The following is a 288,358-nucleotide window of genomic DNA, read 5'->3' as shown; positions in this document are numbered from 1 at the left end:
TGTTCCTTTGTCCACCACTTTTGCATTGTTTTTTTTTTATATCATGTCTCGCCTCAGGAGATCCTCCCGCCCGACAGGGAAAGTCTCCCTCTGTGAGCTGCATATGTGAACAGCCAGGTCAGGAGAATTTCAGGAGCAGTCCTCCCTGAAGTTATCTAGATAATTTCAGAAGTGCATATGTGAAATCAGCTTGAGAGGATCTACAACTGAACCACAGCCGCCCCTATACCTCACAGTTACTGTTTGTGTCCTTGAACAAATAAGTGTGGCTGATACCTTGTTTTTGTCCGTTTACTTTTCATACGACTGCGTGAGCCCAGCTAAGATATGAGCAGCATTTCACCCTGTGCATCCATGCCTACTGATTGCTGCAGGTGGACAGACCTGACAGACCAAGCAAAAGTTACTCCTCCCTGGAACTCCTCAGTCTCTTTACATTCACATATAATCATCAGGAGCAGCAGCATCAAGGGTTCGGTGTGGTAGGGAATGAGATAATTGATGATAAGTGATCCCTTTCTCTTCTCCTCTTTCAGAGACATTCAGGCTCGCTGCGCTGGAAGCCTTGTGTTAACAGCACTGCACTTCTGCATGAGAAGGGTATTAGTATCAGAAGCATTGTTAAGCTGTATGAGAAGGGAAAGATATTAGTGAAATGTCATGCTGAGTCGTCACTTTGCCATGGCCAAGTAAGAGCTCCAGGCTGGGACACAGGATTGTCTGACTACACTGTGACACTAGTGAGACCAGGCAAGAGTTAGTAACACTTGTTATACACAAGCTTATGTACCACCCTCTACATACGGTCAGAATTTGCAGTATTTTCAGGTCACTAAGAATTGCTTTTAAAGGACTTTTAAGCAAAGACAGAATAATGAGCAGGTGAGGGTTGGGATCACAGAGATTTAACCCCTCAAACCAGATCTTTCCCTTACAAAGAGAAATCTGTATACACCAGTCACTACCAAGTGTTATAAATAATATTTATTTCAGAAAAACATGTAGTTTTGTAATATTTCAATAAGCACAAATAGAAATTACATAAATGAAGACCGAATTATTACCGTCAGTATTTTATAGTTTGGGAGGTCAGTATAAATATCAGTCACGTACACTGTGTGAGCATAGCGGGCAGGAGTACAACATATTTCTCAACTGACTGTTCCTACTTTACAGAGCACTGACAGGCGCTTGATTACAATCAGTAATACAATTAGATTAACTGATAGTTGCTGTGGGCCTCTCATTGCACGGTCAGTATTTGCCATTGTCAGCAAGATAAGTGCAGCAATCTCCAGGGTCAGGTTAGGGAGTGGGGTGGAACTTGAATTTATTGCAATATATTTGTTACCTCTCATTTGTTGGAAAAGGTGTGTCTGTTTTTAATCAAATTTTGCTGCCCAGCCATTAATGATGAATGATGACGTCTGCACATCTATTTGGGGAAAGGGGGAGGGTCCAAAAAATATATTTGCACCAGGGTTCAGCACAAGGATGTTACGCTCCTGCATGCTGATATTGTACAACTACCATATATTAAAGGGATACTGAATTTAGTAGCAACATTTCATAGGCTTACTGAGCATCTTTAGGTTCCAAAGACTTCTTAGCTGAAACTCCAATAATGTTGGAACAAGCATTTCCAATGATACATCTTAGCCACAACCTCCTTAAAACCACCTATTTTAACTTCACTGCCATTCTGTAAAACACTCTTCCTGTTATAGATTTATCATGAAAGATTACTTCAATTTAATCTACTAAGTCATGTTCATTCTGCTGCAGCATGTTCACAAAGTGACATCACATCAGGTAGTTGCAGTTTCAAATTTAAAGGCCACGGTCCATGAGAGACCAAACAGCATAACAACTGAACAATAAACTGCACACGTGAGCTTTAGAAATGTTCCTGGTATTTCTTCTAGTCCATTAAAAATGTAGCTTTATCCATCCCTGCTCAGTTTTTGGTGCTTAATAGACCTGAGCTTCTCCACACACACTGCTGTGAGGCAACCTCCACATTAAATGAAAAAGAGTTTGCTTATTACACTCACAGGATTTAGCGCTTACCTTAATGGGATATGTGTTGTGCTAACAGGATTATGGATCTCTAAACCCGAATTTTTACACTTGCAACTCTAACACAATTCTTTTTTCCTCATCTTTCCTCCCCCCAAAGCTGCACAGGTTGAAATTACAAACGAGCACACACACTTTATACACAGGCACCGACATGTGTAAGATATACTTAATAATGAATGGGGTTTGATATTGTCGCAGAGGTGCAGAGGACATTTCTCTGACCTGAGTCTCTGCTGTGTCAGCACTGTTCTAGTGAGTGTGTGGTACAGTAGCTGACTTTAAAATAAGCTCAGAGGTATTTTACTCCATGAACTGTAGGATATGCAAAAATGCCATTTTAATATAGCAGCAACATCAGGAATGATCATGAATGCTCAGTGAAAACATATTAATAACAGTGTTATTTTATCAGAGGAGAGATTGTCCTCTAAAGGTTGTTTAGAAGAAAGAAACAAGTCTTGGGGCCTAACTTTGACAGTCTTAATGTGTCCTCCAAAATGTATGATGTAAATGTAAAAGTACAGTTACAACCAGGAGGTGCTGAACTGACATGAAATAAAAACATCCAGCAGATGTTGGGATATACACTCTTGTTGAATTTAAGTCTTTCCCTTCAAGTATATCCTGCTTGAATCCTTTCACTCCTGTACAGAATGTGGAATAAGAGACAAATATGAAAATTGCCCCGCTGGCTCATCAATCAAAGTTTCCATCCATTTGGTTTATCAGCTTTCTGCACTGTCACTATCCGTCTCTGTTAGAGATGAGAGTTTTAATGTTGCTTCTGCATAACATTACACTCTGCTAACTGTCAATCAGCTGACAGCTTCAGATAAAAGGTGGTTGACATTCATTAGTTTTAAGATACATGTACCCATCTCAGAGTGGAGTCTAGTAGGGAGCAGGGGCTTGTCAAGAGGGGTGTCCAGAGGTGGCATGGGCCCCCCTCCTTGAAATCTGATTGGCCACCACAGTTGCCACCCCAAAAGTCCTACACTGTAATTGGCTATTTGCCCTATCAGAGGCAGGACGTGAACTGACTATTAGGGCTTTTATGCAAAATGTAGTAGTAGTAGTTTTTCATAAATAGTGATGTGACACATTTTCTTTTGTTTGTACTTTAAATTGAAAATAAATACTTTACACATACATTTTATAAGACCAGTGCATATGGAAAGTAATGCATGTTGTCCTTGTGAACTAATTGGCAATGTGTCGGTACCAAAACGTTGCCAATTAATGATCTTTTGCATGTTTGTCTGTGCAGGAGTTTGTATGCAATTTTTTAAAGAACTTAAATGGTGTCTTTAGACATACATCTCCTTATTGAGTCATAATAGAATAAGGCTAAACATATATATATATGTTGACATTATAAAGTAGTTATCAATTATTTACCCTTTATAATTAAATTTTTATTTTTGTTTGTGTTTGTGCGCACATGACACTACAGGCCTTCTCTGCAGAAGTCGGTGCCCCAGTTGTGCCACCCCAGTCAAAAAAAAGTCTAGACACACCCCTGGTAAGGAGAAAGGAGTAGAATATTCTGAGATAGGTGCAGGGAGCAATATTGAGAGTGAGGGGACATATAGTTGAAGACTGAATAGAATAAAAATAGTCGAAAAGTACAGACCCTTTGCAGTACAGCAGACAGAAGGAAGAAGATGATTGGTCTTCGAACCTCAAATCTGTTAATTGAGAACAACAGAGAGTACGATTTAGCAGATTCACATTTTGTGCTGTCTCACGGATTATTATGAATGAGCTGTTGTTTAAACTTTTAAAAATGATGTGTGTATTTGAGAGTCTTCTTTTCTTAATTAAAAACTAAGCTGATGCCAGGATGTTGCATGATTTTTCAAGGAAACAGGCTTTACAGTCTTGGCTGGATAAGACATTTAAGAATAGAAAGATTTAATACATTTCTGACTCTCATAATATCACTTTTTTTGTAAAGATTCCCACACTGTTCTTTTTGTATCATCATACCAGCAGAAAAAAACTAGAATGAATGTGCAGAGCAGGATGCTGCCTCTCAGAGCGATTAATAGTTGCTCCCACCTCCCTTGTTTTTGTTTGTCTGCCACATGTTGTTCAATGGTTTTACCGTGTCCTGTCTTGTAGTATTAAGCCACAGAGGAAACAAGTCTCCGATTGTTCTGTGGGTTTAATCCCCCTAAGACATGTAGCCTACCACAGATCCATGCAATGCCTCAATGCTCCCGCACACATGGATGAACCCCTGATTGTCCTTTAACTTTCAGATGGATCAAACCTAATCTGAGCATGGAGGCAGTGAAGGGGAAAGAGAGGGGAAAGTTGTATCGCTGTCGAGAAAGTTTCGAGCCAAATAACAAGTGTTTCTGCAGAACAGAAACGCTGCTGCTTAATGACTCTGATGAACATTAAATGTAGCCTAATTAGCTTCTACGGTGTGACAGCACTAATTACTCGAGATTGTTTGATGAAGGATAAACAGCACACACTGCAAGAAGGACTCCCTTCCTGGTCCTATCTTGAGGAGCCTCTTATTATAAAGGCTGCAGACTCACGGATTGTGTGGAAGACCGAGGCATAGCCTACCTCTGACTTGTCACGGTGTTGGCTTGGAGGCCATACTTTTACTTCTTCATCATGAGTGTCATCAGAAGAAATCTTCTCCAAAACAGGACAGAAAGTGGTCTTTCTAAATGCCAATCTGCCCTACAGACATAAAGTGATACGGTTAAAGAGGTCACATGTGGGGCGCCGGTGGTCTAGTGGTTAGTGCGCACGCTCCATGTACAGCGGTTGCAGTCCTCAGGGGGCGGCGGGCTTGGTTTGAATCCGACCTGTTGCATCTTTCCCGCAATGCATTTCCCACTTTCTCTCTCTCTCTCTCTCTCCCTGATTTCTGACTCTATCCACTCTCCCGTCTCTCAAATAAAGGCACTAAAAGCCCCAAAATAAACCTTAAAAAAAGATGCAGCCTTCTGGAGAAATGTTGCAGTGTTTTTTTTGGCAATAAATACAACCTAAAATTTTGGAACAACGTTGCTTATGCTCAAATGACTTACTTTTTGTTTTATAGCACATTGAATTCCAGTTGTATTTCTGACAGAATGATTTTATGATTTAAATACGCCCCCTTAATACATAATGTTTTGATATTTTTTATGACAAACGTAATTTGAATCATTTATAAACACCCAATAGGAACCACCAAAGAGATCTGTTATTGCTGAGCTGTGGCAAATAATCTGGCTCGCAGAAAGACCCATAAATCTCACCACGCAGGCCGACTGAATAAGTCACAAAGTAAGAGTGTGAACATAATGGAACATTTAGCAGCTGAAGAGCCGGATATTTTTCTCACAGGTTGATGGAGAGCAAAAAACAGAGCTAACAGCAGAATGCGTGCTTGACTTCATAAAATACAACTTCAAATGAATGTTAATAGCGCTAATGCTCAAAGCCTCAGCTCTGCCTTATCAACATTAAATGTTCTACCTCACATCAGTCCATCTTCCCACATCTTTCTTTTCTTACTAAACACACACACACACCAAACTCAACCTTGGATAGTTAGCAGAAGGTGTTTTCCCCTGACGGCCTTGTTCTCTCAGCAGCGCCGCGGTGACCCACACACCCAGAGCTAACGTCAGAGATCCTGTGTGTTTCCTGTGGCGAGAGCCGAGGGAAGCGATCATTACCTGGAGCTCCTCAAAACGTTAAGTCTGACATACACACAAACACACACTCCTGCACTACACTCCTGCACTACACACCTTCAGTTACAAAAACTGGCTTCTTCTAATGAAAGTCAGCAGGAGACGACAGTGTTCTCTGAGCTGCATGTTCTGTGTTGTATTCAAAGGTACAAATACCTTCAACTCATCAAATCTGAATTGATTCCATTGAAATTCATATGTGGGTGTCAGGCTTAAAGATACATCGAAGTAATAGTTACACACACACACACACACACACACTCACTGCAGCAGCACATTCAGTATCTAACACACCTCTCTATACAGATGATGTACTTGTGCTATAAGTGCACTTCTCACTCTCACTCTGCTTGCCTGCGGCGAGACCGCTCACAGGTTAGCTGTGCTGCTGCCTCTACTGTTCACCGTGCATTGCAAATCCATTTCACCCACCAACATCCACCCTTAGGCTCTGAAGCTCCCAATTTATTAAACACTTGGATGTTTTACATGTTGTACGTTTTCATCTCTTTTGGAGCTTCTTCTTTCCAACAGAAACTGAACTATCAGCTTGATAAACTTGATCAAGTTTAGATTTGGAAAGTGTGCACGTGTGTTCATCTACAACCCTCTGCAGAACAAGCATCGGGAATATTTAGAGAAGGCAATTTAATTTTGAAACATCAGTACTCTTACTCTTGCTTTCAAATCCAGGCCTGTCACTTAGGTTGAGCCTGCAGACTTACAGATAAAAAACACAGAAATAAAATCAAGGAAATGTAAATGTTGAATACTGTAACGGTTGTGTTTCATCTATTTTCTGTGTCTAAAGGGGAAATGCAAATCTATGACAGTAACTTTAACTTTATAAATATTCAGGGGAGCTGGCGGTGAAATTTTCACGGGAAATGATCAATGAAGTAATTCTATTACATTAATCATATTCAGTTTTTAGGAACAATTTCAAACGCTAAGTTAATTGAACACTCAGTCTAAGTACACAATGCAAAGGCTTTGCCTTCACAAAGATTTGTGTGAGCAAAGAAGTAAGAAAAAAGTCTCCAAGTGCTGGTTCAGAAATGAAGGAGCTCGGAGCAAAAAGCAATCTCACAAAACAAGTTAACACACACCCTTTCTGACCTCTGACCTCAAGTTACCAACACAGAACGTTTCTTACCACAATGTGTGATTGTTTTTACTGAGAATCATCCCGTCGTTTGTTGTTTTATTTTTGCTCTTTTTTGTTTTGTTTGTATCTTGACATCATTGTAAATGAGGGAAACCCCAATGATTTTCAGGGCTTAAATACAGTAAAGGTTTGAAATGAAATGAGATGACTCTAATCCGAGGTTGAAGTAAATTGTGTTTTTATTATCTAACTGCGCTTTTCCAGTCTTCTGACTCAAAGCTCTAAACAAACCACAAGTCAGACCTACACATTCACACACTGATGGCAGAGGCTGCTTTGTAAAGTGACCATCTAAAAAAAACTAATCCAATTCATACACATTCAAACAAAGAAGCTGGAGCAACTTGCGGTTAAGTGTCTTGCCCAAGGACACATCGGACATGTGGCTGCAGGTTGTTGTTGAGAGAAGACCAACTCTACCAGTGAGCTAAACAATCTAAGCAAGTAGAACCATGGAACATCATATAGTCCAACCTGCATTCAGAGTACCATTCTGCAGCAGAGCCGTAATGAAGCTCCTCTGTCATTACTTCTTTGTACATTCATATTGATTCCCTAACATCGTTATATTGGTGTCCACGTTTGTGAATTCCATATGGCATTGCAGAAGCCGGGTGTGTAGAGAAACAGTGGAAGCTCCACACACAAACTCAGACATGCATACACACACAGCACTGTTCTCCCCCTCTGGCTCCGCCAATCCCATCCCGCTAATCCCATCCTGCCCTTGTAACGCCACTGTTGTACAGAGTTGGGATCACTTTGACACCACATTATGCCTCCGTTACATTCATAATAAAGGACAGACGTCACAGGGACGTAAATATCGTTCTGTAGTCTGAATAAGGCTGAAGGCTCTAGTTGAAGGTTTTCAGAAACACCACTGGGACAGAACTTTGGCCATTTTTACTTCCTCCTCTCCATACACAGGGACACACACTCTCTCAATCACACACACACACACACACACACACACACACACACACACACACACACACTTCCCGTGCACTAGCCAACTATGGCTTTGGGACAGAAGACTAAGCATTCATGCTGCTCCTCACTTGCCTGATTTGCAACTGCAACAGGAGCAGAGCACTGCCCGGCCAATAAATCAGCCCTTTAAATCTAATGGAGATATTATTGCCTTCAGCACAAAATGTATTTCCGATCTCACCTTGTTTTGCACTCAGCAAAACAGACCTTTACTTTGGTTTATGTTGGGACTCTATGGAGACCATTCATTTCCCTGGTGCTCTACTTAAAATATATACTATGCAGCATTAGAATGTATATTTTACATTGCTCCCATTACTAGCCACAGAGACGATATCTTACAGCAGTATACTAAATGAGAAATCTACTTCACATGAAGTGAAACTGGTCTGTTTGGAGTCCTCTGGAGTGTGCTGATGGTTATGAAACATACTGAAAGTAATACTGATAACTGTCTATGACCTGCAGATGCAGAAAACACCATCAGTCACAGCAATTGCTTTTAATATGTACAGTAGTTACTGGCACAGCCTCATTTGCGTAGCCGTTAGCTGGCGGCTAACTGCACAGAAGACGAAACAGCAAACGAAGCTTAAATATTGGATATTAAATATTGGAGATGCTTCTGAAAAATGGAGAGAGGTCAGAAGGTTTCAAGACTAATGCAGAGCTGGCTAAACACTGAAGCTTCAGCGTCCAAGACATGGCAACTAGCGCGCAAAATGACTCTGGGGAGGAGGGGGGGCAGGGGGAGACAGCTCTCTCCAATGTTTTGAATTTGGACTGCAGTAACTATTTTAAACACTAGGTGTCAGAGTTACTGTACATATTGCTCCTTTAAATAGAACAATGATTTTTTTTTTTTAAATTGTGCCTGGCTTTGAAAAAAAAAAAATGTTATTTCAGCTTCAAACTTTATAACTTCTTGAACTTGTATTTACGCCATGATGCTGAAGTGTGAAATCCAAACAACATAATCCTGAGTTTGGATATAGAGCAATCCAGAGTGAGTTTTCTAAAGCCTGCGGACGTGTAAATAGTCGCAGCACAAAACTTTAACCTGTCTGTGGTACTCAGCTCATCGGCCTGCGCAAAATAAAATACTCCTCCCCTCGTTTACTGAGAGCGGTCTGCCTCAAAAGAAAGTGAATCCTTCTCAGGTGCACTACAATTATCAACAATCATCCTACAAGCTGCTGCAAGCTGTGTCACATCTGAGATAGAGCTGTGTGTTTACCATTATCATTCTCTATAGTAAAGTGTTTCTCTCACACACACACACACACACACACACACACACACACACACACAGATGGCTTCCCTGTCTGTAATCCTGTGCCTTGTGTCAGATGACTGATGCTCTCCATCTCTTCTTTCTTTGTCTTTGTCAATATTTGACGCGCCTCAGATCCCTGTTTGGTGTTTCAACAAAAGAGATTTTCCTGTCAACAATGAGAAAAGAACTAGATGGTTTACAAATGTAGAGCCAAAATGCTTTTTGGAGCGGCAGTGACTTGTATCACTGAAAGAGCAGCCACTTGTGGAGGAGTGTGCCAAGTGTCTGGCTGCCTGCTTTGTTGGTGTGTTTGTAGTTTATATCAGAAAGGCCTATCAGTGGCAGCCATATTTGATGCAGGCAAAAAAATTAAGAAACGGAGTATATTTCACAGTCCTCATAACCATTTGCATTCCACCTTCAATGTCGAGGTAACAAAGATAAAGAGTGTGGGGCGGCTGTGGCTCTGTTGATAGAGTCGTCGCCTCTCAACCAGAAGGTCGAGGGTTTGATCCCCAGCTGAGCAACATGTCCAATGTGTCCTTGGGCAAGACATACTATCCCCGCATTGCTCCCGCTGCTTCAGTGGCGGTGTATGAATGGATTAGTGTTGTACTTACGCTCTGATTTACGTCACTTTGGATAAAAGCGTCTGCTAAGTGAATTGTGTGATTTATTCTTTTTTTTAACACCACCATAAAATTCTGATCAACATGTATTTCATGGACCAGCCAACAGGCTAAATAATGGTCAACAATGTACAACACTATCCATCCATTTTCTATACCTCTTTTTCCGTTCGAGGTTGCGGGCAGGCTGGAGCTGATCCCAGTTCTCATTGGGCGAGAGGCGGGGTACACCCTGAACTGTTCACCAGTCAGTCACAGAGCTGACATAAAGAGACAGACAACCAGACACACTCACATTCACACCTACATGGAATTTAGAGTCACCGATTAACCTAACAAGCATGTCTTTGAAAGGTGGGTGGAAGCCAGAGTACCAAGAAAACATGCAGAGGGAGAACATGTACCACTGTACCGTGCAGACTGTGCAATACTATTTTTAACTAATTTGAAGGAGATCAGAAAGCATGACAAAGTCAAATTAACAATTTTCAGAACAGCAATACAAAAGAGATGAAGATAGTAATAACCAATATGCGACAGCAAGATCATACATATCAGTCACTATAACGAATCAAATGAAAATAAAGCAAATAAACCTGCATACAACCTGCTTTAAAGTTTATCTAGTGTCTTCCCTCTGTGCAAACTCTTGCAGAGTGGCCTTCAACTTCAGGTCCACTTGCTTGTTATTCATGGTAATCCTGTCACTCATGTTTATCCAGCACAGAAACTGAAGGAGGGCTCAGTGCTGGAAGAGGACACACAGGCAGCGTCTGGAGAATCCTCATGATTGTGTTTATATTTAGACAGCTGTGATGGTCGGTTCCTCCCAGAGCTCATTACTTTGCAAAGAGTTTAAACCATGGACATGAGTCTGGCTGCTGCTATTACATTAATAAAGCAGCTCTTGCATTATCAGACTGTGTGTTTGTGCTGATTACAGCAGCTTCACTTTGTATTTCCAAAAGCCTGAAAAATATTACATTGTTTGTCATCTGCTCCTTTCTAGGCTACTTATTTGCCACCTGCATTAGCACACAAAGAAGTCTAAATCTAACATTGCAATAGTCACGAATATGCACCATTAATGTTTTCATGTGTACCTATAGCCACTGAGGTAAAGGGCAATTACATGCCATCAAGAGTGATCTAGGATTTCTTTATTATCCTCAAGGGGCAGTTCCTTTTACAGTAAGCTGTACCACACAAAACCATCACACAAACAATAGAAATAATAGAAAAGACTTGGGATATGAAGCCTTAAAGGCACAGTATGTCAATTCCACTACCAGGGAGCTCTCAATCAATACTGCAAAAACAATAGATGATGTTGAGGCTGACGGGGAATCATGGGAGTTCTCTCTTCTAATCGAGTCTAATCACTGAACACCTTGCACATTTCTTAACAGTTATCCACTCTGATCCTGTATTTGATCTATAAACCCCTCTATTTCAGCCCTGCTCAGAACAGGCTGTTTCTGTGTCTGTGGCTTTAAATGTAAATGAGCTGTGTCTGACCACACCCCTCTCTGGAAGGTGCTTAGGTGGCTCTGGCTTTCTTGCACTATGCCCTATTGTTTAAGGTGAGAAGGCAGACTCAGAGGGCAGAACAAACACCTAGCTGTGGGAGTGTCACCCACCTGGGGGAGGGGTTACTGCCCTTTGTGATGTCATGAAGTAAAAATCTCCAAACAGCCTGTTTGAGCACACATTTTCTGAAAAGTGGAGCAGGCAAAAGATGGAGAGGATGTTTTATTCTTTGCAGCCTTATTTACCTTGTATTTGCTTGCCTGGTTTTGACCTTTGACTTTTGGATTTTGTGGATTTAGCCATGTTGGATTTTATTGCCCTCACTGACTGCCTTCTTGTGTATGACCTAAAAACGTTAAAGTAAAGAACTTTTTCTTACAACCTGCTTTTTGTGTCCTGGACTTTCCTCTGCAACTGAGTCTGGTTTTGAATTGTTACAGTCAAGTGTATTTTGTGTCATGTGTGACCTTTAAAAACAATATTTGGTAGAGGAATACAAAAGGGAAATCATATGTTGTCACATGATTAATTCTAAGAAAAAAATGATCAGATTTATCCACAGTGTGTACTGCATTACAGTTCCATTGGTTATAACAGTATATAATATGATAGACACTTGTTCTACATTAAAGTGAGATGAGCAGCAGGACCGTTAATATCTGTTGATTTGGAGTGGAGTTCTCAGGATGGGGTTGATTTCTAGAGACAGGAAGAGCTGCTTTCATCCAGTCAAATTATCTGCCTTGCTTTATTTGAAATCTCTAATTCAACATAACCTTTTCCTTTAGTCCCTTTTGTTCAGAAAAAGATACCACCCCTGTCATTAGATGTATTTTACTCATGACATGTTGTTTGAAATAAATCTCTTGGACTCCATGTAATTAGTGTCATACAGCAGGGAGATCACATAACTGTGAGCACAAAGTGTTCTTTTTTAAGGCAAGGTGCAGGATAATAAAAGCCAAAGTAACAGTACTCTTAGTCAGAGCGATATTTTAATAAAGGTTAGATCAAGACTGATCCTTTTTTTTAAATAGATTTCTAACAAGGTTATGAAACGAGGGGCTAAATCGGTGCAGAATCCTGGCTGAAAGATGAATATGTAGACAGATTTATCCTCTGTGATTATTACCACCTGAATGAGGTCTTTGAAGCAAATCTGCCAGTTATCTTGTATAAGTAGCTCACCGTCAAATATGCTGATATCCATATTAGTGATAAGGGCTTATTAGAGAAAGAGCTTACAGGGCAAAGCATTCTGGGAGATAGAGGAAGGGGAAAAAAAGGCAAAGAAGAAAGAGTGAAGGAGATAAGAATTCAGGAGAGGATGCACATTTTCTCAACATCCAAATGAAGAGGTTTCTGAATGCGTGTGGATGCAAAGTGTGTGTTGCTGAATGCCATCATTGCAAAGACTAAATCAGCTATCACTGCCATTATCCAGCTGTTTACCTGCCTGTCTAAACCTGTCAGAGGACTCCTCATCCTTGTCTGCTGGGGGAAGAGGGGTGGGGGGGGTCCCTAAACTGTTCTGGGGACCTCCTGGTGAATTGGTTGTGTGACAGTGTGACAAGAGTCGAGGGCAGGATCATTACCGAGCGAGTGACTCAGTGACTCTCCAGCGAGATGCTATGACTCACCTTTCAGTCTCTGTGGGATTCCAAAGATGAAGTTTAGTTTTCAGCGTTAATGAAAGGTTATTCCTTTTTATTTCCCACGAGAACTGAGCCGTGTGTGACAAAACACCAACATACTACTGCAATGAATAATGAATAATCATGAATAACCATGAACATTAGCAAAACATTAGGACAGCGGAGATAAAAAATGGTGCTGCTCAAAAAGATTTTCTTCATTTCGAAAATGATGTTGCATAATTGTTGCATAATTGTAAGTAAGCAGGGAGACAACTCACACACATGAACGCCATGTTCAATCAGGTAGCCTACTTGTGTGCTCCAGTACTTTCTTTGGATCCTGTAAGTACAACGCTTTCAAGCACTGCAACGCCGCGACTGCAGCCACCTGTCACACTATGAGACCGCATACGCCGTAGGCTCTCATAGTCCTGTACATAGGCAGATGCCATTTTCTGAGGAGGTGCATACCAAGCCTAGAGTGTACCTTTGCAGACCGCAAGTCCTGTGATTAGTCTACAAAAACATCAAAATAAAATCACAAGACTGAAATACTCGCTTTAGGTTAATGGAGAAAATGACATTTCCCCTCCAGCACAAACCTCTGCACATCGGGCTTGACAGATGTCAGGCTTATGTGCTAGCATATTTTAAAGTCCGGCCCCCACAGTGTCTGTCAAGAAAAAAGCTGGCCCCTGCACAAATGTTGTCGATGATCCCTGCTGTAGACGTTCACTTTATTTGTGTGATATTCAATTTCTTCATCCAGCATTGTTGAAGTGGTACTTCACTTTTTGAATGACACCAGTTGAAACATTCTAAAGTTTTTTTTTCACAAAGCTGACACAAGCATTTCCAGTATTCGATTACTGTGAGTATTTAGAGGAGCTGAACACAGGCCAGTGTAATGGACACATGAAAAAAAAAAACACATTCTGGTGTTATGAGGCTGCTTCATGGTGCAGGACAGGACGATGAAATAAAATCATTTGAGTGTAAAAGTCATAACAAACACTTTATGACCCAACAAAAACAGGTCATGATCTGTATTCACACACACACACACACCTCAGCCATTACAACCTGTGCCAGTAAGACGGTATGCGATTTAACGAGGCCACTGGGTTTACTGCCTGAGCGTACAGACTTCTGAAAACACACACACACACACACACACACACACACACACACACACACAGACACACACACAGCTGGGTGTGTAATGTGCCAGATGCTGTTGGCTGAACACTCGGAGCACTGAATGGAAAAGGAGCCTCTTCAGCTCAGTGGCATTAGTGTAATTGATGGCAGCCGTCCTGTCCAAAACTATATTTGAACACAGGGTTTCCTGATGTCGGTGCAGGCCTAGAGAGACACTGCAGTGTCTGTGCAGAATGGGACTAATCGTTATTAATGAGTCAAACCACAAAGAGTTTATCAACAATTGATGTCATGTCTGTGGTGTATTGAAATAATGTTACAGGATATCAGGATAAGAAAGTCCTTATATTTAAAATGTGGAAAGTGGTCTGATGTGACAATAATATTTCCCTCGAATGATTTTATGAAATAATTTAAAAAATCCTTCCAGCATCTATTGCAGGTATCCTCTGAAGGGTGGCAGCAGGGCTGGCCCCAGCTGTCATTGGGTGAGAAATGGGAAAACACCCTTGACGGGTCGTCAGTCATTCACAGGGCTAACATCAAGAGACAGGCAACCATTCACAACAGGGGCAAATATAAAGCAATTAATTTAAGGGCTCTAAATGGGAGACTGCAGGTGGAGCTGGGATAGAGGAAATGAGAGCTGAGAAAAAAAGGAGAGGAGCACAAAAGAGGAGGGGACGGAGGAGGAAGGCAGTGGGGCTGTCACATGCTGTAAGGACACAGAGAGAGAGAGAGAGAGAGAGAGAGAGAGAGAGAGAGAGAGCGAGTGGAGATGATGGATGGACAGGTGGTAAACAACAGTCTAGGTCATAATGACACGATGCAGCTGCAGACACACACAGCCATACAAGCACAATGGAGAACCACCCACACACACACACACACACACACACACTTCCGAATGAAACTTAGTACCTGAAATGTTTTGAATATGCTGTAGCACTTTATAAATTATGTGATGTGAACTTGGTATTTAGTGCTTTTTATTTTATTGTTTTGATAAGACAAAGTTATTTGAAGTCAACAGATGTGTAAGACGTACTTTAAATACCTGTTTTTTCATCCAAAAAGTTGGCTCGATTTGTACAGGGGTGCGACCAATATGCCAAAATAAATTGCAGACACGCGCCGTCACCATCACTTGGTGCACCCCACCTCGCCATGGGAAAATTCATCCCCATTCATTAATAATACATTTTATTTAAGGGGGCCTTTCAAAACACTCAAGGTCACCTTACATAGCAGAGTTAAAATCGACAAAGTAACAATACAGCGATAAAATAATCATTAAAGAGATGTAGAGGATTCATGAGACCGGATGGAGAATGATCAGACTGAGTAGGCCAGTTTAAAAAGATGTGTTTTGAGATGAGAATTAAAGATGGTGACAGAGTCAATATTACAGATGTGTGGCAGGAGGGAGTTCCAGAGGCGGGGGCAGAATCTTGAAAAGAGCAAATAAACTGCTGCATTATGTTTTCTGTTCACTCTTTCTGTTGTGTTCTTCTCCACTCTTGAAATGTATTCTGTTAAATTACACATAGCACTGATATAAAATATTTTCATTATAGCATCGTATCGAGGACTCCTTATCATTCTTTTTACATCATGTCACACACCACCAGATCAGGAGGATTTCAGAAATTCTCTAGAAAATGTTCAGAAGTGCGTATGTGAAAATGGCTCAGGATAGAAGCTGAGCACCTGCATGTCTGTATTTTTTCAGTAAACCAGCAAAAATATAATAACTACGTTTTTTAATTGACAAAAATTCTGGACGTCCATTTTCATTGATTTAAATGCTAACTACTTAAGAGTGATGGTGATGCATGATGATGCATCAAGTGGAGGGGAGCTGAGATGCTTCAAAGTGCTGAAGTGTACCTGATTAAATTATCCTTTCATCATTGCAGTGCAGTGGGGACAGTCGTAGTTAGAGAGACACATGACAACATGAATAGTGAAAACACTGAGATGCTGGCAAATTAATCAACCAGCTCTCGCTTGACTTTCTGCTTCAAATTGGTCATTTGATAAAATGTCCAATTTGAAGAAAGTCCAATTTATTCAAAAACTGAGACGGACTCACAGCAGATATTCATCCCAGAACCACTGTGTTAGATATATCAATGTTCTTTGCTTCTCTAATGGTTTCTCCTTCCCACCTCAAAGAAAAAGATTCATTTTATATATTCAAAATAGAAAAATACAAATCTTTGGTGTATCTTGGCTGAACAGTTAACACTTCAAAGCAACCACATTTATTTATCTTGTTTAGTTCTTAGACTGACAGACTAGTGAAACCTCTACTTCTGACTCCACTTCTCCACTCACAAACCTCTGATCAAGGAAGTAGTCAAAAACTTTGGCTATAAACACGACATATGTTAATAAGAGGAGCACCCATACATCAAATCCCAATATATAAATATATAATTAATTTATTTTAATATATAATTTAAATGTACTTCCTCAGAGTACCTGCTGAATCTGAGCAGGCATTCACATTCATTGTTGTAGGAACTCCTTTCATTCTCTCTGTTTTTCACATTTACACTCTTTAAAATATCTGGATCATTTCAGGAGAAGTGCTCCGGATATTCTCCTGACCTGGCTGTTAACATTATGTTCCTCACAGCGGGAGTCTATCCCTGGCGGACAGGGGGGAAGGGGCCTGAGGTAAGAAGTGACATTAAAAAAAACAATGCGTAAGTAGCGGACAAAGCATGAGTCCTCTATATACGACGCTATAATGAGAATATTTGCCTTTATGTCAATGCTACGTGAAGTTAAACAGAATAACACTATCAACACAAGAGTGGAGAACAACATACTGATGAACAGAAAACATAAAGCAGTCGTTTAAATACGTGCACTGAGATCGTAAAGGTCACGTGCATACACTCTATGCACCGTGCAGCAGTCACAGTATATTTCATTTAATTTCATTTTACCTTTATTTATTCTCGAGAAATCATTGAGGGCAAGCCCTCGTTTACAATGGCGTCGAGAGTACAATTAAAACAAATAATAGACAAAAAAGACAAAAAACAGCGAAGACAAAATACATAGATTATAAAACCAGAAGAATAAGCAGTAAGCAGGTAACTACAGTTAATAACATTTACACTCATGAGTACAGTGAGCTGTGATCAGGTTTTTAAATTGACCCATGGTAACCATTGTATTGAGTTTTAATGTGTTTTGTTTTGTGTTCCAGGTGTGTGCAGCACAATAGGTGAAGGATGTTTTCCCAAAGTTCGTTTTTACTCGTGGGACCCTTAACATTAGCCAGTCACTTGATCGAGTCTGATACTGATTATCAGCCCAGATTAATAAAGAAGTGATGTATGCTGGTAGATATAAATATCACTCCCCCCTCCCACTGGCTCAAGTTGAATTCTCCTGATAATATCCTGCTGCGTTCTCACATCAGCTCACTCGGACTTGCTGTGGAAAAACACAAGGGGTCTGACAGGTGAAACTCCAGGTGAAGTCTGAGTGAAACATTAGTCTGTTTGTGTTCACACATACAGATCCTCCGGCAAATATCAGGAGTTTTTCAGTAGTTTTTTTTGTGAAAGCCCTATATGTTTGACATTCTCTGATTCATCTCTTGTAAGATTCAGTTTGAACGATGAGAGAGAAAAGCGCCACCTGCAGAAAGTCAAGGGGGGTGAAACTTATACACAAGTTGTTGAAACAAGTATCACTGATCTATGCGTCGCTTTTTAAAGAGTAGAATCACCCAGACTACAATAAAACAACATACGTCTCATCTTTTTTCTCTTGGATGCAATTCCTTGGCTTGTGTATAAAAAAAATCATTTCTTCCTCATCTCTCCCTTTTCCTCTCTTTCCTCTCATCCCCTGCTTTCTTCGTGTCTTATTTCACAGGCTGCGGTTGCCAAGGTAACTGACATTTATTCATACGACCATCAATCCAGTGTTCTACTTACTTATTAGTACTTACGTCTGCAAGTGTCCATGTGAGTGCAAAAGTGAATTTTCCCTTTGTGAGTCTCCGCGTGTTTGGTAATCTTTGTCAACTTTTCCCAGTCAAGGTTTTTTTTTATATACATTTACATATAGCCTTTAACACAGGTATTGCAAGCGTTTGTGTGTGTGTTTGTATCTGTGTGTGTGTGTGTGTGTGTGTGTGTGTGTGTGTGTGTGTGTGTGTGTGTGTGTGTGTGTGTGTGTGTTAGTGTGTGTGTTTGTGTGTGCCAGGTGGAATAAAGTGGAAGAAGAACAGAGGAGGACACAGAGCACTCACCATCAGGCGGTCATACACACAACACAAATCCACATGCTCGTGCACTAGAGTCACTCTACTTCACTGCAGGATGTACATATAAGAAATACACACACATGCCAACAGAGTGATGTCCCTCCTTACAACACACACGTCCACACACACACACACTCACACCTGACTTCATTATCTTCGCCCTGCCATCAGGAAGTCAGCAGCAGCAACCATGGTAACGAGTAGAGAGAGAGAGAGGGAGAGTGTAGAGATTCACAGCCACTTCACACCGACGCATCATTAATGTCCTTTAACTCGCCCCTCCGTGACACTTTCTATCTCTCCGTCTGTTTTCTCCCTTCGCTCCGCGTCTCTCCCCTTCTTCTCCCCCCTCTTTCTCCCCCCTTTCTCCTCCTCTCACCCATCTGTCTCCCTCTCTCTCTCTCTCTCTCTCTCTCTCCCTCAGTTAGGTTTCTCTAAGGCGCTTTGCTGATGACTCACAAAACCTGGTTACTTTCCAATTTGTGCAATTGTGCTTGTGTGTTGTGAGTTAAGTTTGTGTATGCAAAGTCATATCTTGCTGGCTCATTGCAACACAGCTCAGTGTGCAGCTGCAGTCATTGTGAGGGGTTAACGGCTGACATTGACACATCTTTAACTCTGTGCAGGAATATTCCAGTGCGACTCCTTCACTGCAGGGCAACGGTAGCAGAAATGAGCAGCAGGGGAGGATCATCTCATCATCAGGAATGAATGATCTCCCATTCAGCACGGGAAGTGGAATCTGGGATTCACATGTTTTATGCACCAGTCTACATTTGTGCTGAACTTTTGAACTTCTCTGATTAAATAAATCCATTTTTTTTACCTCCTTAAAAGTTTCTATGTTCTAGTATCCAATTAACTGTTGAGCCAGAACGAGGGATAGAGGAAAGGAAAGTGAGGAAATATTGTTAATATATTGGAAAGTATATAATGAATTAGTGATGTCACTTGCCAAGACTAAGAATGGGTCAGGGATCTGCCGTTTTTTCAAGTTTCTAACCAGTAAACACACGCTAAGTTGATGTTTTGTTAACTGCACCACTTTGAGGGTTTGTCAAAAGAATAAAAAACAGAATGTCTCTCTTAAATGATAGAGTTTACGGGAGAGGGAGATGAGAGACAAAGCGGGACTGAGGTGATAAATGGTGTTACAGTGCCATCTGCTGGTCACGAGCCGTACAGCAGGGTGCACTTTCTGTCACACATAAATGCCATTTATGTATTGGAAGAAACAGGCAGTGCAACAAGAATGCAACATGAGACAGGAGGTGTAGTTACATAAATTATAAAGTGTATTACATCAAATAAGAAAAAAACTCCCCAGCAGTATGAAGCTCTCCAAATACCAAATATAGTGTTACTACTCCCTTTGTACCTGTTCTCTCTAGTTTTATTGTTGAAGAACATGAACAACAACCAACAGCACCTGTACAATTAATGGAAACAGGAAACACCTGAAAAAGCACTCTCCAGCAGAATCAGTCCTGATTTGTTTTCATGTTTTAAAGGATGTGTAAGATATCTACTGAAATAAATCGTAAAATGACTTTATTATCTGACATTAAGGAAACATGCTATGTTGAAGGGCTGGCTCCGCGGACACTGAAGCTTCAGTGTTTAGCCAGCTTTGCATCGGTCTGTAAACCTTTCTGCATTAAAACCTCTCTCGATTTTTCAAAAAGCATCTCCAACATTGATCCTATAGTTTGAGCACGTTTCTGCTCGTGGAGCTTATTAGAAACATGCAGAGGCTTTTTAGGTCAGGTAGAATCACTTCTATCTGAACCACTTCTCTTGCTCTCTTCCATCGCTGCAACACCTGTTGGTTTGCTGTTTGCCTGGCTAACCAAAAACGGCCATGTGCGTGGGCCTTAAAACCGCCTACCTTCTCTGATCAAAACAAATCCAGAGAATTCAGGACCAGAATCTAAAGTTAGAAGGAGGACATACTGACTGCTGCATTGTTGTCAGAGAAGCCAGCACTTCAACACAGCATGTTTCCTTAATGTCTGATCATATAGTAAGGTCATTTTATCATTAATCCAGTAGATATTACACATATTCGACCTTTAACAGTTTTTCACTTCCTGCTTCCTGATGGCTCACTGAATGTGCCTGTGTTGCTTTACAATTTCAGTTTCATACTATACAGCCAGACAAACTCTGCTCTACTAGTTCTTACTAAAATATGTTTCTGCTGGAATTCAAACATTTTTTCTATAATACAGTGTCATATCAGGAGGAAGCACTGTACCTGTTTTTTTGTAGAATCGTTTCTGGGAAACAGGTAAGAGGAGTCCAGTCTACAGCCTGCTTCCTGCAGGTGATGCATAAAACCAAGTTCCAAGATATTTATCACCTGCAGGTGAATCAAATAGGCTTGCGGACAAATTCAAACCAACAGGGAGCAGAATAAAGAGATAACTTCCCTCCTCTCCCGGATACAAATGCTGAAACATTTGGAGCATAATATAAACCTCTCTCCTGCATGCATGTCCATATACTGTACATCTGTAGCTCTTTATTTTCAAAACTTTCACTTTGGATTTTGACTGATCTCCTGTGAACACAGTGTCGGGAAAAAATGCATTCAAAAAATATCTCTGTTATGCCTGCATATTTATTGAAAACTCCTCCACTGCACACCCATCTGAATCTGAACCATGACAAGTCTCAGAGTGTGAAGCAGATTACAGAAATGATTACATTTCTACCTTCTGAGTGACTCATTTGACCTCGAGTCATCCCTCCTAAACTTCTCAAACGTCCTCCTTTTCCTCTTTCCTCGCATCTTCTCCTGCTTCCGTCAGTGCCGTCTCTAGCACGCCGTCACCCCAGCAGCTGAGCTTATATATATATATGTCTATATATCCAGACGTCTGAAGTCAGAAGAGAGCTCACCTTAACCTATTCCTGTGAGAACGATGGATGGAAATGTAAGCGCTAAGAGAGGAAACAAGTGAAAGACGCAAGAGCAAAGAAGTAGCAGCGAGCATGCAGACACTGTTGTTGTCTCCTCTGAAACTTTGCATTCCCCCTGCAGGGCCCACGACGGAGTCTCCCTCAAGGATTTTTCTATTCAGTCTTCGTATCTGCATTTCTGTGTTCGCAATAATAAATAAAACACATATTCTTACTTCATGTTATTCCTGCAGGCTTTGGGAAATCAGCTTTGATTTGTCACAAAAGAATGTTTTATATTTAGACACATGTGGATGCTGAGACTTCTGTTGCTATACAGACGAGACTATTGGTGTCTCAGCACATATTGTATAGTAAAAGGAACAAAGGCATGTTTTTTTTTTTGTTTTTTTTTTACTGCAAAGCTTTAAGTCCAGAAAGAAGGTCCTGTGGGGTGTTGCAAAAAGCAAAAAGTTTGTTAACTCTGAGTTTAGGGAAACCCTGAGTGTTCAGTTTCTGACACAGGCGATACGTTAACCCTTCAAACTTTAACACTGTGACTCTATCATCCAGGTCTACACTTCCTCCTGCCCTCTACGCTCTGCCACGTCTGATCCAAATTTCGCAACAGGGCCCTAAGTCTCTAAAGCCCTGTTTCCACCAAGTGGTCCGGTATGGTTCAGTACAGTTTGGTACGGTTTTGTTCGGTAAACCTTTATCCTGTTTGCGTCTCCACAGCAAACCGTACCCTTGTTTGGTAGGCGGCGTGTAAGCTGGATGGTGATAGCCGCGTCAGCTACGCAATAGCGTGACATCACAGCTGTATTCTCCTCTGTCGCCCCCCGGTGGTGAAAGACCTACAAAACTACATTCGATCTGCAGAGTACCTTTGCACCTTTAAGGAAAAGCGAAAGACCCAGCTCTTTATGAACACCTTTGTACATAATGATGATGATGATGATGATGATGATGGTGATGATGATGATGATGACGGTTTTGTTTGATAATGAAGTTGACGATATGTCGGATGGTTTTGATGCTGATTACAACTCTCAAGAACAGCTGCCGATGTTTTTCTTTGCCTCTGTTCACTTCCTGTCAGCACCTGTGTGTCCGATCAGACATGCACTTACTGACGTTGTTTCCTCAACTCTAGATCCCTGCTTGTGTTGTACTCACTCTCTGATGTGCATCGCTTTGGATTAAAGCGTCTGCTTAGTGAATTGTAGAATTGTAGAAAATGAAAAGGGAGGGTTTCAGATGGCCTCGCAGTTAGGTCGCGTCCCATGTATAGAAGATATAGTCCTCCAAGCGGTTGGCCTGGGCTCAAATCTGACCTGCGGCTCAGCTGAACCCAAAATTTGTAAAAAAAAAAAATGAAAAGGGAGTGAGCGGGAAACACCCTGGTTAAAAATACAATAAAAATGCAAACCAGGTAATCGACTCATTGAGATCTAGATCTGTTTCACATGAAGGCAGCAGCACACATCAGAATAAAAGTTACATGATTAAGAAACAGTTTAAAAACAATAAGTTAAGAGCAACAGCAATTAAAATGTGATAATCAGTTTGCAGATTAAGTGCAAGTTGTGATAACAGATTACAATTCAAACACACAGGCGCTGTCCAATGGTCTGGTATTTTTTTTTATATCTCTGCAACAAAGAGGAAGATTGAAACACAAAACCTGTGATAGAGAATTCAGACCAGCAGTATATGCAGAGAGGGGGAGAGTTGTTATCACAAGGGACTGAGTCAACTCTTTTATAGCAGACTTAAAAACATGTGTTTCTGAAGTGGTTTCCGGAAACAAAGTCAGATGTCTAAAGAATTCATGATGATGTGTTCATGGAGATGTACAATCTCACGCACAAGATCGTCAAGAAATGTGACTCAATTCAAGATTCCTGAGTTCATTCAGCATTTCCAAGCAGACCTCTGTGGTGTCTGAATGTATACTCAAACAGGAATCAGCGTTCTAGTGCCACCTCTGATTAAAACGCCACAATGACCTTGTAAGTGCTAACGGTAATGTGGCATCCAAAGTTCCTGGTCAGGCCAGGAGACTTCTTAACTATTCTCTTAAGGCCTGGATACACCAAGGAGACCGTCGGCCGTCGGTGAGCAGTCGTGGCCCATAGTTTTTGTGGTGTGTCCAGCTCCATCGCTACCCATTGGCCCCAGTTGGCCTTTTTTTTTTGGCTGATTCCAAATGTTGAATCGGCGTGAGCTGTCGCCAGCGCGGTTGGCGGTAGGAATCTCTCTGATTGGCTGTTCAGCTAAGCGAAACAGGAGAGCCAGTGCACGAGAAGAAATACAGAAGCACTCCTTCTATTCTTGTTCCACTAATAAAAGACCAAGGGCTGACAACGCCAGTGCCATTTTCAACTTTTTATCAGACATTATTCTCAATTAAAAGTAACTATATTACGAGTGTTTCTGATTCGCAGTCAGAGCTCCGGTTAAGCACTGAACGATTCGGTGAACAAATCTTTTAAACAAATGTTTTTACTGAACTGATTCTAATGAATCACTGAAAAGAACTGCTTTTCCCATCACTAGTTTTCCGTTCACACCAATGGGGGAAGTTCAACATCTGGCTGAGTGGTAATTTATAAAACAGTGTGTAGAAAAATAGTGAGTGTGTGTGCATCCAAAATAATTCAGATTTAGAAAACCATGTGCACGCACACCTACATGTGAGAGTGCAGAGAGGAAGCTGCTTCACAATACTCTTATCTGCATTGAGCGTGAAGCTGGGTAAGCATGAAATCACAACCCAGTGACTAGAATTTATTTTCACTAAAACACTTGAAGGAGACCTCTGTTTACGTTGTCATGTAATACTAACTCATACACAAGGCGGCTGCATAAAACAACTTGTTTTTGAAGTCTGACTTTAACAAGGCAGCTCATGTTATGCACACAGCAGATTCACAACCTGGTTCAATCAGTAGTGCAAGAGTCATCAGCATGTCTGATTGAATGTATGTAGCACCACTGATTTCTGATGTCGTGAGAGGATCGCTTACTATTTCAAATGGGTTAGCGTCCTCTGCTCACCAGTACATCTGATCTGGTCTGGAGAAAATCCTGGATGTTTGGTCTCAGTCTTTCACGTTGTCACTTCATGTGGGGAGATTGTTACAGCGTGCATCATCCTGAAGGCTGCATCTGTCACACAAATATTACAAGAAGGTAAAAAGGATCTTTAGTGTATTCCCCACCTGAAGGGCACATTCAAAGAAGAAACGTCACATATGATGCAAAATACACTTTATAATGGTTTTCTGACATTAATATGTGTCACTAGCCTGTCTACAGATCCCCCAAGTATGAGAAAAGTCCATCCAAAGACGGAGAGTCTTTTGTCTGCTCCACTTTTCAGAGAATGTGTGCTCAAACAGGCCGTTTGGAGATTTTCCCTTCATGACATCACACAGGGCAGTAACTCCTCCCCCAGGTCGGTGACACTCCCACAGCCAGATGTTTGTTCTGCCCTGAGTCTGCCTTCTCACCAGAAACATTAGGGCAGAAAACGTACTCCATGTCTGTGTCCATAGGCAAACAGTGAGCGCACCGACACCACCAGTCATTAGAAATCATAAAGTTTGTTTACAAAGCACTTATCAAACACCAACGCTACAAAGTGCTTTAAATAACGTACAAATCCCAACAATACACAAAAATAAAGTCTAAATAAAACCCCAGAAGAAAAACAACAATGTAGCAAATGTAGCAATAAACAAGAAGACATTTCACACTTGCAGAAAACTCCTAAAAAACTCAGGATATTTCCCAGAGGAGCTGAATATGTGAACGCAAACGGCCACATTTTTCAGTCGTACTTCATCCAGAGTTTCTCCGTCCAGACCACGAGTATTTTTTCCGCAGCAAGTCCGAGTGAGCTGATGTGACAACGCAGCAGCATATTATCAGAAGAATTCAGCTCGAGCCAATGGGAGAGGGGCAAATATTCTTATTATAGCATAGTACATGTTGCTCCGTCCTCTACTTCCATGTAGTTTTTCTCCTGTCATGTCTTACCTCTGCTGACGAAAGGACACAATAAACAAATAAAATTAAACATCACCATAAAAATAACAAGAAAGCCTTTTGATAAAAAAAAGTCTTTCAAGGGGATTTAAAAGAAGATACTGATGTTGCAAGTCTGAGATCCTCAGGAAGGTCGTTCCATAGCCGTGGAGCCTGAACAGCAAATGCTCGGCCTCCTTTGCTTTTAAGGTGAAACAAACCAGCCACACATCCACTATTCTGAGCCCTCCGCTCTCCTCCAGCGGCACACCTCCACTTGCATTCACACAAAGGAGTTATAAATTAGAACGCAACATAATTAAGCACCATTTAGAGCAAGTGGCGGACAAATTGTCATTTTCTGGAGCTGCAATAACCTGTGGCCTGCATGGTTGTTAGCAGGCTAATGTTAGCACACTCGGTTAACTCTTCACATTGAACATAAACTGACAAAGAATGACCGTGATCTAAACACACTTGACATCCAAATAAGCAGTGAGTATGTTATTCTTCTTTTCTCTGTACAACAGTACAGCTGGGGCTTCTCACTCATTGAAGACAGTCATGACTCACAGAGACATTTACAGAGGATATACTTGATTTCTGCTGTATTTATGTGTAAACTGTTCTCACATTCTTCCTTTATCAAAACTTGGTTTTACTTTCAGTTGGCATACACATTCATTTGGCTTACATGTGTTGATTTGAGGAATATGTATACAGTATATAATATGTTTATCAGAGACAAACACTGCAAGAAGAAGAGGATATCCTTTATTAATCCCCGGGGGAGAAATGAGTTTTTCACTCCATTATTGAGACATGCTACACACACATAGGCTGAAATACACACACAACATGCACTAATGAAGAGATGTTAGAGTGAAGGTCTGCACATGAAAGAGTGCCTGAGCAGTTGGGGTTTCAGTGTCTTGCTCAAGCGCACCTCGGTAAGAGTCAGGTAGTGAAACGGCACCTCTCCAGCTATCAGACCAATTTTCCAGACTAGATCCACACCGGTTTTGGAACCGGTGACCCTCCACTTCCCAACCAAAGTCCCTACAGACTGAGCTACTGTCGCCCAAACATTAGCATATTCAACTTCTAAACATGACTAGCTAAGGAAGAAGCGATATATAGAAAATGTGTGATTTTTTTTCAAGCGCCGTAATAACAGTAACTCACTTTTACCCAATGTATCATAATTAGAGGTGGTAAAAGACCCCCGATCACCAAGTGGACTTCATGGCCCAGACTGAACATCAACGCTGTACTCCAGCCCTCATCTGGAAATCCTTGGACGAGCAGAAGTCTATCTTTATTTGAGACTGGAGCTGAGTGTGTGGAGAGGTGGGATTAAAATTCTCCTAATCAGAAAATAAAAATTAGCACTTACAGAAGAGGGTCTCAACTAACCTCTTTCAAAGACCCTACATCCATTTTTCTACGGCTGCGATGACAAAAACATTAATTCATGTTTAATTTGGTCAACAATGAGGCTGCGATAAAAATCAAAAATCTCTTTGATACCTGTCTCAGCCTTTGCCAATGCAAGGATTGAAATGTGGAAAAACCTGTCCTTTATGAGAAGAAACACATTGTATATCCCCATAATACATATGACCATGATATCACACCGACGAAACCATGCAGAGCAACGATTCAGAGGATAATCCTGAAACACAGACGGATGAGATTCTTAAACATAGCCAGCTCAAAATTAAAGCTGCAGTTCTACTTTTAAACACTAGATGGCACTGGTGGTACATCTCTGCAAACTCTCTTCCTTGTCTGTATGGACCAAAGTTCACCTTGACTCAATAGAAACCTTACAGTTTACAAATGTCGACTTTTTGAATGAAAAATATTTTAATTTAAACTCTCTGACGATGGCTCAATGACAACTTATACTCAGACATTTTAAGAGGATATTTCTTTTGTTTCTCATCATATTTGAGGGATTTGTGGTAAGAGGGGAACCTTAAGTGAGGTGACGCTTGTTGTTGGTGGGCCATAATTTAGAACAGGAAGCAGATGGGAGAGAAAGAGCTGCAAACAAAGGCTCCTGTCAAAGAGAGCAAAAGAAAGCACATGTACTAAAAGACGCACTGTGTACTATGACTAATGGCATGTGGTTCATAGTTGTCAAGGCAACTGGACTGCCATCGGGGGCCTTCGAGACAAAAACAGGAAGAATAAGAACTGAGAACATCAACTGAAACTGAAAGAGCAGTAGGGCCTCTTGTTGCTTGGATTGAGTGCACACAGTGAAACTAGAAGACTTCTGCTCTAACAGAAAGGAAAAGGCACTTAAAACACTGTTTTCTCTTCAGTACATAATCTCCCTATCAAAAGCAGGTATTACATGTACTCACAGGTCTGCACATCGCATCTCCATATCTCATTTCTTATCTACCCTGAGCTCTGTACCCGTTTCTCTCCGGTAAGGAACGGCAACAAGTCTTTGTCTTCTCCCAGTCATAAAACTGAACTCTGACCTTTATGAGTGCTGTCAGCGCTGCACATTTCCCCCTCTACAGTACGTGTCATAAAACAAGTGAAACACATTAGAAGAAATACAAAAAAAAAACACTCTTTATTTATTTAGAATAACATGTTGATTGACATGGACTCTTCATAACGTACAGACGGGAAACAGTGGTGACACATTGCAAGTAGCTGAGCAGTTCTCGTTTTGCTTTTAGTTGCATGGTAGAAACGTCTTTCATGGTACAAGCAGAGCGTTAAGGTAAGAGACAACTGAACGAGCACGAGAGGCTCTGACAAATAAAGTCAACGCTGGACAACACTGTCACACCTTCATAACATGAAAATTGGACTTCTGGCTGCAGTGACGTCCCTTTAAAACACATAATGCAGCACAAAACGTGTCAACGGATAAGAGCACTTCAGTTGTTTTTGACATGAATGAATCATAAAAGGACCTGAATAGAACTGATGTTAATGACTGAAGCTCATGACTGATTCTGTTTTTAAGGTGTGAAAAAGGTGTGAAAGAAAAGGTGTGCCTTTTCAACCTACTGTTGCAAAGGCCTATTATGGATCACACTGCTTTAAATGTAGAGCAACACTCATAGAAGTAATAAGCCACAGAAACATTTAAAAATATGCATCTTATTTGTTCATTGCAACCAGATTCATGTAAATGTTTTATTCTTTCAAAATGGTTCTCAGAGATGTTTTGATCGCGGTGACATTAATGAGGATAAAAAGACTCACAGGGACAAACACATGGTTAAAAAACGGTATGATTTATGTTTTAGCGGACATTGCTGTAAATATTGTGGCCTATTGAGAACTTTCATGAAGGGTAACCACTCAAGAAGAAGAAAAAGTATTTCAGTTTGCAATGCAAGTTTCTAACAAAGAAAAAAGGCACATTAAAAACACATCCGCACAAACCCCCTTTGATTCGGTGGAAATCTTATATTCACCATGATAGTAATGTGCATCCAGTGTAAATATCTCTAGTGCTTTGGTTCATAATCAGAGAGGGTTCCTTTTTTTTTTTTTTTTCCTATAGGAACCTTTAGAGCTGTTCCCACTGGAGCTCTGCTACAGGCAGGCTAGGAGTGAAAGCTGTGCTTTAGCCTGCTAACTGCTGAGCTTTCTGATGCTTTCAACAAAGTTCATAATGGGCGAGCAGGGAATCTCAGAGGGATTTCATATTCTGGAGCGCCAGGTAGCCTTGAGGTTAATACACACCCCATGTTCAATGCTGTGATACTCCAAGCAGGCAGCCAGGTTAGAATCCAACCTGTGGCTCCTTTCCCGAATGTCATTCCCCCACTATCGTTCTCTCTCTCCCTGATTTCAGACTCTATCCACTGTCCTGTCTTTAAATAAAGGCCCCAAAAGCCCAAAAATATACCTAGAAATTATTTCATATTTGGGTACTTTAAGGGCAAATTTCATTCTACATCTAAACTTAAAACCATAAGCGCAGTTTGTTTCAGGTCGGGGGGCTCACAGAGATCCTTAGCACAGTTAGTTAGCCTGATTCTGTATGCACACGGCTTTAATGTCTGAAACAAAAGCTGTTCATAACAGAAGATAAAGCATTACTCTAAGTAACAACTCAACACTCACACATGCCCATAATGAAGAGTAAATAAAAAATAAAAAAAATCATGTTCTTCTTCCACTCAGCATGTGTTCTCATGTTTTTCGTGCCATAACAATATTAGGTGTTTCAATCAAGTTTGATGTCAGTATGATAATTAATGATTCAAACCTGGAGCCAAATGTCAAAATCATTTATAATCTAACAAACCAGGATGTAAACAGCGACACAGATCATTGCTACATCATAAAGATGATGATATGAATGTGTGTTTTCACATTGTATTGATGTTAATGAATCACTAACTCGTTGTAATGCTCCTCAATGGCAGCTAGCTGAAATGTCCTATGTTGCAGTTTGTGCGAGTTTGGCCTCTATAACAAGACTCTGATATTTGGTCACTTATAAAGCATGTTGTTAAAATGACACTTTACCAAGGTTATTTCTTATGAGCCCCCCCCCCCCCCCCACACACACACACACACACACACACTTTAACGTTTATACTGCGCTTATGATTCAAACCATTAAACTTGAGCATTCACGCCTCTTATGATATCATCCTCTTGCTTCACCATTTTGAGCTCTGAAAAGCATGAAACTTAAGGCGCAAGGCTACTGTCCTTACAGCTGGGAAGAATGGAGACGAAACAGACGGCAGACTTGCGCTGCTTCATCCGCTCACTGAAGTCAAGTGGGGATGGGAACTGTAGAGCTAAACTTCAAAAACAAGTGTGATCTAAAAACAACAAAGTGACACGTCTGCTGCTGATGACACCTTCCTCTGGGATGTATCTGAAGCCAACAGTTCCCTTTTCTTATTGTCATAGAAAGACACTCTCTTTGAATGTGCAGATTAAACCAATGATGGCCCTCCATGCTCCCCACATCAACACTGTCCGCTGCTACAGAAAGCTAGCGGCACATCACTAGCAGAGTAAAGCACAGATAGTTTGATCCTACTGCACTTCATCAAAGGCACATATCTTCAATAAGGCTTTTTCTCTGCCTCTCTCTCACACACACACACACACACACACACACTTATTGACACACATGTGTGGTCCGTAAGGTGCTGAAGCGGCTTGCAGGCATACTAACATATGACTTATGTACATTATTAACACAAGGAGGCAGAAGAGAGGACATGAAAACATTGTTCACAGTCTGGCAGTCAGTGAGTCAGTCTATCTCACTGTCTGTTTGTCTGTCTGTGTAGGCGGGTACTTTATCCTGAGGTCTCCAGACAAACAGACAGATACACAACAAACACACACAACTGCTTTCCACTGCAGGGTCAATCAGGGCTCCCGAATGATTGTCTAGCTCTGTCTTAATACCCAGCCTTTGATTTCTCGATCAACGTCCTCTCAAAACTTCTCATTCAAGTTTACACTTAATGCTCTGATATGAGAAAGGATGGCTTCTCAGGGTAAATGATCTTCGTTCAATTCATGAGCCTAACGCGGCTAACACTTGAGCTCATATGATTTTGGTTGGCGTGTTGTTATGCGTAATACTTCATGAAGAATAAACTTCAAACTACGTGTTGAAATCTGGAAACTCTATGAAGAGGAAGATGTGAGGAGATAAATATCTATGTGATCGACAGTTAGCGACGGCTTCACTTTAAAAAAATGAATAGCATGAACTCATTTCGTACGTGTCAGCTAAACGTTTGATTGTGACTCTTCAGGTGATGATTAAAACAATACGAGGAAAAAAGGCTACAAGGTCCAAATCAGTGGACAAGCAAACAAATCTGACCACCAACCCTGACAACACAGCTCATGCTGACTCCAGCAATGTGTGACATTCACAGACTATTCAATTATGATTTCATAATCATAATTAGAGGTGAGGTGGTGCTTTTGGTATTGTTACATTGTATATGCAGTGAGAGCAGTTTTGGTTTAACCTCACTAGGGGGAGGGGGAAGTTGTAAAACGATGGTTTTCTTTCTCTAGATAAAAATAGGAAACTTCATTTTCTTTTGGCAAAGAATGAGCTCAAGTGTTAGCACCAACGATCTACCATGACACCTGGTTGATTCTGGGGTATAAAAGGCCACATGTAGTACAAGGGGCGCATATATAATCTATTTATTCATGCTAGATTTACATCACACTTACCCTTACATCCATAAAGATGCAGAAACAATAAATAAGGACTTAAATGCTCACCAATTAAGTCAACAAAGAGCAAGCGTCTCCAATTAAAAAGGGAAGGTGGGAGGATTCTGGCCCATCAGACTCTATGATCATATCAAAGGTTTTAAAGCTCGGCCTCTTTGGGCTCCTCACAGCCCTGATGGAGAAATCAAACAATTTCTGTCATCCCTATGCCCTGGAAACAGTGATGATACATGTGGTCTGAAGTCAGAGGTCAGGAGGATGTGATGTCAGAGGTTTTCATGATGACACTTGCACGCATCTCATGGGTGTGGCTGCTTGTCTCAGAGTTCTGGCTGTAGGCTGGCATCCAGCCGTCTGTGTGGTAGCTGATAAGTGGGGATGGGTCTCGAGTGCTGGTGACCCTGAAGTTTGGCTTGCTTCCACTGACGAAGGTGGCCATGCTGGGGAGGGGATATGAAGGAACCCTGAGAACTGATGTGCTGTAGTCCCGTCGCCAGACGGCACTGACACCCTTTGGAGGGGGGAAAAAAGAATAAAACAAAAGTCAGATTTCTGCACAAGCAGAAACACAGTCACAGCTAGAAAGAGATGGTGGACTAATCCTGATGTATGTACGTTGTTAATCTGTGTTAACTGTCATCTCAATGCTGGAAGTATTAGGGTTATATAAAAACTGGGATTTGGCTCCATGACACTTGTTTTGAGGATTTGATGCAGGGTCATGATGCAGTATCAGACTTCCAGAATACTGTAAGTAGTAGTGCTGGGCAATTCATTGAGATTCAAATTCAATTTGGAATTTGGCTTCCCACGATCATGAAAACAAGACAATTGAGATTAAACGATTACAGTAAAATCTTGTGTATGATACACACTTTTAATTCTTATTTTTCATCTAAAGAGTTGGCTGCGACCAACATACAGTGCAAACAAATGGAAAACAGATGTTACTAAAAGAGCGACACAGCTGCACAGAAATTGCCCGTTGTGGACTTTGCTAAACAGAAATGTACATTTTAAACCTTTTTTTCTCTCTGGGACACCCCACAAAACAAGACTGCATCTTATATACCAGTGCGGCTTATATTCCAGATTTTACAGACACACTCCCTGACCTTCACAATGGACATATCACACTAGCCGGATGGTCCGGGAGTAAAGATATTAGATGTTATTCTGTATGACTTGTTTTGTTTAGAAGGTTTAGTTGGTGCCTCTGGTTTGTTTTATATTAAAAATAGAAAATACTTTCGCACATCCATTTCATAAGGAGAGTAATGTGTCCATCAAAAACTTTGAGATAAACTCCTGCACACTGTCTGACCTGCAAACAAACATTTATTGGCAACGTTTCTGTGCTAGACCTTCAACAGACAAAAACTCTTACATATTGTTTTGTTTTATAAAAGGGACTTTGAGGTCATTTGAACCATCAAATAACCACTTTCTATGTCAAATCGTTGTTTAACAAATGGCACTTTTTTCCAAGTCTTATATTTGTAATATCGCATAAATATCATAGTGTGGACTTGTTACCATGATATTATTGTTGGTATCGTTACATCCCTCCCCCAAAATTCAACTTCAGAAAGTGTTCATGTTAATGCCGCCCATTGTATGCAACAGCAGATGAATGATTGTTTTTTAACCACAATAATAAGGAATAGATTTGAGCAAGATCCTAAAAAACAGATAAACAGACTTTACTTTTACCACTGAAAGGAGATAGTGTCTGTGTGTGGTGTGTGGTGTGTGTGTGTGTGTAGAACATTGTACCCACATTGAACACAAAGGCCAAGATCAGATCAAACTGTTAATGTTTGACAGCCTCAGTTCCTGACACAAGGCCCTCTCTTTTCTCAGTGTCTCGCAACATTACAGGAAGGAACACATGTGCACACACACACACACACACACACACACACACACACACACACACACACACACACACACACACACACACACACACACACACACACACACACACACACACACACACACACACACACACACACACACACACACACACACACACACACACACACACACACACACACACACACACACACACACACACACACACACACACACACACACACACACACACACACACACACACACACACACACACACACACACACACACACACACACACACACACACACACACACACACACACACACACCCTGTTTCAGAAGTCAGGTCAAAACCTGTTCATCTGAAGATCAGAGCGGTTAATCATTCATTCATCACTCTCTCCTCTGCAGTTTACAGCTCACCTCTTTGGTGTCTTCTGTGTCGCTGTCCGTGTCGCTGCCTGCAGAAATACACAGACACAAAGCAATTTTACATATATATACATATACCAGCATTTAGAAGTATTATTCAGGAAGTGGAAGCTTTGCTTTGTCATCACTTAATCATAGAGGAAGAATTCTGGGGAAATCAGGAGAAAGAGGAAGAGTTCTAAATGTCTGCAGAGATAAAACATGTGCTCAAAGAAACACAAATCAAACACCTGCACATTATTTAATGCATATATTGAGAAGGAGGGGAAAACTGGCTGATGAAGGATTCAACTTGAACGCTGACTCCTCGCCTTGGTTGTGATCGACAAAGATAGAACAACAGAAAAACAAAGATGGTATGATTAGTACAGTAAACTGGTAGAGCCAACTCTGCCTGAATGACCTGTTATAGAGCAGACGGATACACACAGAGAGGCTGATTTGACTAGAAGAACAGCTCTGCCAATCAGTCAAGTCGAAGTATGCATCCATTCATTCCAATAGAAGGCGTTCAGTGAAAATGTAACTGTCAGGATGTGGTAACCTTTTTAAAAATATATAAGTATATATATATATATATATATATATACAGTATACATATTAGTTACTGCGCTTGTACATATTATTCCAGTCCTACCTGTTACTTATTGGTTATTTTATTATCTCTATTCTATTTTATTTTTACATTCTTAAATTATTTATATATTTCCTACTTCTGTAATGTGTCTTAGAGCAACGGAAAAAAACTAATTTCCCCCTGATTTCTGATTCTGAAAATGTAATCATACTGAAAAACACATTTGCTAAAATTAAATCGACGTGGTACGTAGGTCTATGTTAGCAGGAGAGGTCCCATCAAACTCACACCTCTCCTTATCTCTCTCCCGCTCTCTAACAGAGAGAGACCTTTGAACACCAAGTGCAGGTTTGTGAAGTTAAAAAGAAATGACCTCCAGGCGATCCTGAATACTGGTGTGGCAGGAATATGCAGAAAAGGGGTTTAGCAGGACGTAAGGATGTCTCGGTGAAGATGACCTGGCCACTTGTTAAAGAGACGCATCCTCTTTTTATTCTACTGGGCTTTTTTTTTTTTTAATTTGGAGTTGTTCATGAATAATTTATTCAGAATTATTTTATAAAACAAGTTAGGAAAGAACAAAGTGACTTTGACCGAAACTTTATCAGTTCAAGTTTGACGCCAAGTGGAACATTTTACTGTTAGAAGATATTTCCTCTTTGTGTTTCTGAGGTACCAGCTTCACTAATACACATTGGTTTTGTCCATGAAGTGGATGTTTTTGTCATATTTGAATGTATCTCTTACAGTCGTCCCTGAGATTTTGTCTTCACAATAATTTGGATGGACCTAAAATATAAGACATAAAGAATCCCGTCACAGCTTCTTCTGGATGCGGAGGCGTAAATGGGTTGAGTATTTACAGTCATCGATTTGTGGTTCACACTCCTAGCCATGAACTTTTATTAAAATTGATTAAAGTCGTACTAGCAACTTGAAACTCAGGCCTAGTCGACATGTAGGCAGGTATTTTTCTGTGTGTTTTGACCTTTTGTACACAAACTGAATTATAGGTTACTGAAAACCTTTTTTGAAAACTCCTTCCAGATTTTCAGAACTCCGTTGAAGGTGTGTATGTGTAGACGAGAAAAACAGAGCTTGGCAAAATTTGGTGTCATTGAGCGACGCTGTGACTTGAGTTTACATGAGATTAGTGCAATGACAGACGTAACCAAACTACTGATGGTGTTAACGTTGCTAACTGGACTTTTTACACACTTACAAGTTGCTCTCACACTAAGTTGCAGAGACGCCCGAATGGACAATTTAAAAATGTAATGGTCAGAGGAATGGAAAATGTTTTCAAGGAAACAAACTCTGGGGATATTAACAGAGGAGATGCAGACACTTTAATTTGATAAAGATAAAGATAAGAAATAATTTGACAGTCATATTAAGCTGTCACAAGCCCCCATAACTATGCCCTGCAGAGTTGATCCTTGACTTTTGTGTTAACCACTTTAGGTGAAAGTTTGCCTTTTGTACCTGTGGTCAAAGCTGTGGTTTTAACTCTGACAGCCGCTGCTTTTAGAAGCGCAGTCCCACGTAACTAACCTATTTAGGCTCCTTGTCATAAAAGTTGTGTGTGTGTGTTGTCTCACCGCAGCATGATGACACAGGAGAGATTTGAAGTGGATACGAGTGGGAGGAGCTAACAGTCTGCTCTTCGTTCTCGGTGGTCACTTCAATCGTCTGGCACACGAACGGCAGCTGCTCGCTAGTGATCACGTGGTCGTCTACTGAACTGTGAATGGCTGTGAATGAACGGACAGGAGAAGTCATGATGGCATTCAATTATGTATTGATGAAAATACAATTTAGTCCGATCTAGTTACATTTCCAATCATGTTTGTAGGATAAAAAGTCACTATTAATTCTCATTACTCCGCCCTCCATAACCCTATTTAATGACCAAAGCAATGTTATTGAAAGTTTATAAAAGTACATCTGCTTTAACCGTGGCATCCAAACACTTTCTGGTAAGACGGTACTCTGCTCAGAATTTTGTCAGCTACATAAAAAAAAACTATTTGTTCCTTTATTCAGCACCTCAAAAACTCTTCAATCAGCCGACAAAGCTCTGCTGATGAGAATCAGGGAGACACTTATCTCAACACAATAACAGTTGTTATCACCGAATCATTTTTTCTCTGTGTGGATAACTGAGCTTTCTGCACAAACGTTTTAAACAATGAACACTAAATAAATAAGGCTTTATAAAAATAAAATAAAAACTTAGAAACAACAAATGGGCAGCTTGGTGTCGGCCCCTCCTGATTCCCTGCATACACTTAAGACGGGAGTAGGGAACATACTGATATTTTAACCTTAAAAGTGTTTATAATGATTACAATTACTGTAAAATCCAGAATATAAATCGAACCGGTATACAAGACACACCCTGTTTTTGAAGGACTCTCAGAGAGCACTTCCTGCGTGGCGATTTCTTTTGTGTTCAGCGGAGTCTACCACGTGCAGTTTATGTGCAGCTGTGTCGCTCTTTTAGTTCTGTCTGTTTTCACTTTGTAGAGTTTGCACTCCGACTAGCTACAGTACGGTAGTTGAGCTCTAAGCCTGCAGACTCCTAGCTTGCGACCTCTCTGACCACTCCGCTGGTCACTCTTTAACTTTTCTATAGGATTATTTCAATCAAAAGAGCACTGGACAAGGTTTATTTACGGAACAATATACCACCGTTTTCATAAATTCATTAATTATTTGACGGCCAGAAACCTTACAATATATTTATCGGGGTCAACTTTTTCACAATAACATGGTAATACAATTATTTTCAAACATAGACCTGCAGCCAGATTTGACTAGAAAAAGTTTTAGAAACAGAAAACTACAGAATACCTGAGGCACAATCTGTTATTGTTGGCTCCAAGACTTCCTGCTTTATCGTCTCCTGTTTGGAGTAGTCAATAGCTCCCGCATCACAGTGAGTCCTGTCTGGAGATGGAGATGCTGCCTGATGGTGAGACGGCCAGGGAGTGGAAAGAGAAAGACAATCATTTTATTATCAATATTAGATTGTAAAGAGGTTATGTGTTCTTTAAAAAAGGAAAGGAGAAGATCTGTGTGTGTTTCACACTGCGATAAGAGAGAGCATAAACATCTACCTTAGGCTGCAATAACGCTGCAGGTATGTAACCTGAATCAGATTTGTATTGCTCCTATGTGACTCAGATCTGATTTTTAACAATGTAAACAGTCACATGGAATCTGATCTTTTCAAATCTGACATATAGAACAGATCTATTGCAGTGTGACCTCAGTCTGAACATCCAGGTTGGAACGTGTGCAACTGTGACGTCACTTTTGAGTGACACTAGTCAGACCTGCTAGTGTCATCAAAAGGTCAGTGAATCAGTGAACAGTTTTGTTGATCGTTATGGATGTAAAGTGTTTGGATTCAATCTTTTTATTTAATGGTAAATTAAAAGAAGTTGTTTGTTTGTCTGTGGTCCGGCCCGCACACACTGGGTCGTCAGTGTGTTTGCCTGCTGCTATTGGACATGTGTAATATTGTTATAAGGTCACATTAATGCAGACTTAATGAGGGGGGAAAACGATGACCTATCATGGAATAAATTGTTATTCCAAGTTATGAAAGACAAATATTTTAATGATATGGAATGAGAAATGAGAATGTGGATCAATGACCCCCCGTTACAGAGTTACATTTTACTACTTTAAAGTTACACAGTGAGTGTGTGCTAGTAAATATTGTATTTGAGCAGGTGTATTAACATGATCAGATTCACATGTGGACATGAATTGTTCACTCAAACTGACAAACTATCTCCATAAACTTTTTTAAGTAAGTTCATTTTGTATTCTTTTTTGTTGATAGTGGAAACAACTCCAACAAGTTGAGGTAGTAGCTGCTGGACTGACTGGTGCATAGCTCTGAGAGACTAAATCAAATAGTTGAGGCTGGCTTGGTAACTGCGCCTGCCATCTGGCAAATGTCTCTTTCCTGTGGCGGCAAACAAGCCAGAGTGTGTTGCTCATGTTGGATAATTTGGCAAATTGCCCGGTCAGTACTGAGATAGACTCCCAGTAGTACTCTTCTGTGAAGTGAATCATGATGTGCCATATGCTACCAAACTAGCAAGGAGGACAGTTTACTGCATGGCCTCAAATCATAAACAGGTTCTTCTTTAATGATGTTATTATTTCCCATCATGCAGCAGTACCGCCATTTATGGTGAGAGGAATGTGGTGTTGATTGCATTTTCAACAATCTACATGTAATAACACACTTTTATAGAGTTTGATGTGAAGTGTCCTAACAAGCCAAACCCTCTCCTGAATGTGTGAAAAGGCTTTTAAATGTTTTTTATACCTCTTTATTTCCCTTGACTTTCCCCTCCTTGTCTGCCTTCTTCTTTCCTGCATGGACAGAAACACACATCTTTCAGGAATGGCCACACTTTGACTTGAGAGTCTTTTAAGAGTAAATATGGAATTATAAATGGATCAGTCCATACTGACACCTAGCCAAAGATCAGCAGCACTCACCTTTCTTCATGCTTCTTTCTGACGAGGAGAGCATCTTGTAGACTCTGAAGGCATTGGTTCCCTTTTTGATGCTTTTGTCCTTCACCTCCTCGATGTCTGGCAGGCTGTTCATGGCACAGCGGAAATTAGCCTTCCATGTCTTTGGATCAGGGCGATCTATGCCTTGCTGGAATTTACCTACACGATAACAACACCATAAAATCACATACGAGGGACTTCAGATAGCCTGTGTCACGAGTAATCCCTTTCCAGATATGATTTTCATTGTATATTATTCTGCTAACATTTGCACACTATTCTGATAGAGATTAGACAAATATCACAAAAACCTACTATGTTGGGAAAGCATTTGTGTTAACTGTATGAGACACATGAAACAAACATTGGTAAAGGTCATTTAATTGCAATGGTAATGACTTCTATACCAAGAAGACAAACAGTGAGTGGGAATGCTTTGTTTACACATGAGTTGGCATGAGCTATTCTTCTACACACATGGCGACCTACTGAAGAGAAGAAGTTCTGCTTTTTGATGCAGCTGTAGGTTTGTTTTTAAAGCACTTCTAAATCAATGTCTTAATGAAAAGGACCCTCCTTCAACGTGATTATTTCTTCCTTAAAATAAAAGGCAAATCAAAATCATTTAAATTTTGAATAAAATTGGGGTTGTGTGTTGTAGGCAGGAACATTAAACACACTGAAATGGAGAGTAACTGAGGGTGGGGGGGTTTCTTTGAATTACCAGTATGTATGGCCCATTTCATGAAGAGCGGGGCGTCTTTCTGCAGGTCCCAGCCGTGACGTGCAGCGTGCATCCAAGGAATCTGAAAGATTCTCTTTTCCTACAGATATAAAGATAGTCACATTTTGTCAGCTCTTGAACTATTAAAAAAGTATCTGTGTGTGTGTGTGTGTGTGTGTGTGTGTGTGTGTGTGTGTGTGTGTGTGTGTGTGTGTGTGTGTGTGTGTGTGTGTGTGTATAGGCACCACCTAACACTTACTTTGTTAACCCATTTCAGCCCTGGTATTTGACAGGATTCGATCTGTTCCTCCAGCCACGGTCGCATCCTCATTCTTTCCACTGGCATCTTGTCCTGTGAGCATACACGCATTGACACAAACATATTAGAGATAGCAACATATTCTGTGTTTGAGGTGTGACCAGTGCTAAGTGTTAGTGGTAGAGCTAAAAAGTCGACATTAAAGAGAAGAACCATACATATACTGTAGATTCTTAGGGTGTTTTAGGGTGCACTCACACTAGGCAATCTGTACCGCCTAGGCACCCTCAAAGTCCAGTTCGTTTGACTAGTGTGAGCTCAAGCACAGTACACTTCCTTGGCCTTGGCACAGATTCAAGAGGTCTGCTTCGGCACGGTACAGTTGCTCATGCACGAGCACAAGCACAGACACACAACTTGAACATGAAGAATAATTGATCCCTGTCCTCATTATATAGTAATCCTGGGGTGTTGTGGCTGTTTCTGACTAAAAAGACTAAAAATAAGCCACAAAGTTAGTAAAGTAGCTGTCATATTCTCTGTGTTGTTCACTGATGTGCAGACGCGGCCTTGATTATGCATCCCATTTTTTTTGCTTTTCTTTTTAGTCTGTCTGTCGTGTACACTAAGAACGCTTCATAATTACGTAAAGCCATTCGTGTGTTGTATTATAGCATTATGTACAGAGGTAACGTTAGTCCTGGATCAGTGTGAGTGCAGGCCAGTGGGGGAATGGGGAGGGGGGAGAATCGTGCTTCAGCATGGTATGGGACAACTGGGCCTAGTGTGAGTGCCCCCCTTAAAGACTCAATTTTAAATTTGTTTTTCATTTTTCTTTCTCTTTTTGCATTTTCAGCCGTGTAGCTGAAACTATTCAAACTGAAATACAATCACATCAGTGACTCAGAATCAAAACTTGCCTCAGAAAAGGGAAACAAGAAGAGAAAAAAAGTGATCATGCTTGTTTTGTTTTTACAGGGCTCCAGTAGTGTAGTGGCTAGCGCGCGCACCCCAAGGAGGCTGTGGTCCTCCAAGCCGGTGGCCTGGGTTCAAATTCGGCCTGTGATTTCTTTCCCTCCTGTCATTACCCACTCTATCTCTCTCCCCAATTTCTGACTCTATCCACAGTCCTATCTCTAAAAGATCTTCTCCCAGAAGAAAAAAAACTACACAAAGAGGACTCACTCTGATTATTTCTGAGTACCACTCAAAAAATAAACCTTAAAAAAGAAGAAGAATTGAGTCAATGATTACAGTAAAAATATGAAAAAAATAAAACCTGTTTTTTTAAACATACATTTGTATTTTTTATGAACTTAAGGAATTATTAAGGCAATATGCATGGCTCATATCATTCAGAATAACATTCTAACAGTTCTCCAAATGTGCCCCTGGAGGTCCTCGTAGTAGGCCCATTTTAGATGCATTATATTTGAAGTCGTATAATACAGCTAACCACATGTGAAAACATAACGATACGTGGTCTTGTCTGACTGCCTGTGTGAGAGAAAGGTGATCTCCCACACAGTCCTTCTTATGAGAAAAAACCGAGCAGACAGCAGAGTCCATTTTGTCCTGGGTCGTAAAGATAAAAGTCTTCAACAAGTTTACAGTTTAATTCATGTTGTAAAGAAAAGGGGTCGTAAAAATACAACTGACAAATGATGTCTGTATCAGCCGTTGTGTGCGCCTCTGTACAGCCCATTATGGAGCTTCTGTGTCTTATTAAACACATCAAAGGTCACGACAAGAGGGTGCACAAAGGAAAGGAATGGGAAAATATATAGTCTGCAGTCTTGAAAGTTAGTGTGGCCGAGTGGTCTAAGGCGCTGGATTAAGGCTCCAGTCTCTCAGGAGACGTGGGTTCAAATCCTATTAAAGCTATTTGATTTAAGAGCCGGGTCTGATATGATAAAAGTCTGGTGGCCTGACACTCCCCACAAACGCGACAGGCAGCCAAAAACACGCTGCCACCCGGGGCGAGAACGAGCTCCCTAACAGGTCAAACAGGGTGACATGGCTCAGCACATCACAGCTAATACTAAATATTCTCCCTCATGAGGCACAGAGTTGAAACTTCCAGCAGTATCTGGTTCACAGCTCAGTGAAACACGGCACACGGGACATACAGCTGGACTGCAGAACAATTAAAAATATGCTCTTAACTAAGTTAATATGTTGTAGTTTGCATTGTTGCATCATTGAAAAGTAATGAGTTTAAGGGTTGAAAATAAATAAAAAACATTCTACCAAAGAGACAATTTAAACTCAACTTGTAGCATGAAGATTAATGTTCCCATCCAGCATTTAAAGACTGGATCACAGATACTATGACGCTCTAAAAGAAAGGGAGGAGATTTTCCATTTGTGGGTCAAATATCAGATTGTTCAAAAGCCTTTCATCAACTCACCCGTTTGTTTAACCAGCTGTAAATGTGTTTTTATATTGAAAAGTCAACTCCTCATGTGACCGTGAGACCACACAATTTGTAAGTGTTTTCTATTTAAATATCCTGTTTAAACTCTTTCAAACATTTTTATTTATTTATATTTTATGACTTCATTTCAATTGTTGTTATTTGTTCGAACAGGGATGTGTTGTTTTCCATTTCAGCGTCATAGTGCTCTAAAAGAAATCTGAAAAAATGAATATGTGTTAAAGCAAACTAGTCAATAAAGTTTAAGACTTACACGACTAGTTCTTAGAGTCCGACTGATTTATCGGCACACTGATAAAATCGGCCGATATTAGCATATCCAGTAACTATCAGTATCAGCTATTCTATCACTGACATGCGCCAATGTTACTCGATTTATTCACCAGTCAAATAGCTTTTGATTTAAGTTTCATTGTATTTCACTAGCAGTTCTCTGTCACCAGCAGAGTGCACTATATGGATTACAACAATCACTATCTCTCTGCAGAGTGTCGAGAGGTGACGCACGAGAGGTGACGCACGTACAGTTACTTTCCAGTTGAGTGACCATCTTATATCTTCTTCACAAGTGTTTGATACCTGCACTGGAGGGATCAACGCAATAATTGTGTAAATGTATATCTATCTATCTATCTCTACAGATTTCATAGATCCAAGACAGATATATCGGCATCACGTTTTTCTTTTTCCCCAGTACAGATACCTGTATCGGCCCCAAAAATACCATATCAGTCAGGCCCTACTAGTTAGAATACAATGAGGAAAAGTGAGTTGTTTGGGATTGCACAATGAGGGACTTTTGTTATGTTTATTTGAATAAATCAGGACAGATAAAATGCACCATTAGTCAGACTGTTAACCATAACATAAGCAAGAAGATGAATACAATAACATTAATGTAAGAATAATTTCAATAACAACAACAATGTTTGCAACCATTTTTTCCACATTCTGACATTTACAACTCACCAAGTCTTATATTATTGTGAATGTGTAACCAAGACCATGTGTCCTACTCTGCATACTCCTTATTAAATGTCTTAAAGGTTTACTAAACACGTCACTAAGTTGAAAAACAGGACACAGTTCAATCACTCACCTTACGGAACTTTGATTTACTAACACATGGAGGGGGAATTGAATGCAACATTAAAAATAGTTCACCAGTCAGTCTCTTTCTCCTCATAACACGATAGTTAGGCTGCATTTACAGAGTGTTTAGAGCTTCAGTAAATAAAAGGTCCACAGTGAGTTGTACTATCTTATCAAGAGATTAGATTCAGCCATATGTTGTCATTATGTTGCAGAGAGATTTGTTTGGTCTAAAAGTTTGATTTAGCAGAGGGGTTCATGTGAAGTAGTGAAGGAGTGAACAGCGGTGTGTCTGTCTGCCGAGCAAAAAAAACACAACCGAGTCAAAAGTGAAAATAAATACCGAAGCTTGTCAACAAACGTGGAGTAAAAACTGCAGTACTACTTTCACTTACAGGGCGAGCTCGGAATCCGTCATGTCGTCCTGTAGGAAGTCTGTGTGGTGTCAAGTCAACAGCGTTTAAATGCGGAAATCAAAATGTTACCTGCTCAGTGTGGCTGTCCTGAAGCTTCACAGTCCTGCTGCCACAGTCACACGCACAAATTTATGTATTAGAGGTTTTAAAACCCGAATAAATGGAAAGTGAGGCCGTCCTTTATTTCTGTTTCTGTGTCCAGACCGAAAGCAAAACAAGCTCGGGGAAGTGGGGGCTCGAGTTGGAAATCCCCCTCCTGCTCTCGTGCTCCCGCTTTGGGTCGAGCTCGAGCCGCGTCGCGGAAGTCACTTGGCCGCGTGCGCGCTCCCAGAAGAAAAAAAAAAACTACACGAAGAGGACTCACTCTTATTATTTCTGAGTACCACTAATAACTACACGAAGAGGACTCACTCTGATTATTTCTGAGTACCACTAAATAAAGAAATACATTTCACAACTAAAGTGGAATTAGAAGATAACAGCATGGCACATTTAAAAGTGCAATTTAATAATAACACTTTATTGGTAGAGCACTTTTCAAGACAGGAGCACAAAGTGGTTTACAGAAGCAATTTAAAAGAGACAATTCAATTCAAATAACTTTATCCGTTAGGAACTTCATTTGTGTAAAAGAGCATCAGTGCGCATACAGCTAGACACAAAAACAACAGCAGATACACACACATACAAGTGGCTCTATGAAAAGCATGATAAGTAGGTCATAAATAATTGTTAGAAGCGGATAAATGAGTGGTCTTAAAAATAAATAAGAAATAGATCATTTGTTCACGAGCCTGATGGATGTAGGAGCAAAGCTTGACATGGCTCGATTAGTCTGGAAAGTGAGAGATCTGTATCTGTGGCCTGAGGGGAGACGGGTGTAGAGATGGCAGAGTGAGTGTGTGCTGTCTGAGGCTATGTGTTGTCCTTTTAGTTTTGTTCTCCTGTTGTAGATACTGATCAGTGGTTCAATTGCACACACAGAAACAGGAAAGAAATTCAGACAAACAGAACCATGGCTGAAAGAGTCAAAGACAAATGAAGGTAAAAACAATAAGACAGGAGAGTTAAAGTATGCACAACGGAGCTCTCATAAGAATATCTGCCAGCTAAAAAAGGTCAAGTCTGTATGTGTCTTAAGGCTGGATTTAAAAGCAGAAACAGAGTCAGCAGAAGAGAGAGCCGAGGTGACATCATAGAAAAAGCTTGAACACCCTTTTAAGAGATTTCAAACGAGAGAAAGATGTAGTAACCAGAGCTGTCCACGGAAACTTTAAGCTTGCTATCGTTCATTTTTCATCTGTAGATCCCACACAGTTGTTAGTTATCAACCTAAAAGCAGGCTTCATGAAACCAAAAGCTAGTTGCCTATTTATGTTTTACGTTAGGCTGTATAGATTCAGCCTTATTCAGACCTAATTAAATTGAACCCGCCTTGCAATTTTAGTGCAAGACTGGTTGTGCAACAATGCAGGCTATAACTGATCAATTCGTTTTTGGCCAATTCAATAAAATCACTTATCCCTAAATCCCTAAACCTTAGGAAACACGAAGAGAGGTTTCCTTTTTCAGAGTCAGAATCTGATTCTTTTTATTTCTTTTCTGTCATATTATAGACTCTTTATTCCAATGACTATAAAAAAAAAGCTAAAACTAAGGAACAAACATGGCTGATATGTTACCTGTTAACAACTGATTACATTTTGAAATGAAACAGAAAAACATGACAGGTTGATTGAATTACTTATAAACTACAATCGGTGACGTGAAAAAACTGTTAAGCGTCTCCTCTCGAACATCGACGATCTATGAGGTCGATTTCATTTTCACTTCCTCCACAGCGTCCCCCCCCCCCCCCCCCCCCCCCCTCCATCCCTCCCCCTACACCCCCCTTTCTGTGCGCTTGGTGCTGGAAACGAAACCAGAAACTTCACCCAGTAACTGAACAGCAGCCCACCTGCAGTTACGAGAAAAGTGAAGCTTTGCAACTCATTTCAAGCGTGAAACTGAAATTCTTGGGGTATGGGATTGAAAAACGAAACCTAGACAATTTACTGTTAAACTCTTAAAACGCCACCGTTGATGTTTCTGTTTCTAATGCACGAACAAATGTCAATTAGCCATCACAGATATAAACTGTCTCTATGCCATCTGCATCAGTACAAACTTCAGCTTGCACAAAAAGCTGCAGCAATAAATTTAAGGGCCCCTTGCACTTTTTTAACGCCATTGTTCCTGTGTCAGCTCTAAGATGCAGACTGTGCATCCATTTTCAGACGCGGAAACGATATTGTGTTTTTTGTTTTGTTTTTTTAAGTTAAATTTTCTGCAAACGTCCACCCTGTTGTGGCCCCTTTCTATTTACATTAAAGTGAAAACAGCCTCTTGAACAATACAGGAACAGAAAATAGGATGTTGGAATAGCACTGGTATTTGATTTCAGGGAACTAAAAACATGTAAACTGTGCCAGGAGTTAACTTTGAACAGTCACATCAGGTCAGACCACAGTCCTGGACCATCTGCATGAAGTCAGGGTCATCTCTTTCTGACACACACTCGTGCACGCTGCAGCCAACAGTAGGGAGAGGTCTGATAAACTTATCAAGAACTCTGATACTGTTGGAGCAGAGCGGATCAACCCAACACAAAAGCAGTCTCGCCAAACATGAAGGAATATGAACTGCTAATGACATCATTATACATATAGAAAAAAGAGTGACAGCTTAACTCACCAGATTGTATTCACAAACAGTAGCCATGGACAAACAAACCCTTTACTTTTTAAACAGTTACGGAAGTGGCTGAATCTGTTCACAAAGGGTTAAATGTATTGAGAATTTTAGTTCCTGGAACAGTGAAACTGCTGATTCATTAAAAGGCCTTCACAACTTGGCCTACGCCTAATGATTCTCTAGCTTCCTCTAGTGGTTCAATGTGTGAATGCTGCAAATAACTTAACAAAACACTCCTGATAAACTGTTAATGATTCACATGAGACTGACAGTATTTCAAAGCAAAGTACAAGACATGCTCAATATCAGCCTCGTTGCCTTTGCACCCAGCAGCTCTGGCGCACTCCCTGCATAGCAGCCCCACTCTGACATCTCTCCACTAATGTCCACAGCTGTTTGTGCATGTGTGTATTTTGGGCCTCTGTGTGTGAGAAGCAACCAGAATTTCCCTCAGGGATTTAGAATCAGAATTTAAAGTACTTTCATGCAAACTCCTGCAGAAGTAAAATTGCAAAAATACATTAATTGGCAATTTGTTTGGTCCGTACACATTGCTAGTTGATTAATTGCAAGTAAGACAGTGCATATATTTCCGATGCACCTGTATTATAAAATAGATACTGAAATGTAAAAAAATACTCGCAACCTTTGGAAAGTATTTTTTTTACCTAATAGTTGTTTTTAACACCAGTCCCACTTCTGACATCACAAAGGGCAGTAACTTCTCCCCCAGGTGGGTGACACTCCCACAGCTAGGTGTTTGTTCTGCCCTCTGAGTCTGCTTTTTCACCATAAACAATAGGACATGGTGCAAGAAAGCCCGCAGCACACCCCCTCCCAGAAAGGCGTGGTCAGACACAGCTCATTCACATTTAAAGGTACAGACACAGAAACAGTCTGTTCTGAGCAGGGCTGAAATAGAGGGGGTTATAGACATGATCAAATACAGCATCAGAGTGGATTTAGAACAAGAAACTTCACAGACATGTTTTGGGGAGCTCTGAGACTTATTCAAACTTTTTGCAGTCTTTGTTATAACACCATATAATCAATAGTTAGTAAAAAACAGAGAAACATATATTTGTGACTTGTGCATTTATTGCAATCAAACTGGTAAACCAGCACTTTACATGATGTTCATGTGTGAAATGACCCTAAAAACTGTCCAATCACCCATTTGATATTTCAAAGGAGAAGTTCAGATTTTGATATAAGACCCAATAATTGAAAAAGATATAAATATAGAAACAGCCTCAACCATAGAGTTGCATAAAAAGTGGACTTCACCACCAAGACATCACTTATCAGGCAGTTGACTGCTGCTTGGATTTATAGAGCTTGGGAGTTTTAGTAGTTGCTGTCTTGGTTTCTCAGAGTGACCCTATTTGGACAAGCTACGCCTCTTCCTGCTTCAGTGACTTGGCAATTATAAATTCTTCCAAAAGCATGCTCTGCTTTATTGTCTTTTTTTAACATTAAAGGGGACATTCTTTTGCAAAGTGATCGTCACACTGTTTAGAAGAAGACTAGTGATTGAAAACACAAACTCGTTAGGGAAATGTCGACTGAAGTAATTAATCGAGTGAGTAGTGGGGCAATTTCTCATTTAACTTTCTTTATTTTTTTATTATTTGCAACTAGAGGAGTCTCCCTTCGCTGAAAGAATTCAAGTTTAAGACACTTCCCTTTTCAAACGAAGAGGCTATGTTCACTTCTTTTATTCTAACTTTGGACTCAACATAACCCCTGCTGACACGTTCCCTTTCCTCTTAATGCTGACAATGCATGTCGCTTCTCCCTGCCGTCACATTTAAATAAACGTCATCCTCTCTGACATGAATTATATATTCATTAATTATATGAATTATAAAATATATGGATGAACTAACATGTGGGTAGGAGACACTTTTTTTAATCTAAGCAGGAAAGTATAAGTCTTTGGTCAACATTGAGACAATACAGGGGATCTGTTTCTTGCCACTATATCCAGGGAGGTTGGAGGAAGACTCAAAGTGTGTCGCGACTTTGCGGTTGACTCTGGTCATTATCTGCATCAGCTCCAGTTTTCCACTGTACTGCTGCAACATATCACACAACGCCTGCATGAACCATGAACCGTTGGATGTGTTTCTCCAGGAGTAGTAGCCTGCAAGACAATACACAGGGTTAACCCTCACACACAGGAAGGTGGATTACCTTTCATTACATTAACATATTAAAAAAAAACAGGATTATTCAGTCACTTGATAATTATTATTCCGTTTTTTTAAAGGAAAAAAAAACATTTCTGTTACCTGGAGCAGTTGAATAAGCGTACAGGAAATCTGCCTCCACAGGAATCCTCTCTGATTTTTCCTCTGCTACACTGTCTGTCTCAACCATGGCTCCACTATCCAGGTCTGAACCACGACACGCCTGAAAGGACAGGAAGTCAGCTGTGACCCTATAGACATGGCATGTGGTTAAAGAGCTACAATAACAACCAGTAGTGGTCGTTCTCTTGACTCACACAAGTTCATTCTTGGTTGATTGTAAGTGTTTATTAGTCACATGTCTGTTTTGAGCCAGAGTGAGCCCAGAGTTTTGACTTTTGCACATAAAGTTCCCAACTTTTAGAATTCAATGGTTGGTCTAAAATGGGAAAATCTCAAAAGATTTAACTGGTGAGAGTCCCTCTTAAAAATGTATACATCATGAAACAAACTTTACATGACGTAATAAGCATTTATAAGTGTAGCCTTTTGCAGCATTTTGAAAATACTGAAGTCGCTCCCACCTCATTTGGAAAAGCATTTTATTGAAGCTGTTGATATTCCTCTTATAGCACAACTCATTTCGTATTGTTCCAATTTTATTAATATCTAAATTTCCTTGCTAAAATTTGGCCTTTCGTTAACTTTCTTTTTGTTTCTTCACAGAGTACGCAGGTTTATGAAGAGCCAGGCAGACGCAGCATGTGGTTGTTTTACATTCTGTCCACTAGAGGGCGATCCAACATTACATTTAAGGCTTGTGAACCGCATCGGGTAACATCTTCATTGCTAAGCACTAGTTAATGTGAAGAGATTCAGAGGACCATATCTTCTTACAGTTTAACATTGTAGCTGTATAACATGAACAGTGAGGCGTTGTATGAGTCAGAGGCTTGTTTTGTTGTTAAAAATATAAGCCAATAGAATCCCAGATATTTTCAAAATTTAAATAGTAAAGAACAGGCTGTAAAAAAATCTGCTACTGTTACCTCAGACAGAAGATAAAAGTGATGGCACAATATGAACAGGCTTTTTTTTTTTTTAATCACAACATGTGCATTGTGTGTGGCGTTTAAGGAACATTTGACCAACCTGGATGAAGAAGAGCTTTGGTTTCCCTATCAGACTATTGCAACGATCTCCCTTAAAGTATTTTGTGAAGTTTTCCAGCTTTTCAAAGGCATCGATGCCGTAAATCCCGCCCTCTTCTCCATGACTTAGCAACACACATGCAAATGATGCACTATTGCTGTGGTCCTCCAGGGATACTAGACACACACACACACACACACACACACACACAAAAACAGTCAAATCACTTCTCACTTCTACTGTTGGGTAAGTTTGCAAAGTACAGAGACTGCACTGAAAGTTAGACAGGTTGACTTCTTAACAGTTCCCAAAACTCAGTGAAATCTATTAGTAGTGGGAGTAGTAAGAGTAGTGATAACAGAGAACATACATTGGGCTGCATTGTAAACATGTGCAGAGACACAGATGTAACCTTGAATGAATATAAATGTAATAAAATAATGAATAAAAGTTTTATTACCGCTAATCATCAGTTGTTTCATCTGATCCACGGTCTGATCGTTTGCAAATCTGACCTTGTAACCCAGACTAGAGAAGGTCTTTAGAGCAGTACCACCATCTACATCTGTTCCATTACGAACAGCCATATCTAGACACACAAACAACAGAGAAGGAGAGAGAGAGAGAGAGAGAGAGATTCAATAAACGTTCAATGTAGCCCGCAGAAAGGACGCCATGAGTCTCTGTGAAATGGTAGTTTTCCTGCATCTTGGAAGTCATACCTCAGCTGAATAATTGTGGCTTTGCTTATTACAGCGGTAAGAACCCAAAATAAACAGATTTAGCTTAAGTTAACCTCTGCAGATGGAGCACGAGCACTCAACACTAGGCTGCCGGCACCGCTTGAATTTAAATTCTCATTGACTTTTAATGTCATTGCACCTTGCAAATCACTTGTTTGGCATAGCTACTATTGGATCTTAATTCTAACAGACACACGCATAGATAAAGAACAAGTACGTCCATCTGCACATTTCATTTGTGATGGTTGAAACAGCACATGTGTTATTACCATTATTAACAATGACTCCGCTCTTGTTGGTATCTGAAAGAGCCATGACATTGAGCCAGAACAATAGCATGTTTGAATAAGTCATATGACCACATGCATTATGATCAGTTTTGTCATTTTGGATTAGCAGCATGCTGGTGTATGCCTCAGGCCAGGGTGTGAGATTTACTGAGTGGGTGTGTTTACTTGTGCTGCGGTGGAAGTTCTTGTTGTTGATGATCAGACAGGTTCCCATGCAGGGGTAGTCCATCTTGTAGCGGAAAGGGTCTGCTGCTTTGGTGCTGCTGTCGACCGGAACAGAGTCCATTTCCTCGGAAGTCTTTGCACTTCCTGCAGGCTCTGGATCCGCTCTGAAGAATGAAAAGACACAACAAAAAGCAGTTGAAATTTTCCTTTCTGTTTTTCTCTTTAATGGCGGCTCAGTGATGTCTGAACTTGAACGTAACTCGCTTATCAACAGTTTGCACCCTCTGATTAAATGAGTCACACAAACTGTTTAACTGTTGCTTTTTGGAACTCTGAGATCAGGCTATTCCTGGTTAACAAAGAGTCATCAATGCCTTGATAGCCTTCAGACTCGACTCCTGCAGCTCACTATATTTGGGTATTAACCAGGTCTTTATACACTGTTCAAAATGCAGCAGCTTTGCAGATTTAAAAAAAAATAAGGTATTACATTACACCTTTATTAGCATCCTTGCACTGACTCCCCGTTCTGTAAAGAATCCCATACAGAGTGATCGTGTTAGTATTTGAAGCCCTTCATGGCCTTGCTCAAAGCTACATCACTGAACTCTTATCACCATACAGTACAGCTAGCTCCCTCCCTCAGATCATCAGATCGAGGACTTCGAACCATCCCACGAGCACGTCGAAGACTTTTCGGAGACAGGGCCTTCTCTGTAGCCGCGCTGAAACTGTGGAGTTACCTGCCGTTACAGACAAGATCAACAGATTCTCTGGACTCACTTTTAATCCCTGGCCTTCTCTTGCAGTTGACTCCTTACTTGAGTTGAATCTTTACTTGTTTGATGAAAGCTTCTGTGTGTGTCTATATATGTGTATTTCTGATGTCTGTTGCTGCATGCATGTTGACTGAGAAAGCTGAGGTTCACTGCTTAACTAATGCTGTGTGCAAGTGTTTGTGCCTGTATGTACACATTTTCCCTTCAACTATTCTTGTCATGTGATAATCTTTGGATTGGTGTTTTTACTCTATATGTTTATTTTCTTTTAAGTCCGATTTTTATGCTTAATATTACACTTTGGTACAATCCCTGTTTGTTTTCAAAGCTCTTTAAATAGACTTGACCTTGACTGTCCGATGTAAAGTTTGTCCTGTAACAATTAACATGCTAAAGAAAGCAGCTAACATTAGCCGCATGGAATCAATAAAACCATTAATCAGAGGGGCAAATGGCTCGGCCCTTGTGTAGGGTCAGTTCCAACCTTTTATATATCTTATTTTATTAATGTACGTGTGTGTAGTATGTTCAACAACAGAGTGTAAAAAAATTAATTTCCCCGGCAGGCTTTATAAAGTAAATCTTTTCTCTAAAATACAAAGTAGATGCCATGCATACAGGTTTTAGCCAACCTCTGTCCCTGGCTTGGCTTTACTGATTACAACAGAATCATTATACTTAAAGAAAGACAGAAACAGTGATACTATACAAAGATAGAGCGAAGAATAAGGCTTACAAATGGTTCATAGCCTACACTGCAGCAAACTGGAGAACAGACAAAAAGGCACACACACACTCACATTAGCTTTTGTCTTTGTTTAGAAACACTAGGTTAGGGGTGCTGATCATATGTTGTTTGGTTGGTTAGTTAGGGTTCGATTTTCATTTCTTTCCACCAATTCGACTAAGTATGTGAAACATAATTAAGACACCTTCTGTTTTACTCAGTTATTGATTTGAGCAGCACTCGTTGGCCCCTTTAGGTTTGCCTCACTTTCTGTTATGCATCACAACTTTACTTTCTTTTTGTAATAAATAACTTGAATTTAACACCATCTGGTTTTCATGTTGCTTCCCTTTCCCCACACAGTTCAGTCTGAATGTCATCAAAGCGAGACTGTTTCAAGTGCCAATCCACCTTTCTTGATCGGTGATGCTGATCGGCGCCGTCAGTCCGATATCTGATATGTGAATGACGTCAATACTGAACCTGATACTGATATTAGATCAGATCTGTCACATCTCTAAAAACTACGATCCATTACAAAACACATTACATCTTATATTGTAAAAAAAAAAAAAACTGCCATTTTTTGAGTTTATATAAAGGTGACTGTTTTTTTGAGTAAAAAAAAGAAATTGCACCCAGCACCTCCGAGAAATCCAGACAGACTGACACTTTTTGTTCTGTCATAACTGCCAGGTTGGGACAAACTGCACCTTTGTGTTTTACTCATAAGCTCAGCACCCATAGCCTTTATCTAACAAACAGCAGAGCTTTGACTGAGCACAGGTCTAATCAAGTGATAACACCTGAGCAGCTCATATCTCTATGAAGATTTACGGATCTGTTTTGTCATGTAGAGAGTGTGCAGACGTAGCTACATGTGGGCAGTCGGAGACTCATCATTGTGTGCAAAACATACCTCTTTTGAAAAAGTTTGAAGGCGTCCGGCTCGTCTCCACCTCCCTTCCTGTCACCATTGCTACGAGGTTCGGCCATGTTTCTACAGACATTGATGGATAAGAAAGAATGAAAGATAAACATCAGTATAAAAACATGCTACTCGATTTGCATCTGTATTTGTCCTCTGCTTCCCAGGTGTTCATTATCTTTAAAGGTCACATATTATGCAAAAATACACTTTACCATGTGTTTCTAACACTACTATGTGTCTCTAGTCTGTCTACAAACTCCTCAATTATGAGAAAAGTCCATCATCTCCGTCTTCTGCCTGCTCCACTTTTCAGAAAATGTGTGCTCAAACAGGCCGTTTGGAGATTTACCCTTCATGACATCACAAAGGGCAACAACCCCTAACCCTGGTGGGTGACACTCCCACAGCTAGGTGTTTGTTCTGCCCTCTGAGTCTGCCTTCTCATCGTAAACATTTGGGCATGGAGCGAGATAGCCCGAGCCACATCCCCTTCCAGAGAGGGGGCGTGGTCAAACACAGCTCATTTGCATTTAAAGCTACAGACACAGAAACAGCCTGTTCTGAGCAGGGCTGAAATAGAGGCGTTTATAGGCATGGTAAGATACAGGAGCAGATAGAAACTTCACAGACATGTTTTGTAGAGCTCTGACACTTATTTAAACTTGTTGAGCATTAATGTTTTCCAGGATCACTCACACTCATTTTCAAAAGGCTTTTGCTCCTCTTAATTTTGTTGTTGTTGTTCTGGGATGTGTTTTTTGTGTTGGTCTGCCTTTAACTGTTTTAGAAACCTTTTCTTTATTTATATCTGGACTGTGCTGGTCCTCAAAACATTCATAAGTTACAAGAGCGCGTTTGATATCTTGGGCATAAATCTGACTGTCAACAAGGACCATTTCCACGACACTGAGATAGTTAATCCAATGAAAGCTTTTTGACAGTGAGGTATGTGGTTAATCGTGTGAAACCAGTCATTCTTTTGTTTTTTTGAGCAGCTGATGTACATTTCAATTAACGTCACTGGGGTGGCAGCAGGAATGTCATCGAATCAAGAAGATAACAGTTTGAAGAAGGATGGTTTATAATAACCAAGCTTCACTCTGGAAGAAGCTAAAATAGAGAAAAATGTACTTTTTAAGCTGTTTTGATTAACCACAGAGACCAGAGCGTGAACTGTTTTTGTTTGTCTGATTATTGCAGTCAGTTTGAAACCATCGTGGTGTGCAGGTTTGAAACTCAAAGGTAATCTTAGTTAATAAATGAATAAATGAGCATGCTGCGTCAGATTAGAAACAAGTAGGATCAACAAAAATCCCCTGATGAGACACTCAATGACTCATAGTTTCGTAGTACTTTCATGGAAAATAAACCCCCATAATGTATCATTTATATTTATTCAAAAAATATTAGCAGATATCCAGTATGAGTGTCTCACATCCATCAGAGTGACTATGGGGTGCCGATTGTAAAAATGTATATTTTAGATATATTTTCAATATTTAGTTAATATCCTTGTAAAATGTGGATGGTAATGGTTGAGCTCCTTGGAGAGCAGCCCGCACACCGGCCAAAACCGCCCGCTCGATCGCCGTGCGCTGGTCTGAGGCTAATTCAAGGGGCGTGGAATTACATGATTTGCATATTTTATAAATATTTAGCTTTACACTTGGCGACACATTTAGATATAGATTTCGATTTAACATTTCGATTTAACATTTAACATTTCGATTTAACATTTAGATATAGATATAACATTTCGATTTAACATTTAACATTTCGATTTAACATTTAACATTTCGATTTAACATTTCGATTTAACATTTAGATATAGATATAACATTTCGATTTAGATATAACATTTCGATATAATATTTACATTTAGATTTATTATTAAATATTTCTTCAACACTTAAACTTTGCAATTATTGTGAAGGATATTAACTAAATGTTGAAAATATATCTAAAATATATATAACAACGTTTGTACAATGGGCACCCCATAAGTGACGTCATGAGGTTTGGACGTGGCTCATAATGAAACTCATCAGTCACAGCAGGAAATTATTCAAGTCCTACCTATCAACAAATGTAGGTCAGTGAGTTTCAGTTGAAGGTCAGTGACTTTGTAATAGCTATTAATTAAAAGCTATTGATTAGTAATCACAAATAACCAAATACTCGTGAATTAGATTTCAAATGTTGACTTAACATGTGAGGATAAAACGAATCGTTAAATATTTAGAGAGGATTCATTCAAAGCTTGTTATCATTATCCCAACTAAAATGGCTCAAATGACAACGAATCAAAACACTTTTCGAAGCCCCTGAAATAACATATTAGTTAGATATGACACCTGACTAAGAATCAGCTGACCTACATCTGAAAACTGGTTAATCAGGTGTTACCTGAAGTAGGTCGTGTCATTAATGAACAACACACAGAGGACAAACTATTAAGAATAATAACTTTCAGATACACATACCTATTCGTCTGCAGGTGTTCTTCGAAAGCTAGATACAACTCTCGTTATCAGTAGTCCTTCCGTCTTTGCTACTTCTCTACAGGAGTTGGTAAAATGTTCAAAGTACAGGGCGAGAACTTTCAGCCAATCATGACCGCTGCTTCCTGATTGGCGGGAGAAACCGCAACGCGTCACGCTTAACTTTCATTTGATTGGCTTGGAAAACTGAGATAAGACAACCAAAGGCCTATAAAAAGATCTCTTACAAAACTCCGCAGTCAACTAGTTCCCCAGCGTGTTAGTACATGCGTGAGGAAACTTCCTGAACAATTTAATGAGGAACAACCCGTCAGTGAAAACGACTGTACAGAAGTCATAGAGGATCCAAAGCACTCATGTTATTCTTCTGTCATGTTTTGTCTTCGTATTTGGATGTAATGACTTATCAAGTATAAATAAATGGTAAACGGACTTGAGCTTGTGTAGCACTTTTCTACTCTTCTGATCACTCAAAGCGCTTTTACACCGCAGGTCATACATGTGTTTCATACACATTCACACACTGATGGCTGCGCTGTACAGTGTCCATCAGTGTTAGCACTGCAGACGAAGCAGCGGGAGCAACTTGGGGTTAAGTGTCTTGCCCAAGGACATGTCGGGCATGTGGCCGCAGGAGCTGGGGATCGAACCCCCTCTCGCTACCAATGAGCCACATCTGCCCCCAAATAAAGTAAAAGTAAACAACAAAAAAGTCATAGAGGACTTAACATCAACCTTATACCATTACATTTTTTGTGCATTCTTATTGCAAGAAAAACACAAAAACATTCATTTTTTTGAATTTATTATACACACAGTATCACAGTCATTCCCAAAATGGAGCGTGTCCATTGGGGGGCCTGGCAATTCTTAACAAATACATAGCAAACAACTTTTCACTGCGATCAGAGCATGGCTCTATGGCCTCGACATCCTTAAGCATGGCTCATTTTGTGAAAATGTACAAAGTGATCTAAACCAGAGGTCTCAAATTCAGCCTTTCATGTTGCAGTAATCACTGTTAACACTTTTAAAAGTTTGTTGAAAGTCTTTGACTGGTTTACATTTTTATGAGAGTGGATGAGTGGTTTGCCATATTATTTCCCATTCATCTTCTGTCTTTTTCCCAGTTGATTACTGGTATGTTTTTCTTAAGGGTGACGCTCTGCAGCCTTGAGTAGTTTGGTCTCCAACTGCAGAGCCGGTAAGCTGGAAGCCCCGTACTGGACGGAAGGAGGAGAGGACGGAGGAAATTTGGTATCATGACAATAATTGGACAGCAAATGTGTGTATGAGTGTTGTGTGTATCTGTGTGTGTGTGTGTATACCGTCTCTTTCTTTTTGGGGTGTTTGTGTCTGCAGACCAGGTATTGTCTGTTGAGCTCTCTGACGTCCTGCAGGAACGCTTGGCCTTGTCTCAGATCAGATAATCGGAGTTTAAGTTCTGCTTTCTCCTTCTTCAGAAGAAACACCTTCCTCTCCGCCCTGACAAAACACACAAAGAAATGGATATTGTGACTACTTGGGAGTAACCATGACTCCACAAAGTTTTATTATTCAGGGGGGGAGGTTTAATGGATTTTTTAAAACTCTGAAAACACAGTTGGTTATGGATGTGATTATGCATCATGCTGGTAATCTTTCTGTTGTTTAAAGACTTGTGTTATTTAAAAGGCGACTTTGTCGACATATACACATGGAAGTTACACTTCAAATTAGTTTATGAAAATGAAAAAGTGTGTTTGGACCACAGTACTGCTGCTCGCTCACTTCATCATCTCATGTTTGGCATCCAACAGTCTCTGTGTCTTTTTACGGATCAAAGAACCCACCTGAAACACACACACATAACACACACCAGTTAGAAGAAGAGCTTTTGTATGAGTCACGCTAGCAGCTCTATGACGCTTTTCCGCGACACAGTGGTTCTTTGACTGAATGGTAACATCAGCACGCTAAGATGTTCAAAATGGCAGTGCTAGTAAGATGATAGATAGTTTGTGGTGTGAGCAATCTCATATTTGCTTTTCTGATATTCTTGGGGCCGATTCACCCACATCCTCAAATGTCAACTTAACGGTGGTGCTACCAGAAAAGTCAGTAGGACTCCTGTGGGCACCATGAATGACTCCCAGTTCTTCCATTACTAGTTTGGATACTGAAGTTAGAATTAAAGTGGTTCTATGGCCTCTACATGCTTAGAGCAATGCTTATAGCATGGGTAAAGAGATAAAGATGAACTTTAATGTCTCACATAAAGCACGAGCAGGACAGTGGTATTGGTTTTCTTTTCACAAGTTATGCCAAAATTAATAATACAGCAAATATCAGGAGTTTTTCTGGAGTTTTCTGCAAGTGTGAAAGCCCTCGGTGAGAAATATGTCTTGGGCTCTTTTCCCCACACTGCAGCCATAAAAAACAACAATCAATCAACATCATTCACATCAAACATCAAACAATCAATCAATCTTTATTTGTATAGCATCAACTCATAGTGTTAACTCAAGACACTAAAAAGCAGGTAAAAGACCTTTCTCGTTGTCTTTTAATATTACAAAAGAGCAGGTAAAAAGACCTTACTTATTGTTATATTACAAAGACCGGCTTAACCCATCATGAGCACTTTAGCAAAGCAGCAAAAGTTAATGAACATTATTAAATCACATCCAGAAAATAAGGAAGAATATAAATAACATCAGGTTCTTAAAATACCAGTGCAAAGACGCAAAAAACAATTATAGTCCAGTGCTTGTCCTGTTTTATAAGCCACTATTTAAAAGCCTTATAGACTTTGAAATAAAGCTGGTTGTGATAGTTACCTTGACGTTTTCTCTTTTAAGAACTCCGAGCTCCTTGTTAGCAGAGATCTGGAAATGAAAAAGAACAACGGCGGACATCAATGTTTCCTTCTAAAAGATTTATTCTGATGTTCGTCTTCATCAGTGGCGTCTTGTTTGTTGGATATGTTGTGGTGTATGTTCGTTCTAATTCACTGTTGACATGGTCAATACAACCACCCAAGGTCAATAAAAAAAAGTGACTCTTGGGTGTGTGGATACTGGAGGAAATTTTAAAAAATGTCAGAGAAGATACCTCAAAAAAGTCCACAGGCTGAGAGAAGTGCAGAAAAGTGCAGGAATCTCCTCAGTCAGTTTAGCGACACAATAAGGAAAAATGCTTTTGAAAAAACATGATTTGTTTTAGCTTTAAGATCAAAGACTACTTTTTATTTTACTATTGCAAACATTAAACCCAAGATAATATCTCATATGAATCAAAAGAGCTTCAAAGTGAAGCACCATTTTCCTTCTACAACACTTCCATGACTTTCTATGTGCAGAACAAATGATAAAATAGTTCAGAAATCAGGTGGTTATACCGTAAGAGACTCTACAGCTGGGGCCAGATTCTTCTCTGAGTGAAGTTCAAAGTACATACTGCATCATAAATGTTCCTTTCTTGTGAACAAAACTGTGTAAAACTCTGAACATCAACTACACAGAGTCATGATATTTGTCAGTGTGAGAATGAAGGAGAAGTCTGACCTTTTCCATGAGCTGCTGTTTGACATTCGTTGAGAACGAATCAATGGATTGTTTGACTGCTTTAGACTCCACAGACTCTCTGAAAAACAAACAACGAACACAAAACACCATTAATGACAAACATTGACTAAAACTATCTAAACTATCATGAAATAAGTCATGACACAGGATATAAAGGATTGAATAACAGGCTACAGGCAGGAAGAGACGTCTTGTTTTACCTGTACTGGTCACAGAAATGACTGAAGGTGTCCAGCACAACCTCCAGCTCCGTTCCTCTCTGACCACTCTGTTTCTTACTCCTCTGTGTCTCTGTGTCCGCCTTGTCTGCTTCTGCTGATTCACTGCCTTCAGGTAGACAATCACGGTTTGTTTGTGAACAGAAGAAAAAAAACAAAGTGTGTATTTTTAGAAGTTGTTCACAACAAAGAATGAAACCAGCCCTGAATCCCTTACATATCCAAACCCCAGAATCATGTTATAATACTTCAGCTGCACTGTACATTGCAGGGCCAATGTAGAGTATTTTTGGACTTTATTAGGTCTGCACAGTATGAGGAATATGCCATGTGTGAAAACGGTGGCAGAAAAATGGTCACAGAAACTTGGAGGGAAGAGGGGGCGAAACCGGAACAAAAATAAAAATCTTCTACAATTTTTTTCTTAGATTTTCTTTTTATTTGTTATTGATTACTAGAAATCTAAATGTGTTTTCTTTTTCTATGACAATCTTTCAATATTGTAAAACAAAAAACTAAAACAAAAAATGTTATGTGATGAATGATTAACGAGGGAGAAAAAAATTGTAAGACAATATGTAACTCTTAATTTAACTGTTGATTATTGTTGAATCTATAAAAGGCTGTTTACAAAAACATACATCGAATGAATTGGATGAAATAAAATGAAAATATATTAAGGAGTGGTTTATTAATTTATTAAACATATAAGTTTAATATGTGCAATCGTAACATAAAAGGAACTTGTGCAATTTTGCTAAAGGGTTTTCCAACAGAGGTTGGTGCTATATGGGGGTCCTTGGCATGGCAAAGTTTGGGAACCCCTGTGTTAGCCTCTCCTAACAGCACGCGACGCAATTAGGCAGCACAAAGCAGCTTTTTTTTCCCACCGACACCCTGTTTCTAGTTTCCTCCCTGATGCTTGCATAGAACCCTAGGGACAAGGAAACGAAAGTTTTTTTTCAGCTCTCCACGAGCCGTTAACTGACGAGCCTCTGAGTGTTGTGATTTGAGTCATGAGCTCGTAAAAAGCACCACACATCAGTTTGTCCACCTTCAGTACAAAAACACTAAAAGTCATACTGTTTGCAAAGGGAAACTGAAATTCACAGAGCAGAGATCTGAACTATTTAACGGATGCAGTGTGGACAGCGAGCGTGCAATTGTGTGTGATGTGACAGGATATCTCACACTCGCTGTCAGAACATGGTGTTAACAGTTTAACTCATTATATGCTGGGTTTTTTTATGTGTACAAAAAAAAATTGAAAACCTCAAGCACTCTCCCAATAGCCGTTCACACATTAAACGATGGGATATTTCCTCCCCTGTAACTTTCTTCTTGGCCAGACGTCCACAATGATGCTAACCTCTTGTGCTCTCTGCTCTTACCTGATGAAGACGTTCTGGATTTAGCACTACCAGGTGAAGACTTTCTGGTTCCACGCAAACTATTTGCCTTGGTCTTCTTTTGACTCGGGCTCTAAAGAAATGACATTAAGAAAAGACGAAAACGTGAGCCACATTTTGAGTTCCATTTATACGTGTGAGTCCTGGGCTTTTTGCTGCAGCAGACCTGCTGACGTGAGTTCATACCCAGCTGGTGTCCTCGTCCACCAATTCTTCATCAGAGGACAAGATGGTCTTACGTGTTTGCCGGGCGGTGTCCGTGTCAGACTCCTCCTTGAAACAAATAATGCAGCAACACGTCGTCTCAACATAACTAGTCCAATTACGTTTTACACTAACAAAGCTTGAGATGTTATCATCGACATTCTCACCTGTGACTGAGGGTCATTAGACTGTCCACTTCCTGATTTACTCTTTCTCTTTTTGACCGTCACCTGCTGGTTTTTCACCTTCCTTGTTGGGACAGAGAGACGGACGGATGAATATGTTGATGGGAAGAGAGGAGAAGCAGACAGTTCGATACATCATCATGTATCATGCAAGTCAAACAAACAAGCACAAAGAGGACAGACAGGATGTAAAGTAATAACTGGGTTACCCTGCATCCACAAGAGCCAGGCTATTATCTGCCAAGTTCTTCAAGCTGTCCTACGAACAGACTTCACTACACTCTGCCACACTCAGGAAATATTGTCAAAATCAACGATGTGTTGTAAAAAAATTCACCCCACGTAAACTGTGTGCCCATGATGACAATAACTAATCAGCCCTGTTTGTTTGTTTTTTTGTACCAGGCTTTAAACATTTATTTCTGCTGGCTTTTTTTGGCTGTGGTGGGTATGTGACTTCTGGGGTTTCTGGAACCAGCCTCAAGTGGACACTATGCGAACTGCAGGATTTTGCACTTCCTACATTGGCTTCATTTTTCAAGACCGGAGGTTGCTGCTTGGTTTAGATAAAGGCAGTGGGTTTCCATGCCTACTGGACCATGTCTTTATAGACAAAAAGCCTTCACCCTGAACCTTACCACCTTAGGCTGGAACAAACCAGAGTCAGAATCAGATTTATTGGCCAGGTTTGATCACACGTACAAGGAATTTGATCTCGGTAAACTGAGCTCTCCATGTGCAAAAGACTTGTACAAAAGTATTGCAGCTCAATCATGACTTCTGGGACTCCATACATGTGTGGTGGTGACTGTGTCTGCAGAGACCCCGTCCTCTGACTGATTTGATGTTTTAGTTTGTATTGGTTGACTCAGGAGCTGGTGTGTTTCCATCAGCCAACGACAGCACACACGTGAGTTTAGGAGTGGATACAATTCAGCAATTAGACGCAATTCAGACCAGCGAATAGGATGGACATGGACGTAGCACCGAAGAAGAGAAACGCCTAGTGGATAAAGATTGTTCTGAAACAAGTGTCAACTTAGGGTTAGCTTTCACAGTGGGACGCGGAGCTGGCCTTCTATTCTGTTGGACAGGCAGGTACCAAACACCTGAAGTCAGCTTGTGATAGTGTGCGATAGCTTGCGAGGTCGGTACAAGCAGTAAACATACACACTACGTCCTGTAGTGAGAGTGCGCTTCTGGGGGTGAACAACCCGGGAGGAGGGGCCAACATTTATTTGATCTTACCCGGCCTTGACATTTCCTGCAGTACTCCTACTCCTCTGCTTCTTCTCCTCTTCCTCTCCATTCTCTGCATCCCTCTCCGTTTCCTTCCTCTTCACGGCAGCTCCACGCTGCTTCACAAAAGTCTTTGACGTCTTAGGAACGCCTTTCCTCCCATCTTCCTTCTGTCCCCCGGAGACATTTAAATCCTCCTCCACGGCCGTACTGTGCAGAGGGTTACCTAGTTTGATGTTCAGAGAAATGGAGACATCAAAACAGAATGTAGGAGTAATACATGAAGAGAGTTGTAGCTGTGAAATGTGCTTCATACAGATTACGCAGTGAAACAAGTCAGACTGAACTTGCTTTGTGAAAACTGTAACCCAAGAGTCGGACGAGATCGACAAATAAACAGCTCCATGCACGACTGGTCCACTTGTAATAGTTTCCAAGAACTTTATTGATTTAATTATTATTAGCAAAAACTTTAACACACAGTTTAGAAGTGCTGGTATGTTAAGACTTTCCATTGTGTATTAGAAGTGGACGTTGGGTCATTGGGTTTTGAGAGTGAAGCCAGTGACATAGAGTCATGAAACTGTACTCTTTCTAATGGACAGCAGGGGGCGACTACACTGCTTTTTAAAATATGAGTCAATAGGACATCACCCGGAGTTTCTCCTGCAAGACCCCTAGTATGTTTTCCGCAGAAAGTCCGAGTGGGCTGATGTGAGAACGCAGCAGCATCCTCCTGGGGAATTCATCTCGAGCCAATGGGAAGGAGAGTGACCTCACTGCTGCACGGTGCATAAAGTGTCCGCACGCGACCACTACGATCTCCGTGCACGTAATTAAACGGCTGCATTATGTTTTCTGTTTGTCAGTATGTTGTTCTCCACTCTTTTGTGGATGTTGTCATTCCATTGGATTACACAGAGCATTGATATGAAGGCAAATATTCTCATTATAACGTCGTGTAGCGGACTCTGTTGCTTAGTTCACTACTTTCGCGTTGTTTTCCCCCCCTCCCCCTCTGACAGGGATAGTCCCCCGCTGTGAGGAGCACATGTGAACGGCTAGGTCAGGAGAATCTCTGGATCAGTCCTCCTGAAATTATCTAGATATTATCCAGAGTGCATATGTGAAAACGGCTATAGTCTATGATAAAGACTCACCAAAATTTGGCTGCAGTCCCTCCATGAAGCTGGCTCTCTCAATGGCAGACAGGTTAGGAGAGTCCACACCATCCATAGCTGAACCTTTCTGAGATTGAACAGAATATATCAATCTTTTTTTCAGACACATATCAGAATGAAACACCCTCATGCTGCTTCAAAAAAATGACTGTTTGTCATCTATTTTAAAAAGACATTCCTCACACTAGTGTTCTTCAAATCTTAGTGCACTACATTTTGATTAGATGAGTAGTGAAAATGATGCAGGGAGCATTTACACACTCACTTGATTCTCATCTTTTTTCGGTGCTTTGGCTCTTCTGCCCTTTTTGGCACTGTGGAGACAAACGGGATTCTGTTACTATGTTGGTTTGTGTCTTCTTGACACAGAAGATGCAGCCTCAAGCCTTTGTTTGATGTTGACTACAAATCTATAAAGCAGGTTGTTGAAATGAATCATTTCTATGATGGATCCCGATGTGGATGTGGACCATCAGAACATGAGCGATGGTTACATACTGACGCTGCGTGTAGACTTTCCGGCTGTGGCTGGATCTATATGATTTATTCATTTTGGTTTAAAGACATTTATATTGACATTCATTTCTAAAGCACTTTCTTAATAATGATGAAAAATTAGCCGTCTCAATACCAATTAAATAATAATCCTGATTATGATTTTGGCTATAATCGAGCAGCTCTAGACCTCAACCCAAACCTCCTTCACTTATGTACCATGGACTGTAAAGAGCACTACTACCACATTGAAACTACCAAGCTAAATTCATTATAAACATTACCGGTTTTTTCGACATTACAGGGCTGTTAATAAATCTGTATCTTATATTTCTCACCTCATTTTCGGAGCTTGTTCGTAAACAAACCATAGACTGTAAACAACTGAAGCAGCTTCCCGCAAAATGCTTCAAGTTTTGGACTGTACCATTTTAGACACACGGGGGAAGGTGGTGGTACTAGTATGTTACAACATTGAAGTTAAAAACATATAATGGTTTTTTTTTTCTTTTATTAGATACACAAATTCACGACATAGGTTGAAACTGAAATAATAGCGATATAGTTCACTGAGAAAAATGGATGTGCTGAAAATGTTGTAAAAGCGTCAACCCCGTGTTAGAAAAGCTCTATCCCGGTCCTACGGCGAGCGTGAGGGTTATACCATCCAGCCATACTAATTTTTTCCCGTGTTTCCTCCACCTTTATTCACAACAACAGACAGCTGTATCTGTTTACAATGAGGCAATATCTATTGAAACCATGTACACGGATGAATGTACAATATGTATCACATTTATTTGATTATATAAAAAGTGTAAGAAAAAATACAGTTTTAGTCCAGGTATAGATTTTAAACAGTCTACTGCAAGCTGTAACAGTTTTAACTTATTTTACTCATTGAATTAATGTACTTGATCTTGTTACTGAATCATGTAAATTTAGAATGAAGGATTATAATCAAAGATGTGTCAAGTACACACAAGGGTTTTTCTTAGTACTATTTTCCAAAGACTAAACAATACATTCTTACAAATAAAAACAAAACAGATTATTAGTTTTATCATTTTGGCCAGAACTTCTTCAAAGTTGGGGAATACCAAAATAAATGCACAACAGTTTCAGGAAATTCTTCACAAAAAAGTAGTTTACATCTATATCTGGTCTTCACAAATTTCCCCCACGGGGGATCAATAAAGTTTATCTTTATCTGTCTTTTAAAAAAAAACATTTAATATAATTTTTAGCTCTGAAATGTATGGATGAGTATAAAATAAATGTTCTTATTGTTCCTCTACTTCAAGAGGAAAAGTAGAAAGTAAAAAAATGTATACAAAATGTTTAGTGGTTTCAACCTTGAGTAACTTTTTCATTAATTTATTCGAGTTCCTTTAATGAATTCAATATAAACTATATATATTAATTTCAAAAGTTACGGCCTCATGAATATCAATAGTTCCCTTTGGATAATAGGACTCACTAAAATGTAGCTAGATATTTTCAACAGTTTTCTACTTTACATGATGAAATGATAATTAATCACATCTCAGTTTTTTTTAGTATAGTTTTTAATTAAAATATTTACAAAAATGTTTTAATGACATAAAACAATTATTGCAACACCATTGTCAAAAGAACTGTCATGAATTTTAAACCAAAATTACACAAGAGGATTTCTTTCAAGTTGTACATTCTCACTCTTCTATTATCTAATAACTTTAAATTTTTGATTCCTTCACAAAAAAAATGTCTTCCCTTCATGTTAACATCATAAATAAATTAAAACACTGACAGTATCCATATTTCCTGAATGTTCCTTGGTACCTGAATGACCCGTGTATAGATAGCTTCATTTAGACCGTCCCCACTATGGCTCATTTTGCTTGTTCCCAGAGTCCTGAATAAATCAAAGCTTATTCATTGAATGATTTAAGGATTCAGCAACACTCCTGATTACAATTGTTGATTTTTCTACTTCCTAAGAACAAATTCATAAAACACAGTGAAATAAAATCATGAAATAGTAATAGCAATAAAATCTCATCAGACACTGAAATGTTAGAGTTTGGATCAGTTCATCAATATGGCTGCTAATCCAAATTGATCCCTCAGTGAAGCCCTATTGGTGGTCCACTCTTCTCTCATCGCCTGTTAGGTTAAAAGGTGTGTGTGTGTGTGTGTGTGTGTGTGTGTAGATGGACTTTAAGAGATACCTGACACATTAGTCCTGAGAAATATGATGCTACAAACTGCACTTTGACATTCCCTTTTGAAAGCCCTTCTTGGAGATATTATTTCCAAATGATTAGAATTAACTCTTTATAACAGAATTTGTACTGTACGCAGAAAAGAGAAAACTTATTCATCAATAGACGCACTTCTTTAAGGCATAAAATCTAGCCTGGACTCAGATGCCACAGATCTGATGGTCCATTGGTTTTGTTCTAAATGCTCAAAAATCAACTTCAGAACTTCATTAAAAGCTACATCATCCCCCATTCCTGTCCATTCTCGTGTTACTGTTCCTGATAATCCTTTGGGTCCTTAAGGAGCTCTTCACTTTTTCCCTTCTTGTGCTTTATCTTCCCTTTCCCTCAATCTCAGGTAGATCTCATGTGCATGCTCTCCTTTCTTCTCTGGTCGCTCTCCTCTCGTTCTACATTTTGATCCCTGCGTACAGCTCATCGATCTGGGATCTGAAGTATTGTCGCAGTTCGTTCCTCTTTGCCTTCAGTGTTGGAGTGAGCAGGCCGTTCTCGATTGAGAACAGCTCGCTGTGGATGCAGATGGTCTTCACCTATAGGAGACATGATAAGAGGATGTTAATACAGCATCTTGTAAGAAGACTAAAGAGTGGTGGAAAGGGAGTTACAATCTTAGCTGAGTTATCAGTACGTGTTATACCTGCTCAAAGGACTTGAGGCCTCCTTCCTTTCCGAGTCGCACCAAGTCCTCCAAGATGGCCGTCTTGACTTCCTGTAGCAAAACAAAACAGAGATAGTAAAATGATGACACAACGTTTTATAATTAACAATGGGAAAATTCAACAGTGAATTCAGACGCCCCTTAAGTAGTTACAGTTAGACACATTTGTGAAGTTGACCGACATACAAAAAATATAAGTTTTAATAAAGATATTCAATTGTTTATTTTCTTAAAGTTGTTCATCTACCACATAACCTTTTCTTAAAATCCTTAGCTATAGCAGAGCTTACTCATATGAGTTAACTGAGAAACAAAAGAGAAGTATTACCGCTCTGTCACAAAGTTCCTGGTAGCTGCCCTCCAGTTTTAGGGTCCTCTTGGTCCAGCCAGAGAGGAAGTCAGGGTCAGGAACCACCACCGCTACCAGGCAAGCCTGGAGACAAAAACAGCACATACAAGACACTGTTAGTACAATAGTGATATTTAAACTTATTCAACAACTGTGTTATGGAGACTTTGTCAGAAGAAGCCAAAAGTAACTAGGTGTTCCTGCTGTTTTTGTAAATGGTTCTCATACAGAAAACAAGTCTACACAAGTTCCTCCACCCACCTGTAGACTGTCGCCATGCACAAAGACCTGTGCCACTGCATCACTCCTCGTGTAGATGTTCTCGATCTTTTCAGGAGCGATGTACTCCCCCTGTGCAAGCTTGAAGATGTGCTTCTTCCTGTCCACGATCTTCAGTGTGCCGTTCTGTTCACACACAAAAACACAAGATGGCTTTTTTAACTGAGTACTTACCAAGCATTAACAGGTTTACATGAATACAGACATGTATTAAAACTGTCAAATGTAAGTTCAAAAATCAAAATGAGCAAAGTGAGGATGCACACAAACATTATTAAGTTAACCTACAGGAAGCCATTTTCCAATATCTCCAGTGTGAAGCCAACCATCTTCATCGATGGTCTCCTCCGTCTTCTCGGGGTCCTTAAGATAGCCCTTGAACACGTTAGGACCCTTCACACACACCTGGAAACAAAACACACGCATATGTATGAGTGATTTACCTTGAGAAAAGAGTATCTGTAATCATATCTGTTTGTGTCTGTTATTCACCTCTCCTTCCCCGTTCGACGCCAGGTAGTTCATCTCAGCCACATCCACTAGTTTTATGGAGTTACAGGGCAGAGGAGAGCCAACGTGACCTGTCGGTAAGAAGTCATGTTCAGTTGTTGTAAAGCTACGGGAGTGCAACATGCCTCAAGTGATTCAGAAAAGCAGGAACGAAGTTGAATGCAGTGAAGGTTAGCGTTGTTGTTCTTGTATATAGACAGGTTCATACTGTATATAGCCTGTGCAGTGATACAAACACTGGTGTAGTGTGATCCCATTATCTTGGTGTCATTGAGAAGTGTTGAGTATCATTGTTGTTATTTCTTACCTGCAGTACTGTCTCCGGGCAGGGTGATGGTGCATCCAGCAGTACACTCTGTTTGTCCATAGCCTTCATAGAACTGAGAAAAAAACAAAACGATGATTATCGGAATTATTGTCAGAGCGATCATGACCACTGCTGCTTCTGCTCAGGGGGTTTACGCAACATAAGACCGACCGTGAAACAGAGCTGCCGAGATACAGAAACGTCATGATTGCAGATTTGACAGCAACATTTCTACTCAATTTCTACACAAGTAATTTAGTGCAGAACTCAAAACAGGTCATAAAAAAGACTGGATAACGTGTGAAACATTATTCCAAATTAAAGTTGAGTGTAGGAGTTACCTGACAGCCAACGGCAGCCCTGAGGAAGGTGAGGACAGCAGGAGAGATGGGAGCAGCTCCTGTTAACATGAGACGCACGCGGCCTCCAAGACTGGCCTGTAGAGGGCAGCGCACTCACAGTTAACTCATTCAACTCCAATGCATAGAATAGAATGCAAGAACGATGATTAAACACATGGCTTTGAAATATAAATTGATATAAAGAGTGGATGCTCTGCGTACCTGAACTTTGCTGAATATGAGTTGATCCCAGATACTGTCTCTCCTCACGATACCTCTCATTATCTCTGCCTCCTTCCTTCTGTAAGCAAATCCCAGCAGCCAACGCTTCAGGGTGGTGTTGGCCTGCCCAAAGATCTGCAGAAGACACACACGAAGGCCCACCATGATTATTAGGACGAGTGTGGTTGTTATCTCTAATGTTTATCAGGGCCGCATAATATGGGAAAAAATGGCATTGCAGTATCTTTTTTTTGGCTCATTGAATATTTCCTCATGACATTGCACACTGCCCACCTACCTTATCATACATCCTGTTGAGGAGTCGGGGAACCACAGGGAACACGGTAGGTTTCAGTGTGTTCAGGTCATCTGACAGCAAACGGATATCGCCCTGGAAAAAGCCAATACTGGCTCCTTGCACTATCATGACTCCCTGACAGCATCAAGAGAAAGAAACAGACGAGGACAACTAACAGGTCAACATAAGTATGCAATGACACAGAGGCTATTTTTAGAATATTGATCTGTCTTTTACAAAGGGGGACTGAGGGCACTAGTGGAAGACACAATACCTGTACTACTCTCTCAAACATATGAGCCAAGGGCAGGAAGGAAATATGGACATCACTGGGACCCAATGGACAGCGAACCTATAATACACACATACACAGGTATACAAACACACAGACAAACGGACACACAGGTATACAGACACACAGACAAACGGACACACAGGTATACAGACACATGGGAAAGTGACACAGACAACACAGACAAACACAGACAAAAGGGAGAGCTTTTAGTGTCAATGTTTGTACCTCCACCACCCTCTCAAACATGTGGGCCAGAGGCAGAAAGGACAGCATGACATCATCTGTGGTGGTCTTAGCACAAGACTGGAGGCAAGAGGTCATATTAGAGTTTATAGCAGTCCTTTAACTTTAAAACAAATACAGATTAAGCTTTATCTTTCATTGTTACATCCTTCCAACAATATGTGTACCCTCATTTCGGTTTCACTATTCAGGTTTCTATTTTGCTCCACTTCTTTCTAATTCTGTTGAAGACACTATAGCTGTATTCAGACTGCTGCTTCAAGGCACGATATTTACGTCCCTGTGACACTGAATATGATGTGTCATGTTTTTATCCTGTCCCTTTGTTTAGCTACTTCTGGTTAAGTGTCAGGTGCTACATATAAATAGCTCTTTTACCTCTTCTTGTTAACTCTTAAACTGTGTTTTTTTCCACAATAAAATGTGATGCGGGGTCTCCACTTTACCCCACAGATCTTTTATAACCACACTCGACCATTTGCTTGGGAGTTTTAGTTGTCGCTAACTTGGTTATCCGTCACCGTCTGATCTATAAACACAAGTGAGGGAGGAGACAGAACTACTTTTCCACCATCAGTGCCTCACCTCTGTCACTTTCATGAAGGCTGAGCAGTTGGACACTATATTCCCATGAGTCAACATCGCCCCCTTTGGGTTTCCTGAAGGTAAATTAAAAAAAAAAACAACAACACATCTTTAGATTAGAATTCAACAGCACTTTGTAGAAATTATGTTGTGGCTGTAATTCTGGAAGTGTGTGTGTGTCACCTGTTGTTCCGCTGGTAAAGCAGATGACAGCCATGTCCTCTGGTCTTGGAGGCTAACGGTATGACAATAACAATGATTAAAACAAAGCCAAACATCAACACAGCACCATTGTCATTTTAAGTATGAGCTGCTAAGAGGTTATTTGACAGGCCAGTGTTAACTCACCACTGGTTGGCGATGGTTTTCCTTCCCGATAGCCTGTGTAACAAAAAAATCATATTGTCTTGGTGAAATAAAATAAGAAAGAAAATGACGACAAAGTGAAAAAGCAAATATTAAAAATAATACTAAGATTTTCTAAAAGTGATTATGATTCTAGAAGGAAGACTGAGATGAACAGCGATGTACTGACCTCCATCTCCTGCATGCTGAGGATGTGGATCCCAGACTGTTGCCCCCTGCTGACCAGGTCCGCACTGGGCGTCTCCATCAGCACAATGGTTTTCACAGAGTGTTCCCTGTCCTTCACACAGTCCAGTACCAGGTTCACTTTATCCACCACGTCACACACAACAGTGGAGATGGAAGCTGCGGGAAAAACATACAAACACATGTTGTTACACCCCTCCTGCCAGCAGGGTGTTGTGTTGTTGTGCCCTTCTCTCTGTGTGTGTTTTTGTTTCCCTGCAGGTCGCTGGTGGGCGGTGTTTCGCCACACCTGGGCCTTCCTGGCCAGTCTCCCAGGTGTAGGCTACCTAATGCTGCATTCATGTGCTCCTCGTATGGTCCCAGTTTCTTCCGACTTCAGTGTGTTCATGTGATTTCAGTTTGGAAAGTCGGAATGTTGTAACAACAGCAAAAAACAGCGTGGATGCAATGAAGATGTGTGTAACTTGTGAGAATTTATAGAAAGCATCTTAACATTAGCAAAAACATATGTTTATATATATATATTTTTTTTATATAATTTCCCATGTTTTGTTGTAGTTTGCTTATGTACCACATGGCGCACACACTCACACAACAGCCGACACAGAGATTCTCTGACAAACACATCTCACTCTCTGTGTAAATGGTTATGATTTTTGGTATTTATTGTAATGAACTTTTATACTGTTCAGTCAACCTGTATGTTTCCCTTGTTTTTGCCCGGCCCTAAGAGTCGGGTCATGACAATGTAGACGGATCAGGTCACCGGCAGATCTTGAGCCAAAACAAACAACAACCAAACAACTTTATTTACCTTTGTCTATAATGTAGGTGATGGCTTCTATCCCCAGTGTGTCATACAGAGGGACCGACACCAGAGAATAGGTGTAACAAGCCAGCTCGCTGATGGTCCACTACACAGAAACACACAGACATTCAATCATTCAAGGAGAATCCATTAAGTAAAAGAGACAACACACAAACAAAGATTATGACCACACTGTGTATGAGCTCCTGTAGGAACACAATGATGGGATCATATTGTTAATGTCAGTACTTAGGTCATATATATATATATCAATATATCTACCTGAGTTTCTACATACAAACAGCTATTCAATTAAGTAACCGAAGAAAAACAAATATTGTGGGGGTAAAGTATTTAAAGTCTTTCTTTTACACTCTATAATTGCTAACTTTTTAGACTACAGTTAACCGACTGAGTTATGGGTTAAATGTTTTTAAATGGCTTGAATGTTGTATGGAATGTTCTGTGATGTCCACAGACAGCGGACAAGTTTGTACCTCAGGTCTGTTCTGAGAGAAGATGCCAACATTGGAGTCGGTGGTCTTGGAGTGTCCTTTGTGAAGAAATGCTGAACCCAGATTCTCTGTTCGCTCCCTTACCTACACATATACATACACACACACACACACACACACACACACACACACACACACACACACACACACACAAACACACACGCATACACATACATGTACACACAAACACAACAAATAAGGAATATAAAGATTTCTTTGATTTATACACTGCACAAATGCCAAACAATCACAATAACATTATGTTAATAGTTAAATGGCATCAAATGATTTAAAGGTCACATATTATGAAAAATACACTTCACCATGTTTTTCTAACACTAATATGTGTCGCTAGTCTGTCTACAAACCCCCCCAATGATGAGAAAAGACCATCCGCTCCACTTTTCAGAACATGTGTGCTCAAACAGGCCCTTTGGAGATTTTCCCTTCATGACATCACAAAGGGCAGTAACCCCTCCCCCAGGTGGGTGACACTCCCACAGCTAGGTGTTTGTTCTGCGAGAAAATGGAGTGTGAAAGTCCAAACCACCCAGTGTTTATAAGTCGGCCATGTTTGTCTCTAGAGCCTGGAAGACACATCAGGATGGTGTGTTTTGTTGGTATTATTATCATTATTAAGTGTTGACTTTTGGTCTTCAGTCTCTGTGTATTAATAATGGTGTCTTATAAGCCTGTTTTGGGCTGGGCATATTTGTTTATGTGTGACACAACATGACAACATGATGTGTGCACCATGTCAGGTTATTGGACTTCAACTGGTCTAAGAGAAAAGTCGAATTCAGTCTCTCATCTAGGTTTTGATTTCAGGATCTAGAAAATCCAGACTGTGACAGAAACACAAGGTTGTTGTTGTTTGGTTGTTTCAGAGAGTGAGTAGTCCCGTTAGCCGTGTTCTGCAAATACTGATGCACATGCAATATGCATTAATATTATATATACAGTATACAGTAAACTCTTCAGGTGATTAAAGTGGAAGAAAAATCCTGCAGAAAAAAAAACACTCTTCCAGCATTGGCCAATACTGCCTACACTTCAAACAAACCTGCACAAGGAGGAAAATGTACTTCAATTAAATGACGATGAGCCAAAAGAAAGGAGTCAATAACATTTCAGAAACAAAGAGGAAACTGCTTTGGACTTTGGCTTGTTTTCTCCTGGACAGTTAAGGTGCTAACTGTCAGCTATAAATGTGTTGTATAAATGAGTTTGATTGTGTTTGCTGATTAGCCCTGGAAGCAGAATCATGTTAGGCTTCCTGCAGCAGACATTGTTACCTGGTGGGAAATTACACTACTTACCCGCCAACGTCACCATCGTCCCTCAAGAGAGTAAACTCTTTTTTGTAACATACTATACATGTGGCTAACGAGACCCAAAACCAGACTCCTCAACATGTTTAAGAGTATTTACATATCACAAAATCTAATTGTAATTCATAAACATTCTCAAAAAGTTGTTTTTGCACATCAACTGATTTTTTCCTGAAAGTTACCTGTTCCTGCAAGAAGTGTAAAAACTGCACAGTGAATAAGATTTTCCTCCAGTCTAAATGTGGCTCTTCATTTAGGCTTTATGCTCTGAAAACGGTTTAAGAAATGCATGTTTAATGTGGCTTCATTTGTGCAGCATAAGGAACTATGAACTATTTTAGTTTCTAGAACCCCGTTTAGAGGAACCTTATTAGCTCCTGCTTCAGAGAAGTCACCATGGCCGTGTCCATTGTGTGTAGTTCCCAGGGAACTCCCTAGTGCAGGGGTTCCCAAACTTTTCAGGTCGTGACCCCCAAAATAAGGGTGACAGAAACTGGGGACCCCCCACTGTTCTTTAAGGTGGTTAGTTAGGTATATAACGTAGCGACAGCCACGCACACACTAATAAACCTATCCAAAAACTACTAACACAAAATAATACAACAGCCTAAAAGAATTAAACACTTCATTTCCATTTCACTTAATGATACTGTCTTATATGACATTGGACTACTTTTTGTATGTTTACAAAAATGGTAAAAAGATATACTTATGCACTTTTAAATTATTTTTAATTTTTTTAATGGAAGGCATCTCGCGACCCCCCTCTTGGTGGCTGGCGACCCACCTTGGGGTCCCGACCCCCACTTTGGGAACCACTGCCCTAGTGGATAGTTTCTCTTCAAAAAGTCCCCAGAACTGTTTGGTCCGAAAACACATATTAACCTTCTTCCGAGGCATCATGAAACAATTCTCTAATATAGAGTCTAACCTGGCTGTAGGACATCCACTCATAGGCCTTCTTTGGTTTCCTGGAGCCCAAACAGGGGCCGTTATCTTAGGACAAAGAGAAAGCAAAATGATGCCAGATGAAGACGAAGGAAATACATTTATCACAAACACTTTAAAGTACACAGAGTGATATCACAACACACTCCCTTATAACATAAACATACATAACCTACCTATGCTTTTTCTGGCACAAATGTGTAAAACTACATTGTGTATGTTGGCTGGAAAGATGATCTGATGTAACAAGCTGACGATAGTCTAATGTTTATACTGTTAGGAAATAGGGATGCTGGTAGCCTAGTGGCTCTGCCGTGCGCCCCATGTACAGAAGCTACTGTCCTCGTCACAGCTCGTCACACAAATCTGACCTCGGCCCTTTACTGCATGTCACCTCAACCCTCTCCCCCCAACATTTCCTGTCCCTCTTCAGCTTTCATGTCCAATAAAGGCAAAGATGACCCCAAAAAGTGATATTGTTAGAAAAAAAAAACAGGCTCAGAAGACATTGGTCTGCTCGTCTCTCTTATTTTCCCTTTAAACACTAATGACAAAGATGCAGAATATTCTCACGACTTCAAAACAAAATGATGATTTCCATTGTTTAGCCCCACACTTACATTTGTATTGGAATAAATGCAAAGAGCTTCAAAGCAAAAAGCAGGAAGCTCAATGACAGCTAGTAAAGCGTAATGCTTTAGTAGCTGTCATTGAGTGGAGCACATGAGATTCAAACCACTATGTATGATGAAAGGTCTGTTTAGTATTTGGTCGAAAGCATTAGTAACTTACTTGATACTCGGGCCCCTCTGAGGAAAAACTCATACATGGTTCTGGCATCATCGTAGTAATGTGTCAAGAGAGAGTCTCCGTTCATCAGAACCGACCGGCGTGCAAACTCTCCATCCTGATACAAAGACAAAAAATGTAGAATATGTGAGTTACCACTGATCCAAAAGTAATACCAGCAACATTTTCAGCATCTCTAGTACCTTATTAACACACAGTTACAGTTTGTTTGGTTCAGGGGCTTGATAAAAAACAAGAAATCAAACATGAATTCAACTTAAAACTCAGCTAGATATGCATCACCTGGATGTTGCAATTTATTCCACATGTGTAGTTTCTGCTGTTCTCTAAATCAAGCTAGAAATGAATACATGAAAGTTTTCCTTGACTGGAGGCCACACAGCTTTTTAATTAGAGTCATATATGATCATGTTGTGTTCTTTAAGTCGGTTTTCAATGTGTTCCATCATTTCATATTGCCGCTATCTTGGCCAGGTCTCTCCTGTATAAGAGATGTTTAATCTCAAAGGGACTGCCTGATCAAATGAATGTAAAATAAATGATTACAAACTGGACCCTGTCTGAATCAACAGAACTCTCCTGTTTTAATCCTGTTTACTTAATAATCATGTAAAGACCACTATGACATTATATGAGGGCATCACTTTTGTGTTATAAAACAAGCTGACAGACAGACTTTGCTCTGAAACTTACTGGAATCTCGACTGACTGCATGCTGAGGTCACAGATTGGTGGGAGGGGCTTGGGTCGTGTGGCCAGGTAGTAGGTTGTTGCAGCTGCCACTGCCCCCATGCTGACTAACATGGGGGCGGAGACACTGCTGATGTACTGGCTGACATCCTCCAGGTCTGGCAACCTCAGCCTCTGCAGGAACTCCTGGCTCAGCATATTGCTCCTGATGAGGTCAAAGGGCGAGTGTGTGTTTGTGGAGAGCACACTGGTTTGTGTGTGAGGATGGAGTGGTAACTTTGTGCTGGAATGGCGCCGGTAGGGTGTTTCTGACAATGGTGGCAGCAGTGTTAGTGTGTGTTAAAGGATGGAGTGTGTGGACGGAGGCTGGCCAGGAGGGGACCTAAAGAGAGATAACACATGTCATTCATTTCAATCATTTTTTTAAGTATTCAGCCACTGCAATATAAATGTTTATATTCAATCAAACACTGCACTATAACTGTTTATTTAGAATTTACTGAACTACAATTGTTATTTATGTCTACCACATTGTAGCTACTCTATTCCTCTATTCGGTTTTTATTGACATTTTGAACAGCGTCCCAACTTTAAGGAATTGAGATTTCACTAGATTTACGTTAGTTTATTTTAGCAGCCAAATGCTTTATTTGATCATTTACACTGAACACAGAAAGCAGCTTAGGCTAATGCTTTTTTTATCTGCAGGTGATGCTTTATGCTATACGAGGGGATCCATTAGACTCGACTAGATACATCTGTCAGCTATGTTATGATGAATACCTGTGTTTGTGGCAGATTTAGCTGCAAGCCCTATTACGCCTATCAAGAGATTCCACTCAGAAGAACAAATGTAAACCTTGTATATCTGTACACACTCTGATGACAATTAATTTTCTCCTGAGACACACTTTCTAAATAAATGGATCCCCTGCTGTTATCTAATACATATACAATAGATAGACAGTTATCAATTTATTCTCAAAAGGACATGAAGGTTACAAGCTCATTTAAAACAAGCTAAACAACAAGAACAAACTCTTAAAAAAGCAACTGAGATCACTTAAAACACAAATTGGCTCGCCATCCTTAACTCTGCAAGAGAAGGAAGAACTCGATCTCTAGGGTTTGCTGAAAGGTGTTCCACGAGTTTAAGTCATCAAAAGAAAATGCAGCTGTACCCAGTTCAGCGAAAGCTCAAAGGACTTTAAGAACGAGCCAACAGGTCTGTTATGTAAGGCGTTATCATTATTTACAGGCTAAGAATAAAAACACACTCATCTCCTCTAATAAGGCTCTATTGCGTTGAAGAACGAGTTTTACCACTTTTGAAATGATGAGCAAAAGAAAGGGCAAAAGAAACTGAAATGTTGAAATATGTAGAATTTAAAAAAACTGAACAGGAGAAAACTTGAGAGGAGGTAGGACCCAATCTCTCATTATGAAATGCTGGTTTACAAAACAAAAAACGGCTTCAATGATCTTTATTTTAAGTAAGTAATTTTTCATGCACAATGCGAGCAATTGTTTTTTTTTTATTAAACCAAAATTAGAGGTTGTAGTTTAATGTCATTAAATTCTGCCACCTCGGGCGCCCGATAGCCTAGTGGATATGTAGCGTGTGTCATGTATGTTTGCTATAGTTCTCATCCCAGCAGCCGTGGGTTCAAATCCAACCTCAAACATTTGCTGCATGTCACCCCCCCCCCCCCCCCCCCACACACACACACACACACACTCTCTCCTCCCAACATGTCCTGTCTCTCTTCAGCTGTCTTATCTGATAAAGAAAAAAAGCACAACTGAATAAAACAAAAATAAATGCATTCTTCCACTGTGATGTCAACAGAGAATCTAGGCTGCTTGACGTTGAGCACTTCACATGTGTTTGCAGGTGCAGGTAGCCACAACAACCTGTTGTCTGTTGGTGCAATGCAATATACACCCTGGGTGACACAATGTATAGTTAATGATTGATATAGTTAATGGTTTTTTTTAATTTCTAAGTGCCCTTCATAAAAAAGTATGTACACCTAGGAATTTCAGTGTATCAGTATACTTCAGTAAGACATAAGGCTTTTAAATTTCTTGAGTCTGTCGCTCACTCAAGGTCAACTACGATGACCTCATTTTGCACTGCTGATACGGCAGTAGAATAATAACAGGCTATCTTGTTCGGCTGTGACTCATTTCATGGTGTAATTACACTGTATACTTGAATCATTCTCTCTGTACGGGTTAAGCAGGTTCCCATGGTGTTTGTGTCCTAAGGAGTTGTAAGAAAACACACACACACACACACACACACACACACACACACACACACACACACACACACACACACACACACACACACACACACACACACACACACACACACACACACACACACACACACACACACACACACACACACACACACACACACACACACTACTCAGGCTGTTTAATAGTAAACAGATTAGAAATACTCAGTGGGGGCCTGACGATAACAAACAAGATCTTAGGCCCAGATTTGATGTTAACAATACAAACTGTGGAACAACACTAATTACATCAGGGACAGCTATGCTGATGCCTCTGGTTAGACACAATGAGTGAAAGGTCAAATCAATCAGCCAATCATGAACAAACAGGTCAAAGGGAAACATTCTTCTTCTAACATCGATCAACACTTTGTTTATGATGAAGTAGCATATCCACTGATTATAAATATTTAAAAGTAAAAAGGATGAAGGGACCTCTAAGAATCTCATTAACAGTCTTGTTAAAATGTTCACGTGAGAAATGATATTCCAACATAAAGAGAGGACGCTGACTTGTGGTTAGGGCCGCTTGATTATGGAAAAAGTTCATTATTGATACTGAGATCATGATTATTAAACATGATTACTCATTGGTTTTACAACATCTGCATAACATGCATTTATCAAACTTTAGCTTGATGCTAGCTGGGAATTGAAGTACATCACGTGAGCTGTATTTTAGTATGTTGCTAACAGCATAGTAACGGTCGGGTTAGTATGCAGTATATATTTTCAGTATGCAGTAGGCAGTATGTAGTGTGTGGTTTCAGACACAGCCTCATTGGTTGCTGAAGGAGTGTTTTGATACCAAACAATGTTGGACGCCTTTTTGGAAATTATATCTCAATTTAACTTTCAATCATAAAAAAGCAAAGAGGCCGTTGAGGCAGGCTCAAAGCTCCTGTGACGAACCTTCGGGTTGTGTTGATGTTGGCGTCCCCTCTGGACAAAGCCATTGCTATTAACGCTTTGATGAACTAGCCTGACTCCTGTACATGTGTTACGTTTCCGCCTATCTTTTAACATTCAAATGTATCATTCATCAAAGGAAGAATAGGCACCTTTAATGTCCAGTAGATGTCGCCCTTCAGCACCAGCATTAAACCAAAACAGACTGCTGTTTGGCCACACCTCCGCTATTCTGAAGCCTTCGCTCTCCTCCAGCGACACACCTCCAACCCCTCTCCACACACATGACGTAGTTATGAATTAGAAGGCCCTATAATTAAGCATCATTAAGCGCCAGTGGCTGACAAAATCGTCCTTTGCTTGAGCTGCAATTGCCTGTGTGGCCTGCAATGTTTGGTTAGTAGGCTAATGTTAGCACACTTAACTCATAGCTTCATATTGCACATATATTGACACTAAATGACCGTGATCTAAAGACAGTTACACAACATCAAAATAAGCAGTGAGTAGGCTATTCTTCTTTTCTCTAGTCCTTGACTAAAACAGCTTTATTCCATGGAAACTTGATGAAAAAACAGCTCCAACAACATTCCAGCTGGCAGGACTCACACCAGAGAGACATTTACAGAGGATATACTTGATTTCTGATATTCATGTATAAAATGTTGCACATTCTTCCATTAAGAATCTTTGCTGTAGAAAATGTAACAACAAAAGGCTGTTTCTGCTGCATGCTGCCAATACTTTATGACGCCAGCCGTTTCAGGTATTAAAAACAACTCAACAGAAATAATTAACCTCGCAGCCGATGGTCTTGTTTGCTCTTGTGGGCCATAAAGAGGCTTTGATTAAGTCTGTTTCAAAACCAGCAAGAAACACCCCAGGGTAGCTTAAAGTGAAGCTATCTGTTTTTTTTTAACGGTCTTATAAAAGTAAATATCCTGCGTTAAGTTCTTTAGAGGTTGACTCTCCCCCAAAAATCTCATTTTTGTTTCTTTGTTAACTTTTCTGAGGCAACCAATGAAAAACATGCTACGTTACGTGGAACCCATGACCATATTAATGAACATTCATGACATCTTTGACCTTCACAAATAAGCCTACACCAGTGTATGGACAAAGGTTTGAAGGCAATGTGAGGCTACTATTAGCATCTCATTCTGGGGGAACTCAGAATAATCTATCTCTCACATTCAGTCTGTGAGATATTCCTTTCGATTGGGTGATATTGCAACAAAACCCTTCTTCCTCAATCTCAGGGAGCATGAAAGTATAACTGCGAGTTTATTATTAACATTCTTCAGAAGTTACTGCCAACCTCAATGCCAGAGAAACAAGATTACCGGGTCTGCTCCACCTCCAGTAAGCCCAATGCAGAGCCAATTCTGTATGCTAGTGATCTTATCTAATCCTTTTGAATTTCTTCAACACTCACCTGTAACAAGCAGCAGACAGGTGAGACACTTCTTGCGTTTCTCTTTCAGCTATTCATCTGACGAACGTGACCCTGGGGAGGGGGTGCATACACTGATGCACTACTGGCACAAAAGACACTCACAAACACTGATACAAGGTGATGTGTAACCTATGGTCAATCTACCAATCAAAGGTCAGACTGGACTCAGGGAGGGCTCTGATTGGCTTGATTTTGCAAGACGGTCCAACAGACTCAAAGACTGGCTGCAAACAATCAATGAACTTATCCATGAACACGAGCAGAGACAAACCAAAGTGACTTCACTGTCACAACAGACGGTCAAATATGAGGCGGTTATAGTAGAATTAACTCATAACAAAACTACACTTCCTCATCATGCACTGTTTGACTTACACTTCCGCAGAATCTCTCTTACTCATCAATGAAAAAAAAAACATGTGACTTTTCAGAGTGCTGTGCAATCATCATCTCAGTCCCTTCACCTTTCCCCTGATTACCTAAGACCCCTGTGTGGTCGGCTGAGATGATTGGACACGGTAAGATAAAAGCTGATCAAAGATAAAGCGGCAGAATAGAGGAGATGCATTCCTGTTAACGGGACAATTATCTGTGAAACAACTAAACCGATAACTAACCACTTGTGCATTATTTCTTCAAATATATTTTGCTCTGTTTTTTTTTTGTTGCATGATCTATTATATATCTTTTTTTTGGGGCATATTTCTAACTTTTAATTGTCTCTTTCTGTAAAGCCTACATTTTCTCACAGGGTTTATAAAGTATTTAAAATCAGATTCTGAGTTGTTGCACATAAAAGTTGTTTCTTTCGTATTGGGACTGTATTAACCAAGGGGCAACCTCCGGTGTTGAAAAATGAAGCCAATGCGGATGTGCAAAATCCTGCAGTTGGTCCAGTGTCCACTTGAGGCTGGCTCCAGGAACACCGGAAGTCACAAACACCCCATTCATGAAATCTGTTTTTACATCATAAATTAATTTTTTTACAGCCTGGTACAAAGAAATAAATATGTCTCATTAGTTATGGTCCCCACACTGTATGCATCAGTTTCGATTTGATGAACTATATGTGCTATCCATAGTTAGGCAAGTAGTTGGACAAAAACTTGGCCTTAACAGTTTTTAGAAATCCTTGAGTAGTGGGCTTAAAATGTGTTCACATTTCAAAGTATGTCCCACAAAAGGTCCATAAGTCTAAATGTTATTATAGATTTTTTTCCGACATATAGGTTGATAATATTTCCATTTAAAAAGACTGTTATCTGATAATAACAGAGGCCTGAACAAAGCTGACTGTTCATACATTTAACTCATTTTTTATGCTTAAATTGTCCGTCAAATGTAAACGGTCCTTTCTTTTCAGTAAAGTTTGTTCAAACAGTGAATGAAGGAGTTTCATGTTGGATTTAAGCGTCTTCTTTAACGGAGACAATAGATTCAGTTAGTCAGTATTACACTCTGAGCTCTGGTGTTAATGTACTGGATAAAAACATCTATGAAAACACGTTTTGGGCATGGTACGAGCTTTTGAAGTCTGAATTGCCTTTCATTTTCTATATGCAAACATGTTTCTTTACCTCTGAGTTTAAACGTATTAAGATTTAGCCATCATTAAAGTAATATTGACCATGCATGATATATTTTCACAATGTATATATTCTTTAAATCAACAATAGCTTCTTTCGTTTTGTCTTAAATTATTCACAATTGAGGAATTGCATAATGAATGCACAACTGTTTTTTAGGCATGCTAAAAAATGCTAAAGTTCCCATTATTGTGCCGTTTAATATTGATCTGTGATGTAGTTCTCATGATTTAATTGAATCCCTGGTTCTTCATAAATTAACTGTATAATTAACTGTATGTATCAAGCTGTCTTCTATATCTTATACACAATGATTCCAACATGAAATCACATGCAGTGACATTTCTTTGACTCAGGATCACTTGAATAAGTTATGCTCAGGAAGTGTATCCTGTAGAAAGCAAGGGCAAGATCTTGACGTTGTAGGCTACTTCCTCACAAGCATGTTGATCCGGGGTCTGCTCCGCCCACCATGTCAGAGCACACGCGTGCATAACGACCTATGATAATGACCGCTGTCCGAGAGAGAGGGGGGAGAGGAGATGGAGGGGGGGGGGGGGGGGGAATGCATACTAAGGAACCAATGAAAGGACTGTGGGTTCATGGCAGTCAGCCAATCAGGTACAAGTCACCTTTCACCTCAAAACCTGCAACCTGCCTTTAGATCACCTTCAGTGTTTTTTATAGATTATCATGTCGACCACAGTTCTGCTGCACACAATGATTTCACCACAGACATACAGGCACACATGAACAACACAACATTAACTTTTACAGTAATGAAATAATGTATGCGTCCCCCCCGCCTTACGACACTTTCTGACCCTAACCTTAACCCTACGGGACACCAATCTCCCAAGGAGCAGATTCAGACATGACACCAGCCAGGAGATTGAAACTGTATGCAAATGTGCTCGTTAATGTACAGGTTAGACTTCAACCTCTTACGACCCTCAGCGGAGCAAGGTGACTTGGAAAACAATATTCATTTCTAACTCTATTATTTTTTACTGTAGCACAGTCTTACACCACTTTCTGGACCGACGTCAAGAATTACAAAACATCAAAAAGCAGAGTTAATAGCATATTCATTACAAAGTGCTCAAACAACTCTCATTGATGAATTCAAATTCAGCTGGAGTGTTGCCATAGTGATTATTGTTAACAAAGTCATTAACCATCAAAACATGAAGCTGTCAGATAACTGAATGGAGTTCAGTGTGTGAGCTCTCTTTAAACAAACTGATGTTATAAATAAAGCGTGAGGTATTTAAACTACCAAACACTGTTATATGCTACATTTTGAGTAAACAAAGCGTTAGGAACATCTTGAAGTAAGTACTCACCACCACCTGTTCAGAAGAGCTCACCGGCTTCTAACTTCGGACCACGCGCACCAAATACTGTTAAACAAAAAAGTCCACTTCCGGATACAAGTTTCAAAATAAAAGCATTTGAATTAACAAAGCTTTTCTTCGTAATAATCGACACTTTAGCTTATTCATAAAAACAGTAAAGGAGTTTAGAATATTGAGTTAGTTAATTTTGAATACAAGTGTAGTTGTTCTTTTATATTATAACATTTTTAGGATGAGGAGAGTCCTGGTCTGTGTGCAATCCTGAATACTGTTACATTAGATGACCTTCTTTTAGAATATATTATCTGACTATTCTTATCTATTCTACTCGAATTATCTATCATCTATACATATTATCTAACGGTCATGGCTGGAATTATAAACAATGAATAAGCTTCTCATCCATAATAGTACATTATGCTCCTCTAATGTAAAGATTTGCAGCGACATCTGCTGGTTGACAACTAAATGGTAAACATTAAATAGACTTGAGCTTGTTTAGGGCTTTTCTAGTCATCAGACTACTCAAAGTGCTTTCACACTTTGCACACTGATGGCAGAGGTTGCTATGTAAAGTGTCCATCAGAAGTAACTAATCTCATTCATACATATTCACATATGTGAATTCGCTGACGAAGCAATTTGGGGTTAAGTGTCTTGCCAAAGGACACACTGGAGATGTGGTTGCAGATGGGGATTGAACCCCTGACCTTTCGATTGAGAGACGACCGACTCTACCAACTGAGCCAACCTTACATGATTTAACCAATATACCTTTCTCTCTTTGCCCAAGGACACATCAGACATGTGGCTGCGGGGATCGAACTACCGACCTTCCGCTTGAGAGACAACCGACTCTACCAACTGAGTCTAATGAAGTTATACCTAGGACGCTAATAAAGTCCATAAATGCTGGTTGTCATAGTCCACTCAAAGATGTTAAAGGGATACTTCAAGAATAATTACATACAAAAACAAAACACAACAATAACCCTCTCTAATGTTTTCTTGTTCTTATTTATTTACATTTTAATTAGGGGAAACAGTGCAATAAATTACGACTTGTGAAATACAAAATCAGCGTAATAAAGGGAGCATCATAAACTTACATTTTCATGTGATGTCTTACAGTAATAATGGGAGTGGTACATATTAGTAACTCAGAAAGACCAGAGTCCAGTTTAAACAAACCTCGTAGGTAAAATTCACATTGAATTGAGCATTTCACTGTTTTTTTATTCCATAGATCTACCTTTTTCAATAATAAGCATGTCCTGTTATCAGCCATGTACGCAATTTAGTACTTCTACTGATAACACGACCCCTCAAAATGAAGGAAGAACATGTTGTAAGAACTCAAATAGCAGATTAAAAGCATGACGTTGTAAAAGTTACATCTGACATGACACAGTTGTCAATGACGACATTACAAAAATACAAAATGTTATGATTTAATTAAAACTTTTTTTTCTATAAATAAACTTAGTTTGAGCACTGTATTTGACAGAATACAAATTAAAAATCTGAATTAATGTAAATCTTCATGTATATCTCAACCAATAAAATCACAGACCAAAAAGTAAACAATATCTGTAAAATAATTTTGCGGATTTACAATAAATTAATAAATGTGCTTATAAATACAGAACTATGTCACAAAAGTACCACTTCTGTTTCACCGTATCCTCAGATGTAGATTTAGATCTTCCAGTGTGAACGTTTGATCAGAGGTACCGACGCTCAGTCTGAAAGTGGACAGAATGTCTTTATAACCACGTTTTGATGATAACTATAATGACTCACCATTGAACCATGAAGAACTACCGTCATAATAACGATGAGGAAGTACTGTAGAACTTGACGCAGTGCTAACTACAGCAGGAGGAAAGTTAAACATGTATAACTACAGTCAACTCGACTGTATACAACTGAAAGAAATTAACCAATGGAATGGAAACATTGCAGAGGTAATTGTGAAATACGGTCCCAAACAAATAAGAACATAAAGCGATTGGCAAGTCATTACCATGGCAACTGGAAAAACATAGCTAACCATTTAGCCGTACAAAAGACACCCCTTGAATGTTTATTTTACTTAAAATCAGCACCCAATCTAATTTTTGAAATCACAGATGTCCCTGCTGAATGAAACTAGTGCTGGTGTTAGGTGATACCGACCCCTCCCAGGCTCCACCCTCTTATTCAAATATGGTCACTCCTGGCTTACAAATCACAAGAAGGCAACTGTCATCAAGCCTAATTCTAAGCTTCACAACCTTTTTGCACAAACCAATGGATGCCTTTAATCTGTATCAGTATGAAAACTTGTAGATGCCATGGGTGTACCTATTTTTCATTGGTTAGTTTAAAAGTCTATTGTTGATGAATGAATCCGCTGCAGAAAGACACTAAAAGCCCAGGAGAAACTCACATTTCCTAAAGTTCTCTCCTGATGTTTTTGTGTCATTTGTTCTTCAACAAGCACTTGAGACAAATATTACTTATTGCGCTCCATTTTCTTGGCCTTCATGCAAAGTTTAACTCTCAACTGTTTTTTTCCATCACCTCTTTCAAGTGTTTGTAAGTTCAAAGAAGTCTAAAGTCTAATTTATTTCATATTGCCACTTCTCTGTAAATACAAAGAGTGTGATGTTTGTTCTTTGAAGCACCTAAAGCACGCGAGGAAAGTGCTTTATTGGAAAGAGGCTTGGGATCAGCTGGGGCAGAAGGAGCAGTGAATCCCCCCGGTCAGGTCAGTGATGGTTCCCTCTTTGACAAGGCTTTGTAGGATTTCAGTCTCCTTGCCCACATTGTGCATCTTCTGCTGCAGCATGGCACTCATGGACAGGTGGTCGTAGTAGTGCAGTGGTGCCCCCTGCTGGGACAGATTGTAGCCAAAGCCTGCCAGGCTGACCTCGTCACACAGAAGACTGGCTAGAGTGAGTGCAGAGACACCGATGGTGGGCACATTCTGTGGGGGGACAAAAAGAACAAAAAAAAAGATAAATGAAACACTAAAGTCATTTTACAGAACATACATCTGGTGGTTTAGTTATTAAGGGCAAATGAGGACAATGTAGAAACATGAGATTGCTCTTTAAAAACATGCAAGAGGTTGTTTTTTTTAAAACCCAAGACACAAATCTCCTGTATCAGTGACCCAAGCAAAGTCATGATGTTATCATTGTCATCCACTCTTTCTGCCTTTACATCCATAATATTACTACTGATAAATTAAAGCATGGAGAAACCAGAACGTTTAAGGTTTTACAATTACAACAGTTTTTAGAACAGTTTGATTAATGTAATATAGATAAGAGTAAGATCTTTTACCTGCTTTTTGTAAAGTGTCTCGAGATAACACTTGTTATGAATTGGCGCTAAACAAATAAAGATTGCGTGATAATGGGAACATTTCAATAACAAGATTCAACCACAAGGGGGAGCCACTTTTTTTTTTTTTTTTAAAGCAAAAAAACAATGCTGCATCTTCATGTCAAGGGCTCTCAGAAACCCAGAGAAGCTGCACTAATGTTTGAGAAGAGATGTGAGACGTGGAAAAGAGTTTATGATGTCTGTGATTTTAAAACAGATCTTAGATTGAATTAAGACGCTGGTTGTGCAATAAACGTCTGCATACTGACTGAAATAGTTAGTTTGATAATAATAGTTAGTAAGAACCACACAGACAGACAGATCTAAGCGGCAGAACAGGAAGTGTCTTTTACCTGGTCGCTGCCCCACAGGCGTGGTCTGGGCGCAGGGTATTTCAGAAGGTGCAGCGCCGTCTCTCTGACGACATGAGGGTTTAGAAGTCTGAACCTGTGGGGCTCAACAGGGATCTGACTTGGAACCTTCTGCCAGAAAAAGAGCCAGTCCCACAGAGGCTGCAACACAGAGCACACAAAGGCTTAAATCATATCAAACAATAAGATTCATGTAGCTATAAAGCACGAGCATGTCTCTTTCATTTGGAATTGCTCTTCTAAAATTCATTATTCAAAATAAATAACATTCAGAGCAGGATTTGAAACTGTAACACTTTAAAACAAAAATAAATGTTCTTTTAAGAGCAATGGTAATGCGTTCATCACTCTGTTCAGCTGAATTCTCCCTGACTCCTGAAGAAATGATAACTCACAGACTCTCACCTGTCTGCCTCTGTCTCTCTCTCTGCCTCCGTGAACACTATTTGTGTTTGCAGAGAGTTTTAATCATGTTTATATCCGTTATATAATACAATGAGGTTCTATTATTTAAGTTTTCCTCCAACCAAATATAATTACAGGAATATTCATTCAAATTGTTAACGGGCTGCTCTCCCTCAGCCTGTGAGAGAGAGAGAGAGAGAGCTGCTAAATATGTTCATGATTGTCACAAACTGAGACAAAATACACTTAATGTTTCATAGAAATACACTGTAAAAATAATTCAAGTTATTGTTAATGTCTTTTATTCATATTTGTTATATTTGTTTACTGTATATATTATAATCATTTGTTGTTCAAAATGTTTTCTGTACTGCTTTGGCAACATAGATTGTTGATCTGTCATGCCAATAAAGCTCATGTGAATTTGAATTTGAATTTGAGAGAGAGAGAGAGAGAGAGAGAGAGAGAGAGAGAGAGAGAGAGAGAGAGAGAGAGAGAGAGAGAGAGAGAGAGAGTGAGCGAGCAAATACAAACTGGCAGCGCAGAGGTGAGTGAGAGGTGAGGAGGGAGCGAGTGCAGGAAAACGTTGTGCATTTCTCCTCTTGTATGTCGAATCTTTTTCTCCTCTGCTAATGGGCACCCCACGTCTACACAGCCAACATGTGAGCTTGTTGTGTGTGTCGCTGTGCGCTGTGCGCTGCGCAGGGCATGAAATGGCTTGTGTGTGTGTGTGTGTGTGTGTGTGTGTGTGTGTGTGAGTCTGATCGGCACCAAATGGGCTGTACTCATGAGGGCCGGTCACATGCTGATCTATCGGTGCACCCTTAACAGGAACCAAAGAAAATACTGGAGCACACAAATCACTTTAGGCCAATTTGGTGCAAAGGACTAACACTTCGATGCTCTGTGTCTTCCTCAGAGTCAAAGAAATCTGTGTCTTCAATATAGAAACATATTCTCCTGCAGGCTTCATAACACTGAGTTTCACAGTTCACAGATATACCCCGTGCCTCACAGTGACAGAAGGTCCTGGATGTTTCCTGTTCTGCCACCTGGTATAATGTGCATTAAATAACTGTGATGTCACTCTAATGTTAAATAGTTACTCCCCTCAGGCTGCCCACGCGTGCCTTTGGTAAAAATGTGACAAGAGACCGGTTGAAAGGACGGACAGGGATGTTTTATGCTTGGCATTAAACGCTAAAAGGAAAGATTTTCCTGTTGTCTGGCTGAATGGGAATATAAAAGGTAGATGTCCTCGGGCTGTATGGATGGGAACAACAAAATTGGTAGACTAAAGGGCTTAGTTCCACTGCTCACATCCGTGTACCTGCTAGGTCGTTTCAGTTGAGGTTGCTCATACCTGGGCTGACACCAACTCTCTGAAGTTCCCTGGAAGTGTTGTTTCTAAAGCAGGCTGGCCTAAGAACTGAAGTCATGTCAACACAAGAGCTGACATTAGCCCACCAAGTTCCCTGGTCCAAAGCAAAACGGAATATCATTCGTGTTAGCCTACTCCCCCTTCTTCAAGCTCTGGTTCGATTATTGTTGACCAGACAAGGGAGGGAACTGAAAGGGAGTTTCGGGTGCATGAAGGAGAGGAAGCTGGTATACCAAGTACTGTAACCTCCTGTGGTCTGTCTCTGCAGTTCTCCCACTGATAAGAATGAACCAGAGTGTATGTGAACTGGTTCTGCACTGCAGGGTCTCCTGAGGTAAGAAGTGATGTAAAAAATAAATAAATGTGGAAGTAGTTACCCTAACCCTAACCCTACCCCTAACCCTACCCAACAGAGTTCGCTTTATGATGCTATAATCACACTATCAATTAAAGAGTGGAGAACAACCTCAGACTTCAAACAGACATTTGTCCAGGTAGGATGTACAAAGAAAAGTGAGATCGTTATTTTTTGGGCTGTTGATAACATTACTGTCAGCCTCTAAAGTGACTCAACCTTTGGGTCCAAGATGTACTGTTAGGTCATGGGATATTTCTCAGACTCTGACCCAGGTAACGTGGGGCTCGACTACAATATCTTTGCATCCACTTTCTTTAAACATGACCTGTTACAACGAAGGCATTCAGTACAGGAGTCCATGTTTGGGAAAAGACGATGTTCTTCAGCTCAAGTCATTTAGCTCCGTGTAAAACTGCCTGAGCCGTTGAAATGTGCGAAGCAACTGTCAGCTTCGAAAAACAGTCTTCCAACACTCTTAACGGAGCGGTTTAGTCACATACCACAACGCACGCACAGGCTTCATCACATTCATGCCGAACATCCTGTGTCGCTGCGCAAATAGCTGAACATGAACTCCAATTCATACACTGGGAACGGTCGACCACAAAGGGTTGATGACAGTTAAATGAGAGAATTATGTTGATGAGCAACGGAGGAAGACGGGCGGTTATGCTTCAAAGAGAACACATTTAATTTAAGATCAAAAACAGGAACAGGAAAGGCTTTAAGCAGAAATGACACTGAGTGTGTGATATGAGCAAGTGTGCACTCTTATGCTCACATGAAGGGCATGCCGTTAAGGGGTTCAGGGAAGGGCAGGGTAGTTTCTGGGTTCATCTGGGCTCATCATTGCAGTTAAATCAGTTAAATAATTAAAAAGGCCGGCAAAGAGTCAGGGGGAGTTCAGAGGTTGAAACTGATTAACGACTGGGCTTCTAATTGAAGTAATACACAGCGGCGTTCAGTTATTCGGAATTCATATAGAAATAAATGGCTTTATATTTGAATCTGTCATATTTGGAAGAAGTTTTATCAAATCGATGCAGCGCACACAGCAACACTTCTTCGTTCTCACCACAGCCAGCTTGTTGATCATTGCAGAGGTCCAGCTGATGTCCACGCCCTTATACACCACAGCTACGAACAGAGCGTGTGGGTCTGCGTCCAACCACTGGAGCGGCGTGCCCTCCGGGTAACTCATCCTGACGCTGGTTCGATTTCCAACGTCAGCACTGAACTCTCCCAGAGGACCACTGTTCAGCCTGCAGGAGGGAGACACAAGGAGTCAGTGACTGACTGAAATGAAGCACTGCAGTCAAAATGAAACTCTGGTGTTGAGTCAAGATACACTTTGCTCAAGTCATGTGGTGAAAGTTACAGCTACAAAAACGAACGAAGATGTACAACAGTACAGGAGTAGAAAGGAAACAAATAGCCTTTAATAAGTGGCAAAGTGAGTGGAAACTCTATGCAAACAAATCCTAACAACATAGTACCATGTAAAAAAAGAGAGAGAGGGGATGAGTGAGGGAGAAAGAGGAAGGAGTGATTTAACTCATTTGGTTTGTGGCTCCTCAATCCTCACTAAAAATAAGTGACTCAGTGTACCATCCGGTTTGGGTTTTGGTACACATCATTAGCCGTTTTCGCATATACACTCCTGAAAATATTTAGATCATTTCAGGAGGACTGCTCCAAATATTCTCCTGACCTGGCCGTTCACATAAAGCACCTCACATCGGGAAACTATCCCTGTCAAGACAGGAGGTGGGGGGTGGGGGGTGGGGGTGGTCTCCTGATGTAAAACGCAACGTAAAAAGAATGATGCAGAAGTAGCGGTTGAAGCAACAGAGTCCAGCTGTCAGAAGGTGCAGCGCCGTCACTCCCTCCTCCCATTAGCTCGAGGTGAATTCTCTGGAGGATATCCTGCTGGAAAAAAATTCTAGGAGGCTGGCAGGAGAAACTCCGGTAGTCTGAGTGAAAAATGTGGCTGTTGGCGTTCACACATACAGCTCCTCCTGGAAATATCAGGAGCTTTTTTTTAGGAGTTTTCTGTGTAACAGCCCTAACTGTTTCTTGTATGAGAGTAGGTTTGTCTTCCTTTTACCACCGAAGGATGGACAATTGGTAAATGTTTCTTTTAAAGCCTGGATGAAACCTGCTGGCGGGTCGGATTCGCGGGCCGAAAATTCGACACCTCTGATCTAGGTTTAAGTGGAGAACTATCACGTGTAAGGTTAATACACTCACATCATCACATGTGAGTTTCTAACCTGATAATAACGTCAAATCGGTCGATCAGTGGGCCGAGCTCCAGGTCTCGGAGAATGCCTCCATTTCCCATGACCACACAGCGCCGACATTTATTTGATGTGCTTCCCGGCTGGACTGCGGAGGCAGAGTCTGGCAGCTTTGAAGAAAAACGAAACAGAAACATAATGTATATACTCAGTAAAGTACTGTACTTACTAGGGGTGCAGAAATGCAAAATGTTCTCTAATCGATTACTCTTCCCATTGTTAAAGCGAGTACTCGAGTAATCGTTTTGTAGTTCTTTTTTTTTCTGTGATTCTTTTCCCCCCACGGGAGGCCCCGCCCCCAATTATGACGCGATGCCGACTGTATCTATTGATTCATTTGAATCTTCGGGATTTTAATAATTGTTAGTAAGATGCCTTTGTATTAACAGTCAAATATGACATTTCTTACTTCAACAGACAGCAAACCTCAAATAAAACTTCACACAGACATGTGACCATTTTAACACTTTATTATAATTAGAGCAGTGAGTGTGGCGAGCGGACGTGCAGACATCAATTCACACTCATCGCACGTTGAAGCTGTTTTACAGCAACATTCTGTTAACAGAGACTACAGTCTGCAGTGTAGAGCACACTTTACTCTGGTTAATGACGTTACAATAGAACAGGTGAACTGTTTCATCTTTCTCCTCTGTGTGTAATGACACACTCGCTCAATCTCACTCGTCCGTCTGCTATGAGCTATTTCTCCCTATAAGGTTGTTCCATTTTGTAGTTATTAAAAGAATAATCATCTAAAATTCCAAAATATAGGAAAACATCTAGTTATGCTGCTCTGTCCTGGATGATCAAACGTCATTGGTTTGGCGGAGTAAAGCGGTAATCGCAAAGTGAAAGTCCTTCTTTTTCTGTGGACTAAAAAGACAATTTGAACTGAACTTTCGTAGATCATATTGCATATTTTGTTTGTTTGGGACTTTTTGTTCATTGTGAATTCATAGGGGGGTTAATTAAAGGGATATTTTTGTTAGGGTAGCAGCGTACGGATCAACAACGGACGCGTTTCAGCACAGAGCCTTTATCAGCGCTTTGTTTGTCATCTATTTTCTTTTTGCGCTCGTGCTGCTTTTTTTCTGTTTTGAATTAGGCCTATCCTAGAACCCACAATGCAACAAGAAACATTTACTACTCCTTTGCACCCCTAGTACTTACAGAATCATTAGGATGCACTTCTGGTTTGTTTTACTCCAAAAGAGAGAGGCATCATCTACACATTTTAAATCTTTTGACTTTTCTCAACAAAATGTGCTCAAACTTAAGTCAGATACTCGACTCATTAAACACTTGATAAAGCACATGTCTTTGCAGATGTAGACGCTACACACACTTTAACATAATTAAGAGATGATTTGGAGTCTCTGGTTCAATATTATATTGAGAATTGTTGCATTCCTATTAAGTCACCAGTGACCTACATTTGCTGCCACCACAAGCAAGGAGGCTAAATCATTTAATGAGATGAAACAAATAATTCAGCTTTAATGTTATTATAGTTAGCGCTCACTCATGTCAGAAAAAACTCATACAGCTCACTTCTAAGACTAAAAGAAATGACTCAAATGTAGGACTGCTACTTCCCCATGACATGGTCACATGACCAGGAGGATATATAGCCATGGTCTAACCCTGTCTATACTTCATTCCAACTATAGGTGCTGCTGCATGTTTCTGCATGTTCATAGTTCAATCCTGTTGACTCTGAAATGTAAGCAACTCTCTACGTTGAGCCATTTTTAAAGTGCAAGTGCATTATAACTGTTAACAACTACAGTTGATATCAATATGAGTAATTTCATTTAGAAATTGTAAAAATGCCATTTAATAGATATAGCTATACAAGAAACAATGATAACATGTTTCTAAGATTAAACAGATATGATAGAATTTAAGAAAGAGAGTTGTATTCACCTGCTTTAGCAGGTCCTCTACTTTGCCACGAAATCCTTGAAATCCAAATGGCGGAGGATACACAAAGAGGTCGTCGTCGAGCAACACGTCTTTCCACAAGAAAGGCTGTGTCTCGCTGCTGGTGGCAGGAAGACGAGCTAACAAGCCATGCCTGGTGCTGCCGGGACGACACTGACCCTCCAGAACTCCTTGAACGTACTCATGTACCCGCTGCAGGAAAAGAAGAGCAGATGCAGCAGGACTTGTTGTTATTATGCATCAGAAATGAGATTCTCAGATCTGTCATTAACCGTGGTCATGGTACAGTACAGGACTGGCTATATGATCCATAGATCCCCCCCCCCCCCGACTTGAGTTAGCTCACAACAACGACAGAATGACAGATCATTTTTCAAGTTACAATCAAGTTGTGGAGCGCTCACATCATTAATAATTTGTTAAAATGAGGTCATCAAGCTACACATTTTTAATTCATCTTGTGATGGGGCTGCATGGGTGAAAAATGATTTCAGCCAAAAAGGTTGAACTGCATCCTTCCCTCAAAACTTATTGGACAACAAGAAAATCATTGGAAATGTTTTACGTTTGGCTCATTTGAACAATTAAATCGATTGACTAGGACATTGTCGACTCCAGTATGTGAGCTCTTTCAACCCAACAGGAAGCAGCAGGAACCAGGTACAGGAGACGGTAAACATTTATCTGACTCAAAGAGTGCACAAGCTGCTGAGCACAAAACTGCTGCTGTCTGACGATACCGGGCTGCTTACTTGGGTTGTGTGTTTCTCGTGATTTAGTCGGTCTGCAATTATCTCCAGTCAAAGTCTGAAGCAGGGAGCAAGGACCCTGCTCACCCTGCTTGAAATGCTAACCCTGATTTCGTTTTGATCTCATCCCTACACATTGCACACACAAGGGCAGCAAAAAGCTAAAGTGATATTATATTGGCACAATAGTTTTATTTGATGACATCATCCCTGAAGCCTGTTGTCAGAGGATTCTTAATAAACCGCTCATCTCATTTCTAACACCACAAATAATTATCTTTCTATTACTAACCTTCTGGGTCTATATTTCACACATTTCATATACATTTTATTTCACGATACAACATTACAAAAGAAAAAAAAACTGAAAACTGTTCTATGATATGTTCTCACCTTCTTATGAGCAGGGTTGACCTGCAAGTCCAGAGGTTTGCTTGTTTCCGTCTCTATCAGCGGAAGATAGACAAACACCAAACACAGCAAACCTAAAACCACACACAGCACCAACACACACCTAGAAACACAGGCAGGCACACACACACACACACACACAGACACACACACACACACACACACACACACACACACACACACACACACACACACACACACACACACACACACACACACACACACACACACACACACACACACACACACACACACACACACACACACACACACACACACACACACACACACACACACACACACACACACACAAACAGAGGAAGTAAGTACAACCACCGTGTGAAGCGTACAAAGCAATATTCAGCAGTTTAAGAACACAGACAGTTTGTTCCGTTACAGACAGTTAATCAGTAATTTTTGTTTTTTTGAACCAGGCTGTAAACATGTTCATTTCTGCCATTTTGAACGGGGTGTGGGTGTGGGTGTGTGTGTGTGTGTGTATGTGTGTGTGACTTTCTACTTTCCTGTTTACCTTTTCAACTCTTTCACTGATAATGCAAATATGTTTGTATGCATGTTGTATTAATATTTACCCCACAAACAGTCATCACTGCGGATGACCGAGCCTCCTGCAAGCTTAACACAGGAGCCTCTCCTCTCACCGACCATGCTGAGAGTTTGTAGTACTAATCTCTAACACGTGTGAAAGAGCTTACAGTTTATCTTAAAATTAAAATTATCTAAAAATAAAAAATAAAAAAAAAGGAGAAAAGCTGAAGTATAGAATCTACTGACAGCATCACAATGGTTGAGATCAGCCGAAAGGAAGCGTCTGGATCAGTGGACTGAGGCTCTGACAAGTTGTATTTAACACTTGTATGATGTATGTGACAAACAGTGCAAGGTTCAAAAAGCCATTAAAAAAAAAAAAACAATTTAAAGCATCAACAAGGAGACACTGTAGTCAACCTTCCTTGGAAAAAGAATCAAAGCTGTCCCAACAAAATGATGGATCTATAAATCAGAAGAATGTGCTTGTTCATGAGGTGTGTTTGACATCAGGGCAATGTGGCAAAAAATATGCTAAAACATTTTTTTAGACTTTGATTAATAATGACATTTATCATGAACTATATCGTATGATAATGCCACTTTGGTGAGTGTCCCTTTAATGTTAGAGGCCTGAAAACCAGATAGAAGCAGATCCATGAGTCTTTGAAGGATAGTTCATTAACATGGGCTGAACTTGTAAAAAAGCTCTTCTCTTACTCTTTACAACCCCACTAACTAAAAAGCTGGGATGTAAGGGAGCCCCAACGTCCCCAGGAGTGGGACTTCAAACATAAATAAAAACAAAACCAGATGATTTGCTAAAAGTTGAAACCCACGTATTTGATCAAAGTAGCACCAAAACGGGGCGCCGGTAGAGTAGTGGTTAGTGCCAACGCCCCATATACTGACGCTATAGTCTTCCATGCAGGCGGACCGGGTTTGAATCCGACCTGTGGCTCCTCTCCCACATGTCACCCCCCCCCCCCCCTCTGAGCTTTTCTGCCTTTCTTTCTTTCTCTTTTTAATATTATACTCATTCTCATTAGTATTACTGTTATCCTCCTGTGGACAAGTGTTGAGAGTTAGCGTGTGTTCTAAAAAACACTCCCAACAATGTGATTGTGAGGTCTGTCAGGTTTGACAGCATTGCTTTTACAATCCATAATTATAGCAATTAAGCAGTGTTTAAAAACAAATCACAACGTTTATAATGAGTGTGCTGATTGATGATATAACAGCCATTTCATTTCTTTGCAACAAGGCTGAGTGATGGCAAGTTAAAGGCTTTCTATTCAGTGAACTGTGTTATTGATTTTCTAAACAAGAGAGATCCAAGAAGGGTTAGGATTAAAAGAATACGAGCCTCATCTACATCTCCCCAAGCTTCCTGTTCCTCTCGCTCTCTCTCTATTCTGCCTAAGCTCTGAGCTGACCCCATTATTCATTTAGTTTCGGTATTATGTTAGTGCACTCTTCAACACCACATACATCATAATGCTTTTACACACATCCAAACATTCACCACTGATTATACTGATTTAACACACCTCATCTGTCTTGTTACAGGTTGATTTAATTTGTTTTTTTTGTAATAAAATAATCATTTTCTTTTTGTCACAACCCACGAGCCGGGTTCTGACATTACAAAAGAGAAAAAGACAAAGCACATCAGCCGTGTGAAAGATGAATGTAGAAGATATGGAATCTACAAACTGTGGCAACGAGCTTCATCATAAGATAGGAAAGACCAGTTTTTATCTTGCTCCTGTTGCCAAGCGCATGCTCATGGTGGACTCAAGTTCAGTATCTTTCATTAACTGAACAGAAAGTTCAGTGAAGACTTTTTAGTATTATGTAAATCGTGATGAGATAACTGTTGTTGTATCTGTGCAATAAAAATGGATCCATTAGTCGACCCCTTTTCTGAAGGATTGTGTAAACCAACCGACACGCTAAAAGCCTCCCAGACATATGCAAACACTGCCAGTGTTATTCCGGGGTTGTCTTTTCCTGTCCTTGTATTAACTCCTCTCTTTGACTACGTGGCGTTTTTTCCTCAACGTGAATGAAAAGTGGAAAGAAATTGACTTTTTCGAGCGGACCACTACATCTTTTCATGCCGCACAAAAGTCAGAAGGTTGTGTTCAAAATATAACCTCACAAAGTTTGAAGAAGTAAAAAGGGAACGAGGTTTTTGCCTGCCTGAAATGAAAAGAGGTGGACTGGTTAAGAAAGCGAGTACATTTTGAATACAGTTGCAGATCTTTAGGGGCAATGCTTTAGGAAATGTGAGCCACACAGTCTCCCTTTGTGATTCACAGGCTGCCTGTCCTCATTCTTCCCATTGTTTGAGGAGACAGCCTGCTCATCGGAGTGCAACCTGCAAAGATTCCACAAGCTAGATTAGATTTCGACAAGTTAGATTTTGATATCCTTGATCAGACAGAGGGTGAACATTCTACTCTCTTGTACTTTCAGACGTCTTGTTGATACTGCCCTTGAAGAGCAAGTTCATTTGCAAGTTAATAGTCCCTCAGAGAAAGTCACATTTCCCTATTTACCGACCATGGTTCAAGGAAAACAGATACAAGTCTTTGTGGTTTGTGTGTGTGTGTGTGTGTGTGTGTGTGTGTGTGTGTGTGTGTGTGTGTGTGTGTGTGTGTGTGTGTGTGTGTGTGTGTGTGTGTGTGTGTGTGTGTGTGTGTGTGTGTGTGTGTGTGTGTGTGTAAATCACCTATGTGCGCCCCAGCGTTTAGGAAGTCTCATGTTGTTCTCATACACACTGGATTCTGGAAACTTCTGCAGTTTCTCAGCTGAAGCGTGAAACCTCCTGGCTCTCAGGGACGGTGTCCTAGACACAGAGAGATACATTTACAATACAAGATGGCTTCTACAGACTACATAAACAGCAGAATTATAGTACTCATAGTTTCAGATTTTGTTCAAATATTACACATTGCTGTTGAAACTAATAGATGTTTCATGTGTTTTTGGGGGGGTTTCATTGTTTATCTTTTTTATCTGCTTGACGTCATTGTAAATGAGGGCAATGCTCTCGAAGATTTTCGAGTTTAAATACACACAGACATCATTAATTACATTTTATGCTGGCAGTACTGCTGGTAGGACAAACTGTTGTTATGGGGATCATATTGAACATTACTGAAGTGTACTTGTTAAAGGCACAGTATGTAGATTCTGCTACCAGGGGGCTCTCAATCAATACAATGAGAGAAGATGATGTTGAGGCTGGCGAGGAATCATGGGAGTTTTCTCTGCTACACCACCTTCCGGTGAAAAAAACCCCACCAGGTTTGCCATAGGGAAGATGAACGGGGGAAACCGTCCTGAGGAAGAGAATATGTTTACCGACGACGTGCACTATATTTTAAATGACGTTTTTATCACAGCAGCACTTACAGCAACAGTACGGCAGCTTTCAGTAGCAATTCCCGCTTCCTAATGCAGCGGTCTTTAGCGTAACATCCTGTGTTTCCATGGCAACGGATAAACGCGTCATGTCTGTCATGCCATGTCAAGACACATCCCGTTAGAACTATAAAAATGTTATATTTGAAAACTGTTAAAATATAAAATAATTGAGGTAATGTAAGTACTCAAACAGTTATAACACAATTTATTATTAATCTAGATATTTTAGTTTAAAAATTGTACATATTGTACGTTTAAGTAATTTGGTTATTGCTAAAAGCATCTTACTAAATTGACTTTAGATCAGAGGTTCCTCAAAATAAGGCTGCCAGAGGCCGTGGACCCAACGGCTCGTTAAAAGAGTTTGTTGTGTCGCAATCTAAGCACACAAGGTAAATGTTTCTCATGCCTTGTCGGTTTGGAAAACTATCAAAACGGTTGCATATAACCGGCATGGAGTTGTTTTTTACGGACTAACTCTTAAGTTTCATTAACGTTTTCATTTTCAGTGGTGAATCCCACTCCACCGCGGAGCAGAAGGGGAGAAATAGACGTGTCTGTGTAAGAGAATAAACTGTAGCATGGTAGAAGAAACACATTACCCCGGTTCAACGAGCTCTCTGCTTTTGGCAGATCGCCAACATGTTCAAACCCTTCATGATCTAAGATCGTAATATCACACACCACTACCTTAATCCCCAAACTTATTTTATGTTGTAATTTATTGAAAGAAATACTAAAAATATGAGATCCATTAACCAACCAAGACTTCCCAAAAAGGGAAAAACATCAGCTGGAAGCCCTGCATGCAGAACTGAGAAGAAACATCCTGAGAGTTCACGGACACACGGCTGATAATGCATGCAGGGAAGAACTGGGCCAATTCCCCAATAATCATTCACATTCAAAAGAGAGACATTACATTTTATAAACACCCCCAATATAACTCCTACCAGTACAACGTTCTTCAGTGAACCCAGATAAGAGTCCGTTTTACCTGCTGGTCCTGAATCTCCGCCGGAAAGTGCTGCTTGTCAACAAATAAGGCAGACATGCCCCGAGTGCTGACAAACACAGCATCGGCTCAAAAATGTGCATATTTTGCCAAGTACACATTTCACACTTTCTTTTGTTGGTGTCAGATTATAAATCAATGGTGATGAACGCTGGTTGGAGGAGCCACCAGTGTGAATCTTTGCCTAGAATAGAATTACTTTATTGATCCCAAACTGGGAAATTGTGGCGTTACAGCAGCAGGTTGTCCAAACACACAATATGAGCAAACAGGGGCCCTAACAGACTCAAGAATCGCCAAGAATCTAATCATTTGTACCTCAATGTACCTTTCTGTAGTGCTTTGGAAACATAGTGATCTAGTGATCTGTCGTGCCAATAAAGTTCATTTGAATTTGACTAGAAGCAGAATATAAGTAATGTCCATGTATAGACTTTAGCACTGAGTGGACAAACAGAACTTAATAAATACACACACGTGTGTTCATGTGTAAAGAGCAGCAGACACCATACATTACATTACTGTAATTTTTTATATATTAATTGTATTGTCATTTCACTTTATGATGTGGTTTTATTTTGCGTTTGACTATTTTCTGTATCTTGATGATAATGGGGAAAATAATTACATTTTTTCAAAGGCATCTTGACTCCCACACTTTGGGAACAACTAACTAAGATGAATGTTGTAATAACTCTCTTAAACAATCATAACTACTTCTGTATTCTTGTAACTCCTTATTGCCCAAGAAGACCTCTGAGATCAGTCTCTCCCCTTCAACTTTTAAGAGCTTCAGTGTGTTAACTCTCCTGTTAAATTGTGTTTACCTTCATTTGTCTTTGTTTTTTTTTTTTAATGTGGTTCTGTTTCAACTGTATGGAGCCACTGAAGTCCCAAAAATTAAAAAATATATATTGTGTGCACAACATAATATCGTCTTCACAATTTTGTTAACTTGGTCCAAAGTTATTTTTTTTTACTTTTGGGGACTTCAGGGGCTCCGTACATTTTGCTTTAATGAGTGCACTTTTGTTTTAAATAATAATAATTATTATTATTGGTGAAAAACTGTCAACAAATCAGAAGAGTAAAATATATAAATATATATATAACCGCCACAAAAGAACAACATTACGGTGATTACAAACACAGCTTTACCGGGTATTTACCGGGTATCTCCGTTTGTCTTTCAGGTTACAGTGACACGGTGGTTAACGTAAACAGTTAGCGGCTACGTTGACCACATCGGTGACCGTGTTTACGCCATTCTGCACCAAACTACATCCCTCACAATACTTCATGTAATGTATTTATTTACCTACCCTTCCACTGCTCCCACAGCTTTGTCATGGCCTGTCCCGCAGACATGTTTGAAGATCAGGTTTTTATCCAGCAGCTCTTCATTCCAGCTTCACGTCTTCACGATGTCAGCCTCCAAATGATGACCAGCTCGTCTGTAGCCGGAAGTAACCCCCCTATCGTTTCCGCTCTTTCGTAATAAAAGCCTCTTCCCCAAAGATTAACAACCAGTGTGCAAACCACAGAAAATATACAAATATCATAATGAGAATAATATAATATTGCATGAAAACGCGAAGCATAGATATAACAGCAGGTGTTCGGGTATAGGTTTAGCCACAAAAATTATATATAATATAACGGTATCACACCAAAAGATATACATCTATTTTTGTCTATATTTATATTTTTTAATATTCATTATTTAAGTATGTTAAAGCTGAAAGAACATGATTATAGGTAAAAAAAAAAAAAAAAAAAAAAAAGACTCAACAGAACAAAAAGAGAGATGAAATATGTAAACATAATTTTAACTTTATTATAAAATACAAACAAGACAACAGTGTTTGTTGTTTACCAGGCTTTATGCTGCTATGATTCTTTGTGTTGTAAACTCCCACAGTCTTCACAGAGTAATACAGTGACTGCTTTGGTGATTGCATTCATCTCCAGTGGGGTGAACTTTATTTTACACAGATTTGGTCAAAATAATTGTAGTTTTTTAATTCAGGAGCAAAATATATTCCACTACTGTTTTAAAAAATGTCATATCCACAGGATTAAGCTGAAAGTGTGCCATAGGAGTTTCAGTGAGCAGAACTGAAATAGAACACACTCCTGCTCCGTCATTATATTAGTCCATGTCAAAGCAACCAGTAATTACAGCAGACTACTGGAGAGGTTGTTTCAGTTCAAAAATTCCCGTTCCACCTTTGACGACCTTTCCAACCACAAGACAGGCTGAGGGTGACACCAGCTGGTCATGTGAGCCTGAAAAATGAAGTGAGAAAAAGGAGCCATGAGCCAAGACAGAAAGATAAAGATAGGAGTGTCTCTAGGTTTTATGAGGGACAAACAATGACTAAAGTATAAATAAATCAATGAATCAATAAATGTTGAGACAAATGCATACAATAATGTATAAATATTTAAATAAATGCATCAATAAAAATAAAAATATAAATGCTGAAAACAATACATCAATGTATAAATAATAAATACATTTTGTTAATGAAAAAGGCTATTTATATATTTTTACATGTATTTATTCATTTATTAGAATATTTCTACAGTTATATATTTATCAATGCATACATTTCCACATTAATTAGCCCACTTAATTTACATATTTACTTTTCCTTGTACAACATGGACACAGAAATATGTAAATAAATATATGAATATATTTATTCATGTATTAATTGATGCATTTATTTAATTATTTATACATTATTGTATGCATTTCTCCTAACATTTATTTATACATACTTTAGTCATTTTTTGTCCCTCAAAAGTTTATCTTTAAGTTTAACATTCTGCTAAAAAGAAACGGTTGTTTCTATTGCCTTGTAATGTTATTGAAATTAATCTTGAAAAGGAATATTTTCAATCAAGTACATTCAGAGTGACTTTCTCTCTGCTTAAAAGCCATGCAGACAATAACTAGAAAGTCATCTTTATTACAGATATCGCTTCGCAGAGTGTCTTTTTTTTTAGAGCATTTCTATCATCCATTTCTTACCCAACATTGTTGCCTGTTTGAGGAATTTGTAGCTGGTCTCAAAGGTCATCTGCTGCAGAGGGGAGGAGTTGGACTGAATGGCGTGCCTGTTTAATGGCTTGTAGACACCTTCAAAACACATGTAGTCTGCGACCAGCGACAAATGTCTGGGGTCCACTTCGATACCTACAGACAGAAATACAGACACGGAATAGAATTAGTAATCTTGACAGCCTTTTGGTGTTTTTTTTCTTTTTAAAGGGGGGGTTGTGATTCTTTTTTTTTTGTGTACCGTAGACAGCGAAGACATCTTTGATCTCCTTCTCGATGACCTTCAGAGCCACTTCTATCCCGTAGGTCTTAGCCATGGCATGGACCTCGTTGGAGTACAATCTGTTGATGTCTAAGATCTGAAGACGAAAAAACAGTCTCAGTATTTGTGTTGAATGCAACGCAAGCATGAGTGAAAATATGTGATCTCTTAAACAAGAACATTATTTGAGAAATTAAAACTAACTCTTTGAAGTCATGGCACTTTTTCAGCAATCAAACTGTGTAATTAGAATCTATAATGATCCCTCAGAGGGAGATCATCTGTGTCAAATGTTACAGGGGACGGGGCAAGATGTGATGTTAAAAGAACGACAGACAACAGAGTCCGCTATACAATGCTATATCAAGAACATACTGACAAACACAAAACATTCAACAGTTAAATACATGCACAGAGATCACAATGGTCGCGTGCATACAGTCTGTGCTTGGTTGTCTGTGTTCACACATGCAGCGCAATCTGAAAACTTCAGCTTGTTGTGAACAAGGCTTCAATCATTCTCCTATCAAAGACTGGATGTGTGACACTTCTTTTTGGCTTAATTTCAGCCTCACATCTCCTCATAGTGGGCTAGCTGTCAGTTCTGTGTGTGGTCTGGATAAAGCAAGAAAATGTTGTGCTTCTATACAGCATCGACTCTGTGAAACAAAGGCAACACTTTATTATTTATGATTTCTTGAAGGAGGTTTTTCTTACAATGTATGTTGATGAATTTTGTGGATGCAGCTGCTATAAAGGAGTACTAAATGAAGTGGTGTATCTGTTTGGCTGTTAGATTTACATATCAATAAAACTCTCTTCCATGTTCATTAGTTCTACTTCTGAGTTGTCCTGAATTGCACCATTATTTAGCTAAATGTTTTGAATTTCTTGGAGTGCTGTGTGCAGTTTTCCCTTGACCCTTGGACCATGTTGTAGTCTCGTGTTTAAAAGCGTGAAGCAGAAGTCGAGACGTCTGGCCTACATACATCACTGTGCCTGAACAACTCGTGCATGTTGATGCCCTCCGTGTTGAGAACCGTCTCTTTCTGTCCTGTCTTTGTTGTGACTTCGCTCAGGAGGCAGCGCGTCAGGCCTTTGGTCTCCATAATAACTGCGTTCTGGGCCAGCGCTGAGAGGACCGAGGTCAGGTCGAAGTGCACCTTGCTCACTGGCAACACCAGGTCAACCTATGAACAGAGAGACGAAGGCTGAGTGAAGGTCTTAAAGGGTTAAACGATAACCTCACAAAAACTCAAATACAAGACAGAGAAAGACTAACGCAGGTCTTTCATTCCATCTGTAGTCAGACTGTTTAATCAGACTCTTTAACAGCATCACCACCTCATGACTCATATCTATAATGCTACACACTGTGTGTTTTTAATAATAAGAACTCTTTCCACAAGTGGAAGTGTACATATCTTGTATTATTCTATTATTGTATTTTTTCTCCCTTTATTTAACTGATGTACATGATTTTAACTTTTTGTTATTTTTGATAATTATATTCCTGTTACTGGAGCTGTTGTAACAAAAAAGACACGTAATAACTGCAGTTCAAGCGGGCTAAAATGTCTACATTCACATTTAATGACTTTGTATGAGATCATATTTGATTGGCTGATGTGTGGCTAACTGATATTATTGACCTATTGAACTCTAGGTCGAGACAGCAACAGGGAGCCTTAGCTGATGTCTGAACTTGGAGCAGGGGAAGGAAAGAGTCATGCTGCAGGGTGGACAGGTGGTCAAAACTATATAAAAAATATAAATAAACTGAGAACAAGCTTTAAATTACGTCGATGTAGAGTCCAAAGTGATTCTCCGCTGGAAACACAATCTTCATATTCTACTAAATGAGGATGCAACGTCATGCTATCCACTTTTTTTATATCTCACAGGTTCAAATAGAGGTGTCTGTTCGTGTCACATGATCTGCAGTTACGCTTGCAGTAAGGTTCAAAGCCCATAAACCAACTGATCCTGAGAAACAGCATCATAAATAAGAGAGACCAGGTGAGGCGTGAGCACACAATAACACAGTTCACCTAATACGTGATACGACGTTGAGCACAGAGCCTTCTTAAGGATTTAATCAAAAAGACTTCTCCATATACATCTGAGCACGACATCTGACTGTGTGCCGGCACTCATTAGGCTGCTTACTTGAACAAATACATTTATAGAGGAATATTTTCATTATAATTATTGATGAACTGCAGCGACCTCTATCTGCTCAGCTGTGAATTGCTGCTGTGTGTTCTGCAAACGGTGATGACAGTATAGTTAACGATGGAGTAAGGCTGCTCCATTATGGCAAAAATCCTAATCACGATTAATATGATATTTGAACCTCTTAGCACATTAATGTTCTGGAGACTCTGGAAAGAGGAAATACATGAAATTTAATACGTGAAAAAAATAATGTAAGGAGATCCCGGGGTAGAACCAGAGTTCGCTGGAGGGATTATATATCCTCGTCTGGCCTGGGAACGCCGTGGAATCCCCCAGGGGGAGCTGGAAAATGCTTGGGGGGGAAAGGGAAGACTGGGTTGAATTATTGCCGTCCTTGCTGCCCCGACGACCCTACCTCTGATAAGTGAGTATTATAATAAGAAATAAATAAACTATGTTTTGAGGTAATGTTGGTGGAGGTCGGAACAGGCCGTGAACGGCGGTGGTTGTGGGGACGACACAGTCCGATGGTGGTGGCTGGGCGCATTAAAAGGCCTCTATCGGCTTTATCAGCCAAGTGATTAATCGGGCAGGCTTGTACACAATAATCTCAAGTTCATTTTTTAGTGTGATTCCGCTACAGCGCCGCCGTCATTAGGGTTTACCACATTCGTTATGATTTTGCAAAATTCCAAATGTTGGTGCCCCAGTCTGTGAATTTGCATGGCCTTGCGGCGTTGCGGAAGCCCGACAGAGCACGGCCAAGCAAAGTCTCGTCAGAAATCTAAACATGAAAGCTCAAGAGAAACCCCCCTATAATCTTTGTAATTTGATGGTGTGAAACCTCAAAGCACTCTCACCTCACACCAGAGTTCATGCTGTATATCATAACAGTATCTCTCTATCGCTGGGTTGGACTGCAGCACAGAGTTCACTCTCATCTCATTCAAACTGTCCTCTGCCTCTCCTTCTGCTCTTTTTGATCGCTTCTTCTTCCTCGCCACTCTCCCCCCTGCGGACTGAGGCTGGGACTCCTCAGGAGTGTTCTCTTCATTCTCCTCCTCCTTCTCGTCCTCCTCCTGTTCGTCTTTATCCTCGCCTTCATCGCCTCCACCCTCCTCCTCACTGTCGTAGTCTACCTGCAGACGGAAAGCAGAGACCGACATCAGTGGTTCTATATTTGTAAAGCTGCCCAGTCCTTTACATGTTATGAGTCTTACTAAAATGGTTTAGAGAGAGAGAGAGAGAGAGAGAGAGAGAGAATTTCCATTCTTGGATTCAAGTGTTCAATGAGCTGATTACTTTTCTGTCGATCTTGGGTGAGACCAAACAGTGATTGCATGAGCAAATGAAATATAATGCATGAAAACAGAAATGCAAGACATTGCAAATGAGTACATTTATTAAACATTCTGAGGATGATTCAATCTCACATTTTGTATAGAAAACATACACAGTTATTCGACCTCGTCATCAACATCCGTGGAGAGGTCTGGAGCAGTTAAGCATGAGGGTTTTTTTCTGTTGCTCTTGCCTTAGAATTGTATTATAAACATTGAAACTCTTTTTTTTTTTTTTTTTTTACAATTTTTTCAAATCTGGCATCAAAATAAACCCCAAGGCGAAGAGAAAGGCTCCTGCACACTGCCTTGCTTTATCCAATCATCCATTATCTATACCACTTTTTCCCGTTTGGAGCCAATCCCAGCAGTCACTGGGCAGGAGGCGGGGTTACACCCTGGACTGTTTGCCAGTTAATCACAGGGCTGACATAAAGAGACAGACAACCAGCCACACTCATATTCACACCTACATGAAATTTAGAGTGACCAATTAACCTAAAGAGTATGTCTTTGAACTGTGGGAAGAAGCCAGAGTACCCAGAGAGAACCCACACATGCACAGGGAGAACATGCAAACTCCAAACACAGAGGCTCCTGTCTGACGGGGCGACTGATGGCAGAGGCTGCTCTGTAAAGTGTCCATCAGGAGTAATCCGTTCATGAACATTTATACACAGACGAAGCAGCGGGAGCAACTTGGGGTTAAGTGTCTTGCCCAAGGACACATCGGACATGTTGCTGCAGGAGCTGGGGATCGAACCTCCGACGTGTTCAATAAAAAAATGCTTTGTTTATTTTCATACCTCCTCTTCCTGTTTGTCTTTTCTCTTGGCATCTGAAGCATCAGCATCTCCCTCGTTCCCCTGGTCATCCACGATCTCTCTCTCCTCTTCCGCGTCATCCAACTGAAGAATTTTATGGTAGATAAAATGTTCACCAAGATGAGTGACAACTCTGATAATAACATGTCCTGTAAGGGATTCTATAGTGAGATTAGGTCAATAAATAAAACAACAACAGACCCCTGCTGTGTCAGCTGTTGCATCACCATCCTGGTCCTTATCTCTGAGGGTGGCCTTCCTTGTTTCCACGGCGATGGAAGCCAGCTTGGCACTACGCTTCTTAATGGCTTCAAGGAGGAGACGGAAAAACCTACAAAAGGAGAAAAATAAGTTAGAAGCTGGACATATATTTTATTGGACTCTGGCAAAAGAGGAGGAAGCAGCACACACTTACACACACACGCGCACACACACACACACACGCGCACACACGCGCACACACACACGCACACACACACACACACACACACGCACACGCACACACACCTGGTTTCCATGTAGTGCAGGATTTGTTCGGGGGACAGCAGCTTATCTTCATTGTAACGCTCAGGAGGCAGGAAGTGGAAAGTGACTTTAAACTTTCGCGATTTGAAATGATTCTCAATCTGCAGAGTCTCGACCACGTCCACCTTCTGCAGCACCTGCACACACATCAGACAAAGTCAAATGTAAATGACCCAGTAGTTTGTTGTTAGTGTGTATTTGAATTTGAAATGTATTTCTTAAGGTTTTGTGATAACTTCCTGTTAGTTACCTCGGAAAGACGGATGCTCTAATTTTGAAAGGAAAGGTACAGGAAGTGAAGGAAAAAGGAAGGTCTAGGTGTTCAAAAGGTTAAATATTAAGGTCATTTCTTTTATTAAGCACCCCGCTGTTTGAGGCACGCATGTTTCACCTGCACATTAATAAGAAGTTACTTAAAAGGTGCATTTTGTAGTTTGTTAAGTTTTACAATGTGTGTGGGCTAGCAAGGATGCTGCATCATGGAAACGCAATTCGGTCATGTTAACGTGTGTGTGTGCGCACGTGTGCATAAATAAGGTTATTTCATATTCACTCATTAGGTTTTAAATAACAATATTAAGGTCATCATTTTACACATAAGAACATTTAAAGGTTTAATTTGATATATTGTGCAGGTATACACTTTAGTAATATTTTCTTTATTACTCTCTTTTAGTTCTTACAGTGTTTCCATTAAAAACGGAAAGTAAGGAACTTCAAATAAAAGTCTGAAACATCAGTTTGAGAGCCAGGCCATCAGTAACAGCATGGGGAACGCTACATCAAACATTAATAAGGAAATAAAAGAATAGCTCAAACCAGGACGATGGAAACAAGTGTGAGCAAAATAAAACAAGGAGCGAAACAACCGACAGGCCACACAGAAAGGGTTAGAGACAGGAGGGAGCAGAATCAAGCCAGTAGAGATAATGGAGGACATAGAGTGAGAAGACATAAAGATCTTTACCTCAGACAGACAGACTCTGGTGAGCTGCTTTCGTAGCGTCTTGGCCCTCTTCAAGGCTTTCTTGTTGTTCAGCACTGGAACGCTCATCATGGGAGTTTTAATGTTGGAGCTGGCCACCATCAGGATCTCTCTCAATCTGCAGACCAAACAGACAAACACAGAGAGAGTGAGACATGGAGGAAAAGAAGGGAGAAAGGCTTGGAGGACTGTGGCTCAGTGGTAGAGTCAGTGGTCTCTCAACCTGAGTGTTGGGGGTTCGATCCCCAGCTCCTGCAGTCACATGTCATGTGTGCTAGGGCAAGACTCTTAACCCTGAGTTGCTCCCGCTGCTGCGTCAGGGGCGTGTGGACGTCTATGAATGAGATTTGTCAATACCGTAAAATTGAATTTAAAAATAAATTTCAGTGTTAACAAATAGTTAGAAGCACATTTAATCCCCAATGATATCTGTTCACAGTGCAGCAGTACACAGGAGCTGTTGTGGTATACATGGCACATGGAGTGTAACATGGACACCCAGAGCCGCGGTTTGATCTCGTGTACGTATACCACATACGTGCTTCATGAAAACACCACGGTGGTTACTGTTGAGAGGAAATGTAGGCTACTGCATGGCTCAAATGATAGGCTCAGAGATCCAGTACTTCATGTCACTAACACATGCTGTAATAATATATTCGTTTTCATCTGCCAAAGTGGGATCATATGAAAGTGTTATTTATTAGATTTATTATTGACACATTAAAATAAACAACGGGGCGATCTGTAACTCAAACAACCGCTGCTGAAACATTTGTGTTCAAGTCTCAGCAGCTGCAGGACATCACTTCTGTTCACTAGTTCAGCTCTCCTGCTAATGCTTGTGTGTAGTACATTTTTATCCCCTGTGGCGATGTTAGAGCACCACGGGGCCCATGAACTACACCTTCACTGTGGCAGCCGTTTTGGCCAGTGGCATCCACTGAGGAGGAAGCACTGAATTTGACAAGGCTGCAGTTTGATTTTAAACACTAATCTACTGTAGACTGTGAACTAGTCCTCGTGTAGCAGAGGCTCTGTCACGATCTGAACCGCTGCTTAAAATTGTATTTGATCATGTCTATAAACCCCTCTGTTTCAGCCCTGCTCAGAACAGGCTGTTTCTGTGTCTGTAGCCTTAAATGTAAATGAGCTGTGTTTGACCACGCCCCCTCTGTGGAAGGGCTTGGGTGGCTCGGGCTTTCTGGCTCCATGTCCTTTTGTTCAGACTCAGAGCGCAGAACAAACACCTAGCTGTGGGAGTGTCATCCACCTGGGGGAGGGGTTACTGCCCTTTGTGATGTCATGAAGAGAAACTTCATGCTCCACTTTTTTTTCCTGAAAAGTGGAAAGGGTGGTCTTTTCTCATAATTGGGGGGGGGGGGGGGGGGGGGGTGTTTGTGGACAAGCAAGGTCGCTGTCTACAAACCCGCTAACTGGGTGTTCAAAAAAACATGCCAATGTGTATTTTGCACAATATGTGAAAAAAGTTTTGAAGCTTTTTGAGACTGCAGATTTTCAGTCTTCTTTTACTAAAAGTTGCTATGAGAAAGAGAGAGCACTGTCTCAATTGAAACATTTTTTAGGATGTCTTTTTTGGGCTTTTTATTGGAGAGACAGGACAGTGGATAGAGTCAGAAATCAGAGTGAGAGAGAGAGTGGGGAAGGACATGCGTGAAAGAAGCCAAATGCAAAATTCTAACTGGTCCACCCGCTTCGAGAACTGCAGCCTTTGAACATGCGACACATAAAGTAACCACTCGGCATCTGGCGCCCCAAATTGCACATGTGTTTTGTCATAGTTTTAATACTGAGATGTTGCCACTGTAGTTGTGCAGTTTAGACAGTGTGCAGTAGTTTCCCTGCATTTTCTGGTACTGAAAAACATGAAATAGCTCATATGGTAGTTCTGGATGATACCACCATGTGTTTGTGTGTACTGAGCTAGGTGTAAGATGACATTACCGAGGTATTCCCAAAGTGACGTTCATCTCTCCTCTGCCAGCAAAGTGGAAGGTGTTGAGGGTCATCTGTGTGGAGGGCTCGCCTATGGACTGAGCTGCCAGCAGACCCACTGCTTCCCCGGGATCACACAGCGATCGCTGCCACTTATAGTACAACAGCTGGCGAAGGCTACACACACACACACACACACACACACACACACACACACACACACACACACAAAGAGAGAAAGAAGCATTTCTTTTTACTACAGTTCATTTTCATTTTTCTATCACAGTCCTTTGGATTTGGTTGCTGTTTGTGAATACCCAGATTCAGAGCAAAGCTAGAGTCTGCATTTCATTTTAGGAACATTTTGTGTTTAACGTGTTGTAATTCTCTTTAGATCCTAAATGCAATCAATGAGTCAAATTGTGTGAAAGTAGAAGAATAGACATCTGTTACCTTTGGTTTCCAGTTAATGACTGCATTTCTCTTTGAGGTACCTGAGCCAGTGTGCATTCATGTGTTTAAGGGGGTGGCTTTAGTACTTTTGTCTTGATAAATAACGCTTATCCTTGATTTTTTTCTTGGCTTTCTTTATTGTTATAGAAATGTTTTTTACTGTGAACTAAGTGGCATGACTACACTGATCCAAACATCAATGCTGAAGTAGGAACAAAAAACTAAAAAAAAACAAAACCCGCAGGGCTCAGCATGGGCAGTGGGCACTTCATTTTGACACCTTTCTTTTTTTTTAAGTTCTTTTTTGGGCCTTTTTGTCTTTATTGGATACCACATCTGAATAGAGTCAGAAACTGTTGGCAGGAGAGTGTGAGTGATGACATGCAGCAAGGGGCTGAGGTTTGACTGCATGACCTTTTTCAGCAATTTGAGCAACAGTGGCTCTTGTGTTTGATCGGACCACACAAGCCACAGAGCGCTGCACATCCGTCCTGTCTCCATGACAACATTCTGTCAACAACAGCTGCTGTATGACAGACACTGCTCCGTTACTTTTTACTGTATGTTTTATATTTTAAATCGTTTGCTTCCCGATCAGAGGGAAGCAGAGCAAATGGGGAAAATTAGCTCAGAGAAATTCGAAGGTATTAATACTGACGAGTGTTGAATATGAATACATTTACCAGGAGCACAACAGAGGTGGATTAAAAGCTGAAGAAAATGTATATTTGAGTGTCATGCATTTGTATTTCTTTTTCTGTTATACCCTTTTTCTTCCACATTGAATCAACCTTGCGTTCAGTACCTGTTGGCATCCAGGCTGTCTTGTCTTGCTCCGTCTCTGTTCTGCATGTATTTGTCCGTGATGTTGTGAAAGTTTTCAGATACCGATCCGAAGCTGACGTCTGGCCTTAACACGCCCAGGGAGGGCTCGGGGCAGCGGGAGGTCCTCCTGCTGTACTTGGACCTGCTGGATTCATCCAGAGAGTTCCACTGCTGTATGAGCTGTATGAGGGTCAGGGTTTCAATTAATGTTTGGTTCGGCGTGTTCACTTCAAAAACTCTCAACTCATAAGTGCATTTCAACTGTTTTGTGTTTGAGGAATACCTGCTGTGTGGTCGCTTTTCTGCCGTTGACATCTGGCTCTGCTGTCGGCTCGGCCTCTTTCACTTTAGCCAACTTCTTCTGTGAAAACAGCAAGAACGCTCCTGAAACAAACAAAAAAAAGAAATACAAAGATCCATAAACACTGCAATGACAGACTTTCACATGCACGACGTACAACTATAGCAGACAACATTCAGTGAGCAGCTATGATGTAGGATTATTTATCTAGCATGTCAGACTTTGTTATCTACCTCTCCGTGGACATGCCGTCTCTCTCTTTGCTTTCCAGCGCTGGATGGCTGCAAAGTGCTGACTGGCAGTCTGAGGATCCAAACGAGCCAACACACTGTCCAGGCCCTGTAACCTGTTGATGACCTAACAGGAAGTAAAGAAAGAAAGACTTGTTGAAGGAAGATGTGTGGTGACAGCTGTTTTAAACGTTTTCCATCCCGCCAGACATGGACATTGAATAACGCAGAAAGATCGGCCTTGTTATGTTTCTAAGGAAGAGACCGAACTGTGTTCAAACCAGGAAGTGACACATAAAAGAGTCACATAAGTGACTCTTTTATGTGTCACAGAGATGATTTGTTCAATGGCATTTTGGCATTAGACTTGATATGTGAAGCGAGAAAAGAAAATCAATACAGACACATAGACGATACGGGACCTGGGTGTATTTAAACTCCAACTGGGCGTATCTAAAACAACAGCATCTGAAACATTTGTTTTCAAGTCTTCACACAGGACATCACTTCTGTTCACTAGTTCAGCTCTCCTGCTAATGCTTGTGTGTAGTACATTTTTATCCCCTGTGGCGATGTTAGAGCACCACGGGGCCCATGAACTACACCTTCACTGTGGCAGCCGTTTTGGCCAGTGGCATCCACTGAGGAGGAAGCACTGAATTTGACAAGGCTGCAGTTTGATTTTAAACACTAATCTACTGTAGACTGTGAACTAGTCCTCGTGTAGCTGAGGCTCTGTCACGATGTGACCCGCTGTTTAAAATTTAATTCTGCTTTAGACACAGTTGTTAAGAAAAAAGAAGATCAAGAACTTGCCCTGGAGCGTTTTTCTAGTATAAAAGTTATCAAGGGACAGTTGTGTGTACAGTCATGGGTATCATGCAAACAGGAACCTTTATTTACTTATGACCTGGAGAGGTGCCAGTCCACTTCCTGAGCACTGCCGAGGTGCCCTTGAGCAAGGCACCTAACCCCCACCAGCTCAGGAGCGCCCACTGTGGGCAGCCCCCTCACTCTGAGACCTCTCCATTAGTGTATGTCCATAGGATCCAGTTTGTGCATGTGTGTGTATTTCGGCCTATGTTTGTGTATAGTTGTTTCTGCAGAGACAGAAAACACCTGTTCTTCAGTTCAGGAGCCAGGATCATTCAGCATTCAAATAGATAGGTGAAGATCTCAACTTTTAGGCCTCCATGATGTCAAACTTCAAAGGACGGGCGAGCATAATGAGGGCAGGGGGTAGCTTTCGTTATGCTGTTGAGCTGAACTGAAGAATTGTATATCAACGCAGCTTCACTGTGTGTATTGTGTGGGACGCTAGATGAAGAAGGGATTGGTTCATTCAAACATATTTCTGGTTAACTGATGAGTAAAAGCTCCCTAAAGCTGTGGATTGTGCTTGAAATCAAAATGTTTCTACCTAAACTGAAAACACACTATTGCATTTGTTTCAGGATGTATGACTAAGTTGCAGAGCAGTTCAGTCTGTGTTTGCTCAGCCTTGGATCCAGTCCAATATAGCATGCAGCTGAATGTTTAACCTTTGTTTAAATTCCTGTTTGGTAAGCTACACTTGTTAGATGCTAACAGCCAAACCATTGCATATATTAGATTTAAAAGTAATTTAAGAGCACTTATCAAATCAATAAGTTCTCCACTTAAACAAAAAAATTAAATCAGATTTAGATTTGCACATTTCATTATTTATGAGAGCAGCACTGTGCTGGTCTTGTGCTCAGCTTCACCTCATAGTTGTCCTCTAGGAACGGGAACTGTTTCGGCTGCAGGAACGGAGTCTTGGGGATGTCCAAGCCGTCTTCACCGTACAGGAACTGGACCACAGATCCATCACTGTCCCTGACCGTCAGATCATACTGCACTACCAAACCCTCCAGATGCTTTATGACACACCTGCAGAGAGTGTGAGAAGAAGACAAGAGGGGCAGGATAAGTGGAAGGAGCTGAAAATCCGCTCAGCACACAATTAATTAAGAATGTTCATGTCATTTTATACCATTTTATAGTAATGTTGTGAAATTAATGAAAAAAAAGTCTGGATTATTCTCAGACTATAATCGGGATTTCAAAATCCATAATCGTTGCATCCCTACGTTTCCATTTCCCTCTTTTTTATTTACTGTAAATTCCGGAGTATAAGACTCACTTTTAATACTTGTTTTTTCATCTAAAAAGTGAGCTGCGTCTTATATACAAGTGCGACCAACATGCAAGTATAAAATGCTGACAAACATGCCTTCATTAACACGAGTGCAGCCGCCACCATCACCCACTGCAAGAGACATGACGCGATTGGAAATTCATCCCCATTCATTGTGTAGTGCAAGCTGTGCTGGGATACATAGCGACACAGACCAGACTGGCTGCGCTACTTTTTAACATATTTTCTCCCTCCATACTCCTGCATCTGAACACTAAAATGTAATAGAAATCAAGTATATCCTCTGAAAATACAATGGGTCTGTCTACAATGGGTGTAACACCCGAGTCCCACTGTCTGTGATGTTTTCCAAGTTTTCCGAGTCCTATCTTCACTTTGTTTACATCGCCTGGACGGCCGGCTGACTCCTCCCCTCGCGTATACAAGTTGTTTAATTGAGGGACTAGAGAAAAGAAGAATAACATACTGTACTCACTGCTTAACTGCGTTTCTAGATCACGCTCATTTTGTGTAAATTTACATGCAGTGTGAAGATACGAGCATAATAAAGATCGCTAGCATTAGCATGCTAACACAACAATGCACCACAAGTTGTTTTGGTTTCATGCTGGTGCTCAAGGGCGACATCTGCTGGATGAAAAAATCGCATATAAAGCCTTTGAACTCAACTACCGTCCTGTAGCTAGTAGGAGTGCTAAACCACAAAGTGAAATTAATGGTACAAAAAAGAGCAACAGAGCTGCACAGAAAGTGCACCTTGTAGACTTCACTAAACACAATAGAAATGATCTCTCAGGAAGACAGTTTAAACCTTTTTTCTCTCTGGGAGACCTCCAAAATCAGACTTTGTCATATATACCGGATTTTACAGTACCAGACATCGACAGACTGACAGAAAATGCTCTAAATGTAAACTCTGAATAAAAGTAAGTCAGTAAAGTCAGAGAGTGTAGGATTTTGTTTTTAAAATAGTTTCTGAATCAGATTATAGACATGGATCACACCAAATGTGGACGATGGTGTGCTTCTGCCAAACACGACTATTTAAAGAACGCCGCCTTGCCTGAGCCGGGAGCTTTACGTTACCTCTGCAAGTATCCTGATCTGGAGGTTTTCACAGCTGTGTCGACCAGACCCTCTCTGCCGGCCATACAATGGAAGAAAAACTCCTGAAAACAGAGGAGAAAAAAGATATGTTCTCAAGAGGATTTCTGATTTAATTATCGTGATAGCCAAAGTTTCAACACACACACAGATTTCTCAGAGTACCTGTGGTTTGATGCCCGTGAGGAACCTTCCTGAAACGAAGCCCCCTGCACCAGGTGAAGGGTCATATGGCTGGAAGCATGGCAAGGATTTCCCAGAGGGCATCAGTGGAGGCCTACGACCCTCCAACTCAATCTGCCCCAGTAGACATGAAATCTAAAACACACACACACACACACACACACACACACACACACACAGAAGAATCTCATTTCATTTTGTATTGTCCTTCTTATGATGAGTCAAGACCACCTTTGATAAATGAATCCTGAAATGTTTTGGAGCCTTGATGATGACAGGATGGAGCGGTTGTTTGATTTCAATGTTTCTAAGTCGTCTACTTTTGTCTCTAAAGTCTGGAAGAAGCGTCAGGATGGTTTGTTTGGTAAGTTTTATTATTACAAAGTGTCTGCTTTTGGGGCGCACTCACACTAGGCCCCATTCCCCCGCTGGCCTGCACTCACACTGCTCCAGGACTAACCGGGCCTGAGCACGGTTACCTCTTATACATAATAAGTAATACAACACAAATGGCTTTACGTCATCACGATGCGTGCTAAGGGACGCGCGGTCGAGTCTGCATCCTCTCATGGGAGAACAACAGGGAGAACACGACAGCTACTTTACTGACTTAGTGGCTTGTTTTAAGTCACTTTAGTCAGACAGCTTGTGGAAGGGTCCCTGACAATTTTGCTTGCACTACTGTTGTGTGTACAACTTAATGACAATAAAGCTTTGAATTGAATTGAGATACAGCCAGAACACGCCGGGATTTATCCATAATGAAGGCTGTCCACTTTTAGTACCCGTGCTTGTGCTCGTGTATAAAGTGTACCGTGCTGAAGCACACCTCTAAGCATGCCAGGGCCAAGTGTACCGTGCTTGAGCATGGACCGGAGCACTCACACTATTCAAACGAACTGGACTTTAGTGGTGAAGCATGCTTGGCCAAGGTACGGATTGCCTTGTGTGAGTGCACCCTTGGTCTCTTTGTATTAATAATGGTGTCTTGTAAGCCTGCTTTGTGCTGGGCATATTGTTTATGCATGACACAATAACAAAATGAAATCAATCAATCGTGTATTTATGTGAACCTCAAACCCTTCAAAGACTCAGTGATGAACAACAGAAGATACTTAAAGGCAAAAAATCTACTGAAACATTTATGTTCGAGTCTCAGCAGCTGCAGGACATCACTTCTGTTCACTAGTTCAGCTCTCCTGCTAATGCTTGTGTGTAGTACATTTTTATCCCCTGTGGCGATGTTAGAGCACCACGGGGCCCATGAACTACACCTTCACTGTGGCAGCCGTTTTGGCCAGTGGCATCCACTGAGGAGGAAGCACTGAATTTGACAAGGCTGCAGTTTGATTTTAAACACTAATCTACTGTAGACTGTGAACTAGTCCTCGTGTAGCAGAGGCTCTGTCACGATCTTCACTCCTGTTTAAGGTGAAGTCAGGTTTCTGTATCTGAAACAAACAGCATGTCTTCTTTTACTCAACACTTTACTTTGGTTGAAACCGTCTTGGTTGTCCTGTTAATGTCTACATGATGTGTATCCGAGTTGCCGTAGCTTATTAGTGAGCAGTCTTTAAAATGTGTATGTGTGTGTTATGTGTGGGGTACCTGCATGGTGTTTACAGTAGACCCCTTGGCTCCTGATTGGACCATCAGCTGCAGGTTGTTGTCTGGGAAAGAGGTGTGGAGTCCGATGGGCATGCACACCTGTGGACACAAAAGAAACATTTTCATCCTCATGATCACTGTTATCATAAAAAAAAATAATGACTGGCATAATATCCTTCTTTATAAGTATATTACAAAAGCACTCGGTTACATTTTTGGGTAAAGAACAGTGACTTTAGCTCCTCAGAAACCATGAAGTCCAACCCTACGTCAAAATGTACACACAGTAGGTGTGTGTATGACTTACTGTGTTGTAGTGTAACACATAAAACCAACACAGTCTTTATTTATGTTGCAGAAGAAACGTAGATGAAGGTTTCTTCAGAGACCACGTTCATCATTGTTTGTTGAACCAGCTTTCAGTAGTGCTACTGATTGTGGTACCTCCTGAAGTTGTGGTAGGATACCTTGTTGATGTCATTGTTCACTTGGTTGGCCACTTCCTTAAACTTGTGGTCGGCCATGCTGAAGTCTTTCTGGTCTGGGTTGAGATGAGCATCCTGCCAGCGGCTCCGAGCCTCAGCTTGATCCACATTGGGCGGCAGGTTGAAGGCTGCCTGGAGGGCCTAAGAGACAGGAAGGAAAACATTTTGTTGAACACATGAGAACACATCTAACCCTTTTCACCAGATTGACATTTACGGACAGTTATGAGTCATAGTTGAAGCTGCAGTGAAAAGGTTTGTAGCTGGATATGAAACAGACTGAAATGAAAACTGATGACTTTTTATGACCTGGAAAAGCAAACAAGTCCATCAGCGATAAGATTCATCATTTCTATAAAGTCATTTTAGGGGTGAGCCCGTTTGGTTTTAAAGAGCCTCAGTCGCCTGCCAGTCGACGATCAATCCCTTCCAGCTATATGGGGGTGTTTAATGTTTAATTTGATCTAGATTTCCCTGTTCCCTCCAAATAATGAATTTAATATAATTAAGACTTAGCCTATGTTGGAATAAATGTAAACGCATCAAAACTTTTGTTGGGGCTTTTTGTGTCTTTATTGGAGAAACAGGAGTACAGTGGATAGAGTCTGAAATCCGGGGAGGGAGGGAGAGAGAGAGAGAGAGAGAGAGAGAGAGAGAGAGAGAGAGAGAGAGAGAGTGGGGAATGACATGTGGGTAAGGAGCCGCAGCCCAGATTTAATGCTTTTAGCCTCAGCCAGGGGGTAGGTGTCAAACTAAAGCTGTTCTCACATGTGAGCTCAGACAGGTAGGGGGGGAGCCAGGTTATGGAGAGCTTTGTAGGTGATAATGAGGAGTTTAAAGTAGATAAGCTGGGCTAGGAGAGCCAGTGGAGGTTCTGAAAGCCGGGTCAGTTCTGATCACGGATGAGGGAGTGTGTGAGAAGACGAGCAGCAGAACTCTGGATATCTTGCAGTTTCTTGAGCGTATTGGATGATGAACCATATTATTATTATTATTATTATTATTGTGTCTTTGTTACGACTTGATGTGAAAATAAGATTCTGTTTGTGACTTCAAATGGCCAGTTGATGATTTTTCCATGATGTTTCCTAGAATTGTTTCTAGTTCTCCCCATGTGGCAAAAATATCAGTTATGATCAGTTTTCGGTGCTATCCAAAAATAGGTCAGCCTCTGGCGCCCCCCAGTGGCAGTTTCAATAAAAACACTGTGGCACATAGCAATGGTTAGAGCAACCTTCTCCTCATAGATGACACTTGATAAATAGATGAACTATTTGATTTATTAAACAGACCACATCAATGATAAAAACATGATCGGACAGGTTACTTACTTTGGTGCCGATCTTCAGCGATTCTTGGATGATTTTTGTCCTCTTCTTGTTGGCGCCTGGCTTCACTAAAATGTCTTCAACACCTTCACACAAACATCAAAACAAAGTTTGAGACATCCCACTCACAAAAGAAAACCCAAACCAATATAAACTAATGTCTGTTTGTTACATGTCAAAATAAAAGTCTTAGCGTTTTCTCTACTGTACGGGATGTTCTTACCCAGAGTGAAGCCTCTGTAAAGCTGCAGGTAGGCGGTGAAGAGTCGAGCCAGGCAGCTGAGCAGTTTGCCGCTGGTCTGTCCTCCGTACAGCTCGTAACAGCAGTGCACCAGGCCGTAGGCTGAGGAGCCGTAGTGAGCTTTGTCCAGGACCCCCACCAGCAGCTCCCCGTGACGGATCACCACCTGGAAAACAAAGACAAAGTAAAGTTTAATAAAATCGAAAAAAATTGGTCTGTGTTATAAAGGCGAATTAAAATAAGTTTCAGAGTTCCCCAAAACATGTCTTTGAAGTTTCTTGTTAAAAATGGAGTGGTTGGTGGGCTCGCCTCTTGTGTGGAGGCTGTGGACTTCAGGCGTAAATTTCAGTGTTAACAAATAGTTAGAAGCACATTTAATCCCCAATGATATCTGTTCACAGTGCAGCAGTACACAGGAGCTGTTGTGGTATACATGGCACATGGAGTGTAACATGGACACCCAGAGCCGTGGTTTGATCTCGTGTACGTATACCACATACGTGCTTCATGAAAACACCACGGTGGTTACTGTTGAGAGGAAATGTAGGCTACTGCATGGCTCAAATGATAGGCTCAGAGATCCAGTACTTCATGTCACTAACACATGCTGTAATAATATATTCGTTTTCATCTGCCAAGTGGGATCATATGAAAGTGTTATTTATTAGATTTATTATTGACACATTAAAATAAACAACGGGGCGATCTGTAACTCAAACAACCGCTGCTGAAACATTTGTGTTCAAGTCTCAGCAGCTGCAGGACATCACTTCTGTTCACTAGTTCAGCTCTCCTGCTAATGCTTGTGTGTAGTACATTTTTATCCCCTGTGGCGATGTTAGAGCACCACGGGGCCCATGAACTACACCTTCACTGTGGCAGCCGTTTTGGCCAGTGGCATCCACTGAGGAGGAAGCACTGAATTTGACAAGGCTGCAGTTTGATTTTAAACACTAATCTACTGTAGACTGTGAACTAGTCCTCGTGTAGCAGAGGCTCTGTCACGATCTGAACCGCTGTTTAAAATTGTATTTGATCATGTCTATAAACCCCTCTATTTCAGTAATGCTCAAAACAGGATGTTTCTGTGTCTGTAACTTTAAATGCAAATGAGCTGTGTTTTACCACGCCCCCTCTCTAGAAGGGCTTGGTTGGTTTGGGTATTCTTGCACTATGCTCTTTTGTTTACGCTAAAAAGGTAGACTCAGGGGGCAAAACAAACAAGTAGCTGTGGGCAGGGGTTACTGCCCTTTGTGATGTCATGAAGGTAAAATCTTTAAACGGCCTGTTTGAGCACACATTTTCTGAAAAGTGGAGCAGGCAAAAGGCGGAGAGGATGGACTTTCATCAGAATTGAGGGGTTTGTAGACAGACTAGGGACACATGAGTGTTAGAAACACATGGTAAAGTGTATTTTGCTGAATATGTGACCTTTAAACTCTGAGTCAGGGATGTGAATGGCATTGGACAACATATTATTAACCCGTTTTAGTATGTGTCTTTACAGATCTGAGATTGACTTAGATCACCTTCATGTCTGAAAATCCAGAATTCAGGATGAATCAGAAAGCATGACATCCCTGCTGATCCATAGACATGTTCCAGTTTGACAAAGCAAAATGATTTGATTTGCATTAACAAGATTTCCCCTGCACGTGTGTGTGTGTGTACCTGTGAGTCACACATGCTGTCAGGTTTGTATCCTGGGGCAGCTCGGGGTGGGACTTGGATCCAGGCTTTGCTGGGGATTTTGGATCTGCCGACCAGATTGAGAGGCACAGCATTCTGTGGGATGACATTCAACAGCAGCGTAGACACAACCTGCAAGAAACACAAAATGTGCACAAAATGACTCAACTGAGGTTGCAGAGTCACTCAAATGAATTACTAAACATGACTCATCATTGCTTTTGATGTTTATATCAGCTTTAAATATGTAAAAGTGCAGAGCGGGAATGGAGGTCACATAGTCAATTACCTGCTTCCCCGTCCACAGTGGCTGTGGTTTGAGGATGGCCGGAGGCAGCAGTTTGACTCTGCCTGGTTTGTCAGTCAGTCCTCTGTACACCAGCTCAGTGTACTGGACTCTGGTGAAGAAGCAGCCTCGGATTGTCATCCTTGTACCTGACACCATGTGGTCCTGGATCAGCCCCGCTAAAGGTTTTCCATCCTTAAGACAGAAAAATAAACTTCAGTGCTGATCTGGGTGTGTTTATAAGAATGAATCCATGTGATCCTCCCCCCCCCCCTTTACTGTTTCCATTCATTCAAAACAACAACACGCAAACAGGGTTTTGTAGCTTTATAATTGACTTAACGTTCAACACTGATGTATATTCTTCTGAGTATAAGCAGCATGTGAGTGCTCACCTTGGGGACGAGGTACTGCTGGTCAGTGCTGACTAAGGTGTAGGCCTCGGCTCGGCCCAGCTCGCTCTGAGGGAAGTGTGCGTTCATTTCGTCTCCATCAAAGTCAGCGTTGTACGCCTTACAGTTGGCGTAGTGGAGCCGTAGTACCTGTAACATCAGATTCATATCAACAACAGTTTGTGTTATATGGGATTCATTTTTATTGCACGTTTTTTAAAACTTGCTTCTGTAATTGATCAGTATAGCCTGGACCAATAAGATCTGACCTTCTCTCCCGGTAAGATGCGTGCACAGTGGGCTTGAATGGAGGGTCTGTGCAGAGTCGGTTGTCTGTTTAACAAAAGAACATCTCCGTTCTTTATGTGACGATTCACCTGGACAAAGTAAGGACAAGAAAAGTTGTGTGGCAGTGACGTGTGCATCCATACTGCACAGTGTACAAACGTTTAAGTCTTTAAATTAATACAATAACAACAACAACATCAAAATCTGACTTACAATCTTCATGGGCATCTTTTGGGGACCAGGGCAGGGTGTCAGCAGTTGCTTAGCAACAGCCTCCCTCTGTACAAGACTGCTGGCTGATAGGATTGTTCTTCTGCCATCTTCATTTATCACCATGGAAGCACCGGGGTGGACGTTAGGCCCGTTGATAACGGCCTGACGGAGCTCCTTCACGTTCCAGGGGGTGACAGGCTGAGGGTAGGTCAGCTTGGTGGCAAACACCTGGACAAACATCAGGAGAAGAGGAGTCCTTTGAGACCAAACTTAAACATCAGGTGTAAGTTTAATATAGAAAGTTCAACAACAACCAGTCAGCTGTACCATCGGTATTCCGATCTCGTTCGTCCCTATGTACATGTCTGGACAGATGACCGATCGAGCAGCGAAGTCCACTCGTTTTCCCATCATGTGTTTCCGGAACAATCCATCCTTCTTTTCCAAGATCTGGCAGGAAGAGGAAGGGTCAATAAATCAGCACTTATGTCTTCACAAGTGAACCAAAAGAAATACATTCTTATTACATTTCCTTATCATCTGTGTACAGGATACCTGTCTGATTCCGGGGTATTTCTCTGTGATCATTTTGTCCATGTCGCTGTCGAACACGATGTTGACGTGGGTCTGTAGGCGGATCCACATGTTGTAGAGTTTATCTGTTAACGTCACTCCGGGGATACCAGTCAGAAACGTCTGGTCTGTTTGTTCTGGAGCCTTAAAAAAAAAACGACAAGTGCACACGCTCGGTCACAATCACCACATGGCTGAGTGCAGCACAGAGATAAAAAACCTTTGGAGTGCTCTGCTTCGTACCTCGTCCTCCTGAGTAGTTGTCTCCTGTGCTATGAGAGCCAGAAGTTTCCTTATGATCTCGCAGTCCTTCATGGTGGCCTGCATGTTGACCGTCTGACCGTTTGTAAACATCTGGTCGCCCAGCCGATTGATGGGACGGTACCTGAGAGAGAGAGGAGGAGCGTTACGTTCTGTCAGTACGTCTGCTATGAGGCGTCATCATCATACAAAACAATGGCTGCAATATAAACTTTGTATATTTGCAGGCTTTATGCTGCTGTGGGGCACTCCGTGAGTTGCACACAGGTGTTCTAGGTAAGAGTGTTTGTTCATGCGTTACCTGGCCGGTGGGACTACCAGTAGCTCGAGAAAGAAGAGGTCTGTATAGGAAGTTTGCCCCCCCTCCTGAGGTACCATCCCCTCCTCCAGCCCAGAGAAGAGACACTTCAAGAAGTAACCTGTAAGGCAGAGGAGAGAAGGACTTTTAAATTGCATTCAAAAAAATAAATCATTGACAGTCACAGGTTTGAGTTTTGTTTGCTGCTTTGAGATTTACTGGCTCGAGGTGACTAATCTGGATAATAATCTGCCGCGTTCTCACATCAGCTCACTCAGACTTGTTGCGGAAAAAATACTAGGGGTCTGGCAGGAGAAACTTCGGGTCCTGCGATCAAGGAAACCTGACAGAAACAGTCTATTCAAGACCAGAGGACTCAAGCGCTAACTTAAGTCCCTGACACACCAAAGAGATCGTCGGACGTCGGCCCTAGTTGTATTGTCGGTGAGCGGTCATCTACCTAGTTTTTGCGGTGTGTCCGGCTCCGTCGCTACCCGTCTGCCTTTTTTCGGCTGATTTGACATGTTGAACCGGCGTCGGTGAGAAGAATCTCTCTGATTGGCTGTTCGGAGGCTTGATTTATCTGCAGCTCTCCTCTCAGGTTCAGGAAAGCCCCTTGAGCATGCCGCTGTAGTATCCATGCTTTCACCCATTAGTGCTGTTTCTCCTTATTTATCGCCTCCGCCTTTTTCCACTAAAAGACCAAGGGCTGACAACGCCAGCGCCATTTTCAACTTTCCCACAGTGTAGGGGCTTTGACTGCAAAGGCACGCTCACCTTTGAGCTTGAGCCGTGAGCGAGGGATGGCCCGGAGGCACACGGTAGCGGGAGGTTGTTTTTAATGTCCCTACCTTCTTTCTCCCACAGTTTGTTGGTGTGTTCTCTCGCAGTACTCGCCGTCAGGTAGACTCTCTTCCCAGCCATTAGATCCTCTGCACAGAGACAAAGAGAAAGAGCAGGTATCACCTGTTTGCTGTGTAGGGTGCATCCTATTTGTGTCAGTATGACAAGTAAATACAGGGTTAGGGGATTCTCACCACTTCCACCTACATTAATACACACATAACCTCTTTTGCACACGTCATTTAGAGGTCAACAGAATGCTGATTTTTAAATATAAATAACACTTACCGTCAGTTTTGCCAGTGGTCTTTGGTCCTGATGGCATTGTAATAATCAGCTTACTGTTGTGTTCCCGCCGCAAGGTAAACTTTCCAGTCCTACACACACATGGAGAACATCATCAGAGCATTTAAAGAGGCTTTTTAAATCACCAACTGAGCAATGAAGAACTAAAACTTTATACCGCCTACATTTCATCACTAGTTTACCTCCTGCTCTGATTTTTATTGGTTCACAACGGTTTGCATCAGTAGGGTTAATTTCTTTTTCAGTATATTATGACATGAATGGAGTGGGAAATTGCACATGTTCTCGTGTGCCTGGCTTTTTTTAAAAACCCCATACTATAAATATACACTGCAATATAATTTGTATCCTGTTACCTGCAGTAAGGGCACTTCCTGGTTTTCATATGGACCCTCCAGAAGTCATTTATCAGACTGCTCTTCTTTTCAACAAGATGTTTAATCTGAAAAAAACACACAAACACAAGATCAGGTTAGTTTGCCTAAAACAAGGTCCAGATGAAAATAACATGCATCACGACATGGTTTCTATATTTCAAGATGAGATGAAACCTCTAATCATCCCACAAAGGAGAAATGTACGTTTTTACAGCAGCAAAGAGCACACAGTGGACAATAAAGAAATCAATATCAATCAAAATAGACGAGTAGCCAAAAACAGAGCTGCAGTTGTTACAAATGTAGTCTGAACATTCACAGTTTAAAAAAAAAAATCATGCACACACAGTGAACATAGAGTAGAACATGTTATTTCACAAAGTAGGTTCCATATATTATTGCACATAGTATCAGGTCATCAGGTCGTAATGTGAAATGTTGTAATGTGAAAATATTGCATGAGAGATTGGAGTGAATTGTGTCCGGCTTGTGTGTGTGCTTTTTTGTGATGTACAGGGAGCAGGCTGTTCAACCAAGCCAATGGAGTGATCTGAGTGTGTGTGTTTATGTTCATAGTTGACGTCCATCTCTTTGTACTCACCGGGTTGAAGTTATACGAGCCTCCAGCACAGCCTTCAACGATCTTGTCCGTAAAATCTCTGAGTACCTGCTCAATCTCGTCTCCAGTTGCCTTCGGATTCTCCTCCAGATGCTAACACACACACACACACACACACACACACACACACACACACACACACACACACACACACACACACACACACACACACACACACACACACACACACACACACACACACACACACACACACACACACACACACACACACACACACACACACACACACACACACACACACACACACACACACACACACACACACACACACACACACACACACACACACACACACACACACACACAAATAAACATGATTAAACATTAAACTGTCTACATTAAACATCTACAGTTGTTACAAACCCACCATGGAGCTGACATGTTGAGAAGAGCAATCTACAAATGGGTCAGACTCAATAATATAGTCACACTAAATATAAATCTATCAACCAAATTCACGACCCCCCCCATTTTTTTTTATGCCATGACACTTTTCAGATGGAGCAGGTGTAGTAGTTCACTTTGTAAAAACACATGCTCTATCTTACTCTTGTTACCACAGAGAGTGTGAACCCACCTGGTTGAGAACTTGTTCTATTCGGTAGACCTCCTGCATGGCTCCATGGTCCAACAACTTGAGCTGCTGCAGCACCAGGTGGATGGCAGCTCGGGTGCAGGTCAACATGTGACACGAGAGACAGGAACCACGAATCAACAGGTAGAGTTTCTAGTGAGGGAGATGAAGGGAAACTGATAAATACACATCAAAATGGATTCAAGCAGAAAGATTCAGTCAGTGACGATTTGTAAGACTTTGCCGTATCCATGACAACCCCTCAAATCCACGTCACATAGGTAATTATCACTTATAATAATTCTAACAAAAAAAAAAAAAGGGCAATGGGATAATGGGCAAAATATATGTGTTCATCTTAACCACTAAGGGCGCACTCACACTAAGCATCGACACGGTACAGCTCATGCACGAGCACAATCACGGGTACACATTGTTGACAGCCTTCATTATCCAGAAAACCCCGGAGTTTTATGGCTGTATATCTGACTAAAATGACTCAAAAAAGCCACAAAGTCAGTAAAATAGCTGTCATGTTCTCTGTGTTGTTCTCCGATGTGAGGACGTGGACTCGACCACAAGTCTCTTTTATTTTCGAGTCCACCCATCCTGTTAACTGAGCACGCTTCATAATTACGTAAAGCCATGCATGTTTTGTATTATTACGTTATGTACAAGAGGTAGCCGTGCTCAGGCCTGGTTAGTCCTGGAGCAGTGTGAGTGCAGGCCAATGGGGGAATTGGGAGGGGGGACAATCGTGCTTAAGCATGGTACGGGAAAACTTTGCTAGTGTGATTGTGCCCTAACTGGCTAGCCACTCCCCCTTCAACCCTCCCAGCCCTAAAATAAACTGACATAATGTGGTGTATTTGTGGCCATGCTTACATCAAACAACAGCGGGTTGTACACAGGAAGAGGTAGCTCGACATGTCCGAAGTGTCCTGGACAGTTGTTGAAGTCCTGGCAGCATGTTGAACACACCTGATGAATACAATCACAAAAAGGAAATAAGTACTTGGTATGTTCCATCTCAGCAAATGTACAGTTACAAGTCGAGAACAAAATCATTTTAGATGTATCCTTACTCTACTTTAGATCACAAAGATTATACGTAATGTTATCTCAGTAAGGATGTACCTCTTTGCTGTCTACTGGGCCGAGGGCCAGATCGTACAGACTGTTAGGGGCCACGTTCCCTACAGCATCCAGGAACCTGGAACTAGTGATCGTCTTCACGCTCAACTTCCTGGACAAGAGATGAGGAGGAAAAAAGGATTAGCATACTAACTAGGGACGGGCTATTAATTAAGTTTCAATTCCAATTACATATTTTGGTTTCCAAAAGGTCATTATAATTGTTGTAAATGTCAAGTAATTATGTAGTATACACTTGAAGTAGGAGGAAATCTTAATGGTTGAGCTCGAGAGCAGAGATTAAATTATCAGTATCCAGTTATTCGATGAAGAAATTTGTACGTTCTTTGCCTTTAAAATAAAAGTATTGACCCAATTGAAAGATTGACGAGCAGCATCGACAGTGATTCTCAACTGGTCCAGCCAGTTTATGGAGAATAAACGACTATAGTGCTGCAATGTTGCACTTGTTCTGTCCGTAGGTTTTATCGTTTGAGGTAATTGGTTCAAAGTGTTTGTTGTTGTATATCATTTTCATTTATTTTCCTAAGTGATCAGCATGTGTAAGTTTGATGAATGCATTTGGTGCAGGTGGTTTAAAATCAATGAGTAATCATGATTGATAATCGTGTTTTCAGTATCAGTCAAAAATAATTGTGATTAGGATTTAACTGCTTCTAAAATGTGACTAGTCATTACATACTAGTCATTACATACTAGTCATTATTTAAGTAGTCATTACATACTAGTCATTACATACTAGTCATTATTTAAGTAGTCATAACATACTAGTCATAACATACTAGTCATTATTTAAGTAGTCATAACATACTAGTCATTATTTAAGTAGTCATTACATACTAGTCATAACATACTAGTCATTATTTAAGTAGTCATTACATACTAGTCATTACATACTAGTCATTATTTAAGTAGTCATAACATACTAGTCATTACATACTAGTCATTATTTAAGTAGTCATTACATACTAGTCTTAACATACTAGTCATTATTTAAGTAGTCATAACATACTAGTCATTACATACTAGTCATTACATACTAGTCATTATTTAAGTAGTCATTACATACTAGTCATTACATACTAGTCATTATTTAAGTAGTCATTACATACTAGTCATTACATACTAGTCATTATTTAAGTAGTCATTACATACTAGTCATTACATACTAGTCATTATTTAAGTAGTCATAACATACTAGTCATTACATACTAGTCATTACATACTAGTCATTATTTAAGTAGTCATTACATACTAGTCATTACATACTAGTCATTATTTAAGTAGTCATTACATACTAGTCATTACATACTAGTCATTACATACTAGTCATTATTTAAGTAGTCATAACATACTAGTCATTACATACTAGTCATAACATACTAGTCATTATTTAAGTAGTCATAACATACTAGTCATTACATACTAGTCATAACATACTAGTCATTACATACTAGTCATAACATACTAGTCATTATTTAAGTAGTCATAACATACTAGTCATTACATACTAGTCATTACATACTAGTCATTATTTAAGTAGTCATAACATACTAGTCATTACATACTAGTCATAACATACTAGTCATTACATACTAGTCATTATTTAAGTAGTCATTACATACTAGTCATTACATACTAGTCATTACATACTAGTCATTACATACTAGTCATTATTTAAGTAGTCATTACATACTAGTCATTATTTAAGTAGTCATTACATACTAGTCATTACATACTAGTCATTACATACTAGTCATTATTTAAGTAGTCATTACATACTAGTCATTACATACTAGTCATTATTTAAGTAGTCATTACATACTAGTCATTATTTAAGTAGTCATTACATACTAGTCATAACATACTAGTCATAACATACTAGTCATTACATACTAGTCATTATTTAAGTAGTCATAACATACTAGTCATTACATACTAGTCATTATTTAAGTAGTCATTACATACTAGTCATTATTTAAGTAGTCATTACATACTAGTCATTACATACTAGTCATTACATACTAGTCATTATTTAAGTAGTCATAACATACTAGTCATTACATACTAGTCATAACATACTAGTCATTACATACTAGTCATTATTTAAGTAGTCATTACATACTAGTCATTACATACTAGTCATTACATACTAGTCATTACATACTAGTCATTATTTAAGTAGTCATTACATACTAGTCATTATTTAAGTAGTCATTACATACTAGTCATTACATACTAGTCATTACATACTAGTCATTATTTAAGTAGTCATTACATACTAGTCATTACATACTAGTCATTATTTAAGTAGTCATAACATACTAGTCATTACATACTAGTCATTACATACTAGTCATTATTTAAGTAGTCATTACATACTAGTCATTACATACTAGTCATTATTTAAGTAGTCATTACATACTAGTCATTACATACTAGTCATTACATACTAGTCATTATTTAAGTAGTCATAACATACTAGTCATTACATACTAGTCATAACATACTAGTCATTATTTAAGTAGTCATAACATACTAGTCATTACATACTAGTCATAACATACTAGTCATTACATACTAGTCATAACATACTAGTCATTATTTAAGTAGTCATAACATACTAGTCATTACATACTAGTCATTACATACTAGTCATTATTTAAGTAGTCATAACATACTAGTCATTACATACTAGTCATAACATACTAGTCATTACATACTAGTCATTATTTAAGTAGTCATTACATACTAGTCATTACATACTAGTCATTACATACTAGTCATTACATACTAGTCATTATTTAAGTAGTCATTACATACTAGTCATTATTTAAGTAGTCATTACATACTAGGCATTACATACTAGTCATTACATACTAGTCATTATTTAAGTAGTCATTACATACTAGTCATTACATACTAGTCATTATTTAAGTAGTCATTACATACTAGTCATTATTTAAGTAGTCATTACATACTAGTCATAACATACTAGTCATAACATACTAGTCATTACATACTAGTCATTATTTAAGTAGTCATAACATACTAGTCATTACATACTAGTCATTATTTAAGTAGTCATTACATACTAGTCATTATTTAAGTAGTCATTACATACTAGTCATAACATACTAGTCATTACATACTAGTCATTATTTAAGTAGTCATTACATACTAGTCATTACATACTAGTCATTATTTAAGTAGTCATTACATACTAGTCATAACATACTAGTCATTACATACTAGTCATTATTTAAGTAGTCATTACATACTAGTCATAACATACTAGTCATTACATACTAGTCATTATTTAAGTAGTCATTACATACTAGTCATTATTTAAGTAGTCATTACATACTAGTCATAACATACTAGTCATTATTTAAGTAGTCATTACATACTAGTCATAACATACTAGTCATTACATACTAGTCATTATTTAAGTAGTCATTACATACTAGTCATAACATACTAGTCATTACATACTAGTCATTATTTAAGTAGTCATTACATACTAGTCATAACATACTAGTCATTACATACTAGTCATTATTTAAGTAGTCATTACATACTAGTCATTACATACTAGTCATTATTTAAGTAGTCATTACATACTAGTCATAACATACTAGTCATTACATACTAGTCATTATTTAAGTAGTCATTACATACTAGTCATAACATACTAGTCATTACATACTAGTCATTATTTAAGTAGTCATTACATACTAGTCATTATTTAAGTAGTCATTACATACTAGTCATTATTTAAGTAGTCATTACATACTAGTCATAACATACTAGTCATTACATACTAGTCATTATTTAAGTAGTCATTACATACTAGTCATAACATACTAGTCATTACATACTAGTCATTATTTAAGTAGTCATTACATACTAGTCATTACATACTAGTCATTACATACTAGTCATTATTTAAGTAGTCATTACATACTAGTCATAACATACTAGTCATTATTTAAGTAGTCATAACATACTAGTCATTACATACTAGTCATTACATACTAGTCATTACATACTAGTCATTATTTAAGTAGTCATTACATACTAGTCATTACATACTAGTCATTATTTAAGTAGTCATTACATACTAGTCTTAACATACTAGTCATTATTTAAGTAGTCATAACATACTAGTCATTACATACTAGTCATTACTTACTAGTCATTATTTAAGTAGTCATTACATACTAGTCATTACATACTAGTCATTATTTAAGTAGTCATTACATACTAGTCATTACATACTAGTCATTATTTAAGTAGTCATTACATACTAGTCATTACATACTAGTCATTATTTAAGTAGTCATAACATACTAGTCATTACATACTAGTCATTATTTAAGTAGTCATTACATACTAGTCATTACATACTAGTCATTATTTAAGTAGTCATTACATACTAGTCATTACATACTAGTCATTACATACTAGTCATTACATACTAGTCATTATTTAAGTAGTCATAACATACTAGTCATTACATACTAGTCATAACATACTAGTCATTACATACTAGTCATAACATACTAGTCATTATTTAAGTAGTCATAACATACTAGTCATTACATACTAGTCATTACATACTAGTCATTACATACTAGTCATTATTTAAGTAGTCATAACATACTAGTCATTACATACTAGTCATAACATACTAGTCATTACATACTAGTCATTACATACTAGTCATTATTTAAGTAGTCATTACATACTAGTCATTATTTAAGTAGTCATTACATACTAGTCATTACATACTAGTCATTATTTAAGTAGTCATTACATACTAGTCATTATTTAAGTAGTCATTACATACTAGTCATTACATACTAGTCATTATTTAAGTAGTCATTACATACTAGTCATTACATACTAGTCATTATTTAAGTAGTCATTACATACTAGTCATTATTTAAGTAGTCATTACATACTAGTCATTACATACTAGTCATAACATACTAGTCATTACATACTAGTCATTATTTAAGTAGTCATAACATACTAGTCATTATTTAAGTAGTCATTACATACTACTCATTATTTAAGTAGTCATTACATACTAGTCATAACATACTAGTCATAACATACTAGTCATTACATACTAGTCATTATTTAAGTAGTCATTACATACTAGTCATTACATACTAGTCATTATTTAAGTAGTCATTACATACTAGTCATTACATACTAGTCATTACATACTAGTCATTATTTAAGTAGTCATTACATACTAGTCATAACATACTAGTCATTACATACTAGTCATTATTTAAGTAGTCATTACATACTAGTCATAATTTAAGTAGTCATTACATACTAGTCATAACATACTAGTCATTACATACTAGTCATTATTTAAGTAGTCATTACATACTAGTCATTATTTAAGTAGTCATTACATACTAGTCATAACATACTAGTCATTATTTAAGTAGTCATTACATACTAGTCATAACATACTAGTCATTACATACTAGTCATTATTTAAGTAGTCATTACATACTAGTCATAACATACTAGTCATTATTTAAGTAGTCATTACATACTAGTCATAACATACTAGTCATTACATACTAGTCATTATTTAAGTAGTCATTACATACTAGTCATTACATACTAGTCATTATTTAAGTAGTCATTACATACTAGTCATTACATACTAGTCATAACATACTAGTCATTACATACTAGTCATTATTTAAGTAGTCATTACATACTAGTCATAACATACTAGTCATTATTTAAGTAGTCATAACATACTAGTCATAACATACTAGTCATTATTTAAGTAGTCATTACATACTAGTCATTATTTAAGTAGTCATTAAATACTAGTCATAACATACTAGTCATTATTTAAGTAGTCATTACATACTAGTCATTATTTAAGTAGTCATAACATACTAGTCATTACATACTAGTCATAACATACTAGTCATAACATACTAGTCATTATTTAAGTAGTCATTACATACTAGTCATTACATACTAGTCATAACATACTAGTCATAACATACTAGTCATTATTTAAGTAGTCATAACATACTAGTCATTACATACTAGTCATAACATACTAGTCATTACATACTAGTCATAACATACTAGTCATTATTTAAGTAGTCATAACATACTAGTCATAACATACTAGTCATTATTTAAGTAGTCATAACATACTAGTCATAACATACTAGTCATTATTTAAGTAGTCATAACATACTAGTCATAACATACTAGTCATTATTTAAGTAGTCATAACATACTAGTCATAACATACTAGTCATTATTTAAGTAGTCATTTTTACATCAAGTGAAGCGAATTGCTCGTAGATTTACATCATGAGAGTTTTGTTCAGTATTTCAAATTATGCAAATGTTATCTTTATGGCTCTGGTGTCAGACAAGTGAGCATCCCAGATCCTTAGTGAAATACTTTTTATTATATCTAAGGATATGTCTCCTTGTTTTGCCAAGTTAACTCTTTGGATTGTAAAGCTTGACTAGAATAAACAGTAAAGATTGTTTACTGATTGTAAAGTCAATCATGGTTCAGCAACACATGAGATATTATTGTGTACAGACACTCCGAGTAAAACTATAAGGAGTTAGTTACAGTAAACAGCAATGGTAGGCAGCTTGTTTATAACTCGTGCTTAGCATTTGAGGCGAAAGCTAACAAGACATTTCTCTCTCACCTTATCTCTTCAGCAGAGTACATGCCAAACGACATGCCCTCCAAATGCCGCCATGGCACATCTTTTCCAAACAACATGTTGGAGGATTATGAAGGCTTGTTTACAATGTTTATCTTAATAAATTCATGGCGTTAAAGTTGAACCACATGCACACCGAAGTTGCTCCTGTGTCACACGTGGGACCATCAAATCATGTTCAGGAGTACAGGGGGGGGGGGGGTCAAAAATAACGATGGGTAGATATTTAAAAAACAAAAACTACATAAATGTCATATATTTAAAATAAATGTTTTTGAATGTGATATGTTTATGCTGTAAAGCGTGATTAAAGTGTTGTATTTCTTAAAAAAGCAAAAAATATATATATATTATATTTCTCCCCCTGTTTTCTGTACGCTAATGGTTTCTCCCTCCCATGAGCCTCAGTGTTCAACAACATGGCGTCCTCCGGTAGGCACGTAGGGCATTATATCCAAAGAAACAGCCGATTTTTGCTCAATAACCTGGACCAGTTGTGGGTTAACAGGTAAGACATGTTGAAGACACGTGTGTTTTTTTACACCTGCGTATTATTATGTCCGCTTTTATGTTGTTTTTATATAGGCATGAGTCTTAGAGCTGCAGGTAGCATCATTTGACAGGAGGTCATGTAAACCCAAAGTTATCCTTCCACACAATGTGACGCTGTAATGTGATACTATGTGTGATACTGAGACAGACTACAAACATGTTAAGTCATAAATAGGCCTGTAATGTGGAGATTTACGTTGTCGTATTCATTTACTTTCTTCCTTTTTTACTGCTAGTGACAACACAGAATAACACAGCAGTATAACACCATGTGTTGTTGAAGCTGCAGCAATAACTAGAAATCAAATTACATTTCTAGGACAAAAAAGAAGAAATCGCACACTTGAGGCTAAAAGATACTAAATGAAAATTGGCAGCAGTAAGTTGCAGACAGTAAAGCTATACTGTTGGTTTAATTGAGCTGTACTAATAACATCACATAACATCTTTATTTCCAGGACTTTTGGTTGGACTTCAGCTCTGCGACAACACGCTGCAGAAACTATTACAGGTAATTATGTAGTAGACACTTTAAGTAGGAGGGAAGCCCGAGCACAGTGATAAAACTAACAGTATCCAGTTGTTCAAAGAAGAAATTTGAACCTTCTTCGCCTTTAAAATAAAAGTATTTGACCCAAATAAAAGTATTGAAAGGTCGACAAGCAGATTTAAAGTTGTATTTCTTAGCATAAACAACCGGATCCTTTAGGTCAGTGATGTCAAAGCCAACCACCAGCTCCTTTATCAATAACTAAAACCCACATTTCTGATCATTTTCAACAAATCACAGTAGTTTAATGATAAATTGTGCAGTTTGGACCTCAGACATTACGAAACATGTGACACAACACAGAAACAGTTTTATAAGCCCCTTATTAACTTCTTGTCACCATTTTCTTCAAGGCACACATTCACGACCTACTAATACCAGTACACGACCCACTTTTGGGTCCCGACCCACCACTTGAGAACCACTGCTTTAGATGATTTGATTTATTTTGGCATCTTTGGAAATCTGATTACTTTTAGGGGGAAACTATCCCCCTGCTGTTAGATACTTAAAACTGCAGATGTGTTTGACATCAGATGCAACATGTCATCTCAAATGTACAGTATGCGAGGGTTAAAGGTCAAATATTCTGCTCCCCAAAACATGTCTGTTTGGTCTCTTGTTCTAAATCCACTCTGATCCTGTATTTGATCTATAAACCCCTCTATTTCAGCCCTGCTCAGAACAGGCTGTTTCTGTGTCTGTAGCTTTAAATGTAAATGAGCTGTGTCTGACCACGCCCCCTCTCTGGAAGGGCTTTGCTGGCTCAGGCTTTCTCGCTCCATGTCCTATTGTTTACGGTTAGAAGGCAGACTCAGAGGGCAGAACAAACACCTAGCTGTGGGAGTGTCACCCACCTGGGGAAGGGGTTACTGCCCTTTGTGATGTCATGAAGGGGAAATCTCCAAACAGCCTGACTGAGAATATATTTTCTGAAAAGTGGAGCAGACAAAAGACGGAGAGGATGGACTTTTCTCATAATTGAGATTAGGGACACATATTAATGTTAGAAACACATTGTGAAGTGTATTTTGCATAATATGTTACCTTTAATCTTATATTCACACTTTCTTTCTCTAAATTTTATAGAATCCACAGACACTATTGTCATCCCCAGGAAGAAAACATGGTAGGTATACATTAGCACTGTGCATGCAAAACTTTGATTAAGTTGATGAAGTTTGCATAAAAGAGACAGTAAAATGATTTCCTCTTGAACAGGAGCAAGGAGGCAGTGCTGGAGGCTCTGACTGCAACTGTCAGCAGGGTGAGAGCTTCTTCACATCTTTTCATCTCATCATCAGTTTAAATTTGGATTTGTCGGTGCAGATGTGCCTCCATCTTTTCTTTTGTCATTCCAGGATCCAACAGCCTACTCCTATCAGTTCCAGGATGATCCTTACCTCACTCCCAGGACCGCCCCGGAGTTTGTAAGAAGAGAACAATTAAAACATAACCCTTAGCTGCTTATCTATTCATTCATTCTGTTCACTATTTCTACCCTGAAACTAAACATGTCTGTTATTCACCATGTCAAAGGACGCACATGTCATGTAGTCAGTATCAGCCAATAAAAGGCTCAAATTCAATTGTTCCAAGGAATATTTCTGCCAACATGACACTGCTGATTTGAAGATGTTTTAATTTATGCTCACTCTGTTTGCTGATGGCAAATAGTTGTGTGCTTTGTGTGGCCCTTTGTTTTGTATTGTTCAAAACAGTGTTAGTTTATAGTTATGTTAGTGTTTGCTTCTCTGTGGGATAACTCATAACTGACACATTATTGTTTCTCCCATATTTCAGAGGCTGTACACTCTCGCTCAGGAGTCCGGCAGATCTGCAGCCAAGTACTTTGTCGACAGTAATCCCAAGTTCTTCACCAAAGACTTTGCAGAACCACATATACCAGTAAGAAAACCCACACACAAAATATACTGAGCAAGGCTGTATAGGAATCTGCAGAATATACAGTCATGTTGAAATCAATTGCAGCTTTATTCTTCTTGCAAACCAAACTTTTCATTGCACGTGATTGTAGTGTCTGATGCCAGAGACTGTGTCACTGCGTCTGGAGGAAGTGAGTGAGGAAGCTCTGAAGGAACGAATCAACCTGAGGAAAGTTAAGGCTGCTGTGGACATGTACGATCAAATCCTGCAAGCTGGTGAGAGCTCACACACAAACAAGCACAAGGATCGTAGTTCAGGACTTTTCTCTGATCCTGCTTCATCAGTCGAGTCTCTTTTGTTAAATTTCTTCAGGCGTGTCGGTGTCCATGGAAACGACCCATGACCTGTTAGACCTGATCTGTCTCTACTGTGACAAAGATCCTGTCGAGGACGAAGGACCAGAGACGGAGGACGTGGTGAGTCACACAAAAGAGGGCTGCAGGTAGACCTTCATCATCTATCAGCTTTAACATATGCCCGTGTGTTTTTTTTAACTTTTTATGTCTTTGTGTGTTTTTTTAGGAGGGGGCAGAGGACGCTAAGAGAAAAAAAGGCGTGGCCCGTCGAGCGTCAAACATCCTGAAGTCAATCTGGAGAGAAAACAACAATGCAGAGAGACTCTTTAACCTTCTGCCAGAGAGAGACACACAGTGTTACTCTGCTCTGATCAGAGGCATGGTGAAGGTACGAATGATGCAGCACAACAGCTGGATGCTTTTTGCATTGTTTATGAATTGCAGCAAAAAAAAGATGTGTCCTTCGTTTGACCATTTATTCACACCTTTGTTTGTCTCTCCTCAGCATGGAGCCTACACAAAGGCCTTCAGTACATACACAGACCTGCTGAACAACAGACTCACAGGTGAGGTCAAACACACAACTGGGAAAAATAAATAGCTCATTAGTTATAGGATGCAGACCCTATTTCACAAGTTATAGTAATAATAAAGAATAATAATGAATGCAATCATTATTAATGTCTTTGGCTCCTAAGTCTCAGATCTCCTCAAAACATGTCTGTGAAGTTTCTTCTTATAAATCTACTCTGATCCTGTATTTGATCATTCCTATACACCCCTCTATTTCAGGCTGTTTCTGTGTCTGTACCTTTAAATGTAAATGATCTGTGTCTGACCACGCCCCTCTCTGAAAAAGTATGCGACTTGGGCTTTCTTGCTCCATGCTCAATTGTTTATGTTGGAAAGGTAGACTCAGAGGGCAGAACAAACACCTAGCTGTGGGAGTGTCACCCACCTGGGGGAGGGGTTACTGCCCCTTTGTGATGTCATCAAGGGAAAATCTGCAAAACGGCCTGATTGAGCACACATTTTCTGAAAAGTGGAGCAGGCAAAAGACGGAGAGGATAGACTTTTCTCATAATTGGAGGTTTGTAGACAGACTAGGGACACATATTAGTGTTTAAACCATTGGTAAAGTGCATTTTGCATAATATGTGACCTTTAAGGGATTAAGAAGATTAATATGCATATACAAGACTTATTTCTAAAATGAGCACCCAGCTGCAGCTTTAACTTCTGTACAAGTTGCTGAATATGAAACTCAATCACATCACCCTGAGACGGGGTACTAGAAGGCAGGATTAGTGGCTTTTCCTTTGATTTAGTAATCATCATGAGCTTCATTTGATCAGGATTCAAAATTAATTTTAAGTCACAAATACTGTGCTGTACAGAATCAAAAGACAGAAAGACTGATGCTGTGCCGAAGCAGAGCAGTAAATCATTTTATTTTACATTTTATGAACATTGTGTCTTTAGTGATTTAACTTTTATGTTGCTCTCAAACTCATTGTTAACTTTATATTATCACAAGAGGTTGCCAGAGTGTAACAACCCGTCTTTATACAACTGGCTCTTTAAGCATTCTTGTTGATATGTGTGTGAGTGTAGTGGGAGCCAATGACTTATCAGCCCTCTTTCTCTCTGCAGCCGACGTCCACATCTTCAACGCCCTGATCTCAGCAGCTCCAGAGGTCCGAGATAAATACAACGAGAGATGGGATGTCGTCATTGTAAGCCCGTTTTCAGTGTTTCGCTCATTGTACTTTAGATCAGTTCTGAAGAACGTAGTGATTCATTTAATCATAACAAGAAACCTTTTCATGTTTTCAGGAATGAGTTATCGATGCTGTACAATGTTTGATTTTAAAATGTCATATTTTAACTTCAGTATCCTTCTTTTCATGTTTATGGGCCCCAATATGCACAAAATAAAATAGAAGAGTTCATCACACAATGAATACAGAACTGAACAGACTGTTAAAGAAATGATTTGATTATTGTAGAACACTTTGGGGTTTTATCTATGTTGGTAAAAAATGTGAAAAAGACGGCTGATGAGCCATGAGGACAGCATTATGAATGATTGTTACTTTTTTATTTGATTGAATATATAAATCAGTATTGATTTATTAAATAATTGATTTAATAAAACCTTAATATCATTAAGGTCACAGCTGCGTCTTTAGCTTTTTCTTGAAGGTGCAAAGGGACTCGATCAGAGTTTGATAGTTCCTTCCACCACTGGGGGGCGACAGAGGAAAATAGTTTTTCATTAAAAAGTTATAAATGTTGGTTGGTTGACTGTGCTTCTTTCTTCTTCTGCAGGAGCTCTTGAACCAGATGAGTCAACAGAAAGTTCAGCCCAACCTGCTGACCTTCAACAGTGTTCTCAAAGCTCTGAGACGATGTGGCTTTTTGGCCAAAACACAATCAATACACACTCTAAATGAGATGAAAGCTTTGGGCATAGGTGAAACACACACACACACATCTTCACACACATGACTGTTGACATTGACTGACACGACTGTCAGTTTGTGGATGATGATATTGTTCTGTTTAAAACCCCTGGGTCTGTTTTTGTGTCTTCAGCCCCCAGCCTGGCCTCCTTTGACCACATCCTTGCAGTCTTTTTCAAAGGAGGTACACATCCTTTTGGTGTCATATCACATTAGATCAGTACAGGTGTGGTGTTTGCTGCTGTTGTTTGTGTACGGAGCTGTGTTAAGTGGTTTTCTTTTCGCTCTAGCCTCTCGCCCGGCCAACAGTGACATTTTCCAGGAAGTGATGTCAGAGCTGGCAGGAACCAGCTTCACCTGCCGGGACCCTGATGACGGTATGTTGTGCTTTATGTGTTTTACAGTGCCACGAATATGTTTGCTGATATGAAAACTGAACAAGTCAAGCAGAAAACAGTGCGTGGTGTGATGTAGTAATGCTGTTATCTCATTGTTTGGCTCCCACTACAACTTTTAGAAAACTTTTAGAAAGCTCTTAGGGCGCTCTCACACTAGGTCCAGTTATCCTGTAAATTGCTGCAGCACAATGTGCCCCAGATTGTTTTCTCTAACCACGTAGAACAACGCAGAGAACATGACTGCAACTTTACTAACTTTGTGGCTTATTTTTAGTCATTTTGTCAGAGACGACCCTCTTATTTTTTTACAATCCTGGATTTCTTGACTATGCAAAACAGGGATCGATTATACGTCATGTCCTGGTTGCATTCCCCTGCATGTGCTCGTGAATGAGCAACTGTATCGTGCCGAAGCAAACCTCTTCCAAATGGCAATGGCCAAGGAAACACTCACATAGTCATACAAGCTGGACTTTGGGGCTCTAACGTGCTTGAGCAGGGTACCATCCACATTAGTCTTTTTAAAAGGGTCTTTTTAAATTCATTATATAATATCAATAAAAAGACACTTTTCACTTGTTAAATCAGTACTATTATTATTATTATTATCAGAATAACAAAGTGATCCAATGAGATTTGGCTTTTAACACTGACTTTGTCTTTTTTTTCCTTCTAGCTCATTTCTTCTCAAATGCAATGAGAACAGTAAGTGTTTTTAGAGACTTGTTTGCTATAAATATTTATCACAGATAATTGTATTTAGAATGTTTCATAGTGAATTTGGAGCAGGTTTACATATGTTTTTCTCTCTTCCTGTTACAGTGTGTGGAAATCAAAGATCTGGAGCTGGCTTATAAGATCCAGAGTCTGCTGGAAGTGGGTGAGAACTGGAGGCTTTTGCGAGATCCCTACAGAAGTTATTTCTAGTAAGTACAGACATAACGCAAGGTAAAAACACATGCGAGGTGGCTGATAACAATTCTGAAATCATGGGGGAATGTTGAGCGTTTGTTGATGAGCCTCAACTTGAACTGACTTCTGAAATCTGGTGCTTTGATTTGGTTATGTGGATGAAATACAACATGTTTTGCTCTTTGTAACTGGAGTTATTCGCTCTCCTCCACAGTGGTAGCTTCTTCAGTCTGCTGTGTATGATGGAGCACATTGACGTGGTGATGAAGTGGTACAGACGGCTCGTTCCCTCGGTCAGTACTGTCTGATATCATAAATCAATAAAGCTAGTACTTAGACATCTTCTAATAATGAAGCAATAACAGACATTGTAGAAAAGTGAAGTGTCTATTCATCGATATAAGAAGTGAACATAGCAACCTCTTACTGTTAAAGTTTGGCTTAATGGCCATCGACTTCTTGTTTTGTTCTTTCTCTATGGACCAACAAATCTTTTAAACAAGCAGGTGATAGAGATGGAGGGGAGTGAGGTATTTGAAAATGCTAAGGGCTAGCTTGGTTAGCAAAGTGCATACCTAAAAGAGTCATCATCAAAAAGTGTCTTTCTGTACAGCTCTCAACACTAAACAAGGTATTTTTCAGGTCACCATGGTGGAGACCTTTCCATCACACTGAAGTTACACCCTCACGCACACCTTTGCTTTACGCTCTGTAACATCATGTTGTAATAAAGAACGCTTCATCGAGGGTCATTTTCTGGTAGACAGATATTCCCTTACAGGGCCTTCACACTTACAGAAAACTCCTGAAAAACTCCTGATTGGAGCAGTATGTGTGAACGCAAACAGCCAAATTTTTCACCTGGACGTCACCCGGAGTATCTCCTGTCGACCCCCTAGTATTTTTTACGCAGCAAGTCTGAGTGAGCTGATGTGAGAACTCAGCAGGATATTATCCAGGGAATTCACCTCGAGCCACATGGCCGTTTTGGACACCCCTCGGTTTTCCAGATACAAGACCAGTTATCAGGGCAAGCCCACAGGTGTTGCAGTGATGGAAGTAAACTGGTTCAGATAGAACTGATTCTACCAGACCTCAAAAACTTCTGCATTTTTCAATTAGATGGAGAGAGGTTAGAATGCAGAAAGGTTTCAAGACCAATGCAGAGCTGGCTAAACACTGAAGATTCAGCATCGGCAACATGGCAACCTGCGTGCACATCAACTCTAGGGAGGAGGGGGCAGGGGCAGACAGCTCTTTCCAATGTCTTGAATTTGGACTGCAGTACCCATTTTAAACACTAGGTGTCAGAGTTACATATTGCTCCTTTAATTTAGCTCTTTAAAAGAAAAAAAAAAAAAAAAAAAAAAATATATATATATATATATATATATATATAATTTAGCTCTTGGACTGTAATTATTTTTCACGATGATTCTCTTAGTTCCCTTGCAATAGATTGCACAATCTTGCTCTAACATTTTCGATTGATTTTTCAGTCAATAATTCTCCCCAAATGATGGTGAACTTTAAATTTCTAACAAAAAAAATGTCATTTTCCTTTTACGTCCTGTGTTTGTAGGTGTATTACCCGAACACTCAGGGACTTAGGGACTTGATGCAGGCTCTGGACACTGACGGCCGTCTGGACTTGCTGCCTGTTATATGGAAAGGTGAGTTTATAGATAGTGTGATAAGAATCTAATGACAGCAGTACATGTCCTGTGTGGTGAATCACAATCAATACAAAATCTAGATCAACTCTGAAAAAAAAATGCAACATAAGCGACAGTATATCTCATAATGATTACACTGGGAAAATGTCAGAGCTTTTTCCTCAAACACAGACACTAAAGAGTGTTGTACTTTCCCCCCCCCTCCCCCCTGTTTTTGCAGATATCTGCTCTCTGGGTCATGATAATAAATCTGATCTTGTGGAGGAGCTGCTCAACCTGATGGCCAGAGACACACACAGTCCTGAGGTGAGTAAAGACTGTGCATGATGATTGCAATCACAATCCTCAGGGAACTTCATCAGCTCACAGCCATTTGGAGATGGTAAAGCATAGATGGAGTTTACAGTATATGTGTGTTTGTGTGCGTCTGCAGGTTCAGGAGTCTTTTGCAGCATGTGCTCTGGATGTAAAAAGTGTGTTTGCTGGAGATAGAGGAAACAAAAGCCTGGAGTGGAGCTCCTCCTCTCTCTCAAACATCACCTCCCTGCTGCTGCGAGCCAACAAGACCCAACAGGCCTGGTACGAGAGACAGTCCTACATCTGTGTGTCTGCCAGTCCATTAACAGGAGAGCTTTTACTGCAGTCCGACTCCACGAGTGCTCACTGCCAAATGACGTTAAAATGTAATGCATCTGAATTCTCCTCCTCTCTGTTTTGTTCTGCAGGGAGATGCTGCAGCTCTTCAAATCCAAGAACAGAGTTCCAGCGTAAGTCTGCCCAACCTACAAACAAAAGAAATTGATCAGTTTCCTGGATTCAATATTTAACATTTATCACATTATAGGACTTAAAGTGACTAAGGAGCTCTGCTTTTTGACATGTTAACAATTTAACACACAAAGGAAACACACCTTATCCAAATATCACTTAAAGTGGACACCATCTGGAGGAATATCCCATGACCTAGATTCTCTAACTGGTTATTACAGTAGTAAAAGTTAAATTGTTGATGTTTTTTTGGCTCCAGCTATTCCAACCTGTCCTGACAAGAGTCTTCAAAACTTAACAGTTATCATGTCCCTGGTGCTAGAAAATAAAAACACATTCGGTCACATTTTCACAAATGGGACGGTGCCTCTTGATTCTATAGTTGCAGCAGAATGAATCTTAAATTCAGCATGAATGCTCATTTTAATCAAGCTGACTGTAACTGTGTGTTTCCTGATGTTTGATTCTTCAGAACGGGCCTGTTGGAGGAATTCCTGTCAGCGTGTCACAGTGAGGGCTCCACAAAGAGGGCCGTGGCGCTGGTTCAGCTGTCTGCAGCCTTCTGTCTGTCTGCAACACCCACACTCGCAAAGCGAACACTGTCTGAGTTTGATCTGACGGAGGAACAAAGGTGAGAAGCTGAGAATGATCTAAGGAGAGCATGGGACATGTTTTGAGGTGGGACAATCATTTACCATCATGTCGTCTTGGAGAAAAACCTCCGACCCAGACCCCAGGTTGGGAACCAGTGGACTAGAACATTGATAGAACATCATCATTAAGAGATGGCAGGAAACATAACAAACTATACCCCCAATTTCCACATACTCCATCAGTGCCAGCATGTGTCAAGCTGGACAGAAAAGAACAAACTGGACAAGAAGTCAGACAAGGAAACGCACAGAGCGTCCTGTCAATTTCAAAATAAAACACAGTACACAGACTCACGATCGTACTTTCCATCCCTTTATGCACCAAATGAACAACAAATCATCCTCAGAAAGACAAAGCAACATGTTGTTTGCAATTTACTGTTTGGTGTGGCACGTGAAAATTGATGGTAGTGAAAATGGGAGGGATTGACCGGCATTCAGTAAAAAAAATCTTTTATTCTGGGCATGAAAAGGACAAACAAAAGAACTGACCCTTAAGCCTTGGAGCAGTGTAAGCACACTGCAAAAAGCTCTGAGGCACTCCTCAGGACTCAGCAGAATCCCATCTTTGGAGATAACAGATTAACAGTTTACCAAAGGAGAAAAGAAAATGAAGGTGAGCCGTTTTATTTGGAGCTTGAAAATAAGTTTTATTACAGCTCCTCGTAGTGTCCTGTCCTTTTTAAACACAGAGAAAAGACTCAAGTGATTAGGATGTTTAGTTTTTAGTCAATTACCCTGCTGAGATCTGAGGAAAGGTTCAAGTGCGATTTTTGTTTAAGGCAATGTGTCAGGTATATTAACCGCTTACTCTTTTCTGTTCCTTGTAGAGCCATACTTTTGGACCTGGAGTCTGCAGGAGAGTCCTCAGAGTGAAGGAGGAGATAGTTAAAGCGCTGTGATACCAATCCATGATGCATGAGTAGAAAGTGTACTGTGTCTGTGTAATAAACATGTTTGTCACATAAATAAAATCTTAACCTCTCCTTCTCATGCTTTGTGTTGTGTGTAAGCCAGAGGGTGCTCTTTCTCTGTGTTGTGGGAATAGTTCAATTGAGCACTAATTATACTACGATATGTCAGAAGTTAATGTTTACTTTCTTCTATTTATACACCACATGATTATGTCAGATCTCCTTTTGTGGAAACCAAGCTGTTCATAACCACAATGAAGCCCAAAACCACACAAAAAAGAGAAGTGCATCATAAAACCCATAAAAACCTGATAATTGCTGCATGAATGAAATGTACCATCATAACCACAAAGGTGTTTATGGTCATGAAGTATTGTCTGCAAGAACATGAAGCTTGTGGCTTAGGAGACGCAAATACATGTTTTTCTAGGTGATAAGGTCCGACTGATAAGCTACTTCCTGCACGTATTTCCCTGTTAATCGTCTTGAGTCCTTAGTTTCATATTGTTTACAGAGCTAGCAGCTACAGAAGAAACAAAGGTACACACATGGTGTTATTTGTTATTATATTATGTGTGCTTTTGCAGAACTGGGATTTTATGGTCAGCATGTCTGGTCAAAGTGGGGTGCCTGAGATCTGGAAAAATGTTTCATTAGGATACATAATGAGTCATTGCATAAATTTAATGACATTTTTATACAAAAGTCCCACTTAGGTCAATGCATAAAGAGGAAATGTGTTCATAATCAGAGTTCTTATGAAGGTCCAGCCAAATGACCATGGTCCACTTCTAAATGTTTCTGATTTGTATTTTGTCACACACAGTGTATGAATATTACAGTGCTATCTCTATATTTCAACATCATTCTAATAAACAGTTAAATCTGTAGAAATATGATTGATCTCCAACATCTATGGTTGTAACTTTTTGTTCCTATTTCCTGTCTGTTGTTTTCATCTGCTGCGCCCGTGTGAGATAGTGCAAACCTGCACAGGTGAGCGTCTACATCACCATGTTTCTGCTCCTCAACCAATCATCAGCTGAGCTGCAGACACGACCAAATAAGGTCAAATGGGCCAACATGAGCAGGGTTGGGGGGGGGGGCTTTTAGATGGGTGTGGTCTATAGAGGGAGTGCATTGTTTTCTGAAGGACCTGCCTGAGGACACTCACACCGACACACAAATTTATACAAACGTGTCGCCTTTCCTACTTAACGCACACACTTACTGCTGAGCTTTAAGCCTTTGCACACCTTTCCTCATACACCCATAGACCCATTACATGCAGCAACTCAGAAAGTAAGGTTTTCTTATGAACTTCATGAATGTCATTCTTTTATAATAAGGATGACAGTATCTAAATCTGTTGTAGTACTCAGATTTTTATAAACAAAGACATGGCTTTCTAATAGACAGTGTGATTTGGGAGATGATATGCAGCCTTCACTCTGATGATAAATGCCACAGATATTGTTCAGGATTTCAAAACGCCCTGAATGTAGAGTTATGTGAGGAGTGTGAGGTGATCTATAACAATGAGGGAGCTTGATTTGCCTGGATGAAAGGCAAAGACGTCACTTGTGTTCTGAAAGACTGCAAAAAACATCAACAGTGGAGGACAAGCATTCCTTTCTCCCACTCCTCTCTCCAACATGAATGTGCTGTACCGGAGTGGAGGTCAAACCTGTTCACAAACACAGGATGTGATGGTACATCCTCGAACGCCTTTAATAGTTCTGACTCGTTTCTTTCAATGTCTTACTTGGCATAAGGTTAGTATGCTGGATTTTTATGGTAAGATATTTTTCTCTCTGCAGTGAAAAAACGACTTCCTCCAGAGGAAATGGAGGGAGGATGAGGTAAGACGATAAACAAGTGCCAGTGGTAGGAGGTGGGAGGAATGTGGGGCATTAATGAAACTGTTAACTTTAGAACTGCTTAGCTCTCACAATTTCAACAGAGGTCTCTGAGGACAAAAAGATAACCCAGGACAAGCAGAGGATATCTATCCACAGCAATATTTCAGGGTGATGGACAGCTAGCTATCGCAGTCAGCACTGCCAATCCCACACACTGGAAAGATCAAATTCTTGTGCTTTGGGTCAAGTCACTCATAATTTCTAACTGGAGCTTTCAGTCCAACTAACCGCTTTCAAAAGCAGAGTCAGTAAGCAGGGGCGTGTCCAGAAGGGCAGCCAGAGGTGGTATGTGCCCCCCTTCTGATTTGCCACCCCATGTGCCACCCCAAAATCTAAATCTATGATTAGAAAATTTCCTAATAAGATGTAAGTACATATGAACTATTCTGGCTGTTTTCAACTGGCTAATGGTAGTTCTTTCAGTTGTAAATAAATACTTTGCTCTGCTCAAGGACACCTTGTGCACACTGTCTAACTTGCAATGGATTTAAATGCCAATAAATGTATTTTTGCATGTAAGACAGCTCACAAGAGTTTGCATGTTACTGTTTGCATGTTTGCAAGTACTTTAAATTTTGACCTTGGACATCTTTGTTTTTGAGTCCCTAAAAAATCAAGCTAAGAAGATTTGTATCCTAATTGTGTTACATACTAGTACACATCATTAGTGGGGATAGAAAGGGTGAAAAACTTAAATTAATTTGCATTTCCACAAACATCATGCCACCATTGCATAAGTCAGTGCCCCCTGGTGGGCCACTCCAGTTCATTTGTCATTTCCAGACGGGACTACTGCAACAGTCTTATCTACGGTTCATCATCCAAAACACCCAAGAAACTACAATATACCCAGAATTCTGCTGCTCGTCTTCTCACACACTCCCTCACCCGAGATCACCCCATTCCCTAGCATATCCACTTTAAAGTCCTTATTATCACCTATAAAGCCCTCCATAACCTGGCTCCCCCCTACCTGTCTCAGCTCCACCACCGGAACACTCCCACTGCCCCCCCTCATTTCTGCAGGACTAACCATCAGTCCTGGGGGGGGAACCTTCTCCAATTCCTGCTCCAACCTAATAATTAAAAAAGTCTGGACGCCCCCCTGACAGTGAGTTAACACCAAAAAACTGTATGTTACCTTCCCCAATGACAGAAGCTGTGGAAGTGGAGTTGTGTCATTTGGAGTAAATACAACTTGGAAATTGTCATCATGGATCATAAAAGAGCGTGACTAATTATTGTGTGATGTTGCAGAATAATTAACCCATTTCAAACACATATGCTGTTCCAAAGAATTATAAAATGTGTCAGTGCTCTGTTCTGTTTGCTTGTGTGTGTGTGTGTGTGTGTGTGTGTGTGTGTGTGTGTGTGTGTGTGTGTGTGTGTGTGTGTGTGTGTGTGTGTGAGTCATACAAACATGTGTTTAAAACATTCACCGCATCCTGCTAAATGCACAATGGTCAGTCTTTCACTGTGTGTCGGTCTCACTCTCTCAGTCTGTCCTGTCCATGTCTCTCTCTCTCTCTATCTCTCTCTCTCTCTCTCTCACACACACACACACACACACACACACACACACACACACACACACACACACACACACACACACACACACACACACACATTACTGAGAAGGAGAGAGGGGAGCCAACAATGGTGAATTGAAGTCAACTGAGGAGTTTATTGGGCTTGTTGACACATCAGTGTTATCACATGAGCCAGTCAGCTTCCAGGCCTGCATGGTTCCAGAAATCCAAGGTCCTTCTGTTTCTGTGTTCACATGGGATCACAAATCATCAACTAAAGCTTTTTTTTTTTCACTTTTACATTTGACTTAGTTATTCAATTATTTGTTTGTTGTTCCTGGTTTGAATCCCCATGTGACAGGAGTTAGCGTGCATGTTCTCCCTGTGCATGCGTGGGTTCTCTCCGGGTACTCCATCTTAATCCCAAGGTTCAAAGACATGCTCGTTAGGTTAACTGGTGACTCTTAATTGACCGTAGGTGTGAATGTAAGTGTGACTGGTTGCCTTTTGCTGTATCATCTGGGATGATGCAATTTGGGGTTAAGTGTCTTTTCCAAGGAGACATTGGACTTGTTGGCTGCAGGTGCTAGGGATTGAACTCCTGAGCTTCCGGTTGAGAGACGACCGACCACTGTGGCTCAGTGTGTTACAATTATTACAAGGCCTTTTAAGAGACGTTGATTTGGTCATAAGCGTAGGTTACATGTTTCTATTTATGCTCCTTATATGTAATGATAACACTCTTTTATTCCCAGAAACATCACAGCTGATGACTAATGTTACAATTTCAGTATTGTGAAAAGTAAAAAAAATCAGAAGACATTGAACAAGTTGGTGCAAGACACAACCGCTAAATGAGAAACCTGGTGCTGTGTGTCTGAAAAAGTGGGTGTCAAACAGAGAAGTCAAGGCCTTCTGGAAAGATTTGTTTCCTGGGTTTCTGCCACAGAGAAGGAATTTATCCGGACAAGATTCAGCACATCACCCTAGAGAAAGAGGGATATGTAAAAGAGATGAGTGAGAAAAAGGGGGGAAGAATGGGAAGGAAAAGTCTGAGAAGAGGAGGAATGAGACGAGGAGGAGGGACACAGGAGGAATTCCTGCATGTAGAGACTGGTAGCAGAGCTCTGACAGCTCATGCACAGTCACACTCACTGATAAAGCACGTTTTCACAATAGTAAACGTTTTCATATGAACAGGTTATATAGACGGATGGTTTCCATAGTTAGATCATCAGAAGTGTGTTTTGGCTTCAGTCCATCCATAAGTAACAATATGACAGATGAAGGAGTATGTCATGTATTCAGATGTTCTGTCTTCTAATCTAATGTAAAGACCAAATGGAGGATACTGGGATTAAATACTGTCAAAATGGGAGTCTGTCTGTGGTCTAATTTTGGTAAATTTAGGGGGCTTTGGTATTCAAAGATTTGGAAAAGCTGATATATAGAATTGAGTCACTAAAGCGTACACAGTATGTCAGCAGATCATGACGAGGTTGACTTCTCACATCTGATCATCTATGTGATCTAAGCCTACAACTATGTGCTGAACTGCTTATTTGCCACGATTGTTCTATATTTATCTATATTTATTTTTACTAATACCGCAATTGTTTAAAAAAAAAAATGGAGTCATGTGTCTTCAAACTGCATCCCCTCTTTTTTATTTAGGCTATGTATAAGGCAGGACCTTGGCCAGGAAGTAGCCATATAGGCTAGACGAAAATATAGACATTTGTCTTATTCAGGTACCCCCCCCCCCCCCCCCCCCCCCCTCCAATAACACCTTAATGATTGCAAAAAATAGTAATTCAGTATCATATGACATTTTCTGTTGAAATTCTCCATTTTCAAATTGTCTCACATTTGCAAACAATAAAATGAAGCTATTTGGATAGCCTATTTTTCTGCATTCTGATTGGTTATCATTATCATAGCAATAGGCTCAAACAAGAGCATTTGTAGTAAATGTTTTAAATCACTCTCTTTATCTGTGCATATGTTCATTATGTTAATGTTATCTTGCTAGCTTAAGTGGTCAGTGAGTCAGACATGACTGCTGCTGATGGGAGGAAGACGGAGGAGGGTTGGTTTAGGGAAGGGGTGGCGCAGAGGGGCGGGGTGGTTCCTCTTACCGGGCGGTGTCTGCTGAAGAAAACGGGACAGAGGAGTAGTGAGAGGCCGACACAGGGGTTCATTTATTTTCCCCGGGAGATTTTACTGAATTGCACCAGCGGACTTCAGGTAAGAGGAAGAAGGAGTGTGTGGGGCGTTTTCTCAGGAGAGACAGACATGCGTTAAATTGAACCAAAGAAAAGAAATCTTGATTTATTATTCACTGCGGCACATCTGCTGTTCCTCCATACAGCAAATAAAACATTTATACAGCCCCACTAAGGGTATTTGTAGAGAAATGGGTCAACAAAATTATGCAAACAGTGGCATTTACGCTGGTTTGGGCATTGAGAGCACAGTTTTTAGTAATTGTTTGTACCATTAGACAATAGATTTATTTTTGGAATTAGTCTACAATATAAAGTATCTCACGTTGCTCGCGCTCTGTTCTAAATCAAGTCTCGTTTACGTTTACTGTTCGATACAAGCACATGTATGAGGGCTGGCTTTTTTTCTCAATGGACAGACACATTTAATAACAATAGTGATAAAAGGGGAACAGCAGCCATGTGTGTGTCGGGATGAATGGTACAATTAATTGCCTCGTCGCGCGCGCGTGTGTGTGTGCGCGCGGGGGTCCAGGTTCTGGACACACCTCTTCAGTTTGTGAATTGCTGTATGAATGAATCCTCAGAATCTAAATCTGAAGAACAAAGGCATTCAGACAAAGTCAGTGTTATTGTCAGTATCCAGCCATTCCAGGCAGGAGGGACTGCATTTTAATTGGATGTTAGGGTTGAATTGGATTAAAGCTAACCCTGATTGACGAGAGGATAAACAATATTTGTTCATCTATTGTAATGCAATAAAGCCATCATTTTATGACGTTTTTTTCTGCTATTGTTTAATATTCATTATGAAGACTTAAACAGACTCAACCTCTCCTGAAAGAGATTTGTAACATGGACAAACCCTAAAAACCCTGAAAATCAAAATCAAGGTCTATTCTCCTTTGAGCAGTGACACCTGGTGGCAGTAAAATACTTTTCTTTCCTTTATCCAACAGTTCTGTAAAAATATAGTTATTAAACAATGCATTTGCTATCATGTCTTAACACATACTTACTTGTTGTATTCAATGAAAAATGGTTAAATGAAATATTGTTAAAACCTAAATTACAAACATATGTCCAAATAAAGCATAATTATGATACTGAATTATATGTTAAAGCAAACTTACCAAGAAATCAAAGATCTTTGGTTGCTCAGTTAAGGACAGGAATCCTTCCCTTGGCACTTGAAGTTGGCAGATTTAAAAATATCCCAGAGGAACAGAGAATTTGTGAACTTTGTGATTTAGGAGAAGTGGAGAGTGAATCTCATTTTCTTTTGTATTGTCCCTTTTATGAGGAACTGAGAGTACCTCTTTTTGATGAAATGTTTGCTCGAGACCCTCAAGTGTTTTGGAGTAATGACGATGTCAGGATGGAATGTTTGTTTACTTTCAATGTTTATAAGTTGGCCTCTTTTGTCACTAAAGCCTGGAGGAAACGCCAGGATGGTTTATAGTATTGTTTGGCATCTATTTTTGGTTTTTGGTCTGTCTGTGTGTTTATATTGGTGTATTGTAAGCCCTTGTGGGCTGGGCATGCTAATGCATGCATGACACAATAATAAAATTCATATTCAAATTCAAATTCAAAATTCACAGAAGAAAATAGGGCAGTGTTCATTTGATTCATTCATTAATTAGGCTACAGAAAGAATAACTCCTTAATTTTGACGCTGATTAATTTCTCTCTGACGTCATTCATCAGTGATCATACACCTGTCCAGAGCGATCTTAACATGATGAAAACATGACGCAGAGGCGTCACACCCATTCAAACTGGGAGGGGTGGGGGGGCCTCATCGAACAGGATTTTTCTCATATCTTAGTATTAAAAAAATATTATTGTATATATGTAGTAATGATAAATAATATGTTAAGTATGGAAGAGATTGGAAAAAATCAGCAATTAGGAATTTTTCACAATTAAACTGAGGTTTCCTCAGACTATCGGACTGGTCGAGAAATAATGCCCATTCAGCTAAAGGACAACTAGACCCCCCTCTAACCCCCCTCCTGTTGCTGTTTTAAAAGCTTTTTTAAAATTCCCATGCCGTTCAGAAGCACGTTCTTTTTGACAAAAAGCTTCCTCCATGTGCCTATGAAATTGACGGTGGTATAAAAAATATTTGGTAACACTTTAAATTAAGGTCGCAATATTCACCATGTTGCTTGTTAGCATGCTAATCAGTAGCATGCTGGCTGCTTATTAGTCATTATTAGGCGATTAACTGAGAGGAGTTTTCCCTCCTAATTACTGCTAATTGAAAGTAAGTTTCAGACAAGGAAGTTGTTGAACATAAATGATGATCTTAAAATGCTTTGCTGAGTATGACCCTTATAAGGTAGAAGTAAACAAAATCATCATGACCTATAAGCTATAGACTATGATCATGTAGAATAGAATACATCTTTATTGTCCTATTTGCCTTAGGCTCTCCAGATACATAAAAAACATTCAGGCAGTCAATAACACAGACAACATAACAGCAAGGTTTACACAAAACAGTTCATTCCATGGTTGTCATGTTGTAAGATTAAAGATGCAAATGACTTACATTGCTAGTTATCTGCTTATCTGAGTTATCTGCTACATACTCCTTGCTTTCTTCATTGTCAGGTTTTTGTGGTTTGACCACTATTTTGCCTGATGACACAATCTCAGAGAGTTTATTTCTAAACCCTCAGCTCAGGTGAATGTACCTGACAGGAAGATGGAAAGTTAAGAAACAATTCAAACAGACAAACAAATGGAGAGCAGCAGGCCGCGCCCCTGGAAGTCATAAGTCAAGTGACTAAGGTAATAATGAGCAATCAATAACGACTAATAAGCAGCATATTCATATCGGTCGGGCCCTGTAGTTTCCTGAAAACGAAATATTTTTGGGGGTTTGTACCTTTATAAGTGGTAATCATGAGGATGATAATGTCTTAACTGTGTATTTAAGTCTGATTTGTGTTATATGAAAGAGATGTTCTCAAACAAATGTGTCTGTTTGGAGCCATTAGTGTCCCTGTGGTTGTCTTCATGTGCCTGTATATCTGTGTCTGGCTGTTCGTGCTACCTCTTTGTTTGCATGCTGGTGCCAAAGAGTAGCCTATTTGTTTATATGACAATTCTGTAACTCGATCACGGCATCTGAGAGTTAAAACAGGTCACAGGTTAAAGAATGAAAAGCATCTTTAATCTCCTAAAGTTGGATGTGATTTGGTGAGAATTGATCGAATCAGAGTTCACTGGATGGCTTATTAGGGAAAAAAGGGATTTTGTCAGTTTCAGCAGCCAAGAGAGGAGCTCTCTCTTTCTGTATGATGGTAAGAGCTAAGATTAGTCCGAATGGCTTCAGCTTCCTAGAATAGGATCAATTATCTGTTGGTATAATACATCAAGTTGCCATATCTTGAGACGTTAGAGCTCTCAGAAAGCTCTCGGACTAAATCATGCACAGCACAGACGAATCCTCTCAACCTCTTATTACTGGAACTGTGTATCTAGGCCAATATTTTCTATAACGTTATCTGGTGTGATACATTAAGCTGCCTAGCTTAGCGTTCTGCTGTTTGCTCCTAAAAGCATCATCCTAACTCCAGACATAAGAGGATTTATCTATCATTAAACTGATCTGCATGCTAAAACCGACGACTTCCTCATTTCATTCAAGTATTTGGTGGATTTAAACAATAAGCTTTCCCTAAATCCAATTTTTTTCTAAAATACAGAATGTCTTCAGTCAATCTGACAAACCAAAATTGACCTAAAGTGCAGAAAGATGAGACCAACGTCGTGAAAATACTAAAGCAGAAAATCACTGATTATTTAGAGAGATGTCTATGGAAGCCCTGAGGGTCAAGAAGACATTAATACATCTGTATGAATAGTCTGAAATGAATAGTTTGCCTTGCTGTATATTTCAAACTAAAGATCAGATCAAATATTTTGCAATGTTGAATCTTTATTGGGCTGTACAGAACTTTGGTGCAGTGGTTATAGCGCTGTTGCCTCACAGTGAGGAGGTTCCTGGTTTGAATCCCCATCGGACAGGAGCCTCTCTGTGTGGAGTTTGCATGTTCTCCTCGTGGGTTATTGGTGACTCTAAATTGTGTGGCTGGTTGTCTCTTTATGTCGGCCCTGTGACTGACTGGCGAAAAGTCCAGTGTGTACCCTTCCTCTCGACCAATGACAGCTGGGATCGGCTCCAGCCCCCCGCAACCCTGGACAGGTAAAACGGTATTGATAATGGATGGATGATTTATATTGTTTATGCAAGTGAATGATATGAACAGCCAAAAACAAAAAACCCATTATCATATAGTACCAGAGGGAAATACACATAGGAGATGTTATGTAAGGGTCTCCAGGCTTGTTTGTTGTCAGACTAAAAGGCTCTGTGATAGATTGTTGCTATCATCACAAGGCGGCTGTGGCTCTGTTAGTGGAGTCGGTCGTCTCTCAACCGGTTTGATGTCCAGCTCCTGCAGCCACATGTTCGATACGTCCTTGGGCAAGACAAGGTCACGTTACATAGCAGTCTCCACCATCAGTGTGTGAATGTGTAGGTGTGACCTGCGGTGTAAAAGCGCTTTGAGTAGTCAGAAGACTATAACGGCGCTATATAAGCTCAAGTCCATTTACCATTTAGATCAAGATATTTAGTTTCCTGCGTCAGTGAACTGAGCTGTGCAGACAGAACATTTCAGATTGGCTCCAGGCTGACCAGACATTCAACAGAGAATTACTGAACATGCTGTACTTTTGTATCTCATGGACCAGGCTTTCAGAGCCTCAGGCCATACTATGTTACAAATCTGTGTTGAACACGGAGATGCTGAAGTTATGAATAAGGATAAAAATATGTGCAGCTTTGCTGTGGTAAGACAGGTGCTGAACTTAAAAAAAAAGATTTTCATACTAAACTAGAAACGTTCAAGAAATGATATGTCTAAAATGTTACAGCTACTTTTTAAGTTTTTACATGGATGAATGAATACGTACTTTTGTAGGCAGTAAGACACTTCTCAGTTTAATATGGGGTTTTGATGTTGGATAATGTTAGCTTAAGGTAACAAACCTTTTGTTGTTGCATGTGTCGTTTTTCTTTAATGGAGCCCCACTAAATTCAACACTCCTGCTATGTGATTTGTTTGTAATATTCTGGTTTGAGTGATGAGGAAAGCAAGCAGGTCAAATACAAGACCTCCAACCTGAAGATCTCTCATCATGTAAAATGTGAAACCAAAAGTCAATGCTGCCTTAATATATTAACGTAACTCACTATGTCTTATTCAACTTAAGCAAGTTGTTTTGGTGCCTGAACCTGATGATCAAACTGGTCTTCAACCTCCCCAAAAAGAGCACATGTCACTCCGCTGTTCATCTCCTTACACTGGCTCCCAGTTACTTATCAAATTTAAAACTCTGCTGCTCGCTTACAAAACAGCGATAAAGAACAGCTCCTCCTTACCTATGTCATCCAGGTCTACACTCCTTCCTGCCCACTACGCTCTGACAATGAAAGGTGTCTGATCCGACCTTCACAACAGGGTCCAAAGACTATAACCAGACTCTTCTCCTTTGTCCTGATTTTCAGCGATTTGGATTAAAGCTTCTGCTAAACGAATTGTAGAAAATTGTTGTTAACTTCACCATTACATGGTTAATGTTTTCAAATATTTGCACTTTGGTTAAATACAGGAATCCACCTGGCAACAGGTACCAGAAAATCAAAGCATGCATATACAAGCCAATTACAGCACAGAAGGGCAATAGAAGGTGGAGCTCTGTTTGGTAAAAAAAAAAAGTCAAGCTACTTTTGCCAACTTTGTGACTTATTTTCTTTGTGTTAGTAAAATAGACACAGTTTCCACTAAATAGTGTCACTTCATGACACTAAAGTGGTCAAAATAGCATAACTGTGACAATTTGTTCGAACTGAACAGGATTTGAACTCAACTAACAGACCTAACAAAATGAGAACTGAGGGGGATATTTAAACCAGCTGACCAAACCAAAACCAACACACAGGGGAGCCTACACACATAATAACTAAAAGTTAACACCAAGGAACCCAGATCCCCCCATACTGTCCGAGCACTTGGTATGATCCTCTTCATCAAAGCCAAGCTCCACCCTCAGCCTCACCCTTTGTTCAAACCAGGAGGTAGAGCACATGAGCCAGGTAACTCAAAAGAAAAGATCAATTAATTATTATTACTTTACTTAGTAAACAAACAATGACAAAATTAATCCACTGTGTGAACTTACATCAAAAGTTATAATAAACAAATGCCAAACCAAACAACTAGCCTGTGTTATTCTTTTAAATACAAATAAAAACATGTGAGTGTTGTGGTGAGTTGTGCAACCTTTTATAGTGTGGCTGTGTCCATCACATTTATATGAAGTACCTCAGGGCTCATTCCTTAGTCCTTTTAAGATGTGCTCATATTTTTCAGTCCTGTAGGCGTGTGAGTAAACCTTCTGTGTTTGTCGTTTTGTGCTTGGTGTTTATGCACTATTTTGTAGGGAAAGCGATGCGTAACTTGTGTTTATAAAAATATTAAATATTAGAAGTTTCACTTACTTTCATAAAGTTAAAGCCTTTTAGCTGTGGCTATGTTTGGTAGAGTCTGTTGTCTCTCAATCGGAAGTCTTGGGGTTCAATCCCCAGCTCCTGCAGCCACATGTCATGTGTGTCCATGGTTAAGACACACAACCCGAAGTTGCTCCTGCTGCTTCGTCTGCAGTGTATGAATATGTATGAATGGGATTAGTTATTTCAGATGGTCACTTTACATAGAAACCTCCACCATCAGTGTGAATACGTGTGAATGTGTAGGTGTGACCTGTGGTGTAAAAGTGCCTTGAGTGGTCTCAGACTAGAAAAGTGTTATGCAAGCTCAAGTCCATTTACCATTTATTACCATCAATTGTGGTAAAGATTATTTGATGGTTCATTATCATTGTTAAAAATGATACATGTCGTACTTTTAAAAACTTGATCACTTCTAATAATTTGAGTAATTGTGAAGTCACCTAAACCTTAAAAATAGAAAGATATCTGATTTCTGTAATTGCTTAACAGTACCTTAAAGCAGCATTTTCCTTTGTTTCCTTTTGTTGTGCCTCATAGAATTCAGAATGTCAACAAACGTCAGCGCCGAGGAGATGGAGGAGATCAGGGAGGGATTCCAGAAAGTGGGTGAGTAAAAATGAGCTGAGATTTAAGACACATTTCAGAAAATGATAAATGAACGTCATGTTTGAAGTGCAGCGAAGCAGCTGACCGACACATGTTCATATGCACGGTGACTGCTACAGTGTGTGTGTGTGTGTGTGTGTGAGAGAGTGTACGTGTGTGAACCATCTGACAGACAGATGTTTTTCTTGTGATCTATGAAATAAATTAAGCCTTTGATAAATCCAATATTTCAGCTATTGCTCAGAGATAATTGAAAATCATGCTCAATGGTCTTGTCGCTGATCTGACGGCAGATACAAAGCATCTCAAGACTATGTATTGGAAAATAAGCAAAAAATACTAGATCCTAGACTTCCCACAATGTTGTTGCAGGAACTCCTCCTAGTAAATTTATTGGACAACCCGAAGCAACTTGACTTTTGATTTAATTTTTGCAGACTTGACAAAGCTGAGCCCAATATGAGCAAAGTTATTCCTATAAACGAGAGAGGCCAAGTTTCAAACAGTCCTACCAACAGGGTCCAGACTTTTTTGACTGGGTTGGCCCAACTGGGGCATTGTGTTATTCAGAGGTGGCCTGAAGTGTGAGGTGCGGCACAAACGCAAATAAATATCATTTATCCTTTCTTACGTCACCAATCATGTCTACTTTATAGAACAAGATAATGGCAACATTAGCTTACATTTTTCATGACACATAAAAGAAGATTTCTGTTAAAGCCACAATTTGAAGTACTTAAAAATTAGCATGCAAACTCCTGCACACTTACAATTTAAAGTACCAAAAAATACTACATTGATGTGTAAAGAAAACTACAAAAAAGACCTTTGTTTTAACATCAGTCCTGCTTGTGACAGGGTAAATAGCCAATCACAGTTTAGGATTTCTTGGATAGCACCAGGGTTAGCTAATCCGATTTCTAGGGGGGGGGGGCTATATCATGGCTTTAATTTGACCTTTCCCCTAACCCTTCTCCCCCTCTATCTCTCGCCTTCACAACACATCTCTAGATTTGGACGGTAATGGGTACATCTGCGCCTCTGAACTCGGAAATCTGTTCAACGAGGTGGGCTGTTCTATGCCTGGATACCAGATCCGAGAACTCATCCAGAAGCTGGACAAAAACAACGACAGCCACATCGACCTTGAAGAGTTCACGACTGTAGGTAACACTAACTGACTAACTAACAACTTCACTAGTTCACAACTTTACTAACAGTTTACTTACTATCCATTTAATGTGTTCTGAGTACTGTCACAACTTAATTGCTGACTGATGTTCAATGTCCAAATTAGCTGGTTTACTCACTGACTAGGTTATTAAGAATAATTAAATGTTAGTGTACATCAGTGAAACTTCTTGATTTTTAAACTAACTCATTTGGTGAGCACTCACACTAGGATCATTTGCCCTGTGCTGTGCTGATGCCTAACCTAACCTATTACCTGTTAAACCAAAAAAATTTAATAGCTCAATTTACAAATCTACAATTTACTTTATGCACTTTCAGATCTTCAAGGAGTTGAAGAACGACTCCAAGGCCAAGGAATTCAGAAAAGCTCTCAACAAGAAAGAAGGCATTGTCGCCATCGGGGGCACAAGTGAGATCTCCAGTGCAGGAACCCAACATTCGATATCTGGTTAGTAAAGCGCTACTGGCACTAAATCAGGATCAGCTGTGGTTATATTCATGACAGAAGGAATCTGACGATGTGACTCGACTCTGTTCTTCAGAGCAGGAGCGCTATGCCTTCGCAAACTACATCAGCTCTTCTCTGGAGAAGGATCCAGACTGTCAAAACATCCTGCCTATCGACCCCAACACTAAAGCTCTGTTCACAGCAGTGGCCGACGGCATCGTACTTTGGTAAACGCTTACAGCACAAATCAGAAGAAGCTTTTAACATAACAACAAAGTGTATAAGATGTATTTTTACCAGTTAATCATTCATTATTCATTATTCTTTATACGTCTATACTTTTGTCTTCAGCTCGATTGTTTTGGTCGCTTTTTAAAACCTTGAATCCATTTATTGTGCTAATATATTTGTCTCTCACGTGTTTTTTGCAGCAAACTCATCAACCTCTCAGTTCCTGACACCATCGACGAGAGAACCATCAATAAGAAGAAACTCACGGCTTTCACCACTCAGGTTAGAAAGCTGCTGGTTAAATTAGCAGGTAGTTGAGAGGAAGTGAACTAGTAAAACAGTTCGATATGCCATGAGTAGAGTGATTTAACATTTCCCCAGTGAAATATGGTGGAATTAAGAATTTCCCCTCAAAGTTAGGACTAGATCCTTGTGACTCATAAGGGCTAAGAGTCTTAGCCTTTATGAGATCTCCTAAAGTGTAACACTGAGGAGAAAATGGAGAATTGTTCTGCAAACACTACATGAAGAATATTACTGAATCATAGTCAGGCTGAAGAGACAAAAACTATTTATACAGACATTTCAATCCATCTCTGACATTATTCAGTACAAAGTGAGACATGCATGTTGAGTTTCTCTACATGTGGTGATCTCCACAGGCGCATCCAATCACTACTTAAGGCTCTTCACGTGATGATGTAACGATCAGCATGAGAAGGAGCTGCTGCACAAGAGAGCGTGTTGAGGGCCAATGGAGGTTCAAGCGACGATGACCACATATTTTATCTTACACCTAAATACTCGCGATAACCTCTTTAATCAAAAGCACAATGTATTTATTGTTGCGTCAGTAAAATGTAGCCTTTTTCAAAGTGTAAACCCCCTCCTCTTAAAGTGATATGATATCTTTTTTTTTATGTTACCGACGTGAACTGTTACGCCAGTTATGTGGGAATCAGTATAGCCACTCCAGGAGCTGCACAGTGAGGATGCCAGAAGAGAAAGGAAAAAAAAGGAGGGAGCAGGACATTTGACCCCAACAAGATTATGTTAACAAACTTATTTCAGTCGGCTCCAAAGGCTGACAGAAGCTACTGTTAGCCAGGAGGCTAGCGCTAACAGTACTGATTGAATCTGTATACATTGATTTAAATCATATCCTAGGGGCCTGCTGTCTCATCTTGTGATAGTCCGTATTTATTTATTTTATGTCATATATATTTACATGTGTAATCTTAGAACACATGTGTAATGTGTTTTGTCACTCCCCATGTCCTGTTGTTTTTTACTCTAATGTGAGTTGACATAATCACAGATGTAGAACGTAGTACAGCTTTCTGTTAGGAGCATGGACTTAACACCCACAAAAGCTGGGTGCAAGTGTTCAAGGCTTGCTTCAAATATAAAGCTCTGTTAGCTTTAGCATCTAACAAAGGTCTAATTGGACCCACGTGTTTACAGATTTTGAACAACTACTCGCCTGTTGTTCTCTGATGTTAAAATATAGTCTGAAAAGAAATGAAGAAATGTAAACATGAAGAAGCCCTGATCTCAGATAACCATTATAGTACACGAATTTGACCATATCAGCCTTTGTCAAGAACTTGAAGACTTAACTTAATGATTTCTTCTTGCACATCCTACCTTATTGTCCCTCAACAGGAGAATCTGAACTTGGCCCTGAATTCAGCTTCGGCCATCGGCTGCCAAGTTGTTAATATTGGAGCTCAAGATCTGAAGGAGGGAAAACCTCACCTGGTGCTTGGCCTCCTCTGGCAGATCATTAAGATCGGACTGTTTGCCGATATCGAGCTGAGCCGTAATGAAGGTATGAACCAACCGGACCTCACCTGACACACAGAGAGCAGAAAACCATAGCATGATAAACGTTAGATGGTTTCATCAAACACATGACAGAAGAAATCTCAGTTCTGTGCTCACAAACTGGACCCTGGCTCGTGTTTCTGTCTTCAGCTTTAGCAGCGTTGTTGGAGGAAGGGGAGACTCTGGAGGACTTGATGAAGCTCAGTCCTGAGGAGCTGCTGCTGCGTTGGGCAAATTTCCATCTGAAGAAAGTGGGCATGACCTTAACAAACTTTTCTGGAGATGTTAAGGTGAGAAAATGGGAGTGTGATGCCTTTCACTCTAAAACCACTGCAAAACAAATTCACTTCTAAACCCTTACTTTGATTAAAAGATCATGTCTCTGTTAGTTAGCAGAGTGCTGTTTGCTTGTTCAATGGAAGTGTCATTTACAGTATCTACTTATATTCAATATGATTTATGAACTACATATTTAACCCCTGATGTAATAGCTTTAAATCAATCTGTTGTAGAATGAACTTGACATTTCTGATGCAGCGTAGTCATCATGGTTGTCTCTCTCTCTCCCTCTCTCTCTCTCTCTCTCTCTCTCTCTCTCTCTCCCTCTCTCTCCCTCTCTCTCTCTCTCTCTCTCTCTCTCTCTCTCTCCCTCTCTCTGTCTGTGCAGGACTCCAAGGCGTACTTCCACCTGCTCGAGCAGATTGCACCGGATGGAAGCAAAGAGGACGCTCCACGGGTTGAGATCGACATGACTGGTCTTTACGTATGTTGATCGATCAATAGTTACACCTGTAATATGCAGCTGTACATTTTAGTTCCATGCACTTGCTTGATTCCTCTGGTCTTTTAAATGCTCTATTTCATTAGAATTCTCTTAGAAAGACATTACACCGTAGATATGTTTTGTATTTAAACCAGCTGTTGGTCCCACTAATGATAAAAGTGTTTAAAAAACGTAGGCCCCATGTCCTGCATTTTCTCCAGGAAGAAAAGCGCTGCACATCTGTCTTGTCTCTATCAAGGGGCTCCGTTACTTCTTACTGTATGTTTTTTTTATTTTAGATTGTTTATTTACCCGTCAGACACTGAGCAAAGAGTATGTGGGTAGAAGACACAATCTGTAGGCGGCAAAACTGTGGGAATATAAAACATTTGGAAAAGAGCGCCAGTGACATCAACAACGCCTTTCTGAAAAGTTGAAAGATTTTCAACTTGAGCGCTCGGAGCAGCCGCACAAAAAAAGGCGAAGCGCCCGGCAGTCAGAAAAAAAACCGCTAGATGGACATGGGGCCTTACAAAGCACATAAACACGTATTTAGTAAAGTATGTCAGTGAAACTAAGCACTGATCAACGTAGGTGTAAACTCAGTGGTGTTTTTTTATTTTGGGCTGTCACAGGTTAATGGCAGCTTACTTCTTGCTGACCTCCTCCCTGCGTCCTTTATAAGGATCAGGATATTTTGTACCTTATAGACCATGAAAGAACGAGTGTCATCCTTGTGAAACTTCCAAACAAAACCTGGTGCTTACTTAACACATTTTATTTTTCCATTTTTTAACTTGTATTTTAATGTTCTCTTGTTCCTTTTCTTGTGTCTTCAACTTCGATTATAACACTTTTCACACGAGTAGTTCCACTGAAATCAGTGAGGGATATTTGTGTCGTTGTCAGAGAATCTATTATATTTAAAGACATTGTTAATCCCTAATCACACATTGATTTTTAAAGTCAATGCGTGTACGGATGTTCTGCTTCCAACACAGCAGAGCCTGTTTTTCTACCAACATGTTTTTTTATTTATTTTTGTCCCTGTGTGCCATCAGGAGAACGATCTCTCAAAGAGAGCAGAGTGCATGCTCAAGCAGGCTGACCGCCTCGGCTGCCGCCAGTTCGTAACTGCTACTGATGTAGTGGGTGGAAACGCGAAGCTGAACATGGCCTTTGTAGCCACACTCTTCAACAAACACCCAGCTCTCACCAAACCAGAGAACCAAGACTGGAATCTGGAGAGTAAGCACAGAGGAATTTCCCCCCCTTTTTAGACGTACTTAAACTACATCCATCATACGTGAAGAAATATGTTTTTCTTGAGAAGTGGTTAAATCTCTGTTGTTGTGTTGATTTGTTAAGGTGAGACCCGGGAGGAGAGAACCTTCAGGAACTGGATGAACTCTCTTGGAGTCAATCCATTTGTTCACCGTATCTACGGGTCAGTATCTCTCACGAAAGTCGTTTTCACATATAAAACATCTAGATAATTTCAGGAGGACCGCTCCAGAGATTCTCCCGACCTGGCTGTTCACACATGCGCCTCACAGTGGGAGACTATCCCCGTCGACGGAATCACAATATCCGCAAAAGAGCGGAGGCAAACATACTGGAATACAGGAAACATGATGCAACTGATTCATTACGTGCTTGGAGGCCATAGCGGTCACATGCAGACGCTCTATGCACTCCACTCACAGTAAATAAACGTCACTCCCCCCTTCCCAGTTGCTCAAGGTGAATAATATCCTGCTGCGTTCTCACATCGGCTCACTCGCACTTGCTGCAGAAAAAAATCTTGGGCCCTGTCAGGAGAAACTCTGAGTGAAGCCCGAGGGGAAAAAATCAGCGGTTTGCGTTCACACATACAGCTCCTCCTGGGAATATCAGGACTTTTTTAGCAGTTTACTTTTAAGTGCGAAAGCTGTAACAGTGTCGTTATGTTTACTGGTGCATGATGTTTAAAAACCTGTCTGAATTAGTGTGTTTTTGTAGTGATCTGCAGGATGCCATGGTTATTCTCCAGCTGTATGAAAGGATCAAGGTGCCAGTGAACTGGGAGGCAGTCAACCGACCTCCATTCAAACCTGTAGTGGGGCATTTAAAAAAGGTAGAATAAAAAGAAAACATTAATATTTGAATGTGTATGAATGGGATTAGTTACTTCTGATTGACTTGACATAGAAACCTCTGCTATCAGTGTGTGAAACAAAAAAAAAAAGGACTTTTCCCACTGTGAAATCTTCTAACTTTGTCTGTTTGTGTGTACAACAGATAGAGAACTGTAACTATGCCGTGAAGCTGGGTAAGGAAGAGGCTGGTTTCTCGCTGGTGGGAATAGCTGGACAGGATCTCTATGATGGAAATGCAACTCTAACTTTGGCGCTGGTGTGGCAGCTGATGAGGAGGTAATGTCGGCCATAATGTAGAAAAATTCCCTTGATTAGATTGTCGTTTGGGGATGTAAGAAAATAGCTTAATCAAGGAAAGGCACCAGGGAAAATAAAGACTACGGGTGCATTGGAATTGTTTTTTTTGTTTAGGAAGGTTCCTAACTGAGTGAAACGACCCGGAAGAATCTAAGTGGCAGCCATGATAAGAGCCGTTTGAATTCTGTAAAAGCTAAGGAAAAGTGCAACAATGCTTCCTTTATAACCTCCTTTAGCATAGGATACACTGGACCGTCCTTTATGAAAGAAGATGAGAAAATGCCGCCCCATAATTCCTTGCGACCGCAACATTTAAAGCCACTCGCGCATCCGACCGTTCACGAAAACTAGCGATGGCCATTTAAGGACCACAGACTGTAACTATTTCAGTACGGACTGAGATCTGTTGGAGGAGCAACGCGGAGACATTGGTTTATTTAGTGATTTGACTTATAATTTGTTACTGCCTTTGTATTTATTTTCTTTCTTTCTTTTGTGTCGGTAAAGAAGGTGAAAATTGCTTTTAAATATTCTTGTATGTTTAGTGTAGATGCCTTGCTGTTATTTGATGTTGATTCCTACGAGAAATTGTAATATAAAACTTTCTTAATAAAAAATAAGGAAAGAAAACTAACAATGACCGAAAATAGACGCAGATCATGTAAGTTACCATCGCAATAATATGCCTTTCAGCAATCTTAAACCAATAAGGTGAACTATGAACGTTATGCTGATGTTGGAAAACGATCAAAGTGAAGTAGCCTTTATTCCTTTTATTTCAATTCATTGTGGTAATTAGGATTATTTCACCAGTAAGAAGTCACAGAGGAACGTTTGTTAGATGCGCTTTTAGTAGTCCATTTTCAGAACATTGTAGTTTCACCGCGTCAGACCCACGTCATTAACCTCCGCCGTCGCATAATTACCTCGCCTAGTGTCCTTTAGGAATTCTCCTAACATCTTTCCTTAACCTCATGATGTTTTCCCCGGGGTTAAGGTAAAGTGGATAGTGAAAGGGAATAGGAGGGACAATTTGAATCCACCCAGCATCTAGCTACAGTCCTTTAAAGTTGAGTTAGTGTACAGCAGATTGCAGAAAGAGGGCGCTGTTCCCGCATGTTAGATAAAAAGCTACACATTGTCACATCCAGAGGAATTTCAAGCAGAAGTCACTTTCACAGGAAGTATAGGCTGTTTAATGTATACATACTGTTTATACGACAGATTGAATTGGTTATATCCCTAATGCTGGTCTTATCATCTGCATGCAGGTACACTCTAAATATTCTTGAAGACCTTGGAGATGCTGCAGGAGATGATCTGATCATTTCCTGGGTCAACAAAACTTTGTCTGAGAGCGGCAAGAGTTCCTCAATCAGAAGCTTTAAGGTGAGTTTAATAGAGTTCAAAACACAACACTTCCTTTGTGCTATACAGTGTTGTGGTGAAGACCACCCTAACCGAGGCCAAGACGTACCCGAGACCAGAGTGCTCCGAGACAAGACCAAGACCATAAATGTCACTGAAAATCATCATCTTGTGTGCAGCGGGCGTGTCACTCACTATGACCGTAACCAGGCGATAAAAGTCCAATTGAATTAAAGTTATACGTTGTTTTAGAAAGGGACGCTTTCCTTCTTATCACAGTAATGCTGTGGATAGCCTCTCAGTGGTGGTTTTGACCGGTCTGGATTTAAAATCCGGAGTCCACCCAGTCTGAGACCGAGACAAGACAGAGAGTAAAAATGCTTTCGTTTCCAAAGACGAGATCCAGACCTTCAGATCAATCTTGAGTACAACAACACAAGTGCTGTATCATACATTTATAAATTGTCAGCCTTTCCTTATATCAAAATAAATTCCATCCTCCGTCATAAATGTTTGACGTCTATTAGGGGTCTTATGAAAGTATTGATACACTTGAGTATTAAAAGAAGAACATTTTGAGGAAATACTGAAATTTTTTTTAATTATGCATGTCTTAATCCAAGTCAAGTGTTTGCTCATTTACCTCAGACTGCACAAAGAGTAGTTGGACTTCATTCATCCCACCCAGACTGTACAAACATTTACAATCAACAGACGGAGGATGTCAGAGACAACAAACATTCAGTACTTGACAAAGATGAGCGCTGACACGCTGACACCCTCGTGTGGTCTCATTGGGTAATGACACAAAGAGGGCAACATGAGAAGCACAGTTTAAGGACATCAGTAATAAACAAATAAACAAGACAGTAAATACATAACCAAGATATTCTAGGATGCACATCACATTGTAAGGAGGATCTGAGGGGCCGTCTGGTTCATAAACTAAAAGCATCTCTGAGATGTGGTGTTGTGCAAGGCCATGTAGTGCCTTAAAAACTAATAAAATCTATTTTTTTAAAGGTTTGTTTTTGGGCTTTTTATGCCTTTTTATTGAAATTGGACAAATACATGTACATCTTGTTTTGAGTTGAAAATAGACTGCATTTATGTTTTAATTTAAAGCTGTGTTACTTTTAGATTCTATCTTTTAAGAAGAACAACAGAGATTGTATCATTTAAAACTGAGTGTCAAAGTATTAAAAATGTTGACAGCCTCATTGTATACATGTATAATGTTTGTGTCTGTGTCTCCTCTCAGGACAAATCCATCGGTACCAGCATGCCAGTGCTCGACTTGATCGATGCCATTCAGCCAAAGAGTGTGAACTTCGAGCTGGTTAAAACAGAAAATCTGTCGGACGAAGACAAACTGGACAATGCCAAGTAATCACCTACAAACTTCTCTCTTACTACATGCTCAAAGATGATGATAATGATGTTTCAAAATGTCTCATAGCAAACTTTAACTTAAAGTTTAACTGCTGATAATATTATTTTAATTATCATTAGTTTTTTCTAAGTTTTTATAAATAATTTTTAATTTTTGAAAATTAGCCCCCATATACATAACCACCTCCCTCCCAGAGTCACTCCCAGTATCTGTTTTTGGTCTTAAAAATCACATATTGGTCGGGCTCTAATGTTGACATTGGTTACAGCTATTACTGGCAAAGTTGTGAATATTTAAACAAAGGAAAAGATCCAAATACAGAACTCAAAAAAGGTTTAATGAAACCAAAGGCAAAAAAAAGCTCACTTGTTCAGGAGGCTAAAAAAAATCCTTAAATGTCTAACAAAACTTTAACCTAAAAAAGTACTGAACACGAGGGACGTTTAACATGACGAGAAAGCACACAGACACTAAATAGACTAGGAGGGATTGGAAACAGGTGTAACAAACAAGACACAGGGGAAACTGGTGAGGCTAATCAAAAGTGGAGGGAAACCAGACAAATGGAGGAAGTAAGATGAGAAACAGTGGGGACAAGAACTACAAAATAAAACAGGAAACACTAAAGTCAAGATAAGGGGTACTTCTCTTTTAAATGGCATCCTAATGATGACCCTGTTCTTCTTCTCCAGGTACGCTGTTTCCATGGCGAGGAAGATTGGGGCAAAAGTCTACGCTCTCCCTGAAGACTTGGTGGAGATCAACCAGAAAATGGTGATGACCATCTTCGCCTGCTTGATGGGGAGAGGCATGAAGCGAGCGTAACCCCCCAACCCTCCTCTCCCCCCCCCCGCCCGTTTGATTGGATGACACATGAAGAGAGTGAACACGGCTGTATCGTCTTGCAGCTTTTCTGGCTCGGGACACACAGAAGTGTCGCTTTATTGCATCTATAACGCATTTAACTTTTAGAAACAGCAATAAACATTTGTTGGTACACGCACAAGCTTTAGTTCATGGAGGTTGTGTTTTGTAGACGATTAGACAGTTAGCATTGAAGTGGGACATAAGTCTTACCTCAGGGGTTTTTGATTTGGTTCTTGATTTCAGTTTTACATCAGGAAACTTCTGAGCTTGAGTGAATGACAGTGTCACAACAACAAAGCCTCAGCTCTCCATACTGGTTAAGAGATAGTCCAGGGTCTGCCCAGTGCATGCTGGGCTTGACTTCTTCCTGCCTATGACCCTAAAGAGTGTATTCTGTTTCTTTTTCTTTAAGGTTTCTTAAGGTTGAATGGAGAAACTTAAAGATAATGCCCCCTTAAAGGTCACATATTGTGCAAAATACACTTTACAATGGCTATGTAACACTCAAATGTGTTTTTAGCTTGTCTACAAACCCCCCTAATTATGAGATTAGTAATTTGCCTGCTCCACTTATGTGGCGCCACTGTAGAGTTTACCTTCATGACATCACAAAGGGCAATAACCCCTCCCCCAGGTGGGTGACACAGCTAGGTGTTTGTTCTGCCCTCTGAGTCTGCCTTTTTAGTGTAAACCAAAGGACATGGTGCAAAAAGCCCAAGCCTGTCCAGAGAGGGGCGTGGTCAAACACAGCTCATTTACATTTAAAGGTACAGACACAGAAACAGCCTGTTCTGAGCAGGGCTGAAATAGAGGGGTTTATAGACATGATCAAATACAGCATCAGAGTTGATCTATAACAAGAAACTTCACAGACATGTTGTGAGGAGCTCTGAGACTTATTAAAACTGGTTAAAAAATGAGAATGTATGTGACCTTTAATATCAAACAAAATGTTTACGTGGTGACATTTACAGTTCTTTACAAACATTTAAGTTATTTTTTATTTAGTCCAATATTTCTGAAGTCTTACCTCTGTGTTCTCACATGATCCCCTCAGGCTTCCCTTAAGACTCTCTTCCTGATGATACACTCATGTCTGCTCTATCCTACCTGTGTGCCCACCTGTGTACTGTATGACTGCTTAATTTCCTTAAGCAATAAAACGATTATCTTCATGAATACCTTTACGCCTTTCTTAAATATATGACCAAAGCTGTGCTACGTCAAAGGCATTTCATGGCTTTGTACTTGAAACCATTTAACTAAATACCTTAATTTTCCAGTCTTTTTGAGTTGATTAACTTGTGCGTTTGTGCTCATCAGAAAGGAATCGTAATGAGATGTTAAGGGACTATTATGAGGAAAAGATTCAGGATATAACATAAGGGATATGTTTGAGTGTATGTAATGGATCATCTCGAAGGACTTTTCAGGTGGCAAAAGTCCCGTAAAACTGACTCAGTGACATCAACGCCATCAAATGGAAATGTCTTATTTTTAACATTAGCTCATAAAACTGGTAACTCTTTATTGTCTTAAATCATGCACATACTCCATAAATCTGACGTGAATCCATTCATATCTGAGAGATTCCTATTTATCAATTAATCGGTCAGATGTGCAGTTTCATTTCAAAGGTCTTTTAATCACTAAATGTTTTTTCCCCCTTTTCTGAGGATTGTTTTTTACTCCTAAGAAATACTTAATTTGTGCAGAAAACCTGAAGCATGTCCCTGGACTTAAGTCAACTATCATAACTCAACTCTCTGGTATTAGATACTTAAATAAACCGCTTAAAAATCTCTCCATGTCTCATTTATTTTAACACCTGGAAATATTTCAGACCACTAATGTCAAGTCAACTTCATTTGTACAGCATTTGAATCAAAAGAGATCCTTAACGCACTCTAAAGTAATCTTAATTCAAAGCTTCCATTTAAAGAACAATGATGTTTATTACACTTTCAAAGTTTCTGCAGTGGTATCTTTTCGATATGGTTTCATTGAAAGCTGAACACACCGAACTTGAAAAACCCTGCACAACACAGAAGATGACTAACCTGATAGAAACATCCATAGTTAATTCATATAAAAGATTCAGCTGAATTATTTTTAAAGTCTTAATGCTGCACATTTTATGTTTTCACCCCCCGATGTTTCCCTGTAAAGAACATTTGAAGTCCACTGTGAGGAAAAGGCATTGTTTTAGTTGACAGCAAACTCAATGATATGTACAATCACATCAGTAATGTTCAATAAAATTTTTCCATCTATTTGACAAGATTTTTATTGCTGGTTTTCGCTCTTTTTCTGTGCTTGAAAAATGAAATGGTGGGGTGCAGGATGGCTTAACAGTTATGACACTTTGATGCATGTCATCCTGCACACTCTCCTCCTTTCTCTCTTCAGTTGTCCTATCCAATAACAGGGTAGGACAGAATGCCAATCTTGTCATTATACAATTGTACAACTAAATCAGTAAAACGTCACCTGAAGGTGCACACATAGAGGCATCCACAGCTACAAACAACTTGAATTCAGGTGAGATGTGCAATGTGTGTAATATTTACAGCAGGTTATACATATATGTATTGCACAGTAAAAAAGTATCTAGCCAGAGTGCAGAATATATTGTTTATAAATATTATATATTATTGTAAATATTTTATGTAAGAAACAAATATATACACTACAGTAGAAGAAAACATTTTTGATTACAGGGACAAACAGCAGCTACTCTTCCTGGAGTCCACAGACAACAAACACACAAAATGTAAAACATGACAATCCTAACATTCAACCAACAGAAACAAACAACATAAAACAACAACATAGAAGCATATCAAAAAAGACACATGATGCATGTAAAGGAGAACTTCTCTTCTTTTTCTCATCAGTTTTTATCTGTCTTCAGCCATGTTTTAAATATTCATCATCATCATCATTACATGACAGGAGAAACACTATTCACTAAATATGGATAGGAAACAAGATTCCTTAAACTTTCATTTATATATTTTAATTTTTCCTGTGACAGGCAAAGTAGCAGATATGTTCACACAAGTTACATCAGACTATACCGACAGAAGGGAAATGGTCAAGACAACTACAACTGTCATGAACTATTCATGGTCAATGCATTTCCCAAGAACTTTGTATGAGTCAAGTCAAGTTTATTTGCGTCGCACATTTCAGCGACAAGGCAATTCAAAGTGGTTCACACACATCACAATTATCAAGACGAAGAGAAAAAGAAACATTTAAATAGAAGATTTAAAAAAAATCTCTAAAACAAAGCGTTAGCAATCAGAGAGAAGATTAAATATGAAAACATGAAATCAACTTTAAATAGAAAAATCGAAAAGGAATACAAAAATATGACTAAGCGAAAAAAAAAAGGACCCCAAATAACCTCAGATTTGTAAAGGTGACGTTGCACAAATTCACCTGTTGGTCTCACCTGAGCAAAATGGATTCTGTTTAACAATCCACCCCAGAACATCTTCCTGAGGATTTAGGCTCACAGTTTGCTCCGTCTGCGTCGAGTCACAGCTCACAGGCTGGCTCAGCTCAACTCTCACCACTGCGAATTAAAATGCCCAGAAGTTGTTGTCATAATTTAGTAGTTATTAGAGGGCAAAACCGTGAACGCAACGTCAACCAGTTGACCAACTTGTGAAGTCAATATATTTGTCACATTAGCTAATGATGCCCATACATCCACCAGAGAAACTTAAAGCATTTATTTAAAGGCTTGTCCCTGGCCTCCTGATAAATGTAAGTCAAATAATTCAGCTATATCTCTCAACCACACATGCTTGAAAACCTTTTACCCTTTAAGCAGCTAACAAGCTCAGCTGTGCTCACCAGCAGTCACTAAATGAACACGTTTTGTGAAGAAGGTTTGTCAGAGCTTTTACAAAATCAGTCCAGTTGTTGGCCATAAAACCAAAGCGATAATGGACAGACGATCACCACCACCATCTGCATCATCATTATATCATTGTGTGTGTTAGTGTGTGTCCTGTGACGTCTTGGTTCACACATGCAGGTGTGTGTATCAAAACACTTCTCGCTCCAGTAATCAGGAGAAAATAAGCTCACAAAGACACACTCGTAGCTCGGAGGCCACTTCAAATAGGGCTCTTGAATTCAGATGAGCGTGGTGGTGAAAAGGTGCACATGCACAAATGATTTGCAATTGAAATGATGCTTTTGTTGAGTACTGTGTGATGAGCCCTTTCATCTTTTACATTTGAACACTCCATCCAACCGTCCGTCCGTCCCCTCATACGAGTCTTTGTCCTCTGTGATTAATGTGTTGTGGATCCAGATCACCTGACGGAGATGGTGTGCTGCTCGACTGAAGACGCACACTGATCTGGATTGATTGAAATAAGATTTGAGGACATTTATCAGGTCTGTTGGCTTTAAATCTCTTTCTCTGCCTATCATGAGCTGTTGTCATAACTACTGTACAGCTTGTTGCCATGTCATCTGGTTTCCGTGGAGATGCCTGAAAAAGGACGACCTCATTCTCGACCCTCCAACATCTGACTGTGTGTCCATCACTCCTTTTTTTTTTCATTTATATGTGAGAATGGCAGTCTGAGCCCATGTCTGCATGTGTCTTTAATGTGAGTTTTAGTTGTTATATAACTGTTTGTGATCTTCCAGCTGTTCTGCCTTTTGGTTCTGTGATGAACAAAGTAAGCTGATAATCTTGCTAGTGTGTGTGTGTGTGTGTGTGTGTGTGTGTGTGTGTGTGTGTTTAGTATGACAGGTCCAGTGCAGGATTCCCACAGACTCTCTGTGAAAACATGGACAGAGGAGGAGAGCGACCGAGCTGACAGCACACCAAGCAGGTATACACACACTCACACACACACATATCTCATGCATCTTTTCATTTAAAGTTATTTGTGGGGCCTTTTGCCTTTAATGGACAGGACAGTTGAAGAAAGACAGGAGATGTAAGGAGGAGAGAGTGTGGGATGACATGCAGCAATGGCCCACAGCCGCTGCGACGAGGACTATAGCATCTGAACATGAGGCGCGGGACATAACCTCTAAGCTATATCGTTGCTCCCTCATGCATATCTTCTATATGAACATTTGCATGATATTTGCCTAATTGTTCTTATTTAAGATAACAGTAAAGATAGCACTTTCAATTAGTCATAAACCATACAACATTACCTGCATGTTAACCTGTCTCAAGGCGCTGTGACCCTCTTATCCAATCAGAGAGCGCTTTAGCGGTAACAGTGATTGTCTATCTGTCAGATATTTGACGGTAAGGCTGCCAGAAAGTAAAGAGTAAGGTTTTTGAGATTGGAGTAGAGTTATTGTTTACATGTTAAGATTAAAGCTCCTGTGAGAAACGTTCTGCTTGTGTCGATTATGGCGCCCCCCTGTGGACAAAGTGACACCTCTGATCTTTTTTGCAGATTTTATTCTCAACCTGTAAGTAGTGTTCACCCGTCGAGAATCCTGTTTGGAAGCATATTCCCGTTGCTGTTAATCTCCTTTTCTGACCCCAACCAGGCAGCGTTTTCAGAAATTAAAATCACATTGTGGAAAACGTAAACGTTGCCGCTGATGTTCTTGTTTTCTCTTGTGGCTCATTCGGAGGCATCAGCATTCATTTCAGCCTGTTTCATAACCAGCTAAAAACTCCCCAAATGAGCTTTAATGTTTTGTGAATCCTTGAATTAAATAAATGTATTTGCTGTTGACAACATCAAATCCATTTTTTATATAAAGCTACACAAATCAGTAAAATTACTAAATGACTAAACTACAGTTCCCCCAGCAGAAACATGAGGAATTTCAGCTTCTGACAACCAAATCTATTGATTTAAAATCAGCACCTTCATTTCTAAGAGTGAAATCTCACATCTCTTAACAAATAGCAGCAGTCGTAGTAGGAAGCATTTTCAGCAAAGAAAGCTCAGATAAATCACTTCATATTTCACCTGGTACTCAATGACAAAGAAACAAAGCAAACTGGTTTCTATTGACTGCAAGTATTTATGGACGGAGCCTGAGTGGCGTCACCCATCTGTTACTGGATGCCAAGCCTGTCTCAACGTAACTTTCAGTCATCCTAATGACAGGCTGCGAGCTGGAGCTGAGGCAGGTTTTAAGTCTGCTGTAAAAACATTATATTGCATCCACCTGTCAATTAGGTCAGCTACATGCTTTATTGTGAATGGTGAATGGACTTGAGCTTATATAGCGCTTTTCTAGTCTTCTGACTACTCAAAGCACTTTTACACTGCAGGTCACACCTACACATTCACACCCTGATGTTAATAGTCATTATGTAGTATCATCCATCAGAAGTAACTAATGCCATTCATACACCACCACTGAAGCAGCGGGAGCAATTCTGGGTTAAGTGTCTTACCCAAGGACACATTGGACATGTTGCCCAGCTGGGGATTGAACCCTTGACCTTCTGGTTGAGAGGTGGCGACTCTACCAACTGAGCCACAGCTCTAGTCTTTCATAAAATCAAAACAGAAGAGTTATCAAAAATCCCCCCCGCCGTGCAGTGAGTGCCGATCGAGACATGGGCTAATCGGACCTATTTTGTTTTTGTGCCAGGCTGTAAATGTGTTCATTTCTGCTGTAAAAACGGGCTTTTTTGAATGGGGTGTGTATATGACTTCCTGTGCTTCAGCAGTCAGCCTCTAGTGGACACTCGACGAACTGCAGCATTTTCCACTTCCACATCAGTTTAATTTCTCAACGCCAGATGTTTCTGCTTGTTTTCTAATTAACATTCAAGTGGTATTTAGCTATTAAAGATACGAAGAAGTTATTATTAGAGGGCAAAACAGAAGAGTACATATTTAGTTTTGGATTCATCATGTGTACAGAAACATGACTTTAAATAGAGTTCACATTACAAAGGTATACTCTGTCTGTGCTGTATTTACAGCTGTGCTTATTATTTCCCCTCGTGTATTTATGATTGTGTGTGTGTGTGTGTGTGTGTGTGTGTGTGTGTGTGTGTGTGTGAGAGTAGAGCACAGTCCATGTGTGATGACACTTCATCAGAGCTCCAGAGGATGGCGGCCAATGACAGAAGGGATATTAACTCCCAGAATGGACGTGGTGCTCTCTCCAGGTATGACAGCTGATAATATAACTTAACCTCCATTTGAATTTAGAACTTTGTTAATTATTATATAAGTCTGACTTTAGGTCTCATTGCCATTTGTCTGTCTACCGGTCCTCAGGATCGTCAACATGGTGATGACTCTCAGAGAATGGGCACAGAAGAGTTTGGCAGAGGAGAACGAGCGGCCGGATTCCTTCTTGGAGCGTTTCAGAGGCCCCGCCAACGCGGACCAACAAGCCCCGCCCAGCAGGTTCAGCCACACTGGCTCTGATGTAGATCATGAAATCAGGCGCTCCAGATACAAGTGAGACATCAGAAAAAACAGGCTAAACATGAACACATGAATAGTCTGACTGACACTTGCTCATAAATATGTGTGCTTGCCTCACTCTTTCAGGAGGAAGAAGTTTAATGTCGTGGTCTTGTCCCCTTCTGATGATGCATACTACCACTGGTTGATGGTGATCGGTTCTGCAGTCTTCTATAACTGGACCCTTCTAGTTGTCAGGTTAGGATCTATTATTGTTCTAATATAAAAAAATGTGGTAGTTCTATTGCTTCTACTTCTTTTATCACCATGGATCCATTTTCTTTAGATGATCATTTTGGTACTAAATAGAAATGTCAAAACAACAACCACTACGGCTCCACACAGCTGAGATGCAACATGAAACAAAGAACAGGCTACAGGAACAAAAAAGCAGCTGGAGACGGAGAAGGATGAATGAAGAATAAGTTATTTGTCACAAATGAGGAAAATACTAGGATTTGGACCCAATTGCAGATCAAAAAGGATTTCATCTAACAAAAGTTCAAAAGGCAAAAACAAAATCTTACTCAGGTAAAAGTCCCTTTCAGGAAAGCCAGAGTTCAGTATGGAGTGCAGACTTTTCAGTAGGGGGCTTCAGGAGACTGGACCCTCGTGATCTTTCAGTCGGCATTTCTTAGTAGACTGAACATTTCAGCATGGATACTAACTTCCGGATTTTGTGCAGTATGGTTTGGATGCATCCTTTCAGGAATTGAGTTGTATTTGAACACCCACAATGCTGTGCGAAATTAAACATAAAACGTCACTTCACATGTCAAGTTTTTCTTTCATGTTCTGCAGAGCCTGTTTTGATGAACTCCAGATGGAGAACGTGTTGGTGTGGTTGGTTCTGGATTACCTCTGTGATGGAGTCTATATTCTCGATATAGCCGTCCGTCTTCACACAGGTGAAAACAATTAACTTATATAAGATTGGATTTAAAAAAAAATATTTCACTGATGTTTCCCATTTGCTTTTGTTTGTCATGCCATTCGTAGCAATTGAAAACCTGCATTTGTACATAACAAATCAGCATTGGAATAATTCAGTTAAGGTCGGGGGGTGGGGGTGGGGGCTTCCCCTGTGATAGTCTCCATATGAATTCTCCATATGAAAGAAAATATTGGTTAAATTTTGACCTTCTAAGCATTAACATGAACATGTTGTTGTGTGAAAGCTGAGAGTTTGTGTAATGCTGATATTGTGGGGTAATGGACTGCAGCCGGGTCTTTGGGGTCAAAAGGTCTACTGCTGCTGTTTTGAGGATAGCATGGAGGGAAAGGGCAATGCTAGTATTTTTACCTTTAGTTGGTTCCTATTGGCTTAATTTTTTAGGTTGCCGCTTTGGTTATCTACATCTACTGACATAGTGTGGTCAGTACCAAATTTGAAACATGGTTTACTGGGGGAATCAAGATCACAATGTAACACACCTTTCTTAACTATTTAACTAGTACTTATCAACTACTGTTAGAGACATCAACTCTGCTTTTTACTTCTTCTAAGGTTTCTTGGATCAAGGGTTGATGGTGAAAGATGTGCGGCGCCTGAGAGAAACCTATGTTCGAACCTTTCAGTGTAAGTTTGACATTTGCTCCATCCTTCCAACTGACCTCCTGTACCTGACTGTGGGAATCAGCTACACTCCTCTGCTTCGATTCAACCGGCTCCTGCGCCTGCCCCGCCTGTTTGAGTTGTTTGAACGTACTGAGACGCGGACGGGCTACCCCAACGCTTTCCGCATCTGTAAACTGGTTCTGTACATCCTCGTCATCATCCACTGGAATGCCTGCGTATATTACAGCTTCTCCAAGGCGCTGGGACTGGGCTCAGACTCTTGGGTTTATCCCAATGCATCAGATCCTGAGTTTGGCTCCCTGACCAGAAGTTACATATACTGTCTGTATTGGTCCACCCTCACGCTGACCACCATTGGAGAGACACCCCCCCCTGTTAGAGATGAGGAATATTTGTTCCTGATATTTGACTTCCTGGTAAGTTCCTCAGCAGTGTGTTGATACCATTTGTTCTACTCTATCATCAGGCTGACGTTGTTATTTCTGACATAGGTGGGTGTTCTGATTTTTGCCTCCATTGTTGGAAATGTTGGATCCATGATTTCCAATATGAACGCCACTAGAGTAACCTTTCAGAGCCGTGTAGACACCCTGAAACACTACATGCACTTCAGACATGTGAGCAAGGGTCTGGAGCAGCGCGTCATCCGCTGGTTCGACTACCTCTGGACCAATCAGAAGACAATAGATGAACAGGAAGTGCTGAGGAGTCTGCCAAATAAACTGAGAGCCGAGATTGCTATAAATGTTCACCTGGACACACTGAAGAAGGTGAAGACATCATTCCATCGATATCTTTGAGCCTCTGAACTGCATTAATATATTTTATAGGGTATTGTCAAATGGTCAAACTGTTCTGCCTTTTGGTTCTGTGATGAACAAAGTAAGCTGCTAATCTTGCTAGTGTGTGTGTGTGTGTGTGTGTGTGTGTGTGTGTGTGTGTGTGTGTGTGTGTGTGTGTGTGTGTGTGTGTGTGTGTGTGTGTGTGTGTGTGTGTGTGTTGTGGACATAGGTACGTATTTTCCAGGACTGTGAGGCAGGCCTCCTTGTAGAACTGGTGTTAAAACTTCGACCACAAGTCTTCAGTCCTGGAGACTACATCTGTCGAAAGGTCAGTGTTACTTTTAATGGTACTGTAAGCGCATATTATCCACCTCTAATTCTGGAGGGTCAGCACATACACCAAATACTTGTTCCTGCTTTGAACCTCGGTTTTGATAGTTAGTCAGGTAGAGACATAGATTTGTCCCTGCCTGCACTTGGCAGTATGGCTTAGGCTGATTTGCACTGATGAGTTTGCAGTTATGCAGATTTGTTTAGAGTTTAAGGAGATGGAGATTCATTTCAAGAAATGTTGTGGCTGTCATGTTTTTCCCCCAACTTGCCTCTTCTGTAATTTTTAACTGTGTATTTACAAATGCTTCTAAACTACATTAATATTAGTCTTTTATCAACAGCAGTACTACAGGTAAGTCTAGAGCAGTGCTTACAAAGTGGTCGTCCCATCCCTCCAGGGGTCCACCAGGGTGCGCTAAGGGGGTCGTGAAAACTTTGAAGGAAGATCGGGGGAAGATAAAATTAAATTAAAATGAACAAGTGACATTGTTTGTGACAAATACTTTTAGAAGTAGATGCCCTGTTTGGGAGGAAACCTCAGCTTGAAAGAAAATGAAAGGATCCACTGCACACAAGAAGACGGAATCGCTCCTTCTTTTATTATATGTAATTGTAAGACAAAGAAGAAGAAGTAATTCAAAGTTCTTATGTGTGGTGAATCCAATATCTTAATGGGGGAAAAAAGGGAAATAAACATGGGAGAGCAAAAAGCTCACCAGTCTGCTCAGAGTTGTGTGTGACTGGAACAGTCTCTCTCAACTGGCTCCTTTAAATTCTCCTCCTCCTCCCTGATTGCTCTCAGGTGCGAAACAGGCAGAGGGAGGAGGGAGACCAGAGGAGCAGAGAGGGATAGTAACAGGGACGCACAAAACATTTGCTATCGTAATGTAAAAGGAATTTAAGACATTTTTCGAGAGGGGCCAGCACGTATGTTTTTTTTTGTGTGTTTTTTTAAAGATTTATTTTTGGGCATTTTGTGCCTACAATGGAGAGATAGGACAGTGGATAGAGCCGGATATCAGGAAGAGAGAGTAGGGAACGACATGCAGGAAAGGAGCCACAGGCCGGACTCGAAACTGGGCTGTCCGCCTGCCCGGACCACAGCCTCCACACATTGGGTGCGTGCACCATCCACTGCGCCCCCACGCCCCCAACACTAATGTTATATCGGGTCCTTGGCATGGTTAAGCTTGGGAACCCTTGGTCCTGAGGATAACAGGCCATAGTTGTTGCTGTCTGAAGGGTTGGACTTATGAAATCTGGTTTATATATACTTTTTCCCTCTTTTTCTTTAAAGGGAGATGTGGGGAAGGAGATGTACATAATCAAAGATGGCCAGCTGGCAGTGGTGGGGGAGGATGGAGTCACCCAGTTTGCAGTTCTGACTTCAGGCAGCTGCTTTGGAGAAATCAGCATCCTGAACATCAGTGGCAGCAAGATGGGGAACCGACGTACGGCCAATATCCGCAGCCTGGGATATTCAGACCTCTTCTGCCTTTCCAAACAAGACCTGATGGAAGCACTTCAGGAGTTCCCCCACGCCAGGGCCCAGCTGGAACAAAGGGGGCGCGACATCCTGCAGAAGGAGGGGCTTCTGGAGGAAATAAACGTGTCTGCAGGGGAGGAGCTGGAAGAGAAGGTGGAGAGGCTGGAAACCAGTCTGGACCGGTTACAGGTCATATCTACCATATAAGTCTGCTACTACTGATGCTGTTGGTACTACTGCTATTTGTCATAAAATAATTACATTATTAATATTAAAAACCAATGTGAACCTTTTGTTTTTTAGACATGTTTGGCCCGTCTGCAGAGTGAGTTTAATTCTTCCCAGCTTCGTCTGAAACAGCGACTCACAACCCTGGAACACAGCACCACCACAGCAGTGACAGGAAGTGGCTTCCTGTCAGACGCCGATGGCAACGAGAGTGTTTCTGGTGGTGACGGTGTTCGCAGTGAAATCAACATCCGGCTCTGAAGGACATATTCTGAATATGGAAATATCTGGAGAAGCATAGAGCGTTGTTATGGTCACAACAAAGCTACTGTGTTGCTTTCAGTTTGAATAATTCATTCTTTTTAATTCTGTAAAGGAAGAATGTGCAACCTGTTGATCCAGTAGATGTCGCCCTTGAGCACCAGCATGAAACCAAAACAAACTGCTGTTCGGCGACACCTCCGCTATTCTGAAGCCTCGGCTCTCCTCCAGCGATACACCTCCAACCCCTCTCCACTCGCGTTCACACAAAGGAGTTATCAATTAGAACACACCATAATTAAGCACCATTAAGGGCAAGTGGCGGTTAAACTCTGATTCTTACAGAAAATCTTAACCCTTGCACTGGACTTGTGCCATGTAATCAATGATGTATTTTTCCACAAGGGGGCGTAAAACTCCTTAAAATACCAGTGATTACCAACCTTCTGTTTGTACTGACTGCACTTAAATGCATCGAGCCTCTCTAATTTCACAACACATTTCCAATGGACTTCTTTCTATGGTATCTGCAGCGTCTAAATAAACGTGCGCTCATACACGTCTTCTTTCATGAATGACACTCTAAAATGTCACACGTTGAAGTTTCTAGCTATGAGAAATTGTTCAGTTTTGGAACTTCAGACTCTGCAAACTCTTAAAGTCAAACTATTCTTTTAGGAGGCTGAGGATGTAAAGAGGTTATTGGTTCTCTCATGCCTCTCACATGTAATCCACTGTGACTGCATGCTAATCCAGTGTAGTGTTGCAGTCAAGACAACACTAACCAAAACCAAGACCAAGACATTTAGAGATTGAGACCGAGTCAAGGCCAAGACCAAGGCAGGGCGAGACAGAGACAAGACCAAGACCAAGATCATAATTATCACTGAAAAATCATCATCTTGTGTGCAGCAGGCGAGTCACTTACTTAGACCGTAACATTGGGAAGGTTGCGGAAAGAAAATCAGCGGAGATTCACACTAGTCTTGTTTTACAATCCGGAGTCCGTACAGTCTAAGGCTGAGACAAGATTGAGTAAAATGTTTTGGATTTCCAAGGCAAGACCTTCAAAAAGTGGTCTTTAGACCAGTCTAGTACCACAACACTACTCCAGTGGACCTATTGTCATTGTTTCCAGATTCCTGACCTCTAATGATTGTATGTGTTATTAAAGCCATAACTACTGCAAATTGATTTTCATGTAACTGGAAATGTCCTGTTTTTTAGTGTGTATTTACAGTAATGTTGATTAAAAAAATGTTTCATGAATTGTTTCTTTTTTTGTATGCTTTTGACTTCAACAGCACTCACAGTCTTATGAAGGTTTACTATTAAAAACACTGTTAAATAAACACTGTTAAATACTGTGCTAATGCTGAGCATTTATTTCCACCATGATAAATGACACTCTGTGACACAGCTGCTATCTGACCATGAAAGGCCTTACCAGCATGCAGTATGTGTGTTAATAAGCAGGACTTAACCCTTTAATGTGTAAACTGCATGCCTGCTGCCATGTCAACAAGTGCCTTTGGACCAAAGTCCAAAACCACACGACTTCAAGATATCAGGAAGTGGAACCTGAGGAGCTCTGGAGAATCACTGCATTTTATAGAAAGGTATTCACATATAGTTTTGTCCTCTATAGCTTCCTCTGTTCTCCTCTGTTTCCTCACACTTCTTTCTCTTTCTTTTCTTTAATCGTCTGTGGTTTTTTTGTCCCACTGTGCTTTGCCTTGTTCTGTGCATGCATCTAGTTAAGCTTTCCTCCTCTTTCTCTTCTATATTTCTGTCTGTTTGAACCTCAAAGTCTTACGATAAATCTAGAAATGTAGATAAGAAATGAAAATGTGATCATTGTAGTTCCACTCAGTGTGTTCGTACCTGAATGTGTATGTATATAGTGTGTGGATCAGCATTCACTTTGCTGTCTTTGGTTGCGTTAACCAGTACATCTTTATGCATGATCTGGAATCACAAACTCTTATGAACATGTGTGTCAGTAGGTGTGTGTTTCAGACATGGAGATCTACTGGAGATTTGTGTTGCTGTGCATTATGCTGGTAGCAAATGTGACACCGGTGTCTGCAGCAGCACAGGTAAGACCTGCCTTTATTGCAATTTTAGTTAACTAAGTCTGTAATTACTCTGATAAAATAGTCAAATGGTAATAGTTTACACAACAATCTGGCACTGAGTGGATGGAGAACTGGGAAGCTATACTGTTTAGTTAAAGGCAGGTGTGCAGCCACAAAATGAAAAAACAAAAAGAAACCACAGATGTTTCGACGTGTGTGTGTGTGTGTGTGTGTGTGTGTGTGTGTGTGTGTGTGTGTGTGTGTGTGTGTGTGTGTGTGTATCTAGCCGGGTTTCATAGAGAGCCTCCTAATGGCGACCCACCAGCGTCCCTGGCTCTGGGGCCTCTATGTCTTCTCTGTTGGTCTTCCCATCATTCTTTTCATTAGCTTCATGTGGCCCGACAAGGTACAGTATGCTCGTTAATGCAAGTGTGCATGGAGATTTGTGTGTGTCAGAATTAATACAAAAGGAAGGTTGATTGCTCAGTTTAAAGAAGTCCCTTTTCTAATGTGTGTGTTTGCATGTAGCGGTTTGGACCCCCTGATCAGCCATATTACTATAAGAAGTCTGATGATGTTCAACAAGATGATCCTGAGGTCTCACTGCGGACACAGTCCATCAACACCAAAGGTATATATTTTATAATAAAATAGTAATATTAAAGGTGGAGTCAGTAGAAATGTTACTGTGCACTAGCACAAGCTAACTCTCTGTGATTGTTACCTGCCTGTCCAACAGAAAGAAGACCAACTCCCCATGCCCCGCATAAAAACAATAACACGGTTTACTCTGGTTTGAACAAGCTTTATCCACTAACTACTATTATAGCTTCTGTTTTTTAGCACTATTTCTGCGTCTGGTATATTTTGCAGTGTAAATCATGTCCTATCGCTGAATTGTGTCCAATCCTATAACTCACCTGCACGCTGTCATAAGCTGGGGAAAACACACAAGCTACCAGCCAAGAAACACCCCAAGTTAACAAAACAAACCAAAACATGTACGAAGGCCCATAAATTATGATTGAGCAGAATTACTTTTTAAGTCAATTTTCTTGAGGGAAAAGTGACTCTACCTTTAAAGCTCCTTTGAAGACATGTGGGTCTTAAATATAATAAAAAAGCTGTTTCTGCAGTGTGCTGTTATTCCCTTAATCTGACACCTAAAGTTGCGATTTAAGACATGAAAAAGATCTATATCTGAATAGTCCGTCTTTCTGCTGTTGACCTTTGCATCTGTGGGTCAAACAAGGGCCTCAATATTCCTTTAATTCTGTTCCATTAACCATAGACTGTAAAAAATAATGGACGAAGCCTGAGTGACGTCACCTGTTAACCCGTTGATGGCTGTCACCATATTGGAAAAATGCTGTCTCAATGAAGACAGGCGCCATTCAGACCAAATTCGTTTTTTTCAACCAGGCAGTAAACATGTTTATTTCTGCTGTAAATACTGGTATTTTTTTTATGTGCTGTGTTTGTGACTGAAGTAGACACTCAAGGAACTGCAGGTTTTTGTACTTCTACATTGGCTTCATTTTTCAACACTGGAATTTTATAACCAAATTTAAACTCCTCCCTGTACCAATGTTAGAAGTCATGCATTAGTAATTTCACATATTATGCAAAATGCACTTTACTTTCTTCCAACAAATATGTGTCCCCAAATCTGTCCACAAACCCCCCAATATTGAGAAAAGTCCATCCTCTCTCTGTCTTTTGCCTGCTCCACTTTTCAGAAAATGTGTGCTCAAACGGGCGGTTTAGAGATTTCCCCTTCATGACATCACAAAGGGCAGTAACCCCTCCGATTGCCCTCAGATTCTGCCTTCTCACTGTAAACAATGAGGCATGGTGCAAGAAAGCCTGAGCCACCCAAGCTGTACCAGAGAGGGGCGTGGTCAGACAGCTCATTTGCATTTAAAGCTACAGACACAGAAACAGTCTGTTCTGAGCACGGCTGAGATAGAGAGGTTTATAGACATGATCAAATACAGGATCAGAGTGGATTTAGAACAAGAAACTTCATGGACATGTTTTGTGGACTTCTGAGTCGTATTTAAACTTGATATAAAGGAGGATAAGCTGTGACCTTTAAGTATTAGGTACTAATGAATATTGTAGTATCAAGAATGTTTCAGCAGCATTCTTCTCTACATTTTTCTTCACCTGTTTCTTTTTTCATCTCTTCCCTTTCTTCTTTAGAAGAAAAGGCTGACGGAGCTGTAACAAGAAGAAGAGACACTCATGGTATTCCGAGGAAGTCTGACTTAAACCAGAAGGTGAGATTCAATAAAGTGCAGGGAATACTGATGATAATGTGTTTTATAATGATATTTATTAGAGTATTTGAAGATGTTAATGCATCACATTCAATCAGTAAAGTACATTTCCATATTTAGCAATAAATCAAAACAAAGGTTACCTCACCACACTTAACAAACAGAGCAGGTCTGGATCGTTCTGTTTAGAGACTAACCTGACAAATAAGTATGTTCTCAGCCATTCAGTGAAGCATGAAGAACAGAAGATAGAAATAAAAACTGAGTTTAACATAATATGCACTCTTTAAAATGTGTATATTTACCACACTTCATTTTGTTATGGAATAACTGCACACAGCAGTCACACATCGCACATTTTTCTGATACCATGCCAGCCTCATGTGTACATAAGAAAGCAGATTGCAGATATCTGTTTTTTTTTTCTCAATTTTTTCATATCTCAATATATATCGCACATAGAAAAGATATCGCAATGCCAAGATTTTCCAGTATTGTCAGATTTTTCCATGACAACACTGTGAAAAATGTCTGGCTCTGTGCTTTTCTGAGAAAATAACATTTGGAAATAACATAATCCAGGCAGAGTGCAGATCTAAGGTTGTTCTTTTTTCTTTTTCTTTTTCTTTGCTGTTGCTATTTTTGTTCACTATTTTGAAATATCTGCCAGAAACAGTGGGTTGCCTAGCTGCCTTACCAAAAGAGAGTATTGAATGTTCTGCTGGAACCATGAGGACCTTTCCTGATTTTCCAGGATTTTAAATATATAACTCTACCAGTGATTTACAAAGACTATTTTATCTCAGTACCCTTGAGCAGGTCCTCGAAACTGTGGATAACTGTCAACTTGTTTGTGTTCGTGTGTGTGTGTGTGTGTGTGTGTGTGTGTGTGTGTGTGCACATTTGTATAGGATCATTGATCGGTGCAATGACCTCGGGAGAGGAATGCTCAACCATCACGCAAGAGGGAGCATTGTGCACGGACCGAACATATCTTTGGCCCGTTGAGATGATGGCTGGAAGAAACCACAGACTGAAAACACAACACAGTCTGAGCAGGGACTTTAACATGGTTTAGCTTAACTAACAAAATCATATTAGCTTATGATTATTATATATTTCATTTGGACTTAGAACCATGCCTCAGCTTTTCTAACGGCCGTGTCATCAGGTCAGTTGGTTGTTTATGAAGCGACAGTCATACCACCACCTGCTGGCTGTTGAAGGCAGATAGAAGAGTTGGTCTTTTTGGCTAATAAAGCTTACTTTTGATTTTACATTGCTATAAAATAAATAACACATCCATAGATTTAACATTAAACTTGAGGGTTGTTTTCTAACCACAAGGACAACTGTGGTTAGACATAGTGTAAAATATATTTATTCTCATTATGTAAGCAGAGACTATTTTCACAGCGATTCATGCAAACCCAAAACTAGTAGAAAATACACATGGGACATCAGTTCTGCTTGAATCTCCCCAGAGCAAAACATTATTGACACAAGACGATGGACAGACATACAAACTTGACATAGCAATACCAGCGCATGTCATGTGCCACTATAGTCTGTCTACAAACCCCCCAATGATGAGAAAAGTCCATCATCTCCATCTTTTGCCTGCTCCGCTTTTCAGAAAATGTGTGATGAAACAGGCCCTAAGGAGATTTTCCCTTCATGACATCACAAAGGGGCAGTTACCCCTCCCCAGCTGCATGACACTCCCACAGCTAGGTGTTTGTTCTGCCCTCTGAGTCTGCCTTCTCACTGTAAACAATTGGAATATGCAACCTTTAACACAAAACATTCACTTTTTTACATTAAAGAGCACATAGTTTTATAGGTTCTTACAGAACTTAAGACCATTTTTTCTCATAAAAACAGCTAGCTTGGCTTTGTCTAAAGTTGAGACTACCAAAATCTTCCAGCGCCTCTAAAGACGATGACTAATTTCTGATCAACACTAATTACTAATCTTGTTAATTTAATCTGCAGAGAATGAGGAAGCAGAATGTGTAGAACTCATGTCATGAAATCAGGTGTTGCATTAACATATCATATATTTATGCTAAAAGCTAATTTCCAACTATACTGTAACTGCCTCCTTTTGCTCTCAGACTGCATTGTCCATATTTGACTCACTAGCCGGGTAAGTGAATGGATAAACGTGAAGAGCTGTTAATTGGATAGTAATGAAGAAAAGGAAAAGGAAGATTTGTGGAAGTGGAACAACACTTGACTATGGCCTTCAGGCTTCATTTATAATCATTTAAAAATAACATGAGGATTATCTTATATCTTTTTTCATGCAAACTTCTGTTTTCTATATTTTTTTCATTCTCTATTTTCTAGGATGAAACAGTTTTTGGAAAGTGTGTCTGCTTTTGGCAAATGTGCACATGTTCTTGACACTCCCTGCATATTTTGAATATTTATGACTGTGGAGAATCAGGTATTCCATCAGTTTTTCATTTTGTTTTTGTGGCACAGCTTTGTCTGGATCCAGGTGTGAGGAAAATGCTTGCTGGGAAAATAAACAAGATTCAACTAAACTCTGAGAAATAGACATCTCCTTTCTTAAGGTCTGATCTTTTACTTTAGTTTAGTTTTTAAAGACGAGCACGATGGTAGGCCAGCAGCTGCAGCTCAAAGGACTGATCATCATCACAGCTTGCATTCAAGCTCTCTGTGTAAGTACTCTGCGGACAGAAAAACTATGGATGCTTTTTACACTTTTTAAACTTGTCACACTCATTTTTGACTGCTTTATAAAGGTCTTTTTATATTTAGAGAAGGTCTTTATTCTTTGAGCACTGTGTGAACGAGGTGGTTCTTGTTCTAAGAATTATGAGTCCAAACCTCTCTCAGTTTCATTGGACTGCTTCCAGTTACTGTGATACACTGAATTTGTTACTTTTCACACTATCTGAAGTCCAAAACTGCAGTTTCTATTTAAATATTCACTGTGGTCTAACAGATTTGTTTTTTTTATTGACAATTGCCGGTATTATTTCTTCTTTTTTTCAGGGTGTTCTTGTTTTTTTAAACTGTGAAAAATCATTTGCAAATTATGAAAACAAAAGAGGACATGTTGGCTGGTTGTTGTTAATTCAAAGGAATATTTGTGGGCTTACATATGGTTTTTGCTCTCTTACGATGGAGTATTAGGGTGAGTTATAGAAAGGAAATGTTCTAAAATGTTAAGATTAAAGCCGTATATTTCCTAAAATAATGTTGTTAATTTACGGTATTTAATTCATACTTGATTTAAATTAGGCTATGGTTAAAATTCTAATTCTAAGAGGATGTGAGAAGAGAGAAGTCAGTGTGGTTCTTTCTCCAGAAAAGCCCCTGTTTCTCGCAGTATCCTTTCGGGGTCCTGATACTTGTGTGACAGTGTCAGTGTGATGCTGATGTGCCAAAAGGTATTTCCTTATTATTGAAACCTTTACTGAAGTATATCTTTACGAGATGCAAAGATGAGTTTATTTTTGTAAATTTATGACTTTAATCTCGAAATCTCCGATTTTTTTCCCCTTAATGTGGCTCTAACACACCTTTATACTTTCTTGCAACAAGATTATTGGAACTCATATATTTACACTGAAAATGAACCTACAACCCCCTGACAGTTAACGTATCTTAGCAACATAAAGACTGAAACAACTGGCCTGGCTTTGTCCAGCACCCCTAAAGCTCACAAACTGATGACATGACATGTAGTGGCTACTTTGCTGTATTCAATGACATGTTTTATGTTATTTGAATGTGTTGTTATAAAACAAGAAGTCGCAGCTTCAAGCCAGAATTAACGAGTTGCATAATTCCCATAAAACTGGGACTGTATAATTTACACTTTAGTGAAAGAGATGTTGGAGAGCTGATTTTGTCAACTTCGGACAGAGTCGGGTAAGCAGTTCCCCCCTATCAAAGTCTGCATGATAGGCTAACAAGCTGCTGGTTGTATAGTTCCAGGATCAGGTCTTGGGTTTAGACTATGGGTTTGTTAAGGCTAACGTAATGTTGTAAGGCTGACAGTTAGGCCTGCTGCGGAAAGGTTAAAGGTTATATTTTGTGAGACAGGATATCAGTTCTTTCAGTTTTTCAACAGACTATACTATCATTAATGCAGTTTTTAAACTCTGTGCTCATGTTATCTCAGATTTATGGAATGAATGTAAAAAAACCTCAAATACGTAGTGATCCAAATGTCTGTGTAGGCATCAGACATTTGCAGTGGGGAGGTGGCTCGACTGCGAGAACAGGAAAAGAATCTGAGAGGCCAGCTTCAGACACAAGAGCTCCTCCTACAGAGATTACAACTGCTGAACCAACCTGACACCAAAGACAGAGCCATGTCTGACCAGAGCCAGGACACGCAGCACACAGGTCAGGACCACTGCCTCAGGACTGCAGAACAAAACTACATCATAAAATATCCTGTTTTAGGTTTTACATTGTAGGAACCAGATAATGTTTCCAATGATACGTGCTAGACGGCTATCTTAATTTAAATGGGTTTATTCATTTTAAACACTTTTATAGTCTAATGTGTTTTGAAAAGCAATGAAGTCTACTGAGGGAGCTGGTCAGGGTTTGTGGGTTGGGGTTTTGGGGTGGGCAAAACAACCATAACAGATGACAAGAGGCAGACTGGTGCAGATTTATTAGACAGCTCAAAGGCAGGTATTGGCAGATAGGCCTCATGGGCCTGTGTCCAGACTTTATCGGCTGCGGTGGCCCAATGGGTACGCTACTGACGTCAGGGAAGGCATGAAGTTTGTGTGCACTAGCAAGAAGGGGCAATCAATTTAATTTATATACCCTTATATACTCTTTCTATCTTCACTACTCATACCGACTTTTAAGTAACAAAAGAGAAGGGTAACATATAAACCTTCATAGCTTAATTCTTTGAGGACCAAAACCACACCTTAAATGCAGGGTTGGTCATTTTTGAAAACTAGTATTAGCACACTAGGATTTAAGGGGGGGGGGGGGGCATGCCACCCTTGGCCACCCATTTGGACACACCCCTGGTAGGCATACAGGCAGCTGGTAAGAGGCTACAGACAGATAAGCAAACAGAAAGTTCCAGGTTCCAAAAACCTCCAAAAGCAAAATGGCGAGGAAGACAACCCGGCAATGGAGGACAGAGCATGTTCCACATTTGGAATAAATCTCATGAGAGATGTGTAGAAAGTGAGCAGCTGGGCAGTGAAGCTCAGGTAACTTCAGGACTGATGAGGACTAATAATAGAAAAGAGCAGGTATGTAAATGAGTAAAGAAATACAGGTCTGAGGGCATCTGGTGGAGAGGTGGGGAATGACAGTAGCAGGAGGACAGGAAAACATGACAGGTACAAACCACTAGGTGATACAAAGCTTTACATGACCTTAACCATGAGCTTTTCTTAAATCAACTAATTATCTGTTGTTTTCAACCAGAAGTGAAATTAATCTATCACTGTATTTTATTATTTACGCACCAAAACCATCTATTGGGTAAAGATGGTATCATGGTTTGGGCTAACATGACATGTCAGTGTGCCATCAGCATCCAGAAAAGACTGTTTACCAAATATGAGTGTGCATTTGTGTTTGTGTCAGACTGTTCCCAGCTCTTCAGTTCTGGCTCCAAGTCCAGCGGCATTTACAGAATCAAACCTCATGGGAGCCCGTCTCCCGTCAGAGTGCACTGTGATATGAGTGATGGAGGTGGATGGATCGTTATTCAGAGACGAATCAATGGAGCAGAGCGCTTTAACAGGTGTGTGACTGTATGTGACTTCTGATAACTGTGGGGAAAAGGATGAAAATATATCAAAAGATATCACTTCTTTCTATGTATGTATGTATGTATGTATTTATGTATGTATCTATCTATCTATCTATGTATGTATGTATGTATGTATGTATGCATGTATGTATGTATGTATGTATGTATGTATGTATCTATGTATGTATGTATGTATGTATGTATGTATCTATCTATCTATCTATGTATGTATGTATGTATGCATGTATGCATGTATGCATGTATGTATGTATGTATGTATCTATCTATGTATGTATGTATGTATTTATGTATGTATCTATCTATCTATCTATGTATGTATGTATGTATGTATGTATGTATGCATGTATGTATGTATGTATGTATGTATGTATGTATGTATCTATGTATGTATGTATGTATGTATGTATGTATGTATCTATCTATCTATGTATGTATGTATGTATGCATGTATGCATGTATGCATGTATGTATGTATGTATGTATCTATCTATGTATGTATGTATGCATGCATGCATGTATGTATGTATGTATGTATGTATGTATGTATGTATCTATCTATGTATGTATGTATGTATGTATGTATCTATCTATGTATGTATGTATGTATGTATGTATGTATGTATCTATCTATGTATGTATGTATGTATGCATGTATGTATGTATGTATGTATGTATGTATGTATGTATGTATGTATCTATCTATCTATCTATATCTCTCTCTATCTATCTGTCAGGTCATGGGCAGAGTATAAGGAAGGTTTTGGAGACATGGATGCAGAACTGGGAGAGTTTTGGCTCGGAAACGACAACTTGCATTTCATCACAACACAAGGTAAGTGAGGCTTCTAAATGACAACAACATAGTTGTATTAAAAGAAGTTGAATTTAACCAACAGAAGTACAATACAATGTTAAAGCTTGTTGTTAGAAAGGAACCCAGAAGCAGATACAGATGCAATTGGAAGTTCTGAAGGAGATTTATTTTAAGGCAGAGGGCTGGCAGAAGGCTGATTGGCTGGTTGCAGCTGAGAGAAGGAGTCTGAAGAATTTTGACACAGAAGTAGTTTCTTAGGTTGACTTGTTGTTTCATTGTTTGCAGGTGGAGAGTAATCTAAACATATTGAAAAATGTATAGGAAAACACAAGGATAAAGGGTGAAGGGGGAGGAGACACAAGAGTAACAGGGAAACACAGGAAATACACAAGGATCACAGCCAGGGCCACTTTTTTTTAATCAAATTTGAATTTTATGTTGTGCTGGTTTTAACAAGCAGAGGAGCAGAATGGGGTCTGAAAGAGTGACAAATAGACTTTCTTTGAGATGAGGTGAAGAGTAAAACATTGGCCTGACGTTCATCTAAATGATGAATGTGAGTCGGTGTCTGTTGTATTAACTATTTGCTTACATGTTTGGTTATATACTTAACTCCCCCTGAACTTCCACCACCTGATTGTTTATCTGTTACAGGGAATTATACTCTGAAGATTAACATGGAAGACTTTGACGGTAACCAGCGCTATGCGGAGTACAAGGACTTCAAAGTGGCCAATGAAAAGGTGTTGACACTGCCTGACAACTAAAATGTAGAATTACTGAGGAAAGTGACCTTGGGTCTCATATATGATAGACTTGGAACATCTGAACAAGAGCCGCTAAACACAAACAAAAACTGCAGAGCATGTTGAGGTGCAGTGAACAATTCAGTATGCAGACATAAACTTGGTAATGATTTTCTCGTCCATTAACCTTTGTAAGGAATCCTAAAAAGCTTCAAACCTATCATTTCAACTTTAAGTTGATACAAGTTGACCAACTATGCTCGTCTCCCTCTACAGGATCATTACCGCCTTTACTTTGGGACTTATGTAGGTACAGCGGGGGATGCTCTGTCTGGAAGCTTTCAGGTTGGTGTGTCAGAGTGGGCCAGTCACCAGGGAATTAAATTCAGCACCTTTGACCAGGACAACGATAACTACAAAGGAAACTGTGCCCAGGAGGACAGAGGAGGCTGGTGGTTCAATAAGTATGGGTTTTGTGATTAAAAAAGTGACTTACTGTCGATGCAAACATATACAGCAAAATGCTAAACTTCAAATAAAAGGTCATAAGGCCCAGTCCAATTGTCAGCCTGGTGTTGCTGTACATTTTGACAAACAATGGTAGGTCTCAATTAGAAGCGCCTGTGCATGCAGATCAAAAATCTAAGGAGACAAAGCAGACATCTCTCCAAGAAAGTCAAAATGATGCTAACATGCATACCTGTGCCTGTGAATCCACAATGCAATCACTGCCTCAGAGTCTCCTGCATGATGATTATGGAAAAAAGACAAAAAAAAAGTTAAACCTCAGTGAGTGACAGGAGGGACGGGGAGGACTTGGATGCTTGTGCTGGCTTTAGAGATAGAAATAAATGTTAGAAATATGAAAACAAAAGTGTTTTTTTGCCATTGCTCATACAGCATTTGAAATACTATAAAATATAGGCCAAACTTAAGACACTCCGAATCATTAAAAAGCTCCAAAGGCCAGCACAGCACTTGTTAGTGATGAAATTAAAAGGGGGCTCTCCATCTCTCCACCACAGTGCAGAAGACTGGCAGAGATGGGTTGTCTTACAAAGCAGGATTTAATTAGTGATTGTAATTAAACATTTTATTGATGACCTAATTTTGTACACAGTTAAATAGTCTTTCTGATTTTATACTCTTTCCTATCTTGGCTAAATATAAATAAAGGCCCATTTCTTACTTATGCCTGACCCAAAATAAAGGCAGGGTCATTTTACAGACTAAAGTAAATTAAAGTTCAGGCTAGTCTCTGAAATGTTATGGTTGTCATTCTTTACAGTCTAGAAAACTCCCTTCTCTTCTTTCTCTCTCTCTCTCTCCAGGTGCCACTCTGCTCATCTCAATGGTAATTACTACCAGAATGGCCACTACAGTGCAAAGACAGATGATGGTGTGGTTTGGTACCCTTGGAGAGGATGGTGGTACTCGCTGAAGACCAGCACCATGAAACTACGTCCAACAAACTTCGAAATGGATCCCCTTGATGACCCCAATGCTGTTCATCACAGATAACTTTCCTAGAATGGACATTTGCCTAAGATTTAGTCCTCTTGGCTTGATAATTGTCATTTTAATCGGTGTGAAATCAGATTTGAAGTTTAAAAACACACTGATACACAGAACTGGAGTTATATTTGTCTCATATACAAGCACATTTGCACACCAAATACTAATAGAGCGGCACACTTAAGTTAAAACTTTAAAGACACAAGTAGGCTATTTAGCATAGTTTCAAAGAGGTCTAGTTTAACTGACTGTCTGTTTTAGAAAATGAGTGCAAGAGGAAGTAGCCTGCACGCACAGATGTCTATTTTGGTGGAGAAAAGGGAAATCTGATGTCAGTGGGTGTGCCAGACACAGACAGAAGCATTAGTAAGACAGGCTGTAACAAAAACTGAAAGCTTTCTTCAAACAACTGGGTGTGATAAAAGAAACATTTGATGCAGTTATACTGGGAGTTTGACCTAATTTGATAAAGAACAGCAGAAATTGCCTACACTGTATATCACAAACGGTTCTTCATATCACACTTACTTACAGGTTATCATAAATAGATTCAGAACATACACTGACTTCTATATCGCACCCATTTGCAATATAATCATGATTCATAGAATAAAATGATTTTAAAAAATGTCTTAATGTCTATCAAATTAATTCTTGTTTTGCATGGGCACCATTAACTCTGAACTGTTGTTTTTCAAAGTCAGGGCTAACTATACTGTCGACCAATCTTCTGCACAATTTATGTAAGAGTGATGATGTCATCCTAACTGATAGGCTCATATATGCTCAGAGAGTCTCACTAAATAATTCATGATAACTTTCTTCAAGAGCTAATAGCAAAGAGTCCACATCATGTGTATGGATGATTGTCCTCATAGCAAATACAGTATCTCAAACCACATACAAGTCATGTTAAATTTAAAATAGCATATTAACCACTACCTGCCAATGATAATGCTTAAACGAGACGTAGAAGTAGTTTTTTTTAATCTAATGTTGTCCTGATATGCTTCAGTGTTTTAATACAAATAGGCTATGTTTGTTATTGTGGCAAATAATGCACGTCACTAAAATAATACAACCTTTTCACGCAATAATTGACAGTTGAGCAATAGCAAATTAATGTAGGCTAACAAAATATTCTGGGCATCCAAAATTTAAACTTTAATTTTACTTCAAAATCTCGTTTTGTACGGCAGCAATCTGAGATTAAAAAAAAAACTCGTAGCAGTTAAGGTGGGCGGTGCTTCTCACAGCGCATCCACGAAGGGGTTTAAAATTGACGCCCCGTTCACTCGGACTGGCCTGTTGTTTAAAACACACAAACCCTCCGTGGTTAACTCAAGCGCTGATTGGCGGACAGCCTTCACGTTCACACAGATTGTCAGTCAGCAGGAGCTCGAGGAAAATAGCAGCTTGTTTTGATCAGTCGGCGATTGTTGACCAGACATTTTCTGTCACAGCGTTTTTCTACTATTAACCCCATGAACGCAAAGCATCCAATACATCCTCAGACAGAAAGGAAAGCGATAATATAGTGTTGTCATCGAAAACCTCCTTTATCGATAGGTAAGTACGCTAACATTAGCTGTTGTTAAATTGGATATTTTTAGCAAGCAAGCTAGTTAGCCAGCTGTCGCTATTACTGATTCCATAACTTACTTGCAAGACCGCATTGTAGTTCCAATATATGTGACAGCTTACTTTTATGTGGTGTGTTTTCAGTTTTGAAAGTAGGTTACAGTTACTTATATTGGCTTCCTTGTTCAGCTTGTACTAGCCTTGTTGGTTAGCAACAGTCACTAAGCTACCCTTCCACCTATTTGTCTCCAAGGTGACAGTGGATGTTGCTACATCCATCCCCTCAGCCCAGGTCCCCCTCTGTCTGCCCTCTGGAGGACTATCTTCTCCAGCCGCCTATTTCAAAACGAGTTGGGTGTCCTGTCGTGCTGTCGGGAGAACCGGGGTTTGGATGCCTAAGCTGACGGGGCTCCGTGCCTGTGGCTGCCGGGCGGGCCGATGCTAGGAGCGAGGAAAACATAGTGGTGCTGGTCGGTGATGAGATGTCAGAGCGGGGATGCCTCGTCTTAGAGACTGTGTTGTAGTCGATGGTATACCCGAGTGTACACAGTGTACGTACCTCTCTGACTTGGAAAACCGACGAGTGGACCAACTTTTGAGCCTAACTTGTGGTGACATATTTATGGATGGTGGGGTCGCAGTATGCCCACCCCCTCAACTACCATTACACCACTGGCTGGAGGGAGTAGCAGTACTGGAGGGGAAGAGGAGCCCATGTCTGCCGCCTCCACCTCTACTCTCGGCTCCTCTTTCCGGTTTATCCCGGCTTTCTGTCTGGGCGTGGTGGCAGCAGTAGTGTTCCAGCTGGCCTGGGGAGGCCTGACTCTCACCTCTTTCTTCTTGAAGTTGTTCATCTATGTGTCATTTGCCCTCCTGTGTTTCCTGGCCGGGAGCTTTGTTCTGCTGGTGAGGAAGAGTCCTCTCAAAGTCAGCTGCTTTCAGAGAAACAGGAGGCAGTCGGCTGTACGACTGGACTTCTTCAACAAGCTTATGGTAAGTACACACAGTCTCCACCAGTCCCAATATGATATTCTTATAGTAATACATGAAAACCAACTCCTTCATGTCACTGATTATGACCACACACGATGTAACACTTAAGCTGTACTCTAACAGCAGGGTCTACATGTAGCAAACAAATCTCAATAAAAAAGGAAAAGAAACATCAGATGTAGTGCTGGGCGATGTGACCTCAAATCAATATCACGATTAATTGAACATTTTGCCTCGATTAATGAACGATTGTTTTGTTTTAGTTTTTTCCCCTCATTCACTGACATGGTCTCTACTGTAAATATGCTCAACTAGTAAAGCTGGGATATTTATTCTAATGAAAGAGTGCATATCTGATGAACTATTTTGTGATTATTTATTGAATGTTTCGAACTGAAATCAAAGCATCGCTTGAAATGAAAACGACACATTTTAGTTTTAAAGTAGAAATTAACTTATAGAAAAGTAGAAAATAAATAACTTGTATTTCTTGCATACAGTTTATCCGCAGTGTTTTCATTTGACTTCTTTTTGTTCGGTGTCGTCTTCCCTAAATACAAAATGTGTCCAAACGACGGACATTGCCTCCATGAATCGGATTGGACGTGTCGTCACGTGACTCTAAAAAGAATCTAAATAACTGACATGGGCAAAATTACGTCGGTTAGAGGTTCTGAATGACGGTTTCGATCAATTTTCGATTAATTTCCCAGCCCTAATCAGATGTGTACATTTTAATTAACAGTTTAACTATTGTCTTTGGCACCCTTTAGCTGCTTCACTCTCATCCCTCAGTAGAATCCTGTTCTCTCTATTTCTCTCCTCTCATCTTCTCGCTCTGTTGTTCTATTATAGATGACCGAGTAATACTCCTGGATTTAGACAAACTTAAACACACACAGACATGAGTTCAAACAAATATGTTGGGTTGCGGAACAAAATCATTACAGTTACAGTATTGCTTATTTGCTTGGCAATATTGAACTGTACAACAATAGTAATTGTTATGGTGATATTGCAAATTCAGTCAGAAAAAAAATATTCTTCAAGTCTCATGATTGAAATGACCTTTCATAGTTCAGACTGTACAAACATTTGCATAAAGTTGAATTGGACTATGTAGACTACATTACGTGTTCAGTTTGTCAGGTGAGTGCAACATGTACGTCAGTGTTGGTGAGCCTGCCTCTTGGTAAATCCTGTTTGGCTGGAAGACATTTTTGAAGCGAGAATAATAGACAGATGACTTGATCCTAAAAGATTGAGCAGTAACAGGATTTTATTTTTAGGCACACAACTTGCAGTTAAAGAATGGTACATTATCACAATATACAAATGCTCAGAATATCTAAACATGGATTTTTTTGTGCAATATTATTGTGTAATGACTTTTGACAACATTTCTTTAACTGCATTTTTCAGCCTCAATGGTTTCACTCCCTACATATGAGTTGATTATTTCTTCCTACGTTGTCCTTACATCTTACAACTTTGTGCTTGGCAGCAACTGCCTTTGAGCTGGGTTTATTTCTTTACTACTGTCTAGTTCTGGTGACTGATAGTGGAGGTATTTCATCTGGTTTCATGTTAAATGAGTTCAGATGAATCTGGGCTGTTTTGTTTATCAGAATTGTTTGCCCCATGACTCACAACAGCTTACAAACCTTCTCTTCCTTTTTTCCCTGTGGTTGCCCAATATTTCCTGATTTTAATGCTGTTGTGATGTGAATGTGTAGTGAATGTCAGTGAACTGAGACTGTTGTTGTCTTTCAGGCTCGTTTTTTGGTGCCACTTCCTGAATCAAGTCAGAACAGGAGGGTGGTGGTGTCACACAATGTGGACAAATCTCTGAAGGAAGGTAAGAAATCACTGACAGATTTTCTAAAGTATTTAAGGACCGTCTAATGACCACACATCAGTGAATTAATATGGAAACTGATTACATGCCAGGCATTTTAACAGAACTATAAAGGAACATTTAAACACTAACACTGTATGAAAACCAATGGATCCCCTCAAATGTGGCGGTGTAGCAGTTTTATCCTTACTGCTAAGATGCTTTTTGCTGTTTGCAGAGCTTTTTGTTATTTATAGAGGAAAGCAGTGAGTGCACCAGCAAGTCAGGATTTCTAAATTTGATCCAATGACGTCAGCTTTTGACGTAACTTTTTCAAAAAGCTTTACCTTCACCGCTCTGCTTTAAAAGTCTTACAGTACATTTTGAACGAATAAGTGAGAAAAAAACAAAACCATTTTCAACTTTATTTTCTCTGGTGTATACTGGGTCCAAAATAAACAAACTGCCAAGAGCCCAATGTGGTTAGATTTCCTGTTTGGGGAGTATTTTCTTTACAGGATTATCCATCACATGGTGGGTAAATGTTTTACCCAACAGTCATGTATACATAGTATACTGAGTATTAAGCACTTTTGATGTAACTGCAGCTACTTTTACCTGCTCCTCCGTTGTCTGCATGACAGAGCTTTGTGTGGGCACACTAAGACACACCAACTTACATTGCTGCACAAACACACACACCAGAACACCAGCCACCACGCGCACCTGCTTACTATTAGTGCAACGAAAAACAGTTGATCCGTGATCCGTACAGACCCGGTTGGTAACACATGTGATCTAGTCAAACAATCGCTTCGACTTTTCTCTGTTCGCTCTCACCATGTCTGCATTAGTCAACAGCAGTACGTTCAGGAATATAACGTCATCCAACAGCCTGCTGCAGTCTGTAAATGACTCCACACAGACTCCGTTAAACAACGCAGTGTTATTTCCCAACGCTTAGGACATATTGCACACTAAATGCACACTCCACCTTTTCACTTCAAACTCGCGCCGCAGGAGCACTCAGAGATAATTACATGTCCATTAATGAACAGCCTGCTCATGTTATGTGTTCAAAGCTAAATCGAGAGAAAATCTAGTTCTTGAAGATAAAAGCTAATTAATTATTCATAGATGGATTCTTGTTTTGAGTTTGTAATATTGTAGTGCAGAAGTTAGCAGGGGGGTGGGGCACTTTTACCTTAAAAAAAAAAAAATAAGGGTGAGCAAATATTTTTTATCATTTCTGAATTTCCTGATCCGATAAAATGATCCAATCAGTGACTTAACTCAAGGGAACATAATACCTTATTAACTTTATTAAATGTACTGTAGCAAATGTGCACGTGAAACAAAAAAATGCGATTTATAATTTTGGCCGGTAAAAAAGATGCTTGACCTATATATTGTATATCACCAAAGCTAACTAAATCTTTAAAAAAAACGTTTTTTGAAGCACACTGTTGCTTTAGTTTTCAGTTATTTTTTTGCTGCAGTATGACACATATAATTAAACATGCCAAATAGTTGGTATTAATGTCATATCATGTCCAGATTTCATCTCATATAAAATACTCCAGTGTTTTCATGCACACTATGATGCATCTGCTCACTGGACTCCCACACTAATATTTGCCCAAAGTCCAGCAGTTCAATGCCTCTAGGTTGACAAATGTGTCGATGTCAGCGATAAACAATGATGCCATTCAGCTGTTCAACATCCCAGCTTTCTTGTCAATACAGATCACCCAGTCATGAGAATGATCTATTCTTCACTTTCAAATCACAATGGAGTTTGCTGATCACTCCGGTATCAATAGGTGGCTGGATGACTGATTTTTAAGACTCTCCATGAAATGTTCCTGACACTATTGGGAAAAAGTTTGCAACTTCTGTTTTTGTGAAAAGTGCTGACTGATGATGTCTTTACGACACGATGACCTAGACATTTCTGGTCATCACATCCCGTTTACGTGTTGACACACAGAGGCTCAGTCAGTGGAACAGTGTGCCTGTCTGCCAAGTAACAGATGGCTCCAGGATTTACACCAGGGGTGTGTATTTGCACAATCTTCCATGTTTGTTTTTTAAAAGGTCATTGGATCATAGTGTGGTAGACCAGGGTTGGAAATTAACACCAGTCAGCCGCCAAATACGGGTGTTTTTTTTTTTTTTTTATGGCGCAGGTGACTTTGCTCAACCTACCCATCACAGTGGCGGGTAAATTAGAGTAGGCCTTACGTAACAGAGTGATTTGTGACAACAAACAACATAAATTGAATCCTGGTCCCATGCTTGTTCTGATCTGACTTTATTCGCAGAGTCAGGCAGTCCAACATGAGGCCCACAGGGCCCTGCCTCCTCCTGGTGTCAGTGTTTACAGTGACAGGCTATGAGACTGAAAACCTACACAGACGATGATAGGCTATGTGCTGAAATGGTTTGACTCTGTGTCTCTTTAGTCAAGCGCAGCACAGATTAGCATCTCCACTTCAGCGAGTCTATCTGCTGAAGGTGTTTAAACTGACCCTGTCTCTTTCGACCAAGATGAATAAAAGAAGCGGGCAGTGATTGGTGGTCAAAGGAGCAACTGTAAACAGCGAGACAACGAGCATGTCAGTATTTTTCTTTAATAGTTAAAACCTCTCCCTTCATAAAAACTAGTACTTGAATGCTGTAAGCTTTGACTTGATATTATAAGTCATTACATTTTGCTGCTGGTTAAAATAAAGTGGAGGGTAAAAAAACAAGTGACTTGTAGATGTTTTAATCCACCAGTCACAGTGGTGGGAAGCGAAAAAATGAACTTCCAACCCTGTGGTAGACACTTATATTGACAGTTTGAGGATCACAGTCAAGACCTGCTTCGTTAATTATATATATTTTAAAAGTAAGAATTTGCGACTTTTTGATTCAGTAGATGTCGCCCTTGAGCACCAGCATGAAACCAAAACAAACTGCTGTTTGGCGACACCTTCGCTACACTGAATCCTCCGCTCTCCTCCAGCGACACACCTCCAGCCCCTCTCCACTAGCGTTTGCACAAAGGAGTTATTAAATTGGAACTCCAATGCATGCTAAACTAAGCACTAAGTGCAAGTGGCAGAAAAAAATGTCCTTGTCTGGAGCTGCTTTGTTGTGTTAGCAGGCTAATGGTAGCGCTCTTTAGTTAGCTAGCCCCTCACTTAAACAGCTTTTATATGCAAGGGGATAAGCTGGTCTGCCGTCCCGCCCATGTAAACACAATGTAAATATGGCTCAGACAACATTAAAGACAGCGGGACTTGTAGACCGTCATGGCTCAGAGAGACATTTACAGAGGATATAATTGACTTCTGGTATATTTAATTATGTGTAAAATGTTGCACATTCTTCCTTTAAATCAAGCACTCAAAGTTCAGTTTATTAGCTTCACCTGGGCTCTGTCATGATTGGCTTATTGTTATTACTAGGAATATGATCTCAGAAACGTTCACTAGTTAAAATAACTTTTAATAACAGCACTGAAAACTGGAAGATTTTGTGCAGAACTCAATAATATAACTGCTAAAGCTGACACTTCTTAAGACTTCATGCATCTGAAACATAAAATATATTGAAGAAATACTGACATTTACACATGGGTCATAGGTCATGATCAGATCACTTTAAACATAACTAACCGTCCTAGCTGTAACCTTAGTCATGTGCAATCTCACTGTCCACTCATCAGCTCTCCTTGTAAAGAGTATAACATCTCTTGAAGTCCGTTCAGTCTAAAGGCTGAGACACATTCCCTTCAGTCAGTAGATCACAGAAGGAAAGAAGGATTTGTGTCACATCTTTAATGTAATGATGATGATTCAAAGAGGGGGACATACCACTCTGCTTCAAAGCAAATCTGAATTAGTAACATCACTTTGTAATTATGTCAGCATTGATGTGACTTCTACTGTTAAATTTCACAGTTAATGCATAAAGATGCTGTTTAAAAATACTCAAGCAATTAAGTCGTATATAAAAAATGCATTCACCTTTTTCCATTGATTATTTTGCTTTCTAGTTGAGTTGTACAAACATACAAGACAACAATGAGATGAAAAACCTGCAGAAATAAAGGGAGTAACATTATGAATGCCAGGGTTAGCATAGCATGTCTAGCTCAGTGGAGACTTTTTAAATAATGAACAGGCTGATATGGATTTTTATTAATATATGAAGAGGCAAAGAGACATGACGTGATCCAGTTCTTTATAAAGTGTTATGAAAGTATAAAACAACTATAGTAAAAATTAAATAAAGTTATCAGTTGGAACAGTATAATTGTCATGATGGCTCCTTCTGCCCTGCCATCAAATATACCAAATAATTAAATATGATTTGTGCTAATGGTGAGAGAACTAATGATGTGAAGATGTTGACAGGATAGGTGTCTCGTACAAACCCAATTCCTAAAGATGGTTGGGACTTTGTGTAAAATGTAAATAAAATCATAATGTTAAAGTTTAATTAGTTTATTACTTGATTTTATATCGTTTTCTTTTTTTAAGTAAAACAGTATGTTTCAGTGCGCTGTTATTCTGTCTGATCTTTTGTTCAACTGTAAATCAAATCTTGTCTTCATTGTAAATCTTTTCCACAAGTGTTGATAACAACTCAATAAATGAGTGTGTATAATATCTAAATCTATCGATCTCTAAAGATCGAAGATAGATTTAAAGATATCGGTCGATATATCCATATCAAAATCATCCTAATATTCCCCAAAAAACAGAGAACAAAAATCCCATATTGGTCGTTCATTTTAATCGTAGCATTTTCTACTATTCTTGCTTAATGTGGAATGTCAGCTGTTTATTTTCAACGGGTGACAAATCAGGACTGAATCTGATTTTCTAGTCTTTTGTTGCCACAGTCCCAACTTTTTTGAAACATGTTGTTGGCATCAAATTAAAATCATTTTCCCAAAAATAATGAGATTTCTCAGTTTCAAAATTTGATATGTTGTCTTTGTGCTATTTTCATAATCACGTTTGAGCTTTAATTGTTTTGCAAATCCTCACGTTCTGTTAATATTTATATTCTTAGGAATCTGCTTTGTATGTAAAAAGCTTGGAGGAAATCAGTACCATCACTGTGCTGGCCGAAGGTCACAATGTTGCCCTTTACAGTGACATGTAGAAAAAGAGTTTGGTAAACTTCATGAATGTCAAATCATGGCCGATATAGAATTATCCAAATACATTTTTTAATCATAGGACATTTCGTAACGTGAATATTAGATAGTAAAATAAATTCTACATTCATAAATAAATGTTACACAGTCTATTATGATGCCCTGCAGTGACCTCACTTTGGTCAGACGTTCCTTCATAAAAGTTGAGGTTGTAGAGTGCTCTCATGGTTAGTTTGCTAAGGGACAAAAACAGCAAGGTTAAGGTTTACTTGCAGCTTCTTAAACGTTAGGACTTTTGAAATAAGAGCTACAACACTTTGCAGCTCGTGCCTTGTTGTGAAAAAGTAATAGACTTAATAAGGATTGAAAGAGCTGCCGGCACTATAATGCTCTTTGATTGAGGCCTAGAGGCATTAAGGGATAAAAGAAGGTCATGTTTGAACTCCTTTTAGGATTATGCCTAATTGGTGTAAAATAATGAGCTGCAACAAGTGTTAATTAACAATGTCTCCTAAAAAAAACAAGAAAACAAACACTCACACATAAACACAGGCATTCCAAACAACACTGACCATTGCTTAAACTATGGCTGAACAAAGTTCTTATTGACTTCCTTTTTCTTGCAGTCTTTGGTTTGCTGTTACGTACAGTTTTGTTCTGCGTGTATTATGTCATTTTTGTATGCACTGTGCACACAATGTTGGTGTTTCATGGCCAGTCGGTAAAATAAAAGGAAAACAAACAAACAAACCCAGAGGCATGCTGAAGCTGGTCTGGTAGCATTTGATGGCCAAACATCTTCTCAGACACTCAGTGTTTTTGTTATTGTTTAATTTTTCAAGTTGTGTTTTCTGGCAGCCATGTAAAACTAAAACTTTTTCAGAAAGGTTAACCTAATGTCACGGTAAAAACTGAGTATTAACTGTCTTACATCTAAAAGTTCATTTACAACAATAGTTGTTTTTTTTATTGCATTTGACTGCTCAATACAACCCATCAGACATGTCTAGGGCCCTACCGATATTGTATTTTTTGGGCCAATACCGATATTAATATGGGGTAGAAAAAACCCCCACGATACCGATACATCGGTCGATATCTTTCTGAGATCTTTGTTCAATCTGTTGAGATAGATAGATTTAGATCACCTCTCGACACTCTGGAGAGTGATGATGATTGCTGTAATCCATAAAGCAAATTCTGCAGAAAGAGAACTGCTAGTGTAATATAAAAATGCTCAGATGAAATGCTGTTTGACTGGTGAATAAATCTCATAATATCAGTGCATATCAGAGATAAAATTAGCCGATACCTATAGTTCCTGGATAGGCTTATATCGACCAACATTAATAGGTTGGACTCTCGAGTTGTGACAAAAGTAAATTCTACCTTCTCAGACTTTGTTGTTATTTAGAGGTTTTCAGCGACTTGAACATGTAAAAAAACAGGTCTTATTGGAGAAAGATTTAGTGTTGCATGATTTTAGATTTAGACCGATGTGGTTTGCCTTACTTGCTCATGCACTTGCGTGTGTATTCTCTGGTGGCTCAACTCACATTGTCTGAATGTTAGTCAGTCTCAGTGTCTTTATGTGTCATTTAAAGGTCAACGATCTCCTCTTTCAGCTAATTATTTTTTGATGTAAAGAGGTTTTTTTTCCAGCTTTGTAAAGAAACTTATTCTTTGCTGCAGCTGTTATGTCTCTATCAAATCTATTATTACATATCTCTGTTTTTCTCTGTCTTTTTGCAGTGTTTGACTATGCCTACAGAGACTACATCCTGTCGTGGTACATCCCTTTGAGCCATGATGAGGGCCAGTTGTACTCCATGCTTTCAGAGGACTGGTGGCAGATGATTGGACAATTAAGATCCAGGCTTGCTGACTTTGACCTTGTCAATGTGGTGTGTTATGACACCATCCGAATCCTACACACTCACTTCACTGACCTCAAGGCTGCATCTGCAAGGTACACACACACACACACACACACACACACACACACACACACACACACACACACACACACACACACACACACACACACACACACACACACACACACACACACACACACACACACACACACACACACACACGTATGTAAATTTAAACAGGTTAAGATGCACCACCTTAGTTAACATTAGGAAATGGCTGACCTGCTGTGGATTGTTGTTTGTATGATCAAGTTTAAACTAATCAAAAAAAAAATCCAGACTGTCGAAGTCCTTTATTCTTTTGCCACAACATGACATCCAAATAAGCAGTGAGTATGTTATTCTTCTTTCTGATAGTCCTTGACTAAAACAACTTTATACGCAAAGCCGTCCTATACGTGTAAACATGATGTAAACACGACTCTGACAGCAGTACAGCCAGCGGGACTCATGCTTCTCACTCATTGAAGACAGTCATGACTTAGAGAGACATTTACAGAGGATATACTAGATTTCTGCTCTATCTATGTGTAAAATGTCACTCAATCTTCATTTAAAGAAATACAATTTTCACACTATTTTGAATTTTTGAATTCTGTGGAGAAAACTAAACACAGTCCTATATCTAAAAAAATGGTAGCTTTTGTGCAAGGAACTCCAACCTCCTCTTTTACAGTTAGTGACCAGTGTAGCAGCAGTGTCCTTGTTCAGTCAGATTTCAAGAGTAAAGACCTTGTGATGTGACAAAGCTGATGCTGAAATAACAGTGTCAGTGTTATCTTTGCCGTGGGAGTTGTTTCTAAAAACATGTCTTCTGACATCTAGCATTGACAGACAAATGTTTGAAATGAGCTCTTTTTCTGTTTATAACTCAATTTTAATCTGTGTCTCTTGTATGGTGTTAAGCAGACCAGAGGAGTGCGCTCGACCATTTCCTCTCCATCCCTGTTTGGTCAGTCCAGAATCAGAGCTGGCCTTTCTCCGCTGTGTAGCCAGAATACTGCTGCTATGTCTGCTGCCACAAAAGGATGCTAAGTCACATACACTACGCTGCTGCCTCACAGAAGTTATCACTACTAAAGGTACTTTGAGTGTGTTTCTTAGTATGACAATAAACTTTCTCAGGTTTTGAACAACAGGTGAAAACAAACTTTTATTATGGACATCTTCAACACGGACTTAATTTGACTTATAAAATAATTGCTGCCCAGGACCTTCCAAGTTAGTTAACCTTTTCTTATGGCAGATATTTTGACATGAAGGCAGTAGAAAACAAGTTCAGTCAATAAAACATGTTGTCTTAACTATTACCTATAAAGGATCTTAGTAGCTGAAGGCTTTGTCTTGAATTCGACATAAAGAAACATAAGAGTTGACCTATTCTGCTGACCCCCATTTTAAAACTTACATAGTGTTACAATGTTGGATGCCCATCCTAAACAAGGGCAAAGTTTTAGATCATGCATATTGGAGTAATCCCAGCACAAGTCTGCAGAGGGCGCTAAACGACTTGCTCTGCAGATCACGCTATTTCTTGAGACGGCTTCAAGCCTCTACGTAAGCCCTTGAAACCTCTTACATGGTGGGGATGGTGGGCCTTAAAATGACTGCAGCTGAAATGAGTTTTTACTGATGCCAGTATTAGATAAATATCTTTAAATAAAAAACCAAAAGATCTGCATTCTGTCAACAAAGAGTTCTAGTGGGAAATATAGAACTAAGAGCTCTTTAATGACCCACTAAAACTACAGTAGTGTAAACATCCCTCATCAGAGTATGAAGGAAAACTAAATAGACAAAATCCAGAACTGTAACTATCAAACTGCAATGATAGCGCACAGTCACCCTCACATAAATTGAGGACGATGGTTTTTACAGCACTTAAGTGGATTTATTGACAAAGGCCCTCAGTTATGAGACAACATTTTATTTCCATGTCCCTAGTTGGCCTCGCTTGGTTCATTTGATATCTATTTATCTTATTTCACATTGTGACCTTAACTCATATCCTAGAAGTCCTCAGTGGATCAGACACAAATATCACACACTCAGATTATTTCTCCATTCATTTACATATTTTTTTGTGTGTTTGTGTGCTCAAGTGTTGAAGCCTTTGGTAGAAGTGCTGAGCGACCCAGACTCGATAAACCGGATGCTGTTGTCTCAGCTGGAGCAGAGGGAGCAGCAGGCTGAGCAGCAGAAGAAAGCCTACACCTACGCTGCCTCCTATGAAGACTTCATCAAACTGATATCAACTTCTGCTGATGTCAATTTCCTCAAACAACTCAGGCATGATATTAAAACAGATATTCACCTGCACCCCCTGTACTCACCTGTATATATAGATGAAGCATACAGTATAATGATGAGCAGACAGTGTTACTAACCAATCTTTTTGCTGCTCTGCTGTTACCATGGGAACAGACAGTGTCTGTGTAGCAATGTACTGGATCTAAATGTAGGGTTGATGTGATACTGGTGTGTTGTCATCTGAATTTGAGGAAAAGTCGCACACTACTGAAATGCTCATAAATCTAAGCAATACTTAAAACATAGACTCTCCATTTCTATGTGCATTACTGTGTTTGTTGTACTTGCTTTTGAGTTACGGCACATGTAAAATTTACCTTGGTATAAAAAAAAACCTGTATTTATATCTCATTTACTCTGGTAGTATTCGGGTAAAATAATCCTTAGACAATTGCTTTTTATATCTGGATTCCAACAACTGATTGAAATTTGACATCTCTGTGTCTCGTCTCTTTTTAGGTATCAGATTGTGGTAGAGATTATTCATGCCACAACCATCAGCAGTCTGCCTCAGCTCAAAAAGCAGAAAGGTACATACACACTACTGTTCACCTCAAGATAGAAAAGCCAGAAAAATTATAAACAAAATACAAAAAAGTAACTGTAGCATTGGTTAGCTAAACTAATTTCAGAACCTCTGCAGTCTTACACCAAGCTTTTAAATTGATCTAACGTGTAGCATGTAAGGATGTAATCCTTATATTGACTTAAACAGAGTTTAATTCTCAAATATTTCATGTATCTGCAACAACTCTGACGGTGCTCTGGAAGGTCAGGTCTGATGTGACCTTTTAGCTTTTTTATTAACTTGCAGGGTTGCCTTCAGGCATCGAGTCCACCCTCATGTCAAAGTAGTTTAAAGACACGAACTGACAGTGCAAACTAAACCTGAGAGGATGTGACATGCAACAAGATGTAGGCTCTGCAGGGATGTCTGTTACTCTCTGAGGCCATATTTAGGTCATCAAAGTGATTTTAAGCTGCTATAGTGTTGTACATGTTCACCATCTTAGATAATTATATTAGCATTATAACATTTAATTAAAGACATAAATACTCTGCAGTAGATGGAAGTTTCATTTATTTATTTTATATGATTTATAAACCAGGCCAAAGGATCAAATTAAACTGACCTAGAGAGAAGTAGATGATAAATCAGGAGATTTCCATCATTGTGATGTATTATTGGCTTCACACAGACATCATCTGCTGTCCTGTTTCAACAAAGCTGGCTCACATTTTTCTTTAATTCATTGCTTTTGCAAGGTAAAGGTAAAGAGTCAGCAGCCATGAAGGCAGACCTGCTCAGGGCCAGAGACATGAAACGATACATCAATCAGCTGACTGTAGCTAAGAAACAATGTGAGAAACGGATCCGCCTCCTGGGCGGACCAAACTATGAGAACAATGAGGAAGGGGGTGCTGACGACGGAGATGAGCCTCAAAGTCAAAAGGTAAGAAATCATTTGGATTCTATTACAGATGGTCTGGAGTTTGATCGAAAATAGGCCTTTTCTGAACCCAAAATAACTTTTTATTTTGAAGATTTTTATTTATATCTTCAATGAATGCCTATAAAAGAGTATGACCTCTCAGCACTTTCTGGGAAGGTTTGTAATATGGAGTATGTGTTGAACAAACCTGATGTTTTGTCATCTTCCCTGTCATGCAGATTCTCCAGTTTGATGACATCATGTGTAATCCAGGTTACAGGGAGCATTTCAGAGTTTACATGGAAAGAGTTGATAAGAGAGCTCTGATAGGCTTCTGGGAACTGGTGGAAACCCTTAAAACTGCCAACAAGGTATTGTGTACACACGCTCCAGTGTTTACATTCTTCTACACTACAATACTTATTATATCAACTGTACTTGCGGTATTACCAGTGAAATACTATATCTGTTTTCTGTGATGTCACGTGGTGTAGTCAAACATATCAGTAACTGGTGTTTGTTTGTTCATGTGTGTAACTGGTGTTTGTTTGTTCATGTGTGTGACAGAATGAAGTGCCCCAAATCGTAGGAGAAATCTACCAGAAGTTCTTTGTGGAGTGCAGGGAGATTCCAGTGGAAAAGTCTCTTCTGAAGGAGATCCAACAGAGTTTGGTGGGGAACAGAGGAACACAAGTGTTTGTTAGACTACAGGAACAGGTAACTGCTGTATTTGTAAATAACAAGCTTTTACTAAGAGTGATTTCACTCCTGAAAATGTTTCAGAGTGAGCTGATGTATAGCTCAGCAGGAAATATTCAGGACCAAAGACTGTATATGAACTGTTGCAACCTCCCAGCACCTAATGAAATTGCTTCTCGCCAGTATGTTCTGTTGATATTGTGAATCTGTCAAACTACACAAGGATTTGATACAGAGGCTTAACTTGTCATTTTAGCATCAGACTGTTGCAGCAGCTGGCGTCGTTCTTTTTATGTTGTGTCTTGCATCCTAAGACCCCCCCCTCCCCCCTTCTTCCCTTCCCGATAGGGATAGTCTGTGAGGTGCATGTGTGAACAAGCAAATCAGGAAGATTTGAGGGGAAATCTGCCTGAAACTGTCTAGACAGAGTGAAACGGCTTAACTCAAGCCACAGTGAACAATTCCCCACTAAGAAATGTCAAAAATGTCGAAAAGAAAAGAAGATGCTTGAAGCTTCATCAGCAGTGCAAGTAACAATGGTATGCCTATGTTTCATTGTGTCAAAATGTCGACCATTAGTATAAAGCATTTCTGTTCATCTTCTAGGTGGCTGAGACGATGAGAGAGCGTTACTACCCCTCCTTCCTGGTGTCTGACCTCTACGAGAGGCTGATCAGACGAGACGAGCAGCACAGCCAATCACAATGTAGCACTGAGGAAAAGGAGGAAGGGGTCAGACAAACAACAATATAAGATTCTCAATAAGTAATCTTTACATTTGTATGCCTGCATATCTGAATCATTTTATGTGTATCTTTTCTCTGTAGTGCCAGGGTCTAGATGTAGGAGAGGATGTGTGTGACGAAGGAAGTAAAGGAATCAACGAGCAGGCCAGTTATGCTGCCACTAAACTCCGCCAACTTTATGACAAACTGGAGTACAAGCGGCAGGCCCTGGGCTCCATCCAGAATGCACCCAAACCTGACAAAAAGGTAAAAACTACAAGCAGATGTGACAAAACATACTCAGGGTCAAATCAGCTGTCACCTAAAGGCTCCCAGCAAGCATACAAACACAAGGGCAACAAAAGTGAAAGTACACTTCCTTTCCATCAGTGTCAAGCTGTTCACTCATTGGAGGAGATACAATTTAAAAAAAGCACAGGATCACATCTGTTAATTTGTTTACTTTGTGTTTTAGAATCTGTAACATAAAATCAGTAACTACACTTAGATATACACTTTCGTAATAAAGTCAACCTTGGTTTGCGCTGAATGTTTGTATGGTTTTTATTCATATGTAATTTAATCATTTCATTATTCTTTGCTTGCTGGTTTGAATCTGTTTCTTATGTATGTTTATAGATTGTGAGCAAACTAAAGGAAGAGATCGGAGCCATGGAAAAAGAACACGGTGAACTCCAGCAACATATCACAAGGACTGACTGGTGGTGTGAGAACCTTGGACACTGGAGGGCAATTATCACTGCCGCTGAGGTAACGGTTAATCTTATAGTTTTATTTTCCTAATGAAAAAAAAAAAATTGCTGATTTAAAAATGCTAAAGAACCAGCCATCAATAAGTGGCTGGTGTCAGGGTGAAAGCCTGAAGATTTCAACTACTCTGACTCATGTGACTCACCAATCAAATCATGTCAGGAAAGTCTCAAGTCAGTTGAAAGGAAAATAACATTTTTAAAATTTTAAAATTGTACATACTTTCGTATTCCCTGAGGGAAATTCTAGTTTCATACCTTGTCATTGACAGACATGTGAGAAGCATGGGCCTAAAATCCCACACATGCACAAACAGGACCGGTGGACATGCATTAGTGGAGAGATGTCAGAGTGGTGCTGCTGCACACAAGGCACCTCAGCAGTACTCGGGAAGTAACCCGGCACCTCTCCAGCTACCAGACCAACTTCCATATTATGGATTATGGAGTATTATCTGCCTTCTCACCATAAACAATAAGGCATGGTGCAAGAAAGCCAGAGCCACCCAAGCCCTTCCAGAGAGGGGCGTGTTCAAACGCAGCTAATTTGCATTTAAAGCTACAGACACAGAAACAGCCTGTTCTGAGCAGGACTGAAATAGAGGGGTTTATAGACATGATCAAATACAGGATCAGATCGGACACTTCACAGACAAATGTTCTGTGGAGCTCTGAGACTAATTTAAACTGGCTGAAAATAATTATAATATGTGAACTTTAACAAAAAGCTTTCTGTTATGTCGTCAGACACTTTAAGTAACAATCCCTTTCACTGTGTTGTATCACCCCTGCTGATCAGTTATCTGAGACACACCACAGACTTTTTGCACCACTGATTTAAGTCAAAAATATCTAAAAGTAGCGCCCAGATAAAAAAAAAAAAAAACCTAATTCCTCTTTAGATGTCTCAAGAATCAGATGTAATTAATCAAACCTTAACGTTCCTTCACTGGATGTGGAGGGTATTTTATATATATTCTTTCATAGTAATTGTAGGTAGCTCTGAGGGTAAGAAGCTTATTTTAATCATGTCTTTATGGGAAACGTTGTTCATGTCTATTCCAGGCCACAGAAGAAGGTGGTGAGACAGTTGCTTGTTACAGTGTGTGTGTAAGCCTGATAGAGGGAGAGGAGACGGGTAACAGTCGCTGGAGCGTCCAGAGGAAACTCACCGAGTTCCAGATGCTGCATCGCAAACTCACTGAGGTAACACCAGACCTGCACCCGTACGGACATCATTTATTTTAGGAACATAAACTAGCAGCCATCATGAAATTAACACAAGCTAAAATAGCCTGCCAGGTTCCTTACTTTTCCAAAGATAAGTCAGGGCATCAATGCAGCACAAAGGCTGGTATGAAACTGTCTTCATTGATTTGATAATGGATTAATTCAGGTTGCACACGATCAAATGCTGTTTGTAATCATGGAGATCTTGATTGGTGCCTGAGTGCTGAGGTCAATACATTATCTCCTTTTAAATATCATACTCTCTAGAATGTAATTCAAAATACTTAATTTTGACATTAATGTGGTTTTTCTCTCATTGTTTTGAAACCACATTTCAACCTCTCTGTGTGTGTCTTCTCTCAGTGTTTTCCATTGTTGAAGAAACTCCAGCTGCCATCAATCAGTAAACTTCCCTTCAAGTCCATCGATCAGAAATTCTTAGACAAGAGCAAAACGCAGCTCAATGCTTTTCTCCAGGTAAACATGTGAACACAACATACTGTGAAGCTATGTTACACTCTTCAGACTTCTAAGGTCCCATGTCCACCCAGCTTATTTTTTCTATTGTTTTCAATGAGTAGAGTGCGTTTGCTGCAGCAGATATAGCTCAGTGCCCAGTGTCTTTTTTGTTCTGCCGCTCAAGTTGAAAATCTTTCAGGCGCTGTTGACATTACCTGCGCTCTTTTCCAAATGTATGATATTCCCTTTATTTTCACTGTTTCCGGATCATGTCTTGTACCCACATCATCTTTGCTCCGTGTCTGCTGGAGTAAAAACATAACAATATAAAACAAACAGCAACGGAGCAGTGTCGGTCATGCAGCGCCCGTTGTTAACAGACTGTTGTCATAGAGACAGGGCGGACGTGCAGCGCTTTTATTCTCAGCGCACAAACGCTTCGATACCAGAGCTCCCCAATCGCACAGCCAGCGCTTTTCTGCCTTGAACAAATGCTAGGTGGGCACGGGGCCTAACTTTACAAGAAGGTAACTTACTTGAAGCATCAACCTTAATTTAGTGGGTAGAGAACTATGCAGAGCAAATCTAAATACACAAGAGCAGATATTCCAGGGGACTTGATTGAAACAGATTAAAGTGATGAAGAAATAGTTGTAACGATTAGCTTAAAGAATTTGATAAAAGTTGAAAGATTAGAACCCAAAACACCAGATAAAAACCCATCTCTATGCTAACAATGTCTTTTTATATTTTTGTATGTATGTATGTAGGAGCTAAACCATGTCCATGATTGTGTGTGTGTGTGTGTGTCTGCAGCGTCTGCTGACAGATGAGCGATTGTGCCAGTCAGAGGCTCTCTATGCGTTCCTCAGCCCATCGCCAGAGCATCTCAAGGTAACTTTGTCCTTAAACCTGCATATAACATAAGACAGGGATGCAAATATTTTAATGTAACATAAGTACAAAAATATATTCTATTAATATATTTTTACCAATAAAAAAAAAGTCATTTCATATTGTTTACTGTCCTGTATTTGCCCTGTAATCATTACAATTTACTTCAATAACACTCTCTGTTTGTTCAGTTCAGTATAAGTAGTAAAGGCTTTAAAAGGTTTATTTGTTTTGGTATCCTAGCAACAGTGTTTGTGTATAAGTTCATGTAAGTCTCTCTCTGTGTTTACAAAGAGACAAAGACTCAGCATTGTGAAAGCAAGTTGACAGAGTGTGGCATGAAGTGTTCAGCTGGAGGCATTCAATATCAGTTGAAACCATCAAACTAACCCATCCATAGTGAACTTTACTGTATGATTAGGAAGCTAGCATAAAGAAAGCTAGCAAACTACCGTGGATTACACTCAGCAGATCAAGAAATGTATGATAATATGTGGATTAATGTTCAGTTTTCAGGTGTCATTATGTCAGTTATTCAAGTTTGAACTCTGCTCTCCTCCAACCAATTAATGGGCTGTAAATCGGAGCACAATTCTCCCAGAAGCCCTCGTTATGTCACCACTTCTTTCCTCCTGAACTCCCGTTGTGCTCAGCAGCTGTCTGTTGTCAGCTGCTCTGTATCTCTGCTGCACCCGGTCCTTCCCACATAACACTCTCTGAAGCCCTGCAGAACACAAATGAAAATGTGCTGTTAAAATGTACTTCCAGAGCATCTATAGACTGTTTTTATTTTTGTGTCTGTCAAGTTGAAGGAAGTGGCTTCTGAATTATTCGTAGATAAAACTGGTATTTCTGGAGTCTGATGGCTCAGCCCATTTGTTTTAGTGTGAGATGCAAGTGCTAGTGTTAGCTTTATTATTATGTCATTAAACTGAATGATACAAAATAACTGCATGTAAAGCAATAACTTGGAGAAGTTATGAAGTTCCTCCAAGCTTGTATTCATCTATTTAACCTTTTAATATGAGGCATGATGACACCTGAAAATGTTGATCTGTCTTCCAGTGCATACAGTGTATTTTATAGTGATGTTGTTGGTTGTCTTTTTTGAAGGTGATGTCAATTCAGAAGAAATCCTCCTTCTCTTTGGCCTCCTTCCTGGAGAGGCTCCCTGGAGATTTCTTCTCCCACACTGAGGTACACATTCCTTCCTTCTTGTTTTAAGCGTCATTAAAATGGCACCAAAGCTGTTAAGCATTCTTGTTTGGACGGTGGGTGAGTTGTATACTTGCTGTGCCTTTAACAGGAAGAGGCTGATGAAGACAGTGACTTGTCAGACTACGGGGACGAAGGAGATGGAAGGAAGGATGCCCTGGCTGAACCCTGCTTCATGCTCATAGGAGAGATCTTTGAACTCAGAGGAAGTGAGTGGTTGTTGTTTATTACTGTTTTATCCTTTTTTTAATTTTTTTTTATTAAATCATGACAAAGGCAGAGGCCTCCATGAAGATTTAAGAAACCTCCCTCAAAGACTCACATTAATGTTACATCTTCTTCACACCTGTGTGAGTGCATTTTCTCTGATCAGTCTCCCTCTATCCATGTCTGTCTGTCTTCCTTCTCAGTGTTTAAGTGGGTGAGGAAGACTCTTATTGCACTAGTCCAGGTGACATTTGGACGAACTATCAACAAGTAAGTTCAAGCAAGTTGACATTAAAGGAAATGTGCCTTCAGGCTCTGTTTCATTAAAATAAAGACATACAGAAAAGAGTGAAAGTGGGGGAGTGGGGAACTGAAAATCTATTGGAATAAGCTTTCAGTTTTGTTAATTTAAGTCATAATTACACCCTTTCTTATTGAAGGAAAAAATGAATAAGATGACAAAGCATAGCTTACAGAACCAGCAGAATATAACTGCACTATTGGAGACACTTGGCTCACTGCCTGAGACAGTGACTACAGAGAAAAAAGACTGAAATATGTTCAGTGGAGCTGGAAAATCCTCCTGCTTCCCTGAAGTCACTCATTTAGCAACAGTTTGTCTTCCCTGTGAGACTAAACAGTAACTTTATAATGACCTTGATCTGCGTGTTTTTGATGCAGACAATATTCTGATGTGGCCTTTATCACCTAAAAGAAATCATCACACTTTGCTTTTTGTACATGGCTTTTTACATATGCCTCTCTATAGGTGGAGCGATGTATACTAAAATTTACCCCAGCGCATTAAGCTCCCAATGAAGTTCAGAATTATGAATGTGCATGTCTTCATTGGAAAATACCACATTTATGAGGCCTATTCAAGGATTATTTCACATGGTTTACTTCAGTTCTGCCCAACTTTGTGTTCTGCTTACTTATGTTCTCATCCTTGTTATTGCTTCATACTAAAGAATTGTTATTATGTCTGTGGTCTGCTGAGAAGTAGCCTTCTGGTTAATTTTGGCACATTAGGTGCTAGGGAGTTCCCTGAGTTCCTGCGGTGCATAACCAATAACAAAGAGGGAGGGTTCCAACAGTTCCTAGAACTATGAAAAAGTTCCTGTCGTCCGAAAACGCATATTGTCATATGTGTAATATTTATAATAAATCATAATCAATAGGGTAAATGTGTAGGACTAGAGAGAGTGATAGAGCAGATCTCCACTGAGCATGTCTGTGTGTTTTATTGAGCTGTTCTATAGTGAGATAGGGTACAACCCTCACACCATCACTTGTTCTTAACTGTTTCTCTCTCTCAGATCACCTATGAGCCTAATATCTGCTATGCCTTATTTCAGACAGATCCGGGACACGGTTAACTGGATCTTCTGTGAGCAGATGTTGGTGTGTTATATCGGTGTGTTCAGGGACACCTTCTGGCCAAATGGGAAGTTGGCACCACATGTCAAAGTCCGTACTGACTCTGAACGCAGTGAAACTAAGGAGCGGGCTCAACAGAAACTACTTGAAAATATCCCAGGTTAGCAATTGAAGGACATTCCCTGTACTTCTCTTAATTGATATCTGAGGTGTAGATTGTTTACGTTGCTTCATTGTGATCTTTTCCAACAGATGCACTAACAAATTTAGTTGGCCAGCAGAATGCCCGCTATGGAATCATCAAGATCTTTAATGCCCTACAGGAGGCTAGTGCCAACAAACATCTTCTCTACGTAAGAATGACACCGATTATGTATAACAACAACTTTGATTTGAAATTCAATTGAACTGAATTCATGTTTAAATATGTACGACTGACGGGAACTGAATTATTTTCCTCTCCCGTGTCCCCCTAGGTGTTGATGGAGATGTTACTCAAGGAAGTGTGTCCTGAACTCAGCGCGGAGGTGGACAACATCTGAACTCACATTAACACACACACACATACGGAGTCTTTGGATCCTTTTGGCCTTTCTGTAGCTGATCAATCAAACTGCCAAGCTAGACAGTGAGATGGCCTTTTGGTTTAACCTCAGACAGACAGCAGATGGTAAAAGTTTGCTGTGATATGATGAAAAGCTGTGCTGACACCAGACTGAAAGCGGCCGCCGTTTTACTTTGTTGTGGTACAGATCTGTTCCTGTCTGACTGAGCAGGGAGACACCACAGGGAGTCTTTTTAATCAGCTGTCAAAATATACTGATAACATTTGTATCTGAATGTCCACATAGGATTTTGACATTGTGGGACCTATGTCCTTTTTTTTTTTTTCTTATTTCAACACCAGATCTGTACCACAACACAATTGAAACAACACCTATGTTCCTGTGTTAATCATGGCGGTGTATAGATTACTAAGAAGGGTAGGAATGTGAAAAAGAAAACCAATTGATTGGTGGTCATCAGTTTTTGGACCTGATGATTTCAATACCCTGATTCAGTTCAGTTCAGCACAGACGCAGTTCACATTTTCTTTTGTCTTTGAAGACAACAAGTGTGTGTGTGATTGCCCACGGACCTCTGAACATTCCTCCTACACACAACCTGAGCAACAACACATCTGTTCTGTGATTCTTGTTGAGGCTTATAATTGTGCAATATAATGTCATGTAAAAGTCATTGTGATGATTTTATTTATGATTATTATTGATAGATTTTATTTTTACCAAAAATTGTTTAGAGAGCGTTTATATAAGCAATAAATTGCAAGGAAAAAGTGATATGAAGTCTTGAATTTATGAAATTACCCTGTAATAACAAGGATTATTAGGAGAACATTTATTGCTGTTAATGTGAAGTTATATTATGTTAAGAAATCACTGTTCATATAAGCAATTGCACTGTTTTAAGGAAGACCATATCCAGCATTATTCTTTACATATTAATACTTAAACTAAATATTGAAATGCGATGAGTAAAATGCAAAGACTGCATTTGTTTTTATCCCCCTTACAAAACACAGAGTACTCTGTGTGTAGAAGGGTGGAAGGTTTAGGCTGTATGTTTTCCCTTCGCCATTGGCCATGAATGCACGTGTGTTTCCCAAAGGTTGGGTTGAGTCTCAAGGGGAGGGGGTGTAAACACTGCTTCCTTAACCCCCTAACCCAAAACAAGCAATGCTACTGTACACAGCTGAGCCAAGATGTGTGAAGCCTCAGGAAGGAGAGTAGCTTCAAAGTAGCTTGACGTGAAGCACCCTGGCCTCAAAATACGATTATAAAATAGGCCATTAGTGACCACACAAATGGTCGTGTCTGTATTCTAGTAGTAGGAGCAATAGCAGTTTATTTTGTTTATCAGTATTTACAATTTACTCTATAAAAAATACATAGACGTTTTATTCAAATTACAGATAAAATATATGTATATGCAGTGTTGCCTACTACCGAGAGCACCGATATAACGGTGTTTGCAGGACTTCTCTCACGGGATTTTACTTTGAAAGTTGACAGCGGAAGTAGTATTGGGATAAACTTGCTGGTGTTGGGCTAAAAGGAGATGACCAAGGACCGGAGCCGCCAACATTTTGAAGCTAAGAAACACTGCCATTTCCCGAAACGACAAACTCAGTAGAAGGTTTTATTGAACGAAACGACAATTATAATGGACAGCTAACGGTGACTGGTTGAGACGCTTGTTATTAGCTTCGTTTAGCTTTTATAGTTTGCCGTTTCCTTAGTTAAAGCTAACAAGCTAGCAAACGTAAGCTATATTACTGTAAACAATGTTAACATTTTGATATTCAATATAATATCAAACCATTTGTGTAATGGTAACGATAGCTGACTGTAACTATTGTATTGTATTGTTAAGCGGTAAACGCCATCTGGAATGTGACGCCACCGTGTTCGATGTGGTTGCTTGACAACGGCACAATTAAAGAGACCGCAACATCAGTAATTACGGTAAGCTGTTTATCAATATGTTTTAACTACACGCTGTCAATCTCTATAGATGCGATTTGATGTTGTTATTGAGTTTATTCACAAGGATCAGCTTTGCCCTCCATCATTTGTATTTACCTGCTTCACTGGTAATCCTGACATACATCCATCTATTGCACAAAATTAAAAAACATTATTTTATCATGCTGTTAAGTTTTTATCTTCTGCATTGATGAGCGCTTTTTAATTTCATGTGGCTGCTGGGATGTTTTAAAGTAGTGATAAATAAACGCGCTATATCTATATTAATATTAGATACATTTACAAGTATTATTTCAATAGATAATTCGTGTTTTTACACATTGAAACATGCTTCCTCAATCTCCATTTATGTGAGGTAAATTTCAAAGGGTTTGTTGTAATGTTTTGGCCTCAAATCACCACTTCGTCAAAAACACATTTAAGCAGCCCCTAAACCCTCCTAGAACTGATATACAGCTCTTCACCTGGCCTGACAAAACACCATGCCTTCATATATCCTGTCTGTTTTTCCAGGATCATCTTGCCCGGTCCCAGTTGACAACAGGTGGAGCGAGTTGTTTCTCAACTGCAGAACAAGAGCCACACAGCTGCCTTAGATTCCCCCAAGCTGCCACTGCCAGTCATCACACTTGCTGCCCCTCGTCTGTGCTGTAGGCATGGCATTTTCTGTTCCCAGCTGGACTGTATGACTTGACCTAAAAGAGATGGATGATGAATTTGGAAACTTCATCAGGGAGCGAAAGGCGAGAGTGGCTGAGGATAAAGCCAGTTTAGAAGATCCTCCTTACATGGAAATGAAGGTTTGTTGCATTGATGATTATTAAGTTATTCGTTCTCAACTTGTTATCTCAGATCCAGGTGTGGCCTCAGGATTGAGCTCTTAGTGTTTATACAGATGATAATTTTGTCAAATTGTCATGCAAACCTGACCAATGTGTTTGCGAATAACGCACCCTTTTGCAATGATCCTATCATGTATTTATTTTGACTAACAGGCAAAACCCCAGAAAGTGTATGGCTCTACTGTTAAGGAGAACATACCTCCCAACTCAATAGCACAAGGGAAAGGTAAAATACATTTCAACATAAACATCCTTTAATTCTTGTTATGCTATTTTATTTTTTTGGATAAAACAGCCAATAAATAGAATCTACAAGCAACCCATGTCATGTGAGCAATGTGCATCATGATAGTTTTTTCTCTCCATAAAGTAGAAGTTGTTTTTGCGTGAAACTCTTCACCATGTGTGTATTTTAAAAATGGATGGATGTGTCTTGTCAGAGGAGAATTACAGTGTCGGGCTACCACTTGGTGTGGAGTATGAGAGGAAGAAACAGAGGCTGCAGCATGAGCTCCGTTTGGACTACAGACGCTACATGGCTCAGGTGACTTCCACAGACATACCTGGTTACTTGTGTTTGGCTGTAGATGAACCTGATGGTCATTTTTCAAAGTTTTACATTTGGCCATTTTTCCTTTACTTTAGTCACGACTGCTGAAGAGCTGTTGTTTGTTGTTTTGCCATCTGTAACCGAGTCATAGGACCCTTCAATGCATCATTTTGTAGACTAAAAATTGTTGTATCGAGTTGACATCAAAGTTCAAGGTATAAGTTTTCATTATTAGTACCTAAAAAGGTCACTTTGTTTGTGCAGACAGGAGATTTAGCGTTCGAAACATACATATAATATGAATTCAAGGATAAAAAGACCGGACAGAGCACATTAAAACAAACATTGTCGATTGCATCAGGTCATGGGAAAGTCCTTATGTACACACCCACTCAAAAGTTTAAAATATCCTCACATGGTTAAAGTGCATTGTCTTGCTAGCTTTGTTAAGTAGTGCTATGGCTGCAGGTTTAAAAGTGTTTCTGTAGCGTTTTGTTCTCCTCTTAGCAGCAACAAACTGAAACTCCCCGTTTAAACACTGAGAACAGTCAGGGAGAATAAAGCTTGCCTTATGCTGTAGCTGCAAAGAATAAACATCTGACATATGTCCCACTTTTTAAATGTCAACGGCGCTTTTTCTCCGGGCGGGCCACCTGCTGCTGCGAGCCCTCTCTACTCATTGAAAAAAATTGAAAAAAGATGCTAAGTGGACGGGGAGCCTTAGTATGATCAAGTCGAATATCACAAAAAAAACCTTTTTTGATTTATCTGTGTTCTCCCAAAGAAGAAGTGTGCAGTGATGATGTCATGATAATAAAATGTATGTTGCAGAAGAAGAACTTGGACCCTGGGCAGTCTGGACCATTAATGCACTCCAATACCAGGAGGTCTGTCAAGGTAAACATCTTTGCATAATGACTATTGAAACTGATGAATTTAGCTTACTGAGAAAGGGAAAGTTGTTATTAGAGAAAGTTGATAACATGACGTGTATATGCATAAACAACACCCACTGAATACTGACACTAACAATATAAACAATAAGTTGAATTACATGTTTAAAACAAAAAAACGATGCATAATGAACCGTTACCGCTACAGACTATTCATGCACGGCCTGCTCTGACCTCCACCTCAGCAGCAAGTGTGGACAAGAGAATGTGAGGAATACAACGGAGAAATCCTTCCTGCATCTTATCCCATTTGCTCTTTTGTGAAGCGTCTCGAGATAACACTTTTTATGAATTGGTGACATACAAATAATGATTGATTGATTAATATTCAAGTTTCCTTCACATAGACTATACCTGGTGGGACCTCACAGGTATTTTTATGGACACTTCAGTATATTTGGTGCCTAATTTGAGCTTTTTTCTTCTTTCGTCTGTTTAAGATTGACATCCGCGATCGATAAACAGAATCCCCCCGCAAGCATGTCTCTACATCTTCCTCCCAGAGAACGGGAGAGACGCTTTACCTTCAATTGTATTATTGAGGTGCGATGTCTCGTCATTATACAGAACTCTTTTATTAGAGTTAATCGTCTTTTGGTGTCAGTGTCATTCACACAATGATGGCTTCAATAAGCTGTAATTAACAACAGTCCTACCCTTCACACATTCACAACACGTTTGGGGAGGTTTTATAAAACATACGGCTGATAAGGTAAGCCAGCAGGACTGACACATACAGAGAAGACAGAGAGACAGAGGGTGTCAAGCTGCTTTGTGCATTAGGAGAGCAGAGGTGTGCGTTTGTGTGAGTGTGTGTAGGAGGAGAGGGAGTAATAATAACTATCAAGGCACATGTGTATGGTGTAAACGATATCTCTGCGGTGAATGTAGAACACATATATAGAGTAAGACCCCTATTTTATTTATCTTTTGTTTTTTTATAACAAAAGTTGCCTCTTACTTCACGTTTCTTTTAGAAAACCTTGCTTGGAGAACAGGCTGTTGTTCTTCCCGGTCAGGGAGCCCGCATACACAGGGATGCCGCTGCTCTTCTTACAGAGGACAGTAGGTTGCAAAGGGCTTTGCGTCCTGCAGAGGTCCAGCACCTCTACACTGAAGAGGATGAAGAGCATTCTTCAATTCCCCCAAGGCGTCTTGAAAGGCTCAGAAAGCCAGTGGATAGGGATTCAGAGGAGGAGGAATACTTCAAAGAGGAGTTGGAGCTGATCGGAGGCAGACATACGGGGTTTGAGGACATTTATGAGAGGAGATCAAAAAAGACTGATGTCAGGTACCCTGGAGGAAATTTTCTTTTTTCATGTGTTTGTGTTCAAAGCTTTTTATAGGAGGGTGACTTATTTTTTTTCGTCCCCGTTCCCTGTCTATAAATCTGTCTTTCTTTGGCTATTCCCAGGGAGGAGGGGGAGTTTCCAGCAGGTGTTGCAAGAGAAGGCTGGAGATCGAGAGCACTGACCAAGAAAGAGGACGCTGAGTTTGCCACTGGCCTTATAATAGGTACAACTGTAGGAACTGAGTAATTGTGTTTAAATCAAAGCTTCAGTGTTTGATGAAAATGAATTTATATGAAATGTCTGTAAGCAGAATAAATTCGACCATGTGTTAAATAAATCTATTCATTTTCTGGTATGATGGAACGCTAAACCCCTTGACTCATGAAAAAAACTCAAACTCAACTACTACACATAGCCAATGCTCTGTTCTTGGTTATTTTCCCTTCTTTTAGGATTAGCTGACACAAAAGATGCCTTACAGAGAAAGAAGGAGTGCTACAGACAGCAACTGCAGGAGCAGATAGCTGAACAACACAGGAACAAGAAGAGGTACTCTGTCAGTGATCTCTTTATGCAGGCAGATGGCTTGTATTATAAAAGACGAGTAACTTCTTCCACAGTACTGCAAGCATTTATCTCACTCTTTTTAAGCTATTGACAGCTACCATCCTTGCATCACCTATCTTTTCAAGTGCCTTGTTTTTTCTCAAAGTGTCATTGAGCAAAACCTTGAACCTCTACTTGCTCACTTGTTAAGCATCTCTCTGGATTTATGCTATTTAATGCACAATGTGTTAAACTCTGAAAACAACCATATATGTGTCCTTGTTGCAGGGAGAAAGATCTGGAGCTGAAAGTTGCTGCAACTGGTGCAAATGATCCTGAGAAACAGGTCAGCATGTGACAAACATTTTAGTTGAAAAGGTTGTATTACATGCCACAAAATGTCCGTACTGTTTGTTAATCTTTTAACATTTCCTCTGCTCACAAACCAGCCGGACCGAATCAGACAGTTTGGGGTGAGCTGGAGGAAGGATCATAAGGTTTTGGAGCCATTAGCAACAGGAGAGAACAAAACATCATCCGGAGGTCTATCTTATCGTGAAAGGACATATGCAAGAGACAGAGAGACGTCTCCCCCTGAGCAGCCCCATGTGGCCTTCCAGTCCCCTCTGCTGGATTACAGCTCTGCTCTGGGCCTAGGGGCTGGAGGTCTGTCCCCCAACAGTCAACCTGCAGCCCCCTCCTTTCCCAGAGCCATGGACACTCCCAGGTATACCGTTAACTTCAATTTATTCTTATTTTTTACATTAAGTAATTTCTCCGTGGGAGCAGTGACAGTTTCATTAAATGAGACATCCATCCATCCATGGAAATTAGACATGTAACGCTTAATTGCATGTATGTATCACTTACTTGTGTACATGCAACTTAAACTCATTACATGAGTGGAAAAATCAGCCACCTACAATGGAAAAACGTTAAACTCTTTAAAGATAGTATATTTGCCTTTTTAGGTAAGTAACTTAAAACTCTTTATTTTTGCATCCTATTTTTCCAACAGACATCTCAATCTTCAAACTTAAACAGAAAAATAACGGCATCGGAAAGTTTGAGCTATGTAAGTGAGACGCTGTTATTTAGCATGGTTGATTATTTAATATTCTTCTTTGTATGTCCAGACTCCCCTTGTTTGCTCCTCATCCTCCTTCTACCGTCAGTGAAGCCTACAGGAGCCCGTACGGAGAGCCCTATCACTACTATGGCACCAGAAATCAGCTTGACCCGAACATGGCCTACTGTAAGCAACGGTCTCCTCAGCTACATGAGAGTAAAACAACTTTCACATCAAAGGATTTAGCGTACATATCGGAAGTAGACTATACACAACCCTACATTCAGGATTATTGTAACGCTGAGATGCTTTTTTCTGTTTAGATGGTCACTTGCCTGTTACTGCTGCTGGCCTCCCCATATCCTACTGGAACGTACCACCAGGGGGAGCTGTGCCCAGCCGGTTTGGTAGCCACAGCCCTCACAGCCAGCACAGCGGAAGTAGCTTTCCAGAGCCTCCAATACAGTAAATATCTCCTCTACACCTTTGGCCCCTGTCAACTCTTTCTAATGAAACAACCTTCTCTGTGAACTTATAAGTAAAAAATTTAAGCTGAAGTAATGTAGTGTTAAATACCTCATAATTTCTAACCTAACAGAATTCACACAACATCAGCATCTGGTTGTGCAGTGCATTTAAAGTATGTTTATAATGTCCTATTAAATTAAAGAATTGATTTGTATCTTTGATGAAATGCTTAATAATCAGATCTTAATGATGACACTCTTCAACTCTTCTGACAGGTCTAGCATCGGGGCTGCTGCGGACTCTCATGTCAGGGTTCTCCATTCAGAGAAACCCAGATCAACTAGGGACAGAGCTGTGAGCTACAGGGACGCTTTAAAACAACAGGTAGGTGAAACTCTTTTTCTTCTAAATGTAAAAGGACTGTCTTCTACAGTTCAATCTTTTTTCTTCAAACATAATCCATAAAATGAAAATCTACTTCTGAAACAACAACGATTTAGTTCAAAAAGCTCTATTATGATGATGTATCCAACAAGGATTGAGGAATAACTATTTATTCCCCTAGAAATGTACAAGCAGGCAAGAGGCAGGCAGGCAAAATGTACAGGGAAGGGAGTTACATAAACAAAATACTTAATAATTTATGTTTTAACAACCTCATAGGGTACTAGTGATCAGGGGCGTGTCCAGACTTTTTTTTGACTGGGGTGGCTCATCTGTGGCATCTGACTTATGCAGAAGGGTGTGCAAAATGCATGCAAACTCCTGCACACTGTCTCACTTCCAAAAATACATTGATTGGCAAAGTTTTGGTCTTTTACAAAAAAAAAGCCAGCATAGACATTTTTTATACAAGTCCTACCTCTGACAGCCAAACACAGTTTAGGATTTTTAGAGTGGCACCTTGGGTGGCCAATCAAATTTCAAGGGTGGCCAATGCCCCCCAATTTTGACACGTCCCTGCACTGATAAGTATTGAGACAATTAGGAGTGAAGTCTGTATTAATAGTTAATTCAAACATTAGCAGCATAATTATTGACAGTGTAAGAAGGTAAAAGGTTTGTTCATTCTGTTAATAACTTCAACTTTGTTCATTGTTCAAGGGCTAAACTCACAGAAAACAGCTGTGCATGAACAGTGTCACTTTGGTTCACATCATATTTGTTGAAACATTTGTGGGCCATGTGAAAAAAATAAAATAAAGTGGTGCCAGGCAACTTTTCACTGCATAGCCTGTGATATTTTGGCAGGACGCTTCCGGGAGAGTGAGCAGCGAGCTTTACAACAAGGTAAAATTATTCTAGTTAAGAGAAAAAAGATAGTGTAAGAGAAAAGAAGAAAAAACCCTTCTATCCTCATGAAGTTTAGTGTCAAAGTTCCTGTTTCACCTCAGTCCTGTCCAAGTCCTTCACCTCAATCCTCTAGTTGCTTTGTGAAACCAAAGGCTACCAAAATCTGCTTTACTGCTCCCTTTAGTGAACAAAATACCTGATCCATCCCAAAGTCATGTGTTGTGGTGCCTGAAACTCTGTTTTACTCTTATAGGATACATACTTATATTTGTTTTTGAACTGATGCCTAGTGGTGTAGTCAAGACTGAGTGCTCCAAGACCAAGACATTTAGAGATCGAGATCGAGAACAAGTCCATAAATATCACTAAAAAATCAATCATCATCATGTGTGCAGGGGGGCGTGTCACTCACTTAGAACATAACACCAGGAAGGTTGCAGCCGTAACCGGGGGATAAAATCTAACTACATATGAACTGAAGTCATTTGTTCATCAAAGGGACGCTTTTCTTCTTCTCACAGTGATGAAGTGGAAAAACAGCCTGTCAGTGTTGGTCTTGACCGGTCTTGATTTAAAATCTGGGTTACTTCAGTTCTGAGACCGAGACAAGACGGTGTGAAAGTGCTTTCGATTCCAAGACGAGACCGAAAAACCTTCGAAAATTGGTCTCAAGACCGGTTTTCAGACCAAGACCGATTTGGAGTACTACAACACTACTGATGCCTCATGAGTTGCATCTGCAACTTGTGATATACAGTATAAACGTATATATATATATATATATATACTGTATATACATATTTAATCGGAATGTAACCTCAAAATTCAAAAAACTGCTTATTGTTTTGTGTCATGATTATCCTGCATTATTGGAATGCATTTTTGTGTTATCAGTTTTGCTGAGTTTTTTATTATGAGTATGGTTTAATATTATTAGTATCTCAATAATATCTAGTTAAGAGAGTGAAAGTTCACTCGAAAGCGATGCAATATGTAGTGATCCCAAGGGCTTACCAAAGGTTGTACTCCTCCAGTAAGAGGTATTTATAAATATACAAAAGCAAGTTCGGGAGATTTTCTTTGTTTAAAATAAATCGTTATTGAGATTTAAGGGTTCTAATATTGGCTCATATAACTTCACCTCAGATCCAGGAGCAACAGGAGCGGAGGTGTCAGGAGAGGGTGGAGACAGAACGTTACGAAGCCCAACTGGAGGTGGACATGAAGAACCACCAGCCCTGGGGTCGGGGAGGAGGAGGAGCCCCACTCCGAGACAGCACTGGAAATCTCATTGGTAGGCCCCAGAATCTCTGGTTCTTTCTTTACACAGCCCATAGTGGATATTTTAAAGACCTGTTTATTTTTCCCAGCTGACTTAAACCAGATGCACAAATTCAACGAAGAGGCTTACATCAACCCGGAGCAGTGGCAGAGGAGAGCGACGGCCATAACAACAGCATCCCGCCGGCTAGAGCTCCCCGACCCTAATGAGAGGGTCTCTGGTACTGTATCTGGGTGCAGCACCCATGACACTAGTAACAGGATCGGTAACTATTTTTCTGCTAAATGTATTGTGATATACAGCTTTCACTAAAACAATATTAAACACACAGGCATCATTGTTTTTAACGGCTGTAACTTTGATAATGGATTTTTCCTCATGATGATTTAAGAAACAGAGGGAAGAAGGACAAAGTATTAAGAAAAAGCCATTTGGTCCAGTTCATCCAAGGATTTATTTTTGTTCCTCCTGTTCTAGGTTTCGCCAGTGTTCAAACCCCCCAGTTTGCAAGAGGCAACATTTTTTCCAACCAGCCGAGCCAACAACAGGTCCAGGAGCAGGACAAGTACAAAGCCTACCTCAAACAGCAGGTACATCTGTTGCCAGCTGTGTTTTTGTTGATCATAAATTCAGGGCGTTTTCACATTAGGTATGATGTTTGATACCCTGCCCGAGCACGATTGCTGGTCTGCGTTCACATTAGTAACATCGCTTCGCACCGAGTACACTTTTGTATATACACAGTCCGATACAGCAGGTGGCAGTATGCACATTGGTTTTGCAAATCCTAATGTGAAACCACCCTTAAACAGCCAGCCATCTCTCTCTAAAGAAATGTAGCTATCTGCTTGTAGAATAGTAATAGTAAGAAGTAAAGGGTTTTTATTTGTACCTCACTAGATATTTGTCCCAGCTCTACAGCCTGAAGTTAAATGTGTTTTTTGGGATTGTGTTTAGATTGAAGAGAAAATGCGTAAAAAGGCGGAGGAGAGTGAACGGACAAGATTAGAGGAAGAGAAAGAGGAGAGGAGGCTGGCAGAGCAGAGGGCTCGCATCCAAAGGGAGTTTGACGAAGAACAAGAGAGGAAGAAACGGAAGGAAATGGAGGTGAGTATCCACCACACTAAGATATGGGCATGGGTTACTCTTGGGTTTCATAACTGCACTTGATCTTTAAATGATTTGAAACCTTTGGATGGCAGGGAAATGATATTGCAAGGTGTTAAGACTGACTCTTCAAATGTTTACACCCTTCTTCCCTTCTCATGCCTCTCTCCATCTACTGCTGTCTTGCTTTTTGTCTCTCAGCAAAAGGCGAAGAATGAAGAGCTGATTCAGCTGGCTGAACAGAAGAAAAGAGAAGTGGAGAGGAAGAAGAAAGAAGAAGAAGAGAAGGAGAACGCAGAACTGAGGAGGCAGTACGAGAGGGAGAGACAGGCTCGAGTGGAGGAGGTTAGTAGGAAGAAACATTTCTTCTGCTCTGACATTCTTTATTCATCATTCAGATGTGGTGTTCATGTTTTACCTGCTATTCTTAAATTACAATTCTCCTAACTGAAGGCAAACATCCTGACTATTTTGTTTAAATGTTTTAAGGCAGGTTACTGTATTTTAATTAGTTAATTATTTTAAGATTTATTTTGGGGCTCTTGCCTTTATTTCAGAGGACAGTGGATAGTGATAGATTAGGAAATCCGGAGTAGTAAAAAAAAAAGTAAAATTTGAATCATAATGTCTCTATATCATCTTACAACTACATCATGGTTTACAAATAAAATCAAACAGTTCTTAAATGTTTGTTGGAGGTCAAAGTGGAAGTGCTGATCTCTTGAGATTTATACCAAAGCACACAAAATGTGCGACAACAATGAATTACGAGTTGGTTAAATCACAGCTTTTTAAACCTCCATGTGGTAATTGGGTGGATGTGTTCTCAGGTTTGCAGGGAGCCCTCGCCTCCAATCCCTACTCTGCAGAGAAAACATGGGCAACACCAGTACACCCCGAGGCCGCCCACTGTGGACAGCCTGCATTCTACTGCCCCCCTGTCTGTGAGTGTCTTCTCTAAAAGAGAGAGTTGTTTCTCTTTCATGGTTAATGGTGTAATCTCTCAGCCTCTGGGGCGCCCCTTTTTTTATTTCACACGTTTAACCTTTTTTTCTCTTTGTCTCTTTTAGGAGCGCTCTCTGTCTGGTCTCCAGTCCCCTCCTGTCCCTGCTTGTAAGAATCAGCTCCGAGCTGCAGGTATTGTGTTAACTATGCAGCTTTGTTTTAATGTTCCAACAGGCATTAGAACTATTTCCATAACTCCTGACCAACTTGTTACTAAGTATCATGAGTGGATTTGTGTTTTCAGGAGATCAGCGCAATGTTTTCAGTGAACTGTCGGCGCTTCGTCGACAGCTCCGCAGTGAACAGAAGCGACTGGAGGATTGTCTTCAACAGGGCGACTGGGAGGAATTGGACTCTCCTCCACGTGACAGGTCAGACCTGACAGATGCATCATTGTAGCCCAATGATGTTACTTCTAATTTATAAAATATAATGCAGCATTTGGTGGACACATTTACACACATGGATTCATTATCTTCAGTATTATTACATCAAAGTACAAAAAATACTAATAGCATCCTAATAGACATTATCTCATTTTTGATTCTCAACTTGTACTTGTACTCTGAGGGTACTCCTCTAATTGTTTGAGGTTACATTTAAAGATTGTGAAGTGACTACACTAATTTAAAACAATTATATTTCAATAAGATTTTCCTGAATATCAGTCATATCATACACAAATAGAATATCTACTCGTGTTAGCTTTGTGCTTTACATTTACAAACACTAAGTCAGTTTACAGATGATGTTGTCAGCACTGCAGCTAGCTGACCGTGCATTATACAGTGAGTTATCCAGATCATTAAAGGTCACATATTATGCAAAATACACTTCAGGTCATTAAGAAACAGTTCAAATAGTTTGCTTAAAGTAATGGTTGAATGAAAGAAAACCAATAACTCTATCACCCCTTTCTCCACACTGACAGGAGCTGTCATCTCCTACATCTCTGAGAGAAATGGCAAACATGAATAAGCACAGACCGTGTAGAGATATAAATAATGAGTTTCTGGATTCTTCTGTGCTGAGTTTTGTTTGAAAGCGTGAGTATGATTCTGGTCAATATTTTTCCAGAATTCGGGAGCGTCCCCCTGTTGACGTCTTTGATATGGCCAGGCTGAGGCTCCAGGCGCCCGTCCGAAGGCCGACTTCCAGAAATGCGGAGCCCAGAAACCTGCTGAGAATCCATGACTCCCTTCAGCTCAAATACACAGGTAAAACACAAGTCCTACAATCTCTGGTGGACTCCACTGCACATCAAATATCAGATGTGACCGGTTTGTTTGTGTTCCTGTGAGTCAGACGGTGAATCCAGGCTGGGGTTTAGTGACGTTCCTAAACTGGAGGCAGTGGGTACAGCCAATAGGAGGAGGCGGGACTACAGGGATCCTTATCTGCAGTTCAGCAGCCAGAGGTCTACGGTCCAAGGCGGTAAGAGCTCACGGCACTGTTTGAAGTCCTGTTTATACTGTTTAAAATTTGTAATATGGACATTTAGGAGGAATGTCTTCTACATGTCCCCCTTACACCTGATATTAACTTGTGATCCATTTCTAGATTAGGAAACCTGATCTAGAGTAGGCCTGTGCAACTAAATAATCTAGATGTTAACAAACATATCCACCTATCAAACATCTGAAATAAACAACAACAGCCAGTAAGAAGTTTAGTTTTAGCCTGGGCGCCTGTGACTGCTGTCTTACTGTGTCAAGTCGCATCACAATCACTATGCAGACACACACACACACACATGCACACATCTTAACTATTTGTACACTAAGGGGAAGCGAGAGGTTTTGAATATCCATGTTACACATGAAACCTCATTATATGTGGAGTCCATTGCTTTAGATTTTTCTTCCTCCTTTTTTTCTTTTAGATTATTATGATCTGTCCCCACCACGGCAAGATGAATATGTGGTAAGTTAAAAAGAACTATTTGTTTGTTTTCCTCTGTTCTTGAGCCATGAAGCTTCTCTAACTGTATTTATTGCAACAACACACTAATTAACACATCTCTGTTGCAGAGGAGTGCAAGAGGTTCTTTGCTGGAGTCAGAGAGTGCTTTCATTGGTAAGCCACCAACACCATAACCACCATGATGCAGGGATTTTAATGAAGGCATAAGTACTGTAAAATCTGGTGTATAAGATGCAATTTTCATTAAATCTAAAATGTTGGCCACGTCCTGTTTACAGTGTGACCAATATAAGTACAGCCGCCACCATCACTCTCTGAAAGCCACCTGATGAAATTGAAAATGTGCCCCCTACTCATTGTGTAGTGCATGCTGTGCCTGGCTACATGTTGACGCAGACCAGGATTGCTGCGTAACTTTTTAACATCTCGTCTCCCTCACAAGGTCATAAACCTGCATCTGAGGAAAACAGTGGTACATTGTTGATTAAATTAACTTGTTTTTATTGAAAGACTCCTTAAAGTTAACGGGTGACCAGCGAAAGTGGGCAACACGACTCGGGGGCTGTCGGTCCTTCACAACTTTCACCGTAGACTGAGTGCTCAACTACCGTACTGTAACAAGTAGGGTTGCAAACTCTTCAAAGTGAAAACAGACTTTGCTGAACCCAACACAAATAGTCTTGCAGGTAGGCAGTTTAAACCTTTCTCTCTCTAGGAAGCCCCCCAAAACACACTGCAACTTATATTCCAGATTTTACGGTACTTGCAACGTCATCAGGTGCAGACATTTGACATTTGATAATTTGTGGGCACAACACATTAAAACCAAAACATCTTGGACCTTCTAAAACACGGTGTTCTGTTTCTTCTTTAACTTTGTGTAGTTGAGAGTTAGATGTTCTCTTTCTTCTGTGTTTGTGTGTGGTGTGTTCAGACCCCCTAGGAGATGCTTTTCCAGTGCCACGCACACCAGAGACAGAAAAGACTCCTCTGTCAGCCAGGGAGAGGAGGAGGGTGGCAAGAGAGTCACAGCACCCTCAGGTATACACCTGACAGCACACATATCTTTCATGTTTCCGACATGACTGGCCTGTTAGCTCCAACACTTCAATTAAATAAGGCGGTTTCAACTTTTTTATAGCTATACAGTATGTCTTATTTTTTGTCGTTCTTTGGCTGGTTCAGGATAGAGCTGCGTCCAGTCAGCCCTTTAGACAACATGATGACTACAGAGGCAGGAGATGGAAACAGGAAGCCGAGACCAGCGCCGAGGGGAGGAGTCGGAACAGGACAGGTGGCCTGAGAGCTCTCAGTCGTTGTGGCAACACAGCTGGTAAAAATGTTATTTGTTGTTGTTTCACTTTTGTTTGGTGAATTTAATTACAAGCAAAGTATTAATTAGGAATAAAGTCGTGTTTTTCATGGATGTCTGATCTAATGTGCTCCATTAGGGCTTTAACGGCTTCCCAAAACCCAGGGGTCATTAAATTCAGCCTGGATTATAATAACCATGGAAACAGTTGGTTTCAGTCGGCTCATGGATTGCCATTTTTTCTGCCACAAATATGAAACATTTTAAAAACAGTGAGTTCTCTAACTGTCCATGTAGTGTTCAAGTTTCCCACTGTTTAGTTTTTAACTCTTTGTTTTCTCTCTCTGTTACTGCTCCTGTGATCCAGAACAATTCGATCTGTCTGATGACAACTCCTCCCCTCCCAGATTTTCCCGTCAAAAACTCAACCATCAAAGCTCAGTAGAGACTCTTGCCACGGATCCTTGGATGAGGCCAGGAACATCGGACACAGAGCGGTTGATGACATAGCGCCATGGGAGGGGTCTTCTTCTTCAGACAGCTCGTCTTAACACAGAGGCCAGCCCTGTCTTTCAACCATGAGATAATCTTAGTTTTTTTTCATCTTTGACTTCTGTGAATGTAAATCTGGATTCTGAGATTTCAGAATATCAGGATATTGCCACACCCTCAGTCTGACATGCCACAGAGAAAACTGACACAGAAGTGTTTCTGGGCATTTTCTGTTCATGAATTATTAAATTATGTCATAAATAAATTATATTTTAATTATATAATTTGTGTTTATGGATTCATTCAAAGTTTGACAAGGCATCAAGCCTCAAATTTATTTGATTTATTTTCGAGCATTTTGTCTTTATTCAGACAGGACAGTGGATGGAGCGGATGTCGGGAGAGAGAGTGTGGGAGGGGAATGGCATGAGGGGAAGGAGCCGCATGTTGGACTTGATTCTGGGCCGCCTGTTTGGAGGACTATAGCCTCCGTTCATGGGGTGCGACCTAACCACTAGACCACCAGTGCCCCTTATTTGACTTATTGCTGTACTTTTAACCATTATAGTCAATTTGACTCATATGTTGATTCATAATAATGGCTCAAGATTTCTTCCACTTCCTGTGTGCTAAGACTCACCTGAAAAGATCAATACCACTTTCATGTCTGCCATAAAACTATTTACCCTTTGTCGTCGTGGGTTCAGTTTAGCTAAAAGACTGTTGCTTCTAAATTACAGGCCATGAGCTCATTTCTTCAAGCATTTTAAGAGTTTCAAAGAGTGTATATACTTCAGTGCAACAGTGAGGTGTGTTTGAAGGGTGAGAACTGTGACTGAAAAAAGAAAAAGCCATGAAAGAAATAGAGAAATCTTACCTTAAATGTTGAGCTATTCCTCCTGTGGGTGCGCACATCAACACACCCACCTGCACTCTTGGGTCTTTTTCTTCCATTCAACTTACTGCACCACCCGCCCGCCTGTTCACCATGTGAAGTCCAGAGCCTTCAGCCGCTCCAAACCTGACATCCGTAACATTGACTCTCTCCATTTCTTAAATCTCATCTCAAAACACAACTTTTCAAACTGGCATATTCAGTCTGATCATTTTCCATCCTGTCTCACAAATCCTCTTCACAATGATTTTATACTCTTTAAATTCATCTTTTTAATTTTATTGATGTATTTTTACTTTGTTTTCTTTTATCTCTGCTTCGTAATGGTACCTTGAGTTCTTGAAAGGCGCCTTTAAATGAAATGTATTATTACTAATATATTTAGTCCTTTACGAATTGGGAATAGTTTAAATAATGAGTAATCCAACAAGGCAGAAAACTAAGTCCCTCGTATGTCATTTATATTTGAATCACACTGCTCATTTTCTTATCTTTTACTTATGACTCCAATTATTAAAATAGATCCAACTCTTAACGGCTCTTCTAAATTGTATAAAATACAGAAATAAAATGTCACATACTCATAAACGATGAAGAAACAGAAAATGTGAAACCATTTAAGGTTGATTTTTTTTTTTTGTCTCTTTAGAGAGCCCGTCTGTTGCCTCCACTAAACCTGAACAAACTAAAAAAACAAGACATCGAAAAGCTGCTAAGCCTATAGTTGTTTATCTTTTATCCTCCGGGTTTGAGTTTCTGAACAAAATTGTACATGAAAGCGAGATGTTTACCAGTCAGTTTCTGATGCTGGATTCTCCCTCGACAACATGAATGAAGCCTGACATTACAAAGCTAAACAAGAGGAATGGCAAAAATCCAAAACGTGTACAAACCTCAATGTGAGAATTTCTGATGATCCTTCTACCAACTCCAACCCGTTTGGGACTTATTTATTGTTCCACTTGTTTGTTCTTGACAAGCCAGGCTTTGAAGTAGTGATGATTCAGAGATTAGACTGTTTGTCGTGATTCATGAGGCTTCAGAGCTCTGCACTGGGTGAGACGGGCAGCGAACAGCTACAACATTTTACTACATTATTTTACGTACAGGGAAACAGGTCAGCATATACATTTCATTAACAATAATATCCATATTAAGTTGAGGCCATGATGGTAGCATCTGTCTTAAATGGTGGACACACACACGCACACACACACACACACACACACACACACACACACACACACACTCCACCTCTGTCCAAACCAATCATCTCACATCCTCCTTCTGTTGCTTTGTCCCTCCCAGTACTACCTCTCTGTTCTCTTCTCATTCATGCTTGTGTAGACACACACACACACACACCCTGTTCGCACTCTCTCTTTCCTGCCTGGATGAGCCCTGTCGCTTGCTTTCCTCTCTCTCTCTCTCTGGCTCTGTCTCCCTCCGCCTGTATGAGTGATGACCTTCTCCAGCATTGGATAGGAAGTAGGATAGAAGCCATCTAAACTCTGCTACGCCCCCATTACTCAACCAGACACCCCAGTGTCAATATACCTACACACACCCACTCACACACACACTCTAAATCCCACTCAGCATTACACTGACTCAGGATGGCCACAGCAGCATCGCATGGCTAGCAACTTTATCCAGAAATTGATTGCCCTGGCAAAAATCACCTCAGCTGGTTAAATGATTGCTTTAAACTCATTTAATGGTGTGAACTTTTGAGAAATCTAACCCTAAAACACAAGAGGGGACCAAGACGCCTTCTGCCTCACCCTTCTTTTACAGTATCTAGCCTGGCGCAGTCAGTGTCAGGTGCCCGCTTTTTCATGAAGCTTAAATGAAGTGAAAGGTTGTTCTAGTTGTCTCGTTCAGTCTTTGTTAAAGGGGAACTGCACCATTGTTAACACCAGGGTCAGTTAAACTAGCTATGAATAACTAATCCTATGACAACATGTCTTTTGATATGATTTTAAAAATGTTCCAAAAAAGTCGTCCAAGTCCTCTATTTGTGTAAGCACATCAGTGACACGTGTCCAAAAAGAATCAGATTTTTCAATCACTTTTGAAGAATCTTTAAAGGTCACATGTCAGCCTTCTTTTCAACACGTTGAAATACGTCTCAGAGCTCCCCAAAACATGTCTGTGAAGTTTCTTGTTATGAATCCACTCTGATCCTGTATTTGATCACGCCTATAAACCCCTCTATTTCAGCCCTGCTCAGAACAGGCTGTTTCTGTGTCTGTACCTTTAAATGCAAATGGGCTGTGGAGCCTATCCCAGCTGACAATGGGCGAGAGGCAGGGGTACTCTCTGAATTGGTTGCCAGTCCACCAGAGGGCTGACATATAGAGACAGACAACCAGCCGCCTTCACATTCACACCAAACTCCAGGAGATGTGGCTTGTAATTACATTTTTGACTAGAAATTGGAGAAAAAAAAACACTTTTTTTTACAGCCAACAACACCCCTTTGAGTCCAACATTCATTCTTCATTATCTTCAGTTTGGTCTCATACAACATGTTCCTGTCTGTACAGTACATGAAATACTTTCACACTTTGGTCCTGGGTAAGAAGCTGATCTGAGATTTTTTTCGCTTAATACAGCTGGTAGTAGTGGAACCAAAGTTGGTGAAGTTGCTGGCTGTGAAAGCAAAGCAATGAACTTTAAGATGCTGAAATGCTGAGTGGAGCTAAAGGGAAGCTGCAGAGCTGTTTGCTAATTCTCTGTATATTCATCCCTTCCAGTGACGCCTTCATATCACACATAGTCATTTTCCACCGTTAATATACAAATATTAATTAGTGCCTCATTGGTGTAGTGATTAAATTAGTTTTTAGGCCCACGAGCTGAGAATGAAGTCAACAAAAATATATCTTTCCAAACAAAAAGAGGGCATGAGCCTTGTTTTTACTGAAACTGCCAGCCTCCTTATTTTCTCACAACTTTGTGCATTACAAATTTATTTAAGTTTCTTTTAGCATGCTATGCTTAATTTTATATATAACTTCCTAATAAACCAACACACTCGCCCACCATGCTGGTCGGATGGTTACATCTGCTAGTGACGTTACACAACATAATTGACTGTACGTTTGTATGATGATATAGCACACTGCATTTACAAATGTAGTTTTTGTTGGTCTTCGGACGAGGAATATGGATCAATGCTATACATTTGTGGAGATTTTTTTTTACCACGAAACACAAGAGTGGTCAAAACTGTTGTAAACTGTTGTGTGTTTTGGACACAACAAGAAGTTAGAGCACATAGTTTACATTTGATGTCAAAGGAGTAAAACATGTTACACGAGGCTTACTGCCTGTTACCAGTAGGTGGCGTCATTTCAAACATTGAATATTGACATGTAAATATGTTCAGACATGGAACGTGTAACATTTGAGGCAGTTTGGACGCTGTGTGTTTGAGTTCTTCATCTTTCACAAGGAGACATTGGGCTCTCTCTTCTACTCTCTGATGTACAGCCAATCACAATGTGCTACATCATCATACAAATGCAGGGGAAGGACCCCGAGCAGATGGGACCACCCGAGCACATCTGGTACCTCCACCGGCTGCATTTTTTTCGTTAGCAGAGCGATAGGCCAACATTACAATCCCTCTCTTCAAACGTTCCTCTGCTACTGAAGGCGACATTGCCCTCAATTGCATAAAATATAACCCCAGAATACAGCTGTGCTACAAGGGAGTGTTTACATGTGTGTCACAGCACCAGCCGAGAGGAAACACATTCCGTTTAATTGACTTTGGCGCCTGTGTGGGACAGCGTGCAGAGAATCCCATTTTGATCAGAGTTATGAATCCTTGATAAGGCTAATGAACGCCATAGCTCACTTATGCTAATCAGTCTCTTGAATTAGCCTGCCACTGGAGTCGCCTATTAGTGGAGCTCAGTCTGTAATGGATGGCAGTGGGGTCCGCACTGCCCACTACGGCTTGTGTGTGTGTGTGTGTGTGTGTGTGTGTGTGTGTGTGTAAGAATGAATTTGTGTTTATGACTTCCGCAAATGTGTTGAGTGTGTTTGTGCAGTTATTTGTGAGTGTTTGCACTGAGAGTGGTTCTAATTAAGTATGAAATGTCCAAAGTTCACATAAAAAACAAAACAAAAAACCCCCAAAAAATCCTTTTAATGATGTTCTCTGTCATCGAGGAGTTTGTGACACTGCTTGTACTGCTTGTAAGGAGGCCAGTGGGAATGAGTAATTCCTCTGTCTCACCACTGGGTGGCTGTAGTGTAGCATATAAACCTAAACTACAGTCATCCAAAAGTCTCTCTGCAAACAATAGACTTCACGCTGTGAGATAACATATTCAGACACACGAGGCAGACTGGGCTCGTTTCAGTAGCCACAGTGAGTATGATTAAAAAGAGGAGAAATAATTTATTTAAATGCATTCAGGATGAGACTATGAACTCTGCTTGCAGTGTATCACGCTGGTCTCCTTCAGAAATTCCAAAACTCAGTACTCCTTTGTTTCCTTGATGCCCCGTCTCACTCCCTGCACACCCCCCTCCCCTCATATTTTACACCTCTCCTTTCTCGTCTCCTCCTCAACTTCGAGCCAGGAAGCATCAAACTATATTTTGGATCAATTGTTTCATCACTCCGTACAACATCACTGCTACGCCCAATTTAGCTGACACACAAAATCACACACATACACGCGCTCACACACACACACACTGATGCGCACTTGTGCTGCCTATCCCTTATGTTACCTCTGGGATGTAGCTGACAAATGACAGCGATGCTCGTCTGCCAACCCCGACTCTTTGCTCGGCAGGATGTGGTGTGTTTGCTTGTGTGCGTGTGTGTGTGTGTGCGTGTGTGTGTGTGTGTATTGTGTTAGAAAAAAAATCATTGAGGGACATGGAGGGGAGAATTGGCAGGATTTTTGCTTCCTGATTGGTTGAAGTGAATATCCTGCAGAGTTATGGATTTTGTAAGAAAAGAGAGTTTGTTTCGACCGTTTTGTTCAGCAGACTATGAAAAACCACATTTTTTCCTTCTGTCCAAAGTACAAACTGAGTATTTTTGCTGGTAATATCGGTTATTTGGCCATTTATGGATTTTTCACAGTGGGGACAGGAGCAGAGGAAAACAGCAGAACAAAAAAACAGCAGAAGAAGAGGGGTTTGGTTGAGCAACTGGTAAATGGCAATTTTCTCCATCAATCTCAATTACCTCTTCATCATGAAAATCCAGACACATTCAAAAATCCTGGCTGTTTACTGTATGTGGCACCAATCCCACTTAGGATCTTGTGTTAATCTTGAAAAGGACTCCACTCACCCCCATATCACCCGTTCACACCCATTCAGAGACTGATGGCAGAGGCTCTCATGCAAGTTGCCAACCTCATCAAGATACTAAAAATTATATGTTTCTTCATGCTGTATTAAGCTACACGCCTTATTGTGAATAAAGCTGATCCTTTAAAGCAAAACGAATGAGTTATCAAAAAAATTCACCCCCCTGTACAATGTGTGCTGATCAAGACATGAGCTAATACGAACAATTTTGTTTTTTGACACGTTCATTTCTGCTGTATAAAGCCCGTTGCTGCGTTTTCCCATACCATCCAGTGTATCTTTCTGTAGGAGTATCATTCAAGCCTTGTTTAACTTTCTTTATGCACAGAAACTGTCTTCTACACTTCACAAAATGAACAGTTTCTGCTTATGGCCACCATGACCAACTTACATTCTGTGTCATTTTGGGGGCCTTAATCGTAGTGGTGCCTATAGAAGTAGGTATACTCCAAATTTGACCCAAAATGTTTTTCTTAAGTGGCCCTTCTAGCAGAGTCAAATCAGCCTCTGTTATAAACAGTGACATGTAAGACTCCTCTATTAAGTTAGGGTGTACTAGCCAATAGAGACAGAGAAGGGAGGGTCATCCCTTCACCATCCGAGGAACAAAAATTGAAGCATACTGAATATTGTCAATCAATCAGTGGTGTTAATCACAGGGGATTAAGAAGTGAGTATACTCCACATACCTGTGTATACCCTTCACTCCACCACTGGTCTTAATGGACAGATACTGTGTGAATGATGCCAGGTGGATGCTGATCTGGCTTTTGTTGGAAGTGAATGAAATAATCTACTAGTTTTCCTGCAGCTAACAGATTCAGTTGTTCGGTAGGCATAAGAAATTTGTGATAAAGCTGAAAATATGGACGTTCTCCAGCAATGTTGTGTCTTCATAATGAAAACGCTAACAACGATATAGCGCCAATGTTCGTCATAAGCCAGTTGTTTTGCATGAATAATGCAGACTTATTACTTATTACCCACCTGTCAGGATAAAGGGGGCTGTGAATTACCAAGTTTCACTGATTTTTCTGATGGTATTCTATCACTATCCATTTTGAGCTTCCTTTACACGTCTGTCAATTCTCCATTTTTCTTTCTCGTTGCTGATCCTATCCTACAAATGCATGAAGAAAAAACATCCTCATGCTGTGAGATAGTCTAAAAGTACTCCTGGCAGTGAAACTTTGACATGGACATGTGTTAAGACTCCTCTCTTTGCATTGTTGATTACTGTTTTGGTCATATAAAGGCAACAGTATTCAATTGCAAGTCTTTATTAACTAGTTGGGCTGCAAGGTTTAGCAGTGGTTAGCACTATGGGTTAGCGGTGTTGCCTCACAGCGAGGAGGTTCCTGGTTCGAATCCCTGTCGGACAGGAGTCTCTCTGTGTGGAGTTTGTATGTTGTTTCTGTGCATGTGTGGGTTCTCTCTGGGTAATCACAGTCCAAAGACATGCTCGTTAGGTCAATTGGTGACTCTAAATGGCCTGTAGGTGTTAATGTCAGTGTTGCTGGTTGTCTGTCTCTATATGTCAGCCCTGTGATTGGCCCAGTCCAGGGTGTACCCCACCTCTCCCTCAATGACAGATCGACTCCAGCACCCCCGCGACCCTGAAGGGGAACAGTGGTATAGATAAAGGATGGATGGATAACTAGTTAAGAACTGAGTATAGTAGGTTCAAACAAAATAATTTAGAATATGATCCATTTCATAATACTGAGAAAGCCACAGCTGGAAAATATGACTCCACTTTTGTGTCGAAAAAGAAAGATATAACATTTTAATATATGTCTTCATTGACATTTGATAGCCTAATTTCTTAATTTTGCTCGTTTCATTAGCCATAAAAATATAAAACCCTGGTGGATGCTTCTCAGCAGCTGGCTGTCAAGTCATTGAATTCTGGGAAACCCCTTATTATTGTTGATAACTTCACATTTTTTACCCTGAAGTATATTTATCAGCTGTGGCGAGCTTGTCACTTATCACCTGTTAATATCTCTTTATACAAATGTCTGGAGAGCCTCTTCTATCATCACAAGAGATTCTCTTTCTGCTGAACTGAGATTCACCTCGCTTGCAAAAATGAAATTCTGGTCGGTGGAAGTACGGAGTCCAAACTCCCTAAAGGGTCTGCTTAATTTCGGCGAGGTAGTGCCGGGGTCACAAGCGATGGTAGAGTCTCTGCAGAAGCGGGAGGAGGAGGGGCCGAGGGCGAGAAGTGAGGTGAGGTGACGGAGGGGAAAGAAGAGAAGTAGAGGAAGGATGACAAATTGAGAGGGAGAGGTGAGGGACTAAATCAATGCATCTAGAAACCTGAATAAATGTGCATCTTCATAGAAAATGACAAGCATAAAGCGGTGTGGACTCGTAAATGTCGTCTTAATAAAGTCTGTAGCTATGGAGGAATGGGGTGAAAGAGGAGAGAAGTCAAGGCAACTGCAGCAGAGATCAGGAAGAAACAGATGCTTTAATTAGCAGGCAGAGAAATGCCCATAGCTGTGTGTGTGTGTGTGTGTGTGTGTGTGTGTGTGTGTGTGTGTGTGTGTGTGTGTGTGTGTGTGTGTGTGTGTGTGTGTGTGTGTGTGTGTGTGTGTGTGTTTAAGGGTGTGTGTGTGTGTGTGTAAGGGTGTGTGTGTATGTGTGTGTGTGTGTGTGTGTGAGAGAGAGAGAGAGCGAGAGACCGTGTGTGTGTGTGTGTGTGTGTGTGTTTGATGGCTTTAATTAGTTGAAGAGTAAGATGAAACACGGAGGCAAATCAACAAAGTGGCATCTCTATAAAGGTTAACAACCAGCCACCTTCATCTTCCCCCTCTCTCCTCCGTTCCCAGTCTTTTTTCTCTCATCCTTTCTTCCTGAGTGTTCACAGAGTGGAGAGAGAGTGGAGAAGAGAAAAATAGCTGGACGATTCAGATAGTAGAGACACACAAGACATAACTCCCTTTAAACAAACCAGAAGCTTAAAGAGCAATTAGCCTTATTAGCTCCAAACACACAGGCGCACACACAGGCGTGCACACACACACACAAACACACACATAAACACAAGTATGGAATTTGAAAGTCTATGCCTTTAAAATAAGGGCATGTTATTCCAAGGAATTCAAATTGCTTTCTGGCCTCCAGAAACAAGAGAGAGCTTTAGTTTCAAGCCTGTCTCACTGTACAGATTACAGGTAGAAGAACAGAGATTACTGTCAAACTGAAATTGAATATCTAGTTTCTGATGTCTTCCCTGCGGCCTGAATCACCAAACAGTTTTTTTCCCCTTTCTACTTCACTGCAAGCCGAGGGTTGATTTAAGATTATTAAGGTAGGAAAAAAGAGACTGATGGGACAATTATCTGACAGGATGATGTGTGAAACATTTCAGTCTCCTGAGCCTGTTGCCCAGAGACAAGAGACAGGGCGACAGGAAGTCAAAGATTTGTGGATCCAGGTAGCTGTGAGTCATTAAACTTTGTGACATCAATCCCCACTGCCCTTTCTGATTGGTTGTTTGTTCTGTGCTTTTCAACTTTCCAGATAATTTAGCTTCCTTTTCCTGTGGGCAAAAAGAAAACCAATTTGCAGTGATGTCCAATTTTACTCCAACTCTTATTTTATGCCATGTCCCTCTGAACTTGTGCAGCTCAGTGTGAAAAAAAAAAATTCATTTCAGTGAAAAATTATGGTGAAATTTAGTCTTGGATGATTCAGGATTGATATCTGATTCAGTTATGATAACAGGAACTATCTTTCTAAATATGGCTCATCGTGGATGGGACTGAATTAAAGAAGTGGAAGTAGCCTCTTTGTAAAGCCAATATGGAGGCTCCTTAAAGGTGACCTATTATGCTGACCCCCCCAATGCTGAGTTTGCCAAACTAAACATGGGCAAAGTTTCAGATCATGAAGTAAACGTATGTTGGAGTAATTTCACAAGACGGCTTCAAGCCTCTACGTAAGCTGTTGAAAACTCTCACATGGTCTCTTTTCTCCCAGAAGGACAAAGCAGCACTCCCCCGGCAGCGCTGCAGCGTTCTGCCCCAGGAAGCCTTCCAGAGAGCTGACCACCAATCAGAGAAGGTGGGCACGTGGTGGGGGGTGGGGGGCTTAAAGAGACAGCAGCTGAAACAAATCAGTCAGGCACAGGCTAAAACGAGTAAACCAGTGTTTGGTAAGACGTCTTTTGAGCAATCAAACCAAGTAGTAAGACTGCCAGACGGTGTGCCAGGCCAGGCTAAGCTTGACCCGGTCTGGTTTCCGGTCTTGGAATTCAGCAGTAAACAACACTACAGTGGAGCATCTACTTACGGTTTGGCTGACAAGTGATTAACTTTGATTTCAATGATTTTGAGACTCAAAAGAGATAATTGGTGATATTACTTTGTGTGATTTGGTCTGAATTTAATAATTTCCTCTGTTATGACGGCGGTTGCTGTCCTTCATTTTTGATCTCTGACCTGGCGCTTTGCATTGTGGGAAGCAGTACGCGAGGGGAACTGTTCTGAGTGTCTGTGTGATATCCCTTTTTTGGCTTATATTATGTTTATATCTAATGTGATTCTTTTGTACATTGAGAGCACAGTTACTGAAGACAATTACTTGTGTGTGTCTAAGCACACATGGTCATTAAAGCTGATTGTGATTCAAAGGCTAACGAGGCACAGGTGAGCACAATCAGGGCGGGTAAACGTGAGTAACAGGATCTAGAAGACGAAGACAAAGGTAAGTACAAAAATAAAACATGTGACAATACTAAAACAAAAACATGACCTTACTTCACTTGACAGATAGTGTGACCTTGTTGTCTTTAGGAACTCTTATTTGTCATCAGGCTCAACACGAGGCATCATGGGACTAAAACGTGGACAGCTAACAATTTTCAACACAAAAAATAAACATGACATCATGTGTTGTCTTTATTGTCCTGGTTTAACTGCATAGTCTCTGAAAAGTCGCTATAGTTGTAAATAAAAGTGTATTAAGCTTCTGAAAGAAAGACATTCTCGTGTTGTTGTGGCTGTGACATCGACAGGAGGGGTTGACTGTGATTTAGAAATGTTTTACATGCTGACATTAATAATATATTAAACACAGACTTAGGGCTTCTATATGGACAAGTATATCCCTTACCAATCCCATTACACATGTTAAATATACACTGTCCCTAGATTATTAAACAAAGTGTTAACTTAAGATTTAAAAATAGACAAATAAACAGGGGAGGGGAGTCATACTTAAAGAGAGTGACATCATTTTCTTGGTTATTCTGACATTGAAATGCTTAATGTAAGTAGACAGTAGATGACAGCTACAAATATACCTATGTCATTATCCATACAGGATGTGTTTGATGTACAGTTTATTTAAACTGTGCAGGTTTGGAGCAGCTGTCTGACTTCACTTTACTGAGATCAATTCAGAGACTTATAACAAACTCAATGTAGGAAATACTGAATACATTAATTGTGTCTTGGTCCCACTGCTGTTGTTTTTCAACTCTTTGGTAAATGTTCATGTTTTTTTTCTTTGGCTGTTAACTGCAGGAGATTTCATTTTCTTGAAAAATGAAGCCAATGTGGAAGTGCAAAATCCTGCAGTTCTTTGAGGGTCGGCATGAAGCTGGCTCCCAAACAGCGATACACATGTTTACAGCCTGGTACAAAACATGTAAAAAAGGGCTGATTAGCTCATGTCTCGATGCAATGTGCCCATGGTATTTCCAGTGGTTAATGGACTTGAGCTTGTATAAGACTTTTCTAGCCTTCTGACTGCTCAAAGCGCTTTTTACAACTTTTACAACTTTTCACAACCGACTTATGTCGCATTCACACACTGACGCCAGAGGCTATTGTGTAATGTGTCCATCCCATTTATACTCATTCACATGCAGCTGTAGTGTCTTTTCCAAGAGTTCTTCAACATGTGACTAAATGACTAGGTGTCCTATAGAGGAGCCTCGATATACATAACATCAAACTGTACATCATAAATGTGTTCGAGAGGCACTACAGGATAGTGAACAGGGCAGGAGAAGAAATGACCCAGGGCAATACTCAAATCTGATTCTCAGGCTACAGCCTCAAAGACTCTAGTCAAGGCTGGAGAACCGTTATCGTGTGTGTGTGTGTGTGTGTGTGTGTGTGTGTGTGTGTGTGTGTGTGTGTGTGTGCAGCTTCAGCATCTGCTCCTATTCGTATTCTTCAATTCTATTCTTCTGTTTTATTGTTATTGACATTTTCCAGCCGACTGAAAATCAATTCTGAAACACTTTTTACACGATGGCAGATGTAATAGAAAACAAACTTCAGATGTTCGCCCTGTAATTTATTTGAGAGCGATTGTCTTTGCCAGCTGCATGTTTGTAACAATCACTATCATTTGATCTGCAGACAGTGTTAAGGTCTGAAGCTTGTGTGTGTACGTGTGGCTCATTAGGCCTGCGAGGGTAAGTGTGTGGATTTTACTGCTGTTTTATAGTCCATTACAAGACCATTACTTCAGCCTTATGGCCCCATTCTCCTCTGTTTATTCTGTATCTCTTTACGGTGTTAAGTAGCTAAATAATGATAGCAGAAGGGGCATCAGTATCAGCAGAGCTGCAGCACACTCAAAGGCACAAGGCCGGCAGCCAATACTCGAGCTGCGTTCCCACCCAACTGTCAAGCTGTCCAACCTCAAACTTTTGAAACGTCTGAATTAGGTTTGTTTCCATCCATTTGCTAGATGCAGATAAATAAGCTGTCTGAAATACGACACGGCTGACAGAAAATAGAAAAATCTTTTAAGAATTTGCTTAGTATTGGTCAAGTTGTTTTCATTCCCTGTGACAGCTTGTGTTGCTCATTTTTCATGCTGTCAAAAGACGAGAAAAAACACTTAGTCGGACATGCATCCAGCATGACAACTTAACAGAGAGCGAGCACAAGGACCACTTTTCACCTATAGAGTCTGGTATATGGAAGAAAAGAAAGGACGTGATAGAGTAATAATGATCTCAACAGCAGTCACTACCAAAGCTAAGTTTATTTTACATTTAAGTGAAAGGAATGCTATAAAGTCTATAAAGTTATTTTTTATACAACATTCAACAAAACAGATATTAAGTGGCAGTTAAAATGACCTTTAAAACCCAAGATCATTTATTTCTTTTACTAGGAACAGTCTTGGCATCATTAAAGGAATATCTTAGGTCACTGAAAATCTATACACATTAACAGATAAAAGATAGTCCACTTCAAAGGTAGGGTTGGTTATTTTCTCTAGATACACTTTTTCAGAGTTTAGTTGAAAATGTCTTTTGGTCCTAACAGAAATGAATAACTCATGTGCTCTGAAAAAGGAAAAAAGAAAATCCGTCATCTGTAGCAGTTGTAAGCCTGTAAAAACTTTGACCAATGTCTGCCACAAGGTACCAAGTTCATGAACCAAAAATTGTCTCCCTGTCTCTCCGCTCGTACTCTACCACTTGCGTCAATATGATGATGATGGAGTTTATACTGTGAGTTTGTCGTTGGCCGATGTTAGTAGTGAAATAGTCAGGTTTTTTTACGTGTATTAGAATAAAGTTTAGTGTTTACTTACCGCTGAATGAGACATGAGACGACGTAGTTTCTACACTATGTAAGTGATGTGCATGTAAGTGAGGGGCGTGGCTTTTGAGCGAGCACAGAGGGAATGCTACTCTCAAAATCATGATAGTTTTAGAAAATGATCAACCCTGCCTTTAAAGTTCAAATCAGGTGAAATATGTAAAATCAGGTCCTGAAACTTCTGCAGAAAGTCATGCACATCTTAGGAAACATGTTTGTCTGAACAACACTGAGGTTAAAGGTCACCACGTGGCCTTGTAATGTCACTGGCTGTTTTAGAAACCACCTACATACTACCATCAAATGTAGTATGCAGTATATAAATGAGCAGAATTCACTCACACATTCATACAGAGGCTGCTCCGTTAACTTAAACACTCATCACACACACACACACACACACACACACACACACACACACACACACACACACACAGTGATGACTTTGGGAGCAACTTGGGTTTCAGTGTCTTGCCCAAGGACACTTTGACATGTGCACTCCAGGAGCTGGGGGATTGAAACACAAAGCTTTTAACCTTTCAACCCACTCTATCACTGTACCACATCCAGTAAAAACCTAGTAAAAAAGTATGTTGACGGGTTGTGTCGTTTCTGATGTCGAGAAGACAGTCTGAAGTGGCACATTTTAAATGATCCAAGAATGAGGAAGGAATCCACCAAGAATGTTATGCAGCTGCTGATAGCACCATGAATTGCAAATCATTGCCATCCTATCTGCCTGTCTCAAGGTCTGATTCATGGAGGATATTGTGTTAATGATATTCTAACGCAAACACACCCATAAAGTTATGCAGAGAGAGCAATTTATCATTGATGTGCATCTGCAAGCATTATCCTTGCAACAAAGTATATAAGGTGGCTTTATGCCAGGATCACAGTTGGCAGTTCAATGTCAAAGAGAGTGAAAGCTACATTTTCTGAACATTAACTCCAGGTCCTTACCTACTTGGGGCTGAAATATTTCTCTAATTTTTAAGATCAGAAAATTGAGATATTCACCTGATCATGGTCACCCAACGTCTGGAGGGCACCTAGCTATTACATATTCAGCCACTCATCTCGGTTCCAGGTCAAAACGTCTTTCTTCATCACTGCCTGTGACTGTGTATTATAAGAAAATTACCAAATCCTCTTTGTCCAACAGTAAACTACAACCGGCCATCACAGGAAAAAAATATGCTTCCTATAGTTCAAGGGTTGAACAGCAGTAGGGGTATGGCATCAGGAACGTAAAATAGCCTGAAGCTTCTGTCAGCTCGTCAATTTTCAGGCAGGCTCAGAGAGAAAACCCTGAGGCCAGAGATCCAAAACGCAGCTTTGCTGAAGCAAGATGAGGGGGAAATGGGTCAAATGACGGCTGCGCTGTGGGCTAAATGCCTTGGTTGTGAAGGGTGAGAGTCAGCTTCAGCCACAGGTTTTCTCAGCAGTGCTTTTCAGAGTGTCAATTCTATCCAGCCGCCTCTTGAAGGCAAATAACCAGGGGTGTGTCTAGAAGGGTGGCCAGCGGTGGCATTGGCCCACCACAGTTGCCTCCCCAAAAATCCTAAACTCTGATTGGCTATTTGCTGTGTCAGAGGTGAAACCATTCAGGGCTTTTTTTTTTGCAACATGCTGCAAGACGTTTTGTAAATGTTTGTAATTGGTTTAAATTGTGACTTTAAGTGGTGTCTTGAACAGCTTGCTCAAAGTCATTTTGTCACCTGCATTAGTTCTGTGACTGTAAATCAAATGAATATGTTGTAAAGAAGAATGCATTTGTACTTTTACAATGTCTGCAAAGGTCATCAGCCTTCTTTGTGGTACATCCTTATAAAAAATCTTAAAATCCTGAGGTCCCTTAAAATCCCACATCACTCCCAGTTGATGCAGATCCTCCACGGGGTGTTGCTAACAACATGGCTGTTGACTCACCACTTCCACCCGCCCTTCCATTTCTGAAAATGATTTCTGCACAGTCATTAACACCCACGGCCTTTGGAAAGCCGTTTTTTTCTGAAGTGTTCTGTATCTCAGCTCTCTTCAAGGAATACAACATCCAACATGTCTCTGCTATTTGCTAGTTGTGATAGCCTGGGGGGGGAAACAGAATTCTGTTGACCGGGCAACCATTATCTGAAAAGGATTTATCTCAGAATTCAAAAAGTCGTCTACTATTTCTGTATCTAATAAAATCATCTGCTCCTTTGCACGCCAGGCATGACAACATGTCTGCCTGGCCATGATCGCTGGAAAGTCTGGGTGTGGTATAGTGACATTGTCAACTCATAGAAGACATATTTAAATTCCCTCTAACTGTGTGTTGCTTATCATCTTTAAGGACTGCTTGTGTCGTTCATGTCTTCTTGCAATGAGGCTCATTTGTTTGTGGAAACGGCCAATTTTCCCACAAATGCATTCACATCATTTAATTAGAATATGTGCAAACAGCACCAGCACACTCACTGTAGATGTAATGTGCTTGGCTGCTCAGTTTGGGGTGCATTTCTCCCATAGAGGGTTTCATAGGAGGTGCCAAATCTGCTAAATGATTTAATGAATTGGCCACTGAGTGTTGTCAAAGCACACTCTATAAATATGTCATCCAACACAAGAGCATAAACCTTTCAGAGCCCCAATCCTACAAAGCAGTAGATGCTTTCATACTTCAAATTTTCTGCATTTGATTTAAGAAGTATCCCAACACAACCAGCCCATAGGCAAAGTTAATCTCTAAGAAATATCATTCAAATGTGCTTTTGCTTCCAGTTGCAACATTTTCAGCTACAGTCCCTTATCAATGAAAAGACCATTTCTAAAGTCACAACCACTGAAGACACCAACTTTCTGTGTCATAAAACAATAAGTACTACACCACCTTAAACGTAATGCACAGCCTGAAATGGCCTCCTGTGAAGCTTTCAACCTTATGATGAACACTTATGGCGCACTCACACTAGGCAATGCCACGCATGTTTGACCCCCAAAGTCCAGTTCGTTGGACTAGTGTGAGTGCTCCGACCCATGCTTTATGTACAAGAGGTAACCATGCTCAGGTTAGTCCTGGAGCAATGTGAGTTCAGGCCAGCGGGGGGAATTGGGAGGGGGGGTCAATTGTGCTGCAGCACGGTACATAGGAACTTTACCTGGTGTAAGTGCGTCCTTAAAAGATCATTCTCTCAAACCTCCAGCTTCCAAGGCCAAGTGTCGAAGCTCCAGATGGGACAGCAAGATGGTAAATATGCAAGACAGCTGACATGACAGAGCTACTGTGTCAACATGGGGTAAGTTCTGGTAAAATAAAACCGTCCAATCATTCATCTGTTTTAAATTCAAGAAACAAACCCTCCCATTATTAAAACCCTTTCTCAAACAAGTCATTATGTAAAAGAACATGCAAAGAACCCACCAAGGCTGCTTCCTGTTGATTTTAAATGGAGCAGCTCCAGGTGTTGTCTGTTTGTCATTGTGAAGCATCTGTTCAACAAACAAGAAACAAAGAGAGGAGCAGCTACACTCTTCCTGGCCTGGGTGTAATCCATCAACACGCATCTTGAACTGTGTGTGTATGTGCTTGCGTGTGTGTCCCGGTGATGGTGGAGGGCTTGAGTGCCTCTGAAGTGATTAGGGAGTGTTTTCAGCTCTCAGACATGTCATGAAGGAGAGAAGTCAAATGACGCTGCTTAACACCCACACACACACGGCACAGCAGAGCACAGTTTGACCCTAGTCTGTTGTCATCAGGATAGCTTGCTAATTAAGAACAGTTTCTTTCATAGTGACACACTCACACATGGGCACAATGACAGCTTGTCGCTTGTCTCCCTTCTCAAGAGTCTCGTGAAGGGCCTGTGGATGTATATCTGTGTGTGTGTGTGTGTGTGTGTGTGTGTGTGTGTGTCAGATCACCGCTCTGGGACAGTGTGTGTTCCTCTGTCAAAGAGCTGTCTCCTGCTGTGAGGGGCCATAGAGGTGATTTGTCTCCCTCAACTCTGCTCTGTGGGACAAAGTGTGTGGGTGTGGGTGTGTATATATAGGCTCTATATCTATGTGCTGCAAGGCAAACTCTTCTTAATGATTACAGTAAAGCACATTGTTTGTTAAAATACAAACATATCTTCAGGCTTATCAAACCAAAATAAGTCTAGCTGTACTAGAAGGCCATAGGAAGTCTACACTAATTATCTTCCTCCCAATTGATCAGCACTTACAGTATAATAAATCTTGAAAAGCCAAAGGGAAATCGAGCCATATGTCATGGTTACACAACACATTGGATAGTCCGCTCTGAAATGTGCTGTTGAACCGTTCTACCATCACTACTACGATAGACCGTCACCTGTGATATAATCTATTCATTTCCCACACACCAGTGCACGTCATCGGCACACCCATGTGTGAGGGTCTCCTACCAGTTGGGCGGGCCTGGAAAACCTCTAAAGGGAGGCGTCCAGGAGGCATCCTTGACAGATGCCCAAACCACCTCAACTAGCTCCTTTCTGGCCGCTTGTATCCGCGATCTTATTCTCGAGGTCACTACCCGTAGCTCATGACCATAGGTGAGGTTTGGAACGAAGATCGACCGGTAAATCGAGAGCGTTGTCTTCAGGCTCAGCTCCCTCTTTGCCACAATGGTCCGGCACAATGCCTGCATTACTGCTGATGCCGAGCCAATCCGTCTGTCAATCTCACGCGCCATCCTACCCTCAAGACCACGAGATACTTGAAGTCCTTCACTTGGGGCAGAGACTCACTCCCCACCCGGAAAGAGCAATCCACTCTTTTCTGGCAGAGAACCATGGCCTCGGACTTGGAGGTGCTAACCCTCATCCCAGCCGCTTTGCACTCGGCTGCAAACCGCCCGAGGTCCCAGCATGAGGAAGCCAACAAAACCACGTCATCTGCAAAAAGCAGAGACAAGAGTGAGGTCCCAAAACTGGACACCCTCCTCCCCCCGGCTGCTCCTTGAGATCCTGTCCATGAAAATCACAAAAAGGACTGGTGACAAAGAGCAACCTTGGCGGAGGCCAACACGCACCGGGAACGTGTCTGACTTTGTGCAGAGGATGCGGACACGGCTCCCACTTTGGTCATACAGGGGCCGGATTGGCTCGTACCAACAGCCCGGGGACCCCATAGTCCCACAGTACCCCCCAAATGATCCCCCGAGGCACACGGTCAAAAGCCTTCTCTAAATCCACAAAACACATGTAGACTGGATGTGCCCCCCCCCCCCAAGAAGCCTTGTGAGGGTAAAGAGCTGGTCCACTGTCCCACGGCCAGGACAGAATCCACATTGTTCCTCTTGTATCCGAGGTTTGATTTGGTTATGTTTGTCTTTTTGTTAGATTTATTTTGGGCTCATTACTTTTTTTCAGAAAATAGAGTCGGAAGTCAGGAAAGAGAGCAGGGAAAGACGAGCGGGAAAGGAGCTACAAGTCTGACTTGAACCCTAGCCGCCCGCTTGGAGGACTGTAGCCTCTGTATATGGGGCGTGACATAACCACTTGGCAACAAGCGCTGTTTTACGTTTGCTTTTTTAGGCCATAGAAATAATTTTCTTCTGTTGGAGAGTTGGTTAATTCTCCTTCATTTGTACTCATGCGAAGACATTCCACTTAAATGCACCTAGACACAGCTTTTCAGAGTGGGTGGGGATGTTTCTCACCTTCCCCAACGTGGTGCCAGGGCTAACCGTTGGAAAGGGAGGGGTTCTCTCAAAAGAAAACATGTAGGAAACATGTTTGTGCCTCTGAGCTAAAAAGAAGTTGTAAGGCAAAAAACAAGTGTCCAAACTTTTTGGACTGGGGTGGCTCAACTGGGGCACTGATTTGTGCAGGGGTGGCCTGAATTTGGTAAGCACACACATGAATAAAGAGCATTTATTTCTTAGTTGACTTTCACAAGATAATGGCAATATACACTTCTTCTAAGATTAATTCTTCAAGGATTGAAAAACACAATTACGTCCATCTGCACACGGAAACCATCAGTTGCTAGTTGCAACACCTGAATGGTGGATTTCAACTTAAGTTCCACCTTTGGCAGGGCAAATGACCAATCATAGTTAAGAAATTTGGGGTAGCACCTGGGGTGGCCAATAAAATTTCAAGTGGGGCCCATGTCACCACTGGCCACCCTTCTGGAAACACCCCTGCCCTTAACATTTTGAAAAAGACTTAATATTTGCCACAGTAGGAAAGCTGAGCTAGATGTGTGCGTGCTGGCTCACTGGGACGCTTGAGCAGAAACAAGTGCTAGCAACGTTGCCGGTATTACTTCTGCAAGCAGGGCAAAATATCTGTTGTGAAGAACATCTACTTTTTTATACTTATAACATCTAAGATTCAGAAAATTGGACATTCTTATAATAGTACATAGCCTACAGAAGGATCTCAGCTGGTGTTTTCCTCGTAGATGGATCAAATATTAACACTCAAAGCCTTTCTAGCGTAGCTCATTATATTAAGAAATGCTGGATAGTTGTATGATCAGTGATGTATAACATCAGAGAGCAATTCATCGTTTTAACCTGTTGTCTGTTCCGTGACTCCTTGTTAGATGACGCGTTATTTTGACAGCCTTAATCTCTTTTTTCAATAACTTATTTCAAATTCATAAATGTTCGTTTTTAAACGCACAGTATGTAAATTTCCCCACCAGGGGAATCTCAATTAAAACAATGACAAATGATGACGTTGCGAATAGTAAATGAAGGGTTACTTTTGGCTTTGATATATCTGAACAAAAAACAGAAAGATGTAACATAGGTTTAGTCAATTTTTAATCAATTTACATATTTTAATGTAATCATTCTACATATTGTACTTTAACATGAGTTTTTAAAACATGAAAAACTCATTAAGATGGTAAAAAAAACCTGTTTTATTATTTAATGTATGTAATAGGAAAAATGAGAGGAGATAGGTCTACATAGAGAAAGGATCAGAGGATGACAAGAGAAAGGATGGGGTGATGAAAGGATGATTCATTACATGATCATTAACAAAATCTCGCTATCTGTCGCCCATCCTCCAGCTCTCTTACCCAATCTGTCTCTTCGAGCAAATTAATGTCTTCATCGTTGATATAATAAACTGTTATACGGCTGTGCAGAGGCTCCTCGTGGGAAAACACAGAGACGAAGAGGAAGGAAAATAATCTTTGAAAAAAACTGAACTGACACTGTGATGAGAGAGCCTTTGTGTGTGTGTGTGTGTGTGTGTGTGTGTGTAAATGAGGCTGAATTAGAACCTTAGAGGGAGAACAAGCCTCATCCATATTAATGAACTGCAGGTCTCCCGGCGCACTCCAGGGACCAATACCTAATAGATCACACTCCATCTTTGATCACAAGGCTGTTTGTTTTCATAATTAACTCCAATTCAACTCTGCCTGTGATATTTCAGCTTTTTGACATTTGCGTAGCATTTTAACTTCATTATGGCAACGCCTGTCTCTTCCTCCGCTGGATAGTCTGGATGGGCTACCTGTTATCCCTGACAAATTTAATTAAAGTTGATACTGGCCCTTGAAGTCCTACGCTTCTTAATGAGTTTCTTAAAGTTACACAAAAACCATTAGACCATTGACCTGTGTGCTCTGTCCATCAATAATAGGACATGGACATTTGTTTGATATAGTGAGTGCTTGCTGAAATTATTTTCAGGTCGAGATATTTTTGTAGTCACAGCTGAAGCCTGTTTGAATGAGCCTGACACCTTAAGACAGTGTTTAATTTGAGGTTGTTTGCAGTGTTAAAGCTGTGTTATATCCACCATGGATCAAAAGACTAGAGGGATGTCAAAGGTAGGTTTTTCAGAGGAGAAGAGATCTCTGTGTGTAAAATGTTTTAGCTTCTTTTAGCTTCCAGCCACAGCAGGCAACTGTTTTTAAGAGAATATATTTTATAACTTTCTCTACACTTCCTGTCCAGGACCTCCTTATACCCTCCACCAGGCCCAATTGAAACTAGTGTTGTATTTAAGACCACACTAACCGAGACCAAGAAATACCTGAGACCAGGGTGCTTTGAGGCCTAGACAAGACGAAGACATTTAGGGATCAAGACCAAGTCCATAAATATCACTGAAAAATCATCTTGTTTGCAGTGGGCGTGTGCTCACTTAGACTGTAACAGCGGGAAGGTTGTGTCCGTCAAATTATTATTTGTTCTTTTAAAAAGGTGCGTTTTCCTTTTTAATCACAGTAATGACGAGAAAGAATAACCTTTCAGTGTCGGTCTTGAATGGTCTTGTTTTAAAATCCTGAGTGCACTCAGTCTGAGACCCAGACAAGACCAAGTAAAAGTGCTTTTGATTCAGAGACGAGATCGAGACCTTCTTTAAGTTCTCTCGAGATTTCTGGTACCACAACACAAATTAAAAACATCAGCTATAAAACATTGAAACTTCTAAATAGATGATTTTAAAGGTCTGGGGTTTGATCGCCAGCTCCTGCAGCCACATTTCCAATGTGTCCTTGAGCAAGTCACTCAACCGCAAGTTGCTCCAGCTGCTTCGTCAGCGGAGTGTGAATGTGTATGAATGTGATGAGTTACTTCTGATGGTCACTTTACACAGCAACCTCTGCCATCAGTGTGTGAATGTGTAGCCCTGCAGTGTAAAAACACTTTGAGTAGTCAGAAGACTAAAAAAGCGCTATACAAGTTCAAGTCAATTTACCATTTACAAAATAAAATGAATTTAATTTTAACACAGGCAATTTAAATAAAATGTAAAGAAACTAATTGTTTGATGAAATCACTGACTTCAATATCATGAAACAGATGAAGAAGTTTCAAACACAAGATTATGATCAAACACTGACTTGGACTGATTTGTTGGAGATAAGAAAAAGACATATTGTGATTTCAGTCCAACTGTATCCTGATGCTTCTGCATCAGGGGCTTTACGCACACTGCTTTGCTTTCACATATGTTAGAAATATGTTATTACTAGCGCACGCACACACACACACACACACACACACACACACACACACACACACACACAGATGTATAAATACTGTAACACTGGCATTCACCCAAGTGTAGATAATAGCATACATGCAAACACCCACATATTACACAGACACACACTCAGACACACAGCCCAACCAACAACAGCTACAGAGATGAAGGCACTCTTCCCAGCTTCAAACCGACACCAACCTGAATCATCAGCATTCTGGATGTGTTTAATCCGTGGCGGCGTGCTGGGCATAAGGGAGGGAAAAAGAGGGTAGCAATCATCCCGATTAGCAGAACAGTGTATTAACAAAGTGTTCGACACCTAAGGAGGGACAGGAGATGCAGGGAGTGCATTCTCATGGGTTTCTCTCTGATGCTGTGAGATCTAAAATATTCCCAGCCAGGCATGAAGAGAAGAAGTGGAAACGTTTGTGTGTGTGTGGTCTGAGTTGGTGGCACAAAATGATACCATAGTGTTTGACCAGCAGTGTAGGGGGAGATGGTTAGAGAATGACACGGGGAAGAAAGAGTAGAAGAAAATGAAGAAAATGTGCTTGACATCAATCAATCAATCATAATTTGGAGCTCCCAGGAAAAGATGTGATTGGTAACTAAGATTTGCAGATAGCGACATGCAGTAATATAGTAGTCTAACCCTATAGCAGTATAACTAGGAGCCAGTCCATACCTGTGCCAGCACTAACTATAAGCTTTAACAGAAAGGAATATTTTATGTCTATTCTTAGATGCCAGACTAATACATAAAGTCTCTCTGAGGTTTTTAGTGCACAATGCACAATAACATTTCTGGTCATTCAGATCCTAATGTCCTTAAGGCATGCTTCTCATTTTCATAACTGGTTGGTGTCATCAGGCGCCATTGATACGTATAGCATCATCTGCATAGCAATGGACATTTATGAAGTGTTTCCTCATAATCTCCTCCCAGAGAAAGCATATATAATGTAAAGAGAATCGTCCAAGCACTGAACCTTGTGGCACTCCATGGCTAACTTTGATATTGTAAAGGGGCTAACACAACCCCACAGCTAAATGCTATCCTTGCGCCTAACGCTAAGGCCAGTGAGCCCGTAACTTAATGCCTCTCCTTATGTGTTACGTAAACGTGACTGTGTATCCTGCTTTACTTGAATGTGTGTGCAACTGTCCTGTCTGTTTGAGGGGTGCGTGTAGGTGACTCGCCCCAAAGATCCTCGTACGTGCCGCGACCACCTCACTCGGACAGCCTGATCCACGGAGCCACTTGGGTACGATCTCCTCCGCCAGCCCTCTCTTTCATATCAGTTTAGTTCATGTGTAAAAAGAAGCCGTGAAGTGTTGAAACAAAAACAAACGTTACTTCAGATTCAGACTGTCAGGTGTCTGCGTCCTCGCGTCTTCCTTGTGGCGTCTCTTCGACTCGAAACCAATTTCCGCCGGCTCCTCCGCAGGTGCTGCTAATGAAGATTACAGAGACAGAGCCACCACACCCCCCTCAGGTGTGTCATCAGTACTGACCCTGCTTCTCCTCCTACCAACCACGCCTACCGCTAAAGACACTGAAGTGAATCCTCCTAACGCATTATCATAACAGATGTGCATAGAGGACTTATCATTAACATGTACAAACTGAGAATGATCTGATAACTAGGATTCAAGCTTCACTTAAAGCAGTTCCTATAATTCCATGAATGATATTTGGGTTTGTAAATGTTATATGTGTTCTGTTTTCCCTGACAATATGAACTTTGTAAATGCCAGCTGGGGAGGCGCTTTGGAGGCGCGTCAAAGTTTTTTGTAATAGTTGAAACAAAGCTAAGACAGATAATTATTGTTGGGCATGTTTCAGATGCAACAGAGAATGTGTCTGACTCAACATCAGAGGGAAAAATGGCTGAAAACTTTAAGCCAGAGAGACTGCAAAATGCTGCCTTTGACTTGGTAGTATGATACTCTTCAAACTGTGCATACTTACCTGTTGGTAGAGTCGGTTGTTTCTCAACCGGAAGGTCCGGAGTTTGATTCCCAGCTCCTGCAGCCACATGTCTGATGTGTCCTTGGGCAAGACGCTTAACCCCAAGTTGCTCCTCCTGCTTTGTTTGTGGCGTGTGAATGTTATGAATAGAGTAGTTTATACTGATGGACACTTTACATAGCAGCTTATGCTATCAGTGTGTGAATGGGTTTGAATGTGTAGGTGTGACCTGCGGTGTAAAAGTGCTTTGAGGGGCTCAGAAGACTAGAAAAGAGCTATTCAAGTCCATTTACCATGAACCAAGTCCATTTACCTCTTCATACATCCTCTAACAACCAAAAATGAAAGCAGTATTAAGAGTCAATTTTATTAACAACTGCAAAGAGGAAAATCATTTGTCCAAAATGTCCCTGCCACTATCAGAAACCAATCAAAGAATCAGTGTGAACTTTTTATCCACTGACCTTGTCATCTATCAAACTGTGTTTCAGAACAGGAAAAGTGTCTAGGTAGTGTAAAGAAAAGTGTCTGAATGGCTATTTAAAGACAGCACATCAAAGCACCATAGCAACAGTTAGCTCCTCTTTCATTACTTATCACGGAAACCTTTGATCACTCTGAGCATGATTCAGAGGTCTCCTTAGTTTCCCGTGTGCACACAGGTAAGAACCAAGATCAAGTTTGAAAATATGGAAACAGCATTTCATCTCATAACCTCAATTGTGAAACAGCATTTAGGCAGGGTGACATGATCCCCCAGGGAGAGTACCAAATTGCATGTGTGATTGATAGATTTAGAAAGGGCCGCTTGCTGTTACCTGTCAGAACTCTCTTCTCTCTCGAGCCTCTTCTCCCTATGCAGAATAAAACTGATGGATGGGTGTGTTTAGGGTTATTAATGTAAACTAACACTTTCTCCTCTCTACAAAATAATTTTCAGCATCAGATCACCTTTAGCAGGTGACTGGTATAAGCAGTAAAAAATCAGTTTGCTGTTTAATACCAGAAATGCTGACCTCTTCCCCTCACACCTTCCACTCTCTGTTATGAGATAGTGAATCCAGCTGCATCTTCTTCACTGAGGTTCTGGCGTCTGGGTGACACCCTGCTGCCACAAAAACTGTCACTCTATTTTCGTGCCAACTTATGCTTGGCTGTCCTTCCTTATGTCATTAAATCTCTCCCTTCATAGGTCTACTGTTGATCAGAGGCCAGAACAACTGCTTGTTCAAAATAACTCATCTTTGCTCCTCAAATAAATGCACTTTTTGCACAAGGACAGGAAAGAATAAGCAAACCATAGAGAGATATTATCTATTGTTTTGTTACTTTTGGACCCAAACTTAAGAGCTTGGTGAGTAGATGAGTTGCAGGTGTGCTGACCTTCTGGAAGGAGCAGCCATGTGATGGCAGCTGAAATGCCACACCCAGCAGATGGAAACACACAAGCAGGGGAACAGCAAGGTACACATTGAATGAAAAAAATACCACATATACAGTTTACGATGCAATTGATAATGCTAGAAATAAAAATAATAGGACAGATAGCTGAAGCTGTGGGTGTTAAACAGGAACATAGGTGCAGAAGATTGCTTGTAAATGTATTTTCCAAGCTTCTGGAGCACCACCTGTTATCAGGTGTGGATTAATATACAGTCGTGGCAGCTCGCCAAATTTGATGTCTAACTATGAAACAGGAAGTGGCTGTAAATCAAAGCTACTGGGTCCAAACTGAGTCACAGGGTGTTTTCCATCGGGAACGATTGTTTCATACCTTGCCCGAACATGATTGCTCCCCCCCTTCCCTCACTGGTCTGCTTCACATTAGTAACATTGTTCAGTAACCGGGCACACTTGCATATGTACACATTCTGATACAGTAAGTAGCGCTATGCACATAGTTGGTTTGCAGCATGGCAACAACTCCTGTCATCAACTGTTTGATATTTGTTGCTAATGTGGATGTTTTGACATCTACTGTGAGGATGAAATGGCCCGTGCTACATGGATACGACGGTTTTTGAAGAGACAGGAGACGTTTAGAATTACCTTCACAAACTCGCTGACTGCAACTTGGGGTCATCTGTAGCCCACCTTGTTGTTTGCACGGTTGCGTTTACATTTTCCGTGGACCGTGCTCGATTATACATGAATCATGCTTCTTCAAGCGGACTTGGGCACAGTGCCCGACACTTGTGTTCACACTGAACAAATGAACCGGACTTTGGGGACAAGTGTAGTCGGATCTGGGGTGGGGTCCCTGATGTGAAATCCCTGTGACTTTACATGTTAAGTCCTTTTCTTCACATATCTATCCACTCATTTTCATTTGTGCAATTCTGCCACCTACTCCTTCTATTCTATTTTGCTGGTCCACCACATCAGTAATATCTTTAAAGTTAATTTGAGCTGCGCTATAGGCTCCGTGTCCCTGCAGGGATAGTCCACTGCTAAAGAGGAAGTAGAGGGTTGCAAAGTTTATATCAGCAGCTAACAGCAGTCTTTAGTGGATTTAGAAATTCAAACTTCATCAGAGAGGCCAACTAAAGAGACAACAGAGCACTGGGCACGCTTTTTGATCGATGATAGTGCAGCTCACAAACACCACAGCAATCATTGCTTGAAACAAAAAATTAAAGACAAAAAGAATAAAAAGTTTTTTAAAAAAGCAGAGTCTGCTGAAAGTGCTCAGTTGCCATGTTGATTCTCCAACTCACAGTCACAGAGTGATGATTTTCTGCCCAATTAAAATCAGAAAAAAATGCGCTATCCCTCGTTTTCTGTCATCCCCATTACCTCTCCTCGCTACTTTTTCTGTCTCCTTCCTCTCATTTTCTAACTCTTTTTAATCTTTGTCCTTCTGTCCCTCCTTCGCCCTCATACTTTTTCTTTTCTTCTTCTCCAAACTAATTAACTCTATCTATCAGACACTCACATATTGGTGTTCTCCCATACTGAGAGAGCGAGAGAGATAATTTAATATGAGGAAATAAAAGAACACATACTGTCTGCGTTCGGGTCATTCTGTCTTTATGCCTCTGGGTCCACTCAATCTCTTTCCTTCCTTTTCTCCTGCCCTTACACCAAATGTCTTTTTAATATTATCAATCACTTTATCGTTTTTTTTTTCTTCAGTTTAGTCTGTTTTAACCATAGACAGACTGGACGAAGCCTGAGTGACGTCAGCCAACTATCACGGCAGGGGGCTCTGAAGGCTCATCAGCAGCCACGGCCATGCTGGAAATCCTGTCTCAGCTTAACTTTCAGTCAACCCAACAACAGACTGAGAGCTGGAGCTGAGGAGGGTTTTAAACCTCCTGACAAACCGTTACATTGCACCCATCTGTCCATCAGGTCAGCTACATGCCTAACTATGGATAACAACTATCGTTCATGAAATCAAAATGGAGCTGTTAACAAAAAATACACCCCCCGCACAGTGTGTGCCCATGATAACAAGCCTCAAACGGACAATCGACAAACTGCAGGATTTTGCACTTCTGTATTGGCTTCATTTTTCAACACTACTTGAAAAACTACTAGTCCCTGCTGCCGGTGTCATGCCTATTTTCCATCAGCCCTATGTTTCCTCAAGGATTTTCATAATGCCCATAACGTGTTGTTGCTGCCACGCCTCCTCCCACCGCCGTCATATTTTATGTTTGGGATATGTGAACTTGTATTCATTGCTGCAAAAATGTTGAGGGAACATTGGGCTGAGGGAAAATCTACACCACGCTTCCCCTACTTCCTGCCAACTTCAAGAGCTTAGAGACACCAATACACTGTCCACTTTGTCCTTATTTTAAAGTTGAAATGAAACTCTAATCAGCTGTCTTGTTAAAGTACAGTTGCAGGAATGGGAAAGATGTCTGCATGATGCATTCTCTGCTCTTGTGAAATGTATGCAGGGTTAGTTCACCATCTACGACAAAAGCTGGGATGTAGCAATCCTACGCAAGTCGGTGAGGGACAACAGCCTTTTGTTCCAAAAGCAAATTAGCAGCCGTAGTGATCCAATTCTATTAACTATGTTTGATTTTTACTTGCATCAATGTTTTGTAGTGAAGGGACATAAGGCTAAAGTTCTGAGAGCTGTGAGGTGCTGTACTGCAGCCAGTGAGAGCTTGTGAAGAGGCAGGAGTATAACAGCCTGGGATATTCTTATAGCAACTATGGGGAACATTCATTTTTGTCAATTCTGGCTACCCACTGTGAAACAAGCTAATCATTTAAACAAACGTCCTTTTGTCCTGCACGCTATAAATCACTTCATCTGCATCAAATCTAGTTACAGCAGAGAAGGAATAACTATACAGATATAGTCAACCCTTGGCTGATTTTGTAGATCATATACTGTAGAAGGAGAGGAAACCATTGAGGGGGTTTCGTAAAGAGCTTAAAAGTCCTCTTTGGATCATTCCATATTGATGTTCAGCTGCAGTTTTTTCCCCCCATCCAACCTAGCTACAAGCCTGAATGACATCACCTATTGGTTACTGAAGAAGGCTTTGGAGGCTGCAAGCTGGAGCTGAGGGGGTCTTGAGCCTCCTGTCAACAGCTTCACCGCGGCCACCCATCGCCTAATTATGCATTACAATTATCCTTCATAAAATTCTAAATAAACCCCCCCCCCCCATGTACAGTGTGTGATGATAGAGACATGAGCTAATCAGACCACTTTCCTATTTTGAACCAGGCTGTCAACATTTTAATTCTGCTGTAAGAATTGGCTTTTTTTAATTGGTGTGTACAGTATGTGACTTCTGTGGCTTCTGCAGCCTGCTTCAACTGGACACTCGATGCATGTTTTTCTGACATCCTCATTGGCTTCATTTTTCAACACCGGAGGTTGCCGCTTGGCTACAAGCCATGCAAACACATGCAGTTTAACTGTGATTACCAGTCTTGTCTGATGAATAATGTCATCTATTTTCAGAAAGGCAGTGATTTCATTTTGAAAAGCACTTGTGTGTTGATGGTTTTGGGATTGTAGAGTTGTTAGAGGGCCAGCGGTAGCACACTGTGATTGCAGCAGGCTGTGACTCCAGCTGTGAAAGTGTATCATTTTCTGAGTGTAAAGCAAGAAAGCTGGGTGCTCAGCCAGGGCACCGACGTATTATATAACTTTCAAAATGAAATGGCTGTATGTATCACATTACAAGATCGTCTTATAATGAGTTATACTGAATTAGTTTTACTTTGCAATTCACACAAGTGAGCAGCAAAGGGGTTCATAAATTATACACTTCACCATGAGTAACCCCCCCTAAAAAGTATTTCTGTTCTCCAAATGACGTAAACACACATGAGTTGTGACAGGACAGGAAAACAGAAGACTATGAAAGGGACAGGAGTTTTCTCTTCCAAAAATGTGAGTCTGCCCGATGCTAGTCATCCAAGTTGTTTATGTTTTGATTTGAAGCAAAGAAAAAGACAAAGAAGGAAAGAAAAGCACATGAAGTTCTGTTGCATTACACAACTTTCCCCTAGAACTTGGGCTCTATTTTGCTTTGTGTCATTGATGTTGTTATTGACAGTCAAATCTGAATTCACACGGGGCGGTGACCTAGTGGTTTGTTCGCACACCCCATGTACTGAAGCTATAGTTCTTCAAGCAAGGGGCCAGGGTTCGAATCCAACCTGTGACTCCTTTCCTGCATGTCACTCCCCACACTCACTCTTCCAGATTTCCAACTCTATCCAGCTGGATCAACTTTGGTTAAAATGTCTTGCCAAAGGATTCATCAGACTTGTGGCTGAAGGAGCTGGATCTGGATCTTCCGGTTGAGAAACGACAGACTCTACCACTGACCCACAGCCGCCCAACGATGTGCCTGATCAGGGTTTTTTTGGTCTCCTATAACAGCATTGTGAACTTCTCATGAGTCTCCTGAAAAAGAAAAGCTTTCTAAGTGAAACTCTCAGTTCTGTTTTGACTGGAATCTTCTCCTGTGGGCTGCTGGGTGTTGATGATACTGTTACCTTGCAGTTTTCCTTTTAGATTGAATCGCCTGTCAGAATTTGTTGCACTTTGGTTTTTGATTTGTGGAGATTGCATTTCTATCAGCATTCTAATATTTAATCAGAACACAGTAACACTGGACAGAGGACAGACGTTGCCATGGCAGCAGAGATAAAAATGAGAGAAATTTAAATTTCCTTTTGAAATGAAATTTGACTTACCATGAGGGTATAGTTTATTATTTTTCATATTATTTTATGTTGAATTGTAAGTCACTGTGAATCATCGATTGGATTTTAAAACAATGACTGAATATTTATCTTTTCAAACATGATATAGTACTGATATAGGTATATATATATATAAAGTATAGTATGTGCTGGTATGAAAGCTGGTGAGGACCAAACAACCGTATCGAGACCACTTCAAAAGGTGGGTGTTGGCCCACTTTTTTCGGACTGATTCTTTTGTAGTAAGAACATAAACTTATCCAACCTAACTGCATGTCGCAATGCACTTCTTTAGATTAAACTAACTACCGTAGCCAGTCGCACAATGCATTATGGGTAGGGTTGTAAGTACTTTCAATAACACAACAGCATCACGATGAGTCTGGAACGGATGTGGACTCGTAGGGAGGTGCTGTTGCTCATAGAGAGCATTAACATGTGGTGTGAACCATTGACTGTAAATATCAATGGAAGAAGCCAGAGTGAAGTCAGCCATCTGTTACTGCAGGTGGCTCCGGAGGCTCATCAGCAGCAGTCGCCATGCTGGAAATCCTGTCTCAACCTAACTTTCAGTCAACCAAACGACAGGCTGAGAGCTGAGGCAGGTTTTAAGCTTCTTGACAAACCGTTACATGAAGCCCACCTGTCAATCATGTAAGCTACGAGCCTAACTATGTATAACACTGCTGAAATAGTCCCTACCACTGGACAAAAGCAGCTGTCAGTAAAATCACCTGAGCCAATTGGATGCAGTCTGCAGCCAACCAGCATCTGCCCCCTTTCCCCAGGTGAACTAATTTCCTAATTGAACCCATTCACATGCAGTCAGTCAGCAGGTAGCAGAACTCAATCATCTCCCAATCAGTCATTGTGGAATTCTGGAAGTTAGAACTTATTTGGAAACCTGGAAACAAAGCTTAACATTTTCCATAACCTGGTGAGTCAAATCTCCCTATCAATTAGCATTCATTCTAAGTGAAGCTTATGCTAACAAGCTGTCCTCTACACTCACTTACCAGAGACTTCAAGCTAGATGAGCCGATGTCCTGCTGCTGCTGTGGAGGATTTCTTTCAAGACTTTGAACACCGGTGAGAATCACTGAAATGGAAAATGTCCAATGTGATTTTACTGACAGCTGCTTTTGTCCAATGGTAGGCACTATTTCAGCAGTGTTAAGGATTACACCAATCGTTGATAAAATCAAATCAGAGCCGTCTAAAAAAAATTCACCCCCTGTACAATGTGTGCCCATGATGACACTAACTAATCAGACATATTTAGTTTTTTGAACTAGGCGCTAAACATGTCTACTTATGTGACTTCAGGTGTTCCTGGAGCCAGCCTGAAGCAGACGCTCGACGAACTGCAGGATTTTTCACTTCTGCATTGGCTTCATTTTTCAACACCGGTTGCCACTTGGCATGAACACAGAACAGACTTAAGGTAATTATGCAAAAATTAACAAATTGGTCCATGATTCAGACCAGAGCAAACTAACTATAGGTGCGAAAACGCTGTGAGTGACATTTGTTATGTGTATGTATTATACTGGTATTAAAATAAATACTGTAATTTTGGAGTTGTGAAGTTAAAAAAATCTTTGAATCTGTGGAAAGACTTCAGCCTTTTGAAGTGGTCTGGGTACGATTGTTTGGGCAGCATTTGTAGCTTTTTGTTGGCCAAGCTTCTGCAATGAGAAGCTTTACAACATTGAGCATGTTATAGTGATCAAATCTGTAACCAGCTGAAACTTTGGTATTTCTGTTACGAGTCCATCGAACTGACACCTTGCCAACTGTAAGGCCAATATTCACTCTCCTTTAACCCACTAACTTCTCAGGAAATGATTTGACTCGGTTGCTGATGAATAACCTCACCAGCTGGATGCAAACTCTTTGTTGTTGTTTACTGTTTGATGCTTTAGCAGAGATTTTCTAATAAAAAAGCAATGTGGATGATCGCTCTGGGACTTTAATAAAAATCCTCACCAAAATCCTCACACATTTGAAAGATGCATCTTCAGTTATTTTTGTTGGATTCATATTTCAATAACAGCCTCTGTGATCTGTGAAGAACTGTTTCACCAACAGTGAAAGAGATATTTTACTTGTGGTACAAAGAAGCTCTGTTTTATACTGAAGACCGTTCAACAAATATGTGTTCATATCCCTGTTAACTCACACTGGAACTGCCATGTAAATCAGTCCTCTGTTCTATATTAATGTGCCAGTTTCTGGGTTCATCTTTGAGTCTTGGATTTTTCCAGCTTTTACAAAAAACTAGACACTAAACATTTATATTGCACCCAGGTTTGTGCAGGCTCACCGTCAAAAATGTAATGACGCATATTTGTGGAACCGAAAGGTGTCTGATTAGACCAAACATGAGCCATTGGTCAGGTTATTTGTGTAGAAAAACACATTTTGAAAACTAACTTATACCTCATAGATGTCAAAGTTTGACATTAAGACACATGAAGACAAACAGACTAAGACAAATATTTTATGCTAAACTCCCACTGCCATACAAGTCCAGGTTCATCTAAATAGACTTGAGCTTATATTGCACTTTTCTAGTCTTCTGACTGCTTTTACACTGGATGTCACACCTAACCATTCACACACTGATGGCAGAGGCTGCTGTGTAGTGAGACCATCTGAATTAACTAATCCCATTTACACATTCATACACCGCAAACAAAGCTGCAGGAGCAATTTGGGGTTAAGTGTCTTGCACATCGGACATGTTGCTGCAGGAGCTGGGGATCGAACCCTTGACCTTCCAGTTGAGACGACCAACTCTACCACCTGAGCCACAATCACCCCATCTAGCACAGTGTGTTCTGTGCACACAAACAAGGTCTCTACCAGTGCACATGAACTAATTAGCAAACTAAATACAAATCAATAATAAAACAGGAGAGTGCAATAAATACATTTAATGAAATATACAAACAATACACAACAGCCTCTTACTATCCCCACTTATTTACATTTGATAATGTGGCAGATATAATGACATTAACACGTCCTTTGAAATGCAGATTGTCTGCTTTCCCTTCTTCAACATGTAAGACCAGTGTAATGCTGGGTTTTACTTTAATTTGAAGAACTTTTTATCATTTTGTTCATGTTTGATCCAAATATGGTGTATTTAATACGATGGCTGGGAATTGAAAACCAAAAGTAGAAAAATTAAAAGGTGTGAAACAATTTTACAAAGTTTGAGACAAGTTTACATTTGGGAAAAAAAAATTACAAGATGCAAAACACTTTCACCAGTCCCCAAACAAATTTACAAATGACAGAATCTTGCCGGGAAGGGAATGTACTAAATGTCGGAAGTTACCTGGCTGGAAGTAATTGAGTGAGCAGTCAATAAATGTGTTTTGCTGGAAAGACTGTGCGTTAAATGTCTCTGGTGGGTTCTGTAAAACAGAAAAACATCATTCGACCACCATACACTCTTTATAACACATTTCGCACAGTCTTTATGCCAAAACAAACTAATAGACGGCTCACTCAATCACTTCCAGGTCACTTCTGGCCATCTTGTAAATTTTTCAGTCCTTGGTAGAAGTGTCTTACTATTGTAATTTTGTTTTATAAAATGTGAAAATATTTCAATTTCAATATATATAAGTTTACATTTGTCTCCAGCTTTGCAAAAGTGTTTCACACTTTCTAATTTTGGTTTGAACTTCCCAGCTACTGTAACTTAAGCCTCATTTCTCTATTTTCAACAACAATCTTCAGACTAAAAACTTAAATAGTTGACTATTGATGACTAGTTGACTTTAAAGGAAACTCCATTTGATCAAATCCAAATATATAGAAGTTGTTCCCTGTGAGGAGAAAGTTATATTTCTGCAAGAAATTTGACTACATGACTAATGCAATACAGCCAGACAGCCCTGAGTGAGTGTGTGTGTGTGTGGGTGAAGGTTTTTTTTCTTTGTGAATGTGTGCATGCATGCATATTGTACCCATATGTTAACCCACATTTATACCATCCTGTAAATTATTCTTGCATGTCTGATTCCCACAGAGGTGTCAACATGTTACAACCATTGTGTGTCTGCTAGTGTTGAGCTTGTTGTCTGGGTGTGTGCGTGTGTGTATGTTGGCAAGGTGATGGAGGAGAGAAAAGACAGGCAGCAGTGTGAATAACCCCTCTGTGTCACTTCAACTAAACAGTCAAAATCCTCTGTGCAGACTTACAAAGTAAACTTGCACAGAAGATGAAGGAGGGGAAGACGAGGAGAGTATGGGAGTAAAGTGAAACAAAGAGGGCAGGGGGAGTCAGAAGAAGGGTTTGAAAAAGAGGGGGTGGACAGGACGGGACAAGTCTGCTGGGAAGACTATGGAAGTTAGGGAAAAAGTAAAATCAGAAGCGAGGAGAGGAGGGTTAAGGAGGAGGGGCAACCAGAAAGGAGTGTAAGGAAAGGTGATGGGGGGGGAGAAGACGAATTGAGGACATGTGGAAGAAAGATGAGTAAAGGTTGGTGAAGGGGACAAAATAAAAAGGACAAGGCAGAACGTGTCACATGCAGGGTTTTTGTTTGTGTCAGGCCAAGTGTGAGCACCAAGTGTGTGTGCGTGTGTGTTTGTGAGAGACGAGGGGAAAGGTTGGCAGGCTTATGATGTCATCGGCTGACATTTAGTTGACAGGGGCCATGCAACAGATGGGGATGGGGGTTGAGAAATGAAAGTGTGTGTTTGTGTGTCTGCATCTTTACCTAGGTGTGTTAATGTCCCTCTACATTAGTGTGTGTGTATGTGTGCTGTGTGTGCAGGGACACCTTTGGTTTCAGAAGTGATGTGACGCTAATTGGTGGAAAAGGTCATCCAGGTTCAAATGACACTTTCATCATGTGGGCATCCTGTCTGCACGCACGTGTGGTCAAAGTTTTAGGCTATTCAATAGGGGTGACCCCATATAGTTTAATCTTCGACTAGCGAGCGTCAGTCAGCTGACTAGAAATTTCAGCCATTGCGACAGACCCTTTGCAATTGGCTGTCAGAACAGGGTCAGGCACCTTCTATCAACTCAGGCTCTCATTCTCTGTTAAAGGCTGTATACGGTGTATTGAAGGTTGTCATCTGCCAAATCAGATAGGCAAAACCTGACAAAGTCCTTAGTCGGGAACAGGCCTACTTTTCAACAATGTGGACTTGCTGTTTTTCAGAGTAAGGCCTTTGGAGCTTCTTCTTGAGACATGGACAGTATGAAGGGTTCAAATATCAGAGCTGGAGAGAAGGAAGACACTTCCACCACAAGTTAACAACTATTTTATTCTTGGTCAGGGGTGGACTTAGTGATTTGGGTGCCCCTGAAAAACTCTTACATAATTTTTCCTGATTAAAAGGTTATTTATTTTCCTTTAGTGGGGTTTTTGAGATACTGTACTAGTCCAATATAAATTTTCCAACTCTCTAAGCAGCCAGACTTCGCTCTCCCCAAGTAATGTTTTACCGCTCCACCTGGGGGATTCCAGGCCTCCCCAGGCCAGGTGGGATATATAATAACTTTTTATAGCGTGTTCTGGGTCCATCCCGTGAAGTCCTCCCAGTTGGGTGTGCCTGGAAAACCTCTGAAGAGAGGCATCCAGGAGGCCTCCAGTCAGATGCCCCAACCACCTCAACTAGCTCCTTTAGGATGTGAAGGAGTAGCGGCTCTACTCCCAGCTCCCCAGGAATGTCTGACTTCCTCACCCTATCTCCTAGGCTGACCCCAGCCACACTCTGAGGGAACTCATTTCTTTTATCTGCAATTGTATTTTTTCTGTCACTACCCAAAGCTGTCGACTATTAGGTGAGGGTTGGAATAAAGATTGACGGTAAATCGAGAGCTTTGCTTTCAGGCTCAGCTCCCTCTTCACCACGACAGTCTGATACTATGCCCACATTAATGCAGACGCTGAATCAATGCGCCTGTCAGTCTCACGGTACACCTTACCCTAACTTGTGAACAAGACCCCGGGACACTTAAACTCCTTCACTTGGGGCAAAGACTCACTCCCCACCTGGAGGGGGCAATCTATGAGAACCATGGCCTCTGATTTGGTGGTGCTGACCCTCAAACCGCCCCAATGCCTGCCATCATATCTTCAGCAATAAGTATCTCAGTGAGGACCTCAGGACATTTGCTTGATAGTGAAGTCTGTCCCCCTGCGCACCCCCACCCCCCCCTTCTGCCAGTGTGCTTACAAAGCACTTTTCACAAACTGGTTTAACATCATTCCACTTACTGTCTATTTCATACCATTATTGTAATCTCTTTTTATTGGGTATACTTTAAACAGAAACACAATTGTTCCATTGTTTGTTCATTTGAATTCATAATCTGTAGCTCAGCAAATTTCACCCTCCATATCCCTCATGAGGCCAGCTTCTGTTTCTCTTATTTGCTCATAAACTATAAATGCAATTTTCCATTTCCTGCAGTTTAATGCAAACTTCCATAAGATTTGCTTGAACAACAAACAAGACCTCCTATTATATTGTGTTTATATGTAGTAATTTGAATATATGGAACCCCAGGATGTGAAGACATAAAGCCTGGAAAAAGAGCCAGAAGAGAAGTTCAAACTGAATGAATGTCTATAGAATTACATTTAGAAAACAGCATCTCACCAGACACAGCAGGGAAGAAAATTGAGTGCACCTCAAGTCATTAAAAAAGCCATTATGCTTTTAATTGATGTGAGAACACAGAACCTGAGAGGTTTCCTACAGTGTGAGAGTCTAAATGTTTTTTTTTCTTTAATAAAGTTTCATATAAAATCCAATAAGTCAGGACCATTCTAAAAAAGTTTTTATCATTTTAATAGGTTCTCCCATCTCGGAACCAGCAATAGTTTTTCCAAATGTTTCAGAGGTGTAGCACACTGATTGTCAAAGGATTTAAAGCAACTCAGAGTTCAGAGTTATTACTTCTAGCCTGCTAAAGGTGCCCCTACTTACCCAGGGAATCTATGGACAACGTTGACTGTGATAAGAGTGGTTTAAAGCTCAGACACACACACACATTTGTATGTGTCTTGTTGCCTCCCTTCTTACCAGACAACAGAGGACAACTCAGTCATGTTGTGTAGATTTGAAGCAGCTCTGATTTGTCACCAAATGCTTGGGGTAGGGAACACATGGACACCGGGGAAATCTGGAGAGGTTGATTGTGACAACTCTAGTGAAAAATGTGTTAAGTTAGCAGCAGTGCAACTGATACCATGAGGCGTTCAGAGGAGCTCCACGGTGCAGTGACACTCCGGCAAGCTTACATGGTAAATGGATTTGAGCTTTTCTAGTCATTCTGACTACTCAAAGCATTTTTACACCACGTGTCACATATTCTACTTATTCACACACAGATGGTAGAGATTTCTATGTAAAGTGACCATCAGAAGTAACTAATCATATTCATACGCCCGAGCAAAGCAGCGGGAGGCTTGGGTTAGGTGTCTTGCCCAAGGACACATCGGACTTGTAGCTGCAGGAGCTCGGGGTCGAACTCCTGACCTTCCGGTTGATAGACGACAGACTCTGAGCCACAGCCGCCCCTTACATGATTGAACCAATGTACTCTCTGCCTCATTGTACTTTTGTCTGATATACAATCTCATTGATCATATTTAGATTTTTTTTCATGGTTGGGGCAGCTGTGGCTCAGTGGTAGAGTTGGTCGTCTTTCAACCGGAAGGTCAGGGATCCGATCCCCAGCTCCTTTATCCATGTGTATATATGAATGTGATTATTTAATACTGATGGACACCTTACACAGCTGCCTCTGACATCAGTGTGTGAATGTGACCTGTGGTGTTAAAAGTTTGAGTTGTCAGTAGACCAGATAAGGTCTTTACAAGTCCATTTAACAATTACCATTCAAGCCCAGGAAATAAAACTACAACCCCCAAACTTTGTTAAGGGAGAGATCATGGTTCAGGTTAAAATAATAACTCTTTTAAGGTAGACCACTTAAATTCTTCGTGGTTAGGGTCATGCTTAAAAAGAGCAGTTACAAAAACATCCACAGGGATACCAGATAGCCCAGTGGTTATATCACACGCCTCATATATGTAGGCTACAGTCCTCATCGCAGCGGCCGTGGGAAAGAATAATAGCATGGCTGTAAAATGATCACATTTGTTGTACCAGAACATTTATTATATTTAACACATGAAAACCTTTACCGAAACAAGTCTGGAAGCCAATGACACAGTGCAAACACATACTCTCATCTGAAGGGACAAACCACCCGAGAGTGAAATATTTATCACATTTAGTGTGATGTGGAGCAAACATTACTATGAGCTATTTTCAGATTTATGAATACAACTTAGTACTGTGTAAATGAACATGTGGGAGGATGTGATCTCGAAGAGTTGCCTATTCATCAGCTTCTCTTCTAAAATAAATGTGAATGTTTGTTCTCCAAAATAGGACAGATGTTTTTTTTTTTTTTTTTTTTTTTTACACGTTTACACGTACGGCAGAGAGGAGATGTGTGACAATACGACCTCTTTGTCTCTCTCTCCCAGATGCTACCTTACACAGTCACGTCTTTGGGGTATTTATAAAAAATAGTCATGTTTCTTTCCTCTGCCCCAGTATTTCTGCTAGCTGTGAGGAGTTGACAACTCAGTGGTTTGGAAACAGGCTAAAATGATCCCCCAGGGTGATTAGAGGATAAAATACTGGAAAATACTATAATGTACTCTACCGGGGGACACATTCTGAAATGCACAGGGCTGCAGTTTTATTAGAATAACTGTAATAAAAGTCGGCCTCAAAATAAATGTGTTTCACAGTTGAACACATTATAATGAAGCCCTCCACTATTACATTATGCATTTTGCCTGCAAAAAGCCACAAAGCACCAACCACTGCTCCATTTCATCACAGCGTATTTCATCGTTTAATAAGATAATTGGTTAGTTTTTGACAAACAATGGATGCAATAGTCAGAAATGGACCTGTGTGGAGCCAAGAGAGGCATTATTACACTAATGCTACTTAGGAAACAGAAAGTACTAAATGGAAGGCTCAAACATTAGCAAATATTGTTGCCATGGGTGCATGCTGCTCTCTATATTTCGAATGGATTCATAGCTGTGGTTATCCAGGTGAGTAGAACTATTTTGTTGACTCCAACTGCACAAAAATGTTACTGTCCACCTGCCAACCATTTAAAAAATGTGTGCGGGGAACCTAATGTTTAGGCTGCATGGTGGTGCAGTGGTTAGCGCTGTTGCCTCACAACAAGGAGATTCCTGGTTTGAATCCCTGTCTGACAGGGCCTCTGTGTGTGGAGTTTGCATGATCTCTCCGAGTATCCAACATCCCAAAGACATGCTCGTTAGGTTAATTGGTTACTCCTGGCAATTGGTTATTGCCCGTAGGTGTGAATATGATGGTGGCTGGTTGTCTGTGGCTGTTTTCGAAACCGCGTACTACATACTACTATCTAAATCAGTATGCAGTATATACTGGAGGTAATTAACATAATTAAACTAAAACAAGTCTACAATCTCTCATATATTCTGTCATATATACACAATGCCCTGGGTTGAAATATGATTGGCATGCTATTAAAATTGTAGTATACTTTTCAGACATTCAGGTTTAACTTTTATTCAGCTGTTAATAATATGAAGAGCTGCTGGTCCAGCTGTGGCACATGCACTGTACAGTCTACAAAGCAGGGAAATCCGAGGTGGTAAGACATATAAATATATGGACATGTCATATTTGTTATTGGTTCATAATGTGGCAAGATATTCAGTCACCACCACCGACGAGTTCAAACAGCTGCGCTCCGGCATTTTGATCTCTGACCTGACACGTTGCATTGTGGGAAACAGTATGTGAGGTCGACTGGTCTGATGCATACTGTACATTTTTCCAGAATCAGTATGACATCCTGGTATTTTTGGCATACTGCCGATCTCGTAGTTGTTCGCATACTGCATACTGCATTTTGGCCAAATCAGTATATACTAGTAGTATAGTATGTGGTTTTGAAAACAGCCTGTCTCTATATATCAGCCGTGTGATTCACTGGTGTACAGTTCAGGGTGTAACCCGCCTCTCGTCCAATGACAGCTGCAATCATCTCCAGCCCCCTGCAACCCCAAATGGGAAAAAGCAGTATACTGTAGATAATGAATGGATGGAACCCAATGTGTATTTGGTGGGAGTAGATGAAGAGCTGAATGTTTTTACAAGCTGACAGAAAAACACAAGGCCACGCCTCAATTATTGTTCAGAAGATTTGAGTGCTGTTTTAAATGATCCCAGCAGCTCTGGGCAGCTCCTTCAGCGGCAGGCTTTGCCACCCGCGGTGTCAGAAGGAGAGATACTGAAGGGCCTTCCTTCCTGCTGCAGTCAGACTGTTTAACAAAGCCTGCTCCCAGTAGATCACAAAACACACACACACAACCGGACAATTCACTCTGACTTTGTGCAATAATAATGTTATGTTAATGTTATATTATGTTTATCAATCCACTTTGTGCAATAACATGTTACACTTTATGTGCACTGTGTGCATGTCTGTGTAACACTGAATATTGCAGACTACACTTTTGTCAAATAGCTGATCTATTTTTATTTTGTAAATCTATTTTTTAGTATCTATTTTTTGTACATTCTTAATTTTTATTTAAATTGTACTGTGTTCACTTTTTGTCTGCAATATTTGCTCCTGTAACACTGTAAATTTCCCCGTTGTAGGATAAATAAAGGATTATCTTATCTTATCTTATCTTAAATCTTTGTTGTAGGAAGTATGTGTCTGTCTCATGTGTATTGTGAATAACCTCATAACAGGTCAGGCCATACAGTGTGTACAGAGGTTATAGTCCTCCAAGCAGTCGGAATGGGCTCAAGTCCCGCCGGTGGCTCCTTTCAGGCATGTCATGCCCCACTCACTCTGTCTCACTGGTTTCCTACTCTCTGTTGTTTCCAACAAAGGCAAAAAGCCCCAAAATAATATCTGAAAGAATAAAACAAACAACACCCATTGTCCAAAGAAAAAGTAAACTTATATCATGTTTAAAGCATTGTATTAATGTTATCTTTTAAAATTATATTCTTCAGACGTTGAGGTTCAGGTTGGCCGTGATGCGACTGATGGAAATGGTTTTGGAAAGACTTGTTGTTCTAGCAATGTGATGCCAAATATGTACAGGAAAAAGACCAGATGACAATGTGCTCTAATTTCAGAACCAACACTGGATGTATGCTGCTTTATTGCATGTTGCAGCCAGTTGAATCCTTTGCACACATCGGATTACTGAGACTGTGCAGACATACTCTGTGTGGTGAGGACCAATAAAAAAAAATCAAGCACTGTCAACCTCTTTGGGATATGTATAACAAGTACCTGGCTCTAAAGCTGCTGGGTAACAAATATTGACTATACCGTCTTGTCAGAATGTTTTATAGACGAAGAAGCACAGATTGAAATTCAACTTCTCCAATTCTCTTTTTACTTGGATTTAAATGGAACAATTTTATGGACCCAGTTTCTCTCCTTTTAAGCGCCTATAGGTCGATCAAAAAAACATGAATGCATGAGTCCCTCCGGGTTAACCCCTGACTGAGATAATAAAAACTCCCCTTAAACTCCAGTTTGCTCTCTATAAAGTATCTGTCTTTATCCACTAAATGATCTGTAAAGTTCTCCTGCTGGATTCTGGCTACGAGGCTTCTCATTTCAGACATTTATTGTTAGCTTAGTGATGATGCTGCCAACATAATTTAACAGCTTTAGCGAGCTGGCAAAGCTGAACAAGAAGTCTCTCAAAGTTATATTTCTTGAAGCAATTGACTTTTAAATGATAATCCAAACTTGACAAACCCTTTGTTAAAGCTTCCTCTCTTTGGATTGTCCAGTCCTGATAGTCTTCCATTTTCCTTTTGTATGCAACCAGTACCTACTAGGAAACTACAAAGCCCTTTTACACCGCAGGTCACACCCAACCATTCACACACTGACCCTCAAACCCCACATACTCCATGCCCCCTGCCCCAGTGGATCCATTTCTGGCTGCGTGGCCTCCTTCTTTGTTACCAGCCATGAGTCAGGTGGTAATAGTTCTGTCAAGAAATTGACTGACAGTTTGATGGATTCATTTTTCTTTGCTAGAGAATAAAAAGAAACATCACCGGATGTTTTCTTTTGGAACTATCACAATCATTTGAAAAACAAAACAAAGCAGAGAGGATAATTTCTAAACTCTTCCAGGTGCCTTATCCATTTAGGAAATTCAGCTGGTTATTTCCTGTTACCTGAAAAGTCGTCTTTGCAGTGAAGGGAAGACTGGATTTCATTTGAGCTGAAAATACAAACTGTCGTCTTTGCGTTTAGTCACGGTCATTCACAGGGAAGGGGATGTAAGTCGACAGATACACACACTGAATGTAGAAAATGTTAGGATGGAAATGTGTCGTGGCACGTAGATCAGCTGTGATTCCCTGACTGCTTTGGCACCTGTCAGTGCCCCTCCTTTTTTTCCCCTTCTTCAGTCAATCCTTCCTCCCTGCTTAGGTTGTCTTCTTCTGTTCGGTTCTATTCAGAGTCCACTTTCCTCTACTTAATTCTCTCCTCCTTCATTAGACACCTGTCACTATACTGTCCTTAACCCCCACTTCAGCCTACAAAGCGTGTCAGCTCCCCTTACTGTCACGGCCTGTGTGTACATGTGTGCCATTTAAGAGACATAGCTTGTCCAGCTGTGTGTGCGCCTGGCTTTATTTTTGCGTGTGTGTCCAGTTGTGTCAGCTATCCTGTCAGTTAAGGATCATGTGCAAGTCAGTGAAGGCTGCAAAGTAACTTCCTAACCAGGATCTGCAGGCGAGTCACTTCAGCAGGGTCTCTCACTCTCTCGCCTTGTAGATATGTCCGTCTCACATCGTTAAATGTCTCTGGACTATAATGTCTCTCTTGCCCTTTGTCAAAGACTTTCTACTGCTACCTACAAATCAGCGCTATTAAAGGAAACTATACATATCAAACTGTGAAGTAAAACTATATCCTCACGATGCATTTAGGCTAATTCTGACCAAACTCCCTGTTATAAAGACTGATCATTGAGCATTGCTAAATCACATTGTGATTTGTTTCTGTGTCAGCGTTATGGTATAGTATGTAACAAACAATATGGCCTAACTGACGCCATGTCGTCTCTGGAGTGTGCCAGCAGCGCCATTACACTCTGCACCGTTTGTAATATGCTGCGAGTCTATTTACGACAGAGTACGCTGTAGGCACACGTCAAGCTAGACAGCATAGAACTACCTTAGAGGAAGTCAGACAAGGAAACTCACAGAGCGTCCAGTCAATGTTAAAATAAAACACAGTATAAACGCTCACAACCATTTTTTCCATCACTTCCATCAACATAACGTCAAAAGAGGCACCAAATGAACAACAAACAAGACAAACAACATGTTTGCGCTTTTCACTTTATATCAATGCTAGTTCGACAAAATGACTATCAACAGAAAATATAATGCTGCAGTTTAATTCCATGCATGGAGATCTCAGTGGTCGCATGCATACAGTCAATAGTCGTGCACCGATCGCAGGGAATAAACATCACCACCCCCTGCCACTCTCTTGCGGTGACTTCTCCCTGTTATGTCCTGCTGATTTCTCTCATCAGCTCACTCTGCAGAAAAAGTCAGATTGAAAAATGTGGCTGTTTGTGTTCACACATGCAGCTCACCCTGAAAACGTCAGGAGCTTTGTGCAAGTGTAAAAGCCCTACAATATGTGTGATTTCTATTTCTGGTGCGTTTACTTTAGTTTGTCTGTAACTTGTTTATAATACTTCCTGCAGAGTGATACAACTCACAGCAGGTCAGCGCTTTGCCATTGTTGCGCACACATCGTGGTGTTTCTGAGGTTTTCAACATAATACTCAGAGACGTCTGATCATTCTGTCAGACAGAGCTGCATAACTCAATGATTCTGTAGAACTTCAAGTTTTAGTTGATTATTCTTGTAATAACATGAGCATTGTAGCTGGCCATCCAATCACATATGATATTCAGGCAAACACAGCCATAAAGTTGACCTGCTCCACACAGTTTGCTCTCCTGAATGTGGAGAAAGGCCGTGCTGCATCTTTTACTGGCAATTTCCACATAGTCTGTGCACGCCCCGTTCTGTCAGCACTGTGGCGCTGTTCGCTCCCATTCTAGTCAATGATTGTGTGTGCACAGCACACGCCACGGTCCGTTTCTTGAATGTTCCTGCAGCCTTTTTTTAATAAGTAATATTTACGGACTTTAACAGATCATTTATTTGAAGTCAAACAGAGGCGGTATTGTTCTCCTGATCACTGTTCAAGTTGTGTGACATCCCTTATAAATACCCTGCACAGTGAACACCAGCTGAGAACAATCTGCCCTTTTGTGTTTAATTAAGCAAGTGGAGAGAGAGAAAAAGAGAGATAAAGAAATTGCCATGATTTAATACACAGCTCTCAGTGCAGTTAAGAAGCACCACTTTATCTGCCTGTGGCAGTAAGCCCTGGTCTTGAGTGTGAATTAGAGGGTACTTGCAACTGGGCTTATATGCACAGGAAGGGGACAATTTTGCACCAAATTTTGGAATTTTCTTCTAATTCACATAGATGCATATTGGACAGGGGCAACCAGGACACTGTCTGCTAGGCAGGGCAGTTTGCATTTCACCCCCTGCGCAGGCTTTAGGATTGCACACTTAGTATTAGAAGTATTATAATACTTAACATTCAAAATAATTTTATGAAATACGAATTTGTGTAGCACAGAGTATGACTTGATGTCATTGTATCCTGTTATAAAATGACAATAAGCGCTTTAAATTCAATACGTCATCATAAAGGAAGACTTCTCTCAACACCCCCAACTGAAAAACTGACTTCTAGCACCGCTCACTATGGGGTACAACTTGTTCACAGGTTTTTCTTAACAACAGTTCAGACAGTGAACAGTCAACAGTTTTGCCTTTCAGCAAGCATTTGCCATTTAATGGCGAATTAGCAACCTGCCTCACTGCGACAACATTTACTTTCAGTGCACGATGTCCCTGAGGGAAATGAAGCCCTGACCCCAGCTGTGTTTGGGTCTTGCCCTTCCTGCCGATCTATGAAAGAACCGTCTACTTTCATGATGTTAATGCAATGTATTTGTTATAGATTGATTGATTGTCTTGACATTTGAGTAAAGTCCCCAGGCAGGTGAGAGCTGCTGAGTTGGAATCTGTGAGAGCAGCATACGGCAAATATTAATTTCCTTTAACCTGGATATGTCTGAGTTAACTTGATTAGAGGTGGACTGTGGCCTCTCTCACTCGTTCTGTCTTCATTGCAGGTGCAGGGGTATGTGTGTGTGTGTGTCAGTGATGGATGTATTGCAGATGGTCTCAGCTCCATCTAATTATGCTGTGGACACTAGAGGAAGTCCTGCACAGAGGGCACTTAGGACACGCTCACACACCCACATTCACAAGGAAAGAGAGGATGGGAGAGTGATTGTGCTCGAGGTGGTTTGTTAAATTTACTTTTTCGTAAACAGGCTGCAGTAGTTTGATACGTCAGTGCGATGTACATGTGCTGTTTCAAGGTTAGCGTGCACACACACACGTACACGCACACATTACACACGTGTTATCCCAATTGACTCGTGCTTCTGCCACAATGGAGTTTATGAGAGATAACATAGCAATTCACACCCAAGCATAAACATATAGCTGTTTTCCATGTTCTCCATACCATTTAGCACTGTATGGTGAATATCTATGCATTTAAGTTCAGGTTAAAGAGGCTGCATAACAGTGACGTCATCCAGCCTTCACATCCAAAGCAGAAAAATCAACTTCATCTTGGAATACTCTGTTAAGCTATGAACCATCTGTTCAGCAGCCTCTAGCTCTATTTACTGTATTGGACTAAATTTTATGCCGGAGAGTCGTCTGAAAGTCCATTTTAAATTATCATCAACCACGGCAGGAACTCAGTGTGCCTTCAGAGCCTTGACTTTTTGAACATTTTGTGTAATTTCTGAATGATTTTAGTCCATTTTCTCACATTAGTGAGAAGTTTTTACTGGCATGACATTTTGGAGACCCACTTTATAATTTCTCCTGATTTGATGGTTTCCTGCCTCTTTCTTTAGTATAATGATGTTGAAGTCCACAATTTCCCTTTTGGGAATTAGATATTTTGAAGAGAATACTTTGAAGAGACATGGCAGACAAGTGGGGACTTTATGCATATGGAAAATAACATCCAGAAAAGAAAATGCCACCTCCTTACAAAAAATCTAAAAAATCAAATCACAAATAGGACAGAGTAACTAATTTGCCATTTCTTTACTTCATATTCAGCGGTAGTCTAGTGTTTAGTGATCGAACATTTTAGAGTCTGAGTTAGCAGCCTTAGTGAAGCCAACAGGCTGTAATACGAGTTCAACTCTAAACATCTGAAGTAACATACATCAGATGTAACATATATAAGGATCTAGAAAGGAGGAAACAACATCAGTAAGTGCAAACAAATAGTTTTAAGTCAGATCGGACACAGGTACTGATAGAGGTGACCAGAGGTAAAGCACAACAGGACATCTGTTCTTGAGACTTCTATAAGCATCAAAACCATCGGATTAACAAACAAAACCTCCGTCATCATCATAATTATCATCATCAATAATATCACAAAGTGCGTAAGTATCATAGACTCAAAATATGAATGGCCGAAGCCTGAGTGACTTCAGCCATCTGTCACTGCAGGGGGTTCCGGAGACTCATCAGCAGCAGCCGCCATGCTGGAAATCCTGTCTCAACCTAACTTTCAGTCAACCTAACGACAGGCTGAGAGCTGGAGCTGAGGCGGGTTTTAAGCTTCCTGACAAACTGTTCCATCGAACCCACCTGTCAATCATGTCAGCTACACACCTAACTATGGATAACACTTATCGTTCATAAAATCAAAACGGAGCCCCCTGTACAAAATGTGCCCATGATGACAATAACTAATCAGACCTATTTGGTTTTTGTACCAGGCTGTAAACATTTTAATTTAGGCTGTAAAAAGGCTAAAGTGACTTCATGTGTTCCTCGAGCCAGCCTCAAGCGGACCCTCGACGAACTGCAGGATTTTACACTCACACTGGCTTCATTTTTCAACACTGGAGGTTACCGCTTCGTAGGTGTTCATGAAAGAGATGGGTCTTTAGCCCTTGGTGCAACGGGACTGGATCGAATGGAGTTTGTAATTTAATTCCACCACCATGGGGCGATGGAGTAGAAGAGACTTAGGGCCCTGTTGTGAAGGTTTGATCTGACGCCTGTCACCGGCAGAGCGTAGTGGGCGGGATGAAGTGCAGACCTGGATGAGAGAGTGCAGGTAAGTAGGAGCCGTCAGCTGTGTGACTGTGTAAGAGAGATACTTGAAACATATTTTAAGATTTGACAGAAGCAGGATGATTGGGTTAGAGAGGTGGAGGCAGATTCTGGTTGATTCAGTAGTTAAAGAGTATACGCCCAAAATCAGCCAGAGCAGGGAGAGGGAGGGAGTGACAGGAGTGACACAATTGAACGAAGAATAATGAATGAATGAATGTATGTCCTGCTTGAACTGAAGATTCATATCTTTTTGTAGGTAACATTCTCAGATATAGACGGCTTTCTTGGCTCATGACATGAAAGTTGTTCCATAAAAAGCACATTTCTATCAAACTTTGATTTCAGATGCCTAAAGTAAACTATGCTGTCAATTTGACCCTTTAAGTATTCAAACTAGGGAGAAATAAACATGTTGTTGTCTAAATTATAAGAATCCCAACATGGCAGCTCGAAAACTTAAATGGGAGTGTCACTTCCTGTAGGACAAATCATTTCTCCAGCTTTCATCATCGCGGCATATTCTTCATGCGTGACATCCACACGCAGCTTCTTTAAAAATAACACTTCTTTTTCATTAGGAACAAATGAAACGGTCGCAAAGCTTTGAAGATCTGTGCATAGAGAAACAAATGATCATCATTCAGTACAGACAAAATGAAAGATTGGAAGGGAGCTATCTGCCTGCCTAATTTATCTTTAATAAGGAAGGTATTGCCCCTGTGGCCTCGCACCTACTGCCATTTCCCTCTGTGTAAGTACTTTGATCTATATCCAAGCACATTTACGGCTTAAACTCTCCAAGAACATTTGGGATTAGATGGTCATAAGAAATACAAATTCAACTCTCCAACTTTCAAATTCAAGCTAAGTGATTCTCGACTGAGCCAAGAGAGCAATTGCCCTAATTTTTCCAGCGAAGAAAAAGCCAAGCCTTTAATGGCTTAGCACAGATAAGCTCAAACGGTGTTAATAAAAGATTGGATAATGATTTTTAAAGAAGACAGAGGGGACAGCACATAGGGCAGAAATAATTAATCACATTGAATGGAGTGAGAGAGAAAAAAGAGATGCAGAGGAGATATAGCGGGGGGAAGAAAAAGGCAAGAGAGGAGAGGAACTGGCGGCGAGGAAGGCATGAAAATGACAGGTTAGGAGGAAAAGGAGGGAAGGGCAAGAGGTTAGGAGAAGGGAGCAATGAGGGGAGGGGAAAATATATGCTAATATTATGAAAAGAAACCGACACCAAGCAGAAATAATTAATCACTGAAAGTGGATGGAAAGATGAGGACAAGGGAGAAAGTAAGGAGAGTAAAGAAGAGAGGGAGAATGAGAGGTGAGGGAACTTGCAGAACACAGGGAGAAGAAAAAGTCATTTTTCTCCGAAGAGTAATTCACAGTGTGAGCTTAAAGTTCAACATCACCAACATTACAAGAAACCAAAAATAATGGGCCTAATAGTCTTGCCCTCAGAGCGCAGACATTACTCCTGTGACTGAGCGATCATAGCAATCAGACAGAGAGCAGAAAAGAGGAGTGGTAGGTGCACCACTTCAGAAAAGGTACATCAAAACAGAAACAGCGGAGACCCTGCTGTTCTGGCTCGAGTGGAAATGTTATTCCACCAGAGTTGGCTTATGGTCTGCAGCTCTCGTTGCCAACCTTCAGGGTCAAGACAGCCCTTCATGGACATCAGATGTTAACATGTTGTTTTTTTTCTATTCAACAGAAAACAGAGTGATCCTGGAGTTGGCAATGTTCAGGCTGTGTGCCTTCTTTTAAATTATTCCTAAATCTACCACTTGGGGAAGCATGAGCTAGACATAGGAATGGGGTTAGTAATAGGTCTACTGATGGGCGTTGCATCCACTATCATCAATGTGTAATGGGGTGTGAATGGGTGAATATAACATGGTGGCTTAAAAGCAGCTTTGAGCAGTCTAAGATAGAAAAAAAATATGTGGACAGGATTGTGTATGAACAGGGTTTAAACAATACTCAAGATTATTCGTTAAGAGCAGCCTCAGTGTAGGTTATTCTTTCATATTAAAGTGATTGCTGGTCGTCGGTTGGTCGTCTCTCAAGCAGAAGGCAGGGGGTTGATCTCCTGCAGCCACATGTCCGATGTGTTCTTGGGCAAGACACTTAACCCCAAGTTGCTCCTACTGCTTCAACAGCGGCATATGAACGTGTGTGAATGGGATTAGTTAATAATGACGGTCACTTTACATAGCAGCCTCTACCATCAGTGTGTGAATGTGTAGGTGTGACCTGTGCTGCAAAAGCACTTTGAATAGGACAGTGACTGGAAAAGTGCTATACAGGCTCAAGTCAATTCACCGTTTAGTCCATTTTCAGAGGAACGTTCCCAACCATGTTTATACATTTCTTTACAAGATGAGGCAATGACGCCATAACCTTAATTAATGTTTCAGTTTACAACTGTGATCTGACATCTATCATAATGCTATTTCAATATGGAATAAAAGCACAGTATTTGTTTGTTCATAGCATGGGCCTTTGTGCAGTCTTATTGATGTGTATAAGTGTGCATGTTGTTTTCTATTCAGAGTCCCACTGTGGCAAAAACAAACAAGTTATTATTCCTGCTGCTTTCCTTTTTCTGTACCACGTCTTCATAAAAAGCAGATGGCAAATTAGGTTTCATGCATCCTTTATTTACACACACAGACACACACACACAACCACACACACGATGTTAACACTCTTGTTCTCAGGTTGTCTTGGGTGGCATAAGTTCTGTACGTCTGAGGCAAAGAAGGCAGCATGTTGGCCTGTGGTGATTAGAGTGCTGGCCCTGTAACTGAAAGGTTCAAAGTTCAGCCCTCCATGACCTCAAGTCTGCAGAGTTATCCATGGGCATTTTACGAAGAATAGATTTTGCAGGCTCTTAATGGCCAGAGGACGAAGCTGTCTCCTGGCTTTCCTCGCAAAATATTTGCTGCTACAGTGTTGGTTATTTTGTCTTTTCTTACTCTTTTATTTGTTTCCTTTAAAAATGGTTGTATGCACTAAAGCAGTGTATTTTGTTATCAGTTGAAGTAAGTGAACCTAAAAAACAACAATCTATCTTGCGTCTGGACAGAGCATCTGGGACAGAGTTCATCCAGATGATAGTCCAGACCAGCCAATTGACCGCAGGCTCACCTTCAACCACTCAGAGGTCACTAAAACAATCACAGTCTGTGGTTGAGCAGCAGCAGGAATCAGTCTTCATCCTATTCTACAAGAGACACATAAGAACACAACGTTGTGTATATCCTACACTGAGATGAAGATTGAGGTTGTTTGATTGAAATTGTTTTTGTCTTTAATCTCAGGAGTAGACAAGGTGGAAGAGAGAGGAGCGCTCCTGAAGAACTGTGCATGGACAATTTGGATACAAAGACCAGAAGCTGAAAGCCTGATGCCAGAAGAGAATAGAAGAGCAGGGGGAGAAGAGGTAAGTCAGTTTTCTATTTGTCTTGCTGCAGGTGGTGAACAAGGAGAGTAGCTTTGGGTGACAAATGAAAGAAGGAAAGAATAGATACCTAGTGACCAGCGAGAGCAGGGCGTCCCATAGCTCTCAGGAGAAAGGGCCACCTCAATTCTACAATTCACTTAGCAGACGCTTTTATCCAAAGCGACGTACATCAGAGAGTAAGTACAACACAAGCAGGGATCTAGAAAAAAGGGAACAATGTCAGTAAGAGCAAACGATCAGCTTTGAGTCTGATTGGACACACAGGTGCTGACAGGCATTGCACAGAGGCAAAGCACAACATTGACGGCAGTTCTTGAGAGCTCTAATCAGTATAGAAACCATCTTATAAGTCGTCGTTATCAAACAAAAACAATCGTCATTACTATCATCATCAATAATATCGAGACCATCATCATTAAGTTAGAAGGTATTCATGAAAGAGCTGGGTCTTTAGCTTTTTCTTAAATGTGCAGAGGGAGTCTGCAGATCAAATGGAGTTTGGAAGTTCATTCCACCACCGGGGGGCGAGAGTCAGAGACTTAGGACCCTGTTGTGAAGGTTGGATCAGACGCCTTTCATTGGCAGAGCGTAGTGGGCGGGAGGGAGTGTAGACCTGGATGAGAGAGTTAAAGATCCAGTTTCCTCCCAGGGTTTCTTCCTCTTCCTCTAGAGGGTTTTTCCTTGTAACAGTCCCCCCCCCCCCCCCCAACAGTCCCTGGACTTTAGAAGAAATCTGCCTCTTCTCATCAGCAGTGACACCAAGACTGGAGCTGAACTGAAATAGTCAAGTCCCAAGACATTCCTGTTTGAATCATGAATCCAGTGGTCGCCCTATTGCCATTCTAATCTGACATTAATACACAAATGACTTTAATGACACTTAGTGAATCATAAGAACAACATTATTACATCTTATTTAAGTCTATAGATTGGAATTTGAATTATTGGTTGCTTGGTCTGACTTGCAACACAAGCAGCTGTTATCCTCTGAGGGAGATGCTTTGAAACGTTGTTCAATGTACTAAAAAATGACTTTGATTTACTGTATATCTTATCAGCAAAACCCAGAGAGTATACACAAAAAGATAAAGTTTATTTGTACACTTTTTGACTTTAATGTTTTGACAGGATTTAGTAGAGAGGAACCAAGAAAATATCATTTTTTATATATATATTTTTTTTACCACCTTTCCTTATTTTAACAGCAGTGCTCTCTTCAAACTATGCTGTTCTTCACCTCCACATCATATACTGACATTCCTGCAGGCAATGTCAGTGGTGTTTAGTGTGTTAACTTTTTATGAATCACTCATCATTGTGACAGTTCTACAGTTCTGTCAAAGCCGGGTATGACATTTGTTATGCATCCGAAATGCACACACAACCTAACCAAAATATCTAGTTCATCTGCTTTGTTTACTTTGAGAGACGGAGTCGCAGGTTCAGGCGTTTTCTACATCTTTTTCATAAAATAACTTAAGCAATTTTGGGTCATTTATCTCTATTCTAGACAGTAACAGGAAGGAGAGACCGTAAAGGTGGGATTAAAGACTCAGCCTCAGTCAGAGGTGCTGCCTGTCACCAGCGAAAGTCAGGCGACTGATTGGGGCCCCAGACCAGTAAAGGCCCCTGAGGGTGAACAAACTTTAAACCACAGCAATCAATTAATTAATCATTATTTCTATTTCGCCAATTCATTATAGTGTTATCTCGAGACAAAAGAGAATATGGGATAATATGCAGGAAGGATTTCTCCGTTGTATTCCTTGCGTTCCGATGGTACACACTTCCTTGCTGCGGA

At 40.3% G+C, this 288,358-nt stretch overlaps 13 protein-coding genes and 4 non-coding genes across 37 annotated transcripts; 7 read left to right on the top strand and 10 right to left on the bottom strand.

The window, feature by feature from the left end:
- Positions 1-29,606: 29,606 nt before the first annotated feature.
- On the bottom strand, positions 29,607-46,835 carry irf2b (interferon regulatory factor 2b). 3 transcript variants are annotated; one of them, XM_061048798.1, is made up of 9 exons: positions 46,714-46,835; positions 40,035-40,127; positions 39,776-39,875; positions 39,034-39,210; positions 38,858-38,904; positions 37,363-37,477; positions 36,108-36,260; positions 33,921-33,958; positions 29,607-32,152 (listed from the first exon to the last, which is right to left on the bottom strand). In XM_061048798.1, exons 1-9 carry the CDS (start codon positions 46,738-46,740, stop codon positions 31,892-31,894), a joined length of 1,011 nt encoding a protein of 336 aa, XP_060904781.1. In that variant the 5' UTR covers positions 46,741-46,835; the 3' UTR covers positions 29,607-31,891. The 3 variants fall into 3 exon arrangements, with proteins under 3 accessions (XP_060904781.1, XP_060904783.1, XP_060904782.1); XM_061048800.1 differs by lacking the exon at positions 46,714-46,835 and adding an exon at positions 43,960-44,278; XM_061048799.1 differs by lacking the exon at positions 46,714-46,835 and adding an exon at positions 44,050-44,277.
- A 956-nt stretch (positions 46,836-47,791) lies between these two features.
- LOC132982350 (caspase-3-like) lies at positions 47,792-56,332 on the bottom strand. Its single transcript, XM_061048801.1, has 7 exons — positions 56,176-56,332; positions 53,681-53,761; positions 51,256-51,419; positions 50,518-50,646; positions 50,058-50,233; positions 49,008-49,128; positions 47,792-48,859 (listed from the first exon to the last, which is right to left on the bottom strand). The coding sequence occupies exons 2-7, from the start codon at positions 53,755-53,757 to the stop codon at positions 48,630-48,632; spliced, it is 897 nt and encodes a 298-aa protein (XP_060904784.1). The 5' UTR covers positions 53,758-53,761; positions 56,176-56,332; the 3' UTR covers positions 47,792-48,629.
- Positions 56,333-57,344: 1,012 nt separating this feature from the next.
- cenpu (centromere protein U) lies at positions 57,345-65,165 on the bottom strand. Its single transcript, XM_061049143.1, has 13 exons — positions 65,029-65,165; positions 64,461-64,509; positions 64,175-64,262; positions 63,024-63,240; positions 61,758-61,839; positions 61,573-61,659; positions 61,369-61,459; positions 59,960-60,086; positions 59,739-59,817; positions 59,013-59,060; positions 57,964-58,025; positions 57,558-57,678; positions 57,345-57,416 (listed from the first exon to the last, which is right to left on the bottom strand). Exons 1-13 carry the CDS (start codon positions 65,031-65,033, stop codon positions 57,345-57,347), a joined length of 1,128 nt encoding a protein of 375 aa, XP_060905126.1. The 5' UTR covers positions 65,034-65,165.
- Positions 65,166-66,388: 1,223 nt separating this feature from the next.
- LOC132982347 (long-chain-fatty-acid--CoA ligase 1-like) lies at positions 66,389-84,329 on the bottom strand. 3 transcript variants are annotated; one of them, XM_061048797.1, is made up of 21 exons: positions 84,308-84,329; positions 76,702-77,080; positions 75,991-76,105; positions 75,182-75,246; positions 72,902-73,003; positions 72,411-72,510; positions 71,580-71,755; positions 71,393-71,425; positions 71,228-71,279; positions 71,045-71,118; positions 70,196-70,273; positions 69,922-70,056; positions 69,624-69,758; positions 69,402-69,497; positions 69,061-69,133; positions 68,736-68,824; positions 68,532-68,648; positions 68,226-68,369; positions 67,944-68,048; positions 67,595-67,666; positions 66,389-67,487 (listed from the first exon to the last, which is right to left on the bottom strand). In XM_061048797.1, exons 2-21 carry the CDS (start codon positions 76,894-76,896, stop codon positions 67,347-67,349), a joined length of 2,097 nt encoding a protein of 698 aa, XP_060904780.1. In that variant the 5' UTR covers positions 76,897-77,080; positions 84,308-84,329; the 3' UTR covers positions 66,389-67,346. The 3 variants fall into 3 exon arrangements, with proteins under 3 accessions (XP_060904780.1, XP_060904779.1, XP_060904778.1); XM_061048796.1 differs by having other exon boundaries at positions 84,305-84,324; XM_061048795.1 differs by lacking the exon at positions 84,308-84,329 and adding an exon at positions 81,349-81,428.
- Positions 84,330-85,311: 982 nt separating this feature from the next.
- On the bottom strand, positions 85,312-99,643 carry st3gal5 (ST3 beta-galactoside alpha-2,3-sialyltransferase 5). Its single transcript, XM_061048794.1, has 8 exons — positions 99,262-99,643; positions 98,897-99,013; positions 95,593-95,713; positions 94,433-94,642; positions 92,477-92,613; positions 91,279-91,465; positions 88,042-88,200; positions 85,312-87,284 (listed from the first exon to the last, which is right to left on the bottom strand). Coding segments are annotated over exons 1-8 (1,191 nt in total). The 5' UTR covers positions 99,264-99,643; the 3' UTR covers positions 85,312-87,026.
- A 2,783-nt stretch (positions 99,644-102,426) lies between these two features.
- Positions 102,427-135,500, bottom strand: polr1a (RNA polymerase I subunit A). Of its 2 annotated transcripts, XM_061048792.1 has the most exons (37): positions 135,310-135,496; positions 128,564-128,672; positions 128,312-128,407; positions 127,430-127,579; positions 126,814-126,924; positions 126,192-126,277; positions 125,818-125,906; positions 125,538-125,618; positions 124,690-124,807; positions 124,371-124,512; positions 124,110-124,271; positions 123,882-124,004; positions 123,555-123,782; positions 123,323-123,430; positions 123,057-123,203; positions 122,665-122,856; positions 122,358-122,507; positions 120,669-120,852; positions 120,449-120,531; positions 119,100-119,258; positions 118,633-118,731; positions 117,007-117,159; positions 116,824-116,906; positions 115,304-115,469; positions 113,562-113,685; positions 113,311-113,411; positions 113,008-113,207; positions 111,759-111,926; positions 109,776-109,911; positions 108,791-108,945; positions 108,485-108,614; positions 108,266-108,367; positions 106,980-107,258; positions 104,931-105,131; positions 103,921-104,038; positions 103,650-103,814; positions 102,427-102,898 (listed from the first exon to the last, which is right to left on the bottom strand). In XM_061048792.1, exons 1-37 carry the CDS (start codon positions 135,384-135,386, stop codon positions 102,798-102,800), a joined length of 5,076 nt encoding a protein of 1,691 aa, XP_060904775.1. In that variant the 5' UTR covers positions 135,387-135,496; the 3' UTR covers positions 102,427-102,797. The 2 variants fall into 2 exon arrangements, with proteins under 2 accessions (XP_060904775.1, XP_060904776.1); XM_061048793.1 differs by lacking the exons at positions 102,427-102,898; positions 103,650-103,814; positions 103,921-104,038; positions 104,931-105,131 and having other exon boundaries at positions 107,121-107,258; positions 108,765-108,945; positions 135,310-135,500.
- Positions 110,634-110,770, bottom strand: LOC132982612 (small nucleolar RNA SNORA5). The gene has a single exon (XR_009674726.1). It is a non-coding gene; the product is annotated as a small nucleolar RNA SNORA5 (small nucleolar RNA).
- Positions 114,097-114,233, bottom strand: LOC132982610 (small nucleolar RNA SNORA5). Its single transcript, XR_009674724.1, has one exon. It is a non-coding gene; the product is annotated as a small nucleolar RNA SNORA5 (small nucleolar RNA).
- LOC132982609 (small nucleolar RNA SNORA5) lies at positions 118,232-118,368 on the bottom strand. Its single transcript, XR_009674723.1, has one exon. It is a non-coding gene; the product is annotated as a small nucleolar RNA SNORA5 (small nucleolar RNA).
- Positions 121,488-121,624, bottom strand: LOC132982608 (small nucleolar RNA SNORA5). Its single transcript, XR_009674722.1, has one exon. It is a non-coding gene; the product is annotated as a small nucleolar RNA SNORA5 (small nucleolar RNA).
- Positions 135,501-135,713: 213 nt separating the features above from the next.
- Positions 135,714-146,530, top strand: ptcd3 (pentatricopeptide repeat domain 3). Its single transcript, XM_061048791.1, has 23 exons — positions 135,714-135,835; positions 136,338-136,390; positions 137,519-137,558; positions 137,651-137,696; positions 137,791-137,859; positions 138,233-138,337; positions 138,468-138,591; positions 138,689-138,792; positions 138,899-139,060; positions 139,178-139,238; positions 140,326-140,408; positions 141,004-141,148; positions 141,271-141,321; positions 141,428-141,514; positions 142,212-142,240; positions 142,358-142,461; positions 142,662-142,740; positions 144,030-144,120; positions 144,344-144,429; positions 144,557-144,702; positions 144,849-144,890; positions 145,364-145,522; positions 146,375-146,530. The coding sequence occupies exons 1-23, from the start codon at positions 135,747-135,749 to the stop codon at positions 146,418-146,420; spliced, it is 2,001 nt and encodes a 666-aa protein (XP_060904774.1). The 5' UTR covers positions 135,714-135,746; the 3' UTR covers positions 146,421-146,530.
- Positions 146,531-152,035: 5,505 nt separating this feature from the next.
- Positions 152,036-170,000, top strand: LOC132982343 (plastin-3-like). Of its 2 annotated transcripts, none has more exons than XM_061048790.1 (16): positions 152,036-152,156; positions 159,267-159,335; positions 160,347-160,498; positions 160,848-160,977; positions 161,072-161,204; positions 161,409-161,490; positions 162,874-163,039; positions 163,186-163,325; positions 163,703-163,798; positions 164,860-165,046; positions 165,167-165,245; positions 165,800-165,914; positions 166,079-166,212; positions 167,505-167,622; positions 168,863-168,987; positions 169,687-170,000. In XM_061048790.1, exons 2-16 carry the CDS (start codon positions 159,275-159,277, stop codon positions 169,817-169,819), a joined length of 1,851 nt encoding a protein of 616 aa, XP_060904773.1. In that variant the 5' UTR covers positions 152,036-152,156; positions 159,267-159,274; the 3' UTR covers positions 169,820-170,000. The 2 variants fall into 2 exon arrangements, with proteins under 2 accessions (XP_060904773.1, XP_060904772.1); XM_061048789.1 differs by lacking the exon at positions 152,036-152,156 and adding an exon at positions 158,219-158,312.
- Positions 170,001-174,146: 4,146 nt separating this feature from the next.
- cnga2a (cyclic nucleotide gated channel subunit alpha 2a) lies at positions 174,147-183,270 on the top strand. Its single transcript, XM_061048778.1, has 11 exons — positions 174,147-174,280; positions 174,637-174,726; positions 176,898-176,999; positions 177,112-177,297; positions 177,391-177,501; positions 178,105-178,211; positions 178,811-179,298; positions 179,374-179,652; positions 179,894-179,992; positions 181,295-181,672; positions 181,787-183,270. Exons 2-11 carry the CDS (start codon positions 174,638-174,640, stop codon positions 181,970-181,972), a joined length of 2,025 nt encoding a protein of 674 aa, XP_060904761.1. The 5' UTR covers positions 174,147-174,280; position 174,637; the 3' UTR covers positions 181,973-183,270.
- A 202-nt stretch (positions 183,271-183,472) lies between these two features.
- On the top strand, positions 183,473-187,512 carry LOC132982341 (calnexin-like). 8 transcript variants are annotated; one of them, XM_061048780.1, is made up of 7 exons: positions 183,474-183,591; positions 183,979-184,071; positions 184,337-184,456; positions 184,579-184,681; positions 184,790-184,843; positions 186,256-186,332; positions 187,244-187,512. In XM_061048780.1, exons 2-7 carry the CDS (start codon positions 183,994-183,996, stop codon positions 187,250-187,252), a joined length of 441 nt encoding a protein of 146 aa, XP_060904763.1. In that variant the 5' UTR covers positions 183,474-183,591; positions 183,979-183,993; the 3' UTR covers positions 187,253-187,512. The 8 variants fall into 8 exon arrangements, with proteins under 8 accessions (XP_060904765.1, XP_060904763.1, XP_060904768.1 ...); XM_061048783.1 differs by having other exon boundaries at positions 183,499-183,591; positions 183,976-184,071; XM_061048784.1 differs by lacking the exon at positions 183,474-183,591 and adding an exon at positions 183,607-183,864.
- Positions 187,513-188,856: 1,344 nt separating this feature from the next.
- Positions 188,857-195,833, top strand: fgl1 (fibrinogen-like 1). Its single transcript, XM_061048779.1, has 7 exons — positions 188,857-189,022; positions 190,553-190,721; positions 191,943-192,102; positions 192,867-192,964; positions 193,601-193,689; positions 193,969-194,156; positions 195,024-195,833. Exons 1-7 carry the CDS (start codon positions 188,957-188,959, stop codon positions 195,211-195,213), a joined length of 960 nt encoding a protein of 319 aa, XP_060904762.1. The 5' UTR covers positions 188,857-188,956; the 3' UTR covers positions 195,214-195,833.
- A 751-nt stretch (positions 195,834-196,584) lies between these two features.
- Positions 196,585-219,375, top strand: snx25 (sorting nexin 25). Of its 2 annotated transcripts, none has more exons than XM_061048775.1 (22): positions 196,585-196,776; positions 197,042-197,781; positions 199,555-199,639; positions 206,529-206,745; positions 207,623-207,795; positions 208,816-209,002; positions 209,483-209,553; positions 210,290-210,477; positions 210,696-210,827; positions 211,024-211,173; positions 211,762-211,887; positions 211,983-212,147; positions 212,520-212,651; positions 213,716-213,856; positions 214,244-214,357; positions 215,156-215,233; positions 216,347-216,430; positions 216,540-216,657; positions 216,859-216,925; positions 218,014-218,195; positions 218,288-218,388; positions 218,512-219,375. In XM_061048775.1, the coding sequence occupies exons 2-22, from the start codon at positions 197,431-197,433 to the stop codon at positions 218,575-218,577; spliced, it is 2,928 nt and encodes a 975-aa protein (XP_060904758.1). In that variant the 5' UTR covers positions 196,585-196,776; positions 197,042-197,430; the 3' UTR covers positions 218,578-219,375. The 2 variants fall into 2 exon arrangements, with proteins under 2 accessions (XP_060904758.1, XP_060904756.1); XM_061048773.1 differs by having other exon boundaries at positions 207,620-207,795.
- Positions 219,376-220,108: 733 nt separating this feature from the next.
- Positions 220,109-234,995, top strand: LOC132982335 (centrosome and spindle pole-associated protein 1-like). 7 transcript variants are annotated; one of them, XM_061048766.1, is made up of 30 exons: positions 220,111-220,357; positions 220,469-220,560; positions 221,095-221,381; positions 221,577-221,649; positions 221,864-221,967; positions 222,805-222,870; positions 223,904-224,217; positions 224,341-224,441; positions 224,671-224,767; positions 225,053-225,110; positions 225,214-225,491; positions 225,901-226,019; positions 226,157-226,298; positions 226,577-226,685; positions 227,553-227,591; positions 228,741-228,888; positions 228,965-229,141; positions 229,354-229,466; positions 229,834-229,983; positions 230,185-230,328; positions 230,814-230,927; positions 231,054-231,120; positions 231,233-231,359; positions 232,066-232,205; positions 232,294-232,422; positions 232,871-232,911; positions 233,019-233,064; positions 233,846-233,952; positions 234,097-234,244; positions 234,591-234,995. In XM_061048766.1, exons 3-30 carry the CDS (start codon positions 221,286-221,288, stop codon positions 234,731-234,733), a joined length of 3,390 nt encoding a protein of 1,129 aa, XP_060904749.1. In that variant the 5' UTR covers positions 220,111-220,357; positions 220,469-220,560; positions 221,095-221,285; the 3' UTR covers positions 234,734-234,995. The 7 variants fall into 7 exon arrangements, with proteins under 7 accessions (XP_060904753.1, XP_060904749.1, XP_060904750.1 ...); XM_061048767.1 differs by having other exon boundaries at positions 220,111-220,372; XM_061048770.1 differs by having other exon boundaries at positions 220,109-220,560; positions 234,363-234,732.
- Positions 234,996-288,358: the final 53,363 nt, after the last annotated feature.

Source organism: Labrus mixtus, chromosome 10, assembly GCF_963584025.1.
Source record: "Labrus mixtus chromosome 10, fLabMix1.1, whole genome shotgun sequence".
Taxonomy (NCBI): domain Eukaryota; kingdom Metazoa; phylum Chordata; class Actinopteri; order Labriformes; family Labridae; genus Labrus; species Labrus mixtus.
This window is presented reverse-complemented; position numbering and strand designations above follow the sequence as displayed.

Bases quoted from the DNA above. Each gene is read 5' to 3' on its own strand.
- ptcd3 (XM_061048791.1), top strand. From the start codon at position 135,747: ATGGCGTCCTCCGGTAGGCACGTAGGGCATTATATCCAAAGAAACAGC. The intron at 142,462-142,661 runs GTAAGTACAGAC...TCTCCTCCACAG, and splicing joins CCCTACAGAAGTTATTTCTA to TGGTAGCTTCTTCAGTCTGC. The intron at 144,703-144,848 runs GTACGAGAGACA...TTTGTTCTGCAG, and splicing joins AACAAGACCCAACAGGCCTG to GGAGATGCTGCAGCTCTTCA.
- LOC132982341 (XM_061048780.1), top strand. From the start codon at position 183,994: ATGGAGATCTACTGGAGATTTGTGTTGCTGTGCATTATGCTGGTAGCA. The intron at 184,457-184,578 runs GTACAGTATGCT...GTTTGCATGTAG, and splicing joins GCTTCATGTGGCCCGACAAG to CGGTTTGGACCCCCTGATCA. The intron at 184,844-186,255 runs GTTTGAACAAGC...TTTCTTCTTTAG, and splicing joins CAATAACACGGTTTACTCTG to AAGAAAAGGCTGACGGAGCT.
- fgl1 (XM_061048779.1), top strand. From the start codon at position 188,957: ATGGTAGGCCAGCAGCTGCAGCTCAAAGGACTGATCATCATCACAGCT. The intron at 189,023-190,552 runs GTAAGTACTCTG...ATGTCTGTGTAG, and splicing joins CTTGCATTCAAGCTCTCTGT to GCATCAGACATTTGCAGTGG. The intron at 192,965-193,600 runs GTAAGTGAGGCT...TATCTGTTACAG, and splicing joins GCATTTCATCACAACACAAG to GGAATTATACTCTGAAGATT.
- polr1a (XM_061048792.1), bottom strand. From the start codon at position 135,386: ATGTTGTTTGGAAAAGATGTGCCATGGCGGCATTTGGAGGGCATGTCG. The intron at 124,272-124,370 runs GTACGAAGCAGA...TTTTTTTTTAAG, and splicing joins CAACTACTCAGGAGGACGAG to GCTCCAGAACAAACAGACCA. The intron at 123,431-123,554 runs GTAAGTCAGATT...TACTTTGTCCAG, and splicing joins AAAAGATGCCCATGAAGATT to GTGAATCGTCACATAAAGAA.
- cenpu (XM_061049143.1), bottom strand. The intron at 64,263-64,460 runs GTGAGTGTGTAA...GTTCAATCTCAG, and splicing joins CGAAAAAAGATGAGAATCAA to AAAGGTTCAGCTATGGATGG. The intron at 57,417-57,557 runs GTCTGCAGACAC...CCTTCCGTCCAG, and splicing joins AGCTCAACAGACAATACCTG to TACGGGGCTTCCAGCTTACC.
- LOC132982335 (XM_061048766.1), top strand. From the start codon at position 221,286: ATGGATGATGAATTTGGAAACTTCATCAGGGAGCGAAAGGCGAGAGTG. The intron at 221,968-222,804 runs GTGACTTCCACA...TGTATGTTGCAG, and splicing joins ACAGACGCTACATGGCTCAG to AAGAAGAACTTGGACCCTGG. The intron at 228,889-228,964 runs GTAGGCCCCAGA...TATTTTTCCCAG, and splicing joins CAGCACTGGAAATCTCATTG to CTGACTTAAACCAGATGCAC.
- st3gal5 (XM_061048794.1), bottom strand. The intron at 88,201-91,278 runs GTGAGAACGAAG...TCTGTGTTGCAG, and splicing joins TGATCAACAAGCTGGCTGTG to CCTCTGTGGGACTGGCTCTT. The intron at 87,285-88,041 runs GTAAAAGACACT...GTCCCCCCACAG, and splicing joins GCCTGTGGGGCAGCGACCAG to AATGTGCCCACCATCGGTGT.
- LOC132982347 (XM_061048797.1), bottom strand. From the start codon at position 76,896: ATGCTGAGCCAGGAGTTCCTGCAGAGGCTGAGGTTGCCAGACCTGGAG. The intron at 69,498-69,623 runs GTACGCAGAGCA...TGCCCTCTACAG, and splicing joins TCATATTCAGCAAAGTTCAG to GCCAGTCTTGGAGGCCGCGT. The intron at 68,825-69,060 runs GTAAGAAATAAC...TCTTACCGACAG, and splicing joins GCCCGGAGACAGTACTGCAG to GTCACGTTGGCTCTCCTCTG.
- snx25 (XM_061048773.1), top strand. From the start codon at position 197,431: ATGCCCACCCCCTCAACTACCATTACACCACTGGCTGGAGGGAGTAGC. The intron at 197,782-199,554 runs GTAAGTACACAC...GTTGTCTTTCAG, and splicing joins ACTTCTTCAACAAGCTTATG to GCTCGTTTTTTGGTGCCACT. The intron at 209,003-209,482 runs GCATGATATTAA...GTCTCTTTTTAG, and splicing joins AATTTCCTCAAACAACTCAG to GTATCAGATTGTGGTAGAGA.
- cnga2a (XM_061048778.1), top strand. From the start codon at position 174,638: ATGACAGGTCCAGTGCAGGATTCCCACAGACTCTCTGTGAAAACATGG. The intron at 174,727-176,897 runs GTATACACACAC...GTGTGAGAGTAG, and splicing joins GCTGACAGCACACCAAGCAG to AGCACAGTCCATGTGTGATG. The intron at 177,298-177,390 runs GTGAGACATCAG...TCACTCTTTCAG, and splicing joins ATCAGGCGCTCCAGATACAA to GAGGAAGAAGTTTAATGTCG.
- irf2b (XM_061048798.1), bottom strand. From the start codon at position 46,740: ATGGCTACTGTTTGTGAATACAATCTG. The intron at 38,905-39,033 runs GTGAGTGCTGCT...CTGTCCATGCAG, and splicing joins AGAAAGAAGCATGAAGAAAG to GAAAGAAGAAGGCAGACAAG. The intron at 33,959-36,107 runs GTGAGACAACAC...GTATTTCTGCAG, and splicing joins TCCTGTGTCATCATGCTGCG to GCAGCGACACGGACAGCGAC.
- LOC132982343 (XM_061048789.1), top strand. From the start codon at position 158,234: ATGATCCTCTTCATCAAAGCCAAGCTCCACCCTCAGCCTCACCCTTTG. The intron at 163,040-163,185 runs GTATGAACCAAC...TTCTGTCTTCAG, and splicing joins CGAGCTGAGCCGTAATGAAG to CTTTAGCAGCGTTGTTGGAG. The intron at 168,988-169,686 runs GTAATCACCTAC...CTTCTTCTCCAG, and splicing joins GACAAACTGGACAATGCCAA to GTACGCTGTTTCCATGGCGA.
- LOC132982350 (XM_061048801.1), bottom strand. From the start codon at position 53,757: ATGGCCGAACCTCGTAGCAATGGTGACAGGAAGGGAGGTGGAGACGAG. The intron at 50,647-51,255 runs GTAAACACACCC...TTGTGTGTCTAG, and splicing joins GAACTTCCACCGCAGCACAA to ATATGGCTGTTCGTAATGGA. The intron at 48,860-49,007 runs GTAACAGAAATG...ATTGTCTTGCAG, and splicing joins CGCTTATTCAACTGCTCCAG to GCTACTACTCCTGGAGAAAC.